Source organism: Eleutherodactylus coqui, chromosome 2 (genome assembly GCF_035609145.1).
Source record: "Eleutherodactylus coqui strain aEleCoq1 chromosome 2, aEleCoq1.hap1, whole genome shotgun sequence".
NCBI lineage: Eukaryota > Metazoa > Chordata > Amphibia > Anura > Eleutherodactylidae > Eleutherodactylus > Eleutherodactylus coqui.
In genome coordinates, this window is record NC_089838.1 from 29763723 (window position 1) to 30052080 (window position 288358).

At 43.9% G+C, this 288358-nt stretch overlaps 2 protein-coding genes and 1 long non-coding RNA gene across 4 annotated transcripts; 1 reads left to right on the plus strand and 2 right to left on the minus strand.

The window, feature by feature from the left end:
* Positions 1-31163: 31163 nt before the first annotated feature.
* TIGAR (TP53 induced glycolysis regulatory phosphatase) lies at positions 31164-53583 on the minus strand. Of its 2 annotated transcripts, XM_066590541.1 has the most exons (6): positions 53481-53583; positions 48349-48386; positions 45735-45856; positions 44293-44370; positions 38703-38813; positions 31164-32460 (listed from the first exon to the last, which is right to left on the minus strand). In XM_066590541.1, exons 1-6 carry the CDS (start codon positions 53546-53548, stop codon positions 32011-32013), a joined length of 867 nt encoding a protein of 288 aa, XP_066446638.1. In that variant the 5' UTR covers positions 53549-53583; the 3' UTR covers positions 31164-32010. The 2 variants fall into 2 exon arrangements, with proteins under 2 accessions (XP_066446638.1, XP_066446639.1); XM_066590542.1 differs by lacking the exon at positions 48349-48386 and having other exon boundaries at positions 53481-53578.
* A 22634-nt stretch (positions 53584-76217) lies between these two features.
* Positions 76218-217958, plus strand: LOC136611213 (uncharacterized). Its single transcript, XR_010790235.1, has 4 exons — positions 76218-76332; positions 182525-182625; positions 196001-196112; positions 217255-217958. It is a non-coding gene; the product is annotated as an uncharacterized lncRNA (long non-coding RNA).
* Positions 98478-152693, minus strand: CCND2 (cyclin D2). Its single transcript, XM_066590540.1, has 5 exons — positions 152178-152693; positions 149757-149972; positions 142502-142661; positions 125941-126089; positions 98478-104769 (listed from the first exon to the last, which is right to left on the minus strand). The coding sequence occupies exons 1-5, from the start codon at positions 152370-152372 to the stop codon at positions 104614-104616; spliced, it is 876 nt and encodes a 291-aa protein (XP_066446637.1). The 5' UTR covers positions 152373-152693; the 3' UTR covers positions 98478-104613.
* Positions 217959-288358: the final 70400 nt, after the last annotated feature.

Genomic DNA, 288358 nt, shown 5'->3' on the forward strand with positions numbered 1-288358 from the left:
GCATGAATAAACTGACCATTGGATGTTACCATTCCCCTTGACAAGTGCTGGTTAGAACTGTAAGAACTAACTGCATAAGGTCACTCCCTATTGACAAACTGAATGGTAACACCCAGTCGTCAAATTATTTCGGCATTTTTAGGAGTAAAATAACAGAGGAACATGCAAAAAGAGCTGCTCCATAATTATTACTTCATGAGGAAATAAGTATTTATTAGAGATGAGGGAGTACACTCGCTAAGGCACATTACTCGAGTGAGTAGTGCCTTAGCCGAGTATCTTCCCGCTCGTCTCTAAAGATTTGGGGGCCGGTGACAGGTGAGTTGCGGCGGGAAGAGAGGGAGAGGGAGATCTCCCCTCCGTTTCTCCCCGCTCTCTTCCCCGCCCCCCGCCAGCCCCCGAATCTTTAGAGACGAGCGGGGAGATATTCGGCTAAGGCACTACTCGCTCGAGTAATGTGCCTTAGTGAGTATACTCGCTCATCTCAGTATTTACTAAAATAGGCTTTAAGATTTAATAGAGCGTGCTGACAATCAGATATAGCATAAGGGTCCTTGTAGTCCATCATTCATCGTTAATTTCAGAACATTTCAACTACCCAACACCTATCAATTTATATCAATCAAAATATAACCGCGAACTTTAGTCAATAAATTGGTTGTCCATTATTAGAAAAAACATGGCTGCTGTCTTCCAAAAAGAGTGCCACATCTGACCATGGGCTGTGTCTGGTATTTCAGCTCGTTTTCATTAAAGCCAATTGGGCCGAGCTGCAATCTAACACGCAACCTGTAGACAGGTGTGATACTGTTTTTCTAATATTGGACAACCCCTTTAGTATTGACTCTTTATTGATATTACTTTGCATGATGTTTATATTACGCTTCAATATGATCTTCACCAGATGTAAGAAGTAGACCTACGCACAGTGGAAGTGGCCATTTTTTGGACTATCACCTTGATAGGAACTATGGATATCACTAAGACAATCTCATATTCTGAAGGCTTGATATGTCAAAGTGATAGATGCCCCTGTGAGGCATATTAACTATCCACTGAACTCTATGACCACAAAGTAAGCAGTAAGTTCTTGAGCTCTCCCTTAGTGAAGGTTGTACACAATCTGAAGTTTATATTTCATGTCAAAGTAATGGCTGCCACTAGGAGGCTTAATATCTATCCAATGAACTCTGTGGTCTTGGGGCTGAATGTAGTGGCAAGAACCTTGGTCAAGAGAGTTGCTAATCTGATTTGGGCTATGGGCTCAGTAGAGGCCCTTGGGTCTTGTATACCATCTTCACTGTCATAAATGATACTTTCGAGCCAGAAATGGCAGCTTCCACTGTTAATCTCCATTCTCAGACTTTTTCCTTTGTTCAGTTGTCTATGAGAAATCTATATAAGTTCTGATGGAGTGAATATTTCAGTTTCTTTGTAGGGTTTTTCTGCTATGGGTTACGGTCGCGATATTTATTTATTGGTAGTTTTTGCAAACAGAATCATGTATCCTTGCCAACGGCCACATTTACCTATATTCTAATACAGAGATAGACAACGGCAGGTTTACACTACTTCTCAGCAACATGCAGACTGGCAGACATATGGAGGAGCATTGCACAAGTGCAATATATTGATGAGAACCCCCCACATACCTACCACGGGAGTGGTTGCTTAATATTATACTTGCACGTACCGTTTCCCTGAAAATAAGACATACCCTGAAAATAAGACATAGCATGATTTTCCAGAATTTTTGAGGATGCAACATGATTTTTCTGGCTTTTTGAGGATGCTTGAAATATACGCCCTACTCCAAAATTAAGCCCTGCTAACAGTTAATTTAAAAAGAAAATTTAAATAGTGTCCAGGCAGCTATACATGTAAAAAAGTTAAACCTTTTTGAACAAAAATTAATATAAGACACTGTCTTATTTTCAGGGAAACACGGTAGATCAAACATACAAAGGGTGCCGTTCCCACTGATACATGTAGTGCCCCATGCTGGCTTACATACCTGCCCTTGTAGATCTTTGTATTCGTATGTAGGTAAATATGGCCGCCGGCAGTGATGTTTGCTTTGACTTTTCCCTTTGCAATGATATGCATGGAAACAGAATCATGGCTTTATTTATAGATATTTATGATGCATTCCACTAAGACGATGCTTCTTCTACGCAAATAAAACTCTTCATCACAAAAATGATAACTTGTACTTTTTATTATTTCTTCTTTCTTTACATTCTTGTCCCATCTCTCCAAAGTCAGTAAATTAACCCCTTCCAATCCACTGTCTGACGTCTGAAGACATTCTGATTGAAAGCTGTACAGCTCCGATGTTGGAAGATGTCCGGCAGGGTATTCTTACTGTATATTAATGGCTGCTCTGTTGTCAGGGGGCCTTTCCATCATGTCCCATACCGCAGCACTGGCTCTAGCCAGCAGACGGCGCCATTGTATAATGGCAGAAAGAGAGAGCCCCCTAGGAAACCCTGAATTAAAAATTGGATTGCAAAGGGTTAAATGAACTATTGTTGCACTTCACCAGGATCCAAATACCTTTTTTTCTGTCTTTTAGTTCTATTGGGGCTAAAAAAAATGGATTTTTTTTAAAATTTCCAGTTGTTTATTTTTTAAATCAGTAGATTTACACTAAAACAAACTATATGAATGGGTTCCGCATTCTGTTTCTGACTTTTTGATATAATTTGTATAGTCACAGATGACAGGGTGCATGTGGCGACGGTTTTAGTTTTTCAATGCAGCTACCATAACAGCATAGTCAGCCATAGCAAAAACGGATGCGGTTTTTGTGCGGCTGTTATACCCCAACTCAAATGCGCTCTGTAAATTCAGCCTCAGGGTTCCCTCACACAAGCGTATGCGCAAATGTGCATGCCTCACCGCAATGTAATCATGCTATTAATGAGGTAGATTTGCATGCATGTCTGTGCATTGTACTGTCCTTTTTTGTGCATCAGAGCCTGTTCATATGCACATGCACCCCCACCCCCCCCATTTAAATGGATATTGCGTATTGCGCATTTTCTCCCTGTATCTCCGGGAGTATTTTTGACATAACTTATGGAACAGATTGTCCCTGTTTTGTTTTTTTTTAATAAATCCTATAGCCTTTTTTTCTGATTTCAAGAAAGGTTTGTTTGTTAACAGTAATGGTGTTTTATAGGGCTTTCTTTTTACTACTAGGCATATTCTTTGTTTTTGTTGCTAAGGCCACTCTCACGCAGCCCACTTTTTACCATGAATAGCGCAGCGTTCCAAATGCCGCGCTAATTGCGGTACAACGCTTCCATTGATTTCAATGGGGCCTCGCAGACTGTATTTTTGGGCGTTTTAGCACTGGTTGATGCACCTCATCACCTATCACAATCACACGCTGTCAACTGCTGTAGCATGCATTTGGCGGCGCCTTCATCGGACCTTTATCAAAGAGCATAGCACAAAGTACATTTAAAAAGCCTATGAGCCAGAACCGACTGTTTAATAAAAAGGCAACCAGGTAAGGAGAGGTCATAGGGGCCAGACTGAAGGGAATTAATAATTTAATTTATTATCATATACTCACTCTAGATTTATTTAACCTGTATTATGCTAGAATGAATTGTAACTGCTGCGGATCTGTATTGTGGTCAGGGAAGCCAGAGGTCGTTACACAGGAAGGTATTAGTTCGCTGTAGAGAAGCAGGCAGGTAGGGTAGTAAGGGAAGTCAGAGGTCATACACAGGTAAGTATATCAGGTAGCAGAATGGAAGAGCAGCAGGTGGGGAGAGCTTGACTGGGAGCCAGGGGTGTAACTATAGAGGATGCAGGGGATGCGGTTGCACCCGGGCCCAGGAGCCTTAGGGGGCCCATAAGGCCTCTCTTCTCCATATAGGGAACTCGGAACTATGAGTAAAGCATTATAGTTGGGGGCCCTGTTACAAGTTTTGCATCGGGGCCCGGAAGCTTCAAGTTACGCCTCTGCTGGGAGCACAATAATCTCGCAAGGATGGGAGGTGCTAGGTCAGATTTAGATGATGTAGCTAATCAAGGGACAGGGTGGGGTCAATAAGGAAAGCAGGAGCAGGGAACCAGGACCAGATCATGCAGGGGAGTTATCCAAAGAGCTGGATAGTTCAGCCGGTAGAGTCGTTCCTGGGTTCAATTCCGACAATGAAATAGGTCCTTCTAGCAGGTGTGGGACACATAGCCATGTTCAGTATTACTTACCTGTGAAACCCAAGGCCCATTCCAGCCTTTGGAAAACAACTTGATTTTTGGTCTGATCTCAAATTCTTCAGTTTTTTTTTTTTAGATTTCCTTGAGAAAGGGGTTCTTCTGTGTGCACAAAATATAGTTCTATGCGCTATAATACGTCACTCTGAGGTGAGCATATTTGCGCATACAGTCATCTGAAGAAGCCCTTACCTGTGTAAAATACATGCTTAAGCAATGCACATCTGAATGCAGCAATGCAAGTCAATGCATTGGAAAATGAAGTACTTCATTCTTACCTATACCTTTGAGCTTGTACTGGTGAACTTATGGGAATACAATGTCTGGTGGCTAGGGAGTTGGAGGTTTTCCTCTGATATTATATATCAGCCTCAGTGGTAACTGAGCATCTATTCTCCCCTTCTCCTTTTTTGCTATTTGGATTTCTTGCCTATCATGGTACTGGTTGCATATGGCCTCATGGCAGTGAGATTCCTGACTCTACTGTCATTAGGTGAGTTCACTACTCAAATAATCAATTGCAGTGCCTGGCAGCCTATGTATCCTAAATCATCCCCCAGTGCCTCAAGCACATGGGGAAAGAGTAACTAGAGAGGAGGACACAGTTGAGTATAACTGAAGATACATAGGTTGCCGTGTGCTGCGCTAGATTATGTGAGGAGCGAACTCAGCTAATGACAGTACATTCCCATTGAAGATCTGTGGGTTGACCTGAAGAGGGCGCTACACACAAGATGCCCCTGCAATCTGACAAAGTTAGAGCCCAGGGTTCAGATTCTGAGTGGAGTTCGGAGGTGCAGAGAGTTAGAGCGCCTGTCCACGGGCGAATTTTCACTGCGTTACCCGAGGTAATAATCTGGCCGCGGGGAACGCAGTGAACGCTTTCCATAGTGTTACTATAGATAGCACAGCCCCCCTGTCCACAAGCGGAGAATCATAGTGATTCTCCACTCGCAGCATGCTCCGAATTACCGCAATTTTCCGCGGTGAGCCTATCTGTCAGATAGGCTTACTGCGGAGATCCGTTAGCTGGCTCTTGCTCCACGGTGGCGGCTCCCATGGTGGATCTCCGCAGATATCGCAACACCCGTGGACAGGCAGCCTTAGTGAGAGTAGTGAAACATGGAGGAGGCTGAAAGGTGGTCCGCTGTCCCTGCATGGGCCAAGCCATTCCAGAGGTACTTACCATAGGCACTACGTGCAAGGAGTGTATGAGCCTGGACAAGAAAAAAGCCGCGCAAGAACTGCATACGTCTGGAGAGAAAGAAACCGCCAGAGAGCGAGAAAAGCGTGAGTGACAGAGATCTGACAGATAACTTGGACTGTGGATGTGCAATGCCCCGAGAATCCTCATTGTTACAGCACTATTCTAATTGTGTTTTGCACCAAAGACTGCTGTACTGTCATTGCCTAACAAGAGTTCAGTAAACGGACAAGCCTGAACATTCCCGGTTCTCGTCCAGAAAAGAAACTCTGTGTGTGGACTACTTTATTCGACGGGATTACATCGGAGAGATTCACTGCAGAGGATAGAACGTTGGCATCACGAGTGACAAACAGGATTTCAGGTAACCATGGTTACTATTTGTGATCTCCCCTGTCAGTAACGAGGTTGGGTGCCGAGCTACCCTTAGGGAGGAGATAGTAGAGCCCCATGACAAGGTTTTCCCTTTACCCCGCTGTCTCCTCGGCTGAGGTCCTGCTCCTTGGACGCTGCAATACCCCCATACCTACACCACAAATTTGGGAGACACATTGTCATTTGTAAGATCACATGAGTCTTCTACACAGGGAAGTGCAGTTTATGGAAAACTTATGCCATTGTTTATTACAGTCACTCCAAGTCATAAGTAGTAAAAGAACCTGTGAGATGTCTGGAGGGAGAAAACCTATTACAGAGGGCTGTACGACAGTGCTGGGAGATGCTGATCATATCACTAGCCCCTATGCCCTAGCATACTGCACCTTGTAGTACTATTATTTTGCATTGCTCTGCTCTGCTCTCCATCCATATTACAATTGGGCCATTCTCACACATGGCCCCGGCAAAGCACCGCGATTTTACCCTCGCTTTTGGAGGCAGCGTTCCTGCCTCTGACAGCACACCCAATCGTTGATGGGGTGCACTAAACACAAAAAATAGAACAGACAGTGCTCAAAATTTGCAGCCCTGGAAAGCACCTCGTTCGAGCACATGTTGGCAGGCTCCATTGAAATCAATGGGAGTGTTGTACTGTGTTTAAAATGCCGTGGTAATCGCGGAAGAAAACGTTGTGAAAGTGGCTTTAGGCTGCATTTTTAGGCCCCCTGTCTACGGAAGTAATTTCGCTGGTGGTAAATCGCCGGCGAATCATGCCGTCTGAAGCCTTCCATAGCGTTGCTACGGAATGCGTCAGCCTCATGTCCACAAGCAGAGAATAATTGTGATTCTCCACTTGCGGACGGCAATTTGCAGCATGCTGCGAATTGCCGCGATTCTCCGCGGTCAGCCTATCTGTCAGATAGGCTGACTGGCGGAGATTCATCTGCCGGCTCCTGCTCCTGGGAGGCTGCTCCCGCGGCAGAGATTCGCTGCGCAACGCCCGTGGACAGGGGGCCTCATCTCCTACCATCTTGTCAAATGATCTAGAGATAGCATTGCATTGTAATTAACTACAGCATGCTTATCTGTTCCAACACTGCCAATCTGTACCCAGCTAGTAAATGAAGAGATAATATTATATAGTATTGAATCAATGTGCCAGATCAGTACTGGGAATGCCTCCCAGATAGAAAATGGAATGTAGCAGAGGCTGAAAAGTAAGTATGAGCCTTTCTAAGTGCAGGAGAAGGAAAGCTCAATACAAAAATAGATAAGTGATTTGTTTTTTTTCTGTAGAAACTTAGTAAGATATGTTTGTATTGATTTTTCATGCACAAAAGGTTTCTATTGTCTTTAATTGAGTATTAGGAGTGGTGTATAAAAGCCACAACAGTTTTTGCATACAATTTTTAAATATTTTAGTGCTGTGTCAGGATAGGATTACAAGACAATCATGAGTAGAATGTCTAAGAGCCCATTCACATGCTGTATATCCCACCCTCAGATTCTTCAAGATCCACGTGTTTCACCTGTTAAAACAAACATTATTTAAGCTAAGTGACGCATTGCAAAAATGTGGCAATTCGCGATAGGTGAGTATATTTCTGTCCATACAGAAAACTACTTTTGCAACGTGCGACAAACGGGAAGAGGCCTGCACTCTCTGAGCGGATTCAAAATTAATTACCAAAAATCGTCAGCATTTAATATCTCTCTTCCCCAATCACTAGTGTGAGAGATCAAAGACTCCTTTTCCTTTCGCTGGGCTACTACTCATATAAAATATTTAGGCATTCACTTGATCGCAGACGTAAAGGATTTATAAACGGCTAATTTCCAAAACCTCTTAAACAAAATTAGACTGGACTTGAACAATTGGGCAAAAGGCCTATTTTCGTGCCTGGCAGATGTTACATTTTCAAAATGAACGTCCTTCCACATATCCTCTATGTCTTTCAGGCACTACCCATCTCTATTCCCAGGCTCCTCTTCAAACACCTAAGCTCTTTAGTGAACAAAGTCAACTGGGCAGATAAATCTCCACGTATTGCCAGGTCTACTCTTTACAGACCTAAACTGGAGGGAGGTCTGGGACTGCCAAACCTGGCGGCGTACCATCAAGCATCACATCTAGCATGAGTCATAGATTGGCATAGGCATAATGATCTAAAACATTGGATATCTCTAGAAGAAAGTGTTACACCTGTACCTTTGACCGCTTTACCATGGCTTCTAGATAAAATTCCCAAGTAATTCCTAAGTATTAAAAATCGCATCACAGTAGAACCCACATTGAAAGTGATATTGAAGACCTTTCCAAGATTGGAGGTATCTCTGGCACCCTCCCCCCTCTTCCCTGTCCTGGGTAATCTGGGCTTTCCCCCGGGTATGGAGAAAGTGATATTTCAACATCGGCGAGATAACCACAAAGACAAAGCACACCCTTTCCTCCGAAATGGATCATGGTTGTCCATGGAAACGTTATGACATATCTCTGACCCAGTACCACTGTCTCTATGGCAGATCATTCAACTCCATCACTATCTCATTTTACTACCCTCCCTATGACTGATCTCTTGTATTAAAATGCCCTTTGAACAACTGTGCAACGCACAGGGCCCAGTTGGAAAACACCCTCTCACGTACTTACTTTTTACTTAATTCATAGCCTGAATCACTAGATCCCATCTACATAAAAAAAATGGGAGAGAGATCTCTCAATGTCGTTTATGGAGGAAATAAAACTAAAAATTTACACCTTCATGCATAAATCCTTAATAGAGATGAGCGAACGTACTCGGTAAGGGCGATTTCGCAATCGAGCACCGCGATTTTCGAGTACTTCACTACTCGGGTGAAAAGTACTCGGGGGCGCTGTGGGTGAGCGGGGGGTTGCAGCGGGGAGTGGGGGGGAGAGGGAGAGAGGGCTCCCCCCTGTTCCCTGCTGCTACCGCCCACTCCCCTCTGCAACCCCCCGCCCCACAGCGCATCCGAGTACTTTTCACCCGAGTAGTGAAATACTCGAAAATCGCGGTGCTCGATTGCGAAATCGCCCTTACCGAGTACGTTCACTCATCTCTAATCCTTAATATCCAGTAGATTTTAAGAGTTAGGGTTCAAGATTCTCTCTCGTTGGTACAGGGTGCCCTCCCGCCTCCACACCATGATGCCTTCCGTATCTCCACTTTGCTGGAGATGCGGGCGAGAATGAGGTACTCTGATGCATATCCTTTGGGAGTGTCCTGTATTGATCGGCTTATGGTCGGAGGTCTGGCGCATTACATCCAACTTTACAAATTTACCATTGCCTAAATCTTCATTGCTGTTTTTGATGCACTTAAGTGACATTCCAATATCTACCTATAACTGCTCTGTGGTATGTCATCTGGTGAATGCAGCTTGGGCATGTATCCCAAAGCTTTTACATGAGTCAGGGCCACCTCACCTGTCTTTATGGTTTAATATGATTCAGGAAATCAAAGAGATGGCAGAGCTTATGGCAACTCTTAAAGGAACACAAGCCAAATTTCTGAAAACATGGTTTTATTGGAAAGAATTCCCAAACTCCCCCGAATATAGATCTTTACATTGTGCCTGATACCCATATATAACTGCTGGTCCTCTTGGCTACCTTCTTTATTTCTCTGTCTCTGTACATCCCTAACCTTTCCTTACCCACTTAACCTTAATTCTTCTTTTCTCCTCCCCTATTTCCCCCTTTCCCCATGGTTCCTGATTAAGATTACTGTTAAAATAATATCTAAAGAAGAAAACATTGGCCTGGCTGCAAATAGTATTTTCATGTTGATTCTTGGATATACCGCATATTTTACTCGAATGTTGTGACATGATTAGTTTGAATTTCATAGTGCTGATTATCTAGACATGCATGCCACTCCACTGATATCCAATTGTAAATGTTTCTCTGAAATGAAAATGACAAATAAAGAATTTATTTTAAAAAAACACACATATTTGAGTAAACTATAGGCACACCATTTACTGTTGAACGTGGCAGTCTCCAAGAATATTTAACATTAGAACTTGCATATACACAGTTTAAACCTTGATACACAGATGAACAATCTCTGAGGAGACAGCACCTGAGATACAAGGAAGGTATAGAGAGACTAACTAAGACTGAAAACAAAACCCCTATCAACCCAACTTACAGTTTTTGCCAGCCTGATACATGCGCTAAAATACTCTGTGTGACCGTCTTGAGGATCTCTGATCTCTGCAGCTTTCGATGCTGCATCTGCACTGGCTGTTCAGTGGAAGCATGGATGGAAGGATTTCAGGCCTTGAAGGCACACACAGGTTTCTCTCAGCATAGTGGGTGATTGTTTAGCTGCACACAGAATTTCTTGAAGTTGAAAGCAAAGTTTCTCTACAGGACAAGTGGGAGGCCAGTAACATGGCTTCACCTGGCGGCAAACATCCTCCCTTCTGCTTCTGCCTTTCTGCCTTGCTCTCTTTCCACATTCTGCTTTGTTCCACACCTCTTAACACTTTTATAATTATCTAGTATACCACAGATCAGAAGAACAGGAAATTTCCCCTCTTAGTCCACTCAGGTAACTTGTTTCAGCTCGGCTGCAGTTAGCTCTGCCCCTCGACCAATCAGGGAGATTCTTCCTTCTGCTGGGTTACGTGATCTATGACAGTGGAAGGTCTTCACAGGTCCTTCAGCACTAGTAAAAATGACTAAGCTAAATTAACTATTTAGTTCTCTATCCTGACTCCATCTTCTTATTTAATGCTACGGTACTTGTGGGGTGCACAGGTACGCACGGCGTGGGACTGGTGCACAGGTACGCACGGCGCGGGACTGGTGCACGGGTACGCACAGCGCGGGACTGGTGCACAGGTACGCACGGTGCGGGACTGGTGCACAGGTACGCATGGCGCGGGACTCCCTGACCTTCACTCACACCAATGACCCTTCCTGGAGGTAGCCCCAAAGGTGGACAGGTCCAGGCCGCCAACACTGACCCTACACTGCCTAGTGGCAGGACAGGAAGGAACCGCCGAACCTAAGCCGGGACCACTTACTAGTACTGACAGGCTAGGCAGATGGAATAAGCCAACACGACAGGAAAACCCCAAAACACAGGCAGAGCTGGATAGAGACCAGATAACTTGACTGGAGCAGGACCAAAGTCAGACACACAGGGAACAGATCAAAGTACCAGAGCCAGACACACAGCAGGTCAGAGCAGCAGGACTGCTCAGGGATCACTGGAGAATAATCGGCAACTCCCAGGCAGCAAGAGCTGCATCTTATAGGGAGGCAGGAGAGGCTGATTGGCAGACAGACATGTCAATCACCAGCACACCTCTCAGACACTAGCATGGTAATCAACCTAGACAAGGGAGCACAGGAGCTGTTAACACCTACGGAAACAAGGTGTGCTGGCAAATAATTAACTATGTGCTGAATGAGACGTGACATTTAATGAAATCCAGCATAACTACCCTTTGCTAAATGAGCTGTAGTTAGGACAGTTGCTCTTGACTTGCAGTTAAGTACTTTTATACTGTAATGCCACACTACAGGTCACTATACTATGAAAAAGATCTTCAAAAGTGATCTGAAAACCAACTCGAATTTGCAAAACACAATTAATGACAGTACACAGAAGATGGTGCTGTAAATAAGCCGTCTATAAGGATTAAAAACAGGGAAGAGGGGAAATAGTTCTGTTTCTGGCACCTATCATCCTTGTGACAGCAAGAAGACCAAGAAACACAGGGTCTCAAACAAAGACCCCAAATCCAGTGACAGCTCCAATACCCACATAGAAGCCACAACATATGTGGCATCAAGTGTTTCGTTTTTCCTTTTGGTACTATAAAGTACCATAAACTATATATGTAATATTCAAATCAAGTCCTTTAGTCCGGCTTCTTGGGGTATAACCTCTGACACCTCTACAGGAGCCATTCTATAAAGCTGAGTAGATCGCTAATTAGATAATACATCTACATCATATAGTGAAAAAAGCATAAAAAAGCCCTATAAGGACAACATAAAATACACACAAATGATTAATAAATAGTAAAAGAAGAAACAAATACATATTGAATTACAAATAGATGTGTGTGCATCATAAGGAGACTTGGAGATCTCAACAGCTCATATAATAGGACATATTCTTAAGGCATGTTCACACTGTGGAATTTTGCTGCGGATTCGACGTCCACATGAAATCCACAGCAAATCCTAATAGTAGAAGCATGATAGTACATAACCACGTGCATACCATCAGACACAAACTAAAACCAGTTTATATGGACGGCTTTTCCAAAGGTTGATGCAACTTAGGAGGTATAGCCCTTCCTACAGTAGTCATTTAGTTCACACTGTCTCTATAGAGAATTTAGGGTGACCGGAGACATTATCTATCAGACAACATCTGGTCAGTATTTTTCATCAGGAGTCAAAACTAGGGATGGAACCTACATAGGAAAAGTATCATTTACATCACGTCTGTAGATAGGACCCACTCCTGGCAGATGGGCTCATGTGTTTTGATCAAAATGTGCACTAAAAAAAGCAAATTTGTATGTGGTTAGTAGATATAATATAGATATAATTAAATGCCATAAAATAACAAAAGAAGCAATACTTATCTTTCCTCTTTCCCTGAGAAATAGCACATTGGCTCATGCAGCCCTCCCGGTCTATATAGGCAGCAGAAGTCAGGTGACCACCGCAGCCAATCAGAGGCCGCAGCATTACTATTCTGAACTCCTGGCATCGGCGGTGGTGGAGTGGTCACTTGACTTCCACTGTCAGTAAAGACCAAGAGGAACGTGAGAGCAGCGGCGCAGTTTCCCGAGGAGAGACAAGTATTGCTATTTTGGTTATATTATAGCACATTATAAAAATTTGAACAACCCTTTTGCTTGTTTCTTCTCAACAGAGAAAGGTGGTGGCCTAATTCTTTTTGTAGAAGTGTGATGCTTAAGATCGCGTTCATTCACACCTGACATTTGGGCGCAGTTTTCAACTACAGTTAACCCTTTGCACTCAAATTTTGGATTCAGGGTTTCCTATGGGGCTTTCTCTTTTTGCCATTATACAATGGCACCATCTGCTGGCTAGAGCCAGTACTGCGGTATAGGACATGCTGAAGAGGCCCTCGACAACAGAGCGGCCAGTAATATACAGTAAGAATATCCAGCTGGACATCTTCCGACATCAGAGCTGTACAGTGTTCAATCTGAATGTCTGAAGACATCACAGTGGATTGGAGAGGGTTAAAAACTGGAGGGGGGGGGAATTGCATGTGGTTTTCATAAATGTGGTTTCTAAAATACGCATGCTAATTTTAATAATGTGTTATTATTAAAAAAAACATGTGGTTTTTGAAAATGCGGAAAAAAAAAGAATGCAACAAGGCTAGAGATGAGCGAACGTACTCGTTTCGAGTAATTACTCGATCAAGCACCGCGATTTTCGAGTACTTCCGTACTCGGGTGAAAAGATTCGGGGGGTGCCGGGCTGCGGGGGGAGGCGTGGCGGAGCGGGGGGTAGCAGCGGGGAACAGGGGGGAGCCCTCTCTCTCTCCCTCTCCCCCCCACTCCCCGCTGCAACCCCCCACTCACCCACGGCGCCCCCCGAATCTTTTCGCCCGAGTACGGAAGTACTTGAAAATCGCGGTACTCGGGTGAAAAAGGGGCGTGGCCAAGTAGGTTCGCTCATCTCTAAACAAGACCTATTTGGTATCATCGTTTTTTCACAGTGCCCCCTGGCAACATGCTTAAAAGCCGCAGTGAATATGCGTGCAACATCCGTATTCACTGCAGCTTCTTTTACGTTCCCACAGTGAATACAGACCAGAATAGGACATGCTGCTATTTTTTGTTCGCACATATAAAAAAAATACATGTCTGAATACACTAATGCAATGCAATGGTGTTACGTGCTGTCTGTATCACATCCATAAATAAAGACAGAAAATACACTCGTGGCAATCACTTATGGTTGATATATTCTGTATCTATCTGATTTCCTGTGACATAATCAGTACATTATATATCTAATTAAAGAACCATAATTCCACAAGTTTTACCACTTTATATACTGCCCTCCTGTGGACTATGATAGATTTACACCAACATATACAACATATTGTGGAAAGTACAATAATTAGAGATGAGCGAGCACGCTCGTCTAAGGCTGATGCTCAAGCGAGCAACGGTCTTCTCGAGTAACTGATTACTCGTCCGAGCAAATGCAGGGGGAGGGGGGCGCCCCCCTGCATTTGCTCGGACGAGTATAATTCTTTGTAGGGGTCTCTTTATGTTTATAGTATAGATGACATACAGCTGCATACATAGAGATGATTGTATGTGGCTCAGCCTTGTAGGATATCCAGATATTCATGCATCAAGAGGTCTTGAGCCAAAAAAAAAAAAAAAAAAAAAAAAAAAAAAAATATATATATATATATATCTGTTGAAGCAATTGTTCTGATAATCAGTGGGGGCTCCAGAAGTTTAACCTGCACTGATGACCTATTATAATCTTTGTAAGTGTAAGGAGCTACCCTAAAGGGTTAAAATGTTGTCATGGAGATGGACTGTGACTTGCACCAAAATCACAATGTGTGCAAAAATGTATGCCAAATTTTGTCTCATTGGATCTGAGCATGCTCAGTAGGAACTTTCTAGAGACTGGAGCCTTGGTTATAAAGAGGGCCTTTTAGGATTGAGTCACAGTAGAGAGACAGTGCTTAGCAGAGTGAGCTGGAGGTGCTACTGAAGCTGGAAATGAGAGGGGAAGATGCTAAGAAAAGACTTGACTGGAGACTGCCTGGTGTCGGTAAGCAAAGGAGAGAGAAAGAGACAGAGACGGTGTTGTGTCTCCACAGCGGGACATGTGGACAGGGAAAAGGGTCTTAGGAAATCGTTGTGGAGGAGCACTCTGAACTAGCTTGGGTCAGTTGAAGTGGGTGCTCTGATGTGACATATTGTAAGTGAGGCTAGCCTCATTCTGACAATAGGTGTGCACACCAAGGAATGGGTTAAAAACAGCGTGTTAGCAGGCCTACTAAAGGAAATAGGGTTCATATAGCAGACACTAATATCGTAAAAGAGCCTGATGCTCTGACCCGGGTTAGGGACTGTGTTATTGAAATGGACATTGTATATGAATACGAGAACAAACTTTCTTAAGAGACTGTACTGGAGTGTTAACCCCTAAAGGGAAGCTGTGCTGCTGTGCGATATATTTTTATAACCTGGACATTGTGTGAATCAGTGCTGATAATAGTTGAGGATTATTGCTATCATTCCTCCGAAATTGTTTGCTATTATGCACAAATCATTACCCTTAGGATCTAGTTAGCGACTGGTGATTCCAAATAAAGAGATTTAATTGCGTGACCGTTATTGTACTGTTCATCACATTTCTGTGCTTATCAATAAATATTGTAAACTTTGGTTACTCCATCTGCTGCATCGTATTCCGAATCTTGTGTTGCGTAAATACCCATGACTTAAGCACTGAACCGCTTTAATGTATAAGATTAGGGAAGAGTTACAGGTGCACTGTAACAAACACCCAGCAGTACAAACAACGTCAGATTATCAACTTCGGAAAAATGAACAATATATTTCAATAGCTTTGCTTGCTGTCAGTAAATGGAAAGTAACAATCAAGAAGCATCACATGAAGTACCATAACTCTACATTACCCAATCTACATAAGACTGGAGAACCCCTTTAAATTTTGCAAACTCGTCCCTGGTTACCAGTAGCTGCTGCCTATAAAGTAAGATAACATTTTATATTAAGCTTTCTTAGAAGTCAGTAATGTCACGTATTCCGAGCTTCTTATTTTAATTTTAATTTTCTTCCCACCCATGTCGTCCCCGTTCATGTTTCCTGCTGTTTGCCATGTATACCGCACGGCCTTAGAAGAGGAACCCGTCACATAATCCAGTTATGCCAAATATACTTCCTGTGAATACGTGCCAGGGACACGGACTTATTAATACCACTCATGTAATTATACAGGCTGCGGCTTTAAAAGGCAGTTAACCTATGTACAATCTGTGCAATCTAGAGAATTTCAGTGCATTGTACAGACATGGCCGCAGCGAGCTTCAGTGCAGAAGTCCTCTACCTCTTCTATACATTCTATGTAGGGATGTCACTTTAAGAAGTGCCGAGGCTGTAGTGCCAGAACAGGTACAAAGTAGAGGAACTGTACATTTTGCACAATGTTTGCACATTGCCTCCAAAAAATAGTGCAGATGTGTGAAAATAACCAATACAGCAATACCTGCCTGTCCTCAGCCCCGACGACCCAGCATTGCAGCCCCATGTTTCTCCCTATTGATAGCAGAAATCAGGTGACTGCTGCTGCCAATTAGAGGGCAGCAGCATCAGCGCCCACATCCTGGGTGCCATGAATCCAGGAGTTCGGAACAGTGACATTTAGGCCACATGCAAAAACGCAGGTCCGAATACCCGAATCTACTCTTCTCTAGTCAGAACTCATCTGGAATACTGTGTCCACTTCTGGGCACCCCACTTTAAAAAAGACATAGACAAACTGGAGCAAGTTCAGAGAAGAGCTACCAGGATGGTGAGCGGTCTGCAAATCATGTCCTATGAGGAACGGTTAAAGGATCTAGGAATGTTTAGCTGGCAAAAAAGAAGGCTGAGAGGAGACTTAAAGGGGTTGTCCCGCGCCGAAACATTTTGGTTTTTTTTGCATAGGCCCCCCGTTCAGCGCAGGACAAACCCAAAGGATGTGTTTAAATTTTAAAAAAAAAATTTTACTTACCCGAATCCCCTGTCTGCAACTTCTCCCTTCTTTTCCTCCAAGATGGCCGCTGGGATCTTCACCCACGATGCACCGCGGGTCTTCTCCCATGGTTCACTGTGGGCTCTGTGCGGTCCATTGCCGATTCCAGCCTCCTGATTGGCTGGAATCGGCACACGTGATGGGGCGGAGCTACGCGATGACACGTAGAAGGGGGCGGAGCCAGAACGCTGCTCGTGCCCGGACCGACCAGAAGGGAGAAGACCCTTCTGCGCAAGTGCGTCTAATCGGGCGATTAGACGCTGAAATTAGACGGAGCCATGGAGACGGGGACGCCAGCAACGGAGTGGGTAAGTGAATAACCTCTGTATGGCTCATATTTAATGCACGATGTATATTACAAAGTGCATTAATATGGCCATACAGAAGTGTATACCCCCACTTGCTGCCGTGAGACAACCCCTTTAATAGCTGTCTACAAATATCTGAAGGGCTGTCACAGTGCAGAGGGATCAGCCCTATTCTCATCTGCACAAGGAAAGACTAGAAACAATGGGGTGAAACTGAAAGGGAGGAGACACAGATTAGATATTAGAAAAAACTTTCTGTCAGTGGGGGTGATCAATGATTGGAACAGGTTACCACGGGAGGAAGATTACCAATGGAAGTCTTCAAACAAAGGCTGGACAATATCTGTCTGGGATGATTTAGTGATCCTGCACTGAGCAGGGTGGGGTGGACCCGATGACCCTGGAGGTCCCTTCCAAATCTACCAGTTTATGATTCTTCCTCCCTTCTGTAGTACTTCCTTTTGTTTGTCCCACCCTTGTTTATATAATAAAGTCACCAAATATCTTATATAATAACCAAGAATATAATCATCCCCAACTCAGTTGTGTCCCAAAGTGATATTTTACATCTGTCCACTACCATCATTAGTGTTGTATTAGCTTCTGTAACAAGATTATCTATGTACCCCGTTCTCAGTGTCCACTCCTAATTGCGTTTTCTCTTATGTCCGCTTGTCTATATTGCTTCCATCACTGATATCCAATCAGTTCAGAGCTGTCGGTTCAAATGTTAACATCCACTTCATCCAGATCTTGTTGTATTGGTGCTCCGTGTTACGGTTAATGTATACCCCCTATCCCCGGGCAGTAACCGCTTGATCTGCTACTGTGGGGGCTGCTTCATCCAGCCAATGTTGGGCTATCAGTTTCCTTGCAACATAAAGTAATCTTGCCATTGCTATATTCTCATATCTAGTTGTTGGTAAATCGTCTGCATACCCAAGTACACAGACCAAGGGGGTATGATCTAGATCAGTGGTGGCGAACCAAAGGCATGTGTGCCAGAGGCAGCACGCAGAGCCCTCCCCGCTGGCATGTGCCGCCTGTCGGCCGCTCACCACGTTGGTGAATTCCGGCAGGGGTGGCTCCCCCTCCCCTGATGACTCCTCCTGAGGAGGTGTCCGGCAGAACACTGACGTCACAGTGTGCACCTGGGATCAGCACCAGCAGCGCAGAGCAGAGGAGCAGTGGCATTTCCACCAGGAGGAGGGTGTAAGTATATGGGTCTCAGGGGGGCACTATTACTACTGGGGCCGCTGTGGGATGTCACTATTACTAATGGGGCCGCTGTGGGATGTCACTATTACTACTGGGGGCTGCTGTGGGGGGGTCACTATTACTACTGGGGTCACTGTGGGGGGTCACTATTACTACTGGGGGGCACTGTGGAATGTCACTATTACTACTGGGGCCACTGTAGGGAGTCCCATTAATACTAGGGTCACTGTGGGGGGTCACTATTACTATTGGGGGCCGCTGTGGGATGTCACCATTACTACTTGGGGCCGATGTGGGATGTCACTATTACTACTGAGGCCGCTGTGGGGTGTCACTATTACTGCTGGGGCCGCTGTGGGATGTCACTATTACCGCTGGGGCCACTCTGGGGTGTCACTGTTACCGCTGGGGCCGCTCTGAGGGGGGGGTCACTATTACCGCTGGGGCTTCTAGAAGGTCACTATTAATGCTGGAGAATGCTGCAGAATGTCCTCCGAGGAAATTTCCATGGCAAATTCCACAGCATTTTCACATCTAAAAGCAGTCAAAATCTGCACCAGGTCTATTTTAAAACAGCCCTGTCCTTTAAAGAACGCCGGAGGTAAAAATCATACGTCGTGATAAGCCCTGCCCCCTGATGTTTTGGCACTTAAGTAAGTGGGTTTTGGGTTGCAGTTTGGGCACTCGCTCTCTAAAAGACTTGCCATCACTGATCTAGAGTAACCTTATACACATCTTCCATTATAGAACGTACTTCTACCCAGTATCTCTTCAGCTTTGGGCATCTCCATAACACCTGTATTAGCCCTGCTGATTGAGTCTAACATGAAGACAAAGGGGATTGTCTCACTCCGATATTATAAAGGAAAGCCGGCGTGCGTATATAAAGCCGTATACTCTATGCAACATGTATAGCTGCGCCAATCTACGGGCCTCACTTCGTGACATTTGGGTGTCATTTTTAGGATCTCTTGCCATTGCGAGTCTTCCATAGATGTCTCCTCATTTGTTTATTGGAACTGGATGTTGAGCGTTGAGATGACGCTGCAGGTGATTGTGTATCAATGGTATTTCCCCTGCAGATATGGAAGATGTGCCGACAACATCAGCCAGTGTGATAGGCATGTCTTACCTGTAAAGCTGCATGGGTGGTAGGTTGGGTGAAGGTTCCCAGCTCTGCACCCAGGGTTATCTGTCATAGTCATAGCTTTCTTCCAGGAGTCCTCCAGCTTGTCTGGCTCCATCAGTCTCCTATTATTCCATATAGGCGTATACTGCGTATTGTCTTTTATCCCCACTATATCCCTACTTCCTTCATTTTCTGCAAATCCTTTCACGTAAACTGTGAGTAACAAAGATAAAAAGGAGGGTGGAGCAAGACCCAATGATAACGCTCCACCAAGGTGGGCGTGAGTATAGCAAAAGAGAACGTGGTGAAGGCGCAACACTCTAAGCTAGTTGAAAGCTAAAGGTCCAAGATGCGATAGTGAAAGCACTTCTTTTTTATTTAACAACAGAGAACCAGCAAGTGAATACACATTTCGGGGTTGAGCCCCTTCATCAGTTCAGCTGGATTAAAGTTCCCACTGTAGTAAATAGGAGCTTTGCCTTAATACCAAGCCTGGCCACTGTGGTCTGCTCACTGGAGAAATCAGCTGAGTGTCCAAGCACATAGGCCTGCTGATCAACAGGAGACAAAGGCGAATGAACCTCACCAATCTACTGTTGATGGCCTATCCTAAGAGTAGGCTATCAATATTTTTACACCGGACAACCCCTTTAATGCTTTTCATTACCACATTGACCTCTTGCACACAACTGTTTGTAAGGCAGCAAGTGAAGATGATGAATGGGCTTGTGGTGGTGGAACACTTGGTGACATTTAGCACTGGGCTTATCTGAAGTGTTACTTTAGATACCACACAAGATTTGCACTGACAGAAAATGTTCTTGCTCGTTTTATTTAATTAAGTCTTCCATTTTCATATGTTCTATTCCTCGGCGCAAAAGTACAGGAAAATGGAACGTCCTTCGTATTCTTTTTGTGCGATTAAATTGCGCACACAAATTACGCTCTTGTGAACGAACCCATTGAAATCAATGGGTTCTCTTCACTAGGTATTGCCCGTGCTCAAATACGGTCGTGTGAATCTGACCTTAATCAGACGGCAGCGCAGTCCACAAAAGACCTGAACGAACATTAATGTGAAGTTCAAATATTCAATTGTTCTGAAAGACAAAGGAAACCGAACAGGACAAAACATGGACATGTTAGTTTATGTAACGGCTTATGGCAACACACATCTAACAGAAAACAAATCCCTTCGCCTTTATAAGCACAAACAAATGGTTTGGCTTACTTACTGCCTACAAGGATCATCAAAGGACACGTAAAGTAAAAAGTAAAACAAAATGAGATATTTACGTCATGTATATTTTATTGCTTTATAGAACCTTTCCACATATAACATGATTACTATTACATCATTGCACCATATCAAAGCAGTTGGCAAGTGACATCAGTCACCAAGGAGAACCACGTAAGTCTTCCTGCAATCACAATTCTTCATTTCTGAAGTTACTTTCACTAGCTGTCGAACAGCTATTTCTCCCTGTTCCTCTTGTCATAAGCATATGTGTATATATATATATATATATATATATATATATATATATATATATATATATGCATGCCTCTTCAGATCCACTTCATTATGCCTCGATGAAGGACCCTATGAGGTCCAAAAGCTTGCATTAATATCATGTATTTTTGTTAGACATTAACCCCCTTAATGACGCGGCCATTTTTCTTTTTCCATTTTCGTTTTTTCCTCCCCACTTTAAAAAAAATCGTAACTCCTTTATTTATTCATCGACGTCGCTGTATGAGGGCTTGTTTTTTGCAGGACGAGTTGTATTTTTCAATTGTGCTATTTAAAGTACCATATAATGTACTGAAAAACTTTTAAAAAATTCTAAGTGGAGTAAAATGAAAAAAAAAACGACATTTCGCCGTCTTTTAGTGCGTCTTGCGTCTACGGCGCACAAACGGCAACAAAAACGACATGATAACTTTATTCTATGGGTCGGTACGATTACTACGATACCAAACTTGTATAGTTTTTTTTTTACTATACTCCTCTTTTTTTTTTCAAAGACATTTAATTTTTTTCAATTATTTTCTGCCGTCATTTTGTGCGCGCGATAACTTTTTTATTTTTCCGTCGACGTAGTTGAGCAAGGTCTCATTTTTTGCGTCATGTCCTGTAGTTTCTGATAGTATCAATTTGGAATACATGCGACTTTTTGATCGCTTTTTATTGCGTTTCTTCCTGGAGACAGGGTGACTGAAAAAGTGCATTTCTGGCGCTCTTCATTTTTTTTTCGGATGACGTTCACTGTGCGGGAAAAATAATGCGCTACTTTGATAGTTTGGACTTTTACGGACGCGGCGATACCAAATACATATTTTGAATTTATTATTTAGTTTTTTTAATAATAGATTTGGCAAAAGGGGGGTGATGTAAACTTTTACAACTTTTTTTTTTTTCCAATTCAAAAAACTTTATTGATTTTTTTTTACATTACTTTGAAGTCCCCCTGGGGGACTTTAAGATGCAATGCTTTGATCGCTTCTGCAGTATGACGTAATGCTATAGCATTACGTCATACTGCTTTTTGACAGGCAGTCTATCAAGTCACCCCACGGGGATGGCTTTATAGGCAGTCTGTTAAGGCAGCCCTGGGGCCTTTCTTTAGGCCCCCGGCTGCCATGACACCTGCATGGCTCCCCCGATCTCACCGCGGGGGGGCCGTGCGGGACCCCCGGATTTAAATGCCGCTGTCAGAACTGACAGCGGCATTTAAATGATTAATAGCCGCGATCGGCCGCGCGGCCGCGATCGGCTATTGCCCGCGGGTGTCAGCTGTTATAAACAGCTGACGCCCGCACTGTATGAAGAGAGGTTGCATCGCAACCTTTTTTCATACATACCCTGCGGCCACAGGACGTACCGGTACGTCCTTGGTCGTGAAGGGGTTAAAAGGTATCATATCTACAAGATTACTTGGTTTCTCTTGCTGGGAACAATCACACTTCCCTGTTACCCCATACACATGAATGATCGCTTTGGCTGAGCATACATGTACACTATACTTACAAAGGTATTGGGACCCCCACCATTTTGTCAGGCAAAGGGGATATGCTAATCGGATGTGTGAACATTAGGTATAAAGGAGAGATATATCCCAGTACAAAAACCATCAGAATGCCACCAGGTGTAGAGTTGATAGACAGGGTATGGTGGTGGGATGTCACCCAGGCAACCAATCCGTATGGGACATCACGGCACTTTTGGACCTTCTAAAATCCACTATTGGCAATGTTATTTGAAAGATGGAAACCAGCTGTTGTGTGCAGCCATGTTCAGAGAGACTTTAGTAAACTGATAGAACGTGGACGAAGCATTGTACGAGCTCTGAAGACATCATCCACATCATCTGCCCAGAAATCTTGCAGGCCATTGGAACATCCATTAGCACCAGAACCATCCCTAGGAAACTGCATGTGAAGGGTTACCATGGACGAGTGTCTATACACAAGCCTAATATCACAGCAATGAATGCACAGAGGCTTCACCCAACAGTGCTTGGAGTGTCGTTCTTGGGACTGTAAATGAGTGGAAGCAAGTGTGGTGGACATCTGAATCAGAAAACACAATCTTCTGATCAGATGGCCGCACTTGAGTGAGGTGGTTGTCTGGAGAGCAGTTTCTACATAGTGCATCATCCCAGCAGTGAAGTTTGGAGGACGTTCTGTTGTGGCGTGGGTGGGTTTCTGCTGGGAAGAACTAGGGCCATGGGTTATAGTGAAGTCCATACTCTGCGTCATTGGGTACAGAAACATTCTTGACAAGGTGGCATTATCTACCCTATGAAAATTCTATGGAACAGCTTGGTGTCTTCACCAACATGACTGAGCAACATGTCATACAGCACGCAGTGTTAAGGCTTGATATGAGGAGCAGAATGTCTGCAAACTTTATTGGCCAGCTCAAAATCCAGATCTCAACCCCATCAAGCCTCTTTGGGACGAACTAGAATGTTGTATCCATGCACGCCCAACGTGCCAATCATCCCCCGCATCACTATCTGAAGATCTCCTTGAGGAATGGAGGCAAATCTCTCCTACACATGTAAATTGGAATTTGGTCGAAAGCATGTCTAAGGGGATTCCTGCAGTCATTGAGGCCAAAGTCAGCCCAACACTATCGAAAAATGTGAAAAAAATTGAACTTCATCACCTTCTATGTGTGGTCTAAATAGTTTTGTCAGCATGGTTTATTTTCAATAGGGAGAGAGGAGAAAGAAACTGCTAGACAGTTTTGGTGACAACATATATCATGGGGCACAAAAGAATATGGCGCTGAAATTAAAAGTGTCCAATCCTTTTTCCTCCGACTTCATCTTTTAGAGAAAGTTGGGAAGCCCCCACACACATGCAAGAGTTGTTTAGTCTCACCAAAATCGTCAGATTTCAGATGACTTTTGATCAATGTGCATGAGGACCTTAAGCATGGAACTCAATGGAATGATAAATGAAGTCAGAATGGGTAATTTCAGCAATGTTGCCTAATATGTCATCTTCTGACATGTCAGAATGGGTGGTGACACCACAGGTAAGAGCACACAGAAGGTGTGGACGTCTTAGTTGCCAGTGACATGGGATTTTGGTGTTGGCATTAGAATAGCAAAGTCAGGGACGTTACCAAACATGTAAGGTGAAGTCTCAGTTGGGGTATCACAAGGGGTGTTGGTCCTATAAACTGAGGGCCAGGATGCCCAGCTGTCAGACAGAAGTTGGAGCAGGGTTCATCTATATCAAAGGCTTTCTGTCTCGCAACTCATCTGGAAGAGACGTATAGCACATGTACAGGTGGGTCACGGAAAAGTAGCACCACAATCCCATGAAAGCTGTCTAAAAGAAAATGTCTTTGTTGCCCATAACAACCAATCAGAGCACAGCTTTCAATTTCTTATACTGCTGAGGTAAAATGAAAGCTGCGTTGTGATTGGCTGCTATGGGAAACAGACAGCTTTCCTTTAAGCAGCTCCCATAACAGTGTGGCTAATTTGGCTATGTTCTCCGGCAGTTTTAGGCCGTCTGCACATGAGCGGAAATTCCGCGGCGGGATTTCCCCTCGGGATTTCCGCCGCTGGAAGCCTGCATAGGATTGCGTTAGCAAACGCGATCCTACGCAGACGGCCGCGGAATCTCGCGCGGCAAACAAACCGCGGCATGTTCTATTGCTGTGAGGGACTCACAGAGCCCCGCACAGAAACGTCACTCACCCGCCGCCGGCTCCAGTCTGCTCATGCGCCGGCTGCCCGGCAAATCAAACAGCCGGAGCCGCTGGTCCCTGCAAGCGCTCGGGTTGGGTCCCGCGGCGAGGATCCGACCCGCCAGTCTGCAGGCGGCCTTAATCAGCAATTTCTCATCTCATTCATGTTCAGGCCACTGCATAAAAGGGGTTGCACGAAGATTACAAGTTATCCTTTATCCACAGGATAGGGGATAACTTGTTGATTGGTGGGTATCTCACCGCTGAGACCCCCCGCTGATCTCAAGAGCAGACGTCCCGTGCCACCCTCTGCCTGTCACTGTGGGGGTTGCTTTTCCACTTGCAGTGACATAATTAGGAATGGAGCACAGGTAAGCTTGTGTGGTCGGCGCTTCATTCATTCCGATTTCCTCTCCTCGTTCATCCCACTGTGTATCTCATCTAGGTTTCAAGGAGATTTGTTTAATAAATTGCGCCCTCTCATTGCAAATTGGATGGCGCCCTAGGCATGTGCCTACATTCACCTACCAATCACCCCGACCCTGCCAGCACATTCTCTGCAGAGGAGATCTGTTATTTGGGGTTACACAATGTCACTTATGGCTCCCACATCCCTCCTGTAAGGCCGCCTGCAGATGGCCGGGACAGATCCCGCTGCGAGAATTCTCGCAGCGGGACCCGACCCGAGCCCCTGCAGGGACCAGTACGGCGCTCACCTCTACCGCATCTCCGTCTCTTTGATGTGCCGGCCAGCCAGCGCATGCGAAGAGCGGAGACTCGCACAGAAATAGAACATGCCGCGACAAATCGTGGCCGTCTACCTTGCAATGCAATCCTATGCAGGCGTCCGGGGGTGGAAATTCTGTGGGAAATCCCGCTGCAGAATTTCCGCCCGTGTGCAGGGGGCCTTAGAAGAACTCTTCAACTTTTTAATGCATCTATCTTCCCATGTCATTCTGGCTTTTGTATGTCAATTCATATATGAAGAAATGAGCTTTACTTTTGTACCATCCCTTTTGACTCGCCCGTTAGAATATACTTTCAGCTATGTGTTGCCATGCCAGCTTGTATGTACATGTATGTTAAAAGGCACACCACCATCAATTTTACCTTAATGCTCATTGAAAACAAATGTATTTAGAATTTTTTAATTTTTATTTCAGCATTACTATGCAAATGAAAAATAAATAAATACAAAATATTGCGTTTTTGTAGCACAAATGGTTAGAATGGGGTTGTACCAGAATAACAAGTTATCTCTTATCCACAGCATAGGGGAGAACTTGCTGATTGTGGGGGTCTGACCAGTGAGACCCCCCACTGCTCCTGAGAACACGGGTCTCGTTTCCCCAAGCAGTGAGTCCCCACCAATCAGCAAGTTATCCCCTAAACTGTAGATAGGGAATCACTTGTGATTCTGGTACAGCCCCTAACAATCATGAATGGAGAGGAAACAGTTTGTTATACATATATATATATGCCCAGTAGAACATAAAACCAACAAAATCAAATATGGAGACAATTACGGATAAAATATGGATGTAGTTTCATCTGTAAAACGTCCGTATTACAGATGTCAACACATATGCTTGTGTGAAACCAGCCCCATTCAGACGGCAGTATCCGATCAGTATTTTGCCAAAACCATGAGTGGATCCAAAATATGGAAGAGGTGTAAGTCTTTTGCATTTTCCTTCTTCTCTGTAGGTTCCCTTCCTGGTTTCTGCTTCTAAATACTCATGCAAATTACTGACCAAGTACTGAGCGCTAACTCAGGGTAATAATTAGTACTGCTACAATTCCCTCTAGTGGTGAAACACATATCTACAGGTACAGTATAATATATAGATACAGCATAAAAAGTCAATTGAAATGTAAAACGCTGACACACGGGATTTATACAGAACAGAACCTGATCATTTAAAATGTTACCTCTTTTGCTCTCCCCTGCCATACACCGCAGTACAGAGCGTTGCATCGAACTGTCTACCATACATACTGTACAGTAGACAGATAACAAGGAAAGTCAAGGGGAGTACCCAAGAGCTGCAGTTGCCAAAGGCGGACACAGATTGAAGAGGGCGCTTGTGTATAACCAAGAGGTGGGCCTATACCCTCTAAGTGCTCAATGAACATCATAGAGTGATGCCTCTCTAATGTGCTATTCTCTCAGCTATGCTGCAATCTACTAATATCTTTATTGCAATCTACCGGCAGAGGACTTGCATGGAGCAGGGAGAGGTAAGAATGAGCTGCTTTATTATTTTTGGGCATGGAGAAACTCATTTTAATGCAAAAATGAACTCTGACAACTCTTTTTGTAGTTCAGATCGTTACAGACATGGCAATACCATTAACAATAAATGATCACTAGATTAGGAACAGTTGGCATATAACATCTTGTGATCAATAATAAGGTAGCATGTGATGGCCTCATCATAATCTGCTCTTACGTGCTGACCTCTCCTCTGCGTAGCAAAGGCCAACATTTGGCAGTCATGGCTAAATGTGGTGACTTGAGTTACTTTGACTGCGGGCAGAGTGTTGGTTGGCCGAAAGTATAGTGCCAGTATTTCTGAAACATTTGCCTTTGTTGGCTGTTCCCAAACCGCAGTATCAAGAGTGTACGAAGACAGGTTGCGCTATGGACAGACATTCAACAGAAGATCACACAAGCAGTAGGCCACATGTGGTTGATCTTAGAGGTGAGTGTCTGGTGGCACATTTGGTATTTGGACCAAGTGACCCAGCAGTACAACAGCAAGGAGGTTAGACACAATGACCATGCAGAGTACCTTGCATGAAATGACATTCAGTACCCAAAGACCAACATCTTTGCCAACAACACCTCTCATGGGTCCAGGAAAGTCATAAATGGACCATGGACACATGGCAGAAAGTCGTCTGGACTGACAAGTCCCGTTGCTTTCTAAATATGGATGAAGTCATATTCCATGTGTGTACCCTGGAAGTTCAACAAGCTGATGGTGGTGATGTCATGGTCTTGGGAGCATTTTCCTGGCATGGCCTAGAATGGTTGGTCACCATACCACAGTCCTTGAATGGTGAATTCTACAGGGACCTGATAGCTGACCATTTGCAGCCATATTTTCAATAAGTTCTCTGAGCACAGTGCCATCTTTCAAAAAGAGAATACTTTGTGTCATTGAGCGTGGCTCACCAGAGAGTGATTGGAGGAACACAATAATTAATTCTCCACACTGCCTGGGTCCCCAGACTCACCGGACTGTAACCTGTTTGGGATATGCTGGAAAGGGCTGCGAGACTCATTCCCAGTTATTTGAAAAACATGCACCGACTAGCGGAGCTGCTGCAGCAGGCATGGGTTAAGTTGACTATGGAAGATGTTCGCCACCTTGTGAAATCTGTTCCCTGATGTCTCAAAGCCGTGATCGCTCAAAAAGGTGCACCAACCCGTTATTGAGTAGGTGCTCGTCATGCAATGATCGTTCAGTTTAGGGTTTTCTTTTTCATTCCTTATACTTCTCTACCGATTTTGTTTTGAGTGTTTTTTTTTTTTAGATTTTTTAACACTGTATTAAACTTTTTTTTTTTAAGTCCAACTAGGATACTTTACCATGCGATCACTTGTATAATACTGCAATACTTCTCTATTGGGTGTGACAGAGAGCCCCCCCCCCCCCCCCCCCCTTCTTTCTAGCTGCTTAGATGCTGTTGTCACCATTGACCATGGCATCTAAGAGGGATTAAACATCCAAGAATGGAGTTATCTTTTATCTCAGTCATTGCAGTAGCGTGTCAAGTGTAATATACGGCTGACACCTGCTATGTATTGATAGGGCTTGACTTCTGAACCAGCTCCATACAGATGGCATTAAGGAGTTAAAAAAAAAATTACAATTGTAGGGGACCCCACCAGAATTTTTGCCCAAGGACTGTGTAGAGCAGGCCCTCTGGTCAGCTATATCAGCCAGACAAGAGGGACAATAACACCAGTGATTAGGCTACCGCTGCTTTTTCCTTCTCTTGGCCTCTTCACACAGGAAAAGCAGCTGTGCAGTATTTGGAAAACTGTGTAGCAGGGCGAGCTTGTTCCAATGGTTGGCCCTTTTATATGCTCCTTATACCAGGCATTTTGGTTAACCTTTATCTTTTAATCTGGTCTTGATGATAGAACTCGGATTGCAGCAATCTTCATCTTTGGTGCACCCCTTGGTGCACATTTTTAGATGGCTCTAGGTGTTCCAACAGGCTCTGGAAAGCGAGGCGGTAAAGGTATTGCTCCAAGACAAGAGTGATTCCAAACACAAGAGAAACACAGTAGAGATGCAGCTTCAAGAGCTACAATTGAAAATCACATAAAATGACATATTACAGGCAGGGCTGTCTGAGAAGGCAAACAGACTGCAGCCAGATTCAAGATTCTCAGAAACTTATGAGGGAAGAAACTCATCAGCTTGGCCTTAGTACAAAATTGAAACAAAATTGAAGCTGAGAGAAATGCGTTCTTTGGTTTCTTTTTCACGAGCCTCTAGTTGCCCAAAGTGGTCCTTGACACGAACCCTGGAAGAGGCCCGTAAAAAGAAGCCGGAATTAGAAAAGATCAACAAGCAATTACACACGAAAATACAAGAAGAATGCTGGAAAGAGTTCTGGAACTGGAAAAGTCCAAGTAGTAGTTCCGAACAGCCAGTAGGAGAAATGAAGATCCCGTTGGAGAACCTTAAAGATGAGTTACAAGCAACAAAGTATGCCAAGTTGTACTTAGAAGGTAGCCTGGGGGCTATATGTGAATAGTTTAAGGAAAATGAAAAAAAGTCTTGGACTCTACGAACCATGATAGAGATGGAGCTATCCAGAAACTGTATGAGGTGCAGGAGCAGCTGAAGAATTGCCAAAGAGTTGGAAGACACTAAGGTGTCGACAGGTGACATGAGGAGTGAGTTTAAAGAAGGTGAGAAGAAACTGGCTGCTGCTCTGATGCAGACGAGTGATGCCATTTTTGAGGCTGAAAACTACAAATGGCTTGTGGACCAAGCTGAGGAGTGTCTGAAGAAGAAAGAGCTGAAAGAAATGGGTCAAAGAGACAAGTTCAGCAAAAAGAAAAAGTATATTGAGCTACTGCAAAAAAGGAGAATCTCTTAATTGAGAGCCACACAAGAGAGAAGAGTTTATCGGCAGAAAATGAGAGAAGGAGGTGGACAGCATCAGATTTTACAAAAGCGAGAGGAAGAGCTGAAAACTCCGCTGGAGAAGGAAATGGAGTCTTGCCATGCTCTTAATCTAGAATTACAGAAAAAGATTGTAGAGAAAGTAATGGAAGCTCTCTGACTTGGCAGCGGAGAAGGTTGCCGTTTCAGTTAAGATGCAGGAAGATGGAAAAGCCAGTGATGCTGGAAGTGAGGAACATATAGAAGAAGTTCCTACCGTGTGTGATGTACACACTGAAGACAATGTTCTGAAGGCAGTTGAGAATGGGCAGGAAAGCTGCAGTAATAACCAAACGCTGACACATGATGATGGCGTTTTGACCCCGGAGGCGTAGGTTCTGTGAAAAGACCTAGAGTATGGGGGAATATGTGGCAGTGGAGTAGCACAGATGGCCTACAGAAGGTGGTAGAGCAGTTATTCTGCTAGTAAATCAGAGAAAACACTTGTGTGAGTGTGGCAGGGAGGAAATAAAACTCCAGCCCTGCTACACCCAAGAGTCCCTGAGAGAGGGCCTTGTGAGGTCCACGAGAGGCTGTAGCTCGGAGGAGCGTGGGGCTAAATGGGGACTGACATCCAGGATCCTGACAGGGGAAGCACACCCGGCTGGGTAAAAACAAGTGATGGACTGTGTTATATAGTTTAGGTACTAGACCTCTGTTAGAGAGATAACGTGTTACTTAGCGGCCGGACAATATGCTTATGTGTATGTATGTACGAAGAGTCTGTTATTATACTGTTTGTTCAAGTACCCCAAATAAAATGGATTTGTAAATTCTGGCCTGAACCGTAGGTTTCTGAGGTGCGACTACTAATCTAGGGTGGAGAAAAGATGGCGATCCTGTAAGCTTTATACACCCAGGTTGTCAAAGTGTATACAGGTATTTAGTAGGTATGTAGATGTTGTGTGCAATGTGATGAGTGCATGCTAAGCCCTTTTTTTCTGCAACATCCAACTTACATAGTACTATTCTATGTTGTGAGCAAAGATGCCACATATGAACATGGACTTAAGAAATTGCTGTTTTTGCATCTCTGCAATAGCATTAAACAACAGTATATTATATATGAACATATACATAAAACTGCAAGCTGGACTTTTTTTTTTTTTTAAGCAAGGAAGAAAAGCAGAGTTTTTCATCCCCCATGCTTTCTAAGGTTTATCCGACCCCATTTATTTAAATCTGGTGAAAAAACATGAAAGAAGTCATACTTGCCTCACTCGATCTGCCACTGCTGCTGTTTCGAGGGTGTTCTGACAATGGGACATGCCGAAGTGAATCAGAGATGGGCTGCAGTGGCCTCTGGTATTTGATATTATCGCTACACCAAGAAGTGAAGAGCAGTGGGGGACCAGGTATCATAGGTAAGGGAGTGGCAAGAGATCCGGTGAAGTGACCATGGCTTCTTTTATGTTCTTCTACTACCCAGGGCAGATTTAAAAAATAAATAACCAACTTTAGGGGTCTTGACAACGCCTTTTAATAATTCCGTATTTGTCCGAATTTGTTTTTGGAGTATCTCCTGGCTTTGGTGAATCTCTAACTCTGACCAGGAGGGATATCACTACACTCAATGAGGGGGGAAGGAGTAATTCTGTTGGCATGATTAGACAGTTGTCACTTTTTAGGCAACCCTCTTCATCCCACCAATGACCTTTTTACATGGTTGGGGTGAGGAAGACCTTCTGAGTGGGCCCTGAGTGGTGTTCTGCATCACCCTACTTGCCCCCAGTCATAAAAAGTCTACAGCGCATTATATATTTTTTAATTGGGGTTGTCCATTTTTGTTAGAAGGTTCCCCAATGATAAGCACATCACAGGGTGTCTCGCTCCCTAAATTAATTGTCAACTGTGGAGGGATCCTGCTGCACCACCACAGGAGGAATGAAGCATTACACAGTGTCCGTTAAAATCAGTGGGATGTCCATATAATGTATGAATGTACTGGGTGCTCCAAGAGAGACAGTCTTTACAGACTCAACTTTGGCTAGTACTCAGGGGTCTTGAGTAGGGCACCACCTCGTAATTCTTGAGTAGAATAATTAAAAATGGGTTTTTTAAACTAGACAACCTCTCTAAGGAAGATTCTAAATATCCAGCTTCTCTACAGCCAGGCGTGAAGAATACTGCCATGGTAACTTGTAAGATCTGAAGAAGTTACTTATGTTCAGAATGGAATATCTCAGTGCCCTTTTAAGATAAATAACATGCTACAGTAAGGAAAAACATACTGAGGATATCCATCTGTTGGAGGACTACAACTCCCAGCATGATCTTACCAGCCAGGCACGCTGAGCAGAGTCTGCAAGTGTCATACAACATAATGGCTAGTATCCGCATTGAGGTCTGCTAAGTGATCGTGGCGATTGATGCAAACGCAACGAATGGAGGGTTTACTTATTTCCCCAGGTTTAAGACTGATGATAAAATGGCTGATGCCCGTGTTTGGGCTCACGGACAGTTCTCGGGACTTCTTCAGGTCAGGTGGAAACGTAAAGTGAAGATCTTCTACAAAGTACTTGATCCAGTTCCTCATGTAGGCTCCGTGGCTAACCAGCAGAATATTGGCATCTAAGGAGAGGTCATTGTTGTCTTGGCATTCAGCTTGGTTTTCGTTGCTGTGATTTATAAATGGGGAGAAGTCGACAGCGGTCACACGCTCACGTCCTGCTGCGCCAAGAGCCGCTTGGTCTATGGCACTTGTCTCATCCACTACCATCTGGCAGAGGAACTCAAAGAAGTCCTTGGCTCGAGCTCGAACCTAAGTAAAAAATGAAAAGCTATATATGAGACATCAAATTTAAAGTGAACCCGTTATTTGGTCCTGGATATGAAGGTGGAGCAGGGTGAGCAGTAAATCTCCTATGCTATGACCAAAGCCTTTGTAGGTCTTCACTGCTTTCGGTATTTTCTTGCATACAAGACCCAATGCTAGGCACTGGTGACCCTACCAACCATGTGCATTTATAATGCTGTTCTCTTATGTGACAGATGATACCTTTGAGCCCCCTCAGGCATTCTCGTCTAGGTGGACAGCTACCGCTATTCCTTTTTTTTTAGTTGTAGCACTGGATTAACTTTTTCACCTATATATACACACCTGATATAAAACGTCTACACACCCCTAAAAAAAAAAAGCCATGTTTTTGTTAACCTTTTCCAATCCAATGTCAGGCATGCCCCGACACCATCATTTTCCTCCACAGCTCCGATGTCGGGACAGGCCCGACACTGCAGCACAGGAGTGCATCTGCACCCGATCGTCAGACACATCGGGTGTAGATGCACTCCTGCACTGGTCCTCATCGAGGACCCCCGAGGAGAAGGCAGAAAGGGTTAGAAACCCTTCCTGCCTTCTCCTTTACATATTACATAGCGCTTAATTAGCGCTATGTAATGCACGGAGATTCCGACCGTCGATCATGTGACCGCCGGTGTCAACTCACCCCCAGCGGTCACATGAACGCCGAGCCGGGAGCCTGAAGGGAGAATGCAGAAGTATTACTTTCGCATTCCGCCCTGCGATCATGGGACAGCCATTGTCACCTGACCCCCAGCTGTCACGTGATCGCCGAGTCGGGAGGCTGAAGGGAGAATGCGGAAGTATTACTTCCACATCCCCCCCCCCACGGTGTAGTAACCACCTGCACCGTCCTGAATTGTCAGATCAGGAGGGTGAAGGGAAAACTTATTTTTTTCTCATCCATTCTCCTCAGCTCCAATTTATTTGGAGCTGGGGAGAATGGATGAAAAAAAAATAAATGGATTGGAAAGGGTTAAACAATCCGACAAAGATGAATTCTTCTAGATTTATTTCCACTTTCAATGTTACCCATTATTTGTACTATTTCATTGAAAAACAATCAATTCTTTTGTGGTGGAAAAATTCATGCACACCCTAAAACTAAGACTTTGTTGATGTACCCTTTGACTTTATGACCGCATTCAGTCTTCTTGGGTAGGTGTCTATCCGCATGGCAAATCTTGACTTGCAATCTTTTTTCACTCTTCCTTTCAAAAGCGCTGAAAATCTGTCAGATTGTGAGGGCATTTCATGTGTAGCGCCCTCTTCAGGTCAACCTGCAGATTTTCAATGGGATTCAGGTCTGGACTCTGGCTGGACCATTCCATAACGTTAACCCTCTCCAATCCACTGTCTGACGTCTAAAGACATTATGATTTAAGCTCCGATGTTGGAAGACGTCCGTCGGGGTTCTCTTACTGTATATTGCCAGCCTCTCAGCTGTCGGATCCTATCCAACATGTCCCCTCATACAGTACTGGCTTTAGCCAGCAGATAGTGCCATTGTATAATGGTAAAAAAAGAGTAAGCCCCTTAGGAAAACCAGCATACAAATTGGATTAGAAAGGGTTAATCTTCTTCTAGTGAAGCCATTCTTTTATTGATTTGGTGGTATGCTTTGGGTTGTTGTTTGCTAAAAGGTGAAATTCCTCTTCATTCTTCAGCTTTTTAGCAGACCTGAAGGTTTTGTGCCAAAATGAACTGATATTTGGAACGGTTTATACTTCCCTCCACCTTTGCTAAAGCCCCAGTACTAGCAGCAGATGAACAGACCAAAAGGCTAATGCTGCCTCCATATCTTCATCGCTTTGCACTAAACATACCTTTTGGAATTTATGGCCAAAAAGTCCAACCTTGGTCTCATCAGACCATAGCACGTTCCCCTACATACTTTTGGCAGACTTGATGTACATTTTGGTAAAACATAGCAGAACTTAAATGTTATACTTTGCTAGAAAAGGCTTCTGTCTTGCCACCCTAGCCCACAGCCCAGACATATGAAGAATACAGAAGATGGTTCTTACATGCACTACACAACCAGGACTTGTCAGAAACTACTTCTTTAATGTTGCTGTAGGCCTCTTGGAAGCTTCCGGGAGCAATTTTTTTCAGATCTTTTCGTCTTTTCAAGACCCCCAGTTCTTGGTAAAGTTACAGTTGTGCTAAATTTCATGCACTTCTTGATGACCATCTTCACTGTAGCGCCTTGGAAATTTTTGTTCTGCTTCTTCTGACTGATACCTTCCCGGATTCCTCTGAGGTGCTGTAAGCTCTTTACGGACAAGAAAGAAAATCCTCCAAGAAGAGCTGAACTTTATAAGGGCTAAATCAGAACCCCTTAAATAATGGCAGCGGAGTACGGACTACTATTTTCATGAGTTTAAGGCCTCATGTCCACGGGGAAAATCGGGCCCGCTACGGATTCTACATGTAGAATCTGCAGCGGGTCCCTCCTGCCCCGCGGACATGAGGGCTGAAAATAAGAATAAATAAGAATTTACCTATCCGTAGCGGGCGGCGAAGCTCTGCTCTTCCTCACGGCCAGATCTTCTTTTTCGGCCGGCGGATGAATTCCTCACGCCGGCGGCACGTCGCCGGCACGTCGTTGACGTGCCGCGCGCATGCGCCGGGCACATCCGCCGAGCCGAAGCAAGGGAGATGCGGCCGTGAGGAAGAGAAGAGCTTCCCGGCCCGCTGCGGGTGAGTAAATTCTTTAAATTCCTATTTTAGGTCTCCCGCGGATCCGGACGGCTTCCATAGGCTTCAATAGAAGCCCGCGGGAGCCGTCCCCGCGGGAGACCCGCACGAAAATGGAGCATGGTCCAGATTATTTCATGCTCCATTTTTTTTAAAATCCCTTTTATTGACGATCCGCAGGTATTTATCTACCCGCGGGTGGTCAATGCATCCCTATGGGGTGCGGATCCGCGTGCAGGTAATCCGCTGCGGATCCTAAATCATATTTTTCCCGTGGACATGAGGCCTAAATGTGATTGGCTGATTCTGAACACAACCACACCCACACATATAAGAGGGTGTGTACACTTATGCAACACAATTATTTTAGTGTTATTTCTATTTTCCACCCTAAAAGATTTCAGTTTGTTTTTCAATGGAATGGTGTAGATAACGGGTCACATTAAATAAAAGTGAAATGATTCATCTTTGTTGGATATTTAAACATTGAATGGGCGGATTACAATACCCAGAGAGGTTATCAAAATTGGGGTTACTTATTTTTAAAGTAAGGATGGCTGAGGGTCGACTACTAACTATGTATAAATATGTCAGGGGACAATACAGGGATCTCTCCCATCATCAAAATACTAACGAAGACCTGTATTTCCGTGTGTGAGTGAGTGGGTTTGTGAGTGAATTACATGCTCCGCCCCTGACCACATGACAGTGACATCATCAAAAGTCCTTCATCCCCAGTGAGGGAGTTACATGGGCCCCTCCTGATCACATTACAATGACATATCACAGTTCCTGTATGCACACGGCTGCTGTCTGCCTAGGTCTTCATTAGTAACCCATAGCAACCGAGGCCGCAGGGGGGGTTTGTTAGCCGTCCGTAATCTGCACAAGGATGCAGGACCTGGGATGACGTCACCATCATGTGAAAAGGGGTGGAGCATGCAACTCCCTCACTGGCAATGAAGGACCTTTGATGACGTCACTGTCATGTAATCAGGGGCGGAGCATGATGGTGATGTCATCACAGGTCCATCTCCAGTGGCATGCTGCTTCTGATCCTTGTAGTATGGGATAAACAAAGTATGTAGCAGAGCTGTGTGTGTGACGTGCATGTAGCATAGCTGTGTGCACATTGCACCACCAGAAACATTGGTGCTAGAATTTCCTAATTATTAGTCTATTTATACCCAGGACTGTAACAAGGGGGCGCACTCTACGCCAAGAGGAAAAAAAGGTTTCTACACCAACATAGAAGGGGGTTCTTTACTGTAAGAGCAGTGAGACTATGGAACTCTCTGTCTGAGGAGGTGGTGATGGTAAACTTACTATAAGAGTATAAAAAAGCCTAAACACCTTTCTTGAGTGTAATACTATTACATATTATAGTCACTGATTACTTCAGAAGGGCTGCTTATCCAAGGATTATTCTGATTGCCAGATTTGGAGTGGGGGAAGGATTTTTTTCCCCTCTAAATGAGAAAAATTGGCTTCTACCTCATTGGGGTTTTTTTTTTTGCCTTCCAACATTGGGAGGTAATAGGCTGAATTGGATGGACATGGGTCTTTTCCCAGCCTAACATACTAGGTTACTATGCATTTATATAAGGCTAGAGCTCCAACGGCTGCTTGACTGTCACAATGTGATCTGACTTCTTGCTGCAGTTTGCCTGTCCCTTTCTTCCTGTGAGGTTGCACAACGGTTGGCGTAAGCTACGGTTTATACTATTACATAGAGATGAATGGCACAATGTAGGCACTGCTTATCCGGTCTGTTACAGGTTGCTTTAGCATGAAGTTCCTTCCCCTGCAGCAACGTGTAGCTTTCACGAACATGTTCTCTAGCAGCTGCACAGCATATTACACAGTTCTGTTGCCCAGCTGCTGCAGAACATCACAAGACATAGCCGCTGCACAATTTTTCTAGCTGCTGCACACTTTTTTTTTTTAAACTATGAGAACGTTACATATCCACCATCAGTGCACAGGTATCTCCAGTTACTCATCATAAAGAGGTTCTGTAGCAGCAGAGGTGTGTTATGAAGAATAATGTACATCCCTCTACTATAACTAAGGATATTAGGAGTCATCTTCGGGTATATACGTATACATTTACTCTCATTTTATATGGTCAGTGGCTTCTATTCTTATAACTTGCGGTGCGGGTATTATCTTATCCAAGTAATACATAATCAAGGTGTATTGGTGACAAATTGCTATTTAAAGGGCATTAGTTATCATCTTTGAGACCTATAAACTACGTTAAGGGGCTTAAAGATGAGGGGATGGGGAGTCCGGGGAGATGCTTTTTATACTTACCAGGTCCCCCCGTTCCCGCGCTGCGCACCCTAGAGATCAGTGCTCGCACACAGTAACTTTTTCACAAAGCTGTGTGCGCATGCTCTCTCATAGAGATGAATGGAAGAGTGTGCGCACAGCCTTATGAGAAGAGTCCAGCTATGCGCATGCGCTGATTTCTTGGAGGCACAGTGCTGGAACTGGAGCAGAAAAAACAGCTCCCTGGACCCCCATCCTCTTACCCTTTGAGCCTCATAGTGTAGTTTATGGGCTTCAAAGGTGATGATAGATGTCCTTTAACCCTTTCCAATCCACTGTCTGACGTCTAAAGACATTATGATTTAAGGCTGTACAGCTCCGCTGTTGGTAGATGTCCGTCGGGGTTCTCTTACTGTATATTGCCAGCCTCTCTGCTGTCGGAGCCTATCCAACGTGTCACCTCATGCAGTACTGACTTTAGCCAGCAGATAGCGCTGTTGTATAACAGCAGAAAAAGCGTAAGCCGCCTAGGAAAACCAGAAAACAAATTGGATTGGAAAGGGTTAAATCAGGTGATGTGTGCAGCTCTCCCCCCCCAAGTCCTGTTCAATTCCCTGCCCTCTAACCTATGGATTCTGATGCCAATCTGCAACAAAAACTGAAGCGGAGAGCAAGGAATCGAGCCAAGACCCAGGGAAGTACTGCCCCGAAAAAGTATCCAACCAATATATAAAGGCAGGGCATATTGGTGGCGACTCACCACTTGTAGACTTTCAAAAGCGGATTCTCCGCTGCTTTTTTTTGCATGGATTTGTATCCAAAATCTGCATAAAAGACAAGCCGTATTTGCAGCAACTCCCTTACGCTCTCCCTGCGCCATTTGCTCTGGATTTGCAGCAGACTTTGCACCAATTCTGCATAAAACCTGCGGCGCATCCAAGAAATAAACTACTGACTTGAATTGCAATCCGCGCCGTAGTATATACGCTGCAGATTGTTTCCACGAGGGGATTTGAAAGACATGTGGAGAAGAAAAGGGACGTTGAGAAGGCCTAAATCCACGTGTGGATCCACGGCAAACTCAATCTGCAGCCCGGCCATGCATATCTGTCACTGATTTTGAGACGTGGAACGCATCATTTCTAGAGCCCGCTGCATTGTTCCGTATCGCTAGTATGTAATATACTATTATATAAGCCGCAAGGGATTTTCACCCATGGACGACTTACCTGATCCAGGGTTTCTCCTCCAGGAGGGGTGTATGAAGGACACTGCTCTCCCGATTTCTTCGCCATGATCTTCAGCTCACTGAGAGGTTGCCCCTCCGCAACGCCGTATTTCTACAACACAACATTGTATTATAATTGTGTCCTCATTACAAGGCAATGACTTTCATCTGACATCCATGTTATCAAATATTCTGGATTATTGGAGGACTATAGAAAAACGTACAAGACCTGCTGCTATAACCTTGACCTCCCTAACCGCTTCTTCCCGCTCGGTCTATTATTTCTGGTGAATAAAAGAAATGAAAAAGGAGGGTGGAGCAAGACCCAGTGAGGGGGGTGGAATATTTATGGAGTACAAAGTGTTTCCAATGATGGAGTATTTCGAATGGTGGAGGTGCTGCCAACCAGATGACGCTTCACCAGTGTGGGCGTGAGTGTAGCGAAAAGGAGGTGACAAAAACTGGTATGGAGGCGCAACCCTCTAAGTTACTAGAAGATGAAGATAAAGGTCCAATATGTGATGGTGAAAGCACTTCTTCTTTATTATTTCACAAATTAAAAACCAGCAATAGAATACGCGTTTCGGGGAAGAACCCCTTGTCAGTTCGGCTGGATAGGACTGAATTCCAAAGGTGTTTTGGATGTGTCGGAGGTCCTGTGCAAGCACTTCTGTCTCCCCTGTTCTCCTGCACACACAGGACCTCCGACACATCCAAAACACCTTTGGAATTGTGTCACCATTTCTGGTGACATTGCACATTATAGCACAGTTGTAACCTGAGAGCAAGTGCTGGCTTATCAGATTGGTTTATAACTATAGGATACCTTTTATAGCATCTTTCTTTTTATATAGGATTTTGGTAATGGCCTAGTTAGATATTATTGTGGAGGGACTATTTTGTATATATTTTGGATAATCACCTTATGATAGGTGTTTTTTTTTATATACTTCTCCTGTTTTGGGAGTATAACGCTTCTGGGATATTCTTGTGTGTACGAATGGGTTAGTCTGTAGCTCATCTCTTAATATGACGTGATATCACAGTGGTTTACTTACAATCTAAATCACTTTACAATGGGTTTTGTTGTGTTAAAGGGGTTTTCCCAGTTGTAGCTTTCCTGTAAAACCAGTTCCCATCCACTAACATAATATAAATACTCCCAATACTCACCTCTCCCAGTTGTGTCCTGCACCGCTGCTTCGGGACTCCCCTCTGATGTCACATTTGCAGGCTGTCCCCTCCCGTTTACGGGACGTTGCAATCAAAGACAGAGCAGAGTGCTCAATTGCTGAGCTCTGCCATTGGCTAAAGCAAACACTGTGGGATACAGCGTGGAGAAGTGAAAATATGACTATTTATTAGTTAGTTTATGGGGAACTGGTTTTACGGAAAAGCCACAACTCGGACAACCCCTTTCAGATGAGACAATAACTTCCTAATGGGGTAAGATGACTTTCTGCGCCGTAAATTTATTTATTTTTTACACAAACCAGGGATGATTTTCAGGGAAGGGCTTATATTTCAAGCCCTTCCCTGAAAATCACTGCAGGGGTTGCCGACATCCTATTGCTTTCAATGGCGCCGCTGGCAGCAGCCGCTGCCCCGTTGAAGGCAATGCTGCACGGACCTGCATTCACGCATGTTTGTGCACGTATGTGGGTGCGCGGTTTTGTGCACACCTATGTAGTCACACACTCGTGTAAAAGCACCCTTAGTTTAACCTATGTAGGTTTTTAAGTGATTTTATTGCAGTTTTCCTGTATCTTGGATATACTCTAATAAACTCATTTATCTTCATGCTAATTAGGTCTGTGCCATACATTTGTGTGTGGGTCTGCTTTCATATAGGTTTAGAATCTATGGGTGAAATTTACTAAGAGTGACCTTTCAGTGCCGGTCTTAGTATAACTTCCATCAGCACATGATGCACCTGAGGCTCAAACATCTTCATGTATTAGGCACATCTTGGCACCTCTGTGCGCCTACATGGAAAGTACTCTAGGTCTAGGACATTATATTGCAGTTTTAAACTTCGTGCCTGTGCTGCGTTATCAGATTCTCCATATTATCAATTTCTACATTAAAAGGAATTCCATTGAATAGAATTATAAAATATTTGCCCCCCCCCCCCCCCCCCCCCGAAACTTTATATTTTTTGTGGGAGGATTCAGAGAATTTGCAGGGCTGCTGATCACTTAACGTACCCGCAATTGTCCTGTAAACCACTCAAATTCCTATATAAAATAGAGCAGTAACTAGCACTCCCTCTAGTGACCAAACTAAGATACTGCGGTTCCATCTGTCATGATTTATTACAGCATTATTTATAATAACTAGAGATGAGCGAGCATACTCGTCCGAGCTTGATGCTCGTTCCGAGTATTAGGGTGCTCGATTAAACGAGCACTGACCATTGAATTCAATGGAGCCGGCAATACAGCTGGCTCCATTGAAAGCAATGGGCTGCCGGCGAGCGCGGGATGAATTTTCAGGAAGGGCTTAAAAATATAAGCCCTTACCTGAAAATCATCCTAAAATGTGTAAAAAAAAAAAAAAAAAAAAAAAAAAAAAAGTATACTCACCTTTCCGCTGCAGCCGGAGTTCAGCCGCGTCTGGCCGGCAGTTATCCTGAACTGCACTGAGTAGTATTCAGCAGCAGCACTCACTCACCCATTCATGAATTCATGAATGGGTGTGAGTGAGATCTGCCTCTGATTGGTGAGGCTGTGACCAATCAGAGGCAGCTCATTCAGCAGGTGAGGATTTTAAATCCCCGTCTGCTGAATACTACACAGAGCAGTTCAGGAGAACTGCCGGCCAGACGCGGCTGAACTCCGGCTGCAGCGGAAAGGTGAGTATACATTTTTTTTTTTTTTTACACATTTTAGGATGATTTTCAGGTAAGGGCTTATATTTTTAAGCCCTTCCCGAAAATTCATCCCGCGCTCGCCGGCAGCCCATTGCTTTCAATGGAGCCGGCTGTATTGCTGGCTCCATTGAATTCAATGGGCTAACATCGTTCATCGAGGAGAAGGATCTTTATGCTGACAGTGCGGGGGGGGGGGTCTCACTCCTGCCACTATTGTGGCTTAATAGTGAGACCTCGGAGCCCGAAATGCAGCCTTGCATGTTGCTCCTCGCCTGCCCTATCTATTTCTGTGTTTTTTACATGACTTTGGTGATTTGCTAAGATTTTCACAAATGAAAACCTTAGCGGAGCACCAGTCATATACAAAAATGCTCGAGTCGCCCATTGACTTCAATGGGGTTCGTTACTCGAAACGAACTCTCGAGCATCACTGAAAGTTCGACTCGAGTAACGAGCACCCGAGCATTTTGGTGCTCGCTCATCTCTAATAATAACCTTTATATAGCACCAACATTCTGTAGCACTTTACAAATTAGAGCTTACAAGAACACACAAAGTCAGACCTTACATCCAGTCTTAAACTGATAGACAATACGAATAATAGGAGTGATGGCCCTGCACACAAGAGCTTACAATCTATGAGGAAATAGAGGAGACACAAGAGGCAATAGTGCCATCATTTATATAACTAGGGTACTATACATAAATCTGTATGATCCGCTCATTAGCCAGTATCTGTACACGTACAGATATGAATTGTATTAGGGTGTATGTGGGGTGGGGGATATATTGAGATCAAAGGGGTTGGTTTTTGAGGGAGAAGGAGAAGAGGGGTAAATAGAGAAAAGTTAGATTAGGGAGTATAACAAATCTCCTTAAAGAGAAATGTTTTCAGGACACAATTAAGGCTGTGGGCATTGAGAATCAACCTGGTTGTCTGGTGTAGCGCATTCTAGAGAACTGATGCAGCTCATGAAAAGCCTTGGAGATGGGAGTTGAAGGGTTAGCCTATGGTCAATAGCAAGGCACGGTAGGGTAGTGGACAGAGATGAGGGAGGAGATATAGGGCAGCGCATCACGGTGGAGAGCCTTATGGATGAGAGTGATAGAGTTTAAATTGACTTTAATATTGGATACGTATCTAGTGTAGTGACCGGCACAGGGTGGAGGCATTGGTGTAGCGGTTAGACAAAAAGAGGAGCCCGGCTGCTGCGTTCAGGATGGATTGGATGAAGGGGAGAGTTTAGAGAGTGGAAGACCGGTTAGTAGTGCATTACAGTAGTCAAGAGTAGAATGGATCAGGGCAACAATAGTGTTTTTTTTCTCCTGTTTCCACAGTAAGAAAAGGACGGATTTGGGAGATGCTTTGAAGCGCGAGTGACATGAGCATGCAAGTGAGTGAATATACTGAGTGACCCCAGGTCAGAAATATGACCCCAGGACAATGGGCGTACTGACTTGCAGTTATGTTAGCATCGCACACTGAGATAGAGAGAAGGCAAGAAGTCAAGTTTCTCAAAGATTTTAGATGGGGTTGGGGTCATGTGTCCATGCTGCTGCTCCATTCATATCAGCCAGTGTGTTGGAAATGGAGTACGAGCGCTCAGCAATCTCCAGTGCCATTAAAATGACTGGAGCGCATGTGCGGCCCCCACTTCATTCATGCAGAGATCATCCGAGATCGGTTCTTGGCATCAGCGGGGTTCGATCAGCTAGTTATCCCCCATCGTGTGTGAAGGTGATAACTTGAGGTCTTGGTACAACCCCTGTAGAGTGGAGCACACCGAGGAGTTGATCTACACTGCCAAGTGCTGCAGGGAGATCCCGGAGGATCAGCAGAGACCGCCGGACACTTTTAGAACGGTGGCTTTAGTAGAGTCCAAAAAAAAGAGATTGTAAGGAGTCAAGAAGAGAAGATGCAGAGAAATAGTATATAGGATATAGGAATGTGTTGTTAGGAATATTTGGAGGGAGACACATAAGGCTGTATTCACACGGGCGAGTGCAATTTTGGTCAGTTAGAAACTTACTGTTTTCCGTGTGATTTTCATGCGTTTTTGCAATTTTCCCATGCGATTTGCATGTGTTTTACATCTGTTTTTCATTTTTCACTATTCTATACTTCCTGGCTCTTTTTTTCATGGGGTCCTCATAGCAACATGCATTAAAAATAGATTGCAGTCGCATGCAGTCACAAAATATGTGACGGCAATGCATTTGCTTTATGCCACATAGAAAATAAAGGACAATTCTTAACCCCTTCCAATCCACTGTCTGACGTCATAAGAGATTCTGATTGAAGGCTGTACAGCTCTAATGTCGGAAGATGTCCGGCAGGGTACTCTTACTGTATATTACTGGGCGTTCTGTTGTAAGGGGCCTCCCTAGCATGTCCCATACCGCAGTACTGGCTCTAGCCAGCAGATGGTGCCATTGCATAATGCCAGAAAGAGAAAACCCCCTAGGAAACCCTTAATCCAAAATTGGATTGCAAAGGGTTAAACAAGAATCACAAAAAGAATGCAAGACACGCAGCGATTTTTCGAATTTGAACCACTGGTAAAGAAATAAATAAATAAATAAAAATCACATGTGTTAATCTATTCAAATGAATGTTTTTTTTTTTTCTGCGCAATTTCTGCCCATGTCAGACTCACATGTGAAAATAGAGGTTACACTTGCTAGTTTCAAACCCAGCACCCCAGTGCCAACCACTTACCCTCTCCCGCAGCCTGGCATCATAGTTTATCTTAATCTCCTCACTCGGCTTGTTGCTCTTCATTATGGTACACGCCGTCTGCGGGGGACGATAAGCATTATTACTCAAGAGTTATTATATAACATTTCTATAGAGGCTGCATTGAGACGGCTGTATTCTAGCTCCATATTTAATGCGTGATTTGTGGACCTTAAGGCCTCCTTCCCACGAGCGTGACGGGCTCCGCCGCGTAATATTCCGCTGCGAAGCCCGTCACGGCGCCCCCCAGAGACCCTATACTTACCTGCGGGAGATAGCGTGAAATCGCTTCCCCGCCCACCGCCGCCGCGTCACCGCGCGTCACCGCCCACCGCCGCCACGTCACCAGCCGTGTCACGTGCCGCGGCCGGCCGTGTCACGTGACGCGGCCGGGCGCGTCATATGACGTCATATGACGCGCGGCGGTGGGCGGGAAAGCGTTTTTTCACGCTATCTCCCGCTGGTTACAGCGGGAGATAGCGTGAATGGACGGCTTCCATTGACTTCAATGGAAGCCGTCAGTGCGTACAGCCCGTCCTCACCCGCAGAAAATAGAGCATGCTGCGGGTGAGGACGGGAGAAATCGCGATGCGTAATTCCGCGGTGGAATTACGCATCGTGAGCATGGAGCTATTAGGTTCAATAGAACCTAATAGCTGCGGGCAACGCAGCGGATTTTCGCCGCGAATTACGCGGCGGAAATCCGTTCGTGGGAAGGAGGCCTAAGGCCGCCTGCAGACGGGCGGGTCGGATCTGGCGGCGAGAATTCTCGCCGCGGGACCCGACCCGAGCGCCTGCAGGGAGGAGCGCGTACTCACCCGCGCCCGGCAGCCCCGGCTCTTTCATGTGCCGGCTGCCGGGCAGCCGGCGCATGCGCAGACCGGAGCCGGTGGCCGGGTGAGTGACGTTTCTGTGCGAGGCTCTGCGAGACCCGCACATAAATAGGACATGCTGCGGGTTGTTTGCGCGGCCAAACCGCGACCGTCTGCATAGGAGTGCGCATTGTAATGCACTCCTATGCAGGCTTTCAGTGGCAGAAATCTCGCCGCGGGATTTCCGCCCGTGTGCAGGCGGCCTAACACAAACCTAATAGAATTGTATGTATCTTTTCACATGGCAGTAGTTTGCACTACCTTTTTTTTTTGTTTTTGTTTTTTAAACGCAGCATGTCCTATTTTTTCTGTTTTTGCCCCCGTACTGCTATTATTTTATATTGGCCAGTAGAAAATAAAACAAACGGAGGCAAAAACAGATCAAATACTGATGAAATCTGGCTGTAATGTAATCTGTAATGCACAGACACCATCAGCACACCAACACTAGCTACTACAATACTGCCCCCTATGGACAGGAATAGGGCACTGAACAATTTTCGTATCAGAGCTGCATGGACCGTAGACATCACGGTATAGAAGGGCACTTACCTGTTTTGCGCGGATAAGGTCACTGGAGAACACATGGGTAAATCTGACATCACTCAGGAACCTGCCGGCAGCTTCCGCCTGCATGAACCCTATTTCAGAAAGGGGTTCATCTACGCCCTGACCTGTGAAAAGATGATGCAATGGAGGTAGAGATATCCTAATAGTCATTGGAGCGCCCACAGTGCACTGGTCTACGGTAACAGGAAACCAACAGAATTGGGTTGTCTGACTAAAGACTAAAACGCTGTGATTTAGTCTGAAATGGAGTTGTTTGAGAGCAGCCTAAGAAGGCCGCTCTTCATAGATTGTGGTTGCTTTGTACCAATTTCCTCTAGGCCTGGATAGACTGTGCCATTAGAGGCATCCATGTATATAAATTCATTTGCCAGAAGAGGCGATTGGTTTCTTAACCCCTTAAAGGATAAATTATCAATAGTTGATCGTATGTCTGCACCAAAACACACATGGGTATGGAGTGGAAGCAGTTAGCTCCACCCCATGTTTAGTGGCCGATGCTTGTAATTACAGCTGCAGCTTTCACCTATTTTAATGAGCACTGGGCCTGCAATTACCAGCGCTGGCCACTACATAGAGGTCAGAGTCGTCTGCTTTCGCCCTTACCCCTGTGTGTTGTGGCCACCTGATTGACTGTCTTTTGCTCATTGAGATCTGATGTGTGATATAAAAGAGTTGCCGTAATTTTTATTTACCAGTGTACATTAGTGGTATCCCTAGGCTATGCCACCAATGTCTGATCTGATCGCCGTGGCTCCTGCTGATCGTTAGGATGGAGTGGCACCGGCACGAGGAAGGCATTGTACCAGTAAGCCTCCATCTGATTTTATCAGGCTGTATGGTTGGCTATTAAATCAAATATGACAACAATGTGCTCTTCCACAGAACTTGGACCTGTGGGTTTCCAGAAGCACACTGCTGCAGGTGTGGTTAATTTGGCTGGCTGATGGTGTGGGGTTCATCAGCCAGACAGTCACCTCCGGTCTGCTGCATATAAATACCAGCCCCTCTCACTAGCGTGTGCTAGTCATTTATCTCATTCCCTCTTAGAATGCTGGTGCTTGGAGTCATGCAAAGTCTGCTTTGGATTGGCTTGCTTGCGGTTCTGGTTGGGATTTCCTAATCTGTTGGTGTGAACAGCAATGCCTTCAGTGTCTGCTGTAGGTGTCCGGACAGGAGGTGTGAACTGCCCTGATCAGTGTGTATGTTGTTTTTTCCCTTGTCTTGCGTTTCTGCCATTTACCATCTATGGTGAACCAGGCTCCTAGGTTCCAGCGTGGAGCCGTCCCTATTGGGGCGATTGCCCCGCTTGCAGGTAGGCAAGGTGGGTTTTAGTTGTTGCAAGACAACAAGGACCCTTGATGCAGGCTTGTGAGCTTCTGTACTTTGGCCAAAGCACTAACTAATACCTCATATTTATGAGTTATTCCATCTGCTGTTGTGTGTTGGTGTTCTTGGTAAATGTTTTGGCATTTGTTAGTCGTTGTTGGATGTCGTAGCATTACAGTTCTGTTGTTGGTTGTTAGCAGGTGAGCGTTTTAGGGCCATAGAATGTACTCCGCATTGTCAGTCTTGGAAGGAGAGGCGCATCATTTTCTTGCCACATTCATAGACGCATTCGTGATATTCCTGAAGACTTTTTTTTTTCCAATTCACTATAAAAATCCTTCCTAGATGTCATAACTGCTTCTATAATCTGCATCTTCATGCAATTCATGAGCAAGGGCTTGTGTAGAACCTGTCGGTGAAGATGTGATAGCCTCTACCACTTGTTTGGCCTTGCACCAAGTTAACCACAATCAGAGATGTAACTGGGAAATCAGGCCGAATACATCTTTCTGTGGTGGCCTTGCCATAATCGAGACTGTGTGAAAATATATAGCCACTTTGGGAGTCGTAAAGGCAAAATATTTGTAGGTCCCACTTTGTAGACTTCTTTGGATTGTAGCATTTGAATTCCAACCTTCCTTGGAAGCCCACTGGGCTCTTCTCTACAGCCATGTTTCTTCCAGGAGCATGCAGTCCTTTGGCGCTCTTGTTGATGTAACCACTGACCTTCTTCCCCTTACCCCTTCAGGTACGTGCACGTCCTTGCGGAGTGTCAGGAGGAACTAAATGCAACATCCCAAAAATTTGTAGAAAAAAGAGGCGGGAGAAAGCATCCCTGAAGAATGGGGGTCCGTTAGGCCATTCGTCTGTAAATTAGTCAGCTAATTGCAGCTTCAAATTCAGATCCACATTCATTAGGACTCCAAAGAACGCCTCCATTTCTTCAGGCGAAAAATCCTCTTCTAGCGCAGGGACTCCTAACTGTACATACATGTGCCGGAGAGCCTCCGACAGTGAATCGCACCTTAGCACGCTCATATACATGTGACGGACCTTGTGAGACAGCAGAGCTACGCAGGAAAATCTGCATATCAGACGAGGTCCAACACAGGATTGGAAAGGGTTAACCAGATCCCTATTGGCTGCACAGGAAGCAATTGCGGTAATAGGTTTATATGAGGGAAATGCTGAGAATGCTATTCCACAATGTACAAGTAAAGTCATTATGGGGTCACTGTCCCTTTAAATCACAGTATATATTATTTCTTACCTTGAAGTAGTTTTTCTTTGTTGTATCGCGTCTCGCCACTGAGGAGGAAAACAAAAAGAGAAAATGTATTCTTAGTAAGACTATCAGGATCAGAAGCCATGTGAGAAAAACACCACAGAGGTCTCTGTCTCAGGCCTCATTCACACGAGCGTGAAAGTCACGCCAACGTTACCCGCGCAAAAAAATTGTGGCTAACTGCGCAAAAAAATAGTGTAGATGGGTGATTTTCCGCTATCAAGTCCTGAGTTTAATTAGCAGCGAAATTGCCCATTCACACGATTGGGAGATGCGTGTCACTGGAAACGAGGGCTGCTGCTCCGAGAGGGGAGGATGGTGAAGGAAAGCCCCACGGGCTTCATCGCCAGGAACTCCCTTCATCTCCTGCAGGGAAGAATAAGGGATTACACAGCAGCGGGGAGAGAAGGAATTCCCCTGCAGGGGAGAACGAGGGAATCCCCGTTGCAGGTAGTCAGCGAGGGTGGGCTTACAGGGCTTACCCGAGAGTGGGGGGCTATGGGTGAACCCCTCTAACACTGCCCTCTCTCTCCCCCCGCCATGGGAAATCCTCTCTCCCGATCTCCGAGGAGCTGCTTTGTGCAAAGTTTAGTGTAAGCGTTTGCTAGAGGAATATCCCTGCTGCAGGGAGGGAAGGAGGGAATCCTTCATAGCAGAGAGAGAGAGTGCTGTTCTAGAGAGGGCGGGGTACAGGTTTGTTCCAAATGCCCCCCCCCCCCCCCCTCAGGGAATCCGTGTAGCCACATCCCTTGCTCTACCCGCTACGATGATTCCCTCAATCTTTCATGCAGGGGAATTCCTTATTTTCCCCTGGAGGGGAATGCCGTTTTTTTATGCTGACATGAAGGGAGTCCCTAGCGATGAAGGGGGTTCCCCAGGGACACCCTTTATCTCCCTGCTGTGGGGAAATTCTTCCAGCCCCATGGAGATGAAGGGGACCCCGGGGAGTCCCTCTCATCCCCGCAGGGCTACCCTGAGAGCGGGGGGACCGCTGGGCTAGATGGAACCACCTTTTCCCCGCCCATCTAGCCCTGCCCCGCTCCCTCTGCTATTGAAGATTCCCTCCTTCTCTCCCCGCAGCAGGGATACCCCTATAGTAAGCGCTCACACTAAACTCTGCACAAAGCAGCTCCGCCTTAGTAGAAAACGCTGGGTTTACAAATGCAGCGTTTTTACTAACTCCTCTATGAGAGTGACCTTAGGAGGACACCGTAGTCTTTTTTGAAAAATAAGATTTTTTTTTTGGTTTGTTTCCTTTAAACACCATATTTTTGATGTACGATGCTGATGTTTTATGCTGCAGTGTCCAGATGTTTTTTTGCTGTAGGTCTATTGGAAAATATGAAAAGCCGCTTTTTGTTTTCCCCACCGCTTTTGCAAAGTTGGGGTTTTTTTTGTAGTCCATTGCATGATTTCAAAATTGCAGCATGTCCTGGGTGCCCCAATTTTTTGGCATTCTCCTGTAAGCTCTACAGGAAAAAGAACACATTTGACTAAACACTGTCTGAAGAAAGCCTGTTACCGGAGACGGGTAAAAAGCATGGCTGGAGGGCTGCCAATACAGCTTAGAGCTAAATCACGGCTGACATTCTGGTTGCTAAGGATCCAGTGCCTAAGGCCGTGTTTACATGGGGCCAACCTGCTGCAGATTTATTTTGGGGGTTTTCAGCACGGAAAATCCGCAGCAATGTGGATAATATTCGCAAAATCTCATCCACATACTGCAGAAAGACTCTGCACTAAATTGGCGCAGAAATTGAGTTGCGGTACGAAATTTAAGTCTGCAGCCTGTCAATTTTAGCAGCGAATTGGGGAGGAAAACGTGGGGATAGACTTCAATGGGAGAAACTGAAAATTGCACTAAAATCAGTAAATCTGTAGCTGCAGGTTTTCTGTGTGGGAAATATGGCGATAATCTGCAGCAAAATAAGCAACAAATCCACAACAGCAGCCGCGGACTTCATAGAGCAGGGTCTCCCGCTCAGGACCCCCTTTCAGCAAGATCAGCTCCCGTTCTGATGGACCATGTGCCATCCTCGCATGCAGGATGACCATTCATGTGAATCACCACCCTGTAATACTATATTTCCAGAGTAAAGGCCCATTTACACGTAACGATTATCACTCAAATTAGTTCAAATGACCGAAAATTAGTGATAATCGTTACACGTAAACGCGGGCAAGGTAGACTTAAAATCTATCGTTCAGCTAATGAGAGATAAAGTATCTCTCAATAGACCGCACGGTGTTATTTCCACGGGCGCTGGCAGATAACATTGTAGTCTACTGGCAGCCGTGAAGAGAACAATGCAGCTGTGTGATTAATGGCCATTAACACTTTATGCAAAGAGATCATAAAGTATTTCAGTCTTTTGAAAAATTATCTTTTTGTGTAAATGGGCCTTAACTGTCAAAATCTTCTTAGAAGCCAGACCAACTCAAGCGTATGGTTGACTATGGCTTCCTCCGGCAGAATCAGCTATTTGCCAGAGGGTGACGAGAAAAAGGGCTGGTGAATTCCGCTTTTTGCCCTCATATTCTGAGAAGGGTTGTGGGTGTTGGCACAACCCCTTTAACTCTATGAGGGGGAAAGTATGGCATTTATTGCTCTGACGCCTACAAGCATAGAACTTAGATCGACTTAGAAGACCACCCAACATATATCACTGACATCCAAAGAGCGCATCTGGCAAGGCCGCCTGCAGACGGGCGGGTTGGATCCGGCGGCGAGAATTCTCGCCGCGGGACCCGACCCGAGCACCTGCAGAGACGAGCGCGTACTCACGCGCGCCCGGCGGCCCCGGCTCTTTCATGTGCTGGCGCATGCGCAGACCGGAGCCGGCGGCCAGGTGAGTGACGTTCCTGTGCGAGGCTCTGCGAGCCCCGCACAAAAATAGGACATGCCGCGGGTTGTTTGCCGCGCGAGATTTTGCGCGGCCAAACCGCGGCCGTCTGCATAGGAGTGCGTATTGTAATGCGCTCCTATGCAGGCTTTCAGTGGCGGAAATCCCGCGGGAAATCCCGCCGCGGGATTTCCGCCCGTGTGCAGGCGGCCTTAGAAGACCACCCAACATTTATCACTGACATCCAAGGAGCGCATCTGGCACGGACAACCTGGTTCACACACACCGCAGCTCCATTATCATCATCCCTGGGGTCTCAGAAATTGGTTCCCCAGTGTTTTTTTTCCTCTTTCTTTTTTAATTTGACGGAAAGTCTGAGTAAGGCGGATTTGCCGCGGATTGCCGTTGCATATCCGCACTGCAGCAAAACCGCTGCGTTTGCAGTGCAATGCAGCACAAATGAGATTTGCCAAAAAGCTGTTCTCACAGGACGGATTTTTTCCGCACAGCCGCAGTGCGGAAATGCAACTGCGTCGCGGTTTTAAAAGATGCAGCATGTTCATTCTTTGGTCTTTTCCGCAGCGCTTTTTTGTCCATAGACCTCTATGGACGCAGCCAAAACCGCACAAAATACGCGAAAAAAGTAAAAAAGCGCTGCGGAAAAAAAACGCACGAAAATCCGCAGCAAAATCAGCAAGCCCAAATTAACTTTTGAAGCGGTTTTGCCGCAGAAGCAGTTCTTCTGCGGCAAAACCGCGACAAATCTGCCCTGTGTGAACCCAGCCTATACAGGTGATCGCAATATCACTGTGAGAAAATCGCGGCGATATCTCATTTTTGCTCATGAGATGTCTGAGCGTCAGCGCTGCTTTCTCTTGCAAAAACATCACTGCCGCTCGCGATTTTCTCACGATAGACAATAGGAATTCCTAATGTTAAAAACACATCACATCTGCCAAAAATCACAAGTTTGTGCGTTGCAATGCGATAAAACGAAGATTGCATGGCGAAACATGGGCGATTAAGAAAAAAGCAAAACACGGAAAGATAGAACTTGCCGCTATTTTTTTTTCACACAAGCATCGCAAGCGTGAAGGAAACCATTGAAGAGGCTGGGTTTCATAATTCTACATTTTCGCGCCATTTTATCGCCTGTATGAAATCTGGCCTGAGGCCACTTTCAAGGGGCTGTGAAAGTTGCGCAAGATTTGTGCGATGCCAGATGGACAAATCTTGCACGGCATGTCCTAACTTTCGGTGTTCCCTCAGAGCGCTTCGCCTATTGTTTTCAATAGCGCCGGAAAATACAAAGGGCCACCCGAGTCCAATTAGGAGGATTCCCAATGAATACAATGGGAAACCCTTGCCGATCCTCTGGCGTGGGGAAATCACACGTTCCCATGGCCCGATATCGCCGTGTTAGACTAGCCTAAGGCTACTTCCACACAAGTGATTTAAAAATTGCGCACAAGATTTTATGATTGTTTTGTATTAACACGGAACAATAATTGGGCAGTTTTGATCGTTCCCTGGATCATCACCATGCCTGTAGTCAACCATTCTGCCGCTGCCTTCCATTCAGCAGATCGCTGGGACTCCTGTTTACACAAAAGGTTTTACGGCAGACGAACAATGATTTTTTAAGTTCCGCATGAAACATCCAATCAGTGACGGAAAAGCGATTTAGCGCAGATTGTCTGATCGCTGTTAACACCTATCACACAGATCACTCGATCTAATATCATTTGCACAATACACTGCCCTGTCTACCATGCTTTACACTGCAGCTTCTGTGTATCAGCAAAAGCCCAATATCCACCTTGCTGTACATCAGTTCACCAACTGATTTCAAGTGAGGGCAGGGCAAATATAATCCAACAGCGGCCATAAATATACCAAGGCACATGAGCCCAGAAAGCGGGCATCCCAGACTTAAAAAGGGCATCAGGGATTAGGTGTGTTATGATGCCATGGATCACTTGACATGTCACCCATGATCATAGCCATGTGATCACATAACCCTATGTGGGCATTGTGTGACTGTCGTGTGATGCCCCCTTAATGTCACTGCAAATGCCATGTAGTGCCAGTCATTATATTCCTGTATAGCATATATTCCATTATTATAGCACCATGCCTATGTCCCCCATACTGGGCTCCCATCCTACCCGCACGCCAATAATAGCCATGCCCCGGCTGCTAGGCTATGACCTTTCCCAATGCGGCTCCCAGCAATCCTCCGAGCACGGAAAGAGTGAAATAAGGGCCACTTACTGCCTCACGATGGTCAATGCGAAGCTGGCCATGTCTGGAGGTCGCTGCAGCCGCACACAGCTCCGCATTGCAGGGCGACTCCAGCGCTGATACAATGTATCACTGGTTTCCAGAGAGCAGCCAATCACCGCGCCGCTCACAAGACGCTGCCTGAGGCAGAGACAGGACGAGGCTCCTGATTGGCTGGCGCGCGCAACGTGGACAGTGATTGGCGTGAGCGCCTCCTTCTGTGGGGAAGGAAGATTGTAAGTTGTGCGGCGGAGACGAGAGTCTTGTGAGGTAAGAAGGAGCGTCTGAGGAGAGGACGGCGGGGTGTGAGGGAGGAGGGCTGCTCGGTCCTTGCAATGGACGCTACTTGTTATCTCACGTGGAAATACGAAATACTTTTCTGTGACCGTCTGATAATCCGGAGGTAGCTGTGTGATATACGGTATATCCCTCAGGGTGCGTTCACACGGTGCGGATTTGGTGCGATTTCATCCTTCAGTTTGAATTCAACACTTGCAGATCCGCACCAAAATCTGCGCCAGAATGCACGACAAATCTGTGACCTGCGGACGCTTCACGCATCGGAAATGCTGCGCAATTTCTGTCAGGGCGGATTTTGACGCGGAATCATCTGATTTTGGCCGCCTGCACACGACCGGGTCGGATCCGACCCTGCGCCCGGCTGGTGACCCCGCGCCCAGCTGGTGACCCCGCGTACCTTCCTATTCCGACCTTTCTGCAATAATGTTTACGGAGGGGCTGACCGCACGGAATCCGCCTACAAATGGGGCACGCTGTGAATAATTTTTATTATCTCCACCCCTCCCCCCCGTGAGTGGAAAAACGCAATTGATTTCCGCTCGTGGGCAGGAAAAGCCGCTTTTCCGTAGCGTGCTACGGCAGGTTCTTGCTGCGGGATCTGGAGGCGGCCGCCGGCTCAGGACTCGGCAATGCTAGTGCAGCCGGCCTTCAGATACCGCGCTCACCCTCCTCTCGCAGTACGCCGCGCCCCGGCAGCCACTAGTGAGCGCCGAGCCGCTGGTCAGGTGACTTGGAAGCGGTACTCTGCGCTCACTAGAAGGCGACGGGGCGTGACGTATTGCGAAGTGCGGGGAGTGGCGCAGCTGGTGACTGGGCAGAATTTTGCCGCCTTTTTTTTTTTTTTTTTAACGCGGAAATGCCGCAGAATTTCTGTTCCGTGTGAACATCCCTTTTTACGGACTGAATGTGGATCCGTTGACCCAAGATGTGCGCTCCGCCCGTACGGACGCTACGCAGACTAACGCTGCCGTTTTATTTTTCCCACGCATCATTTCCTATTCTGGTCTGTATTCATGGACCAGTAGGGCCGCAAAACGCTGCGGCGCGGTCACACAGGTGCATTTCCTGTCCGCAGTCAGCCCATATTTTTTGCGGACAGAATAGGGAAATGGCGCTTTTTGTGTGTTGGCTGATGTTGCTGTGATTTTTTTTATTTTATTTTTTTTATTTATTTTTTTAATATATAGGGGGGGGGGGCATGAAATGCTCAATTTTTATTTTTATTTTTTTTGTGCATGACAAATACACATACGTGTGCATTATTTTTATGTATTTGTGTGTCTGTATGTATGATATATGTGTGTGTGTGTATATATGTATATATATATATATATATATATATATATATATATATATATATATTCCATTGTAATACAAGCTAAATCAATTAGAGGGGAGTGACAAAATAATTAAAGCGGAAGCGCAAAAATATATAGAAGCAGTGTGTAAATGGCAGGATTAAAGGGACCTGGAGAAACAAAGATGGGTGAAGCACTTCTCTGACTACCTGATTGGCCGTGTAAGACATGATGCTCTGATTGGCTGGCCCTGGTCATGTGGGCAGCACTTGTTAATGAATGCAGGTGTGGTCTTGGACTAATGATGCAGACTAGTGCACAAAGTACACCAGGTAGTCGGAGAACTGCTGGGGCCATCTCTGGTTCTCCAGGCTCAGAGGGCAGCTCATTGGAAACAAAGGGGAATCGGGACAGTCTGACCCCTACCTTGATGATCTGTATTCACTTCTACACCAGGAGTTGCTGACTGTAGTAGTACTCCATCGTTCAGCAGGGACCACTAAGGGGCTCTCAATCAGGTTTCGTTGTCCACAGAGAAATGCCCAGTAGAGCACCGTAGGGAAGTATAAGTGAATAACTCGTTCTATATAGCCCTACTGGCTAGTTATCCTTGGGATGAGTCACAGAGCTACCACCCTGAGTAGAGCGACCCCCGACTAGGACTATCCTTGATGCGGAGACCCTAATGTTGCCCTAAATGAAAAATAATTGTCCCTTTACCTACATGGAGCTCATGTCTCCTTCCAGATGATTCGGCGTGGTATGCTACACGATAACTCCGTACACAGTGTTGCTGCTGCTACATGGGGGAAAGTCTAAGGCAAGGTCCACCTGAGAGCACATCTGACATGGGGCACTATCACACGGCCAAGAAAATCGGGCGAGAATTGTTAGTTGTGAGACGCACGTGGACACCCTAAAAATGCTCACTGTTGCCCTCATCCTCCCGGCTCGATTATTGCAACTCGTTGCTGATCGGCCTCCCCTGCACCAGACTCTACCCTCTCCAATCCATCCTGAATGCGGCAGCCAGGCTCATCTTCCTGTCCAGCCGCCACTCGGACGCCTCTGCCCTGTGCCAGTCACTGCACTGGCTGCCCGTTAAATGCAGAATTCTATTAAAACTTGCTACCTTCTTCCACAAAGCCCTCCACAGTACAGCGCCACCCTATATCGCCTCTTCAGGGAGGCATACCATACCCCCTAACCCAAACCCCTCAGTACTCCACCTGATAACATGCTCCCTGTCCCACAGACTGCAATCCCTGCTAGCTGTAATCACCCGGCACCTGCAGTCATCCTGATTTCGCCACTATATGGTCTGACCATTGTCTATGTGTATAACATCCCTCATTCTCCACCTCGCCATACCGCGCACATCCCCAGCCCCTTTACCTTCTGTATCCCCCCACTACTTGTAGTATGTAAGCTCGTTGGAGCAGGACCCTCACCCCTACTGTTTCCATCAATTGATTACTTCATGTACCATTGTCTTGTTATTTCCCCTGTATTGTAAGCGCTGCGGAATATGTTGGCGCTATATAAATAAATATTATATGAACCCCATTATTTTAAATGGAGTAATATACATGAGCTTTTTTCCCCCGCTGCATCGCAGTGCGGGATAACATCGCGGCATATCCTGTTTGCGTTTGGGGCACACGAGTGTGATGCAAGGTTTCCCATTGCAAACAACGGGCAATGACTGCTAATTAGAGATGAGCGAACGTACTCGTTTCGAGTAATTACTCGATCGAGTACCGCTATTTTCGAGTACTTCAGTACTCGGGTGAAAAGATTCGGGGGGCGCCGGGGGAGGCGTGGCGGCGCGGGGGGTAGCAGCGGGGAACAGGGGGGAGCCCTCTCCCTCCCCCCCACTCCCCGCTGCAACCCCCCACGGCGCCCCCCGAATCTTTTCGCCCGAGTACGGAAGTACTCGAAAATCGCGGTACTCGGGCGGAAAAGGGGCGTGGCCGAGTAGGTTCGCTCATCTCTACTGCTAATCCTCCAGCGCGGCTGATCGTTACTTCTCCAAAGTGATGGGAGGTGTTTATGACACCAAAGCGCCTCGCATCCGTAGGGACATCGTACGTTCCCAGTGCGATATCGGGCCCAATATCACATTGTCCTTGTGACATTAGCCATACACAGACTCTGCGTATTGGCATATGCTATATTTTGCGTCTGAAATGGATAGGAATAGAACATGCTATGATTTATGTCACATAAGACAGTTAGTCCCTGTAAAAAACAAAAAAAAACACCCATTTGCATCGCTTCATAGACTGGATTGACACAGACAGCACAAGCCTCCAAATATGAGTATGGGCAAGGGTTCCCCTAGCATATCTGCAACATGAGGTGAATGGAAAATGGTGCCCTTCCCCCGAAAAACAAGTATTACTCGCGGCATGTGACATCTTTCGGTGTGCCCTCGCATCGCAGCGCCTATTGTTTTCAGCGGGGCCACATGCTTGGGGCATGCGATGGGGTGCAAGGTCTCCCCACTGAAAGCAAAGAGAGACCCTGCACGATACTCCGCCACATTCACAGGGAAAAGGCATGTTGGCGAGCGCGAATCGGTTCGTGAATCACTCGCCGCATAAAGCCAATCTTAAGAAAAAAATGCAATGATTTGGAAATCTCATATAACCATTTTTTATCATAGTAGAACACATCAGAAGGTTGACCTTTTTCCATTTCATCTTAAAAAAAAAAAACCTCGTTTAGGGCTCCTACCCACTAGCGATATGAAAGTGAGTGAAAACGCGTGATTATGAAACCAATCATTTTTAATGGTTTTTTTTACTCACTTGTGGTGTTTTCACTGAAGTGCAGATTTTTCTGTAAGGCTATCGCCCATTGTTTTCAGCGGGGTCGGTGGCAGCAGCTGGCTCCCCTGACACAGCTATGGCAGGGGATTCCTCCATCCCCGCGGGGACTATGGGGATGAAGGAATCCTCTACCACAGCTGTGGCAGAGGTCTGCGATGCTATCCCATTGCTTTCAATCGGCTCAGCGCTGCTGCTGTTCTATTGAAAGCAATGGGTTGCAGGTGACCCCCCCTCCCCCGCAGCGATGATTTTCAGGGAAGGGCTTGAAATATAAGTCTAAGTATAAATATACAAACATAGTAAAAACGCGCATGGTTTCACCAATGAGGACTTCTAAAACCTTCTTCTACTTTGAGCTCACCAGCCTGCACAGAATGTCTGATGGTGACCAGTGTCAGGATCCTCAGGAAGGGGGCAAATGTTTAGCACGTTCCCTACCTGGGGGATTTTATTATACATGTGAGATGCCTGCGATGTGGCACTCCGCAGACCTAATAATAATCCAATAAAACAATTACAATAAGCCACATCTATTATTGTCATCAGTACTCCTACTAGAACCGTTCATAATATAATTACAGCGCCAGAACCAAGATCAACAAGGGGGTGAACTGTGAAGTCAAGCCGGCCCCTGCTAGTTAATGTGGTGCTTCCTATTACAACCTGAACAATGGTAAAGTATGATGGGAGTTGTCAATTCACAAACAAGAATGCTGCTACCTATGTTCACTCTACAGAACTGATGAGAGACAGCAAGTGGCGGAATAAACAATGACATTGTGACTAATAAGCATTGTTGTTTTCTTCTCCATTTAGTCCAGACTGACACGTCAACTTCTCCTGGACACAACTTGTCTCTTCAGAGATTGCCACGCAGATGTCTTTGCCACTTTGCTTTTTCATATCCGTAATCCCTATATTAAGATAAACTTTTAATAGTGCCACACGTGGTTTCCCCTAAATACTGTATAACAGTACAATTCGCAGCACTCCCTGAGTAATAAATAAATAGCCGTACTGTCCCCCCTGTAGTAATAAATAGCCGCACTGTCCCCCTGTAGTAATAAATAGCCGCACTGTCCCCCTGTAGTAATAAATAGCCGTGCTGTCCCCCAGTAGTAATAAATAGCCACGCTGTCCCCCAGTAGTAATAAATAGCCGCGCTGTCCCCCTGTAGTAATAAATAGCCGCACTGTCCCCCTGTAGTAATAAATAGCCGCACTGTCCCCTAGTAGTAATAAATAGCCGCACTCTCCCCCTGTAGTAATAAATAGCCGTGCTGTCCCCCAGTAGTAATAAATAGCCGTGCTGTCCCCCAGTAGTAATAAATAGCCACGCTGTCCCCCAGTAGTAATAAATAGCCGCACTGTCCCCCTGTAGTAATAAATAGCCGCACTGTCCCCCTGTAGTAATAAATAGCCGCACTGTCCCCCTGTAGTAATAAATAGCCGCGCTGTCCCCCTGTAGTAATAAATAGCCGCGCTGTCCCCCAGTAGTAATAAATAGCCGCGCTGTCCCCCAGTAGTAATAAATAGCCGCGCTGTCCCCCAGTAGTAATAAATAGCCGCGCTGTCCCCCAGTAGTAATAAATAGCCGCGCTGTCCCCCAGTAGTAATAAATAGCCGCGCTGTCCCCCAGTAGTAATAAATAGCCGCGCTGTCCCCCAGTAGTAATAAATAGCCGCGCTGTCCCCCAGTAGTAATAAATAGCCGCGCTGTCCCCCAGTAGTAATAAATAGCTGCGCTGTCCCCCAGTAGTAATAAATAGCTGCGCTGTCCCCCAGTAGTAATAAATAGCCGCGCTGTCCCCTAGTAGTAATCAATAGCCGCGCCGTCCCCCTGTTGTGATAAATAGCCGCGCCGTCCCCCGGTGGTGATAAATAGCCGCGCCGTCCCCCGGTGGTGATAAATAGCCGCGCCGTCCCCCGGTGGTGATAAATAGCCGCGCCGTCCCCCGGTGGTGATAAATAGCCGCGCCGTCCCCCGGTGGTGATAAATAGCCGCGCCGTCCCCCGGTGGTGATAAATAGCCGCGCCGTCCCCCGGTGGTGATAAATAGCCGCGCCGTCCCCCGGTGGTGATAAATAGCCGCGCCGTCCCCCGGTGGTGATAAATAGCCGCGCCGTCCCCCGGTGGTGATAAATAGCCGCGCCGTCCCCCGGTGGTGATAAATAGCCGCGCCGTCCCCCGGTGGTGATAAATAGCCGCGCCGTCCCCCGGTGGTGATAAATAGCCGCGCCGTCCCCCGGTGGTGATAAATAGCCGCGCCGTCCCCCGGTGGTGATAAATAGCCGCGCCGTCCCCCGGTGGTGATAAAAAGCCGCGCCGTCCCCCGGTGGTGATAAACAGCCGCGCCGTCCCCCGGTGGTGATAAACAGCCGCGCCGTCCCCCGGTGGTGATAAACAGCCGCGCCGTCCCCCGGTGGTGATAAACAGCCGCGCCGTCCCCCGGTGGTGATAAACAGCCGCGCCGTCCCCCGGTGGTGATAAACAGCCGCGCCGTCCCCCGGTGGTGATAAACAGCCGCGCCGTCCCCCGGTGGTGATAAACAGCCGCGCCGTCCCCCGGTGGTGATAAACAGCCGCGCCGTCCCCCGGTGGTGATAAACAGCCGCGCCGTCCCCCGGTGGTGATAAACAGCCGCGCCGTCCCCCGGTGGTGATAAACAGCCATTATGTTCCCTGTAATAGCAGCAATACTGTTCCCCTGTAGTAATAAAAAGTGGAACTCTCCCACCATAGTAGAAGCCATAGCATCCCCCATAGTAAAATAAAATTGTCACTTACCTCCCCCACGGTGCCTTCTGTTCACCGCCAGGCCTCTTTCAGTTCACATCGTGCGGAACAACACAAGTGACGCAATGACCTCATTGCGCCGCCTGCATCACATAGCAGATGCCGGGTGACAGCGCAGGGACCCCAGAATGGCTTCCAGCACTGGCGATGAATCTGCTAATTGTATCCGTGTCTTAAGGACATTACGGAGGTTGAAATCCGCTGCCAAAGTCCCCAGCATAAACTACCATGCGGCGGATCTAGATTCCACAGCGCATTTCAGATACGCTGCGATGAGCAGCACGTGACTGTCAAACCGCCTTAACTTATGCTGCTTTGGAGACCTGACAGGTACCCTTTAACCCTTTCCAATCCACTGTCTGACATCTTCCTACATTCTGATTAAAGCTTGTACAGCTCTAGAGTAAGAAGACGTCCGATAGGGTATTCTTACCGTCTATTGCCAGCCACTCCACAGTCGGAGCCTCTCTGACGAAAACACACTGGCTTTAGCCAGCAGATGGCACCGTTGTATAACAGCAAAAAGAGAAAGCCTTTTAGGAAACCCTGAATCCAAATTGGATTGGAAAGGGTTAAAGGAACACCCATCGGATTGTTCTTGTCTAACTTGCATACAGTCTGAGCTTCTGCTCCAGTATGAGCGGCATGGTAGGCATGTTTTAGAATTTCTTCCATCTCTGCTTTTTTTTTTACCTTGCTACTGGTTTAGTTGCCTAATTGCGCCGACAGATCTCCATTAACCAGAGAGGACGCCCCTCCACCTCCGCCACGGTCACACGTTGAGGATTCTGTCCAGTTCTAAGGTTCCGGACCCAAATCCTGACAGAATTCCCCAATGTCCTGCTCCTAATGTCAATGACTGGGGTAGCAGAAAGAAATCAACATACTATAATGAACATATGGTGGATACCATATCCTCATTATTACCGTGGATCCCATGTGGAAAAGCTAATGGGGCGTATCCAAATGTAGGTCCGCTGGCACCGCTAAGTTCCCGCCTCAGATTTCTACTTTGAATTCTTTGATAAATCCCCCTCAGATTTGTCCGTGACCAGTGTTACAATCCCGGAATGCCAGATAACTTGTAGCAGTGAGGTTTAACCCCTCCTGTGCTGTATGGTATTGAATCCCAAGCTGTACGGTAGGGCGGCCCGGTCAGTCTCTGCTGCCGCAGTGCCTGCAAGTTACTGGATATTATATTAGTGATTGACGGGAATGATGTGGATGACGTCTTGGGCCGTATAGGATTTATTACCTGCGTGGAAAGGATTATTCTACAAGGTATCCGGGCTTTAAATAATGCCGGCCTGCGCAACTTTGCAGTATGTAGGGGCCAATCTGCAAACCTCTTGGGGCCACAGATAGGTTTTTAGCAGCCCACTTTGTAATTCTACTATAGTTTTAATGACTAAACTATTTTAACAACCGCTTTGCTAAGCGGTACAAGTTTTTAAACAGATTTTGCCCAATGATAAAAGTTGTTCTGGAGGCCTAAACTTACTTATACTAACTTATGTAATAACATTATTACTTACTGCAGCAGTAACAACTTTAATCATTGGGCAGCATGCAATACAGAGAAGGCCCCGAATCTGTCATATAATAAGTATAAATATTCTACGGGCCTTCTCTGAATGCTGTAGTATAGTAAGCTACTTATACTTCCTGTAAAGGTACTATATACTTTATAGTATCTATATACTAAGTGTAAGTAGCTTTATAGTATAGTTAAAGATTACTATAAGATTCTGCGCAGCGGCGCTCCTGGGGCCATTTCTGAACATAATAATAGTCACATGACCAGCCGCGACTGTCATTCACTGAAGTTTCTATAGGCCTCCTGCCCTCGGCCGGATCGGATTCCGACTGCGAAATCTCCCAGCAGAATCAGACCTGGTAAACCCCAGAGACCCATACTCGCCTGTCCGGATCCGCCGCGAGTGTCTCAGCCGGCGCACAGGCGCAGTGCAGGGCATAACCCGCCGGCACAGGGCTATGATGCAGATTACCGCGATACTTCCGCAGTACTCACTACGGAAGTGCAGCGGGGTGGACTGCTTCCATTGACTGCAATGGAAGCCGTCCGTGCGTTCCTTTTCCCCCCGCGCCAAATAGAACATGCTGCGATTCTCCCTGGCGAGCAGGAAATCGCAGTTGATTTCCGCTCGTGGGTAGGGAAGAATCTTTTAACATAGCATGTCTATGGAATGACATTGCTGCAGAATTCACGGCGGGCGTCTGGCCGCAAATTCCGCAGTGAGAATCCATCCGTGGGCATTGGGCCTTAGGAAAGGCCATAGGAAATCCCTGCCGGGCCTTTTTTATAGGCCTGCTTTAATGCACTGATCCCTACATGCCATTGGTGTCTCCAGCCCCCTGTACTGAATGCAGCGTTCCTCCATATGGGTGGGAAGTGGTACTGTTTCTCCTTGTGTAGAGTGCCAAGTAGGTTCGAGAATACTTATGGGCCATGCCATGGGAAATTTAGAATGCAAATGGGAGATGGTAGAATGCCTCTGCAGTGCCACTTTTTGGTAGGCAGGTTCCCTGTAAGGCCTGTTAGAAGGTGGGAGATTGACTTGTAGGGCGGCTGTCTTCCAATAGGTGATGCTGCAGAGGCATCCTACCATCTCCCATTTGCATTCCATATGGGTGCCCTCAGTCTTCCCAGGTTATGGTATTAATCAGATTCTTCTAAAAATAAACAACTTCTTAAAGATGTAATTTTCTAGTAAGTTTCCCTATAACTGCTTTCTGGAAAGCTAGATTATACCACATGAGGATATCGCAACTTCTATGGAGCACGTTCCTTCTGCATATGTAAATACGGGGCATAAAAGCCACAGGCCGGACGTGCTGCGCGCTTCACTTATATTTAATATGTAGGTGCTGCAAAAAAACCTCATAGAAATGCAGAGTGTGAAGGAGACCATTTATGACCATTAATGAGCGTCAGCTCTTTATCCCAACAGTGTCTGCTCATTCAGCAATTGTGTAATGTTTGACTGCCCTCTTGTGGTTGCTTGTAAGAAATGCAATGATGGTCTAAAAGTGAGGATATTGAATTCGAACTAGCATTGATGTGTGCAGCAAAGTGAAAGCTGTGAAATTGGGTACAAAGGAATAAATCTGCAAACTAATTAGCCACTTCCATGTGAAATCTGTTATTAAACAGACCCCTTAAACGGAAACTGTAATCAGGTTTATGCTGCCCTCAGGCCAGGGACTGGAATTGTCCCTTGAGGTACAGCCTAGAACTTACTTCATTGTAGAAGCTGATCAAATTGGTCTGACATGATCGACCACTGATGAACCCATGCTGGTGAGGAGTTATACCGTTGTTCTCCTTGAGGTATTCCAGGATGGCATCTCACAGAAACCTCTTGAATATTTTTCCAATTATTGAAGTGAGACTTACCGGCCTGTAGTTACCAGGCTCTCTTCTTGACTTATTTACTTTTTTCCTTTCTTTTTCTTGCAGTAGTTTTTCTTTTGCAGCATGGGCCAAGAACTGATCGCTTGTATTCATAGGAGTCAGGCTGATTGACAGCCTTCTCCCTATGCTGTGCAATCTGTGGCAGTCAGGTGGGGGAGTGAGCAGCTTATAAATATTGAGAACTACAGAGTGCACACACATCATTGAGACGACTAAGCTATTGGCTCGCGGTGCGCCTAAGCAGCTGTAATTTTATGAAAACTACTGCAAGAAAAAGTAAGAGAACTCATTTTTGGAATTGGGGTTTTTGTCACTAGATTAGGCCTTCAGATAGGCCAACATAAAACTGTGATAAGTTACCTTTAGGCCTCTCTCACACAGATGGTTTTTTACTGCACAAAGCCTCCATTATTTCAATGGGGCTTCTTGGAAAAGCGTTTTAGTGCAGCGTTTATAATACGCGCTAAAATGAACGTTCTATGTTCTATTTTCGGGCGTTCAGCGCATTTTTGATGCCCGGCATCACTCATTGAAAAGAATTGGATGCGTTAAAAACACAGTTAGTCCCTGTGTACGGTGTTTTACAGTGTTTCAACGCATTCAGAAAGTCTTCAGAACCTTTCACTTTTTTAAATATTTTGTTATGTTATGCGCCTTTCTTTGTTCACAGAGACTAGGCTTGCTCACACCTCAGATGCCTGGATTTGGGGGGGGGGGGGGCATCTCTTCCGGCTATGCCATAGAATTTCAGCCCATCCGCCAGATTGATTCTTCAGCTCCAGAATCCCAGCGTTTCCTTCACAGGCCACCACTTTAGCTTAGGCAATACAGGCTCTATCCTCTCAGGGGGAATGAGTCCCTGTTCCTTAGAACTCCTCAAGGGGTTCTATTCCAACCTTTTCGTAGTACCAAAAAAGGATAACACTGTTGAACCTGTCCTGGACCTGAAGAGGTGGAATAACTTCATTAAGATCTGACATTTCCGCATGGAGTCGTTAAGGTTAGTCATTGGGAACTGGGGGAGTTTCCGTCATCCGTAGACATCATGGATGCTTATCTTCATGTCGCCATGTCGCCATATGTTGAGCACACCGGCAAATCCTCTGCTTTACCATCTGCTTGGATCATTACCAATGCACAGCCTGTCATTCAGGCTGGCCACAGCTCCACAAGTCTTCATGGCTTCATGGTTCTGGCCTGATGGCTCTCCTCCACTCTGAGCGGATAGACATTTTGGTGAAGGTTCCGGCTCAGTTCAACAATCTGCCTAGTCTTCACATCACTCTGGACACTGTGTCCCGGTTTGGGTGGATTATCTACCACCGCAAGTCCTACCTTTCAACATCTCAACGTCTGGTCTTCCTGGATCTCTCATTTGACAAGACGTGCTTGGGTTTGGCTCCGGCTGCCGAAAGTGCATCTCCTTCAGTCAAATGTTTGTTCCCTCTAAACTCAATCTCTGGTGACCATTCATCGCTGCATGAGAGTTCTGGAACTGATGGTCTCATCTTTTGAGGCTGTCTCAATCAGGCAGTTTCATGCACAGCCTTTCCAGTGGCCCATTGCCATTCTTTCTCCGTGGGACAAATCCATGAACTCCCTCAATCATAAGATCCTACTACCACAACAACTTCAACATCGATCTGATGCCAATCTGCATATCCTACAACAAACTGCCAATCTACATATCCAGATCTTAGTACTCTTAGGCTCAAGCAGTAGATGCCCTAGTAATTCCATGGAGCACATTTCAGTTCCCATATACAGCCCCCTCACCACCACCACCACCTTCCTACTTATGCCTCGACTTCTCAAGAATGTCAAGATGTAGGGCCTTCCAATGCTCTTCCTTACGCCAGACTGGCCTCATCGTGTGGTACGTGGACCTCGTCGACCTACTCATTGATCTTCTCCTACAGGGACCCCTCTTTCACATGGGTTTGTCCACACTTTGTTTAATGGTCTGGCGGCTAAAGCTGCGGTCCTGAGAGCGTGGGGCTTTGTAAAAACCCGTCATTCAAAGTATGATGAAAGCTACAAAGTCCTCTTTTTTCTGAGCTTATCATTGTGTCTGAAAGATGTTCTTTCTCTGGTGCGAACAATGCGATTTCCATCCTACACATTTTTTTGTTATCTCTACATCTGTCTTTCCCCCAGAAAGGGCTAGACATGGGATTAACACTTAGTTCCCGAAAGGGTCAGGTATCGATGTTGTCCATTCTTTTCAACACACCCCCTGGCCTCAATTGTAGCCGTCCATACCTTTTCTCAGGGAGTTGCTCACGCCCCTCCTCCATACCGCTCTCCTGTCCCTCCTTGGGACCCTAATCAGGAAGTGGACCTGGTACAGACTCACACCTTCGAGCTGTTGCACAGCGTTACAGCTCATGTGTTATCTTACAAAGTGGCCTTCTTGGTAATGATCACTTCCATATACAAGGTCTTTAAGTTCGCAGCCTTGTCAGCCAAACCTCTGTTGACTGCCTTCCATCAAGACAAGGTGGTCCTACATCCTGTGCCCTCCTTCTTACCTAAGGTGGTCAGCTGTTCATATCAATGAGGACCTATTCCTGCCTTCCTTCTGCAAAACACCCGAGGGAATCCGCTCTCCATAAATTAGATTTCGTTTGACCTTTGAGGATATACTTCTTTCAAATATCTTCCTTTAGATGGATCAGGTCAGCAGTGCTGGAGTCCTCTTGTGCCAACGGCTGGGAGTCTCAATTCCGAGTTACTAGACACTACTCGGGCAGTGGGTCCCTCCTTGTCGGTACACAATGGTGCCTCCGCTCTGCAAATGTGAAAAGCTGCTTGTCTACACACTTTCTTAAAATGTTACTAGGTTTATACTTTGCATCGGCTCAGTCAAAGAGTTTTGCAGACGGCCATGAACTGACTGCATGTATCTGGATCTACTCTTCCCCACCCCTGAGGGACTATTGTGGAACATAACATGGTCCTGAGCTGGGTCCCGCAGTGTAACGGACGAGAAAATTAGATTTTTGTATTTACTGCAAATTGGGGGACAGCACTCGCCCAAAAGTGTTTTTAAACTTTTTCCCATGTTCACATCCTGGTTGCCATGTGAACATACGCAAAGTGTAACATAGGGTGCCGCTTCTCCTTTAGTACTGGTGCTGTCAAATTCATGTAGCCTTGGAGCATTCAAGTTGTGAGTGATGCATATTTTGAGCCTTTGTCCCAGCATACCTCGCTTGTTCAGTGTCTGCAAACAGCTTTTACTGCTAATATGCATTTTCAAAAAAGTGTCATCTTTATTCTAGACTCCATACACTAACTGCCCCCCAGCATTATAGCAGCTGAGCTAAGTTATGTATCCAATGACAAGTTCCTGATCAGACATTATACAAAATAAGTTAAATTACTAAACTTTTTTTATTTTTTTCGGTGTTATTCTCGTAATGTAGCACGGATTTCATATTCTACTAAGGAGGTTGTATAATAGTAAACCATGGCAATTTTCTGTAAACGCTGCCCCTCTTGTCTGTGTCTGGTATTGCAATTCACTTGAATGGGGCTAACTTGCAATCCCAGACAGCCCATGGACAAGGGGGTAGCTATTTCACGAAGAAATTGGCTGTTTTTCTAACCTCTGAGTTCTTTTAAAGCAGTTGCGCCAAGATGCACAAGCCCTTGCAGATTGCGTGGTCCGGTGAAACGGCTGACCTGCTCTCCACAATATTGTCAACTGGCTGATTTTGCAGGGGGAAGCCATGGCCAGTTACACATTACCCCTGCAGAGGGTGCTGACCTTGAACCTGGAACCCCCCACTACACGGCCGCTGTTACCACCACAACCTCCACTGCAGTTTAAGGAGGCTAAATTAGAGAACCCAAATTGATTTGATTTTAACCCTTACCAATCCACTGCCTGATGTCTAAAGACTAGAGATGAGCGAACGTACTCGGATAGGCACTACTCGTCCGAGTTATGTGCTTTATCCGAGTACCGCTGCACTCGTGCAGAAAGATTCGGGACGCGCTGCGGAGCGGGGAGCTGCAGGGGAGAGCGGGGAGGAACGGAGGGGAGATCTTTCTCTCCTTCTCTCCCGCCCGCTCTGCCCCGCTCCCCGCTGCGACTCACCTGTCAGCAGCGGAGCGTCCCAAATCTTTCTGCACGAGTACAGCGGTACTCGGATAAGGCACATTACTCGGACGAGTAGTGCCTATCCGAGTACGTTCGCTCATCTCTACTAAAGACATTTTGATTGAAGTCTATACAGCTCCGATGTCGGAAGACGTCCGGCGGGGTATTCTTCCTGTAGATTACTGGCCACTCTGTTGTCGGGGGGGGGGGGGCCTTTCCAGGATGTTACATACCGCAGTACTGGCTCTAGCCAGCAGATGGCGCTATTGTATAATGGCAGAAAGAGAAAGCCCCCTAGGAAACCTTAAATCCAAAATTGGATTGCAAAGGATTAAAGAAAGTTAGAATCCGGAGTCCTGGTTCACAATTATTTTTTTAAATCGCATGGGTCACTCCAGACCCGACTATTTCAATAATCGCTCAACACTACATATAACCAAAGATTGTGCTCTTAGCACAACTTCTCTAGCTATGAGAGGAGCTTTCCTGTACTCGGTGCAGACCCCACTGAGTAAAGTACATTGAATGAGTTCTCAAAAGGATTGTGGCTTGCAAAGTGACAACTCTATAAATCACATTTCAGGCCTGAAGAGAAGTGCTTAAAGGGGTTGTCTCGCGCCGAAACGGGTTTTTTTTTTTTTACATAGGCCCCCCGTTCGGCGCAGGACAACCACAAGGGATGTGTTAAAAAAAAAACAAAAAACATATTACTTACCCGAATCCCCGCTCTGCGACATCTTCCTTCTTCTTCCTTCACCAAGATGGCCGCCGGGATCTTCACCCACGATGCACCGCGGGTCCTTTCCCATGGTGCACCGTGGGCTCTGTGCGGTCCATTGCCGATTCCAGCCTCCTGATTGGCTGGAATCGGCACACGTGATGGGGCGGAGCTACGCGATGATGCGTAGAAGGGGCGGAGCCAGAACGCCGCTCGTGCCTGGACCTAGGAGAAGGGGAGAAGACCGCACAGCGCAAGCGCGTCTAAAAAAGCAAGAAGACATCAGAATTAGACGGATCCATGGAGACGGGGGCGCCAGCAACGGAGCAGGTAAGTGAATAACTTCTGTATGGCTCATAATTAATGCACAATGTACATTACAAAGTGCATTAATATGGCCATACAGAAGTGTATAGACCCACTTGCTGCCGCGAGACAACCCCTTTAAAGTCCATTAAAGCGACCCTCTGGTTTCAGGACCCAGAACCGGAGTGGAGGGAGATATATTACTTACATTTGTTCTCCAATCTGCCAGTTCCGGGAACTCTTTTCGGTCATCCAAGATGTTTGATGCAATGTTCAGACTACCTAATCTCCACAGTGCATTATTGGACTACGCACTATGCCTGCTCTCTGATTGGCCAGAGCCGCTTGTTGTTGCAGATGTCTCGGAGGGGTGCAAATAGGTCGCGAACTAGCGGAACAGAGGGGTTGCAGAGAAGAACGATTGCAAGTAATATACCCCTATGCCCCCGGATAAAACCAGGGGGTCGCTTTAAGCACTCTTGCTGACCAACACCAATGTAATACCCTAGGGAAGGGGAAGGAAGATCTTAACCAGTTGGAGAATCTTCAGATGGATGAACAGAATTGCCATCTAAAGCTCTATTTAAATGGGCGGAATTGGCTCAGCAGTATCCTCAGCAGACCTCCCAGTATTGGAAGAGGTGGAATTCGCAATGAAAACCTGCTACTAAGATCGGCATGCTGTGGATCCAAAGTCCACCCCCCAGGTCGCCTTCTGCAGCGAGTGGACAAGATTTTGATCATCTCATCTACTTTGCTGCTACTGTTAATGCCGCAGATCTTCAATGCAGAGAGCCTGGGAGGAAAAATCTGCAGCAAATCCCCCCCGTGTGAACATGGCCTCAGACTCGCAGTGATATTCCGGGGGCTTGTCTCGGGGAGGGGTCATGTTTTGTGTTTCGCTTTTTGCTTTTCTGCAGCCAAGGACTATGACTTGACTTAAACAAGATCAAAAACTAGCCTTTAAACCCTTGTATATAACTTCAAGGAAGCTGCCAGGACTTAAAAAGCGTTATCATAGCACACCCGCTTTACAATGGCCTGGCACGGGATGAAGGGAGAAACACCTTTATTGACGGCACTATCTCAGCGGCGATAATGCCGCACCGCATAAAAGAAGGGAAATACTCGGGGTAATGCTTTCAAGATTGCAGCCATGCGCTACATATGTCTCAGGGATGTTGCAGAGGAGAGGCATTGGGGCGGGTCAGAGAATGACTTAAAAAGGGGCTATACATAGGAATATAAAACAGCGAGCGTTCAGAGAGATTGCAGAAATAAGGATCTGGAACATGAGGCTCTGCTCTTGGAAATGCAACCTAATGGACGGGATTTATCATTAAAAGGGTATTCCCATCTGAGACTTTTATGGTATATCCACTGGATATGACAACAAGAAAAGGACCCAGCGTCCATAAAATCACAGCTTCATTGCAACATATTGAACGACTGTGTCCAACAGGAAGGACATACAATGGCGCAATTTACTGGCGCGGTTTAAGCTGTCACAGCAGCTCTTAGTTATGGGATAAGAGTATACAACCAGTAAGCACAAAAGTAATCCTGTGACGATGTAGAGAAAAGGGGAATAGAACACTTAGTAATTAACCCTTAGTAGTGCAAAGTCAGGTCGGATCTCTTGTTTAAACTAAAGGGGGCGCTGGTTTTCAACTGGAAAATGCAATATGTTTCTCTATTAAGTAACTTTTGATGTTGGTCCCTAATGGGACCACTGACCCGTTCAATGTCTGCAGCGCACAGAGAGGAAAAATTGCTGCAGGTATGTTGAAAAAGTGTGCAGAACCTGCAGAAGCATTCTGGATGCCATATTGGATACATGGGAGATATGACGTCTGATACGTGTTGTTAAACTGCGAGTCGTGCAGCCGACATACTGAAGCTGACATAAGACACAAGTGATCAAATACACTTCATAAGGAGTGTAACAATTTATATATTGTTTAATATCAAATGAATTACCAGTAAAATACATATTTATGAGATCTGCAGAACTGAATATCCACATATAAATGCCCCAGGATGGGTGAGCCGGGTGGCAGATGGACCAATATGGTCAGAACAAACAGACCGGGCAATAATAGTTGACCCAAAGTTGGGGCTTTCTTAGCTACATTCCCATGAGCCAGAGGTGTAACTAAAGGCTCAGGGCACCCCTCGAAAACCTTTTACGTGAACATTTGTTTGTAGCCCCTTAGGATGGGCTCACACGAGTGTATGATTATGCTGTATTACGCATGCACTATACGCACGTGTGGTATGCGGTAATTCACAGGCAATCAAATGCATTGCCATACACAGCTCCACGCACGTTCGCAAGTAAGAATTATGTAATACGCGATCGCAAAAAATAATGCAGGATGTTCTATTTTGCTGCATATTACATGTAAGAGAGCCGTTATTGTCAATGGGCGCGTAATCAATGCTGCCCATGCCCAATTACATTGCAAATGGGCGGCATATACATGCGCCATTGGGAAGTGACGGCACGGGGAATATAAACAACAAAAACAGGTGGACTGCGCATACGCGGTTGTGGGCAGTATAATTTTGCTGCCATACGCAGGTTTTTACGCTCACGGCCGTGTGAGCCCGGCATCGGGCTGTGTTCATGTTTTTTTTTGCCTTCTTGAACCACAATTTTAAAAAATGCTGCAAAAAAAACATATGTTTTTAAGAAACCGCGTGCAAGTTTTTGATGGATTTTTAATTTTGTGGAAAGTGTGCAATTACATACAGGTGATACCCGGGTTACACCACCATGATCCATATCCGTATATACATGAGCATGTTGGTGGAAGGCCAGAGGGTCCGTCATAGATGCGGCTCAAAATACTGGAAAAAAAGCACTGTATGCAGCACTTTTTCTTCCATCCAAAAGCCGTGCAACTGGGCAGAAAGTGGATGGACCCCAGTCAATGGGGGCTATCCAGCACTGTTCAGTTCCGTCCGGAGGCAGAGCCGTTTGGTCGCAGGGATTAGATAGGGTGGGAATCTGGCCCTGGCAGCAGCGGCGTCCGCGTGTACCTGCTTCTTGAATCTTATATCTGTACTGCGGATGGTCCGCATGGCTCACCGTCGGACACGTGCAGTACAGATTTTTTTTTTTAAACGCCTGCTTATTCTACGTCATCGCTAATTGATGACGCGGAATCCGCTACCTGTCTGCAGTGTCTGGGAAGGACCACAAATCAGACGGCTTCTGTTGACTTCAATGGAAGCCGGTGCAGGAAATCTGCGCAAAAATAGAGCATGCTGCGGTTTTTAGTTCACAAGCAAAAAAACGCAATTGGTTTCCGCTCGTGTGCAGGAAGAATCACTTTTGCATAGCGTGCTATGGGTGATATTTGCTACGGAATCCAGAAGCAGAAGCCTGCTTCCGATTCCGCAATGCTAATCCACCCGTATGCATTAAGCCTAAGGCCGCCTGCAGACGAGCAGGTCGGATCCGGCGGCGAGAATTCTCACCGCGGGACCCGACCCGAGCGCCTGCAGGGATGAGCGCGTACTCACCTGTGTCCGACGGCCCTGGCTCTTTCATGTGCTGGCTGCCGGGCAGCCGGCGCATGTGCAGACCGGAGCCGCCGGCTGCGTGAGTGACGTTTCTGTGCGAGGCTCTGCGAGCCCCGCACAAAAATAGGACATGCCGCGGTTTGTTTGCCGCGTGAGATTTCGCACGGCCAAACCGCGGCCGACTGCATAGGATTGCGTTTGTTAACGCAATCCTATGCAGGCTTTGAGCGGCCGGCCTTAGACTGGGTTCACACAGGGCGGATTTGCCGCAGAATTTCCCTGCGGCAAATCTGCCTGCGGGCGCTAATCCTGGGATTAGCCAGCCATGTGGACGAGATTTGTCAAAAATCTCATCCACATGTGGCGGACAATCCATTGCGGCATGAACCAAAAATGGCAACAGCACGCAAAATAAATTTACTATCAGAGGTATACATGCCTATAATCAATACTCTAACCACATTAAATAATGCAAGGTTCTTGGTATATAATTTGATCAAATTACATTGGCCCATCTACCAACGTCCAGGTGACCAAGCTCTCACCTCTGTCCCTCCTATTGGAACATCTATATGGTATCCTACCTTCCCTGGTTTTATTTGTAGGTATAGTCCCAAGAAAGGAGCATTCTGAGAGGTAGGAACTCAGCTTTCCCAGGTTAAGATATACCACCTGGTATTAATGTTAGGACCCATCTGAAAGCTTGGTCACCTGGACGTTGGTAGATGGACCAATGTAATTTGATCAAATTATATACCAAGAACCTTGCATTATTTCATGTGGTTAGAGTATTGATTATAGGTATGTAAATTTATTTTGCGTGCTGTTGCCATTTTTGGTTTCTGCTTCTACTGTATGTTGCAGCCATGGTTTAACGTGCTCCTATTCATTTCTATTGGGATATATTTCCAATGGTTAGTGCTGACCCCTTTTTCCAAAGTCATTGAGGCATGGTCGGTGCTGCGGCGCGGATTCCCGGGACGCAGCATGTCAATTCTTCTTTTTTTTTTTTTTTTGCGCTGCGGCCTCATTTCTCTCTATGGGCTAAGTGCCGCGGGTTTTGAAGCTGTGCTTATCCGGCGGAAATCTCACTGTGGCAAAACCGCAAGATTTCCACGGTGAAACAGTCCCGTGGGAACCCAGCATTAAGCTGGATTCACACGAGCGTATATCGGCTCGTTTTTCACGCCGAGCCGATATACGTCGTCCTCATCTGCAGGGGGGGCAGGATGGAAGAACCAGGAGCAGGAACTGAGCTCCCGCCCCCTCTCATGTACATCGTTCATATGGTACGGGTAACTGGGCTGCCAGGAAGAACACTAATTGTCTCCGACCATCTGTAGAATCTAGAATGTTGGGGACTAGAGGTTGGAAGAGACCGGCCGCCCCACAGACAGGTTCTCATTAAGGCCGGCCGCCCCACAGACAGGTTCTCATTAAGGCCGGCCGCCCCACAGACAGGTTCTCATTAAGGCCGGCCGCCCCACAGACAGGTTCTCATTAAGGATGCCTGCAACATTTTGGTCGAAAGGGAGGAGGGAAAACAGTTTTTTTGGAATTTAGGTAGTGGATGGAAAATTGACATAATAGGATGTTGTATTTTAATACCATCTATCTGTTTGGGATTGAGAACTCCTAGATTAAAAAAACCCTCATCCGCCAAAGAAGAATTTTTTTTAAATCAAAAATTCGCACATGATGGGATTTGTCCGCTTTGCTCAACTAGATTACCAAAAATATATCCCCACGGATTTGCAAATTGCCCACAGTTGTATATTGTGATGAGTTTGTTGGACAGTGGAGGCATGGAAACAATGTAGCTTGGCTGTTTGTAAGCCTGGCCATCTCATCAATGCTGCTCTCCTCTTGGTTATGTTTGGTTGAGATGCAAACACTCTTAAATCTTTTTAACCCCTTAGTGACAGCCCCATTGCCTTTTTACGCCCTGCCTAAGTGGGCTTTAATCCTGCAGGGACGTAAAAACATGCATCCCCTGAGGATTAAAGTCTTATTCACACGGGCTACAAAATTGCACGACTTTGTAGTGCTACAAAAGTATGTATTTGAAGCTCATGGTTAATGGGTTCTTTTAGGCTACAAAACCTCTCTCATTTGAAAAAACCCATTGAAAACTATGGGCTCCACATACATGTGTTTTTGTAAAGTCGCGGAATTTTGTATCCCGTGTGAATAAGGCCTAAAGCCACGTGGGCTATGGACGTGACAGCTCCATGCTCTCAGTTCTCGGAGGTAGCCGACAACATGGAGCTATCATGGGGGGCATGAAGGTAGCCGAGAGGCAGGAGATATCACCGGGGACCGCGGTGACCGATCTCTTGGCCCGTGATCGCCGTAACCAATGGATATCGGCAATCACATAAAAGTTAAAAAAAAGTTAAAGTTTCAGCTGCCCGCATAGATTGGATCCATGAGGGCAGCTGAAAATACCCCCCCCCCCCCCCCCCGTGCTCTGTGATGTCCCACGGCGGTCTGTACCTGCCGCGGGCTTCTGCGATTTTTCTTTAAATTATATTAACGCCTGAAAAAAAAATGTGGGGTCAAAATACTCCTGACACCCCGCAGTGAATACACTAAGGAGTATAGTTTTTATAATGGGGTCATTTGTGGGGGTATCTATCATTCTGACACCTATGAGCCTATGTAATCTTGGCTTGGTGTAGGAAAACAAAGTGTTCCTCAAAATGTGGATAATCAATGTTAAATTTGTACGTCTCCTAAATGGTTGAAAAAAAACCCAAGCTTTTCAAATGTGCGTCCAGAATAAAGATAAGAGATGGAAATGTATATCTTATCAAAAATTTCTACAGTATGTTTGCACATATTTGAGATTTTGCAATTGAAAATGTGAAAAAATTTTCCACATTTTGGCACTTTTAATAAATATAAGCAAATTCTATCGGTCTATTTTTTACCACCTAAATGAAGTACAATATGTGGCGATAAAACAATGTCAGAATCACTTGGATATGCAAAGCCTTTACGGAGTTACTCTATGTTAAAGTGACACATGTCAGATTTCCAAAACTTAGCTCCGTCACTAAGGCGCAAATAGGCTCCCCTCCCCTCCCCTCCCCTCCTCTCCCCTCCTCTCCCCTCCTCTCCCCTCCTCTCCCCTCCCCTCCCCTCCCCTCCCCTCCTCTCCCCTCCTCTCCCCTCCCCTCCCATCTCCTCCCCTCCCCTCCTCTCCCCTCCTCTCTCTCTCTCCCGAGCCTGCTCGGATCACTAAGCAGTTACTCGAGAAGGGCGATGCTCGCTCGAGTAACTGCCCTACCGAGTAGGCTCACTCATTTCTAGTTAGAAAATGTAACTTTTTAATTGAGGAACTAAATGGCAACAAAATAAGCGATACTTACCTGTCCTCAGCTCTAGCGATCCAATCCTGGATGTGAGCACTGATGTCAGGAGAGCAGCTGCTGACGTTGTGGCCTTTGACTGGCAGGTGGCGGTAAGCTGACTTCCGCTGTCAACAGAGACTGGGAGAATCCGGGGCTGAGGACAGGTAAGTACCATTTTATTTAGTTGTTTTAATCCATTTGAAGTTAGTTTTAACAGGGCAAGCCCTTCAACCTGAATGGGAACTCCAGTGAAAATCCTAGCTTCATCATGATATCTGATGCCACTACCATCTGAAGTAGGGTTTCATATAATAAAAGTAATTAAGGTAGAAGTAATGTAAGGCTGGTGCCAGTCATCTCTGCTTCTACAGACAGCTGACGTATGAGACAAACCGTGTGCTGCACATGGCGCAGCCTTTCCTGTACTTTTTCCTGCTCACGATTTAGAAAGATTTACACTGATTGGTCACTTTATTACAGACCCTGTCCGTTTCACAAGTGGAGCTTTGCTATATGGAAACGGGACCCGTAACCCTGGAGTACAGCATAAAATCATGTGACGTTTTCTGTGAATTAGTTTGTATGACTTCACATTAGAATGGGAAAATCAAGCAATCTAAGCGACTTCCAGTCAGGCAAAGTCACTTGGGTCAACCTCTGTGAAGTCAGCACCCCATCTTTCAAAAAAGTTAATTTTTTCATAAGTTCTGGATGCACCCCAAAGAGTTCTAGAGTTCCCAATTAATTTTTAAAATAGTTCTAGCGAAATAAGCAAAAAAATCAACAAATGTATCTCTGGGGTGCTAACTTCCAAAAATGATATTACTAAATCAGTGAGAACTCTGTAAATATGGGTTCAAGAGCTTCGAGCATTAAGAGTTTTCTTCAGAACTCTTGAGGTGCTACCCAGAACTCTTATAAAATCGTGGGATTTCCCCTCAAATTTATTCATACATAACTGAAATTTTTCGATCCGGCATCTGAAAATCAGCGAGAACATTGTAAATATGGGTTCTACAACTTCGAGCATTAAAGGGGTTGTCTCGCGGCAGCAAGTGGGGGTATACACTTCTGTATGGCCGTATTAATGCACTTTGTAATGTACATCGTGCATTAAATATGAGCCATACAGAAGTTATTCACTTACCTGCTCCATTGCTGGCGTCCCCGTCGCCATGGTGCTGTCTAATTTTAGCGTCTAATCGCCCGATCAGGAGGCTGGAATCGGCACACGTGACGGGGCGGAGCTACGCGATGACGCTTAGAAGGGGGCGGAGCCAGAACGCCGCTGCTGCTGAGCCGAGCCGAAGGGAAAAGACCCATCTGCGCAAGCGCGTCTAATCAGGCGATTAGACGCTGAAATTAGACGGCACCATGGAGACGAGGACGCTAGCAACGGAGCAGGTAAGTGAATAACTTCTGTATGGCTCATATTTAATGCACGATGTATATTACAAAGTGCATTAATATGGCCATACAGAAGTGCATAACCCCACTTGCTATCGCGGGACAACCCCTTTAAGAGTTTTCTTTCCCCCAAAATTTTTTACACATAATAACTAGAATTTTTTGATCCGGCATCCAAAAATAAGTGAGAACATTGTAAATATGGGTTCTAGAGCTTCGAGCATTAAGAGTTTTCTTCAGAACTCTTGAGGTGCTACCCAGATATCTTATAAAATCGCGGGTTTTCCACAAAAAATCTACACATAATTGAAATTTTTTGATCCGGCATCTAGAAATCAGCAAGAACGGTGTAAATATGGGTTCTAGAGCTTCGAGCATTCAGAGTTTTCTTCAGAACTCTTAAGATGCTACCCAGAACTGTTAGAAAATCACGGGATTTCCCAAAAATTTATTTACACATAATAACTGAAATTTTTCGATCCTGCATCAGAAAATCAGCGAGAACATTGTAAATATGGGTTCTAGAGCTTCAAGCATTAAGAGTTTTCTTCAGAACTCTTATAAAATCGCGGGATTTCCCCCCCAAATTTTTACACATAATAACTGAAATTTTTAAATCATGTGTAAAAAAATTTTGGGGAAATCCCACGATTTTATAAGAGTTCTTGGTAGCACCTCAAGAGTTCTGAAGAAAACTGTTAATGCTCGAAGCTCTAGAACCCATATCTACAACGTTCTTGCTGATTTTTAGATGCCGAATCAAAAAATTTCACTTATGTGTAAAAAATTTTTGAGGAAATCCTGCGATTTTATAAGAGTTCTGGGTAGCACGTCAAGAGTTCTGAAGAAAACTCTTAATGCTCGAAGCTCTAGAATCAATATTTACAAAGTTCTCGCTGATTTTTAGATGCTGGATCAAATAATGTCAGTTATTATGTGTAAATTTTGGGGGAAATCCCGCGATTTTCTAAGAGTTCTGGGTAGCACCTCATGAGTTCTGAAGAAAACTCCTAATGCTCGAAGCTCTAGAACCCATATTTAGAATGTTCTCACTGATTTTCAGATGCTAGATCGAAAAATTTCAGTTATTATGTGTAAATACATTTTTGGAAAATCCCGCGATTTTATAACAGTTCTGGGTAGCACCTCAAGAGTTCTGAAGAAAACTCTTAATGCTCGAAGCTCTAGAACCCATATTTACAACGTTCTTGCTGATTTTTCGATGCCAGATCAAAAAATTTCACTTATGTGTAAAAAATTTTTGAGGAAATCCTGCGATTTTATAAGAGTTCTGGGTAGCACCTCATGAGTTCTGAAGAAAACTCCTAATGCTCGAAGCTCTAGAACCCATATTTACAATGTTCTCACTGATTTTCAGATGCTAGATCGAAAAATTTCAGTTATTATGTGTAAATACATTTTTGGAAAATCCCGCGATTTTATAACAGTTCTGGGTAGCACCTCAAGAGTTCTGAAGAAAACTCTTAATGCTCGAAGCTCTAGAACCCATATTTACAACGTTCTTGCTGATTTTTAGATGCCGGATCAAAAAAGTTCAGTTAATATGTGTAAATAAATTTTTTGGAAATCCCGCGATTTTATAACAGTTCTGGGTAGCACCTCAAGAGTTCTGAAGAAAACTCTTAATGCTTGAAGCTCTAGAACCCATATTTACAAAGTTCTCACTGATTTAGTAATATCATTTTTGGAAGTTAGCACCCCAGAGATACATTTGTTGATTTTTTTGCTTAATTCGCTAGAACTATTTTTAAAATTAATTGGCAACTCTAGAACTCTTTGGGGTGCATCCAGAACTTATGAAAAAATTAACTTTTTTTGAAAGATGGGGTGCTGACTTCACAGAGGTCTTGGGTCAGTATTTAACTGTCAATCCTTTAGGCAGGGTTCACATGGGGCAGAATGTCCGCAGCAGGACTGCACGGAAATTCCCAGAGATTTCCTCAGCTGAAGTCCCGTTGTTACCATGCGGCGGTTGCTGGTCCTCCCAGGGCGGCGGTGTGCGGAGTCCCGCGGTCGGGGCACATCCCCCGGCTTGTTGTCCGGCTGCCGGGGGCGCGGGTGCCTGGCCGGCGTGGACGGCGTGGTGCTGGTGGCACACAGCGCCGTGCGCGCGCGCACCTGTGAGTGCAGCTGCCGTGCACGAGCTCCCTTTTGTTGGCTGTCTCCCTCTCTCCGTCCCGGGGCAGAGGCTTTTGTTTTTAGGTCGGGCAGAGACTTGCAATCACGGCCAGTTATTGGTTTCCCTCAGTCTGCTAGCTAGTCTGCCTTGGTTGGTCTCCTGCTTCTGTCATCTTGTCTGCTATACTTTGCTATCGTCCGCCAGGTTTTTCCATCTGCCTCAGTTCTTCTTATTGTTCGTGTTGGTTATTTTCATCTGCCTATTCTGTCGGTATTCTACCCTTTCCATCCAGGTACGCCAGCGTCCCTTTTTCGGTCCCTAGTGAGAGTAGGGACTGTCGCCCAGTTGGCCGCCCTGGGTTAGTCAGGAGTGGAGGCAAGCAGGCAGGGACAGGGGTTGTGGGTGAGATCTAGGGCACCCAGGCTGGCGTATCAAGGGTAGTATACCGTAACGCCCAAGACATTTAGCGCGGGTTCTGAAACCGGCTTATTCCACTGCGGCCATCTCTCTCCATAGACAGGAGAGCGCCTGTAGTGGAAACGGTGATACAGTTGACAGTTTGAATTCCATGCGGCTTGACCGCAGCGTGTGGATGAGATTTTTGCAAATCCCGTCTTCTTTGCTGCTTAAAAATTGCAGGTGGAATTTCCGTGTGGAAAATCCGCCCTGAAATTCCACGGCAATTCCGCCCCATGTGAACCCAGCCTTAGGGTTTCCTTGTGGAAGAGTATACCGAGAATGGTGTGATCGAGAAAAAACCTCCAGCAAAAAGGGGATCCTGTGGGCGTAGACAACTAATCCATTTTTAAATGTAAGGTGGGAAAGGAGTAAATTAGGAATTGAAAGGTTTTGCTCAAGTCTGTGAAGCCCCCTAAACCACGGATCCCAGCTGCCCTGATGATTAACTTATTGACTTGGGTCAAGCTACTGGAACCCCAAATGATCTCCTGTTATTACTGGGAGAAGCTGTGATTGACCACCCATCCCATCGCATAAAAAAAATGTGTTACACAGAGCTGAAATCTGCATAATATGATGAATATCTTTGAAAATACTTTATTTAATCCATACTTTTATTGAGTTCCATTGCTGGTTTCGTATGACCAGAGAGCAGCAGCGCATTGCGTGATGTTACATGGGACGACTATTGGCGCATAATCAGGAAAATATATAACCCAAACTAGACTATATTTACTCTACATAAGATGGTAAAAAATTTTACAAAATGTATTTAAAATAGATTATTTACTTTTTTCTAAAATATTACACAACTTTAGTTTAACTAAAATAGTCGATGCCCAGAGTTCGGTAATCTTACCATCTGACGCCCATTGTCGAATTACATAACACATTATTGGGCTGTTTCCGCGGTCATTGTGATTGTAACACCCTCTGGCGATGTATCTAACATTTTCTTTGGACTGAAAAGTTTATTTTATGGTCTCGTCTAGTGGAGGAGAATGTGGGACTTGCCCATCAGAGGTGTCCTGCCAGTAGCCGATTACTGTCATGGAAGCCGTAAATCTCTGTTGAATATGGCCTACGTTTCACAAGATGAGTAGCTGTTTAGATCCAAGCAACCGTTCTGAAGACCACCAACGTATATATATCGCACAAGGCGTCATTCACAGGTCTCAGTGCGGGGCGAAGGGTTAACGCCGATTAAAGTCTTGTCCTTAAAGGACCCCGTTTTATGTGGATCTAATGCAGAATTTGACAAAGCGGCAAATTAAGCGTCTTAACGATTGTGTCACATAGTTGGCAATACGCTGGATAGGCACTAAGCAACTGGGAATGTTGTTATTAAAAGTTTGCTCCTTGCGCACGGGGGAAAACAACAAAAAACATTTTATACATGCTGCCGAGAAACAGACCTTTATGTTGGTAGAAAAAGACTAGAGTAAGTGGGCAACAAAAAGGAGCTCAAAAACAACAATAAAGATTGGTTTCAAGTAACAGATTCACAACCCGGGACTTCCCGCATGAAGACGGCGTGGAATGGCTTTGATACCCAATCATGGTCCATTATTGACTGATGGAATGAGGTTCCATTGCTAAGATATGATCACAGCATCTCCATAGATGAGGTCTGGAGTACGTAGGCCGTAGCAGCAAATTCCTAATTAATTGTGTTGTCCTCTATTGATGTACCATATATGAACGATCAGCTACGGTGCCCTACCTTCATCATGGTTCAGTCGGCTGAATTCCTACATTTTAGAAAAAATAAAGTTGACCTTTTTGCAAGACTTACAATTTAGGATTGCACTGTGATGTATTACTTCCACCCCTTGCACCACTGTCCCCTGCATCATGCCAATATCTCCGATGCCCAGGTGCCCTGAGTTCTATAAAGGACCCTTTCCCATCATGCTGGGCCTGAGCAATAAAGCCCATTCGGTAGTGATCATCCTTTTTAATGACCCAGATTGTATTATTGACCACATCTATCAGTACATTGCCCACTCTGCCAAGTTACCAATTTATGACTGTACCCCACTTGTCTCGACCTGGGCACTCTGACTGATTTCCTGCCTGTCACCTTGGTACCACATCATTTTGTCCACTCTGCATATAATTGCTATTGGTTGGTAACTGAGTATACTGCAGGGTTGGCGACCTGGTAATTTTCAATGGGAAAGTGCATACCTCCTTGCAGGGGTTAAGAAAGGACTTTTATACTCTGTCTGATTTGTCCTTATGCCAAATTTATTAGTGACCCAGTGAGTCCACATCCTTCAGCCTTGTTACTTGGAGTCAGGGAGCCCTGGCTGTACCAGACCTTCCTTAAGGGCTCTCTGACCCGAGCGTATGCTACCATGGATTACATGCGCAGGTTCTGTGGGTTTATTATGCTCTCAATTGTGCCTCTCCCACACAGCGTGCGACATACGTGTGCAAAAAAAGATTGTGGCATGTACTATCTTGGCGCTATTACACATACATACACAGCAAGATAGTGTATGGCGATTGTCGGCATACGCATATCATTGCGTATGTGCTATGCACATGAAATACAAACCTGTGAGAGAGCCCTTTAAGGGAACTCCTATAGCACAAAACTTAATGGGGTTATGCCAAAATCTAATTCTATTCCCTGTCCACAGGACAGGTGATAGGTTTATGATTGATAAGGGTCATGAATGGAGCGGCACTACGCATGCATCACCGTTGTGCCGTTCAATTTGCCTACAATGCAGAGGAAGGGGACACAGGGCATCCATTCTATGGAACAGTGGGGGTCTTGGCATTGAGGTGATCATAAAGTTATCCCTTGTACTGTGAATAGAGGATAAGTTTAAATTTTGAGATAACCCTTTTTAATGATCAAGCAGAGCAGTCATAAGGCGCTCTGACCTGTCATAGAGGGTCTCCTCTGTTCTTGCCCAAGATCATGGCAGGACAGGAGTTTGATGTAAACATCGTGTTGAGATCCCTGATAAAGATGGAATGTAGGACTGATCACTAGAGCCTAGAGGAGTAAATATACCACTGGAGCACCGGATATCAACCCCCTCTTCAGAAATGTAACTAGGAGCCCTAGGGCCCAGATGCCAAATCTGCAACGGGGCCCCCAATCAACCATGTGCCATTTATAATACTAGTGTCTTGGTACGTAACAGGGGGGCCTTTGGGCCCCCTAAGGCTGCTGGGCCCGATAGTGACTGCTACCTCTGCACCCCCTATAGTTACACTCCTGCCCCTCTTCTACCCTAGGCCACAAAGGGAGGGGCATTTATTTAGGGAATTAGATAGAAATCTTTCCACTACCAGGAAAGTCTTTTCATTATTCTGAATGGTTTTTTTCCCCCTTCTTTTCTATACTTGGGTGCACCTCAAAAAATGACATGATCCGTGGCAAGAGACGTTTCTCTTCTGCACTGTTGCTAGTAATTATGGACATCTCCCTCAGTATTCTATTTTTTCCGGTCGTTTCCTATTCCATTAATAATAATTCCAGATATAATGTGTTTTTCAGACTGAAGGGGTCATCGTTCTTTAAAGAATGATCTTTGCTCAATTCCAGTATATTCGGCTGCTTGCTGCCAGCTGAAACAATACCAACTGCTTGATTTTCCTCGACAGTTTGGAACGTTTTCCTGTTTTGCTGGGAGAATTGGCAATGTCCCTTAATTCGCAAACCATATTTTGCCTGGAGACCCAGCAAAACGATTAGAACAAAGCAGCGGCTATCTCCCATATAATAAAGTTGATAGAGAATCTCTGGAAAAATGCAAGTATGACGCTGAGCGGTACATTCGGAGCCAGGAACAGCCCCGTTCTGTTTTTTTTGTTTTTTTTTGTACTCGTCTGATGACATAAGCGGCAGAAGCAAAAATACTTTGTAAAGAATGTGGAATAGCTCCGTCGTAAAGCATGTTAATAAAGTGTAGCTTGGATACTGCAAGGTTTGGTTCCCCACACAATATGCTATCTGATTGGAGGCGCTATTTATAATTTTTTCGAAATGAATGAATCCATAATGACATCATAGCCAGCTATGGGAAATGCCAGAATGCGGATGAGCACCAGAACTGCAAGGAGCACATCGGCTGTGGATGACTTGCGGTGGTCTAAGGTAGTGAGAGACACCTAATTTAAATTTGCTGTCCTATCCTTAGGGTAGGCCATCTATCTGATCAATGGGAGTCCACCGCTCTGTATTCCCACCAGTCAGCTGATGTTTACACCTGAGCACGAACGTGTGTTTTATGCTAATCCCTGGCGTGTTGGTGTGAGCTGCGTTCAGTCCTGCTGTGTTTCGTTTGTCATTTAGGTCTAGGTAGATCCCTTGGTTCCAGCGCCGCCCGTCCCTGTCGGGACGATCGCCCGGCATGCAGGCAGATTTCATGTAGAAGTTGTTTTGTTAGAGTAGGAACCCACGAAATAATGAGGACCCTTGAAGTGGGCTTCCAGGCTTAAGTATCTTGGCCAAAATACGAATAAATACCTCGTACATTCTATAATTATTGCATCTGTTTATGCATGCGGGTATGTTTGGTCATGTTTTGAGCCTTCGTCAATCAGTGAGTTATGTCTGTCCATGAGTTATGCCCGCTGTTTCCAATCAGAGTTTCGCCTGTTCGTGAATGACATAACAGAACGTACACGTACTCTGGTAGGAGTGACTAGACGTAGCAGAATGTACACGTTTCAGGTGGGAGGTATGTGTGTCATTTGGACCCTAACTCTGTGTGTGTATTATGTCTGTCCATGAGTCCAGTTTGCAGTTTTTCGTGTACCGTCTGAGTTCTTGTGTGAACTAGACTTAACACAGGAACTCACTCTCACTCCAAAGTTAACGCCAGTGGACCAGAGCTTGGTCTGTAATGGACCCAATGGACATAAAGTATTGAGTTTTGCTGTCTTGCAGAAACGCCCACATAAGTGTCTGCTGATTAAGGGCAGACTCACACGGACGTGTTTGCGCAAGACGCAGAGAGTAGAACCCATTGATTTCAATGGGTTCACTCTCATTTCTTGTTTTTGTGTGCACATACAAACGCAGCATACTCTATTTTAGTGCACATTTGTGTACCAAAGGCCCCGTAGAAGTCTATGGAAGTGTTCAAATGTGCACCGATACTCGCGTAATTGAGCAATATGCTGCGCAATTTAACGAGAAAAAGAACTCCTCTGGGACTAATTAGGCTACAAAGCCTTTTAAATCGCGGAAACGGTATGTCCTCGGCCAATAGGAAAGGTCCCTGACAGCAAAAAAGTTCAGTAAAATGCACAAAAACGCATGCAAAAGCGCAACATTCATGACGCTAATGCGTTGCGCTAACCCATGGGTTTTTGCACATATGGATGTGTGATTCTGCCCTATTTGGGAGAATAAACCCTTTCCCTGCCAGAAGTCTCTCCCTGCAACCCGCCCATAAGCCCCCTAATGGCCAACACAGGTACTGTATTCCTACATACCCCATAAATAACACAAAGTAGCGGTGAGGGCCAACACTGTATTGTAGAATATGATGGCGCCCTATGAGCAAGAGGAAGGAAGTAAAGTTATATCATTAGCCAGAGATGGTAGGAATCTAGGAGGGCCTCCTGGTATTGATATGTAGATAAAAACAGCAGTATAACAAGCAGGGGCGTAACTATAGAGGGTGCAGGGGATGCGGTTGCACCCGGGCCCAGGAGCCTTAGGGGGCCCATAAGGCCTCTCTTCTCCATATAGGAAGCCCAGTACTATGAATGAAGCATTATAGTTGGGGGCCTTGTTACAGGTTTTGCATTGGGGCCCAGGAGCTTCAAGTTATGTCTCTGTGCAGCATGGTTTAGGTATGGGTACGGGTACAGATACAGATAGAGGGGGGGCCCAGCTCACGTTTTGCATCAGGGCCCCTGAGCCTTTAGTTACGCCCCTGATAACAAGGTTAATAAAATACTGTTGAATTTGGGAGCCTATTTGAGAATTTCATTTTTTCAGTGGTCAATGAGTAAAACCTCCATAGACGTCTATATGAAATAACCCCCCAAAAAGGTGCCAACAGCGAGGACAAGGCTGCATACAACCTGCACTATGACCCCCTGGCTTGCTAGACAGAAACCTAGCTGATTGCCGGCGTGTGTGATCGGGTGTGACTCTGTCTGAAGATTGCTGGCGCCGGATGCAGCAGGGCTGCCTTGTCTGTGAAGGAAAGTGCTTATCGACTAATATAGGCTCTTGCCATACTTGCCGACTACTTCTGTCAAACTATTGCCTGTATTAACCAATCAGCATTTTCCTTCACAGACGAGGGCTGCGCTCATGACTTGCTGAGTGGTGCTTATCAGGGCAGGAGAAGGGACTCTAGGGGAAAAAGTAGCTGGGTGTGATATTGCTGCACGGGGGGATAACTGGGTGGGATATTGCTGCACGGGGGGATAACTGGGTGTGATATTGCTGCACGGGGCGATAGCGGGGTGTTATATTGCTGCACGGGGGGACAACTGGGTGTGATATTGCTGTACGGGGCGATAGTGAGATGTGGTATTGCTGCATGGGGCGTTGCGGGATGTGATATTGTTGCACGGGGCAATAGAGAGATGTGATATTGTTGCACGGGGCAATAGAGGGATGTGATATTGCTGCACAGGGTGATAGCAGCGTGTTATATTGCTGCACGGGGGATAATTGGGTGTGATATTGCTGCACAGGGCGATAGCGGGGTGTTATATTGCTGCACAGGGTCGATAGCGGGGTGTTATATTGCTGCACAGGGTCGATAGCGGGGTGTTATATTGCTGCACAGGGTCGATAGCGGGGTGTTATATTGCTGCACAGGGTCGATAGCGGGGTGTTATATTGCTGCACAGGGTCGATAGCGGGGTGTTATATTGCTGCACAGGGTCGATAGCGGAGTGTTATATTGCTGCACAGGGTCGATAGCGGGGTGTTATATTGCTGCACAGGGTCGATAGCGGGGTGTTATTTTGCTGCACGGGGGGACAACTGGGTGTGATATTGCTGTACAGGGCGATGGCAAGATGTGGTATTGCTTCACGGGGCGATAGCGGGATGTGATATTGGTGCATGGGGGGATAGCGAGGTGTGGTATTGCTGCATGACGGGCATATTCACACAGTCCTTGTCGTGTTTGGTCCAAATATGGGACATCATATTGACATTTTTCTTAGGGGAGGGTGAAGGGGGGGAAATGCACTGTGTGCCGTACATTTGTCTGAGAAAATTAGAAGAATAGAACATGTAGATTTTCTTTTTTCCTGCAGCGATGGGCCGTGTGGTGAAAAATAAAATGGCAACATGAATAGATTCATAGGCTATTGTGGGTCAGTGTATTGTCCATGGTATACATGGATAGCGCATGGCCCCAAAATATGAATAAGACCATGTACTGAAAGTGGGGATGATTATTCTGCGTGGGGAGACATAGACATGTAATGATGGAAGGAGAATTTCTCTGTGAGGGAAGGCATAGTTCTGGGGTGGTGGTGGTGGGGGTTGTGGAATGTGTGAGCTACTTAAATTTTATTGTGGCCCCCTAAAGTAAAACAATATGACAATGTGGCCCTCACACCAAAAAGGTTGTGCCTGATCTAGGACCCTTGGCTCCATGGATTTGTCATGTCTTAGCCTACATCAATGTAATAATTTGGAAGAGCTATAGTATAAATAGGTGAATGACACAATATAAGTCCACATCATCTTTGAAATTGGCTCAAATGCCTCGTTGAAAGGCTAATTCAATTTACCAGAAATTGTACTGAGCTAAATTGTCTATTTCAAATGTCAGTGGAGGCCAGGAATCTCCATTCTATTACCCAGTGAAATAAAACACAAGTCGGATTGTATTATATACCTTGTATTTTGGGCAGTACATTTTGATCTGCCATTTATTTCCATAGATGTTGGGCAGGAAATATTAAGCCTGGTCTTGTGATGAATAACAGTCCTGCCCTGTCTGAACTCGAATGGTGCCAATTTGGAGCCACAAAGGTGTCTAAATTAGTGGAGGAGCTGAAACATCGACACAGGAAAAGGCAACCAGCCTATTAAACAATATATCCTGTTTTTCATGCCAGGAAATTATGAAAACCCTATCGCTCTACTTCTAGATGATAAAGTGAAAGTCTGTATTACGCTCGCAAAATTTCCAGTAGAAGTTTCCAAAATTTGACTAATCGGGCATTATCTAAGCTATTGATGCAAAACTCAACAGCCGTAAGCGAAACGGAGTGGACAAAATGATGTAGTGTTAAGACGGCAATCATTCGAATTGAGGAGCAGCCAGTATTACCTAAGGTGCCACAAAAGATGGTGACCTATAGAAGTCTTCAACTCCTAAAGGTCCATGGAAGTGACTTCTGGAGGCTGAACCACAGTAGTAGTTATTTTAGGGTCTACTTATCCCTTGGACAGTATTTAGACCCACGGTTTATGGGAACACTTTCGAGTTGAGTAAGATGGAATAGCTTATAAAGACCTAGTTTACTAGTCAACTGAGATGAACCTTTTGAGATGTGGTTGTAAAATGATGATGTGGACAGGCACTTGGGATAACCAAGAGAGGGAAGTTCTTGGGAGATTCTACATGTTAAAGGGGTTCACTAGCTTAGAAAAAACATTTGCAAATACCTAATAGGGGTAACTGCATTTTTAAAAAAAACTTTTGACTGTCTTCTCTGCCTGTCGGCTTCGCTCGGCAGCTGAAGACTGATGCATAGACTTCTGTAAACATCTATACCTCAATCTTTAGCTGCCGAGGGGAGCTGACAGGCAGCAAAGACAGCCAAGAGGGTACAGCTATCAGGTGAGCACTGCAGCCCCTTCTTTTCAGCAATTAGCAGGGGTCTCAGCATCTGGGCCTCCAGTGAGTGAAACTTTTTTTGATGAGCCTGAGATATTAATGTTTTAGCCTATTAGGCCCCATGCCCACGGCCGTGGCGCACTCCGCTAGCGGAATATCGCAGCGGAGTCCGCCAAGGCACCCCCGAAAACCCTCATACTCACCTCCCCGGATCCGCCACGCTATTCCCATCCCTCATGCCGGCGCGCATGCGCAGTACAGCGCGTGACACGTCGGCAGTGCCGGAGACAGCGGAGATAGGTTTCCATGTGATACTTCTACTGTGCTACAGTGGACGTATAGCATGACAGCCGGCTTCCATACAATGGAAGCCGGCCGCGCGTATTCCTGCAGCAATTAGGACATGCCTACGGTTTGTTTCATGCTGCGGAATTCCGCTGTGGAATTTCGCAGCGTGGTAATTGAGCTGTTAGGTTTAGTAGAACATGGCAGAAATCCGTCCGTGGGCGTTAGCCCTTGAATAGCCTCAAATGGGTGCTTCATATTTCTAGACATCAGCAAAAAAAAATTTCCAATTAATATGTGAATTTTCCAATGTACTCAGACCCTAAACTATTAGGCTAAAATGTCCTCTTTACTGCCATCAAACTCTCACAAGTCCCAGAACCTAGATTTTGCACCTAAACAAAAGTGCCATTTTTGTTCATCGCTTCTGGTAGAATGAGTTTTTTTTGTGCCCTGGTTATTGGTCAAATCTTTGTTCTAATTGCTTGAAGCTGAAACAATTCGGGTAATTCTCTGCTGTGACTTTGTAGTCATAGATACGTGATAAGAAATGTACTTTAAAATGGCGTTTGGCCACCGACGCTCTTTATAAATGCCAAAGATACAAAAGGAGCGATTTGAACTATTGGCAGCCGTGTATCACTGTGTGTCGTCCGTGTCGAGAAACCGTGGTTAGCGCCCAGTTTTTGCAGGTGAAAGCATTCCAGTTGGCATTGCCATGTGAACGCTAATGGAACTGTTTATGAAGACTAGTTAAAAAAAAAAAAAAAAATAGTCAGCTGTAGTAACCAATCAGATTGTAGGTTTCATTTTCCAAGTCCAGGTTATAGTATGAAAGCAGAAACAAGAGATTAAAAATACTTGCTGCATAAAAAGCACAAATTTTCCCCAAACTGCAAGCTCAAAAATTGTAATGTGTAAACGGAAGTATTTGATGGATTTAAAGGGGACCATGTATTATTTAAGATCCCATCGGAGGCGTAACTTGAAGCTCCTAGGCATCAATGCAAATTCTGTTACAGGATTTCGGCTATTTAACATACTAGTGTCTTCTTCACTTATTAGAGTTAATGGGCAAGATTGGGTTGTTTAGGGGCATAGTTATAGCAAGGGGCACCTAGAATCTGTAGACTCACTGAGCCCAAAGGCACCACTTCCCTTGACTACAATATCAGCGAGATATTGCCGGGGCTTGCCGATTGACTCTGAGGGGGTGGTCACACACTGCTGATTTGCTGCAGATTTTGGTGCAGTTCTGTAACAGATTTCACCTCTGCAGGAAATCGGCGACATGTGAAGCACCCTAAGGCCCCCTGTCCACGGCAGTGGGGGAGGAGGGGGGAGCACCGACAGGTCTCCGAGCTGAGCCTATCTGATAGATAGGCTCACTGCTGAGAATCGAAGCATGCCGCGATTTAAATCCTGCAAGCGGAGAATCGCTATTATTCTCTGCTTGTGGACGCCGGCGCTGTGCTTTCCATAGTAACCCTATGGAAAGCTTCATAGAGTGTGATCCGCGGGCGATAAACCATCGTCCATGGACAGGCACCCTAAGGGTACATGCACACGTGACAAGAATAGGGCATACTGCAATTTTCTTTTTGTCCGAGTGGAAAAAAGATCCATGTGCATACACACATTCCAGTGAATCTGGAGGAAAAAAAGCTTGTGAGAAAAAAAAAAACACAAGTATTTTTAGTGTTTTTTCTTTTTTATATCGGTAGAAAATCTGGGAACACTTTAAAAAAAAAAAAAAAAACAATATTGGGGAAAAAAAGTATATAATGGGCCAGATTTACTATTCCGGTTGTGCCAGAATACCAGTGTTGCTTATGCCACAATGTTAGTGTAAAGAATTGTAGACAAATTCTTAATAATAATCTTTTTTATATAGCGCCAACATATTTCGCAGCGCTTACAAGACGGGGGGAATACAGAAAGACAAAAGTAGAAAAAATACAGAACCACGGTTACATGTAGTAATCAATTTAAGGAAACAGTAGGGGTGATGGTCCTGCTCCAAAGAGCTTACCTACTACGAGTAATGGGATGATACAGAAGGTAAAGGGACTGGGGATGTGCACGGTATGGTGAGGTGGAGAGTGAGGGGTGATATACACATAGACAATGGTCAGACAATAAGCCGTGTGACAGCAGAAACGGTGTGACTGTGGGAGGGGGGGGGGTGGCTATTGATGGTGGCTAGCAGGGATTGCAGTCAGTAGGTCAGGGAGCAATTTTATCATGCGGCATCCAGAGGGGTTTGGTTTAGGGGATGCGGTATGCCTCCCTGAAGAGGTACGTTTTTAGAGCCTGTCTGAAGTTTTGTGAGTCTTGGATTGCTCGGGTAGCCTTTGGTAGGGCGTTCCAGAGGACCGGTGCTGCTCTGGAGAAGTCTTGGAGTCGGGAATTAGAGGTTCGAATTAAAGAAGCGCTCAGTCTGATTTTATTAACAGAGTGGAGGACACGGGCTGGGTGATGGATTGAGATGAGGGAGGCAATGTAGGGCGGGGCGGTGCTGTGGAGGGCTTTATGGATGAAGGTAGTGAGTTTAAATTGAATTCTGTATTTAACGGGCAGCCAGTGCAGTGACCGGCACAGGGCAGATGCGTATGAGTGGCAGCTGGACAGGAAGATGAGCCTGGCTGCCGCATTCAGGATGGATTGGAGAGGGTAGAGTCTGGTGCAGGGGAGGCCGATCAGCAACGAGTTGCAATAATCGAGGCAAAAGTGGAAGAGGGCAACAGTGAGTGTTTTTAGTGTGTTCATGGTGAGAAAAGAGAGGATTCTTGCGATGTTCTTGAGGTGCAGCTGACCTGTTTGGGCCACAGATTGGATGTAGGGGGTAAAGGAGAGATCGGAGTCAAATATGACCCCAAGGCAGCGGGCATGCTATCTGGGAATAATGGTGGCGCCACACACTGAGATGGAGATGTCAGGATGAGGTCAGTTAGTGGAGGGCGGAAATACCAGCAGGTCAGTCTTAGAGAGGTTTAGTTTTAGGTAGAGAGAGGACATAGTGTTAGAGACAGCAGAAAGACACTCAGTAATGCTTTGGAAAAAAGGTGCAGAGATGTCACAGGAAGAAGTATATAGCTGGGTGACGTTAGCATACAGGTGGTATTGGATGCCAAACCTCCTGATGGTTTGTCCAATAGGGGCTGTGTAGATAGAGAAAAGGAGAGGGCTGAGGACCAAGCCCTGGGGGACCCCAACAGCAAGGGGAAGAGGAGGGCAGGTAGAGCCAGCAAAGGAGACGCTGAAGGAGCGGTCAGATAGGTTTGACAGATAGTGATATGTGCCAAAAAAGAGATGTTTGCGCCTTGCTAGACACTGCGAAAAGGACGTGAATTTGTTGTTGTTTAATGTGCCAAATTTAGTACTTTTGTGCACCAATTTTCAGACACAAAAAACTAAAAGGATACTATGAAAGAAGTGGTGCTAAAGAGCACACCGATTCTAACATGCAGAAGTAATGCAGCGCCCCTTCTGGCCCTGGACTAACCAGAAGTATGCGTTTTTACTGCAGTGTTCCCGCTAATTAAAAAATAAGAAAAACACTTTATTTGAAGAGAAAAGATAACTTGCGCTAAAACATGTAGTTTAAGTGCAATTGGTGCATTTCTTAATCACACAGTCCCTGTGTAAATTCTGCATTTGCATTGTTACCATATTAGGAGATTGTGTAACTGAAACTAATCTTTTGTAAAACGTGCATGAGCTCATAATGAACAATCCGGTATTCACTGTCTGTTTCCCAGGTCTGGTGCACATAGATGTATTATGGTTCCATACAAACTCTCAGTTGTATTGGATTGTAATGCGGTATAGAACTCCAGATAGAGACAATGCAACTAAAAATTTAGAAATGGCAACAAGATTTTTCAAACTTGCCATTATTTGCAACTACAGGATTTCTCCATGCTACAAGATCCGCCCCCTAATGCACATGGGCTATGGAAGAGCAGCAGAAGACATTAAGTGGGGCAAGCATCAGTACACATTGCTTAAGGTCCCTTTGTGGAAGCCCATGTGGGTGACGCAGAACTTGGTGGTGGCACAGCATTGAAGGTGTATGCATAGAAGCTGAGGACCAACAGGAAGCTTGCTTGGCTGAGTAAGCAGGTGTCATCGAACACTGGGTGAAGAATGCTATTGGGGTTTGACTGGCGATGATAACAGCATATACTTTTTGCCTTTTCCCTCTCCTAGAAGCTGTATTGATCCAATCACAGTCCACATCACTTGTCCTGTCTTCTGTGGGGATAGGGATATGCTTTAGTATCTAGCATGATGATTGCACCTTCAAGGATCACAAGAATGATGCACTCCGAGTTGGTGCACCTGTCTGACCAATGGTCAATGCGCTCCGCTATCTCCCTCTGTCCCATAGCAGTAAATGGAGCAGTGCTCACACATGCACTACAGCTCCATTCATTCGATGTTTTTGGGAGTGTGCTGTTTCTGTAATCCTTGGGTTTATGCCCATAAAATATGCTAGAGGGTGATATGTGTGAGCGCAGCTCTGCAGCCACAATCGTCTCCTGTGGTTTATGTGACATATATTGGCAACAAATACAGTTACAGAAGCATGTGCCTAAGCATTCATACACATTTAATATCTTAATAAAATTGAACAACTGTTTATATGAACTGCATAAAAAATGCAAAATTCTTAGTGCACATTTTGATCACAACATGCGGGCCCATCTGCCACGTCCAGGCAAACCTTATTAGATGGTTTCCTAACTCTATATACACTATATGGACAAAAGTATTTGGACACTGCAGAAAATCAGCAAATCTTCAAATACTGAGTTTGCCGAAGGGTATGCTGGGAAGGGCATAGGTAAAATAAAAAGCTGCTCATTTTGTAATAACTATTCATTCATCCGATCGAGACCTTGTGGGACGAACTGGAGCAACGGGCACGACACCGCCACCAACGCTCATCCTCACAACAATCTCTTCTCACAGCCTTGTGCGAGGAATGGCGAGCTATTCCTGCCCAGACTTACAGAGAACTTGTGGAAAGTACGCTGACGTGTTGCTGCTGTAATACAAGAAGGAGGGCCGACACGTTACTAAATAGGGTAATAAAGCACTTTTTCTGAAAAACATGCAGTGTCCAAATCTTTTTGTCTATATAGTGTATACCTTACTTTGGGCAAAAAGGCTCCAAATGAAAGGGAAAGCCGAATACCTGGTTATAGTCTCTCATTGAAGAACCTGGGTGAATGGAGTGCACAAGAAAAGTTTAAGCAGCAACTCCCACACCAATGTACATGCAACAAAAAAACTAAGTCGGCACTTCCAATAAATGAATGTGTATGTAAGCTATGGCTGTAATAATTCCAGTAACAGTATTCAATAAGGTTCGCCTGGATGTTGCAGATGGGCCTGCATGTTTAGATGAAAAACCTAAAGAACCTTTAACTTTATCTGTAGTTAGTATAAACAATAGTTGTGCCGTTTTATTCAGATATTAAATGTGTATGAGTGCTGAAACCTGTATCAGATCATTTTCATTAGTTTCCTCTTAGCGTAATAGTAATTTTACATGGGCTGATTGGGCCCCGGAACACTTGTTCACTCGACAATTAGGGACAAATGCTCATTGCTTGGCAGTACAGCTGCCCATGTGAACAGCTGGCGTATGAGGGCGAACCCCAAAAGCAGATTCTCAGCCAGTGTAAAAAAGGAAAAAAAAAAAACAAAGCGCTAATTGCGTGTCGTTAGGCACTCATTATCTTTCCAAAAGCTTTCCTGTGTAAAATAACACCACAAAGCAGCATGGTTTTCAATCTTCACTAACGGCTGCATCATTTTTGCAGGTAAGCCAGTTTTGCTCCTATAATCACTTGGCCATACCAGTCAATCTGAAAACCGCACCAATCTGCCACATGTTGGCTCCCCAGTGTTCATATTCCTAGGTATTTTTTTTTAGGCTGGACCCCTAAAGTACCCATTTAAATCGCTGTTGTGTGAATTCATATATACTACATGTACAAAAATACAGGCTGTGTACGCACTGGTCATGCATGTGCGAAGAGGTCTTGTTCCATTAACGGTGCACTGTTAATTTAAAGGGGTTTTCCCATTGCTTAAAATTGCTCTACAGACCCGCTTTACTTCCTGTTTGCTGCTGACCAGGACACGTGACTGCCGCAGCCAATCACTGGCTATAGAAGGTCACTGTTGTGGCCAGTGATTGGCTGCGGCAGTCACATGTGCTGGTCAGCAGCAAACAGGAAGTACAGAGGGGCTGTGGAGCTATTTTAGTTAATAGGAGAAATCCCTTTAAACTTTTATGATCATATTTTGGTACCACATTGATCTCTCCATATACCGTGTTTCCCAAAAATAAGACAGTGTCTTATATTAATTTTTGTTCAAAAAGGTTTAACTTTTTTTTACATGTATAGCTGCCTGGACACTATTTTTTAATTGACTTTTTTAGTTAACTGTTAGAGGGCTTAATTTTGGAGTAGGCCTTATATTTCAAGCGTGCTCAAAAAGCCTGAAAAATCATTTTGCATCCTCAAAAATTCTGGAAAATCATGCTATGTCTTATTTTCAGGGAAACAGGGTATAGCTGCTCGTCCTTGTATGATAGTAAATACCAACAAGACGAGAACTTAATCCTAGATGCATTACTGCAGGAACAGGCCAGAAGTTGTGTGTGAAGAACTCTGACAAGACACTAGACATCAAAGATTTGTATTGGCTATTCAGCTGTCAATCATTCCTTCACTTCTGGGGAAAGCCACGTAATGTGGGAATTCAAAGGGGATTTCTTTCCATTGCTGATGAATTTCATCGTTGGGGATGAGCTTGGTGTGGAGTGAAAAATAGTTCCCTTGTACAAAAGCGTGCTTGGAATGCCTTTTCTAGGCCTTTGTAACAAGGTATGTTCCTTTTCGAAGGAAACTTTTGTCACTTTTTAAATGCCCCATGTGTGGACTGTTCTATTCATGCCTCTTGTCAAAAGAGGTGACTTTAAAGGCTATTTGCAGCAATTTTTTCTAAATCTAGAATAATGATTAAAGCAACTTTGCAAATAGTCGTGATTACAATATAAGTGTTTGCTTTGTATAGTTCCAATGCAAGTCAATATATACCAGGTTGATGCTGATTCTGCTCTCTGCTTACCAGCCACATGTAGTTCTATGCATTGTTTATAGGGGTAAGTTCACTTTAAGCCTGGTGTAGACACAACGATTATCGCTCTAAAGATGTCTTTTGAGCGATAATTGTTGACTGCATTTACAGGGCAAGGTGATCGACCAAACGTTGAGCGATCACTTTGCGCTCCGAGCAGGGGATGCAGAAGACAAGAGGGGCCGCTTGTCTTCTGCATCCAGCTGTTCTCTGCTCGGAGTGCCCGGCTGTTATACAGCTGTGTGCTCCGTGCGGGGTATGCAGAACACAGCTGGAGCTCTGTGTTCTTCATACTCCGGCTGTGTTCATGGAGCGGGCTACAGCTGAAACAATAGTATCAGCTGTGAACTCCTGATAAGGCTGATCGTTGTCTTTCAGCACGCTGAAAGAGAACGATCAGCAACTCGTTAACGAAAACTGCACGATGTCAGTGCAGTTAGACACAACGATTATCGCTCAAAAGATGGCTTTGAGCGATTTTTGAGCAAAAATCATCGTGTCCTTCCCACGAACGGATTTCCGCCGCGTAATTCGCGGCGAAAATCCGCTGCGTTGCCCGTTGCTATTAGGTTCTATTAAACCTAATGGCACAATGCTCACGGTGCAGAATTCCACCGCGGAATTCCGCACCGTGAAATCTCCCGTCCTCACCCGCGGTATGCTCTATTTGCCGCAGGTTTACGCGCGGCCGGCTCCCATTGCAGTCAATGGAAGTCGTCCATTCACACTATCTCCCGATGTAGCACAGCGGAAGATAGCGTAAAAACGCTTCCCCGCCTACCGCCGCCGCGTCATATGACGCGGCAGGCACGTCACATGACACGGCCGTCCGCGTCATGTGACGCGGTGGGCGTGTCGCATAGCGCGGTGGGCGGGGAAGCGTCATGCGGGAGCGAGAACGCCGGATCCGCTGGTAAGTATGGGGTCTCTGGGGGGCGCCGTGACGGACTTCGCCGTGGAAAATTCCGCGGCGGAGCCCATCACGGCCGTGTGCAGCCGGCCTAAATCAGCCTTTAGACATTCTTTTGTTAGAAGGGTCCCAGGATAAGGTGATCACAGGATTTCCTGCTGCTGAAACATCATCCATATAGGGGGCAGGCAGCAAGTACTGGATTTCTCCGCAGTGCCACCACAGGGGACATGAAGCATTACAATGGTCCATGCGCTACGGCATAAGTTGACGCTATACAAATAACAAGTCCCTTACACCCCCCCTTGCAATGAAAGGATTGGATTGGTCTTCCAGAACTCTTCGTTCTATTGGATGAACCTCCCTCCCCCTTATTTATTAACACAAAATTACTGAACACAGTTTTCTAAACCAATCGAACTCTGGGGAATTTGAAAATCTAGCAAAATGGGCAGCAGAGCGGCTCAGTGGTTAACAGCTTTACCCTAGGTTCGAATCCCACTGATGGCAACGTCTCCAATTAGTTTGCCCATTACTCTCATGTTTTTGTGGGTTTTCTCCACAATTCAAAAACACACTACTGGGTAACTGGCTTCCTACGGCCCCAACCCTAGTGCACGTACTGTATTGTAAATGGGGACATTGGGCGCAGATGTGACTGGGGACCGATTATATACGGCACTGAAGAATATTAGCTCTTTAACACAACTTTAGATCAGGTCTTTATTTTAATTCATATCAAATAAAATTTATGTTTTAGCTTTCCTACAGCGATTTAACGATTACAAGTGAGTGAGCATAGAACGGGTCTTTCCATAGTACGAGAAAAAAACTGCATAGGAGTCTATTCTCCTTCACCCAAAAAATGTATAAATATGGGAGGGAATTGCCGGCGGTGTCAGTGTGCCCTGAGAGAGTTTTTATCTGTGACGGACCTTGAAATATGTTGACTATCCTGAGATCATCGAACGAGTTCCTCAGCAGTTAAGTGATGTAATGCACAAGTATTTATCTATCTTCCCCTCCGGGATATCCATCAGAACATCGCTCACAGGCTGCCAAATCCCTCTTGTTGAGATAATTTCTTTTATTTGCTTAAGTCGAGGGCCTTTTATAGAAACGGCATGAATAAAAGCAAAAGGAGTCAGCTTAGGTCAAGGTGAATTTATTGCCCAAACAGCATTCTTATTCCCCTCAAAAACACATTTCATGTATCCATCTTGAAACTAAGTCAATTAACATGTTAATAATAAAAAAGCAACAACTTTTAACACTGAACAGACAAGAACTTTCTCATATGTAATCGACAAAAACTACATAGTGAACAGTCTTTCTTCTCCACCGTAGGAAATCTCACATAACGTTCTAAAAGTTCATTTATTTAATTTAATTCTACACTTTCTATCGTTCCCTGACCATGTAATTGTCACAATTTTTTTGTTGTTTTTGTTTTGTTTTTTTTGATTTCTTAAGTTTTTATAAAGTACATTGTGAGAGAACATTGACTTGATATGGCATCACACTCGATTAAAGCAACAAGGAAATGAGACAGTTGTGCAGAGTGATTGAGGTACTTGGTGAAAATAAATTAAACAAAAACATCCACTTGCCAATGGGAGTGGGAGTGTTTCGGACATTGAGGACATGTATCAAAATGAAGGGGTTTCAAAAAAAAAAAAGAACTTAAGAGCCAGCAGCATCACCTTCATCCTAACATTTGGTAATATTCGATATGACCGCTCATAGAATACTGGATACTATGGAACTGGCCACAGGGTCAACAAAAACACCGACGCTTTTTTTACAGAGGGGTTGTGTTGAACACACAATGACTCCTGTCTTAAAGAAACAGTTTAGGCAAGGCTGATACTATATTAGGGTGCTTTTACATGGAACGATTATCATTCAAGATCCCACCAGAATCTGAAGTATTACGGTTCAGCGTAAATGCCTGCAGCGACTAATCGAGAACTCGTTCGCCGTTCAGTTTCTGCTTGCAGGAAAATGAACGTCATATTGTTTCATATGAACAGGCAGTCGGTCACTTAGGAACGACTGCCTGCTTACTGTGAATGGAGGTGGGCGGGCAGCAACGATCCCTGACCCGCTCTTCTTCCATTTAATCAGCGATGCCCGTTCCTATGTAAAGACACAAGAACAATTATCGCTGGGACGACTTGTTGGGCATCTGTGCCCAACAGATCATTCTATGTAAAAGCACCTTCAGGTCTAGAGGAGATCCTGGGGGGGGGGGGGGAAGGATCCATCTCCCACCGGCCCGGCACTAAACATAGCACTATATATGTTTTGCTCCGAGTTTACCTTTAGCAGCACTAACTAAATTTAGATCCCCAAGTTGCTATCAAAGATTGTATCTGATACCATCATCTTTTATGATATAGTTTTCAAAAAGTCCTCGCAAAAGCCCAAAAAAGGGCATTTACTAGAAAAAGAAATGCTGTAACCAATGAAAAATGAGAAATACCAAGCTTGTTACTCCCACCCCCATGACCTGAACTTATTGATCAACATATACCCTCCCCTCAAAAAAAAAACTCCACAAACCGGAATCACATAGCTACTGGTAAATGACACGTGTCTTTCATGTGCTTTGGACAGCAGGTGCCATTACATCGTACAATGTAAAAATTAACAAAAACATCAACTTTGGAAACAGGAGGGAAATTGTGCACTAAAATTCCCCCATTCCTGTCCCGTGAATAGACCTATAATGGGCACTGGCAGCTTTTTTTTTTTTTTTTTTCCCACCCAAAAGTGTCTGGAATTTGGCATGTTGCTGCCATTCAGTTACCAATATATAGCGTGATGTCATATGAAGATATTTTTCCCTCCGACTGCTGTTCATGTATCACTTTCGTAGAGTAAGCTTTGGAATTTCTATAGATTAGATGACTCCAGTTACAAATCAAAGTTGCCATGAAGAAAAAAAAAAAAACTTGTAACAATAAAAAAAATAATAAAAACACCGGCTATATTAGTTTTGTCTTTTTTTTTTCTTTGTCCATTTACACCATATGGTTTACATGACGCCTGCTGGAATTGTATTTTATTCTTTTCGTTCCATTTCAAGCAGCAATACATGTTAGCAGTCTTCTATCTGCCCTTGAACAGCACACGCATTTCAGGAAGTCAGGCTTTGGCAAACTTTTTAAAGTGTACCTATTAGATACCCACAGTGGAGGCCACTACTTTGTGGTAAGGGCTAGAAGCGATACTTAATTCATAGCGATTCCTTCATAATCGCGGCACTTGGCTCCCTCTTCGCCACCACTGTGTGTATACAACAGATAACATTTTCATGAAATATTAAAAAAAAAAAAGAAAAAACACACAAATTCAAATATTTTTTTTTTGTAAATTTTAAATTAAACATGTTTCAGCATTTACACAATTACCACAAAAGTCTAGTATGTTTTTATAATGTTCTAAATTAGACTTTGGCCACCTGAAGCCCGCCCAGCTAAAGTCGCCGATTTCTCCCCCCCCCCCAAATTTCTGAAAGCTCGTCGACCGCTGATTCGGTACAGGTTCCCTACTTGTGTCCTAAGTACAGTTTTTTTTGTTTTTTTTTCTGCTACCTAAAAATTAATAGGTCACAGGCATAAAAGCAAAATGTGATAGAAACCCCTTATTTGTATTGGCTTAGAGCCAATACACAAGGATATTGTGCTGGTGAAATAAAAAAAAAAACAAATTAAAATACCTTTTCTATAAAGCCTCTTTCATGCTAATTAGCATAAATCCAGAGAGGAAACACATTTTGTATCACTTTAGAGAAACACTCTTAAAATCCCAGATCATGCTGTATGCCCTATATCGCATTGACATAGCTGTGATCCATTTGGGGTTACAATAACCCAAGTGGGAAAGGTGACGTACAGAAGTTTGTTTTTTTTTGCCCCTTACCCTAGAGGCCAAGGCAATATTGATGCCTGCAACTTCCGTATTAACCTCCCTAGAGTTCACACAGCAAGATTGGATCTGGGTTTGTCTAGCAGCTGTTTGATAGCTACATACTCGAGTACATAACTAAACTTCTTCCAATACAGAAATGCACAAGATGCAAAATGTAACTGTCCATTTTTACTAAAAAAAATGTTTTTTTTTAAATCAATCACTACTGAAAAAAAAAATGTTCTAATCGATGCTATTCTCACCAAAGCGGTTTGTGAAATGCCATACATATCCATAAGAGCGTGAGATTTGAGTATCTTCATGCCTTTATATACATGGTATGCCTTTCCCTTAACTCCTAAAACTAGTATATAAAAAAAAAGGTCATTTTTTTTTTTCTTCATAAATCCGATAATGACAATTTTAACTGATTTGTTGCACCTGAAAAAAAAAATGGTAGAAAATGAAGAAAATTGAAAATGGTAGTTCTGGAAAGCATATGTTGCTTCTCAATCCATATCGTTTTGCTCCCCCTATGATCAAAAACACAGACTTCGGCTGCATTAGTATTAAAAAGCAGCATTGACATAGGACCAAAAGGAAAGCACCCCACATATCTAGTACCTTTAACTTACAAGCTGTGGGATGTCACATCAAAATAGAGACACCCCCTCGATATACCGTCTACCTAGAGGGATTCGGAACATGCTGCAATGAACTGGTTGACCCCCATTTCACCGGCAGCCATGTTGGGAATGGAGTCAGTATTGGGGCCTGATTACTATTAGTCCTTTTCCTCAAACGTTATTGGCCCAGCCCCAACAATGGCCCCCATAAGTGCGACAGCAGCTTTATATGGCTAATTCCAATTAGCCTAGACCTAGACAGCACCTTCTGCCCCATGGTGGAGCATCAAGAGCCAAGAACGCAACTTATGTATAAACCAGATATAGGATCCCCCATTGTGATCATTGCAGCATATTCATCCATTCTGACTCGTCACCAAGGCCATATATTCTCTAGAATTCAGGATTGGGAATTTTTGTACCATTCCACTAATCTGACACCTGAAAAGGGAATGAGTAGCAAGATGTCAAGTGCAAACACAGATCCCTGCGGAATTTGCACCATTGCACTAAGCTCCCAGAGGAAAAACTGTAAAGTGTGAGGTATTGTAAGAGCAGGAACCATTGTGTATCCAGTAAACCTGAGGTAAGTCTACCATTTTTAAGAGGGTGTGATCAGGAAAAAAAAAAAAAGTCATTGACGTGGTATTCGAAGAAAAAAAAAAAAAAAACCCCAAAAACCTGTACAAGGGCATTTCCAGTAATCAAAAATCCTCATATGTCCACTTAACCATCTACTTGCTTCAGGATTGGAAATTTTTAAGCAGTAAAATAATATATTATAAAAATGTTTATAAAATAGCAGCACACTCAGTGAAACAATACAGCTAAGTACTGTTAATGTGAATAAGAATGAAACAAATCATAGCTCCTTAGCAGCGCAAAAAAAAAAAATCATAAAAAAAATATATATTTATTCACTTAGTCCTCATATCGCCAACACATCGGAGAAAACCCATTTAATTGTCTTTCAAGAAAAAAAAAAAATTCGCTAACATTTTTTAAGCAACTGCTCAACAAATGTGACAACTGTGTCATACAATTGTGCAAAGAAAAAAAAAAAAAAGTTGCACCGGCATTTTAATTGCCGAATTGCCGGAACAACTTCATGTAAGGAGGAAAAAAAAAAATTCAAGTACAATGGTATGTATTTAGCATGCAACAAAATCTCTAGATGTCTACCGTTTGTCACAAAAAATTGGGTTCGAAAGATAAGTCCACGATGGCGGATTGAACCCCGTAGGGCCTATAGATAGGGGAGTATCAACAAAGACAACCGAAGGGGCAAATTTCCCTTCGGGTCATCATACAACAAAAAATGGTTCTGTATGTGTTCGGAATGTCGTTCAAGGAATGTCATCCAAGGCAGGTGTCGGAAAACCCAGCAAACACTGTAACATGTATTTGGCAGTGTGGTGTGCGGAGGCTGAAAAGACGCCATGCGGCCGGTTCATAAACCATCCCATTTATCCCTTAGGAACAATTTTCAAAGTGCTTTTACGAATGAAATGGTTTACAATAATGCTAATGGCAGACCAACTATCATAACCAACAGTCCACTCCAAAAAGTGTCAGTTGGTATTTAAAATTTTTTTTTTCTCCCCCCCATTGATTTAACTAATTTTATTTAATTTTAGGCTTTAGCTACAGATAACCCGTAACTAATTGTCTGTCCATTAGCAAGCAGCCAAAAAAAAAAAAAAAGAGAAATGGTCGGACTGGCCATGTAATGTCACATGCATTTTTGGGATAAATTTTATAATTCTATTTATTTTTTATAGCTAAGACTTTTTATATAACTTTTTTTTTTCTTTACCAAAAACTTTGTTGTTTTTTTTTTAGTAAGAAGGTATGAAGGAGTATATTACAGTTAACTACTTTTTTTTTAGCTGACTGGGAATATTGTTTTCAAAAACCAAATTCTAAAAAATACATTCTTTTAGTTTTTCTATGTCCACAGCTGGCTAAGAGAGCCTCCTTCTAATCCCATGCATGCTTGTAATGAACACTTCTTTTGAGAAAAAAATTAATAAAAATTAAAAAAAAAAAAAAAAAAAGGCAAATCAAAAACACTTTAGGAAACAAAATATAAAACACCTGCCTCAGGCTTGCAAAAATAAAGCATCTTTTTTTTTTCTTTTCGGTAGCAGCTACCATAGACAGCAAAAGTAAACAGAACTAAATAGAAGATTCAGAAAGCACCTCTCTTTAGATTTAAAAAAAAAAAAAAAATCAAAAATTTTCATCTGATCCCAAATCATCATCCAAAAATAATGTTTCAGTCTCTTTAGGATCGCACCTTCCGTTGCCCCCTAGAATCCATTAGTCTTTTGCTTTGCAATCTACATATGAAAACCACATAGATGGCGCCCACATCCTCTCTGACATCTATCGAGAGGTGTAAGCGACTACAAATATAAAAAAAAGTTTACCTACGTTTCATCCCACGGATGCAGGCTTACACATTTCTCTAGCTACGGTTTATGCTTATGTAAGCACTTCAATTTAAACAATATATAATAAGAACCAGCAATTATCAAATATATCGTTGGATTCCCTTCTAAAAGGACGTCACAGGCACCAAAAACAAATTTTTTTTGTTTCTTTTTGTATTTAAAATAGTTTTTAAATATTTTTTTTTTATCTAAGTGGGAGAGCAGATATAAACAGGTTTGTTCTAGAAAATACAGAACAAGGAAAAGACACTTTTTTTTTTTTGTATTTTTCTTTCGCTGCAGAACTCCTCACAGGTTGATGTCCCGCACGTCTGTAGGGGTGCTGGCTTGGTCCAGTTCGTCCACAGACTTAACAGCGTTCCTTTGTTGGGTCGGCGGTCTGTTTTGTCTAAGGCTGCTGACTAGCACGGACTCGATCTGTTCTTGACAAGCTTTAAGGCAATCCTGAAAAAAAAAAACATGATTTTTAAAAAAAATACTATTCATAAATCAGGTAATTAAGATATCGCAGTATAATGAACAATGGGCTATAAAAAAAAAATTTGCACCCCACTCTTTAGGGAGTGCTCACTACTTTCATTTATAAACCAAGGTCCGTTGGAGATATCTGGAACATGGCTGTGTTCTGAATGTATTTCAAATCAAGACCCACCATGGGTCTACTCTACAAAACATAGAGCCCTTTAGTGATTGAAGCCCAATTTCGTAGAATCGCAAAGGTCTAGGGTGTTGTGTTGATAATACGAGCACTAAAATGCAGAGTTATTACTATTTTCTGGCACCAACCGTGCAGTGGTGCAGTGTGAAGGTATTATTACCTAACTGATTTTGTCTAGTCAGCAATGCCAATAGGGTTCATCGCCACAGTGCCTGGCTAAGGACATTCTTATAGTAGTAGCACAGTCTGTAGTCCTTGCAGAAAAAAAAATGATACACTTAGGCTAAATTCAGACTAGTGTTTTTTTGTGTTCACCTCGCTGTTCCGTTGTGGGAGCAGCTAAACGGAAAGAAAATGCTTCCCTTTTTGTGCCATAGACATGCACTGAAACTAAAGACCTCCAGTTTCAATCCTTCGTCAATTTTCTGTAGCCATTCTATCTTAAAAACTTAAGCAAAAGCGCACTGTTGCACTTTTGTTTCCAGTTCAAAAAATGGAATCAAAGCAGATAGTTAGACGCAAACAAAAAACGCTAGTGTCAATTGGCCCTTTATCAGTTTATTGCATTGAGTTTTCGTTCTCATGCATTTAGAAAGAATCATACTTGGTTTGCAGGCTCTCCTACATTCACCTTTCAGACTCAGGAGTGTTCCCAGCACTGATCAGCTGGTCTCTCTCATGAATACATACGAGCATAGCTTTTCTTCTCCTTTTTAGGGCTCTTATCCACTGGCGATATGACTTCCCTGCGATACGAGAGAGAGTGAAAACGCATGATAATGAAACCAATGATTTTCAATGGTTTCATTCTCATTAGCGATATTTTCACTCTAGCCTTGCATTGCAAAGAAGAATGTGTGATATCGCCCATTGTTTTCAATAGGGCCAGCAGCAGCAGCGCTGTCCCCATTGAAATCAATGGAAGATTGTGAAGCAGGCTAGGAATCCCCACCCCCACCCCCACCCCACCAAGAGAGAGGAGGGGGGGGGGTACGGAGCTACAGGGGATCTGTGACATATCTTTGCATATTTGGAGAGATAGGGGGCACGGCTAGTGGGTTTCCCCAAGAGAGGGGGTGGGGCTAGAGGGGTTATTATTGTAATCTCTTTAGCCAATTAAGGGGGCGGGGCTAGCCTGCTTTAGGATCTTCTCCTATTGATTCCAATGGGGCCAGCGCTGCTGCTGCCGGCCCCATTGAAAACAATGGGCGATATTGCACATTCTTCTTTTCGATGCAAAGTTAGAGTGAAAATATCGCTAATGAGAAGGAAACCATTGAAAATCATTGGTTTCATTATCATGCGTTTTAACTCACTCTTGCATCGCAGGGACGTCGTATCGCCAGTGGGTAAGAGCCTTTAATGAGGCCAAGTAGCATAACCAACTCACTGAATAGTACACAGCTATGTCTCATCCTCTCTCTGAGTAGCTGCTGGTCATTCCCCCTCACTGTTGATAAGAGCGAAAATTCACCAGCAGTTAATTAGAGCCCTCTGTAATAGTAGCTTTCTCTGCTCTTTGTTCTCAGGCTCTCCTCCCACCATTCCCCAACAGTCACACAGCTCTTTGTATTAGCTCAGTGGAATGGCAGGAGAATGCAGGTTCACAACAGAAAAGCAGGCTAGGGGAGGAGTCAGTAGGGGTGGGGGCGTGTTAATCTTTCAATTGCAGGGTTTGCTGAGGGTTGTAGTACATACTAGTTCGGTGGCTCTTGTGCTGCAGAGTAGAGCCACGCTCGTATACTTTTAGTTTGGGATACCAATATCACACTAACCATACCTATGAATACATTACAGAATCTAAGCATCCTATATAGAGCTCGTTGGACATTTGGACTTCCGACGTCCCTGAGCATTTAAGCCACATGAATGCCTTATTAGTCCAGTTATGTTTTATGCTACAGTAGGCATAACTTTGGGCATTTGTTGCTTTGCAAGCAAGTTTGGTAAAATCAGTTTAATCAGACTGACAGAATTTGCTGTACTCCTCCAGTTGGCAGTGCCTTGGAAAAACAATACAAGCATAGATATCAAACAATCAGAAATTGTTAATAATAACCAATTACAAAAGTCTTCATTTCCAATTTCATTTCCAGTCTTCATTCAGCCTTACGAACTATGTTACTATGTAATAACACCCCATGGCTTATTTATGGATACGATCTAAAAGTTAGACAGTGCAAACTTAGAATAGACACTGAATGATACATTTGTTGCATTTTAAGACCGTTTAGTCCAAGTTTAGACCACCTATTAGTTAACTTAGTTTATGTCAAATATTACATCAAAATTTAGGTGCAACTTAGGCCACTCCCCTTTTCTGACAAGTTGGAAAAAGTGTCCAAAAGTATGTAAAAACACAAGATAAATGCAGATCAATCATGTAATTTGTACCTGAAAACTGTTGTACTTCAAATAGTAAATAAGCCCTACTGATTTTATTTTAAAAAAAACAAAAACATAACGTTTAGACCACTTCCACACGGGCGATTTTTCTTGTACTGTGAGAGTACTAATTGCATGTATGTGACGCCCATACTTTTCTATGGGTTCTTCCACACAAGCGATGTTTTGTAGCGAGTGACATAGCGAGACTATAAAGTCGTGGCATGTCCAGTCGCAATTTGCAATCTTTTGTAGCCCATGTTTTCCTATGGAGCCTCCTTTCTGTTGCAAAGGCCCCAAACTAAGCCCTAGCTACAGGGGGGAAAAAACAATCACTTTAGAAGCGCAATCCCGCTCCACTGCATATTCTTCCCGATCCCCATCACTGTTCTTCAGCATCTCTACTGGCCGGGAGTTGAAAAATCCCTGCCTATTGGAGGCGCTGGTTCTGATTGGCTGTGACGCTTAGCCAATTAGAGCCAGTGTTTGATGAACCAATCACAGCCATTCATCGAGCACTGGATCTGATTGGCTAAGTGTCACAGCCAACAGAGGCAGCGCTTCAAGGAGGCAGTGATTTTTTTCATCCCTGGCCAGAAGAGATGCTGAAGAACAGTGCCGGGAACCAGGGAAAAGACGCGCCAGAGATGACAGCGCTTCTTTTATTTATTCTTTTCTGTAACTAGGGCTTATTTTTGGGGTATGGCTTATATTTCAAGCCCCCCCCAAAAAAATCCTGGCAAAAGAGCGCTACAAAATCGTGAAATCTCTGCAAGAAAACACAGTGATGTTGCACAGAACACCAATGCAATAGCGTGGCGATACCGCTGTTGCCCGTGTGAAAGAGGCCTTATAGTCCGACATATATAATTCTGCCTGCGATGCTAATAAGATGACAGCTGACACGTTCTGTATACAGAACAGGAACATTTCAAGCCCACCCACTCCTCACGAAAATCCTCGCGACTTTCTGGCACAACTTTGTAGCGCCACAAAAAACCGCAGCGATATCGCGCGGACCACCGATGCCATATTGCTGCGATTTTCTCGCGTTGCTATCGTGTCGCCCATGTGGAAGCGGCCCAAAGCATTGTTCCTATGTGAGGTTTCTGTGCGGGAGGGAGTTCAGCTGTTTTCTGACCTTGTGACACGTGGTATTTCAGTTTAGCGCCAATCAACTAAATGAGGAGGAACGGCAATATTAGATACCTCCTATGAAGAAGAGCGGTGATTTTTTTTTTTTTTTTAATATGGACCTTTTTCCCCCCTAATTCTACACTATTAGTAACTGTGTCAAACTCAAAGGGGTCCATCCAAGCGGTGCAGGGGTCTGTCCGTTTCCAATGCAGTTATGCTATGTCCCCACCGCAGCACAATGCCATACTGTAATGTAACACTCGGTGCATTTCATACTTTATAGAATATTTCTCCGTCCGGATACAATATATCTGCAGCCCTAGACTATATAGCGTAGCCTAGCGCCCTTATATAACCAACCACTCGGATACATGCCGACCTCTGGTGACATTTATTGCAGCTGTTCACTGTTCGCACATTGCTTGCTACAAACTGAATGAGGCGTTTAAATCCATCTACACTCCAACATCTAAAGCAAATAATCAGTTCATTTAAGATACATTTAGGACGTTTAGGAAGGGAAGTAGAACAATGGCGCATAATCCTTCCAGCATCCAGTTATCGTAGATCCATAGAATAAGGGATTAGGTATTGTGCGCCTGACAAAATACTTGATATTCTATTGAGACTTTGTATAATCAGTCTCTTCCTGCAGAATCCTCTCATCTTTCCTAAGGAGAAGTCGGCAAACACATCATACCTCACGTCCACTAGATTCAGTCTGTGCTCGAATTATATTCTAGCTTGTACCCTGTGAGCCTAATTACATGGAAAGAAAAACTATTTGTTGGGGGGGTGGGGATGGGTTGCAATGAGAGTCTTAACAATAAGAAGCAATTGTTTTAAAATTTCCACTTCTAGGCTGTCAGAAAATCTTCCCCCACCCTTGGGGTTGAGAGACGGGGAGGAGGCAGTTCGGGATTTACCTGCTTTTTGTAACCCATTGGGTTCCAACGGTGCCCTGAAGGCATTGCACCGCTATCTATGCCTTAAGGTTATGCAGGATGCTGAAAGAGTTAAGCATCTGACATGTTTTGCATCAACTTTCATGGTACAAGATAAATGAGATTCCAGAGATTCTTCAGCATTATTTGCAACTAGAATGGATCTTGTGAACTAGCGTGGGAACGGTGCTGTGTGCACAGCTCCCCAGACTGCTAGTTTAACAAAGATTAGGGCATGGAAAACTCTAAAAACCTGCTCGCTTCTCCCGTGTCTCCTGAATGGAGGAGAAATAATTTCCTAATGTCAACATTTAAAAAAAAAAAAAATTATATTGCAAGAGTATCTCAATGGCCGTAATACGTGGTTCAATACAACACAGACTGTAGCAAAGTTTTAGGTAATTCCTCAAGTATAAATGGCACATTTTACCTGCAGATTGTTGGAACCAGGGCCAGCTATAAAATAACGTAGATCATGTGATTTTATACATTTTAATGGTTTAGCCCATACAAAAAAAAAGCTTTACTGATGAAGTGGTTTTTTTGACTAGACTGGGCCATACAGCGCTGGTCAGTGAGGCTGGAGGTATAAAGAAGTGGACCTTACTCTACAAAATCCATACACCTTGTTAGGGGTTCTCGTATTGAAAATGGCATTAAAGGGGTCAAATCACCAATACAACACCTTCCTTCTAAGGGTATGTGGACATCTGAGAGGCTTTGACCACACTAGGCCATCCTTCCGAATGGCTACCATGTGGTACTACATGTACCCAGTAGCTGGCCACTTCTACTCGGAAGCAAGACCGGAGGCAATCGGCTTGACAGCTCTCATATGAAAGTTGTTGAAGGCATCACTTTTAATGAAGTTGCTCTAGGAGATTAAAGTGTCCTATAGAAAACTCATTGTAGTACCAAAAAACGGGGAGTCTTTTTCCCCGACCAAGGCCTCCAGCACTGCAGTGTATTTGGGGCCCTGTGCTGTCCGTGTTACTTCACAGGCAGCACACAAGCTCATTGTAGCCTATGGAGCTATGCAGATGGATGCTTTTATTTGCCTAAACCCAATGAATGTCTACTAGGAAAGTTGGGCGACCGTTAAGAGATGAGCGAGCGTAATCACTAAGGCAAATTACTCGAGCGAGTAGTGCCTTATGCGAGTACCTGCCCGCTCGTCTCTAAAGATTCGGGTGCCGGTGGGGATGAGCGGTGAGTTGCGGGAGTGAGCAGGAGGAGAGAGAGAGATTCCCCGCCGGCATCTCTAGTGACCGTTGAACGGTGAGAAGTTGGTCCTGATGGTTGTCAACTAGCTTTTGCGAAATATGGACTTAAAAAATAATTACAGTAAACTCAAATGCACTTCTTTTTCTCTTCTTCGTCTTTGGCATTGCTCTTTAAAAAATGTCACCTGATCCATCTGTAAATCTTATCCCAAATTTAGTTTCTGTAGAACAGGAACCAGTTAACAAGAATTCGACAAAGTAGGAAAAGTTTTTGAAATGTGTCACCATTTTTGTCAACTTCTACAGTACTGTACCGGATGTACAGGCTGTAAACTCATTCTGATAAAATGTAAAAAAAAATAAAATTTAAAAAAAAAAAAAATCACACCGGGCATGACAAATGCTTTCTGCGGTGAACAAAAAAACTCACTTTCCATAAGGAATTTTTCCTTTTGAGAAGACAGGAAACGGTCACCATGAGCTGTATTGGAATTTCTAATTGCCAATGTACACAGTTATTATCGCCGCCGCTGCAGAGCTCCCAGTTAACCAGTTTAGAGCCGGGTATGGACTGTACATAATTGGATACCAGAGCTTGGGTCCTACCACACACGTTAATCACACAGCTTAGCCTTGCCCACCAGCTGACTCGCTGCACATACAGCACTGGTTGCTCATACCGTAAATGCCATTCTTCATTGACTTATTTCCTTGTGAAATGCCAGTGGTTTTTCTGACGCGTTTTATGTGGTTGTGGTATGAACATCATTTTTAAGCCAAAAACATATGATTGTAGAACATTCACACGCTCTGAATGCTGTAAGCAGGCCTCAAAAATGTCCTTTACTACTTACAGCCATTTTCAAGGGCTGGGTGAGGGATTGCTTAAAAAGGGGTTGTCACATTTGGAGAACCCATTTTCAAACAGCTCTCCCAGAGAGTATCTACAAACTCGGTCTCTAACTCTTTGGAGGACCCAGCCCGCTCGTGAATGATACTGTCAGTCCATTGGTTTTAATGGGCACTGAGTAAATGCTCCATTTTCCCTGCTGCCAGGTTCCTCTACAGATTACCGCTGGGGTTTCCACTTTATTCAACAGGGTTTGTCAACTTAAGACAACTCGTTGATTTTTTTAAGAAATTTAAAAGAAAAATCTTTGCAAAGGACAGACCTGTAAGTCTTTGCAGTACAATGAGGCAGTCTTCTATAGCAGATAGAACATACTGTGATTGGTGCAGTATAATAATATTCTTTATATAGCGCCAAACATATTCCGCAGCGCTTACAAAAACTGGGGGGATACAGAAAGACAATAGTACAAAAATACAAAAACCACGGTTACATAATAATCAGTTGATGGAAACAATAGGGGTGAGGGTCCTGCTGTAACGAGCTTATATACTACAGATAGTGGGGTGATACAGAAGGTAAAGGGGCTGGTGGTGTGCGCGGTATGGGGAGGTGGAGAGTGAGGGATGATATACTCATAGACCATGGTCATATTAAGCCATGTGATGGCTGGATCGGTATAACTGCAGGGGGCAGTTGGTTAAGGTTAGCAAGGATTGCAGTCAGTAGGACAGTGGGCATGTTATCAGGCAGGGTACAGAGGGGTTTGGTTTAGGGGGATATGGTATGCCTCCCTGAAGAGGTGCATTTTTAGAGCACGCCTGAAGTTTTGTGAATCAGGGATTGCGCAGATAGTTTTGGGTAGCGCGTTCCAGACGACAGGTGCTGCTCTGGAGAAGTCTTGGAGGCCGGAATGAGAGTATAGGCAAGTACATGAATGGAAAAAATGTCACCCACACAAACTCAAAAGGGAATTACATTCTACAGATTATAGCTACAGCAGACCCCTGAGAATCAGGAAAAAGTGGAGGATTAACCAATCGCAACCATTCAGGTTTGTACTTCTTTCTCCAAATACCATTTAGATGAATGAGAGCTGAAATCTCATTGGTTCCGATGGGTATTTGTTCCTCAACCAGTACTCTGCTCTTTCACCAAAATTTGCATAATCCCAGAGGACTCCCTCCATGTCCTAATCTCAATTATGTCATTTTTTTAGGTGTGTGGTCATTTATTTTAAGCGACTTATCTCGGCTGGAATAGTCCAGATTGTGGCGTTCTGTATTCCCCTGTGGCAGGCAAAGAGGGTTAGACAAAGTGCATGGGAAATGCTACGAGGCTTCAATATCCTGTTCTAAGATCACAAGGAAACCATGCGGCAGGGCTGTGAAGCGGGGAATGTGATTTGCTTTCTCCTGACATTCTCAAATTACTGCTAAGTGCTCTATTATTTCCCTATATCACAGAAGCTCTGAAGTGCCGGGCCGACATTGTTCACATCAGTTTATTACCTTCGGCAGTGGAGAATGAAAAAAAAAAGAAAAATACTAATTTGTTCCAATTATTACAAACTCTTGGAAGTAATTTCCATTGAAAACCAAGTTACCGAAAACCGTTCTTATCATGCTTCTGCTATAGAAAATGTCCATTCTTGCAATCTTGTATTCTTTTACCTAAATCTGTCCAAAATTCTCTGAATTAATTTCTCACTATATCTTTATAGAAGTCCCGATCTCTTCAGTTTCCTGAGCTGAGCTCCAAATTCCCGGTATAGACATGGCAGTATAACATTCTGGCTACCTGCAGTCACCATTAGGGGGAGCTAACTGTATGCTGTTTATGCATGGAGCTCAATAATAAAACAGTAAGCTGCTAAACTCCCTCTAGTGGTATCAGTAGGAAGCCCTTTTACACAAGCTGACAGTCGGGTATGAATGTTCATTTGCCTGACCATGGGCCCACATGACTATGGCCTGATGAGCCAAAAACATACAAATGCTCGGCTGATCGGATCTTCTATGCAGGGATAAAAGTACGCGCTCGTCTGGAGCCATCTTTCTGTGTAAACAGAGAGATGTGCAGGAGATAAATGCAAATTCGTCCCCATACTAACAATCCCGTGTCGTATGGAAACAGCAGTAATGAGCGGCGATCAACATGCTTTGTTGGCCATCGGTGATCACTCACGGGAGTATATCTGCACATGTAAAAGGCCCTTAACTAAATCTTATTCAGTCCTAGAGACACTTATGTGATATCCATCTACTATGCACCCAGCATATCAAATCTAACTACCAAATATCTTATCTCATAATACCCATTACATCTAAAATATAATATCTATCATATCCCCAGCTATCAAATATTGCATCTATATTACCTATCCAATATCGGACGATCAAATCTGTGATCTCTATCAAATACCTACTATTATGTGATCCAATATCTATCAAATATCCAATTTTCTAATATTTATTCAATAATAATTGATCATAGCTATGATCTTATCAATTATGTCTAATATCCACCAGACCTATCTAATACAGTTTATGGATCATGTCTATCAAATATCTATTCTGCTATTCAACTAAGCCATTAGATCTCTCTATGGTATCTAATCTATTTCTATCTATCCAATATCTATAATTTCTATCAAATATCTACTCTATTATCTGATATCCATCATATAATCTAATATCTGTCAAATATCTATCCAATCTATTTAATGTAATATCTATCCAATGACTATTGATCAAATCTATGATCACTATCAGTTAGCTGTCAAATATCCTCTCTAATATCTAATTGTCTAATATCCATCATACCTATCTAATATACGGTATATGGATCATATTTATCAAATCTCTACGCTATTATATAATATCCATCAAATATGTATCCAATGTCTTCTATTTATTCTTTTATCCAATAACTATCAATCATTAAGATTTCTCAGATAAATGTCAAATAATTCTATAATATCTAACTGCGTAATATCTTACACTCATTGTCAAAAAAATAACAGTTTTTTGCTAACCGTTTTTTTGCTAGGAAAAAATAAAAAAAACAAAACAAAAAAAAACCAAGCACCTAGAAGGAGTTGTCGAAATCGAATGAAACTTCATATTTCATATCTTGGATGCAAGATGTGACACAGGTAGTCATGGAGGCTCTAGTAGCCTGTTGTACCACCTCTAGCTTTGATACAAGATGCAATACGTGCGGGCATGGAGGCATACAGGTTCCATATGGTATTCTGTGGAATATTGGTCCACATTTGCAAACTCGTAGGCTTTCGAAGTTGGCGTCTCAGATGGTCCCATCCATGTTCTATTTGTGCTAAATCTGGTGACCGGGCAGCCATAGAAGTGTGACAATGTTGTGGGGGCTCCTGTGACCCCCTTGTGTGTGCGGCCGAGCATTATCCTGCTGCCTCTTGGAAGCCGCCATGAGAGGAACACATGTGGTTGCAGGATGTCCTGAACATATTGCTGAGTGTCATTGTCCCTTGTACCACTACTAGGGGGGACCACAAGACCATCACACCAGCAGGGGGCAATATGTCGCTCCACAGCAAAGGCAGGATTGAGGCGCTCACCCCTAAATCACCAGACACGAACCTGGCCATTGTCACTGCCTAATCAATATCTGGATTTGCCGCTAAAAACAAAATGGCTTTGCCAGGCACATGGGTATAATGCTGGTGCCATCTGTTTCTGAATGGCAAACAACTAAACAGTTGGAGCTGCTCCTGCATCTTGGGTGGTCAGATGGTGCAGGTCGCGGGCAATCCATACAACGTCCAGCTCCTTGTATTCAAACCCTGGTAATGGGGTGAAATCTCTTCTCTGCGTCGTAGAGGCGTCTAGTGGCCAACAAGCTCTACTCAAGTGGAAGAAGAGGTCACTACACACAAGGAGCCTCCGAGAGCCTTTTATAGGCCAAGGGGGGAACCACTTTGGCCCAGAGAAGACGCTGGCATTTCTGGATTGTGTTTTTCTATGGCTTCTATTTTGCATGATACAGCTTAAACTTGTATGTGTGGGTTGGACGGCGGCCTGTGTTCACAGACAATGATTTTTGGAGGCATTCCTGACCCCATGCCGTGATTTGAATTACAGAGGCATGCCCGTTTTTATAATGCAGTGCCACCCATAAGGCCTCATGTCCACTAGAAAAATACAATCCGCCGCGGATTCCGATTGGATTTGCTTTAAATGGTATTTTTTTTGCATGCAGATTTTGCATGTGATAGCAATGTTGCCGATCCGCACGGAATCCGCGGCAGAATGCAGCATGCTGCGCTCATGTGAGTGAGCCCTAAAATCTAATCTAATATCTAGCAATCAAGTATCAAGGGGCTCACATGGGCGTATGTGGGCTGCGTAATACGCAGTACAGAGCAAATCTACCATGCCTATTTGCTGCTGGGTTCACGCGGGTCGGAAATCTCACGGAATGTCTGCAGCGGGACCGTACGGAAATTCTGCGAGATTTCTGCCGCCTGTATTCCGCTGTGGGAATCTCTCCCCGAAGAGAGTCTGCAGCGGAAACGGCGTTACAATTGACATTCCGCGGATTCGAATTCCACGCCGCATGTCAATTTCCGCAATATGCAGCCTAAATTTTTGCAAATCTCATCCACTTTGCCGCTTCGGCTCGGGCTTTAGAATGCATGGAAATTCCACGGCAATTCCGCCCCGCGTGAACCCGGCCTTAAACCTACGGCGCCAACATAGGCCCATCTGAGTGAGCCCTAATAACCATATAGATTATATAGGACCTCTGTGTATATTTATAGAGCCCACATGACCATGACTAGTAGCAGGCAGCGAGTCGGTCCACAAAGCCCCGTTTATATGCGTAGGTCCTGCAGATATTTGTATTGAAGGACAGAGCGAGATGTTCAGGCCCAGGAACCTGAATGCATCTTTAAGATGATTAATTAAACACTCCGGTTTCTTGAACCGAGCCATCTGGGGTCCTGTATTTAGCCTCTGCCAAAAAGCTAATTATGCTAAAAATAAAACTAAGTTTATCTGGATACAAATCTCTGCTGCTTGTAATAAATGCTCTTTGTCAGTGCAGAGAGAAGGCATCTGCTGTGCTTGTCATAGGGACAAGCATCAAACCCGATGATTGTAGCGCGCTAGTAGATCATAGGGCGGAAACAAAAGTATGTGTACTGCCGCTCATTAGTTGGGGCCCTTACTTCCTCTGCTCGTTGGCTCCGTCACAAGCCATGCACCCTTCTCTGGACTTATGAATGGGGACGACGGAACTCCAGCATCAGACTGCAGCGTATCTGCATCACCCCATTGTAACCACACACGCAAAACACTCACTGGGGAACAAAAAGCTGAATGAACTTGGAGCAGCTGCCAAATCAGGCAAAAAACAACTTAGGAAACTATCTCATTATCCCTTTCTCTCCGGGCTATTCTGACTGATGTTTCCTTGCATACAAAATACAACCCGACACCAGAGGCAGTATACGGGCTTTTAAAGATGGCAGCTTGCTCATGCCACCCACTGATCAGTACAGAGGACTTCGTTTTTAAAAGGGTTTTCCATCCTTACCGATGGATTTTTTTTAAAAATCATTTTTCTATAGCTGTCTGATAATCCAGATTATGTGATCATCTGACAGGGATGCTGGATTAAAGGATTTTTGCTGTATGCAATTCAATGTCTTTAATCCAAATGGGAACGGACGGGTTATTGGGGATTCTGGATGGCCAGACGGCTACAGTGGAATTTTCTCGAGCCGGCTGATCACCCAGATTATCTCCCAATCCACCGAGGATGCCAGATTAAAAGAATTTTACTGTATGCTATTGAATTCCTTTAACCGATCATCAATGGGAACAGATTCAATACTCTGGATTATCATACAGATAGGCCGCCTGCACACGAGCGGGTCGGATCCGGCAGCGAGAATTCTCGCCGCGGGACCCGACCAGAGAGCCTGCAGGGAAGAGCGCGTACTCACCCGCACCTGGCGGCCCCGGCTCTTTCATGTGCCTGCTGCCGCGCAGCCGGCGCATGCGCAGACCGGAGCCGGCGGCCGGGTGAGTGCGTGCCCCGCACAAAAATAGGACATGCCGCGGTTTGTTTGCCGCGCGAGATTTCGCGCAGCCAAACCGCGGCCGTCTGCATAGGAGTGCGTATTGTAATGCACTCCTATGCAAACTTTCAGTGGCGGAAATCCTGCGGGAAATCCCACGGCGGGATTTCCGCCCGTGTGCAGGCGGCCATAGAGAAGAGTTTTATGGAATTTTCCATAGCGGTTCAATAATCCCAGACTAGATCTGACAATTCACCAGTAATTCCATATATTTTTTTTTAACTATATACAATTGATCCAGTAATCCAGCACAAATTGGAACAGACCGGTGGCAGATTAGTAAAAATTCTGGATTAGCAGACAGTTAAAAAGAAAAATTTTATGGCATTTTCTATAATGGTTGCATAATCCAGATTATTCGGTAATCCACCAATGAGTCTGGATACTTCTTTTATTTACTGCATACAATTACATTCCCTTGATCCAGACCAGTGGCGGACTATTAAATATACTGGATTATCAGACAGATGTCTGATAATACAGAGTATATGCTAATCTATTAATGATGCTGCAATTAAATTCCTTCAATCCAGCATTATTGGGAACAGACAGGATTACATTAGACAGTCTGGATTATCGGACAACTATAGAAATGTATAGCTGTCCCGGAAAACATTTTTCTTTCATTCCATTTAGTAAATTCCTGTAATCCAGGATAGATGGGAATAGTTAGGTAACAGATTATTAGATATTCTGGATTATCAGATTGCTACAGAAGAAATGTATGGGATTTTCTACAGCTGTAATCCAGGATATTTAATAATCCCACGGTCGGGCCTCTCGCATTGATGCTGCATTCAAGGAATTTTAATGTACACAATCTGCTATAAATGCCGGATTATCAGATAATCTGAAAGCTGTAGAAAATGATATGCACCCCAAAATAAAATACAGGCAAATAAAAGGAGGAAGTCCATAACCTGTTCTTTGGTTATCCAATACTCATATCTAAATGTTGCAGTTCTGTGCTGGATTATCAGAATTTCAGATTACTGGACACGATTTTATTGTTCTATTTTCCTATTGGCTGATAACTGGCGGTGCATTAACCCTTTCCAATCCACTGTCTGATGTCTGAAGACATTCTGATTGAAGGCTATACAGCTCCAATGGCGGAAGATGTCCGGCAGGGTATTCTTACTGTATATTACTGGCCGCTCTGTTGTCGGGGGGGGGGGGGGGGGGCCTCTCCAGCATGTCCCATACCGCAGTACTGGCTCTAGCCAGCAGATTGCGCCATTGTAAAATAGCAGAAAGAGAAAGCCCCCCTAGGAAACCCTGAATCCAAAATTGGATTGCAAAGAGTTAATATTAACCCCTGCCTGCCATGGCCTGACCTACCTTCCAATATTACTGCTGCTACCCACGCATGTTTAGTGGCGCTCCACATTGAGGAGCCTACGTGACTGTATGGAAGTAGCGGTATGTCATGTATAGCTGACAACCTGAGGAAACTGTGGCTGATGTTGCCTCGTGTGCTGCAGAGTGCTAAACTCTCGCTCACGACCTGAAGGTTGCAGGTTCAATCCCCGCATGGTTCAGGTAGCCGGCTCAAGGTTGACTCAACCTTCCATCTTTCTGAGATCGGTAAAATGAGTATCCAGATTGGTGGGGGGGGGTAATAAATACATTACCTGAGAGCGCTGCGGAATAAGTAGGTGCTATTTAAATAACCAGATTGATTTTTATTTGTTTTTTAATGCTATATGTAACACCAGGGTTAGGAATAAACCCACGGAAAGGCAAGCTCCGGCTCGATATATGACCCCTATGAGATATGTAGCTCTAGTGACTCTTCACTAGAGCAGAGTTCAGGCTGGCCGGGAGGCTGCGACACAGTTAATGTGTTCCTTCCTTCTTTTTTTTTTTCCTCTCTCTCTCTTGCGGAAAGGAGTCTCTTGAAAGATCAACAGCTGACTTTATTTAAAACCCCCTATGAGTCAGTAATACAGTATGCCGTTCTGTTCCAATAAAACTCAGCCACTGCACAAATACATCTCCGCACAGAAATCTCCCCCAAGACACTGCATACATTCAGCCTAGGTAAGAAGGTGTCGCGGGGCCCGGGGTATTGTCTCACAGCTAATTCCTAGATCTCTTTATGAAGCCAGCGGGGAGGGGGTGGTAACCGCCGAAGCCGCTGCTGACGGTAACATTAGGTTGTCCATTTTCAATGAGTCATTGACAGGAAGCGGCCCACACAGTGATCACTCTCTGCAGATCCACTTTGTGCAGCAGTAGGGCGAAAGAGGCCAGGAGTTTGGGGACCTCCCCTTCATGTGGTGAAACTTTTTTTCGTTTCACAAGTTACTATGAACAGATGGTTACCGAGAATCGAAAATGGAATGCATAAAAATAAGTCGGTGTCAAATTTTTAAACCAGAACACAAAAAAAAAAATGTAAAAAAAAAAATATATATATATATACAATTATAATCACAATGATTAAATGTGGTATAGCTAGCTCAAAACCAAAAGAATGTATCTGACCATAGAGTCTGTTGATTTGGTCTCCAGGTATACGTTTTTGAAAAATTTCGAAAATATGTAAAAAAAAAAATAAAAAATTGTTGACTTAAAGGGGTTGTTCAGCTTTAAAACTATTGATGGTTTTTTATGCTTGGAATAGGCCATCAATTGTTGATGTTGTGAGGGTCCTCTGCAGAAAACCCACATTGATCAGCTGTTTTCTGGGCCGTTGAGCTCGTGAACTGAGCTTATGTGCGCAGGAAGCAGACAGCTCCATTCTCACTGCAGTGGCCCGAATTGGTACTACAGACAAAGTTTTCATTGAAGTGAAGGGGAAGTTTTGTGTTTAATGCCAACAACTGCAGTGTGAACGGAGCCGTTTGCTTCTCGCAGAAATCTGAGGGGAGGCCATCAACAGTTAAAAGCTGGACAAGCCCTTTAAAAAGCTTGTCTTTTAAAAGAGCTGGGGGGCAGCCATGTATTTTTTTCCTCCAGTGGCCAGTCATTCAGATGAAAAGTCTGTCAAGAGGAGATGTAGCCCTTTGTTTTGATTCATAGAGAAGGGTCTCATCCACATGCCCCAATTGTCCTCACAAAACAACCCCTTTAATATCGATGACCAACCTAAAAGAAAAACCAGGAGAGACCCTTCATCCACTCTGCAAATGTCATAATGCCAGGTTCATAGAGTGCAGCAAGTTATCAAAAACTGTTTAAAAGCTAAAGTAGAAGACTAGTAACTAGAGATGAGCGAGCATTGTCCTTAGCGAGTACCTGCCGGCTCGGAAGAAAAGATTCGGGTGTCGGCAGGGGGCGGGGAGTGGTGGGGGAGAGCAGGGGGTAACGGAGGGGAGAGCTCACTCCCGCAACTCACCCGTCACCCACGCCGGCACCCGAATCTTTTTTTCCGAGCGGGCAGGTACTCGCTAAGGACAATGCTCGCTCATCTCTACTAGTAACCAATCAGGTTTGAACATGTGGACAGTGACTGCCACAATCGGATAGGACTGATTTTTTCAGCGATGACTCCTTAGAGGAATCTTTTTGTTTTTAAAGTCAAAATTACCTTCTACAATGGTTATGGTATTTTAACCCCATGGGACAATGCAAAATCTCAGTATATGAAAATAGTCAAGTCATGCGCTACAGCAGTTATACCGGCCCGAGCCAGAATGGATGGATTTGCCCTTTTAACAAGGATACATCTTTGTATATAACCCAACGCTAATATACTGTTCTGGCCCTTTAATAAAGTAGGATAATTCTCCTAAAAGCGGCATCACCGCAGCTGTCACCCGGCTCTGGAGAAAACTTTGAAGGACTTTTTCAAAGTCAGTAGAACCTTGATAATGAAAGCCAGGCGAGGGACATTTTTTTCCCCTCCTGCCAGACGCACTATACCAATATAGACATTTACCTCACATGAACCGCGCGCTCTTCACAGGCCTGTGACAGATACAGTATTCAAAAAAGGAATACAAACATTTTGCCAATTAGAGAGGCGGCCCGTTCCAAGAATGATTAGAATTTAGCATCGGCGGCGGAGGTAACTTGAATGCGCTTTTATTTCTTGGATTTCTCCTGTGGATCTCTTCATATGTGCCTCTGCCACACTGTACAGATAATCCACTTACCGCTAATGTCTCCAGGAAATGACTCTGCTACATAAATCGGAGAGTTTTATTTTATGCATTCCTCTCTGTTTATTTTGGACTTAAAGGGAAAGTTAACTATTTTCTTTTTTTTTTTTTTTTTTTACTAGATTGTGGAACATACTCAGTATTCCAATCTATATTTTTTTTCTGACACTAGAATATTTTTTAAAGGGGGTTTCCAGCGAGAATACTTCTGATTACCTATCCTTAGGGTAGGTCATCAAAAGTTGATCGGCTGGGGTCCGATCAGCTCGGGACCCTGAGTGATCAGCTGAGCGGCCGCATGCTGTCAGCACTGCAAATACAGGTCAGAGCGGGAGTCTCCACGCCGATCTCAGTGTAGTGGCCGACAGTTGTAACTGCAGGCACAGCTCATGTTGATTTTAATAAGAGCCATGCCTGCAGTTACAAGTGCCGGCCACTATACAGAGGTCGGAGCAGAGACTTCCATTGCTTCAGCTCTGACTTCTTTTTTTTCTTTTTCCGGCACTGACAGCATGCACCCACTGAGCTGATCGGTTGGGGTTCCGAGCGATGGACCTTGGCAGATCAACTATTGATGACCTATCCTGATGATAGGTCATCAGTAGTATTCTTTGTGGAAAATTTCTTTTTATCTATTGTTTGTATATAGCTATGGGGACGGTCATCTTACTTGAACTGCAGTTAACAGCACTGTAGAGATATGCTGCCTCATGGGCCATAGACATAATAGACAGGAGATGATTCACTGACCGCCGCTCCCCCGAGCCTGCTCGGACCAGTAAGCAGTTACTCGAGAAGAGTGATGCTCGCTCGAGTAACTGCTTTATCCGAGCGTGGTCGCTCATCTCTAGTAAAAACGTAGTTTCTCAATAGGTCATCTTCTAATGACACATTCAATTTAAAGGAATTGTCCAATAAGGTCAAAGGTTAAGGAAGGACCCTCTGTTGGCCACAGCAGAGAGCAGCCTCAAACAAAGGTTACCACTTTAGAGGAAACCATGAACTACAATGGCCATTGCCGTATCAGCTGTGTGCAAGAAATTTTAGCAGCCAGACCTGTTGTCATCAGCTGGTTGGATGAGACAACCATATAATACAATGTAACTTCTCTGCGATATCGCAGACGATACAGTAAGCAGGCTGTCTGCCACCGGGGCAAGAATATCCACATGTGGTTCAGACTCCAGCCACTAAGTATGTAGAAGTCTAGACTTATTCTAAATTTCCTTTGTAATCCATATATAAGTAACATAGTATATTAGGCTGAAAAAAGACATCCATCCCTCTTGTTCATACTATTATCCACCCCTTTCCCCTCCCCTGTGTTGATCCAGAGAAAGGCAAAACAAAAAACAATGAAGTAAAAGCCAATTTTCCTCATTTAAGTGAAAAACAATCCTTCCCGACTCCAATCTAGCAATCGGAACAATCCCCGAGTCACCGGCCCTTCAGAGTACTTGTTGACAACCAATATGGCTGCCATTCCAACCACCAGAGTTGTCACCACTGTTCCTAGACCAGTCAAGCGCAATCATCCATCACCTGCATTACTAGGAAGATATGCTTCAACGGTTGAAGAAAATTTCCAATCCCCCCCCCCTTGTGGGAGTTGTAACGGCTGCCATTTTGGCTGTCCCTTAATTTACCAAGTACCAGCTCACCCACGACGGTAGCCAAATCTTTTTTTCCGAGCGGGCAGGTACTCGCTAAGGACAATACTCGATCGAGTAATTGCCCTTAGTGAGTATACTCGCTCATCTCTATAAGAGACCCATTGAAGAAATATTCCATTTGCATCTGATCTCACTTTATGGCCCAGATGACAGGATATAGACTAATTTGCAGGGAATGTCCTGAGTGAATCATTCAGTCTTGATGGTCGCTAGGCTTTTTTTTTTCTTTTCTTCTTTCTCTACAAAGTTTTACAGATACAAAACAAAAAAACTTTCCAGAAGTGAGCTGATTCATAAAAACCCTACAGAAGTAGCAGAATGAATAGCGGGTAAAGTTCAAGACACGAAACCTGAAAGCGTGTGGGAGGAGGACACCACCTGGGGCGTACGCTCTCACCCCGTGCCATATACAGTATAGGGAGACCGGAAACACTTGTCCTACAAGTTAATGACCCAATTCCATTTATTTGAACTTCTTCTAAAAAAGACTGTTTGCCCATTCCAAGGGGGAAGAGGTCATCTAAAATTAGGAACGACTGTAAACAAACTGCATTGTGGGAAGCGGGAGGTTACTGTTCAAAGGTCGGATCTGGCGGCCGGGGAGAGAGGGGACGCTGGGCTCGTAATATAGGACTCCAGAATTCAGTGCCGCTTTTCTAGAACATTCTCCTGCATGGAAGCAGACCCCCCCCACCCCACTAAAAAAATACGACTTTGCCTCTTTAAAAACCTAAATTAACCTGCAATCTTATCCTGTAATCCCCAGGAAAGTTTACTTCAGCCCTTACGGAAGGGGGTACAATTGTGCCACCCAATAGATGCCACTTCCATAGTAAATACACCCTGGCGTTGATGACATCAGCTTTCATTTAGGGTGCCTTCAAACTTTTTTGAGCGATGCGAGAGTGAGTAAAAAACGCAGAATTACGAAACAGATGATTTTCAATGGTTTCCTTCACATTTGCGATGTTTTCACTCGTGATGTTGCGAGAAAAAGAAATCGCGCCATGTCATATCTTACTGCATTTTCCTTTTTTTTTTCTCATCTCCCATGTTTCCCCATGGACCCTCCTTTTTATAACATCGCAAAGACTTGCGATTTTCATGCGATGTGTTTTTAAAATCGTGTGGAAAAAATTGCGCGAGAAAAACGCAAGTGGCAGTGATGTTTTTGCGGGAAAAAAAAGTCACGATTCTGCAGTGATTTTCTCACGGCGATCTAGCGATCACCAGCGTGAAGGGCTCCTGCTTTCTGGTTCAGTTTCGCATTATTTTCAAGATCTCTGCTTGCTTTAGTGAATGGGAACATACACATTCACAGTTTCCAATCTCATAACAAGCCATAAACAAGTCAGATGGGCTCCGTCAGGGCGGGTTTTTCTCAGCTTCAGGCCGCCTGCACACGGGCGGAAATCCCGCGGCGGGATTTCCCGCGGGATTTCCGCCACTGAAAGTTTGCATAGGAGTGCATTACAATACGCACTCCTATGCAGACGGCCGCGGTTTGGCCGCGCAAAATCTCACGCGGCAAACAAACCGCGGCATGTCCTATTTTTGTGCGGGGCACGCACTCACCCGGCCGCCGGCTCCGGTCTGCGCATGCGCCGGCTGCGCGGCAGCCGGCACATGAAAGAGCCGAGGCTGCCGGGCGCGGGTGAGTACGCGCTCGTCCCTGCAGGCGCTCGGGTCGGGTCCCGCAGCGAGCATTCTCGCTGCCGGATCCGACCCGCTCGTCTGCAGGCGGCCTAAGGGGGTGAACAAGAATGTTACCATTCAAAGACAGCAAGCAGACATCTTGAAAATTAAGGGAAAATGAGCAACAATGACTATATATATTATATTATATATATTATAATATATAGCCGGCTGCACACGGGCGGATTTGCATTGCGGAATCTGGAGTGGGCATCCATTGCATGCTATGGAAAAACGCAATTTCCTCCACACGAGCGGAAATCAATTACGATTTTCCGCTCACAGAAAAGAAATCACCACTTGCCGCGATTCCACGCAGCTTCCGTGCTGACGGCTTCCGTTGAAGTCAATGGAAGCCGTCCGCCCCGCGACCCTTCCGCAATCTTCAAGGCGTGGGTTGCGCTGTGTACGGCGATACCCCCGTCAGTTGCGTCTTGGAACCACGTGTGATACTCCAAGTATCTACGTCCGGGGACGTGACGTGCGCCGTTTCCGGCACGCAGCTTCTCACTTGGCCCCTTTAAGCGTTGACTCGCACAGCAGACAGTCTGCACTAGGCTGGGTTAGGAGCCGCTCGCTCCGTGCCAAATGACAAATGCTCTTTTAAGGGCATTGATTCAGCAGTAAGAAATACCGCACCTAAACAAAACTCTTAAGACTCATCAAAAACTTAAAGTGGCAAAAACAATCCCTCAAAGCAGCTGCGGAGAGAAGAAGATGGAAGCCGAGAACTTCAGGGGAATTCCAGAACATTCTTCCAAGGATACTGTTAACACTCACAATTATCACGGGGGGATACAAAGAGGATACTCACCACATCTGTGTTGGTGATCTTAGCCAAGTGCTCCGTCAGACTATCGCCAGAGAGGTCGCTTTCTGCGTCGTCCAACTGCAGCCCACAGATTGCGGCTCCCACGCTTCCAGTCGCGATCATAGATGGTGGGTACAGGGCAAAGTTAAAATCTGCGAAGAGCAGGACAAACAGTCAGCGAAAGGCAGAAAATAGTTGCGTTGTGCCAAGATGAGGATTAACCATAGTGGAGCTAACCTTTACTTGTAAGTGCGACAGAGCCGGGGAGGCTCGGGGTCTTACAGGAATACAAGCATGACCGCGGGGGTCTCTGCTGTCCCACCCCCTCCGGCACTGCACAAGGCCATACCTGACAACTTTTGAGAAGGAACATAGTTTTTTTTTCTTTTATGGGGTTCTCTGTACGGTATACATGAAACGTTACCTTTTCTTCCGAGCGGGCAGGTACTCGCTAAGGACAATGCTCGATCGAGTAATTGTCCTTAGCGAGTATGCTCGCTCATCTCTGGTAAATACCTCTCTTATAAAAAAATTTAAAAAAAAAAATTGTATTTGCATCTGCTTTCTATGACCCATTAGTTGTTTTTTTTCTTTCACCAAATGTGCCGCGGGAGGATTTGTTTATTGCGAGACAAGCAGTACCGTTTTGCGGGAACTGCAACTTTTTGATTGCTTCTTATTCCATTTTTTCAGGAGGCGGATGAATGAAAAATGGCAATTCTGGCTCTTTTTTTTTTTTTCCATTTATTGACTTTTTTTTACTTATGCTGTTCATCATGTGAGAGAAGAGACAATATTGGGGGGCATTTTAAAAAAAAAGATTTTTCACCAGAATTCTAGTGTAAAAAGTCATAACGCTTTGTGCAAGTCCCACTTGCGCAAAAATTTGCAATGTTTCTGCCTTTTGCACCAGCCCCGACACTTTTAAAAAACGTAGACAGGGCTTTGAGGAGGGGGGGTGGTCACCACAAACTGACAGGTTTATGTATAATTCATGCCAGAGACTGGTATAAAGTATTGGTTTGGACGCACAGGGGTGCTGAGACGTACATAATACATGAAGAGGCGTGGGCATCGGGGGAGATTATACTAAGACCGACGTTGGTAATGCCAGGCTAAGTAAATATCCCCCAATATTCTTCTAGTTACGAAGGTGGCGATGTGTCATTGTAATTTTTTTCCCTTTTAGAACTGGGTTTGTAGAGGGGGAAAAAAAACATCAACTTTTTTTTTTTACAAACTTTAACTTTTTGTTTTACACATTTTTTCCCCTTCAACGGGTCGTGAAGTTGCAATCGTTGAATCGCTGGTATACTACACTGCACTACTTTATAGAGGTACAGTACTTTACTATAGACAGGTCAACAATCAGACCCTGCCAAAAACCGGGTATAGATGAATAGACAGGCATGGCTGGCAGATCTAGAATTATTTACTAGCCCCCTCCTCCTGTCACCTGTTAACATGCTGCGATTGCTATTGATTGCGACAAGTAAAGGGGTTAAACAGTCGGAAACAGTCTCTCTACTCCTGGCTGTTGGATCTTGCCTACACAGGACTCCCATGCTGGCCTTAGACTAGCCTGCTGTGGTTTGTTTTTTTTACAGCGGCCTGGCCTAAGGCCCCTTAATAACTACAGTAATAACTTGTATGCCTAGTCACTAAAGGGTTAAGAATTGCAAATTGTGGCAGTCTCACTCCAGTAGCTGGGTGACATAAGTCGTCACTCCCCATCTCTAGACCTACTGAAAGTTGCAACTAATTTATCAAAGGTAATACTTGATAAATTTCTTCCATAGACCCTCTTTTGCACAGACCTCTGGACCAAACATCTCCTTTCTGCAGATCCCATACCAGACCTTCCATGCATACAGATCTCAGACCAGACCCCCACCACCATCTATACAGACCCCAAGACCAGACGCACAGATGCTCGCCCTATTCCTGGATTCTTTCTGAATGGCGCCACCACAGACAATATCCTTATCCGGCAGTGAAGAAGACTGCAAAAACGGGAAGCGGTGAATATATTTTAAAGAGAGAGACTCTGCCACCCTCTTTACGCACCTTTCTCTGACAGCATAAGATAAAGACAGTCACACTGATTACAAGGATGTGTCCGCTGAGTGGATCTGTGCAGTAGTTTTGGAGAAATTACATTTTATCAGTAGTAGCACATGCATAGAGGACTACTTAAGGTAGTCCTGGATATTCATAGGCTGCCTGCCTAGTAGCCAATCATTGGCTGGAGGGCGGGGTGGGTGTGGCTAGGCTGCAGCTCATAAATAAGCAGGACTAGTTCTGTTTCTGCCTGCTGCTAATAAAATGCAAGTTTCTCCCAAACTACTGCACAGATACATACAGCAGACATATCCCTGTAATCAGTGTGACTGTCACTACCTTGTGGTGCCCTCAGTGAGGGCTGCAAAAACATGGCGACAGATTCCTTTTAAAAACTCGCCACCCGGTAGATTTGTCTTCTCTTCCCAGATATCTCCCCTTTTTCCAGAAAGTTGGCAAGTAAAAATCTGTTATTGGGAATTCCTTCTAAAATATAAGGAAGGTACGGCATTTTCCAGCACATGCAAATAAAAAATAAGTAAAATAAGTATATTGTTGGTCATCCCCGCTGACTGGGGAGGACCAAGGGGATCACGGAGGTGTTAACGACCTGACATAACAGGCTTAGCTCTGCTACATCTGTACATTTTATAAGCAAAAAAAAAAAAGGCCAAAAATACTTAAAAGCTTTTCTTGCTCATAGGAATATTCATGTTACATGAGAACGTGCGCTCTCCGCGTCGGGAACTGCCAAATGTGATGCATTATAGGATATGTAACTCGTACACTGTAATTCTCATCTGGCATACGGAATCCCAGTGCCTATGCCAGCCAGCACCGCTGTAGGTCCCCACTCCACGTGTGGTCACAAGAGACCCCGGCCAGATCCAATCACCTAGCTATGCCTCCTTTTTAATGTCATTCAGAATGCAAATGAGACAGCAAGCGAATGGCGAGAGGCCCAGAGTGACTGGGGATCAGCATTCACAAAGTCCCTGCTCTCCTCGCACTAACCTCTCCGGCAAGCGCCATAAACTTGGCCATCAAAAGCTCACACATGCCTCGGCTTTGTTAGGCAACGGGCTGCAATTTGTATCAGCGGCTCCAATTTTTTTTTTTTTGCATATTAATTAACTGCTGCAAATGGGACGGCAAGTGTCCGAGTGCGGCCCCTTTGTGAAGAGACCCCCTCCTCCCCTCCAGTCATGTCAGCCCTCCATACGACTGATGGACCCACAATATTTCCTCCACTTACCCTCTGGGGTGTAGTAGAAATCTGAAGTGGGACATATTTGTCCAACTAAGCCTATTAATATGGACGTTGCCCATAGCAACCAGACTGTATATATACATTTTTGCTTGGTTTATATGGGCCATAGGGACATTTTTATTTTTTTTTATAGGCCTGTTCTGTGTAGTTTATATCCTACATATTCATTGGGTCTAATAGCAAATATTCTGGGTTACTGGATAGCCATATAAAAGTATATATAAATACCATATTATATTGCAGGTCTATCCAGTGTCGGATTATCAGACTTGCTGGATTAAAAGGCAGTACGCGATATTAAAAAAAAAAGCACCGGTTTTACTTTACATGTACTTTTCGATATGCCCACGTTAAATACGAATATTTTCAAGTTACCCAGATCCCAAAAACTGGCAGTCGATGGGTATTTATTTGTGGTTTGCAATGCAAAGTTCGGATTTCTACTAAGTAGACGCATCAAATTAAAACTTCAAGTCTTGTATATTTCAAGCAGACATCTAAGGAAACTGTGAAGTGCTGGGCATAGCGTGCGGCGCTACAATCCGTACCGCACATAGGGTATTTCCCAGGAAACTCCCCCCAAAAAATTAGGCATAATGTAATATAAAGAAAAGCTGGGTGGCAGAAAAAAGAATGGACTTTAAAGGTTCCCAAAGGGTGGTCACCTAACTTTCCCAGACCCCTAAACGGAAATCTGGTCTTGCTATACCTTTATATAACTCTTGTTTCCACCACGCAGATTATTGAAGCAAGTCTGCTGTTTAGGGGTCTAGGAAAGCTGAGTGGGGGGAGTTTGGCTAATGTAAATGTGATGACTGTGCACAAAGCTGAAGTGAATGCACATTTTGGTTAACAACTTGTATGTGTCATATTTCACAGTATTCCAGGAAAAGACCTGACTAATGTAAATCTTTGCTTTATAGCTCAGCAGGCCGAGTGTTAAAGCTGAAGGTGCAGGTTTGGTTAACACTGAGCCCCACCTTTCCTTTTTGAGAAGAGAAAAAAAAAAAAATGAAGGGACATTGTAAGAAAATGTGACAAGAGCGACAAGATACGTATAGTTATATATTACCGCAGCTAGGGCCACTGGACCCATTTCAGATGCCCATGATTTGGGCATTTTGAGGTCCAATCAACAGCCATGCAGCAGTTCTACCAATCCCTACTTAAACCATCATTAGTAACTCGAGTACGGTAGACCGCAGCAGCATGGTGGCCCTATTATGAGCCCTACACTGAACGGTAATCCTTCAGATTCTCACTGGGTGGTGGAAATCTGAACGATAATTCATTCTTTGTTCAGTTTCTGCAAACCTAAAAATCATTCACTGAGCGATCTTCATGGCATCACTACTCTGGTATATCACAGTGAAATGGAGTGACATCACTGCTCTCCTGACATCACAGTGTAATGGAGTGACATCACTGCTCTCCTGACATATCACAGTGTAATGGAGTGACATCACTACTCTGGTATATCACAGTGAAATGGAGTGACATCACTGCTCTCCTGACATATCACAGTGTAATGAAGTGACATCACCACTTTCCTGACATATCACAGTGTAATGAAGTGACATCACCACTTTCCTGACATATCACAGTGTAATGAAGTGACATCACCACTTTCCTGACATATCACAGTGTAATGGAGTGACATCACCGCTTTCCTGACATGTCAGTGTAATGGAGTGACATCACCGCTTTCCTGACATATCACAGTGTAATGGAGTGGCATCACCGCTTTCCTGACATATCACAGTGTAATGGAGTGGCATCACCGCTCTCCTGACATATCACAGTGTAATGGAGTGACATCATTGCTCTCCTGACATATCACAGTGTAATGTAGTGACATCACTGCTTTCCTGACATATCACAGTGTAATGAGTGACATCACCGCTTTCCTGACATATCAAAGTGTAATGGAGTGACATCATCGCTTTCCGGACATATCACAGTGTAATGGAGTGACATCATTACTCTTCAGATGTATCACAGTGTACTGGACTGATATCACTGGTCTCCTGACATATCACAGTGTATTAAAGTGACATCACCGCTCTCCTGACATATCGCAGTGTAATGGAGTGACATCACCACTTTCCTGACATATCACAGTGTAATGGAGTGACATCATTACTCTTCAGATGTATCACAGTGTACTGGACTGATATCACTGGTCTCCTGACATATCACAGTGTATTAAAGTGACATCACCGCTCTCCTGACATATCGCAGTGTAATGGAGTGACATCACCGCTCTCCTGACATATCGCAGTGTAATGGAGTGACATCACCACTTTCCTGACATATCACAGTGTAATGGAGTGACATCATTACTCTTCAGATGTATCACAGTGTACTGGACTGATATCACCGGTCTCCTGACATATCACAGTGTATTAAAGTGACATCACCGCTCTCCTGACATATCGCAGTGTAATGGAGTGACATCACCTCTCTCCTGACATATCGCAGTGTAATGGCATGACATCACCGCTTTCCAGACATATCGCAGTGTAATGGAGTGACATCACCGCTTTCCAGACATATCACAGTGTATTGGAGTGACATCATTACTCTTCAGACGTATCACAGTGTATTGGAGTGACATCATTACTCTTCAGACATATCACAGTGTATTGGAGTGACATCATTACTCTTCAGACGTATCACAGTGTATTGGAGTGATATCACTGGTCTCCTGATATATCACAGTGTATTAAAGTGACACCACTACGCTCTTGACTTATCACAATGTATTGGAGTAACATCACCGCTCTCCAGACATATCACAGTGTATTTGAATGACATCACCGCTCTCAGACCTCTCAGTGTATTGGAATGACATCACTGCTCTTCTGACAAATCAGAGTGTTAAGGAGTTACATCACTGCTGACACATCACAATCAATGGAGTGACATCACCATTCTCCACACGTACCATGTAATGTATCGAAGCGACATGGCCACTTTAACAATAAACCGCATACAGTATTGGATTGACATCCGCACTCTATATTATGACATCGTAAACACAGTCTATATGTTAGAACGCAGTATATATGTTATAACCAATAGATAGATGTGGGATATTTTGTTCAGTTATAGCAAAAGTAACCCAGTGGTTAAACAAATTAAGTGGTGACTCATCATACCCAGATTAAAACATCTCCGTTTCTTGGCCAAGAATACATAGAAAAATCTTGTTTAGTTAGCGCAGAGAGGCGAGAGGCCTGTGACATTTTATAGATCCCTCAGTGCTTCGAGTTACTTCACACAAAAACATGTCCAGTCGACTCCACTGACCTCATCTACAATTAAAACCACCCAATTAGTGCCAAATGTCATCCCTATGTAATTGTCACATACACAAAAATAGAAAGAAAGGGGTTATTTTTAGCTTTCTATGGCGTCGGGCCGCAAAAATAGATGACACGGAGGTTACTTTAAAGGGAAGCTGGGAAGCGCTTGTTTTGAGCCACTTTCAAGGCTTTGTCCACGATTTACATAAATCTTGTAATATCACTAAGCCATAAGAAACGGACAAAGAAAAAGATTTCTAATATACGGAAGGTAAAAATTCTGTGCTAGTTGTCCGTAAGGGCCAGATCAGGCCCTGTTGAGGCCTATGGACAGCGTCCATATAATAGCACCATACACTACACAAATAATGCCACCGTAAGTGCTAAATAGTCCCTAAATAAAATGCCAAACTGTGCCCTAACAATACACCGTACAACGCCCACATAAATAGTGCTTATATCCAAGCCCAATCGGACAAATATCCCTGACATGGGACAAAGACGAGAAGAGAGTCCACATAATACCGCTCAGGTCCCGGGTTTCCAAGCGCCAGACTTTTAGGAAAATTTAAAGGGGTTGTCCCGCGAAACAAAGTGGGGTTATACACTTCTGTATGGCCATATGAATGCACTTTGTAATGTACATTGTGCATTAATTATGAGCCATACAGAAGTTATTCACTTACCTGCTCCGTTGCTAGCGTCCCCGTCTCCATGGTGCCGTCTAATTTTCAGCGTCTAATTGCCCGATTAGACGCGCTTGCGCAGTCCGGTCTTCTCCCTTCTGAATGGGGCCACTCGTGCCAGAGAGCTGCTCCTCGTAGCTCCGCCCCGTCACGTGTGCCGATTCCAGCCAATCAGGAGGCTGGAATCGGCAATGGACCGCACAGAAGACCTGCGGTCCACCGAGGGTGAAGATCCCGGCGGCCATCTTCGCAAGGTAAGTAAGAAGTCACCGGAGCGCGGGGATTCGGGTAAGTACTATCCGTTGTTTTGGGTTTTTTTTAAACCCCTGCATCGGGTTTGTCTCGCGCCGAATGGGGGGGCTATTGAAAAAAAAAAAATCCGTTTCGGCGCGGGACAACCCCTTTAAGAAAAGTTGCCCCACGAAATAAGTTATCCTCTACCCATTCTGTGGGTGTAACAACTGGGACCCTCACTGATAAGAGTTATTGAATGGGACAGTGGTTCCTCTAGTACACTACCGCTCTACTCATTTCAATGGGACTGCCAGAGATAGTCGAAGAAATGTGCGACCATTCATTCAGAGGCCCCATTCTTGTGGGGTAGAGCTCAGATCCTGGGAATAGGGGGATAACATCTTTTAGGGGGAAATACTGTCTTTTGGTGGGATCAAGTCTATATCAGAACTCACAATTCCGCTCGTTACCCTTGGTCACGTGCCCCGACAGCTCAGCGCTCTGTAACTGTCATTTGAGTTCCCTCCATGCAATTCTTCCTGATAGCAGAAAAGCAACAAAAATCTAGATATCGGTTTATATAGGACTGAAGTATATAGCGTGATTCAAGCGAAGCACATGCTATCAATAATTCTGATTTGTACCGCAGCATGGTTCTAGTGATGAGCGGGGGTCTCGCAACGGGACCCCACTGGTCAAAACTTTTCACATGTCTATATGAAATGTCAAAAGTTAGTAAAAAAGTGCAGGACTATTGTCCAAGGGAAAACAACAGGATACATTTGTAGTTCTTGTTTTTCGGAGCCCCGCTTACGATCGGACTGCAGCAGCGTACGACATTCCTGACATACTGTTTAGGAAACAGGTAATACACTGATCACATTCAGGGCGGAAAACGAGGGTCACCAGACCACCGGCCTGAGTAACGTGACCGGACGTCACGCAGGTACTCAACCGGTTAATATCCCGCCGGCCCATAATATTACCCTTAATAGAGGCCTTGTCAGTAGATATTCTCCTGGAAGGCAGTTCTTCTTTCCAGTGGGCACATTTCCCAGTAGAAGACAAATCTCCCAGTCCATATTTGTTTTATGAAACCACGAAAACCATAAGTGGAAAAAACATAACTTGTTGACAGTAAATCAGCCGATTTAAAATGGCAGCTTGTTCTTTACCTGAGATATCCAATCAATCAGACGCATTCATACGGTTTCAATAACTACTGACAGGACCGAGAAACAGATCCTTCACCCACTGGGAGAGGGTACGGAAAACTGGCGCACTGGTACTGGGACTAAAACATCTTGTAGACCATGGCAACCTAACCTATTTTCACTTTGGCGTCACTTAAAGGTGACCTACTAGAAGAGAAAAAAGGCCCTAAAAAAAAGATCAGAAAGGGACATATCGTCAGAATCGCTCAGGAGTGCGCCTCGTTTGATAGAAACTGGTAGTGCATTATTAAAACGGTTTTGGGCCTAAATGGTCTGCTTGGACCACGTTTGATTTAGAAAACCCATTTTCAAGTACCCTATTACATACGTGTTAACAGTCCCTATTTTGGTGGGACAATCCTATAACTGTACCACAAAATAAATCAATCTTGTTATTTGTATAGCGCCAACTTATTCCACAGCGCTTTTTATTTATTATCCCCCACCAAGCTGGGTACTCATATAACCGACCTCAAAAGGATGGAAGGTCGAGTCAACCTTGAGCTGGCTACCTGAACCACGCGGGGATTGAACTCGCAACCTTTAAGTCGTGAACGAGAGCTTAGGAGTACATTTCTGCTGCCTTAACACTCTGCGCGGATGGGATTTATGCAAATCCCACCCAAAATGGGGGTTTTGAGCCATGTGTGGTGTTCCCAAAGACGAGGCTTAAAGGGGTATCCCAGAATTTAAAGTTCTACCCTATCCACAAATCATAACTATTCTTGCTCGGTGTCCAAATTCATTTGGTAGGATAGTGTACATCTGTGTCCATAAGTAGAAGCATGCCTACACATGGGCATTTAAAGGGCATTAAAAAGCTTCTCCATTTAGGATAATCCCTACTTGTTTGTGATCTACTTCTTGTCAAGGGATCTTCTAAGTGTCTTCTCACTAGGACCCTCCGCTATAAATTGTGGGGAAACCTGGCAGTAAAGTGTTCAATTTCCTTGCAGCGCCACCAGAGGGGAAATTAGGCATTACACAGTGTCCATTCGAGTCAATGGGTTGTCTATGTGTAATATGAGGCAGGAGAAGTCCTCCACAGCGAGGGACACTCTTGGTAGCTGTTTTGAACTGTGACCCCTAAGAGATAAGGATCCTAAACAGAGGACCCCCTCTATCAACTCAGAGTTCCCTATTTAGAAATAAGCTTTCTAAACTGTACAACCACTGTAAATAGGTCGTCGGTGAAAATGACCACCATCGGTGAAATCAATGGGAGTGCTGCGCTGCTACGTCACTTCCTGTTCCTCTCCTGGCAGTTCTGGATGTGAGGTTCTGGCCAGCAGAGAGGCAGGAAGTGGAGTAGCAGCGCAGCGCTCCCAATGATTTCAATGGGAGTAAAGCCACCACATTGGGCAGATAATGCTTGGCAAATCCCTTCATCAGGCGTTACAATTTAATGATCCAATATTGGCATTGGTGATAAAGAACAGATTCGGCCATGGCGGAGGTTCGTGGAGTTTCTCCCATTGTTTTAATGGGGCATCTTGCATTGCATGCACTTTGCGGATGGTGTGATGATGCTACCAGCCCCATTGAAAACAATGGACTCTGCGACGCGAGGGCGCGCACAAGATGGAACATGCAGCGTTTTATTTCCCGCATCGTATCGCCATGCAGGGAAACATCGCTCATGTGTATGACCCCATGCAAAAGAATGGGGTTCATATTTGTGCGTCTCGCAACGGACGAATTTTACACGATTTTTACACGATTTTGGCGCCCGTCTTAAGAGAAACAGAAAGGCGATACTCCATTGGTCAAAGCAGCAAAAAAATTGGATCAATGAGCAGTGGAAAAATATCTGCTAGTCAGATGAATCCAGATTTCCGCTTCGCTGTGCTGCAACCCTTCCTGTCAGTTGTCACCAGTTCAGGCTGGCAGAGTAATGGTAAGGTCTTCTTGGCACATGCTGGGCCCGCTTATATCTGTGGATGGACGGAATGACCAATTATTGCGGTTCTGAAGGCCAAAAGAGGTCTGATGTGCTACTAGATGGGCGTTTCTAATAAACTAGCCATTAAGTGTACTGCAGAGCTGCATTCGCAATTCTGCTAATTGTTACAGAAAACAGTTGATAAGCTTGACAGCCGGCCATGTGCTGTGAGCAGTAAAAGCTGCAGGACTACAATGGTCGGATATCTCTTCATAAAACAATATCTTTGGCTAAAACTAGATGCATTTTAGTTTAAAAGAATGGCTTCCATTCCACCTCCGACACAGATGGCAACCCAGCTTTCCCAGACACCTGAATGGCAGATTTTACCTAGTAATGGAAAGGTATGGGGTGGGCAATTTTTTTTTGGCTGTATCAACAAAACCAAGCGTTTAGAAAAGTTGGATGACAACTGATAGAAGCCATATTGCTTGTCAATAGGATTTCCCGGGCACGAATAGAAGTGGAAGTTTTAAAAAAAATGTACCAAATACTTTTTATTTTTCAGGAAATTCAATATAGCTCATAAAATTATGAAATGCAGGGTAAAAATAACCCACTCTCCCACCTATCTGTTAGTGACATTTTAAAAGGCCAGTGCGGTACGATATCCCCGCCACTACTTACAGACATGAAATGTGGTCTGCGTTTCTGTGAATCTGGACTGTCGAGCTTCATATCTAGACTCTGCCTGTAACCAACGTTTAACAAACACCTTCTATTTAATTACACACGAAATGCGTCTTTACAGCCTCACTTCATGTATCGACGGGACTCGCAAGCAGATTAACATAAAAAGACAAATGCATGACCGTTGCCTAACTACGGTACTAGTACAGAATCCATACACGTTTGTGTTTACATATAGATTTAATCTAGAAGAGTGGCTTTTTACATATATTAAATAACTTATTTGCTGCTGATCCTGAGTTATATCCTGTATTATACTCCAGAGCTGTACTCACTATTCTGCTGCTGGAGTCAGTGTACATATATTACTTATCCTGTACTGATCCTGAGTTACATCCTGTATTATACTCCAGAGCTGCACTCACTATTCTGTTGGTGGAGTCACTGTGTACATACATTACTTATCCTGTACTGCTCCTGTATTATACTCCAGAGCTGCACTCACTATTCTGCTGGTGGAGTCACTGTGTACATACATTACGTATCCTGTACTTATCCTGAGTTACATCCTATATTATAGTCCAGAGCTGCACTTACTATTCTGCTTCTGGAATCACAGTGCACATATATTACTTATCCTGTACTGATCCTGAGTTACAGCCTGTAATATACCACAGAGCTGCACTCACCATTCTGTTGGTGGAGTCACTGTGCACATATATTACTTATCCTGTACTAATCCAGAGTTACAGCCTGTATTATACTCCAGAGCTGCACTCACTATTCTGCTAGTGGAGTCACTAGGTACATACATTAGTTATCCTGTACTACTCCTGGGTTACATCCTGTATTATACTCCAGAGCTGCACTCACTATTCTGCTGGTGGGGTCACTGTGTACATACATTACTTATCCTGTACTGATCCTGAGTTACATCCTGTATTATACTCCAGAGCTGCACTCACTATTCTGCTGGTGGAGTCACTGTGTACACGCATTACTTATCCTGTACTGCTACTGTATTATACTCCAGAGCTGCACTCACTATTCTGCTGGTGGAGTCACTGTGTACATACATTACGTATCCTGTACTTATCCTGAGTTACATCCTATATTATAGTCCAGAGCTGCACTCACTATTCTGCTGGTGGAGTCACTGTGTACATACATTACTTATCCTGTACTGCTTTTGAGTTATATCCTGTATTATACTCCAGAGCTGCACTCACTATTCTGCTGGTGGAGTCACTGTGTACATACATTACATTACTTATCCTGTACTGATCCTGAGTTACATCCTGTATTATACTGCAGAGCTGCACTCACTATTCTGCTGGGGGAGTCACTGTGTACATACATTACTTATCCTGTAGTGATCTTGAGTTACATCCTGTAACATTCACTATGCTGCTAATGGAGTCGCTGTGCACATAACTAATCCTGCACTGTTCCTGAACTAAAGGCTGTATTATACTCCAGAGCTGCACTCACTATGCTGCTTTTGGAGTTACAGTGTACCTTACATCCCTTTACTTACCTTGTACTGATTCTAGACCCATATTCACTATGCAGCTGGAGGAGTTACTGTGCACCTAACTAATCCTGTACTGTTCCTGAGTTAGAGGCTGTATTATACTCCAGAGCTGCACTCACTATGCTGCTTTTGGAGTTACTGTGTAACATACACCCCTTTACTTATCTTGTACTGATTCTTGAACTGTATTCACTATGCTGCTGGTGCAGTTACTTTGTTCATAACTAATCCTGTTCTGTTCCTAAGTCAGAGCCTGTAAAATACTCCCAGAGCTACATTAGCAGTTTTGAAAACTTCAGAGCTGGAGTCTCCCAAAATTCCTTGTTGACTCGGATTCTGATGTAGGGAAAACTAACCGTCCCCTCTGCATTATAGGACTCCGTTAAGCTGTTAGAAGTGGCATCAACAATCTTATTGACAGCTTCCAACGATAAACAGCAGAATTGTGAGCGCCGCTTTGGAGTATGATACTGTATATGCTCTAACACAGGGTCCGCAATGGAATGGATTTTACAAAGGCTGACTGTTTTATTAGATGATACCTCTATATACAACTAAACAGTTGCTCAAATGTGGACCTATAGGGCATGAACTAGCTGATAGACAATCTCACTGAGGCTAGAATAGACAAGCTTCACATTAATAGCTATCACTAGGCCAAGTCTATATTAAAGGGGGTTTCCAAGGAGCCTAAATACTTACACAGAACCTCAGTATTAGAACCTGCACTTCTGGCCTGGTTCTGACACTGGGTCACATGGCATGACCTGTTCCTATTGTGCCAGTCATGTCATTGAAGGGGTTATCTCACTTTTTGCAATTGGTGACCTATCCTCCGATCAACAGATGATCATGGGTGTCTGCCGAATAGCTAATTTCTGGTGCCACTGTGGCCCAGGTTGGTATTGCAGGTGCAGCTCCCACTGAATTCTATACCTGCAATACCAACCAGGGCCACTGAACTGTGGTCAGCACTTTGATTCCTGCACTATCCATAGTGACAGTGGTGTCAAGAATCAGCTGATTGGTCGGGATCCAGAGTGTCGGACCCCCGCCAATCATCTTTTGATGACGGGTTCTGAAGATAGGTCATATTAGTAGAAAAAAAAGTGAGAAAACTCCTTTAAAAGGTGTTGTAAACTATTGATGGTCTATCCTCGGGATAAGTCATCAATAGTAGATTGGTGGGGGTCCGTTGCCTGGGACCTCCTGCTGATCAGCTGTTTGCCAGGCTGATTTCTACAGGAAGTGAAAAGCTCTGTTCTTACTGTAGTGGCCAGGTTTGGAACTGCAGGCGAAGTTCCCATTAATTTCAAGGCAATACCAAGCCTCACCACTACAGTAAGAATGGAGCTGTCTGCTTCCTGCAGAACTCAGTTCGGTACACATGTGCACTAGCCCAGCGAACAGCTAACCGGCAGGGGACCACACCAATCTACTATTGATGACTTACCCTGAGGATAGGCCATCATTAGTTTACAATCGGACAACCCTTAAAGAACTGTTGACAGATGTTAATAACAAAGCCAACCCCCTTATCTGTGATGGCATGCAGAGACCTAGCTAAAATGATTGTATATGGGTTCCACCCCCATCACTGCGAGTTTTACCAATACGATAGCTGGAAACCCTCATTACTGCCCCTTATCAATCCCAATTCTTCCCCTGATATATCAGGACACACCAAGTGTAAGCAAGGACTTGTATACGATTAGTGAAATATCTTCCTTCCTGAAACAGCGCCACCCCTGTCCATGGACGATATATGGTATTACAGCATTCAAATAAAAAGGGGCTAATTTACAACACCAACCACAATACTTCAACAATGGTCTACAAGGCTTAGCATTAGGATGGGAACTACAGAATGGTTCAATTGAACAATCAGAATAGTAGTCAGGCTAATATTTGCATATTAGTCATTAAATTTACCAGAACTGCATTATTCCCAACCACGAGAGATCTGAGCTCATGAAAGCTGCATCCACCATACTGGCACAATTGTTCTCTCCAGCACTAGAAGGGTTAAATATGAGGAATTGCAAACCTCGGTTTCATCTGTGGATAAGAACTCTAGGTGTGGTACAGAAATATGCGCTCCCTGCCACACCTAGCCATTCTCATAAAGTTTCTGTAAGCTAATTTATTTGTTGCAGTCAGATGCCTTTAATCACTTTCTCTTGGCTGTAGAGGCGTTCTTCTTGTGGACCAGAACTCCGAGTAAAAAGGACTGCGGCGGGTCCAGATCCTGACACCGCCAGCAAGTCGCGTACAGCGGCCACTGCAGGGGAAATGGAGTATTGCACCAGAACTCTTCAGATGAGTCTATCAGAGCGAGAGCCACTGCTCTTTAGATAACCGTTGACCATGTGCACTATTTCGGCACATGGATGCCAAGACAGCCCCCTCATGAGGTGGATAGAAATTCGCCATCATATACACTTATGGTACTTTCACCTCTCCGGGACTTTAATCATCGATGACCTATTTGCAGGATAGGTGATGAATAAGTGATCTGTGGGGGATCACTGCTGGCGATCAGCTGATCAAGCAGAAAATACTGCAGCACCCCGAGCTGGTATTGTAGGCATAGCTCCAATTTCATTCAACTGGAGCAGCGCCTGTAGTACCAACCAGAATGGTAGCATTTTGACAGGCTATCAGCTGATCAATACAAAAAAAAAATCTTGTTATTTGTATAGCGCCAACTTATTCCGCAGCACTTTCAGGTATTTTATTTATTACCCCCCAGCAAGCTGGGTACTCATTATACCGACCTCGGAAGGATGGAAGGCTGAGTCAACCTTGAGCCGACTACCTGAATCACGCGGGATTGAATTTACAGCCTTCAGCAGGAAGCCTGAGTGGCGGGCCAAAAAAATACTGATGATCAATCCTGAGGATAGGTCATCGATAATAAAAGTCTGGGACAACCTCAATAATCTCAGTCTGGAATATGGCGGCGACCTCAGCTACTGGGATTGGGGGACTTCAGTTCTGTCAATAGGTGGGGGGTCCCAGAGCATATTCCATGGCTCACAATGGTGGAGTGTAGAGCGCTCACATGGTTCTCACTAGTTTGGCTGGGATAGTACATCCAATTTTTGATGGGTTTTTTCCCAAACCAAACCTTCAGAAATGGATCCAGCATGAAGGCAAATTAATAATGACGCGGGTTGGCAAATGTCCTGGATCCCAATGCAAACTGAACCTCATTCCGTTTTTTTTTACGCAACACATCACAAATCTACGTCGGGTTCCCACTGCAATGAATGGGAAGGTGTGGAATATCCTCCTGGTCATCAAGGCCTAACAACTTCCCTTATACATATCCAATACCTGCATATCCACTCTTGGCTGCATCAAGAATTGCACCAGAATCTGCATGCTTGATTCCAGCCTTGTGCCATATAAGATCTCTGCTTGCAGTCATACAATACAAACCTATTCTGCTGATAGGATGGTAGACAATCACATGAGCAGGACAGATTATTATCCACCGTAAGTAGACGACGAAGGTTTCTAGTGAAGGACAGCAAGCAGAGATCTTAAGAATGGTGAAGAACAGATACAGAAAGTCTATTAGAAAATTGTGTATTTTTTCATTCTACACTAAATAACATTTGGCGGAAACGAGGATAAAAACATATAGAAAAAAACCTGCACCCCCATTCCTTGAGCTTACCTGTGGCACAGAGTGCAATGAATGTCTGTGCATGCTTCCGGACCATGAGCAGTTTATCTTTAGGTAATGGCAGCTTTCTTAATATGTGTTCGATAAAGTCATGTGGTGTGACAGCAGCCAGGTTCCACTTCAATTTTCCTAACACCACCAGCTCCCACTCCTGCAAATCAAGAGAAATCATCATTTACTTCCGATCCGATTTGCAATGTATTTTGTGAGATCGGAAAGACATTACTGAGGCAAAATAATAAAAAAAAAGAAATTAAAAAAAAAATATATATATATACTTTAAAAAAAAAAAAGGGAGAGCATGAGGTTACGACCCTAGGCCGGGTTCCGTTACACGTGACACCTTTTATAGCCCGCTCACACGGATGTTTAGAGATACATGTACACTCATGTGCGCAAATTGCTGTGGACAGCAGATTTCTTAGGTTCATCGGCTTACTGTTTAAAAAAATAGGGGCCGAGGCGTGGGGCCGGTCTACGCAAGTAGCCCATTAAGATGTCCTGTGGACCAGAGCAAGATCACAATCTGTCTACGGCTTTTCAATGTGCTCTATGTAATAAGATGTATAATGCATGTGATGTGGGACCACCGGCCATTGCATATTACCCACCATCGGGCGTTTGGCTCTATTAGACCCACAGCATACAATGCGGACCAAGCCTTGTAGGACAAGGCCAGTGATCAAATCGGTTGAGTCTAGAAATAGTGAGGTGTAAAGACCCTTCCTAAATATACAGTATATCAACATCAACCATAATATGTCTCTTATTTCGTTCTGGTTCGGAAGGTGGATCGTATGTGCAGTTTAGATTTCATGCGAAAGTCATCCACGGGTGTACAGAAAATACGTGGCCTAACAGGGTAACAAGAAACTACATCTGCTGTAGGAAAAGCATGAGAGGAAAAAAAAAACCTAGGCAATGGAAATATTTTGTTATCGCGCGGGGTGAATGCCGTAAAAATAATGACAAAAAATAATGCTAGAATTGATATTTTTCATTTGGACTCAATACATAACAGGAAGTAATCCAAAAGTCCCATGTACCTCCAAGAGGTACCAATAAAAACTGCAACTCCTCCCACAAAAAAACAAGCCCTCACACAGCTCAGCGGAAAAATGAAAATGTTCTAAGGCCTCATGTCCACGGGGAAAATCAGGCCCGCTACGGATTCTCCATGGAGAATCTGTAGCAGGTCCCTCCTGCCCCGCGGACATGGCGCTTAAAATAAGAATAAACTTACCTCCCGCTCCGGATCTTCTCTTCGCCGCGGCGTCATCTTCTCTGCGTCGCGGCCGGATCTCCTTTCTTCGGCCCGGCGGATGTGCAGGGCACGTCGGGTGCGTGCCGCGCGCATGCGCCGGCCCGAAGAAAAAAGATATGGCCGCGACGGAGAGAAGATGGCGCCGCGGCGAAGGGAAGAACCGGAGCAGGTGAGTAAATTCCGATTTATGTCTCCCACGGATCCGGACGGCTTCCATAGAAGCCCGCGGGAGCCGTCCCCGCATGAAAATGGAGCATGGTCCATTTTTTTCATGCTCCATTTAAAAAAATTAAAAAAAAATCACTTTTATTGACCATCCGCGGGTATTTATCTACCCGCGGGTGGTCAATGCATCCCTATGGGATGCGGATCCGCGGGCAGGAGAAGAGTTAAAATCGGCTGCGGATTTTAATTCTTCTTTTGCCCGTGGACATGAGGCCTAAATCTCAGAAAGCAGAGATCAATTGTTCTAATTTTTAAAAAGGTTTTATTTTATTATGCAAAAGTAGTTAATAAAAACCTTTTCTATGAACGTATCACAGTAATCGTGACGATTCAGAAGTTATAGTGAACGCCGTAAAAAGCAAAACCCAAAAACAATTCTGGAATTTCTGAGGGGGATGGGGGGGTCAAACTCTACCCCATAATTTTTTCGATAAAAGTTTATAGACCGTATAGGTGTTAAAATCCGAAATCCGTATCAGCCACGAGTTGGTTAGATTTCAGCTATCATTTATGCTAATTTCTGATGTAAATTCTAGCAAATCTGGTGGACCCGCCCCTTCTATTAAGCCTCGCCCACTTTAATGAGAGGGAAAAAGAAGTGGGCATAGTGGCGGAGAATCCAAAGAGTTACATATTTTTGCAAAACTTTTCTCATTTTATGCCAAGAAGCGAGCACATTTCACATGATAAATCACCACCACTGCGCTGAACGAGAAATGTCCACCGGGCTGCTCCCCCCTTAGCTCGGCCTAATTTACAGGTTTCTTCCTATTCTCAGAGCTCCTTCAATAAAGCAAAGCCGACCGGGAAAAAGTTAAGACAGTAGTCGCCCAATCCATTGTCATTGCCCACAGCAACCAATCGCGGCACAGCTTTTATTTCCTATACTGCTGTGATTGGTTGCTATGGGCAACAAAGAGAGATCTTCTTTTAGACAGCGCACCCACTTTCCAATAGCATGTTTGCCTGAGCCGCTGGCTTCCAGAAAGTCCACCTGCCTTTGGTGTAAATATCTACTAAATGGGTGATGCCATGTTTCCTTTTTACTAGAGAAGTCAGGAAGCAGCTGCTACAATATGGAACGTCAAGCCGGCAGTGTGCGTGTGCGCCTCTCCACTAGGTGGCTCTCCACCTTACAGTCTATGGGAGTTCTAGAAAGTTCCGAACTAGAGATGAGTGAGTATACTCGTAATTACTCGATCGAGCACCGCGATTTTCGAGTACTTCAGTACTCGGGTGAAAAGATTCGGGGGGGGGGGGGGGGGGGAGGCGTGGTGGCGCGGGGGGTAGCAGCGGGGAACAGGGGGGAGCCCTCTCTCTCTCTCTCCCCCTCACTCCCCAGTGCAACCCCCCACTCACCCACGGCGCCCCCGAATCTTTTCGCTCGAGTACGGAAGTACTCGAAAATCGCGGTGCTCGGGCGAAAAAGGGGTGCGGTCGAGCACGCTCGCTCATCTCTATTCCGAACACATTGCCTGAGAGTTCTGTCACTTCCTCTGCTCAGTTACGTATTAACATGATAAAAGCTCTTGGACAATTCACGCAAAGCGCAGTTTAAACAGCTAAACATGAGATGGCTGTTTATATCTGTGTGGGCCACCTACAAACGGGCGAGATTCGTACGCTGCAAAATGCACAAATCTGGCTCGAATAGGAACCCCATTTTTTTGAATGGGGTTATGTACACGGGCGGAACAAATCGTGGCATGGCCTATCTTTGGGCGTGCCCACGCATCACCCATTGTCTTCAATGGGGCAGATGGCAGTATCGCACCACATGCTAGGTGCACACGAGTGCAGTCGGAAACAATGGGCGACACTCCGTGATCCGCCGCAGATCACTGCTTCTCCGTAGTGATGTGAGGCGGTTTTGATATAAAAACGCATGTTGGCGAGCGCGATATCGGGCCATGATTGATTGGCCTAATATGGCACTCGCCCGTGTGAAGTTACCTTCACTCCTAGCTGCAGGATGGGCTTACAAGGAGCAGCTGTTGTCCAAATATCGCTAAATCAAGCGAATGTACACGACAGTTGTTCCATGTAGACACGGCCATGAACAGGGTGAAGAGCGAGAATTCGTTCACTAGTTGTTTTGTTTCAGCTCACCTAGTAGTGGCGGTTTACTACTTATTACCTGCGGAAAGGCTATATTTATATGGGCGATGTGAGTGGCACCCGACTTTCTCAATCGCAACTGGCATCACATAGCAGGTGGACACTCCATGCTGTGCGAGACGCCACACATTACAGGGCCCGTTCTCGTGCGAGACTCGCGCCAATGGGACTCGCAGCAATTTTTCAAGGGTTCGAGTGACAATCGCTCATGTGAATAAACAATGGATGGGTTCATTTTCCGTGCGAGTTCCGTCCATATCGGACAGGACAGAACTCACGCAATTTACGAGCCGCATGAAAGTGGCCGAACCAGACAATCGTTTGGCTAGTCATTGAAAACCAATGAAGTTTGCAGGGACGCGTACACTTCAGCGACCGCGAACGTGACCAATCATTCTGGATAAAAGCACATGAATCGTCGTCGTTCATAGACTAACAACTTGCAGTAGCGACTGTTCGAACGATAGGGCGCCAGTGTAAACCCGCCCTAAACTGGGTAGTCTGATCTCACAGAACGATCCCAGCCAATTGGCCTCCATATCCAGGCTGACAGAGGTGGCGGGGGTTTACGGAAACAGGCAAGCACCCTGTGCTCTTCGTTTCTGTAACTCCCATAGAAACTAATGGGAGCTACTTAGTTTCTGTACCAAATGAGATATGGAAATGGCGTAGCTTGCCACGCTAACGCTACTTTCCGAAGTTCTATCCACTTCTATGGGAGCTAAGGGAACAGTATAGCGCAGGGCACTCGGCTGTTTCCATACATCTGGCCGCCTCTAGCAGGCAGCAGTACGTGGTGAGACCCAATATGGGCATTCTCAAGACTGTACCTTTCAAGGGCTCTTAGGCTGGGTTCACGTGGGGCGTAATTGCCGTGCATGAAAATTCCGCCTGCGCCTTTTTATCTTGGGATTAGCCAGCAAAGTGGACGAGATTTGCAAAAATCTCGTCCACACGCTGCGGCCAATCCGTTACAGCCAAGCCACGCTAAAATTGACATGCCACGTAGAATTCAAAGACGTGGCATGTCAATTATTACCCCCTTTCCGCGGCAGCCTCTCCTCTCTATGGGCAGAGATGGCCTCAGTGGAATGCAGTCAGCGAAGCTGCATTTCTCCCATGGAAATCTCGCGGTATTTCCGTGCGGTCATTCCGCGACATTTCAGTCCCATGTGAACCCAGCCTTAAAAGCACCCTATCAGAGCTCAATGCACAAGCTGAAGATCTATAGCCATGAATGCATAATTGCTAGAAGTCCAAATTTTGGCAGGACAATTCTATAAACCAGACCTCTAAAGGGGCAGGAGTTAGGCAAAAGCAGCTATATTGGGGGGGACATTTCCAGGGCCAAAGCTCACATGTCCCCAAATATGGTTGGTAGGTATGAGAATGAGATCCGATTCCATTCGGCATTTCCCAAATCAAGATCCCTGATGTTCCAGGGAAGAATCCCATCCTTGATACAAGTCATGCAGCCTTGTATTCGGAACACTCCATTTTCATCCACTTTGAACCTTTATCTGCCATCATTTCGGCATTTGCGCTGGCCATAATTGTTGCATATGAACGGGCCTTGTCATAGACCTTACATACTTAATATCATCTCCATGTGGCACATTAACATGCGTGTCTAGTTCAGGTTACCGAATGCTGTATGGGAGATAAGTGTTTCAAGACTCTAAGGGCCCTTTACCATCTGCATTCGGGATTCCATGTTCCTACTACTTTGAGAGCAGGAAACCAGATTTCCGCAGCCGATTGGTTTGGTTTTATGGCAAAACCCAATGGCGCCAAACATTGACTATATTGGGGTCCATTCTGTTCCTCTTATCTTGTCTGGCATTTTACCAGACAGCATAGTCCTGCAATTAAGGACTTTTTCACCTGGCATTTCCAACCAGAGCCTCTGGTGCAGATGTGAAGGAGCCCTTATGCTACCATTTGTCTCTTGCAAAAACCAGGTCAAAATCCAACGTGGGCAATCTATTTCTCCAACGTGTAGATAGGAGAGGACTAGTAGGTGCTGTAGACATTAAACACACTTGCCAACATTTAGAACACTGAATTCACAAGATTTAAGCCCTGTCCTCTGGAACGTCCCCAAAATTGATACTTTTGGGCAATTGGCCCACCAGGTCCTGGCAAGTTTGAATGCCTATACCAACTTTGAGATGCCCAATGGCATTGAATAATGCCTATGGCGGCTGCTAGTCCGTCGCTTAATAACTCCTGTGAGGAAAAAGTTGACTAGTTAGGCTTTTTCCTATCCAAATTAATCTCAAGCGGCGTTGGAAATAGCTGACATCCGTTAATCTACTCGCCATTGGAAACTTCAGCTTTACAAAGTATTACTATACATTGGCAAACCATAGAAAATATCACTTTAGGGAAAGTATCAATGCTCATAGCAACCAATCACTTCCAAAAAACGCTAGGAAATGATTGGTTACCATGGCCAACAATGGCACAATGAGCCACCAGTGCTAAACAATTCCAACTTTACAGGATTGAACAAGAAGCTATTCGGTAGTCACTATTCTTTCCACTTTCAGTAAGCTGAAATGACTACTTAGCAACTTTTCACGTAGTGTAAACAGGAGTCTGTCAATCCCTGCAGTGCATAGAGGCAAGTGGTTGGAAGATATCTCTGGCCCGCTCACTGAACGACCATCGCAGGAGCAACAGTCGCTGGAACGACTGTTGGGAACCAAAGTTGTATCATGTGGAGTTGCCTTTACTGGGAATACCCCTTTAATTTCCCACACACCCCCGTATGTGTATAGGTTCTCACCATCCATTAAAATAAAGGAACCAATCAGGTTGGGTCCTCCATTTTCAAGGACCCCATAGCAACTGCACTGGGCTGCTGTATGCCCCTATTCATAATTATATAGCCTATATTAAAACCAATACACACATTATGGATGTTTTTTTTAAAGCTTTGCAGAAGAGTGTTTTTGGAAAAATATTATAAAAAAAAAAGAAAACTTGAAAAATATCCAATGTGCAATACTATACTGTGTCTGAGGATCATATATCACACCGAGCCTTCTGAATTAAAATTCCCAAAAAATAATCTTAAAATGAAACAAAACTGCTAATAGTTGTATAAAACTTCAGAAAATCAATAAATAATACATTTAGTTTTAAAACTGTTTGACAACTATTTAAACTAGCATCAAGTTTATCTACAGCTAAAATATGTCATAATCAACCTTGTCATGGAAAAAAAAAATCTGAATAATTCTTCATACCACTAGGTGGCAGTAGATACCAGAAAAGCAAATAAAAGCCAGTCACCAGATCAAAAGGTATGACTTTCACATAAATTCTATACTTTAGAAGAAAAAAAAAAAAAAGAAAAAAAAATCCAAAGATTGATGAAACAATTACTTAGTGGTATGCATTATATTTAATATCTGGATAGTTCTATATACGGTATATTTTAGAGAACAATAGATTTAATAAATATCAATATTTAGTTATCAATAGAAATGTCCATAAGGGTTTTACTCTAAAAACTTGTAAAAAAAATAAAATAAAATACAAATAAACAGCAGAGTTAAAATACAGATACCTTTCCCATGGAAGAACACAAAAGGCTGTAAATATTTAGTTAAGGAAACAGGGGCTGCTTACCAGCAGCTCTTGGGGTTTGATTGAATTGTCAGTGTATATGCAAAGTTTCTCTGCAGTTAATGGAATAGTCTCTTTGAGTTTGGATGCTAAGAACATGCAAACAGCCCCCAGGAGTTGCAGATGGCATTTTCTGGTGGGAATAACAGCTAAAAACCTGTCCAGATAGTTCATTGCCAATGGGAATACTTCCTCCTCACACTTCTGTTCTTCACAGACCTGGAGGGAAAAAAAGGGGTGAGGGGGGGAAATGAAAGAAGAGAAAGGCAAGATTGAGGGGAGACATAGAAAGAAGTGGGGAAGGAGGAATAGGGTAAAAGGGGGAATAGGGTAAAAGGGTTAGTTTATTTATAAAAATAGGAAAGGGTACAAACATGGGGGAACAAAATAAAATGAAAACAAGAAGTGAGGAAAGCAAAATGAAAAAGAATAAAAAATAAAATTAATATTAATATTAAAAGAATTAAAAAAAGGAAAAAATTGCAAACAAAATTGGAATTAGAAAAAGTTAAATAAAAACATTAAAGTAGAATAAAAAGAAAGTAAAAACATTAGAGGAAATGGAGAAGAAGCATAGAAATTATGGCATGAAATGGCAGAAAAATTAAAGGCAGCAATGGGGGAAGAGATAATTTTAGCAAATAATAGAAATTGGGGTGTTTTAGTAAATTACAGAGTAATTTTGGTTATGGGTTTTAAAGGGAAAAGTCCAGAAAAATGGAGGAAATATGGAAGGTAGAAGAAAGAGAGAGAAGGAGAGGGAGGGACAGGGTTAAATAATGCACATTAAAATAGCATTTAATTGTCGCATTTTTTATTAAATTTACTGAACTTAAGGGGTCAATCCTGATAATGGGGTGTCAGGGCTGCAGCTCCACGTACCCCTGCTCTCATGTCCATGAGGCAGAGAGAGGAGCCATAGATTCAGGTCACACTCCACCCCAGACATTGGGACAATTTCTGATTTCGTCATTTTTTCAAAAAATATTTAAAAATACTTAAAAAATCCCCAGGCGCCCGCTTTTTGCGGGGATACCAAGATCAGACTCCCCTACATCTTTCCCGACAATTCTGGGGAGCCTGGCACGATGTTTTGGGGTTCAAAACCATCGATGAAAGGGGTGCAGGAGGTCCCAGGACTGAGGAGAGAGCATGGCTGCTGGAGGAGAAAGGAGGGGGGTTGGGATCGTTCTGAGGCTGGAGGAGCAGGGAATGAATATGAGGCGTCGGACTTTTGTGGGGGACACAGGGGAATGTTAGGGGGTCACCCCGAAATGACAGCCATATTTATAAACGGTGATCTAGATTAGAAACGGAACTTTTTTTTAACTCTCACCTCCTCCCTGTATAGGACACATCACCTCCATTACATTACATAAACTAATGCACCCCAATATAATCAGAACAGCCCCCCACCAAGTTGTTCAGACGCCCCACATTGTTCAGCCATTAACCCTTCAAGTACCAGAACGCCACCTTCATGCATTTCACAGAGGGGAGATATTAACCCTTCTTCATACATTGCAGCTGAGATCCATGTAAATATGCATACAGTAAGTGCACCCCAGTATTCACATAACACCCCCACAATGCTAAACAAGACCCCACACATTCATAAGCCACAAACCCTTCAAGTTCCAAAGTGCCACATTCATGTAGCCGCCCGCATTTCCTTGCCAAGCGGAAAAGGGGGTGAATTAACGCATGTTTAATAAAATCGGGGTACAAGGGATCATGGAACACTTATGCAACCACAACTGCACCCCAGCGTACCCCCATACTTCCAGGGAGACACAGAGTTAATATGACATTGCAGGATGAAAGCACATTCCCTGCCTTTGCTTAGAGAGACCCCCCAGGCAAACAGGGGGTGACCACCAAGGAGCAGAGGAAGAAATCTCCCACTTTATCACCATCTAAGATCCAGGGACTTGGGGGACCCCGTGTAGGAGAGGCTGCAAGGTTTAGTACAGCAAACATGGCGCAAAGTGTCCATGGAGCCTGTGTGCATACGTGGGCACCAGCAGACTCCCCAACCAGCTGCTCACTGCACCCCAAACCACCCAGGGGGGACTGTCTGCAAAAGTTTAGCTCTGCAGCAACACGTGTCAATGCCTATATATTCTATAGAGAGAGAGACATATGCACAATGCAATGCATGGTAGTAAGCTCACAGTATATTCCTATATATAGCACAGTGCAATAATAATATACTGTATATACAATATCACACACCCCAGCTGTGACTCATTATATACATTCTCCATAGCAGGGTGCAATCATTTACAGTACATGAGTGCAGAGCATGGTAAGATCTCCAGTCTATAGAAGACTGTCATGTCAGCCTAGAAGATCTGCACCCCTCATCAAAGCAGGAAGGGGGGGATATAGAATTCCAAAAGTTTGCTTTGTGACTCCACCAACCTCCAGCATCCAGGTGGCCACCATCTTCCTCATGAAGGGCTGGATGTCCTTCTGGACACACTTGAAGTAGGAGCATTGGGGCAGATACCTCTCCTCCACTGTAAGAAGGTTTTGCAGGACTCGATCATCAAAGAGCAACGTGGGGTCAGTCTGAGCCCTGCGGACAGTATCCAGCTCTGAGCACAGCAGCTCCATGTGTTACAATGTAGCAATGTTGTATATCCAGTGGGGTCCTGATGGCTGCAGTGCACAGGGGTCTGTCTGTGTTCCCAGGCTCCCAGCTTGCTGCACAGTGACGCAGCTTGCACTAGGGCTGGCCCAGGCACTTGGTGTTATTATGTAGAACAGCAGCTGGCCAGACTTTTTAAGTTAGATTTTTTTTTTCCTCCTCTCCCCACTCCTAGCTAGCAAGAAAGCAGGAGGCCCTAGTTCAGGGCACACATGACAGCTCTCCTCTTAGGCCCTCCCCCTGCTGGTTTAGGGAAAATCTAGGTAATTAAGTCACTGGAGGTGTTATCAAGTGAATGCAACAAAAAGAAAACTTCTTGTGAGAGGTGCAAGCTTATAAAGCTTCTGCAAGGAAGGGGGTGTTGCTGGAGGAGGAGGTGAAAGCAGCTGCTCACTGTACTTGCAGCAGTCTAGCAGCAGACTGGGGAGTCTCCAGAGTGTCATATGCAATATCTACTCATAGCTATCAATATATATTAGTATATATATATATATATAAGCAGATATTTGGGACCCCAGTTGCAGGTAGGGGGCAGTGTTTATATAGATGGCAGTATTTAGGTCCGTAGCCCATGTGCATATAGGGATTGGTGCAAATAAAGAATCCCTACTACATCTACCACCCTAGAGCTTTCCATAGACCTATGGACTAAAATGGGCAATTTCTACAGTCTCCACCAATTGTCGGCCATTAATTAGCCAAACAACTATCCAATTTTGATTGGTCGGCAACATTTATTTACTGCGATTTTATTATATGTTGTGTATTCTATAGTCCTAGATGTCCATAAGGCTGAAGTCACACTTCACATGGAAACAGGAAATGGAATGCCAGATATGCCCAACAGATCCAACTAAATATATTGGGGTTTAGTCATGAAAATATTGCGTGACTGATCTGTGATGGGGGGTCCAAATGGAACAGCAATGCAGATGTGAACAGAACCTGAAAGGGGCTGAGATGAAACGAAGCAGATCCTTTTTTTAAATTTTTTTTAAAATTTTTCAAAAATATCGCCCCTCTTGTTCATGGGGTGTGTATGGTACTACAGTAGTCGCTGGAATGGGGCATCGCTGCAATACCAGACTGAACCCATGCATTAGAATGCTGCTGTTACTGAAAAGAAGCAAGCCCTTTTTTTCTAATCTGTTACAATCTCTTTAAGGGTGCTTTCACACGGGGCAGAATTATTCTGCATTTCGCAGCAAAATCCACAGCTTCCGCGCCACTTTTTATGCAGTATTGAAAATGGCTTAATTCTGCCGTCAATTCCACTACAAAACCACAAAGTAGACCTACGGGTTTTATAGCAGAACTCCGCAATGGTGGAAAAAGCAGAATAATTCCACCCAACTGGTTGTGTTCTCAGTTACTTTTGAACCCCTTTAAGTCCCTTTGGAAATGTCATTAAGCGAATGGCAAAAGCCAAATGATGGAACATTAATAAACGAATGGAGCGGCAAACCCAAAAGCAGTAGTTCCCAACCAGCTGTTGTGAAACTACAACTCCCAGCATGGGATTATCCCATGACCAGTACAGTAACAGCAGCTACTGTACACAACACGCTTGAGAGATGCCCTTTACGAATGCAATGGGACATTGGTGGCAACACGTGTGCTGCTGTGCCCTGTATGTGTCCTGCACTGCAGTATAGGCAAGAGATATAGAATGTATGAAATTCACAACAGTCAGGATAAACAGTCATTTCAACTACTCCATCTTGTATGTCATTATTATACGTTGTCTATCAGCCATGACCATGATGTAGAAGAGGTGGCTTGATGACCAGGACTAGCTAAAGCTGTTGTGTAAAATTCAGGGGAAAAAGGGTCTATTTTTCTTTGTTTGTCAGAAACAGCGCCACTCTTGTCCACTGGCTGTGTCTGGTATTGCATCTCATTCCTAGTCAAGTCTTCGGAGCTGAGCTGCAATGGCATATAGACAAGAGTGGCGCTGTTTCTGGCAAAAAAAGGACATCCTTTTTTTAATGCTGGATAAGAGTGTTGTACACCCTATATGCCAGTTAAAATGTGTTCCTAGTTCTGTGGCCACCATTTTCATATAAAACATCACTGATATACGTGCATTTGAGTTTTTCATTTGTTTTTGTTTAGAAAATCTATTCCATTTTTACTTGATTTTATCCATTTCTGGGGAAACTGGACAACCTCTAAGTCCTGCAACCGATTACCAAGCAGAGAACTTGGGATACATGGCTACTGCCATTAAGGAGTCTGGAGCAAGTTGGTTGGAACAGTGGCCTTATTGGTTAGAACCCAGTGTTATGAGGAACGAGGACAAACAAAAAATGGAGCTAGAAATGTTTTTAAAAAAAAGCTTGACAGAAGAGAAAATACTGAGAAACATGACCAAAAATTCTAGCTCACAGGATCCTAACGAGCAATTTTGGCTACTAAGGGCACAAGAAGGTAGATAACTCATTGACCCCTCTGGTATATCAAGTGCAGGCACATTTTAGACCTTCTTTCGCAACTGGGGCTACTGGTAGCAAATAGTCTGGATGGAGCCCCCGTCTGGGTCTGGTTGCTGCTGGTGACAAGTCCTAGAATGTGTGGCGGTGACAGCAGTCGCTATCTTCTCCCGCAGCAAATGGTCAGACTGATAGAGAGTTAGAGGAAACTTTTGGTCATTTGTACCTCCATATGTCTTTAGTCCTCGTATCAGTATAAAAGTACCCCCGGGGTAATCATAAGAGCATTTTCCTCCTAAAATTGATAATTACAGGGTCCTTGTGTCCTATGCAAAGTTAAGGTTAAAAAAAAAAAAAAAATCAACATTTTTTTTTTGTGTTTTGTTTTACTATTGAGGTTTTGGTCAATAAAGGGCCATACGTAAGGTATTTCCAGAGAACACGATGATTGCCTGATTTTTGTTTATGGTCATTACCGCACATGTGATGTTGAATCATTGGCCAATTTGTGTTTCAGTAACATACACTCAATACTCATAATTTACAATCCATTCATATCCTTAACACAGGGGATTATGGTACTTGCATGTGCAACTTTAAATATATCTGTTCCTAGGAAAGCTGGGTGACAGGCAATATGGCCGACAATTCAGCTCCTTTATCAGTTGAGTTTCCTTGTTTTAAGAGTTTAAATACGGCGATACAGGAGCAAGACACGTATCACGGCTCTGAAATGCCATTCAGGGGCCCGGGAAAGCTGGGTACCGAGTTGCTTTAATTGATGCCACCCAGCTTTCCTAGGAACAGATATAACTGAATATATTATAACAAAAATACTCCACTTTTTTGTTAGACTCTTTAAGTTTGGAATTCTTAAAAAAAAAAAAACCTGCTGATAGCATTATGAGAGTACAGTCCAACAGCGACACCCTGAATGATCAGTGCATATTTGTACAGCGGGTGTGGAGATTCGGTTAGGTCTAAACATGTTCCTGTTAAGCTGAACCTACATACTTTGGCATATCGAAACATTTCCCAAGAGCTAACCCTCAGTCCTTAAAAAAGAAAAGCAAAAAAAAAAAAATGCAGCCCCTACTGCGGTACTCTGCTGCCTGCACTGTGACGAGCAGCGTAATGTAAAAATATCACTTTAAGTGTGAGAAAGAGTTTAGCTTGCAGTTTACTCCACTCCCCCTGCTGTATTTGCATAGCCAATAGTTGTAGTGTGCTTGCTACTGCGCGATGATTGTTACTGGGCAGATTTTTTTTTTCTTTTTTTTTTTTTTTTTGGGAGAAAGCTTTCTCTCTATATCAGTAACTAAGAAGGCGGAAAAAAAAAAAAAAACTTGCTGAGTATCAGTTGGGCAATGCATTAGTTAATCTCTTCACAGGTTAGGGGAAATAAAGCCAAAAAAATTCACGGATCGTGGCAGAGAAACCAATTCTAGTGCAGTGACAAATCCAAAGTCGCGTGGGAATTTTCGGCAAAATATTCAGAAATATTTGTAATCTATAAGATCTCATCGGCTTTAAAGACTAGATGTATATCTATATATTTTTTATTTATTTTAAATACATACAACTTCTCATTTTTTAATATATATCTTCGTAGGTAGGTGGTCACCCGTATTGCATTTCACATAAAAAAAAAAAAAAAGTAAAAATAAACTTTGAAAGTTGGATAAAAACTTTATAAATATGTCTTAAAAGAGCAACAACCCATACCTGCACCATTAGATATGTTCACCCTTTCATAGCTGGCCAGTGAAACATGTTTCTCATCATTAAGAAGACAGAACCTACCTATACACCCCCCCCCCCTATTTATGAAATGCAGTGGACTTACTTATAGACCCACTGAAGCAGCATGCTGCTTTTACTAAAATGCTCTCAAGTTCCCAATTCATTTCCTTGTTCCTATTGCCTCACTGATCCTATATACAAGGAGTTGGTTGTTTAACACTTCAGTGCAGAAACACTATTGTACTGGATGACATCTTAAGTGTAGAGTATATTTATCATGTATATTGATTTTTATTTTATTTTTTTGTTATATACAGATACTGCAAATTTTTCAGCAGTTATACCATTATATAAAATAACGCAGTTATTAAAAATTGTAAGAAAATCAAAAAGTTATGCCACATTCTTGTTTTTGCGTCGGGGGCTTGTTATCCTACAGTCAATAACTTGATATTGCTGCCTTTTGGCTGATATGTACGAGGCGCTAAACTGTCATGGACAGAGCAACCAATGTGTTAGAAGTGACCTATAAGCCCCCCAATGGGCTAGGTCTGTCGATTTAATAGGAATGGAAGCAGCAGATGTGTTATCAGTTTGGTCCAACGCTTCATCCCCCAGATGTTTAATCAAAGAGCAGAAATCCTATAGGATTAATTAATTCAGTCTCCAGGCCAATACATTCTGTGACCAATTTACCAACAAAGCCAATTATCTGCCTGGATTATGTTTCGACTCAACAAACTTTTTGGTTTTGGATAATATTCAACTTTTACTTAAAAAAACAAAACAACAAAAACAAAAAAAAAAGCAACCAAAAAGCAAGAGCACATTAACAAGCTTCCCCTTTCCAGGGTGTGATTAGATGACTGCTTTCTGGGTGGTAAAAGGTCTGATCTCTTCACGGATATCCAGAACCCAACTCTTTGCCAAATTAACAAGAAGATGTTTAGTGACCCTGAATAACAGGCGGATCCCATATTATCTAAACGCATGAGTTGAATAAACACACCTACCTTCCTTCTTCTCAACCTCCTGAAGGCCTTAATTATAATTTAAATCTTCTGCAACTCAATAGGTCTTTAAGATTCGCTTTTTTTTTTTGAAGTCTGAGATTGCTAACTACTAAATTCCACTATAGAATAGTCAGATCTTCAGTTAAAAAAAAACTGCCTCTAAAACACCCAATCTGGCCCTTTAAGAATAAAAGTAAAACATATATATATATAATAAAGTATATATATATACCTTAAGACATTGCTGGAATGTATATCTAGACCTACTTCTAAGCACTTTTGCATTCCTTTTGTTGCTTTAAATCCAACATTTTTTCTTTATTTTTTTATTTTTATTTTTTTTTAATTAAAAAGTGGGAAACTTGGTGGTCTGATGTAAGGGGACTTTAATTTTTTATAGCTTGTTCACCCATGGGAAGGGGAAAAAAAAATAAAAAACAAGCCTAAAAAGAGACTGGCACTTTAATGAGGTCTGTTTGAAGGAGATTCAGTCCTGTTAAAGCAGACTGCTGTAAGTTTATTTCCTTCCTTTAATCGCAAACTTTCACTTTGTGCAACTTCCCCCCACAACATTTAACTCCTGGCATGCCACGGCACTATCATCTGGGTCTCTCTCTCCCCTTGCAACAATGCTGCTTTTAAACATTTTTTAGATTCCTCCTGAATTGACATGAAAACCAGGTTCTGCCTACCACTTCCTGCCCTGTGGTTAAAGTTTTTGGGGTTTTTTTGTTTTATGGTTTTTTTCCCCTTTTTTTGCTTTTTACATAGGTGTACTTTAAACAAAGATGAAATAAGTAACATTTACTGAGAAGGCATATGATATGGAAAAACCCCATTTTTATCATTTTTAAATCTTTAGAAACTTTTTTATAATGTTTTTTTTTTCAAGAGAAGTGTAAAAAAAAAAAAAAAAAGGATCTTTATCGAGAACGGGATTCTAAAGGGTTGATGTTTTTGATAAGTTTGGTGAACTCTAAATGCTTGTTTGTAAACATTTAGATTCGTGTTGGCAACTAATAGTTCATCCGCATAAAATGTGGAAATGAGAAGGTTTAAACCAGGATCACTAAAATGTCTGTAGTCCTCTTGTTACATGACATTACCGAATACCGAAAAAAATCAAAAAAACAAAAATAAAAGTAAGAAAGATGATTATTATAATGTGGGTTTAGCATTAATATCATTTTGATATGTGGAAATCCATTGTAAAGTATACAATTACCGCTATCCTCACCTGGCTGCATACATGAATATAGGGAAGTGTATTCTGGATTCCCTTTTTTTTTTTTTTAAATTGAAATCAATTATATCAAAAAACTTTATATATACACGCAAAAGATAATCACTTCCAGCTACAAACGCTCCGAATTTCATAGTTTATATACGCTTTTTTATTGTGAATTCTCCCCCTTCTTGTGTAACATTTGGGTCACTGAGGAAATTCGAGCATATAATCGCCTGATTTTTTTAATAATCCAAAAACTACTTAAATCATCTGAAAATTTGTTTAAAAAAATGTTTAACACATGGCAGAGATTACTAGCGATTCCCTCAGATACATTTCTAAGGTATTCTTGGAAGCCTTTTTCAGGGGTTTATATCATTCCGAAAAAAAATGTACAAAATACAATAAAATTATCACCTACAAAATTAAAAAAGAGGAAACCCTTTCCTCCGAGGGGTGTAGATGTCTTGTTTAAAAACCCGAGCTGGAATCATGTTTTTTATTAAGATCTTGAAACATTTCATCGGCCATTCCATAAGGCCCCAACGTGAGCAGAGGTCACAAGTACTGCTCTCTAAACTTCCTGGGAAGGAACTTGAAAACTGAACTTTTAACCTTACAACGCGTTTTTTTCCTCCTGTTTTACCTGTAATTCAAACGTTTGCCTGTCTATAACATTTGGCTAATAGTTAGGAACTAGAAAACATATTTTTGGTCTATAAAAGCTAAACCCTAAGCCTATATCATGTCAAAAACATTTTTTTTTAAAGAGAAAATACGAAATCTACAAAAAAAAAGTGTAAATATTTGCAGTAATATTTACCATTTAGGGGTTAAATAAAAAAAAAAAAAAATGAAAACTTTAAAAAGTTTACAAAAATGCTTAAAAATGCTATCTTGATTCATTTTGTCTGTCTAGAGCCTAATTTCTCATTTGATCATCCATGAAGTAACTACACTCTGCTTAATACCCACATCACTGCCATGCTTGCTTTACCGCCTTTGTTAGTTCTTATACACATAATAAACCAACCTGTGTAAACTGATGTGAGTAGTAATAAATTAACCACATCTCCCTGGCATAGAACTATTATAATATTGCAACTTTTTATAGTTTTTATAGTACTTTATACTGTTTTATATGATGTCTTTCTGATTTTATGCGAAAAAGCAATATTAGGTGGATTTAAGTTCCCAGAATCAACAGCGGTTGTCATTTCCTCTTTTTACTGTTTGATGTCATTGCAGATGATGTTGGGGAAGAAATCTATAATTTTAGGAAAGGCTCAATTGATATCATTTGTCAGAAACATTATGATTAAAATCAGAAAAGCAGCTGCCCTGAAATGCAATCTGGTGTTTTTTTTCTTTTTATACTTTGACTTTTTTCTACTTATTTCACTATGAAAAATCACCTAAAAATTAGTCACACGCACTCATCTATTACCCTTCTACGTAAATGACAGGAATACGCATAGAACAACTTGTTTACACATCCCTACAATAGCCATTATCATCAGTATTACCCCATTATCAAACCCGTATAAATAAAAGAGAGAACAACATAATTATTTTACGGCCAATCAAACAGAAAAACGTCTATTAGTTCACAATTTATACTCTGATTCTCTGTAGTTATTTACAATGTACAGTAACTTACTGGATTGGTGTTAATTTCATTATGATACTAGTAACTGTATTCATATCAAGAAATGCTTGAAACCAATATAAATAGGAACAGAAGCAAAAAAACTAACCAAAAAAACTAAAATCTTACTACTAGGTAAATAATATGTGTAGATGAATAGGGGTAACAGAAATGATCCTCTTAAGCAATGTTGCTTCCAGTGTGAAAATTGGGAACTTTTTGGTCAGTTATGACCCTATAAACGATTTTATTGATATCGGATGATGGAGATAATGTTCAAGTGATCAATATCAAGAATGTATATAGTAAAAGCCAAAGAAGTAGACTACAAATATATACCCACTGTATATGGGAAACCAATTTATGGTTACATGCTCCTTCTGCTTTGCGTTCTATACATAAATGTGCAAATTGGTTGTTCTGAATTGTACTTTTTGATATCTTACAACTCATAGGTAATAAGCAAGACACCTACATGAATAAAATATACAATACCATAAAGAAACCAGTAGCAAAAGTTTGTAAATCTATGTTTATCCACTATGAAATCTGAGAAATGTCTAATTCTATGACCCATAAGGTACATTTCAACAGAACATGGACATAATATAGCCAGTAATACTTCTGTAAACGACCTTATTAATACTAACAGAGGTCAACAATAGATCAAGGGAAATGCAGAAACAAGGTTTCAATATCAAACGGTCAAAGAAATGCAAATATCTACCCCGAAAAAGAGTAGGAAATGAGAGGAGACTGAAATGTCCACATCTATTGCTTCTACGTTTCATCAATCGTAAGAGATCCCCCATTTAAAAAGTCTAATTAATGTACAAGTTGTATACAAAAATGTCAAAGTCCAGTATAGATTTGTGGCTTCTGAGTGATAGAGCCACATGATTATCATGAAATACACCTTAATTACTTCTAAGACAAAAGAACAGTATCATTTGGTCAGTCCTCATCGGTGGATCTAATGACGCCAACAACAAAGATGAGAACTTGGTAACAGGTCCACCCCGCCTCTAACGGATAATTAGATCAAAAAGATGGATTGGATCAAAGAAGATGATTGGATCAAAGATGAGTACTTGGATGGTAAACATATAAGCAAAAATACAATAACCAGGAACCAAAATCAAAACCATGAAAGCAGGGAAAGTATTTCCCAAAAAGTGTAGGAGAGTACATGGGTGATAGGAATAGCGGAGGGTTTTCTTTCTAAGCCACCAGTCCTTTCAGAAAACTAAATTGTGAATATATTGGGTACAAAATTGTCAAAACTAATTGTATTTATATCCAATAAGTAATAGAAATGCCAGATTCATTAAATTTACCTCAAATTTACTTCTAACGCAAAGAGACCAAACAATTTAATCAGATATTGATTGGTAGAAAAACAACATAGAGGTGATAAGCAAGCTATCTAGGTCAACAACACACAAGCTGAAACATTGGACCATATCAAACGTGTAAGAGAATATCAGTAAGTGAAGTGTCCATCTGTCTTCACATATACAGGTTCCCATTCAGTAACAGAAACTTCACCTTTAACTATGCTTCTAATACAAAAATACCGAACGAGTTGGTCACATGCTGTTCATTAGACTGTTTTAATGATGCCCAACCGCAATGTAAGCAAGTTATCTTGGTCAACTATGTATGAACTGAAAGACAGAAGCAGAGAGTGTAGAGTAGAGGTACTAGATATATCGGATTAGAGCTCTCCTTTGCTTCATTCTCAATACATCCCCAATGAAGCCGGTTACAAAAAATGTCAAAACTTGTCTCCAGTGTAGTAGGCACTCCTGATTCTTATGAAATTCACCTAAAACTTTGCTTTTACAACAAAAAAAGACCAAGCAAATCGGACAGATACTGTTGGTTCAACTATCAGGTCAGCAACATAACAACTGACTAACAGAGCCAATAAATAAACATCACAATCATTAAAGCCGATTTACATATCTTCGTTTGCAAGAAAACACCGTGAGCATAAAAACGCCCAAACTAACTATATTTGCACCAAAAAAGTTATAGAGACTTTACATGATTATAAAAGTCAGTTCAGAGCAACCCAGTCAGCCTAATATGCTTCCATATTACAGCTACAAGCCTGAACTACTAGTAGCCAAAACAACACAAAAATATTGATGTTTAGCTACTAGGAGCGCTAAAAGAATACACCAGACATATGGTTTGAGTCTATGGAGAGCGCTCCCACTCCGTGAGCTCTTTACGAGATGCGGTGCATACACAGCATGCACTAGGTGTCCGGTGTATGCTTTCAGCGCACATAGTAGCCAAATGTCACAACATTTTTTTTATGCTGTTTTGGCTACTTGTAATACTGACCTATAGCTGTAATATACTGTCCTCTGTATCAGTACTGCTTTAAGTATGACTTGCAATACAAAAAGACTGAACCAGTTGGTCACATATTGTCCGGGAGACCGTTTTAAATGGATTTCCGAGCGTTTAAGAAATTAATCTGACAGCAGGTCTTCGTTTACTCTTTTGGAGTGATGTGACCTACCATAGATTTACATGAGTACTGCACCCAATGATTGGGCAAGTACCCTACATGATACTATTACTATTGTGGTCAGTGATTGGCTGCAAGAGTCACATGTTTGAGCAACATGTCATCACTCCAGAAAAATGAACAAAAGACCAGTGGGTACCATCAGCAGGGGATTTACCAGATTAGTAACCTTTTCTCTTTTTAGTTAATTACATTTCCTACAGTTAGATAAAGTTTTTAAAAAGTCAGACAAGATCTTAAATGGTGCCCAACAAAGGTAATAATACATCCTTCATCAAAGTATCTTAACTGAAATTCGGAAATAAAAAGCAATATAAACCCCATCAAAGCCAAGTAAATACCTGTACAAAAATAGTGCTGGAGAATTTGATGAAAATGGAAATAGTCATCCTAAGCTTCATTTCCAATACCTTCCCAAACCTAAAAGTGTGAACAGGCTGAATACAAACATCTCAAAGCCAAGCAGAAACCTACCCAAGAAGTAAGAATTCCTAATTTATGAAAAAAAAAGTTCACCTTAAACTTTGTTTGTAATCCAAAAAGATCAAACCGTTGAGTCAGATTGGTAGACCGGTAATGATGTCGGACAACACGGAGGTAAGTAAGCAAATTACCTAGAGGTCAACACCGTATGAACTACAATGCAGAAACAAGGAACCAACATACAAGCTACATAAATACCTAACCTAAAACAGTGTTCATTCTCAATACATGTCCAATGAAAAAAAGTTGTGACCAGGTTGGGTACGAAGAACTCAAAACTAAGTATATTTGTACTCAAGTTACAGAGACAATTATTTGTCATAGAATCCACCCTACATTTTGCTGTTAATGCGAAATTACTCAAAATTTTTATCACTTAGTGCCCAGTGGTCTGTTTTGATAGAGGTAATAAGCAAGTTACAGCGGTCGACCGTGTATCCAATAATATGGAAAAGAGAAATTGTTTTTCATGATTGTTTTTACACTTCTATAACAAAAAGATGTCATTTGGAGGTTTCATCCAGACTTCTTTTATTAAATCAAGATTTCACGAGGCAACATTGCGAATCAGGCGACTGTTCCACATGTTGAACAAATTGGGCAAAAACTTCAATAGGTATAGAACATTAACACAACTTCCAGCTTCCAACTAGCATTAAATTCCAAAAACATCTGAAATCTCACCAAAAAAAGTCAAGAAAAACTTAAAATAAGCTGGGAAAGTTGACATAGTAACACTACTGCACCTTGTTTTTCACTCAGGCACCGAGAGACGCCTCCTACAAACGGTTCCTTTGATTTTCTTATTTCCTAAAAACATCCCATGCATTCCGAAGAGAAGGAGATACCTCCGTACTCCTACTATTGGATGAGTATTCCTTTACTAAAGAAATAAGAGCGGGGATGTGTAAAATAATCCACAACTACTCAACCACAAAACTACAAGTGGACCGCAGTACAGGGCAATCTTATTTATACACTCAGATGTTAACACTTCATTTACACCTTGAGAACATGGAGAAAACTTCTTGACGTCAAGACTTGTATTAAGAATGTATTGTATTAAGAAGAGGAACGTGTGATCCATCATTTTTAATAGTTCTTTTATTCATTGTATTAGTTAGCATAGAAAACTAAATATCATCGTTACCTAATTGTGTCCAGGAGGACCAAAAAAGGAACCTTGCAATGCAGAGTTCTAAGAAGATGTGGGCTAATAAATTACATACAATTACATTATATTACAAACAACATATCGAAACATATCACATTTACAATTCTCATTTGCCGTTTATTGGTTTTCTCATTTACGTTATTTTTTCACCCAGACCTAATATTGAAAAAAATAAAAAATGTTTGTACATTTGCTAGAACTTGATTCAACTTTGTATTATACATGATCACTACAATATAAGGAGAGTCTGGTTCATAAAGCATTAACAAGTTTATTGGGATGTTTTTAGTTAATAGAGGGGTATTTTCTAGAGATGAGCGAGCACCCAAATGCTCGGGTCCGCGTTACTCGAGTCGAGCTTTTCATAAAATTCGGGAGTTCTTCTTGAGTAACGAACCCCATTGGGACGCCGGGCGCCGAGCTTTTTTTTTTTCCTGGTTCGTGTTCTCTCTCTCTCTTTCCCTCCCTCCCCTGCCTGCCAGACAAACATTTTGCCAATGACGCGCGCTGCGTCACGGCAGGGAGAGGCCAAAACAGGCACGTCACAGCGGGGAGGAGCCAAAAACTGGGGCAGGGTCAAACACGATTTGATGCTCATTCGAGTAGCGAGCACCATCGATTACACTAATACTCAAACGAGCATCAAGCTCGACAGAGTGTGTTTACTCAACTCTAGTATTTTCCTGTAAGGACTCTCATCTATTTGCAAAAGTTGAGAGCGGCTATGAAGAGCATCTTTTGCTCATCATAGCCATGGATTACGCAGATGACACTTTGCTTCCAATGGTAATTCTGTAATTCTTTATTTTCCCTGTGGAGGCACTGCTGAGGGACTGAACACTTTCTGTTAGGTTCCTCCACATATTATAGATGATTATTGAGGGTCCCAGCAGTGGGGGCACCCTGTGGTTAGCTTTTCAGGTAATTCTTCTAACTCCAAAAAATTGCCATTCATCTCAATAAGGTCCATTCCATGTCACTCTCCTGGGTGTACCAGCTGAGATAGAAGATGTTTGATGGGGTCTCCTTATTGTAGCACTACTTTGGTTGTCCCGGTTTCTGTCCATGATATGTAGGGAACTAGATGGTCACTAGAGATGTTATTCCATGAGTGTCTGTGTAAGAAGTTAAAGTCTCAAAAATATTTTTTGACTAGTTTTGTGACCATCTTGTTCCTTCCTTGTCACAAGAAGACATATGGAGCAGATAAAACAGATATTCAAAGTAAACGTCTCAGAGAGGACCACTCCACATTTAAGCTTCATTGACCCTCATGAGTATGACTTGGAGGGAGGGGTGAAGGAATATGAGTGGTGGTTCCAGAGATCACACCCTGATTCACAATACATTGATGGCATATCTTTGAACATGCCATCGCTTTATCAGATGGGAATAACCATTTAGGAGAGCCTATCTCAAGACAAATCTCTTAATTCTAGATGATCATTTCCACCAAAAATCAGCACACCTAGTGCCTACAATTACCAAGCTATTTGCTCCAAAAATAAGGAAAGTGTTTCCACACAAACAACTACACCTCAGCAGTGATAGTGCCTTTCAAGATGTGTGAGCTGCTCATGCCATAGGCACTAATGCAACCCCATACCATCAGAGATGCAGACTTTTGAACTGTGCGCTGATAACAAGCTGGATGGTCCCTCCCCTATTGAGTCTGCAGGACACCGCGTCTGTGGCTTCCCAAAAAGAATTTCAAATTTTGATTCATCTGACCACATTAGACGTGTTTCTGAACTGTGTTAATATACGGCTTCTTCTTTGCATGATACAGCTTTAACTTGTATGTGTGGATTGCACGGCGGTCTGGTGTTCACAGACAATGATTTCTGGAAGTATTCCTGACCCCATGCAGTGATCTGCATTACAGAATAATGCCTGTTTTTAATGCAGTGCCATCTGAGGGCCTTTAGACCTCAGGCATCCAATATCAGCCTTGTCCCTTGTGCACATAAATGTTTTCATATTCTCTGAATCTTTTGATATTATGTACTGTAGATGGTGGGATATTCAAACTCTTCACAATTTTATATTGAGGAACATTTTTCTGAAATTGTTCTACAATTTTTAGATGCAGTTGTTTATAGATTGAACCTCTGACCATCTTTGTTTGTGAGAGACTCTGCCTCTCTAACATGCTCTTTTTATATACAGTCATGTGAATTAGTAGAAACTTACTCCAGCTGTTTTTCATTAGCACCACTTACTTTTCCAGCCTTTTGTTAACCCTGTTCCAACTTTTATGAGATGTGTTGTTGCCATCAATTTCTAAATGTTTTTATTTTATTTTTTTAAATGAAAGCAGTAAAATGTCTCCCTTCCCCCCTCTGATGTGTTCTATGTTCTATTGTGAATAAAATATGGTTATGGGATTTCCAAATCATTGCATTCTTTTTTTTTTCTTTACGTGTATTTACATTTTACACGTTATCCCAGCTTTTTTTTTTTGAATTGGGGTTCTAATATTGTGCAGAGAATAGGCAAATGAATGGTGTATTATACTTTTTAGAGCAGCAGTTTGAGCTCCAGAGCTGCTCTTCTTTTTCCCTTACATTTTGCAGTAAAATAACATATTGTAAGACTGAAGAGAAGCGATTAACAAAGACATATTGTTCTTAATTGCAGCAGATATATGGCGTATCCAGAGTGTACATATAATGGTTAGATACAGGGGGCTACAGGAATTGTTTTTGTAATTAGTTGCTTACAATTCCATATAGGCATATACAGTCTCTTCTCTCTTTCCCTTCTGTATGTCTGTTATCCCTGTATACGGCATGTTTACTTCTACAGTGATGATCTTGTGTTTGGTTGCATTAGTACACAAATGGAAGGCACATGGAAAACCTACACTGAATGACCACTTTATTAGAAACTCCTACCCTTTCACGATTGACCCAAGAGTGCTGCAAAAAGTCAGGTGACAATGGATCGATTTGAGTGTGAATCTACATTAGAATGGGAAATCTGAGCGATTCGAGTGTCTTCCAGCAAGGCTTGGTCATTGGGCCAGGTTTCATACACTGCCATCCTTCTAGGGTTTTCTCATGCAACAATGTGGAGAGTATACTTAGAATGGTGTGATCGAGGAAAGACATCCAGAGAAAGAAGATCCCGTGGGTGTAAACACAGGATTGTCAACGAAAGGGGTCAGATGAGAATGTCAAGAATTGTTCTGTGTACAATCACGCAAATTCTAGCCAAATGCAATGCCGATGTTCCAACTAATGTGGCCGAATGCGCAAATTGTTGTTCCTCAGCATGGATGGGCTATAACATCAGATGACCGGCTCTAGTGCCATTGTTGTATGGGAAAAACTGAAAGACAAGACTCCGGTGGGCAAAAGAGTGCAATAATTGTAACACTGAGCAGTGGTAAAACATCACATGGTCAGAGGAGTCCACATTTCTGTTGCACCATGCTGTTGGGTAGTGGTGGTGGTGGTGGTGCGGGGGCGGAATTTGGCACAATCAGCATGAGTCAGTGACTAATTTATATAGTGCTAACACATTCTGCAGCACTATATCTATCAGGAGATTCCAACATTACATACAGTATTAGACTAGGAAACAATTTGAAGAATAGCCGTGAGCCTGATCCCGAGCTTAAAATCTATGAAAATAAGAAGTAGGAGAGACAAAGGAAGTAAAAGTACTCGTTCTGTACAATCGTCCAGCCATCTTTTAAATGGAGTAGTATAGAATGGACCCTTCCTGTTAAAAGTGCTGATATTTTCTGAACAGCCATCAAATTTGCGGCAACTACAAGAAGCCCTCCTGTCCACATGGGGCAGTATTCCCACAATAAATTGCTGCGCTTCAAAAGGCAAAGAAGGTTCAACATTCTTCTAGATAGGGCGTCTCTCATAAAGTGCCTATTCCCACACACACAGCTCCACTATTATGTCCCATTGATGTATTTACTCTATTCACCTTATGGAAATCTTTCCAGTTCGTAAATCATCTTCTGATACTTTAGGAAATCAGAACAACTAAGTCATTTCCACATTAAAGTTTGCATTCCCTGGAAGAAGGAAAAAACACTGTAAAGTTCTGTAGTCCATGCCGAAGTCTTGAAGTCATCAGTGAAGCTTAATCCCATCTAGCAGATCAGAGCTGTTAGCCGACAAACATCTCTTCCTACACAATTACAGCAAGTCAGCTCTTGACAGCCACATTTTTGAGAAAATACTAATAGCAATTTTTCTCCTCAACATGCAAATAAAGGATCGTGAGTCATATGATTAGTCATCGGAGCCTCCACCTGTTTCATATGTGCGCACACCACACACTTGTTTTGCCTAATGCACCGAGGACTATGGAAAGTAGGCATATTTGTGAACGGATTTTTTTTTCTTCCCCTCTATGGTCGATCTGTAACTTTTTGCATTTTGTTTCGAGAAAGCAGCACATTCTTGTCAAGCATCTGTCTGAACGTCTTCAGCCTCTCTCATGTTCCTACTGATAGCACTTGAGTTTTTGTGTCAGAGACCAGCTGCTAGCTGATACCATGCTTGAATTTTTCTATCCTCACCCACCACAAAGTTTGTGAACGGAGGCTTTTCTTTAAAGAGAGACTGATAAATGAGCAAGGCTTTGTAAAAATAAATGCAGCCAGGAAGCCTATGGGAAAAGAAGGTTGATATGGCAGTAGGCTTCCTTCTGCTTAGATATTGTTCATAAGAGTGTTGTCTCATCCAAGAAATTGGTGGTGTATCACTAGGAGTTGCCACCAATGTCCAATCGATGGGGGCTCTACTGCTGTTACCCCCATTAATTTCTAGAAGGAAGCCACATTGACAGCAGCTGTTGTAGCCCTACTGACACTTCATTCTAACAATCAGCGGATGTGAGCCATGGTGGCATACCTTTGCAATAAGCCATCAATGTCTTTTAGACAGTCCCCTTCCAACCTTTCCTCCGCACAATTGGTGAGCGTGCTTGCCACCCACAAGCCTGAGCAATGTTGTCGAGGCTAGCTGGTGTACAGATCACTATCATGACATTCTGAAATAGTGGAAATGCATGCTCTCGAATGATGACCTCATGTCCTGCCGCAATGTGTAGCGCCAACTGTCAATTTTGGTCGTGGAGTAATACTGGTTTAAAACAGTTTTCCTGGTTTGTTGATGTGCCTTTTGTTCTGGCAAATAAATGTCCTTATGCAGATCTAGACAATTAGATACTTTTAAATTTGTGGCAGCAGTTGGTGTTGCGGGCGATGCTGCGCGACGCAGGTTACAGAATACGAAGCAGTAGATAGTTACAAAAAAATAATAACACGCTGATAAGAAAGCAAATCAACTTTTACGCTGGGTTCACACGAGGCGGAATTTCCGTGCAGACTTTCCGTGCAGTCCCGCTGCAGACATTCCGCGAGATTTCCGTCCTGTGGGAACGCGGCCTTATAGTACCATTCCTCAACTCTAACTATGGCTACTTGAAGCTCAGAACTACCCCGTTTCCCTGAAAATAAGGCATACCCTGAAAATAAGACACGGCATGATTTTCCAGAATTTTTGAGGATGCAAAATGATTTTTCAGGCTTTTTGAGGATGCTTGAAATATAAGCCCTACTCCAAAATTAGGCCCTGCTTACAGTTAATTAAAAAAGTCAATTTAAATAGTGTCCAGGCAGCTATACATGTAAAAAAAGTTAAACCTTTTTGAACCAAAATTAATATAAGACCCTGTCTTATTTTCGGGGAAAGACGGTATTGCTTTTTGCCCAACTAAAATGATTAAAAAGGTGTCGTAGCCTCTCAATAAAATATTTAGCAAAGAATCTAGGGCAACAAATCGTCATATACTTATCTCTCACAGTTGTGTCCCACACCGCTGTTCTGGGTCTCCCCCGTCATGTCATGTTTATAGGCAGCCCCAGTTTGTTTACAGGATGTTACAGGTGCTGCAGCCAATGACAGAGCTCAACGCTTGATCACGAAGCTCTGTCATTGGCTGCAGCACCTGTGACATCCCGTAAACCATCCGGGACTGCAGCGGAAGACCGAGCAGCGCTGTGGGACATGGCAGGAGCAGGGAGAGGTAAGTGTGTGATGATTTATCTTAGTGCATGGGGAACTGCTTTTACTGAAAAGCTACAACTCTAAAAACCTCTTTAATGCTTCACGCTTGGTGTGGGAATAATCTCGATATCGGCAAGATACAGTGGTAATAATGCAATTAGAACACTAAGGCTGGCCTCACACGGCCGTATGGGGAATCTGCTTGCAGAGGCCCGCAGTAGATTCTAGCTGTGAGCCCAACCGTGACCTTGCATATGGCCGAGTAATGTACTGAGTATGACCCTGTACTCGCGCAGGCGGTCATGCGCAGTACACTTTTTTTATATATATTTCTCGCACCGTCATTTAGCGATGATGTGGATACCCGCAGCCCATATGCAATATTGCGTATGGGCTGTGGGTTTATCGGTGACCATAGAGAACAATGAGCTCTATGTCACGGATTCCGTGGTAAAATAGAGCATGTTGAGTTTTATTTTCCACAAGAAGATTACCGATTACTACCCGCTAATGTGAGTGGAATTGTGTAATCCAATGCAGTTGCCCGCCTGGGATTAGCTAGGAGTGGAGGCAAGTAGGCAGGGACAGGGGTTGCGGGTACGTTCTAGGGCAACCCAGGCTGGTATATCATCAGGTAGGATACCGTAACAATGTCCCAATAATAGTCCACTTCAAGCCCCAATGAGATCACTCTTATGCCAAATGAAAAGTGTCTGAATCCTTGCTAATCTAACAGCAGTCCTCAATGGTATGCACACAAATTAGCTATTACTGAGGCGGGCCTCACTTACGACCCAATGCTGAATAATTCTAAGACATCCTTGCCTAGTCCTGGTCCGAATGTTTTGCAGCACAGTTCCACACACTCTCATTCCTCCCAGAAGTTCCCTACTTGGGATCCTATGTCCTTACTCAATAAAGCAAGCAGTAACACAGTCTCCACAATCCTCTGTCTCTCTGTAAATCTCTGCTCTCCATCAGCAGCTTCTCTGGGTAGTCTCTGTACTCCCTACAGATTGTTGCACCCATAGTCTCAGCAACACCTTTGCCTTATCTATAGTCCCTACTCTTGTTGCTCTGCCCCAGTGGTGCAGTAGTAAATTATTTTTTATATCACGCTATGGCTCGTGTTGGGAATACTCAGGTTCCTCAGTGGGCGGGGCTTCACCAGCTCTTACTAGTGCTACTACTTCTGGCGCTTTCTGTGCCAAACTTCACTGCCATGTGGCCCTCACCTTACTCCTCCGCTTCCCCATGCTGTAATTGACAAGGGGTGTAATTCAGCTTGGCACTCGGGGCGGCTTATGCAAGTGGCTCAGAGCCGCTGCAAACTATAAGAGGAGCATCACTTCCCCCCTATCATGGCATAAGGCCCTTTCCTGTTTGTGTAGAACAACAGACCATGCAAAGAGTTTGATGTCGAAGAACTTGACCAGCATCAAGTCCTGACATCAACTATGTGCCAACAACAGTAGAGTGAAAGCTATCAATGCAGCATAGGAGCATGGCCGAGTTCATGATGGGTAGGCCTTTGGGACAACAAAATAATAGTGGGCAACCTGTCTACTCCACCCTTGGTTTGATGAGCATAAAGCACATTTATCTAGATTTTCATGTCAACTGGAATTGGCTCCGATTTAGCTGTGTGCCAACACCAGGACCAACACCATATGTAAGTGCATGGTTTTAGAATAGGATGTTCAACAAGCCTATATGTATGGTATCCTATGAAATGTTGGCAAGAAGCTGGCAGCTTATGTATTTACAGCAGCCTATATTCTGTTGACTGTTGTAAAATAGCCTATAGCTTGCTACCAGGCATCACCACTGCTTGTAAATTGAACAGTTCCAGTAATAAGTACCCTACTAGGGAATTGTTATTTATGCAGTAAAGTGCGGGTATACTAAAGGCAAAAGGGCCATTTACATTGGAGTCAACAATATTATCTTCTCGCCCCACTTTTTAAAAAATTCTTCATGTTTCCAATGAAAACAAGCTTCCAAGGTCACAATCAACCATAATCTACCAATGAACTGAGAAGAATCTATGGCATGGCTCAGGTAGCCGGCTCAAGGTTGACTCAGCCATCCATCCTTCCGAGGTTGGTAAAATGAGTACCCAAGCTGGGGTGGGGGGGGGGGGGGGGGGGTAAAGATGACTGGGGAAGGCATTGGCAAACCACCCTGTAAAAACGGTCTATCAAGACAACGTGGTCACCCTAGGAGTCGTGCTTGCACCAGGGGACTTTACCTTACGTATTGCATCTATACCTAAACAGCATGAAGTTAGGACACCCTATAGAAAGTCAGAAGCAAGAAATTCTGTAAGCAAAAGGAAAAAAAAAATCTTCCAGCAGGCAGCGGCGACACGTGGTACTGGGGAGGTGTTTGCATTGCGATGAAACAAGCCTATTTTCATTACGAAGGCAAACTTACAACTACAGACAATAAAATCTGCACATATATTCGGTCTGACGGGTTCATATGATTTATGCTGCCGGCACATATGTACCTAATCACTCGAGATTCGCAGACATTCTCGTATTGGGGTCGGAAGGGGGGGAATATTTTCTTTTCACACAAAGAAGCCATTATTAACAAAATTCATCAAACTTTTTGTTTAAAATCAGCTGCAGACGTCTCATAACCTGCTTATATTTACTGTGCCAAGTGTAGGGCAATGTGCGCAGCCGCCTTCCAATTACAGTTCATTTCACCTTAAATTCTAATCAATCATAGTTCTATCTGTTTTTGGAAAAGTTGGGTGACAACCAATATGGCCACCATGAAAACTCACACAGAGAGGGTCTTAGATTCCGGAATGTTTAATCTGCCTAGTTGTACTGTGGCACTAGCCAGTTTTACCATTCAGGGCTCTGAGTGACAGTAATGGCAGCCACATAAGATGCTGGGCTAGCTTTGTCAAAAAGGAAATATAACTAAAAAAAAAACTGAGTTGCATAGATTTTTTTTTTTTTTTTAGCAAATTGATACGAGGGGCCACTAAGGAATATTACACATTAATTTTTGGAAGAAAGATCTCCTTTTATATAGTAGTTTTTTTAGTTTTGCTTTTACATTATTAGGCAGCCGACATCCGAAATAGTACAACAGTTAATCACTACAACCAATCAAATCACTGCTAATTCATCCCTGGGCTTCCTGGTGCATGAATAGAATGACAACTGCAGTGTAGACTGACAGAGACAAAGAATTAAAAGAAAAGCAGTTAGGAGGTGGAATAATCTGAAGTGACAAAATCATATAGTAGATAAAATTTACAGGATTGTATCATCTGTCTCATTTATAGGGCTCTATGGGCAGCAGACCAGGTATAGCAATCCTAGCATTTCTAGAACTAGCTCCTTTGTAGCCCTCGGCTCATATCTATCTATCTACTTCATATCTATATTTCTCATATCTCTATCTATCTATATTTTTCATATCTATCTATTTCATATCTATTTATTGCATATCTATCTACTTCATATCTCTCTCTCATATCTATCTACCTCATATCTACCTACTTCATATCTATCTATCTGTATCTACCTCATATCTATCTTGCTCATATCTATCTTTCTCATCTATCTATATTTTTTATATCTATCTCATATCTATTTATCGCACATCTATCTACTTAATATCTATATATCTATCTACTCCATATCTATATCTATCCAGCTCTTTCATATCTATCTATCTATCTATCTATATATATATATCTAATATCTATCTATATATCTCTCTCTCTCTCTCATATCTATCTAATTTCTATCTCATCTATCTATCCATCTAATATCTATGCATTTCATATCTACGGTATCTCCTATGTAGATCCAAATATCACCTCTGTCATATCAATCTCATATCTATCTATCTATTCCTCTCTCTCATATCTATATATCTATCTCATATCTATCTCTCATCTATCTATTCATCTAATATCTACGTATTTCATATCTACGGTATCTCCTATGTAGATCCAAATATCACCTCTGTCATATCAATCTCATATCTATCTATCTATCCCTCTCTCTCATATCTATCTATACATCTATCTCATATTTATCTCTCATCTATCTATTCATCTAATAGCTATGTATTTCATATCTACGGTATCTCCTATGTAGATCCAAATATCACCTCTCTGTCATATCAATCTCATATCTATCTATCTATCTATCTCATATCTATATTTATCTATCTATCTATCCCTCTCTCTCATATCTATCTATATATCTATCTCATATCTATCTCTCATCTATCTATTCATCTAATATCTATGTATTTCATATCTACGGTATCTCCTATGTAGATCCAAATATCACCTCTCTGTCATATCAATCTCATCTCTTTCATATTTAATATTAATCTCACCTTTCTTATATCTGTATGTCCATTCATCCCATATCAATCACTGAAATTTCCCTCTCTTCTATCTCTTTATTTATCTATCTCGTATCTCTCTCATATCTATCTGTCTAGTCATATTACCCTTTTGGACAACTTTTTGATATGTTGTAAAATGAGCTCCAGTGTAAAGGTCTGAACAGGGTAAAATAAACAGATAAAAGGGCCGTGTCGGTGAGAGTGTCCCTTTAATCACCAAGCCAGGAATTTACTGCACATAAGAGAACTTTGCTTTTTACAAGGATGTGATCAGAGCGCACATTTTGGACCAGAAGGTATCTAGATTAGGTGGCGCCTGCAAGCTGACATTGACTGCGTGGGCGGTGGAGAGTTCACATTGCAAAAGAAAGGTAAGCAAAAAAGGTGATATTATTGTTCTTTCTCCTCTCTGATCTCCTATAATCCAAATCTGGGGGCACAGAATCCCCCCCCCCCCCTCTGCTCCCATCTTTACAAAGAGAAAATGCAAATACAAGTCTAAATGCTAGTAGGATACGTATTAAGCTATATAGTCATAATATGTCTTATTAGGGTGTATGGATGTTATAGGAGGACGCTCTTCTCTGGAGGACTTCGGACATTCTCACACAAGTGGTTTTTGCGCGGAATACGCAGCACTAAAACGCTGCGTAAAAAAACTCAGTTCTGTCCATAATAGGACTTGGTCACCCATTCATTTAAATTGTGTCATGTAATATTATATTTACCCTCTAGTGGCCACTGTAGGGAAAATGAGCAGCCAACTAGAACGTCCCATGACAAAGTCAGCGGTCTGGACCTCATATTAAAGAGGTGGTCTGTGATGAGACAACCCCAAATGTGGGAATGAAAAAAGTAGATTTTAGAATTGTTTGTTTTTTCTCCCTGGCCCCGGACATCCTGTACAAATCTGTCCACACCTGCAATTTTTGTACCAATCTATTTAATTGGTGCATTCTGTCACTAATTTAAATGGGCTTTCCACCATTCACTAAGATCTTAAAAACCCCACAGCCAACTTCCCCTTTCAAATCTTGTGACATTCATGTGAAATTCATCTTCATTACTGCTCACCAGTCCATTCTGTTGTAGTAGGAGTACTGCTGCAGGCGCCCGCCGTAGCCAGAAATAGGGGTGATTGAGTTGGTGGTCGTTTCATGGAAACGACGAAGTGAGTGGTAGCCTCGGGGCCAGACACCTGTTTGCGGTGGCTACATGTCCTCACTGACAGAATCGGCGTGAACTTAAAACCGCTACTCGTAGTCGAGCAGGGATGATGTTAATTGTTGTCGTGATGCCAGTCCATAGCCGGGCCTGAGCCCACTGCGAACAAAGTTCTTGTGAGGGAATGGGGATGTTGGCAGTTGTGGCCCCTTCCCGTGGAGGGCGGTGTAGGGCCTCCTCTTACCGTCACCCCACTGTCTGCCAGCCATTCCCATACCATACGGTAGAATGGCCAATGGGAACAGGACAGCTGACAGCCAATGGGGGAACAGGGCAGTTGTCAGGCAGATCTACGTTAAACTTTTACATCTCCAATCACCCAAAATCCTTATCATTTCATAAACTTTTAAAGAGCCATACACACATAAAAACTTTACCAGTGCCACTGCGGGCCACTACACTAGTCTGTTGGCAAGCTTTCAGCCTGCACCTAGGTCCTACTGCATGGCATAGCTATAGGTGGAGTAAAGGTGAGTCCTGAGTCCTGGAAAGGCCCCTCTGCCATACGAGAAGACGCCAGACCCTTCAAGTCTACACATTTTAGCGGTATGATAATGAGGGTCTTCAGCCTGTACTACCATAATTGACCAATCATCAAGGCGGTTGGGGTCTAGGACATGTACCTCTGTGCCTTTACTATAGTACACCTCTAAGTAAGCAGAGGCTGGGTTTTTAGTGGACAACAGAAGCAAATTCATGGAGGTGCACACCTATGGGGGCATCTGAAGCAGCCATTTATCAAGGAATCAGGAACTAGACGCCCCTGTTTTTGAAATTCATAGAAACTCCACCCGAATATTAAAGAGGTATTTCAAAGATTGGGCTTTTTTCCTAAGTTTTCACCCAGCCACAGGGTTGAAAACTGATGGATCAGTGGGGGTCCAACTGCCGAGACCCCCACCGATCCTGAGAACGGTTGTCCCGTTTCCCCATTCCTCCTTACTTCTGGGTGGCTGCCCCCCACCTCAGATCGAGTGGAGTGCTTGTGCGCAGGCTCAACGCCCACTTCATTGGGGCTGACGGAAATAGCGGAGCGCTTTGTACTCGGCTATCTCCAGCAATCCCATTGAAAATGAATGAAGCGACAATGTATCACTGCTCCATTCAATCTCTTCCTTAGGCGCAATGCACACAGGCATATTTGCATTGCGGAATCCGGAGCGGAATCATGCAGTACTCCCTGTGGTCGTAGTTCGTATATTATCCTGTCTGTATATAGGAGTCAGTATGGGGGAGCCACACAGGAACCAAACCTGCACCCCCCGCTGCATAGAAGATGTTTGTGCATTGTGCTGTTTAACCCAGTTTATGAAATCCTAAAAAGAACCCCTTTAAGGCTGAGGGCCCCCTGGAACATGTCTGTTATCCTCTCGCCCCCGTGGCAGAAGTACAAGCTGTAATATTAGTGAGGCCAATGGAAGTGTCCAAGTCCAATTTTATCTCCTTCCTAGAAGATAACCGCTCCATTGCTCAAACCTTATACGTATTTGGAATCTCCTGCGCAGTTGCTCCGAGTCCCCTTAGCAGGGTTAATAAACCCAATTATTTCAGCCTTTCTTAATAGGTCATATGCTCCAGACTTCTAATCATTTCTCTGTCTGTCCTTTGGACACGCTCCAGTTTATCCACGTGCTTCTGGAGCTGCGATGCCCAGAACAAGGCAAACGTTCCAAGCGAGGCCTCACCAATGCTGAGCATAGTGGAAATGTTACTTCCCCGTGTTCCCTGAACAATGCTGGTATTAAATACATCCCTTGGAGGTCTTTAGACAACAGATGGGGGGGGCGTACAGATGTAGCAGAACTGAGTTTGTCATGTGAATGTTTTGGGGGCTGCAATGTGAAGATACAACCGGCTCGGCTCTGCTACATCCACATATACCACCTTGTGCGTGCAATCTGGCGTTTTATATGCCAGTCTTAGTAAAGAGCGCGCCAGTGTGCCGCTGCAAGCCTCTTAACCCCTTCACTCTGTAGCCCTTTTTCATTTTCTTTTTTTCCCCCTCCCCACTTTCAAAAAATCTAAAAATGTTGTGGTTACATGGCTACATGAGTACCATATAACAGGCCATACACTGTACTAGAAAAAGTTAACTTGGGAGAATATTTTTTTTTAATGCCACTGTGCAATTTTTGTATTTTTTTTTTGGGGGGGGGGGGGGTCTGAGTTTTTATTAATACGATATCGGGGTACATACTATGACTCTTGGATTGTATTTTATGCAGTTTTTCTGCTGTTGCGTATATATTCTTCTGGTGGCATTCACTGTGTAGGATTAATAATATATTTTAATAATTTGGACTTTCGCAGATGCAATGATACCGCCGTTTTAAAAAAAAATATTGTACTTTTTGCTGGGACGACTGGGAAAAGTTTTTTTTACTACCTTTTGTTTTTTTTAATAATTAATAAAACATTTTTTTAGCCCCCCCCCCCCCCATAGTGGACTTTAATTTGCGGTTCTCTGTCACACAGTATAATGCAATACCATAGTATTGCGTTATACTGCATTTTGACAGGCAGTCTATCAAGACGTGCCACAAAGATACCTTGATAGGCAATCATTCATTGCTGCTCTAGGGGCCTTAACTGATATCCAAATTGGACCCCCGCGCCTTATTTTCAGAATTACAGTGATACGTAAAGGATTAACTGCCGCAATAACTGCCTATCCATGCTCCAGATGGGGAGCTACTCCACCTGCGAGATGGAATAGGTTTCTGCTATAATGTACATCAACTTTTGGTGTAAATTATAGTAGATGTGATGGATCATGCCCCCAATCGTCCGATGCAAAATACTGACAAACGAAGACTCCCGCACCTACCACTCAGCGGAGGGGGGCAGCTGCTTAACCCTTTCCAATCCAATTTGTATCCTGGTTTTCCTAGGGGGCTATATGCTAGCTAAAGCCAGTACTGCATGAGGTGACACGTTGGATAGGCTCCGACAGCAGAGAGGCTGGCAATATACAGTAAGAGAACCCCGATGGACGTCTTCCAACATCAGAGCTGTACAGCCTTAAATCATAATGTCTTTAGACTTCAGACAGTGGATTGGAAAGGGTTAAACTTGTTTAGGGTGTCAGTCACACATATACATGTAGTGCATCGCGCGGGCTTACAGCCTATTAATGACATCCACACTATGAGATCCGCTGGGCTTTTTTTTTTTTTTACTTCCGTATCTCATCTGTTTTCCATATCTGTAAAAAAAAACCCCAAACAGACCCCATTCTTCTTCTAGGGTGTGTTCACATGTTGCTGATTTGCTGCTGTCCTGCAGCAGATTTTACCCCTTCAATTTGAAGTCAACCGCAAGGGTGAAACCTGCTGTAGATGTGTACAAGCGGATTCACCCTGATGCCGAAGAATTGGACAATGACCGCATTCCTGTGGTGAAGCGCCCTGCAGCGCGTGGGGTGAGGCGGAGTCTCCCTACCCGCAGTACCTGATATTGCGGTAGCGATGCTGAAGAAGGGCCATGCATGCTGATGCTGCTGACAAAAAGTAAAGCAAGCAACCAGCAACAGAAGCTTTGAGCGGAAGACAATCCTTGGTATTGCATGAGGTAGAATCCATGGCCAGGGTCAGGGTATATGGACTCACGAGACTGTAATAATGGTGCCATAGTTTATTGAATCAATACAAGGTTTTGCAAGAGTTAATGAGTAGATGGCTGTGATATAACATTTTGTAAAGGGCAGCAGGAATGGGAAACTAAGCTGCTAATAATAATACCAGTTTTCCCCAAAATAAGACCTACCCCTAAAATAAGCCCTATTCTGATTTTCGGGGTGGAGTTCAGGGTGTGTTGAAACATAAGCCTTACCTAGCAGGCGCCGGCCCTCCCGCTGTATCCGAAGCTCTGGCGCTCTTGTTTCAGTCCTCAGCTGCCGACAGAAGATCGCTTACTGGTAACAGGGTTCATAAACCCCTCCTCCTGTAAGCAATGATTCTGATTGGTTCTCAAGCGCCACGGCTGAGTCAATAAAAGCAGCGCTTGATGAACCAATGCGATGGCTGTGATTGGTTTTTCGAACCCCATTACCAGGAGCGATCTTCTGTTGGCGGCTGAGGCAAGCAAACACGTCGGAGCTCCAGGGACCAGCGGGAGGGACCGCATCGGCACCTGCTAGGTAAGTATGATAAGACATTCCCAGAAAATAAGACACTGTGCCTCTTTTGGGGCAAAAATTAATATAAGACAGGGTCTTATTTTGAGGAAACACGGTAGTATGTGATGACGCGCACGACATATGTACGCGTTCTGTGAGTAAGGACGCTGTTCCTACAGGGTATCTGAGGTCGGGGCATATCGCCATCATGATGATGTATGGTGAGAGGAGGAACTGAAGGAGTAACAGAGGTGTAAATGTCAGTGAGAGACACTGTGATGAAAGTACAATTTGTGCCGCAGATGATATTTTGATGACTATCACTTTAAGAGTTTTTGACGACTGTTATCTTCCAATGTTAAAGTACCCAAACCCTCCTATGGAGCGTAATCATATTTACTTGCGCTGATTCATTTCTTAACATCTTTTAGCAGTTATAGCACCATTTTTTTTATACAGAGCTCCAAATCTACTACATATGCTAGCTATAGAGTTAGATGATAATATTCTGGCTATCTGCAGCCACCACTAGAGGGAGTACAAGAGCTTTATACAGTATTATTGAGTTTATTGTAAAGGTTCCCCCTAGTGGTGGCTGCAGGCAGTCAGAATTTTATTATTTCACTTTAAAACTATTCAGCAGATTTGGAGCTCTGTCATAAAAAAAAGTTCCAACCGCTATAAAAAGGACACACAATACTTTTTAAAGTCAATTTCTAACCATTTTAAGCAATGAATAGTTATAAAACTAACTCATGTATGCTGTACAAGATCTTCCGTCAGTGAATAGAAAAGTATTTGTGTTTACATCAGAAGGCTGAAAACCTATTCTGACCACCTCCAACTGACACATGTAGTGACTTTTAAGGTAGAGAGAGCTGATAGAGTGCAAGTTTGCTGCTTCTAGATCAGTGGTCTCCAATATGTGACTCGCAAGCTGTTGTAAAACTGCATTCCCTGAACACTGAAGGCTGTGTAGACAGAGTGGGAATTCTATCTTCACAACAGTTGGAAACCACTGCTTTGGATGTGTTTCCGTTCACAGACAGCAAACAGAGATCTTAAAAATGGTGAGCAACTGGATGGATAGTAAATTGGAAAGCTGCCTAGCATTTTGCTATATCACTGGACCACCATTGTCACATGTAGAGAGTTGGTAAAGCAAGCAAGGTAGGAAGATAGTAAAGGGGAAGTCTACCTAAATTCCATATGGTGAGATGCTAAAGTGGCACACCAGATCCGCTGTGATCTGTGAGGCACTCTAGCATTGGAGGTGCAATTGCCCTGCAGCAACACCACAGGGGGAATAAAGTATTACACAATGCTAATTGGAATCAATGGGCTATCCATGTGATATACAGATCTGTTGGATCTTCCAGAGCGAAAGATACTCTTTGTAATTGCTGTTTTCTGGCTAAAAGATAAGGGTCCTTAGCCCTTCGCGCCCCATGACACACATATATGTCATGGGGAGGAGGGGGTTGAGGTGCAGTGGTGTATATTTACATTATATGGATGGTGTGGGCTCAGAAGCTAATCCCACATCATCCACAATGGGAGCTGACTGTGACCAGGGGCGGACTGCCCATACAACCCACCGGAAAATTTTCCAGTGGGCCGGTTGGGTCCTGGGGCTGGTGGAGGGAAGTAATTTTTAAAAAAAATTTTATTGTGAAAGATTAAAAAGAAAAGGTAATACTCACTCGTGCTGCTCCTCCCGCCTTTGCAATCAGTACCTATACAGCTCACTCACTGACTTCCAAGATGATCATGTGACATATGGGGGCCCTATATGGGGCATTATTACTGAATGGGGGGTCTATATGTAGTATAACTGAGTGGGGGCATAAGGGAAGCAGTATTATTGCGTGTGGGCACTTTTGTTGTACGTGGGACATGGAAAGTGGCACTTACTATGTGGGGCCTACAGGTAGCACAAAAAGGCAGATACTATTATTGTGTAGGTTATCTCACTTGGCATTACTACTATCTGGGGCACTATGGATGAGGAGTTTGGAAAAGGGAGCCAGGTTCCTGGAAAATTGAGGTATCAAAGATGTTTATGTCTAATTCTACAGAAACAAGTTGTGACCAGAAGAAGTCGTCATGATGGTCTGGGCCAGATGAAGAAAAAGGGAAAGTGAATAGCTCCAGTCATCTGAGATCACTTGATATAACGGTACTGTAATCACTTATATGGTCTTCAAAGTCACTGTGTAGATCTAGTTTATACTGCTATATGGTCACTGTACGGGGTGTAATATTGGTATTTATATAGTGTTTTTTTTTAACAACACTGTGGTGGTATTATGTTGTCATGGTCTGGGGGTATTGTTTGTTGGTACTCCTCTTTGCAGTGATCCTTATTCAGTGAGAGTATGTTGGTATTAATCACTATATGGTGGTAATATGTGATCATGGTGTGGCGGGATTATTTGCCCCTTATACAGTGTTATTATTGGTAATGTTGGCCTTGGTGTAATTACATAATTATAGGGGAAGTTGTCATACAGAAGAGAAAAAAAGAAACGGGAGTCTATGTACTGGTCCCCCATAGATTTCTAAAACGGGGCACAACCCATTATAATATGGTTTAGTGTCGATTTCCGTAATTCAGAACTTGTACCTGCCCAAGTCGTTGGTTCTACTAAAGTCATGTGGCTGTTACCTTAGACAGTCTCTTCACTCTGGGAGTTGGGGGTGGACTGCCCAGCTTTTAGACATACCCAAATGTTATCTTCTGATATGCTCTATGACAGGTCAGGTGATGGATAAAGCTGTAATTCCACCTGTGATGGTGGATGTCCACACTGCCAAGTATTTCTGTATAGAACAACTACAACAGCGCTGTCTACAGGTTAAAACAGGTATTACACAGCATTAACTGTTTAGTTAAAATAGACTCAAAATTAAGCTTTTATCTAGTAGGGAAATATTTTTGGGGCAACTTACTAGCATTGTTGAGTAGGGTATATAGTAAACTGTGCAACCTGTACTGTACCCCTGTGTTTATAAGCTGTATGACCCAGGATATACTGACAGCACCTTCTGGGTCTTGTCCTTACACAACAGCAGATAGTACAAAGTAGTTGTAAAATAACTTTTAAAGGGACTGTATCACTAGAATTATTATTTTTATTAATTAAAACCAGATAAAGTTACGGTATATATACTTCATTTTTTATGTGCTGTCTATAGAGGACTATGGGGGCAGCCATATTGCCTGAGCTACATGTAACAGCCTTTAGAGATATGCCTTACAGCAGCTTCATGGGCCATTCACACAATGGACAGGAGGGGACCTATTGACTTGCATGGGAGACTGTTCTAGGCATCTGTGCAGAGGTCATTGTGAAGGGGGTTGTAGATACTCACAGCTATCTGCATATAGGTGTCACCTCTCAGTGTAATCTACATGTCTACATGTTAGAGAGATGATAGCTGCACAGCTTTCCATACAGATCAGAAAGTATCAGCCTATGGCCGCCTGCAGAGGATCGGGTCGGATCCCCCTGCGAGAGTTCTCGCAGCGAGATGTGGACCTGCGGCTCACCCACTCCCGTCATCTCCTCTTCTCTGTGATGTGCCGGCTACCGCCCAGCCAGTGGGTCTCTACTGACATTTCTGTGCGGGCCGCTGCGAGACCCGCACAGAAATAGAACATGCCGCGATTTGTTTTCTGCGTGTGTTTTCGCGCGGACAAATTGCGGCTGTTTGCATAGGATTGTGTGCATACACGCAATATTATGGCAGCAGGCGCGGGCGGAAATTCTGCAGGAAATCCTGCCGCGGAATTTCCGCCCGTGTGTAGGAGGCCTCTTATTAGGCTTTGTGGTCAGTGTGAAAAATGCAGGATTTTGTTTTTAAATATAGATTGTGACCGAATTTTTTTTTTTTTAAAGTCAGCAAAAATCCTTAAAAAATATGTGATTGCCAAAGATTAGGAAAAAAAGATATATTCCCCTCTCCCAAAACAGTGCCACTGTTATCCACAGGTTGTCTCTGGTATTGAAGCTTAGGTAGAAACATAAGCCATGGCTGCAACAAATACAGTAACAGAAACATGTGCTTCACACATCTCTCTGGGCAAAAAGCTTATGTGCACCTTCACATCTAGTTTATGAAGAACCCGTTCTATAAGGTTTGCCTGAATGTGGCGGATGGGCCCACATATTTTGATCAAAACGTCTACTCAGAACTTTGTATTTTTATTAGGTCGTTAGTATAAATGACAGCTGTACAATTTGATTCAGATGTTAATTGTGTGTGAGCCCTGCAGCATGTGCTTCTATTACTATCTTTGTCGCAGCCTTGCCTTACATGCACCTTCACAATTAATTTGTCAGAAGTGCTTTAAAAAGCATTTGCCCTTTAAGGAAACCAGTAAAGTTGTTTCTCATGTTCACCATCCACAAAATAAAGGGCCAGCACACCCATGCACTACGGATACAGATTTGGTAGCTGATCTCAATGACTGGAGTCAGATCTGGCATTTGTCGGATGAGATAACATCAGGGGTGATAGAGCCAGAGGAAGACACCAATTATAATAGGTATTAATGTTGGAGAATGCAATGAAGGGAAGAGGTCGGTGTTATCTACCTGCAGATAGTCACAGGGAACATACTTGGAATTCCTTAGGGTAGAGGATCAGAAAAGAGCTGGAACCCATTGTCCATCTACCTCTGATCTGAGCTTTAATGGCTTAGTGAAGGAAGTATTTAGGAGTTCTGGAAATATCTGTGTCAGGTTATATCCTTTTGTCTGTGTTAAATCATTGCCTGGGAGGCAGGGCTCTGCGGGAACCCAACTCACTGTAAGGGTCAATAGATGGGATGAAGACCTCTGTGTGATCTTTCCAGAAGCTCAGAAGGAGAATTTGGTTGCGCTGTCATTTTAAGATGTAAACCTTTCTATAGACCGTTGGGGGGTCTAGTTGTTGTAGGGTTGTTTCTTTGGTAATTGAGCTCCATTGAAATCGATGAAACGTTATAGTGTCATGTGACTGGCTATGCGCTATTTGAATAATATGGTACAAGTGAAATAAGTCATGTGACTCTTGTAACAAATGGAAGAGGTGCCTCAGCAGCGCCACCTATTGGAATATAGCTTTACTAAAAGTTAACGTTGGACCTTTTAACAGGACTTATAGCATGACTGGAAATATAAGCCAACACCATCTATGCACAGGATATTTTAGGGTTTTTGCCCCTCATCAGTGTGCAGGAGGTTTCTTTTTTTGGGGGGGTGAGAGGCCTATTGTATGCAGTCTCTTCTTGTAGAAAGCACCTAGAAGATGTGAGGAGACTTAAAAGGCATGCATGCTTCTCTGAGAAGTTTGAAATGCAAATGGTAGCATGGAAAGTAATGAAATCTAAACTTAGAAGTATATATATATATATATATATATATGTAATTCTTGTCCCTTCTTCTACCAAACATCAGACCATACTCATCTATTGCTGTAAGGCAAACTGACTGTAGCAGTAGCCCTCCTCAAAATATAGAAATTCCATGTAGAGGCTTTCCTTAGTTGTATTTGAACCTAGAACCCCCAACGCTGCAAGGCAACAGTGCTAACCACTGAGCCACCGTACTGCTCAATGGAAGGGCTTAGGAGAAACTTGAAGGGATTGTATCACTGTAAAAGAACATTCTAACAGCTGGGCTTAATATAAAATAGACTATACTGCCCTCCCTTCAGCCCGTTGGGACACAGCTGAGCAGCTTTCGCGGCCCCAGCACCGGCTCCTGGAATGTAGGTCAGGGGCTGCTATGACCTGTGATTGGCCAGTCAAACATGATGGGAGCCGGTGCTGGGGTCAAGAGGGCTGCTCAGTTGTATCCTTGGGGAAGGGGGTGGGGGGTTGGAAAGGGGGGTAAAGAGAGAGGTGTATACTCTTTTTTTATTTTATCCCAGGCCCAGTTGTTATAAATTTATTTTATAGTGACGCAACCCCTAACTCCACAGGGCGTAACTGTACATCCTGGCAGAGGGGTACTTAACGCAACAGGACATACAGTTACGCCCTGGGGATAGTGTGAGATCAGAAGAGACCCCGCGCTATCCGACAGTGGGAGCCGGCTGCAAAAGCGGGGGTGCATCGGGACAGCGACCCCCGCTGTTATCCCCTTATATGCCGCAATCTATGGAGATCGCGGCATGGAAAGAGTTCACAGGGGGAGCGCGCTCACTCTGTGACATCATCGGACTCTTGCAATGTAATTGTGGAGAGTCCGTCAGGGTACCATGGCAACAACACGCCAGATACAGGTGTCCTGCATTGCCGGTGCCTATGATCACTATAACAAGCAACAAAGACAGAAGTCCTGCAATGCTTTATAATAGCGATCATAGGTGCTATGGATCAGGTGCCACACAGGGACACAAATAGTGTAAAAAAAAAAACAAAAAAAAAACCGTGTCAAAATAAAAAAAATTTGCAAAAAAAGTGAAAAAAACCCTTTTTTGTGCTTTTCCCCGTTAGTATAATTTAAAAAAAAAATTTAAATCCCACATATCCGTAATGGCTCACACAACAAATTGTACACAATTTGTAACCTGCACGGAAAAAAACGTAAGTTTTTTCTTTTTTAAGAAATAGACATTTTGCCTCAGTTTTTTTTTTTGCCTCCTAAAAAAAGCAATGAAAGTGATCAAAAAAGCCATATGTACCCCAAAATGGTACTCAGAAAAACTACAGCTCGTTACACAAAAAACAAGCCCTCACAGAGCTCCGCCCACGGAAAAATAAAAAAAAGTTATAAAAGGTATAAAAAAAACAGGGCTTTTATTGCAGAAAAGTGGAAAAACCTAAAAAAGAAAAAACAAGAATTTTGGTATTGTTCTAATCGTACCGGCCTGCAGAAAAATGTTTTCTCTCATTTATGCTGCATGATTAACGCTGTACAAAAAAAAAATAACACAAAAATCTATGGCACAATTGATGCGTTTTCGCTCCCCGCTATCATAAAAAATAAATAAAAGTTTTACAATATAGTCTATGTACCCAAAAATGGTACCAATAAAAACTACAGTTCGGCACGCAAAAAACAAGCCCACATACGGCCGCGTTGACGGTAAAATAAAGAAGTTATGGTCTTTGAAAAGTGGAGATGAAAATCCCCCCAAAATCGTTGCGTCCTCAACGCCAAAATAGGCCATGTCCTTAAGGGGTTAACGCCTGTGTTCTCTACGGGCTTACAAACACTCCTGGCAGCTCCAGTCAACCTGTGAGAACATAAAGTAAAACACCAGAGCCAATACTTCATGGCGCACTGATGAGCATCAGCCAATAAGAGCAGCAGCGGAGAATCACACAGTCCTACCCGCAGTGAGATGCACAGCAGTGTAAACAATGGGGGCAACACCACAGAGTACACACAGCATGTCCTCTTATGGCCCGTAAACAAAAACCAGCACTTCCAACACATAAGCCATGTTAGCAGTAACACAAGCACATGCCCCAGCACTCCTGCGCAGTTAGGCCCCAGCACTCCTGCGCAGTTAGGCCCCAGCACTCCTGCGCAGTTAGGCCCCAGCACTCCTGCGCAGTTAGGCCCCAGCACTCCTGCGCAGTTAGGCCCCAGCACTCCTGCGCAGTTAGGCCCCAGCACTCCTGCGCAGTTAGGCCCCAGCACTCCTGCGCAGTTAGGCCCCAGCACTCCTGCGCAGATAGGCCCCAGCACTCCTGCGCAGATAGGCCCCAGCACTCCTGCGCAGATAGGCCCCAGCACTCCTGCGCAGATAGGCCCCAGCACTCCTGCGCAGATAGGCCCCAGCACTCCTGCGCAGATAGGCCCCAGCACTCCTGCGCAGATAGGCCCCAGCACTCCTGCGCAGATAGGCCCCAGCACTCCTGCGCAGATAGGCCCCAGCACTCCTGCGCAGATAGGCCCCAGCACTCCTGCGCAGATAGGCCCCAGCACTCCTGCGCAGATAGGCCCCAGCACTCCTGCGCAGATAGGCCCCAGCACTCCTGCGCAGATAGGCCCCAGCACTCCTGCGCAGATAGGCCCCAGCACTCCTGCGCAGATAGGCCCCAGCACTCCTGCGCAGATAGGCCCCAGCACTCCTGCGCAGATAGGCCCCAGCACTCCTGCGCAGATAGGCCCCAGCACTCCTGCGCAGATAGGCCCCAGCACTCCTGCGCAGATAGGCCCCAGCACTCCTGCGCAGATAGGCCCCAGCACTCCTGCGCAGATAGGCCCCAGCACTCCTGCGCAGATAGGCCCCAGCACTCCTGCGCAGATAGGCCCCAGCACTCCTGCGCAGATAGGCCCCAGCACTCCTGCGCAGATAGGCCCCAGCACTCCTGCGCAGATAGGCCCCAGCACTCCTGCGCAGTTAGGCCCCAGCACTCCTGCGCAGTTAGGCCCCAGCACTCCTGCGCAGTTAGGCCCCAGCACTCCTGCGCAGTTAGGCCCCAGCACTCCTGCGCAGTTAGGCCCCAGCACTCCTGCGCAGTTAGGCCCCAGCACTCCTGCGCAGTTAGGCCCCAGCACTCCTGCGCAGTTAGGCCCCAGCACTCCTGCACAGTTAGGCCCCAGCACTCCTGCACAGTTAGGCCCCAGCACTCCTGCACAGATAGGCCCCAGCACTCCTGCACAGATAGGCCCCAGCACTCCTGCACAGTTAGGCCCCAGCATGTTGTATGTTGTATCGTATACACGCCGTAATGTATGTTGTATCGTATACACGCCGTAATGTATGTTATATCGTATACACGCCGCAATGTATGTTATATCGTATACATGCTGTAATGTATGTTGTATCGTATACATGCCGTAATGTATGTTATATGGTATACATGCCGTAATGTATGTTATATCGTATACATGCCGTAATGTATGTTGTATCGTATACACGCCGTAATGTATGTTGTATCGTATACACGCCGTAATGTCTGTTGTATCGTATACACGCCGTAATGTCTGTTGTATCGTATACACGCCGTAATGTCTGTTGTATCGTATACACGCCGTAATGTCTGTTGTATCGTATACACGCCGTAATGTATGTTATATCGTATACACGCCGTAATGTATGTTATATCGTATACACGCCGTAATGTATGTTGTATCGTATACACGCCGTAATGTATGTTGTATCGTATACACGCCGTAATGTATGTTATATCGTATACACGCCATAATGTATGTTACATTGTATACACGCCGTAATGTATGTTATATTGTATACACGCCGTAATGTATGTTACATTGTATACACGCCGTAATGTATGTTATATTGTATACACGCCGTAATGTATGTTATATTGTATACATGCCGTAATGTATGTTACATTGTATACATGCCGTAATGTATGTTGTATCGTATACACGCCGTAATGTATGTTATATTGTATACACGCCATAATGTATGTTACATTGTATACACGCCGTAATGTATGTTATATTGTATACACGCCATAATGTATGTTATATTGTATACACGCCATAATGTATGTTATATTGTATACACGCCATAATGTATGTTATATTGTATACACGCCATAATGTATGTTACATTGTATACATGCCGTAATGTATGTTGTATTGCTTCGTGATTTTGCTAATAAAACAAAGTTAAAAAGAAATGCTAATTTCTCAGCACATATTTAGCCAAAGCCTCCGTGAGCCTTACTGGATGGCTACCTAGCTCTAGAAGAGGGGTGTCTCCAAGAACTAGGTACCATCTAATAAGGTTCAGCAGGACGTGGCGGATGGGCAAATATGTGCTGCTTTTGTATTGTTATGCGGTTAGTATAACTAACTGTTGTGAAATTTTATTCCGATATTAAAGGCTAATTCTCACAGACGGATTTCTGCCGCGTTTCACACGGCGGAAATCCGCGGCTATTAGGTTCTATTGAGCTTTCTGCCTTTCAATATTCACGCTGTGGAAATCCCATGGCGTGAAAGAAATCGCGGGATGTTTTAATAGCTGCAGAAAAGTGCGCGGCTGCCTTCTATTGTAGTCACGCAGAAGTATTGCGTGACTACACGGCATCGTCCACTGCCGGCGCATCATGTGCTGCACTGCGCACACGGCTCTCCGGACGGGATTCGTGCGACGGATCCAGAGAGGTGAGAATGGGGTCTTTGTCAGGCGCCGTGTCTGATTCTGCTGCGATATTCCGCTGGCGGAGTCTGACACGGCCGTGAGCATGAGGCCTAAGGCCTCATGTCCACGGGGAAAATCAGGCCTGCCGCGGATTCCTCATGCAGAATCTCGCAGCGGGTCCCTCCTTTCCCGCGGACATGAGGCCTAAAAAGAAGAATTACTTACTTGTCCGGACGCTGCAGATCTTCCCTCCGTCGTGGCCGGATCTTCTTTCTTCGGCCCGGCGGAAGTGCTCGGCACGCCGGCAGCGCGCATGTGCCGTGCGCACTACTTTTTTTTTTGAACTCCTGCTCTCCTGCGCTCCCGCACCGGAGAGCAGAAATGCAGCTGCAATTATGCCGCGGATCCGGACGGCTTCCATAGGCTTCAATAGAAGCCTGCGGGAGACCCGCACTAAAATGGAGCAGGTCGCGGGTGTTTTCTCAGGGGAAAATGACATCCGCAGGGGGTGTCCAATGCATCCCTATGGGGCGCGGATCACGCCGCGGATTTTAAATGGACATGAGGCCTGACTGTACATGAGTGCTTTGGTGAATATGCTTTTAATACAGCGGTAAAGAATAGACCTCATACAGACTAATTCCCCAAATCGCATCAAGTGACCTTGAAATCTTCGGAAGAACATCTGTCCTGCTTCCTCTATAACAGCAGATAATCTACAATCATTTCATTCTGGCGCTGTCATATTCTTGGACCCATCAGACGGTTCTTACACTTCAGGCCAGTCTTCCCCACCCATTTCTTGCCCTTTCGGTTTCCTGGCCTGATTGCATGCTGACCGGTTTCTAACAATTGATGGACTGTGTTGAAATAGCCTCCTTTGGAGAAGAGGTTACAATCGTGTAATGCAACAGACCTCTTCTGCATTTGTGCACTAGCTATCATTTAACTCTGTCTGATTTCTGTCTATCGCTTCCATGGGTTTTGCAGCTTAGAGGAAAGAAATAACAGCATTTTCCAGGTCCGTCTCTAGAACACCTAGAAACAAACGAAAACTCTGTATAATAGGGCAGATTTGATGTAGTAATCTATGCCCACATAGTATTGTAATTACATAACGTATCCTGTACTGATCCTGAATTATACTCCAGAGCTGCATTCACAATTGTCCATGCCTCAGAGCTGAAATCTCCTAGCATTTAATGTCAGCATGAGCCACCTTTTTAGAAAGTGTAGTCTTCACACCAGGTGCTGTACACATGTCTACCAACTGTTTCAGATTCGGTGGGACAGTCCTGGATTTTTGGGGTGTCCCATGACCCCAAAAAGCAGGAGATATGTCCTACAGGGGTTCCCAGATATGGAATAAAATAAAAGACAGCCTATACTCGCCTCTCCCCCCCCCCTCCATTGCTCTAGTCCATGCTGCTCCCCTTGCTTACTTCTAGGAAGTGCAATCATGTGCCATCTAGCATATGATCACTGCAGACAATCACTGGTCTCAAAAATACTGACGCCATAGCCGGGTATCGGTCACAGCGATCATGTGATCATGCTACCCAGAAGTAAGCAGGGGGCTGGACTGGCGCAGACCATACTGCTGTGTGTGTATTTGGGTGGGGCAGCAAAAGTATAGGCTGACTTTTAATTGTTAGTTTTCTAAAACGTGGCATTAGTGAGTAAAGGCATTATTACTGTGAGAGACACAGAGGGTGGGGCTTAGAGTAACAGGGGTATGGCCCAATCTTAAAAAAAATTGTTGCAGCGCATAACAGTTGTCCCACTTCTCATTATTTAAACGGTGGGAGGCATGCTGTACAGTAATTATATGTAGTAAAGACCAACTGTCAATCAACCGAATTATAGATGCACACTAAGCTGTTAGGGGATTGTCTGACAACAAGCTTGTGGTCAATTTCCAATGACAATCAGCAGAATTATGAATGCAGCTCTGGTCTATAATACAGGCTCAATACTCAATACATGAGTGTTTTGGTGTTAAAATGAGGATATTACTTTTTTAAATAGCAAAAGGGTAACACTTTGGTCATCAATTACCGTGTTTCCCTGAAAAAAAGTCACTGTCTTTGTATTAATTTTCCCCCCAAATGAGGCACAGTGTCTTATTACTCACCTAGCAGCTGGCGTTTGGGTCCCTCGCGCTGGTCTTCGTTGCTGCTGCAGCCTTCCGTGTAGTCCTGAACGCCAACAGAGCATTTCTTTTTGGTAGTGGGGCTTGAATACCCTGCCTCCAGCAAGCGATTGCACCGATTGGTTTATCGAGCACCGCGTCAGCCAATCAGAGGCGGCGCTTGATTAACCAATCGCAGCCATTTATTGAATAGCTGTGATTTGTTAAAAGATAGTCTAGTTGACTACATAAGTTACAAATGTGCTGGGACGTGGGAATCCCTGCCCCTTTCACTAAGCCCTACGCACTTTTAAAAAAGGTGGTAGGAGTGCTGTGCAAATGAAAAATGGTACAAACTTGTGCGAAAATTAAAAACTCTTTTTATGCTAGAATATTGGCGCAAGTGTCTTGATAAATTCCTCTGTCTATCTATCTCATATCTATCTATCCATCTATTTCATAGCTATCCATCTCATAGCTATCCATCTCATATCTATCCATCTCATATCTATCCATCTCATATCTATCCATCTCATATCTATCCATCTCATATCCATCTCTCTCATATCCATCCATCTATCTCATATCTATCCATCTATCGCATATCGATCTATCGCATATCGATCTATCGCATATCGATCTATCGCATATCGATCTATCTCATATCGATCTATCTCATATCCATCCATCTCTCTCATATCCATCCATCTATCTCTCTCATATCCATCTATCTCTCTCTCTCATATCCATCTATCTATCTCTCTCATATCCATCTATCTATCTCTCTCATATCCATCTATCTATCTCTCTCATATCCATCTATCTCTCTCATATCCATCTCTCTCATATCCATCCATCTCTCTCCTATCGATCTATCTATCTCCTATCTATCTATCGCCTATCTATCTATCTCCTATCTATCTATCTCATATCTATCTATCTATCTAATATCTATCTATCTATCTATCTAATATCTATCTATCTATCTATCTAATATCTATCTATCTATCTATCTCATATCTATCTATCTATCTTATATCTATCTCATATCTATCTATCTATCTCATATCTATCTATCTATCTCATATCTATCTATCTCATATCTATCTATCTATCTCTCTCATATCCATCTATCTCTCTCATATCCATCCATCTCTCTCATATCCATCCATCTCTCTCATATCCATCCATCTCTCTCATATCCATCCATCTCTCTCATATCCATCCATCTCTCTCCTATCCATCCATCTCTCTCCTATCTATCTAATATCTATCTATCTATCTCATATCTATCTATCTATCTCATATCTATCTATCTCATATCTATCTATCTATCTCATATCTATCTATCTATCTAATATCTATCTATCTCATATCTATCTATCTCATATCTATCTATCTATCTCATATCTATCTATCTATCTCATATCTATCTATCTATCTAATATCTATCTATCTAATAATCTATCTATCTCATATCTATCTCATATCTATCTCATATCTATCTATCTATCTATCTCATATCTATCTATCTATCTCATATCTATCTATCTATCTCATATCTATCTATCTATCTCATATCTATCTATCTATCTCATATCTATCTATCTATCTCATATCTATCTATCTATCTATCTCATATCTATCTATCTATCTCATATCTATCTATCTATCTATCTCATATCTATCTATCTATCTCATATCTATCTATCTATCTCATATCTATCTATCTATCTCATATCTATCTATCTATCTCATATCTATCTATCTCATATCTATCTATCTATCTCATATCTATCTCATATCTATCTATCTATCTCATATCTATCTATCTATCTCATATCTATCTATCTCATATCTATCTATCTCATATCTATCTATCTCATATCTATCTATCTCATATCTATCTATCTCATATCTATCTATCTCATATCTATCTATCTATCTCATATTTTTTTCATCCATGTTTTTATCAAAGGGATATGTTAGACACTTACTTTTCCGGAAAGACTCAGTATTATAAACTTTATTCTACATCTGTAAATGAGTGCCAGATGGAAGCTCTTGGAGAACAACCTTGAACTCCCGTCACTCTTTGTAACTTTAGGTTTAGCCAAGATTACTATACCTTGTATCAAACCCAAAAATGTAGCTGTGATATTACTTAGGAATCCTCTTGTTTAGTATTAGAGGTGGAAACATCTGTTTGAAGCGGCATGGGGGACTTGCCTTTTGGGAAAGCACATCCAGTACTGCCGGAGGAAAAAAAAAAAAAGAACACGTAATTCTAAGATTCCTAGTAGTTCTGAATATTTACTATAAGTTGCAATTGCCTATTAAAAATTAATCAGAATAGTTTTCTTTCAAGTTCTGGTTAGTTTTATAATACCCTGGTTAAGTCAACATGGCCAATAGATGCAGATTTCACTTATCATTTCTAGTGGTGACAACTACAGTACCCTCCTTTTCCAAAAATAAAAACAAGAGGTTGTCACAGCCCCAACCTTAAATGTAAAGATAGGCCATACATGGGAGGGGTTTAATGCCTTCACATTCAGTCTTGTTGTACTTGCAGCAATTACGTTTTTTAATAGGGAAGGGATGTGGATAAGCCTGTGCAAGTATGAACTTTCTAACACAGGATGTAAACCTAGAAGACTATTTTGTGATGATGGACACAAGTCTGGAAGCCGAAAAAGTGCAAAGACCATTGCTTCAATTATCCTCTCCCTTGCATATCTACAGAACTTTTCTTGAGCTGCCCCTGACCTCTGGAACAGTCTTCCTCTACCCTAATAGGCTCATATACTTATTTTAGCAATCCATCAAAACCCATCTCTTCCACGCCCGTGATGCATTTTCATCTTTATCTGTGGAACATAACAAGTAATCATAGAACCCCAAAAAATAACTAGAATGGGCCCCCACTGAGTTACGTTCTTTTGTTAGCTGCTAGTGTTTTAACATTTGTCTTGTGGAATCATCCACCATTCCTCTGTTCCTATAGGGTACCTTCACACGTAGTGGAAATGTTGCAGATTTTCAGCAATAGAATTGGCTGCACAAAATCCGCAGCATTTTAGAATACCAACAGTGTGGATATGATTTCAAGAAATCTCATCTACATGCTGCCGAAAGCGCAGAATCCACCTCCTCCAAGGAAAGGGTGAAGTACAGGTGAAAATTGGCGCCAAACTTCACATTAAAATCTACGTGTTACATATGGATTTTGGTGCAGATTTTGATATAGATCCATGCCTAAATCTGCAGTTGATTTACCGCTGCGGAATGTTTACTATGTGTGGATGCAGCCATAGTGTCCGATTTCTCAAACGTTTCCATTTTCTCTTTTCTCCAGGTGTCTGCCATCTTACTCCAATTACTTCCTGCACTTAACCGCTGAAGCTCCCATAAGAGTGGGAGAGGGCTCTCTCAGCTTATGGACCCCAGCTGCTAAGATGGCTATCCAGGTAGTTACGACCCAATTGTTCCTTCATTACAACACTCAGAACTTGTTTCTCCCATTCCTTTCATGTAGAATGTAAGCTTAAAGATTTGGAAAGGGGCTGTCTGGTTTAGAAAAACTATTTTTGATTCCCCAATTAGGAAATTTAGAAAGATAACATAGGGGAGGCTCTTGTTCAGGACCCTCATCTATTAGAATAGAAAGTGACTACAGTGAGGTTCTCTTCTTGCCCTGGAGGACCTGCTACATTCGTGTATTACACCACCGCACATCAATTCTACTCTGCACAATGCAATGCTGCTTTTCTCCTGGGGTGGTGCTGTAGGGAAATTGAATACTTGCTTCTAGGTTCTGCTATAGATCACTGGAGATCTCAACAATTAAATCTCTTGTAATCAATTTTAAATCACAGAATCCTTCTAATAAAAACTGATTTTCAAAGTGGCGTATCCAGTGACTGTGGTCTTAGCTTCCATTATTTCCAGGTGTCGCAGTCTCCATTCTGCCCACAGATAGCAGTCAAGTTTTTGTCAGTCCAAACCATTGCTTGACTTATCGGACTGATAAAATATAAAAGTTTACATGTAACTACAGTTTACATCTCATGGCATATATACCAGGGCAGTAAACTTCTCAACTAACTATAACACACACAAGGCAAACATTGTCTAGACATCATCCAAATTACATTTCACAGAAGTCTAGTCATCTAAAAATTAAGCATATACAAGAGAATTTCCACATCTTGCCTCTAGGGGTAAAAGTACATACCAAGAATGGAAGAGAACATCAAAAATGGGCCTTCCTAATTTGGTAAGGGGCCCAATAAGTCACACCCAACCAGCCCATCACTATTGCTACAACCCCTCCCATCCTCGGTGGAAGGATGTCAATCGAAAACCCCTTTATACGGCAACCACTGGGGCAATCTTTCCATGATTTCGGGAGAGACACCCAACATTGAACTGCACCTCCTAATAAAAGTGTATTCCACAATTTTCCCTTCAAAATTGCCTATAGGTGATGGCTGCTTTATTGGCAAATCTGCTTAAGGTTCCGTTTGTAGGCCTTCTTATGAAAAAAGTTCTAGTAGGACCAATTTGGCTGTACATCGGATAGCAGATTTTTATCAACAGTCCTTAGGATTTTCTTCATAAATAACTTGACATTTCCCAACAGCTCTTCATTGGATGACAGTCTATAGGGAACATACTTTGCTGCTTTACATTACAGGAGATGTTATCAATATTGTATTGCTGACTGATTCCAAAAATTGAAACCTGCTCTGGATGTGATCAGAGTAAACTACACAATAGAACATGATCATTACTAGATGTGTGAAGCAGAGAAGCTGTAAATTACTTAATATTACATGTAGATCTGAGCTGTAAACTTATGCTCAGTCCTGGAAATACCCATACATAAGTCCTTGGATTCTTCCAGAGAAGTATTTGCTGACGTAGGGGATAACTTGCTGAGATCCACCAATGTATCTGACGTGAAACATTCCAGATGAAAGTTCAAATTATCTTTATTTCCTTCATATTTCATGAGTTATGGGAACAATGAAACGGTGAATGTGTTTGAAGTGAAGGTGCAGAGAATTGCCCTGGAATTTATGAGTAATTATGTTATCCCAGTCCATAGCTATAACATTCGGAGCTTCTTATCACAGCCAGGAACCAGCCTTATACATCTACCACAGAATTCTTCTCCCCTAAACCAGGGGTAGACAATCTATCCAAGTACTTGCTTCAACAGTGGGTTGCAGGTAAAATGGAAGTGCACTTTTTGAGGGGTGTGATGTATGCTAAAGGGCATAGCTTAATATATCCAGACGGCCTATATTGAAGGGGTTTTCCAGGCAAATACTATTGATGGTCTGTTCTCAGGTTAGGTCAATAGTTGACCCCCGGCAATCAGCTGAGTGCCTGGCTTACTGTCAGTGTAGAAGGGCTGGACATGATCATTGGGGTCAAGCAGAAAGGCCAATAGGTGGCTTTGCTATGGGAGCAAAGCTGCCTTATTAGACTTCTTGCCCCGACCTTGCACTAACAGGGGGCAAGGCGATCAACTGATTGCCAGGCATCCTGTGCAGTAGATCCCCAGTGATCAACTATTGCTGACATATCCTAAAAATAGCTAATAAATAGTTTTTGCCCAGAAAACCCCAAAATATTCAGACTCCATATATTAATATCAGATCCCTAAGTTAATATTAGACTCCATATCAGACTACATACATACTGTATACACCCTCTATATTAAAATCAGACCTCGGAATTAAGATCTCTGAATAGACCCCCTAAATATATTAATTCCCCCCTATATTATAAAACACCGGACCCCTATATTAATAGCATATCCTAGACCAGATTCCCTAAATATATTTAGATCCCTCCTATATTAACCCTTTCCAAACCAATTTGTATCCTGGTTTTCCTAGGGGGCTTACTCTTTGTCTGCCATTATACAATGGCGCTATATGCTGGCTAAAGCCAGTACTGCATGAGGTGACACGTTGGATAGGCTCCAACAGCAGAGAGGCTGGCAATATACAGTAAGAGAACCCCGACGGATGTCTTTCAACATCGCAGCTGTACAGCCTTAAATCGTAATGTCTTCAGAGGTCAGACAGTGGATTGGAAAGGGTTAATATCAGCCCCCTAAATATATTCAAACCCTATATTATTAGACCCAAAAACCCTAATTTAATTTCAGATCCCAGACCAGACTCTCTAAATGTAGGCAAACCCTCAATATTAATATATATGACCCAGGCAAGACCCCTTAAAGAGGTTGCCATGGAATGGAACAACATGACTGCTTTCTTCAAAACACAGCTCCATTCGTGTCTGTGGGTTGTGTGTTGTACTACAGCTCAGCTTCATTGAAATGAATGGCGTCTGAGTTGCAATATCAGAAACAACCCATGGACAAGGGTGGCGCTGTGTTAGGAAGAAAGTAGCCATGTTTCTCTAACCCTGGACAATTTAATATAATTTCAAATCCCAGATCAGAGCCCTAAATATATTTAGCCCCTGTATATTAATCAGACCCCAAACTAGACCCTTGCATTAATTTCTGACCCTAGACCAGACACCCATATTCAGACTCACTATATCAATCAGGCCCCAGACCAGACCTTTATATTAAAGGGGTTGTCCCGCGAAACAAAGTTGGGGTATACACTTCTGTATGGCCATATTAATGCACTTTGTAATGTACATTGTGCATTAATTATGAGCCATACAGAAGTTATTCACTTACCTGTTCCGTTGCTGGCGTCCCCGTCTCCATGGTGCCGTCTAATTTTCAGCGTCTAATCGCCCGATTAGACGCGCTTGCGCAGTCCGGTCTTCTCCGTGTTGAATGGGGCTGCTCGTGCTGGAGAGCTGCTCCTCGTAGCTCCGCCCCGTCACGTGTGCCGATTCCAGCCAATCAGGAGGCTGGAATCGGCAATGGACCGCACAGAAGACCTGCGGTCCACCGAGGGTGAAGATCCCGGCGGCCATCTTCGCAAGGTAAGTAAGAAGTCACCGGAGCGCGGGGATTCGGGTAAGTACTATCCTTTTTTTTTTTTCAACACCTGCATCGGGTTTGTCTCGCGCCGAACGGGGGGGCTATTGAAAAAAAAAAAAAAACCTGTTTCGGCGCGGGACAACCCCTTTAATGTCAAATAACAGATCGCATCCCCTAAATATATTTAGATTACCTATATTATCATACCTCAGACCCTTGATCAGGGCCCTTAAATATATTCAATGGTCCTATGCTAATCTCAGACTCTAGTCCAGACCCATAAATTAATGTCAGAGTACCTATATTAATATCAGATCCCCAAAATATATTCAGACTTCCTATATTAATATCAGATACCTAAATACAAGCAACCCTCCAGTTTTGGCACAAAATTCTGTCTTGGGACTGGAGGGGGTAGAGGCGTATCCTACCTGTACTTTATCTTCTCTTCCTGGCCTCTCTGTTCCACCAGTTAGGTGCTTTATTTTCAGACTGCCATGATGGCATTTTTAGCGATCCAATAGAGGCTGTGAAATTCTCTGTGATTGGCCAGTGCTGTTCATGTGAACAGCGCTGACCAATCAGAGTAGCTACATTCCATTGGTAGTCCTAACAATACCAATTCGCTATAGATATTCTGGTAGCCTAAATATGGAGGCAGCCAACTTGGCTGCCTGAAAAACAGAATCAGAACCGGCAAAATGCAGGGGCAGGAAGAGAAGGTAAAGTATAGGCTAAATATCTCTCCGCCCTCCGACCCTGGGAGAGAATTTTGTCCTGAAACCAAAGGCTCACTTTAATCCAGATTCCGGATTGGACCCCCAAATATAGTCAGACATCCTATATTATCAGACCCCATAACAGACCTCTCATTTAGACCCCACATCAGGCAAAAAAAAAATTCAGACCAAACTATATACTTTACCTCCTCACTCGCGACTCCCGCTCAGCTCTGGGTGCCGCTGACTGACGCCATCCAGCCTCAGGACATTGTGTTCGGCAAGCAGACCTGAACCAGAGCAGGAAGCGAGGAGGGTAAGTATATATGCCACTATCTATTAGATTATTCCAATAAATAATGGTCAATTTTGGTCATTTGACCCTTCCCCAGGCATAACGGGTAAAAACTATATGTCACCTGGAGGAAAAAAAGGCTGAAAATTGGGTAACTCCCATTAAAACCGGATAATTGACATATCTGGAGTATTGTATTGCATCTAGAAATACAGAAATGAAAAACCTTACGCACTTTAAACACCAAGCGCCTTCTTTTCAGGGGTGCTATTCTCCACTTATTAAACATTTTAACACTTTCACTGCCTGCAAGGAAGAATGCAGCATGCAGCTGGAGCACCGGGGCGGGATGGGTTAATCATTGGCCCATTGAACAGCTCAGCCGCAGTCTCTTTGAAGTGGAATTTAGTAGTGTAAAGTTCAGGGCTACTGCAGAGATTAAAGATACCAGTGGCAGACATATCTTTGAATTGCAATGCACAAAAGGTGCATAAAATCCAGGAGTCCTGGGAATTGGTCAAAACTGTGAAATTACCTTGATCCAAGGATTCTTACAATATTACAAGCGCTGGAAATCTATCTGGGCCGTGATAAGCTGCTCACAGCTGAAGATTCAGGCTGGAAAGCAAAGTAGCCATTTATTTTTACAAGCATGGCTGAAGTTTTTTTCCTTTTTTGCAATTTTTTTTGTTTTTGACAGAAGTTCTTGTTTTAAAAAGTTTTACAATAATTCTCGTCCGTATCCTTTTCAGCACAGCATGATGATTATGTACTCAGGGGTGGGCAGATAGATACATAGATCTCTATCTAAGGAATGCTGAAGACATTTCTGAGTGGGGTTAGAGTGTCATCTACTAGTCGAGGGAGAATGCTGTCATTACCGTGACTCGGACCGGTATGGGATTGTTTTCCTAGGGGAAAAACTTCAAGACCATGTCAAATTTTTTGGGCAACTTTTTTTTTCCCATACAAGAGAGTCATGATGTTTCTGTAATGCCGCAATTTTGCCATGACCGTTAGGCAATCCTGGTGTATAGCCCTTATAGCGCTTGGCTAAGGAAGAAGCATTGTAATCTAGTATGAGTCGGCTGTCATAGAACTACAATATACGTAAGACTGACATTGGTTGAGACCTAAAACACAATCATTTTCCCAAGAAATAGCTCCACTTTCCTACATGGTCATGTCTAGTATTGCAACTTAGATAATTCAAGAGGGGGGGGGGGGGGGGTAGAGCCAATGGACATAAATGGCACCATTTTCTGGGGGAAAAAAAATCCACTGTCTGACCTCTGAAGACATTATGATTTAAGGCTGTACAGCTCCGATGTTGGAAGACGTCCGTCGGGGTTCTCTTACTGTATATTGCCAGTCTCTCTGCTGTCGGAGCCTATCCAACGTGTCACCTCATGCAGTACTGGCTTTAGCCAGCATATAGCGCCGTTGTATAACGGCAGAAAAAGAGTAAGCCCCCTAGGAAAACCAGGATACAAATTGGATTGGAAAGGGTTAAAAACAACTTAATTAAAGGGACAAGTTCTATGATTTCCTATCAAATTGGAAATAGCTGGTGACACGATATCGACAAAACTAGCAGTGCGCCACAAGAATTGAGCCTGAACCATGTCCTTCCAGTTCCTTAGCAGCATTTCAGCCCTTATTAATTTGAAATATGTCTCATGACTTCTCTTGGCTCTACCAAGCAAAGTGAACACTTCCTGTCCTTAAAGGGGTTGTCGGTTTACAAATTGATGTATTAAAATGAGTTCCAAATGAGTTAAAACAAACAGTACTTACCTGCGCTCAACCCTGGTGATCCAGCGCTGCAGCCCCACCGATTCTCCTGCTCACTGAGGAGGAGTCTCAATGGATCTCTGGTCATGCAAGCATGTAATTGGCACTCCATTCCAAGGTTCATCCCACAAAATGCCCACCTATGAGGTTCTCAAGAAATGCATTGTACAAACGTATTTAATTTAAAAAAAAACTACAATTTTTTCAACTATTTATTCCGTTCATTTAGAAACTCAATTCCTAAATTTAAAGTAAAAGGTTAAAGGGGTTGTCCCGCGCCGAAACGGGTTTTTTTTTTTTAAACCCCCCCCCCGTTCGGCGCGAGACAACCCCGATGCAGGGGTTAAAAAAACAACCCGCACAGCGCTTACCTGAATCCCGGCGGTCCGGCGTCTTCATACTTACCTGCTGAAGATGGCCGCCGGGATCCTCTGTCTCCGTGGACCGCAGGGCTTCTGTGCGGTCCATTGCCAATTCCAGCCTCCTGATTGGCTGGAATCGGCACGTGACGGGGCGGAGCTACACGGAGCCGGCATTCTACACGAGCGGCCCCATAGAAGACTGCAGAAGACCCGGACTGCGCAAGCGCGGCTAATTTGGCCATCGGAGGGCGAAAATTAGTCGGCTCCATGGGAACGAGGACGCCAGCAACGGAGCAGGTAAGTATAAAACTTTTTATAACTTCTGTATGGCTCATAATTAATGCACAATGTACATTACAAAGTGCATTAATATGGCCATACAGAAGTGTATAACCCCACTTGCTGCCGCGGGACAACCCCTTTAAAGATTGAACAGTTACTGTATAATGGAATCCAGAAGCATTATCCATATTCCTGTGAAAGTTTCAAATTGAAAGTCATTAAATATTTGATGACCTTTGACTTCAAGCACTTTTAACCGCTTTATTGATGCCATAAATCACTTTATATGTTTCTTTTTATGTTATTAGTTGCTATATATTCACATATCTACAAGGAAATGATTAAATTACAATATTGTGCTTCTGAAATCCCATTTTTTTTTTGTGATATGCCGTTTTATGAGGTCCATATAAATAACCATAATTGTGATACCATGATACGACAAGAAAAGATGACCGGTGGTAATAGGTGTAAAGCGACTGATTCTGACTAGAGATGAGCGAGCCTACTCGGCCACGCCCCTTTTTCGCCCAAGCACCGCGATTTTCGAGTACTTCCGTACTCGGGCGAAAAGATTCGGGGGGCGCCGTGGGTGAGTGGGGGGCTGCAGCGGGGAGTGGGGGGGAGAGGGAGAGAGAGAGGGCTCCCCCCTGTTCCCCGCTGCTAGCCCCCGCGCCGCCACGCCGCCCCCCGGCGCCCCCCGAATCTTCTCACTCGAGTACTGAAGTACTCGAAAATCGCCGTGCTCGATCGAGTAATTACTCGAAACGAGTAGGTTCGCTCATCTATAATTCTGACCAATGTAAATTGTTGTTATTGCCTCTTTAATACGCAATTGATAGAGAAAATCTAATCCTAATCAGATCACAAGGAAAGTCAAATAAATATGGCCATATATACTCTCTGCTTAAAAAAAAAATCCAGCACCTAGAAGGAGTTTGCTGCAAAACCCGGCATGCAGTTCCATCTCGGGCAGATATGTAAATGATCAGAGTTGTGATGTGATTAGATGAACAGTCTTGCCGTCTGAGGCCCTAGAAGTGGTTACACCCCTATAATAGGCTCTCGGAGGCTCCTTGTGTGTAGTGGCCTCTTTTTCGGCTTTTGTAGAGCTGGTTGACCACTAGACAATTCTACAATGCAATCAAAGTGATTTCACATTATTGGAAGGTGAGAAGCTGGATGATCGTATCAATGAATTCCCCACCAACTGGGCCATTCTGACCAGACTGTTAAGAGGTGTTGGCACCAGTGGATGCGTGAGAGCACACACACAAGGCGATTGGGCTCAGGACATCCTCAACAGACAACCAGTAGAGAGGATTGTCTAACCGTCTGACAAGCACAAGCAGCTCCAACTGTTTAGGTATCCACCAGCCAGGGAAAGGTGACACTATCGTTACAGGCCCCTATGTCTGTCGGAACCATTTTCAGGCTCTTGGCTGAAGGACATTTAGTCTCATGGCACCCATTAAGTATACTGCCTTTGACACCCATCCACTGTCGTGTCTGTTTGCAGTGGTGTCGTGAATGACGAAACCAGACTTCTATGGAGAAGACTCAGGTTGTCTTCAGTGATGAATCCAGCATTAGTTTGGACATGGAGGATGGCCGTGTTTGTGTATAGAGACCTAGGAGTGAGCGCCTCAATCCTGCCTTGGCTGTGGAGCGGCACACTGCCCCCACTTTTGGTGTTATTGTCTGGGGGCATCGCAGACGACAGTCGTTCACCCCTAGTAGTGGTATGAGGGACAATGACTGGTCAGCGATATGTTCAGGACATCCTGCAGCCACATGTGTTGCCTTTCATGGCGGCTTCCAAGAGGCATTTTCCAACAGGGTAATACTTGGTTGCACATAGCAAGGATATCACAGCAATGTTTTCACAACATACGTCAGTGGCCTCCTGGTCGCCAGCTTTATCGCCATTAGAACATGTATGGGATCATCTGGGACCAACGTCGACAGCCAGCGAGTTTGCATGTTCTAGTGGCTCAGTTACAGCAAATTTGGACCAATATACCACAGGATACCATATGGAACCTGTATGCTTTCATGCTCGCCCATATAGCATCTTGTATCCAAGCTAGAGGCGACCCAACAGGGTACTAGAGCATTGATGCCCACCTGTATCATATCTTGTATCCAAGCTAGAGGTGGTACAACAGGGTACTAGAGCATCCATGCCTGCCCGTATCACATTTTGTATCCAAGCTAGAGGCAGTACAACCGATTACTAGAATTTCTATGCCCACCTGTATCACATCTTGTATCCAAGCTAGAGGCGGTACAACAGGGTACTAGAGCCTCCATGCCCCCGTATCACATCTTAGATCCAAGCTAGAGGCGGTACAACAGGGTACTAGAGCCTCCATGCCCCCGTATCACATCTTAGATCCAAGCTAGAGGCGGTACAACGGGGTACTAGAGCCTCCATGCCTACCCGTATCACATCTTGTATCCAAGCTGGAGGTAGTACAACAGGGTACTAGAGTCTCTATGCCCACCCGTATCACATCTTATATTCAAGCTAGAGACGGTACAGCAGGGTACTAAAGCTTCCATGCCCATCCGTGTCACATTTTGTATACAAGCTAGAGGCTGTACAACAGGTTACTAGAGCCTCCATGCCCACCTGTATCACATCTTGCATCCCAGCTAGAGGTGGTACAACAAGGTACTGGAGCCTCCATGCCTACCTGTATCACATCTTGTATCCAAGCTAGAGGCGGTACAACAAGGTACTGGAGCCTCCATACCCATCTGTATCACATCTTGTATCCAAGCTAGAGGCGGTACAACAGGGTACTAGAGCCTCCCTACAAGGGATCAGTTCTCCACCATAAATTCTCCTTCTGCTCTGATACTGTAATCCCTTACTTATATCAATGTTACAATCACACTGACAAAGTTACATTCAATTCAGACAACTTCTTCTAGGTGCTTGATATTATTTGACAATGAGTGTACTAGTAGTAGTTGTAGTGGGGTCTGACACCATTACGCCTTCTTCCAGAAACAAGAATCAGCATTTAGGAGGAAGACTGTTTTGTACAGTCTCCACCTTATTTATGACCCCCTTTTGCATAATAGAATGGACTACTGTAGGGCTGCCTGCACAGAACCGGGTTTGAATTGCGAAATCCACGATAGTCTCCCATGCAGACAATCTACCCTAACTGCTGGTTAGTATATGAGTCTTTAGTGGGAAACCCCTTCTTTTAAAGGGGTTGTCCCAATTCTAGCTATTGAAGACCTATTCTCAGGATAGGTCATCAATAATAAATTGACAGGGGTCTGCTGCCTGGTACCCCTGGCAATCACCTATTCCCCCAGGCCGGTGTCTTTGCGTACAGAGCTGTATTGCTGTCAGTGGGCCTGGGTAGTATTGCAGGGAGAATCATATTCACTTCAGTAGAAGTAAGGACGAAGTGTTTACGGTAAGCAAGAATTCCCTAATTATACTTTGAAAAATAGGTTTTATAAACCAGCCACCAGCTTACAATTAATGAATAATAAAAAGTTATATAATAATATTCTTCGTTTTAGTTCAGTTTTCAAGATCTCTTTTTGCTGTCAGTGAGTGGAAACATTCTTGTTCGAATTCAAGCACTGGAAACCTGGAGAGACCTTTGTCTTGCTTACACAGCCGCTGATGCAATGAATCCATGGCCATCCCCTGGTGGCGAAGCACAGTGTCAGCACAAATCTCTCCAGGCTGACATTATTCGCCTGCACTGATACATTGCAACCAATTGCTGATTTGTGAGTCGTTTCAGCTTTTCTGCTTCCGTATGCAGGCAGCAAATGTTGCCATTCACTGACAGCAACTAGTCACATTGGAGCCGTGCAGAATGGAACACTGAAAGCCCTTTCACATTAGACGATGCCCGCTCTAGCGATTAGCACTCCTACACTTTCACACAAGAGCGATGATTGCTCAGCAAATGGAGGTAGAGCAGGCCAGAGATCTCTTCCATCCTGCTTCCATTCACGGTGAACAGGCAGTCATTAATTTATAGGAACATCTGCCTGTTTGCAAAGACCAATGGTCGTTTCATTCTTATGCCGAATGAATTATTGATCCTCGTTCAGTCGCTGGCAGCGTTCACGCTGAACGATTATCATTCAGATTTGGACGATCCAGCGATACTCTCAACAATAATTGTTGAGGGCGCTGGGGGAAGTTTATTCGAGATTTTACAGTTGTAATTTTTTGTCATAATTGTTAACCCTTTCCAATCCAATTTGTATCCTGGTTTTCCTAGGGGGCTTACTCTTTTTCTACCATTATACAACGGCGCTATATGCTGGCTAAAGCCAGTACTGCATGTGGTGACACGTTGGATAGGCTCCGACAACAGAGAGGCTGGCAATATACAGTAAGAGAACCCCGACGGACATCTTCCAGCATCGTAGCTGTACAGCCTTAAATCATAATGTCTTTAGATGTCAGACAGTGGATTGGAGAGGGTTAAAAATGTGTGACTTTTTGGCCTTCTTGCCCCCTGCATACCACTTTTGGGGAAAAAAGGCAGAAGGCCTCCCACAGGCTGTCAGATTTACTATAATTTAGACCAGAAATTGGTGTAAATTATATTGGAACTCATACACCTCTTAATACGTTTCTTGAATATCACTTCAGGGGGCTCCGTACTTAGACCGATATCTAAAACGCAGATTTAAGTAAATTTTGCTCAAAGACTATTAGAAAGTTGAAGACCTTTTCTATGTGCATTGATTACGCTTTTAGACTTACAGTAGATGCATCCCGTAAAGTATCTGTAACCAACTTTTGGAGTTTGATTTTTATAGGTTGCTTTTGCAAGCATGGCCAGCTCTTTGAAGAATGTGCTTCCTCAATAAAACATTTGATGAAGCCGAATAACAAGGGGCAGAAGTGAAAGCTGTTAAGGTTTACACAGGGTAGGCGTAGTCCTTATGTAACTTATGTGAATGGGAGTAGAATCGCCTCATGACCAAGATGTTATAAACTGGAGTCTGGTTACGATACAATCTGTACATTTATGGGCCTTTTATTGTATTTTTTTATACTATGGTGGAATTAAAGTGGGATTCTCATCACAACTAGTATTCATGGTAGCTCCAATAGGGAGTTGGAGCATGGACTGACTATCCCTTTCCTGACATCTGGAATTGGGCAAAACTCTAAATTCATGTTTCTCACCTCTGCTGCACCACAATTATTACCGAATATAGTGAAGATAAGGGAAGAAGGCCCATAGGGCTGTTTAGTGATAACCTCATTTAGGGCACACCTCAGAAATCCCCTAAGAGATGCCTGTACATTTTAGAAAGATATATGACAGTTAGAGATGAGCGAGCACACTCGGATAAGGCAGTTACTCGAGTAAGCATCGCTCTTCTCGAGTAACTGCATTCTCGCCCGAGCAGGCTCGGGGGGGGGGGGGGATGGGGTGGGGGCGGCGGGGGGTTTGAGTGAGAGAGATTTCTCTCTCCCCCCCCCCCCCGCTACCACCCACTGCCCCCCCGAGCCTGCTCGGACGAGAATGCAGTTACTCGAGAACAGCGATGCTGGCTCGAGTGACTGCCTTATCCGTGCGTGCTCGCTCATCTCTAATGACAGTACATTTAAATGATTATATATTTGCAAAATAATTTTCTTTTTTTCTTTAAAGAACTCACACCGCAATGTAAGAAAACATAAATGCAAATTTTTAAAAAATCATAAAACAATTGCTTAATATATACTCACACTTGTACTTTACAGCACAATAAAGTAGTGCTAAAATTAACAGTTAACAAATAAGTAACCCCCTCGCCCCCCCGGCTCATTATGCGTTCCAACGCTGGCTCTTCCCCCTACCATTACGTCACATGCTGTCATAGCAGATCCCGCCCACAACATGGCGCTACCCACGGATGTACTGAGTTTTTCATTTTCAGTTTCATTATAAATGTGAGTATGTTGTGTATATGTTTTATATGTCTTTTATGCATTATTTGGCTTGAGAAAGGTGTTACTGAGACACCGGAACGCGTTGCCTGTTACGTTTTCCACAATCGGTGGATTATGAAATAAACCTTGGACTTTACCCAGTACACCGGTGTGTACCTTCGTCAGTGATTGGAGTCAACACTTCAAGGAGGGGGCTTCTGTATTATACACACCCCCCTCCTTCCCAGTAAGTGTCTTTCTTATACTACCACTCGCCTTTATGCTTATCGCTAAGTATAAAGTGTATCCATACATATAATACAAGTACCACGTAGCGCGGAGACAATTTTTTCTAACATAATTGTGTTATATATAACATTAACAGTGAATTTGTAAAAAAAAGAAGTGAAAACACATTCCTGCAATGTAAAAAAATTGGAGAGTATCCTGAGAATGCTGGAAAGTGGATCCTGGGCTAAAGTGGTAATCTCGAAAGGGGTCAGAGGAGAAGGTCAAGAATCATTCTGACAAGCAAGTGCTGCACAGTCAGTAATAGAGATGAGCGACCACCAAAATGCTCGGGTGCTCGTTACTCGAGACGAAATTTTTGCGATGCTCGAGGGTTCGTTTTGAGTAACGAACCCCATTGAAGTCAATGGGCGACTCGAGCATTTTTGTATATCGCCAATGCTCGCTAAGGTTTTCATTTGTGAAAATCGGGGCAATTCAAGAAAGTGATGGGAACAACACAGCAACGGATAGGGCAGGTGAGGGGCTACATGTTGGGCTGCATCTCAAGTTCCCAGGTCCCACTATTAAGCCACAATAGCGGCAAGAGTGGGCCCCCCCCTTCCCAACAATTTTTACTTCTGAAAAACCCTCATTAGCAATGCATACCTTAGCTAAGCACCACACTACCTCCAACAAAGCACAATCACTGCCTGCATGACACTCCGCTGCCACTTCTCCTGGCTTACATGCTGCCCAACCCCCCCCCCCCCCCCCGCACGACACAGTGTCCACAGCGCACACCAAAGTGTCCCTGCGCAGCCTTCAGCTGCCCTCATGCAACACCACCCTCATGTCTATTTATAAGCGCGTCTGCCATGAGGAGGAACCGCAGGCACACACTGCAGAGGGTTGGCACGGCCAGGCAGCGACCCTCTTTAAAAGGGGTGGGGCGATACCCATAATGCTGTACAGAAGCAATGAGAAATCCAATCCTGTGCCACCTCAATCAGGAGCTGCACACGTGGGCATAGCAATGGGGAACCCATGTGCCAAACACTATTCATTCTGTCAAGGTGTCTGCATGCCCCAGTCAGACCGGGGTTTTTTATAAATAGTCACAGGCAGGTACAACTCCGCAATGGGAATTCCGTGTGCACCCACAGCATGGGTGGCTCCCTGGAACCCACCGGCTGTACATAAATAAATCCCATTGCATTGCCCATCACAGCTGAGGTAACGTCAGGTTTAATGCAGGTGGGCTTCGGCCCACACTGCATGCCCCAGTCAGACTGGGGTTCTTTAGAAGTGGACACATGCATTTACAACTCCGTGTGGACCGACAGCATGGGTGGGTCCCAGGAAGCCACCGGCGGTACATAAATATATCCCATTGCAGTGCCCAGCACAGCTGAGGTAACGTCAGGTTTAATGCAGGTGGTCTTCGGCCCACAGTGCATGCCCCAGTCTGACCGGGGTTTTTAATACATAGACACTGGCAGGTACAAATCCCTAATGTGAAGTCCCTGTGGACCCACAGCATGAGTGGCTCCCTGGAACCCACCGGCGGTACATAAATAAATCCCATTGCAGTGCCCATCACAGCTGAGGTAACGTCAGCTTTAATGCAGGTGGTCTTCCGCCCACACTGCATGCCTCAGTCAGACTGGGGTTCTTTAGAAGTGGACACATGCAGTTACAACTCCGTGTGGACCGACAGCATGGGTGGCTCCCTGGAACCCACCGGCAGTACATAAATAAATCCCATTGCAGTGCCCATCACAGCTGAGGTAACGTCAGGTTTAATGCAGGTGGTCTTCGGCCCACACTGCATGCCCCAGTCAGACTGGGGTTCTTTAGAAGTGGACACATGCAGTTACAACTCCGTGTGGACCGACAGCATGGGTGGGTCCCAGGAAGCCACCGGCGGTACATAAATATATCCCATTGCATTGCCCATCACAGCTGAGGTAACGTCAGGTTTAATGCAGGTGGTCTTCGGCCCACACTGCATGCCCCAGTCAGACTGGGGTTCTTTATAAGTGGACACATGCAGTTACAACTCTGTATGGACCGACAGCATGGGTGGCTCCCTGGAACCCACCGGCGGTACATAAATATATCCCATTGCAGTGCCCAGCACAGCTGAGGTAACGTCAGCTTTAATGCAGGTGGGCTAAAAATTACTAGGATTACAATGTAGGCGAGGGCCCAAAAAAATTGGTGTACCAACAGTACAAATGTACTTCAGAAAAATTGCCCATGCCCAACCAAGAGGGCAGGTGAAACCCATTAATCGCTTTGGTTAATGTGGCTTAATTTGTAACTAGGTCTGTAGGCGGCCCAGATAAAATAAAAATTGGTTCAGGTGCAAGTTTCAATGCTTTATTGAATTGAGAATTGAAACGTATAAACATTGTTTACAAAAGTTATATGACTGAGCCTTGTGGGCCTCAGAAAAATTGCCCGTTCGACGTGATTACGTGAGGTTTCAGGAGGAGGAGCAGGAGGAGGAGGAGGAATATTATACACAGATTGATGAAGCTAAAAGGTCCCCGTTTTTGATGGTGATAGAGAACGATGCTTCCATCCGCGGGTGCAGCCTACGTATTGTTTAGGTACCGCTGCTGTCCGCTGGTGGAGAAGAGAAGTCTGGGGAAATCCAGGCTTTGTTCATCTTGATGAGTGTAAGCCTGTCGGCACTGTCGGTTGACAGGCGGGTACGCTTATCCGTGATGATTCCCCCAGCCGCACTAAACACCCTCTCTGACAAGACGCTAGCCGCAGGACAAGCAAGCACCTCCAGGGCATACAGCGCAAGTTCAGGCCACGTGTCCAGCTTCGACACCCAGTAGTTGTAGGGGGCAGAGGCGTCACGGAGGACGGTCGTGCGATCGGCTACGTACTCCCTCACCATCCTTTTACAGTGCTCCCGCCGACTCAGCCTTGACTGGGGAGCGATGACACAGTCTTGCTGGGGAGCCATAAAGCTGTCAAAGGCCTTGGACAGTGTTCCCCTGCCTGTGCTGTACATGCTGCCTGATCTCCGCGCCTCCCCTGCTACCTGGCCCTCGGAACTGCGTCTTCTGCCACTAGCGCTGTCGGATGGGAATTTTACCATCAGTTTGTCCGCCAGGGTCCTGAGGTATAGCATCACTCTCGAACCCCTTTCCTCTTTGGGTATGAGAGTGGAAAGGTTCTCCTTATACCGTGGGTCGAGCAGTGTGTACACCCAGTAATCCGTAGTGGCCAGAATGCGTGTAACGCGAGGGTCACGAGAAAGGCATCCTAACATGAAGTCAGCTATGTGTGCCAGGGTACCTGTACGCAACACATGGCTGTCCTCACTAGGAAGATCACTTTCAGGATCCTCCTCCTCCTCCTCAGGCCATACACGCTGAAAGGATGACAGGCAAGCAGCATGGGTACCCTCAGCAGTGGGCCAAGCTGTCTCTTCCCCCTCCTCCTCATGCTCCTCCACCTCCTCCTCCTCAGCGCACTGAGATATAGACAGGAGGGTGCTCTGACTATCCAGCGACATACTGTCTTCCCCTGCCTCCATTTCCGAGCGCAAAGTGTCTGCCTTTATGCTTTGCAGGGAACTTCTCAAGAGGCATAGCAGAGGAATGGTGACGCTAATGATTGCAGCATCGCTGCTCACCATCTGGGTAGACTCCTCAAAGTTTCCAAGGACCTGGCAGATGTCTGCCAACCAGGCCCACTCTTCTGTAAAGAATTGAGGAGGCTGACTCCCACTGCGCCGGCCATGTTGGAGTTGGTATTCCACTATAGCTCTACGCTGCTCATAGAGCCTGGCCAACATGTGGAGCGTAGAGTTCCACCATGTGGGCACGTTGCACAGCAGTCAGTGCACTGGTAGATTAAACCGATGTTGCAGGGTGCGCAGGGTGGCAGCGTCCGTGTTAGACTTGCGGAAACGTGCGCTGAGCCGGCGCACCTTTCCGAGCAGGTCTGACAAGTGTGGGTAGCTTTTCAGAAAGCGCTGAACCACCAAATTAAAGACATGGGCCAGGCATGGCACGTGCGTGAGGCTGCCGAGCTGCAGATTCGCCACCAGGTTACGGCCGTTGTCACACACGACCATGCCCGGTTGGAGGCTCAGCGGCGAAAGCCAGCGGTCGGTCTGCTCTGTCAGACCCTGCAGCAGTTCGTGGGCCGTGTGCCTCTTCTCTCCTAAGCTGAGTAGTTTCAGCACGGCCTGCTGACGCTTGGCCACCGCTGTGCTGTCCCGCCACGCGACACCGACTGCTGGCGACGTGCTGCTGCTGACACATCTTGATTGCGAGACAGAGGTTGCGTAGGAGGAGGAGGAGGGTGGTTTAGTGGAGGAAGCATACACCGCTGCAGATACCAGCACCGAGCTGGGGCACGCAATTCTGGGGGTGGGTAGGACGTGAGCGGTCCCAGGCTCTGACTCGGTCCCAGCCTCCACTAAATTCACCAAATGTGCCGTCAGGGAGATATAGTGGCCCTGCCCGCCTGTGCTTGTCCACGTGTCCGTTGTTAAGTGGACCTTGCCAGTAACCGCGTTGGTGAGGGCACGTACAATGTTGCGGGAGACGTGGTCGTGCAGGGCTGGGACGGCACATCGGGAAAAGTAGTGTCGACTGGGAACCGAATAGCGCGGGGCCGCCGCCGCCATCATGTTTTTGAAAGCCTCCGTTTCCACAAGCCTATTCGGCAGCATCTCCAGGCTGATCAATTTGGCTATGTGCACGTTTAACGCTTGAGCGTGCGGGTGCGTGGCAGCGTACTTGCGCTTGCGCTCAAACACTTGCGCTAGCGATGGCTGGACGGTGCGCTGAGAGACATTGGTGGATGTGGCCGAGGACAGCGGAGGTGAGGGTGTGGGTGCAGGCCGGGAGACGGTCGTGTCTGTGTCCTGAGAGGGGGATTGGATCTCAGTAGCAGGTTGGGGCACAGGGGGAGAGGCAGTGGTGCAAACCGGAGGCGGTGAACGGCCTTCGTCCCACCTTGTGGGGTGCTTGGCCATCATATGTCTGCGCATGCTGGTGGTGCTGAGGCTGGTGGTGGTGGCTCCCCGGCTGATCTTGGCGCGACAAAGGTTGCACACCACTGTTTGTTGGTCGTCTGCACTCTCAGTGAAAAACTGCCAGACCTTTGAGCACCTCGGCCTCTGCAGGGTGGCATGGCGCGAGGGGGCGCTTTGGGAAACAGTTGGTGGATTATTCGGTCTGCCCCTGTCTCTACCGCTGGCCACTGCACTGCCTCTTCCAACCTGCCCTGCTGCTGCACTTGCCTCCCCCTCTGAAGACCTATCCTCAGTAGGCTTAGCAAACCAGGTGGGGTCAGTCACTTCATCGTCCTGCTGCTCTTCCTCCGAATCCTCTGTGCGCTCCTCCCTCGGACTTACTGCAATTACTACTACCTGAGTGATAGACAACTGTGTCTCATCGTCGTCGTCGTCCTCACCCACTGAAAGCTCTTGAGACAGTTGGCGGAAGTCCCCAGCCTCATCCCCCGGACCCTGGGAACTTTCCAAAGGTTGGGCATCGGTCACGACAAACTCCTCCGGTGGGATAGGAACCATTGCTGCCCATTCTGGGCAGGGGCCCGAGAACAGTTCCTGGGAGTCTGCCTGCTCCTCAGAATGTGTCATTGTAATGGAGTGAGGAGGCTGGGAGGAAGGAGGAGCAGCAGCCAGAGGATTCAGAGTTGCAGCAGTGGACGGCGCAGAACTCTGGGTGGTCGATAGATTGCTGGATGCACTTTCTGCCATCCACGACAGGACCTGCTCACACTGCTCATTTTCTAATAAGGTCTACCGCGTGGACACATTAATTGTGAGATTAATCTTGGGACGCCAGAAACGTGCCTCTCTTCTAATCCCGCAGCAGCATTTCTGTTGCATGGGCCGATATTACTGCAGAATGATCTTGTGAAATCTATGTCACCACAAATTGCTGTGGTTCTGAAGGCCAAAGCAGGTCCAATGGGCTACTGAATGGGTATGTCTAATAGAGTGGTCATTCAGTGTATATTTAAGGTATGGATGCAAATAAGAGAGATGGAATAATAAGACTTTTTATACAAGCCTTGTAACAATGACTGGAAATTAAAAGCAAAGCCAGGCTCCATGTACAGACAGCTGTTTCAGGGTATTTGCCCTTCATCCGTGTACAGTAGGAGTCTAGCTTTGCTAGTGAGAGGCCTGGGACGGGGGTCAGAAACACTATCTTTTTTCCTTAGGGAGAGCACCTAGACAGTGAGTGAGGAGACTTATAAGGCCATTCATGCTCCTCTGGGTAATATGCAAATAAGGGAGATGGAATATTATCTCCCTAGTGCCACCTATTGGAAGGCAGCAGTCCTTCAAGCCAAAGTGAGTCTGGCTTTGCTTTTTAATTCCCAGTCATTATTACAAGGCTTGTATAAAGAGTCTAACTTTGGCTTGAAGGAATGCTGCCTTCCAGTAGATGGCACTGTGGAGGTATTATTCCATCTCCCTTATTTGCATATTAACCAGAGGAACGTGCATGGCCATTTGAGTCTCCTCATTCACCATCTAAGTGCTCTCCCTAAGGAGAAAAGATAGCGTTTCTGACCCCCATTAAGGTATAGATATATATTAGTGGATTTTGATTGGATTGACCACGTATCTAATGAGTATGAGGGTGTCCTGATTCTTTGCAGACAACAGGAAAGTAGGATCGGCTCATTCCTCTCTCTCCATTGAAAAGACACACACCCTAGAGAGAGCCAAGCAGTGCAAAGGGATAGACTATTTCCACACATGAATGCTGCAGTCTCTTCCTCACTTGAAAAGACTACAAAGGAACTGCACAGCACATGTGGATAAGATAAGATTAGATAAGTTTACTATCTCTATAGACAGACAGTGAGATTGATCAAAATTGACAATCAATTTGATTATTGTGTAACAATTAAAATAGTTAATAAAAATAGGTCAGCAGGACTCATCTCTTCTGCTGGTGTCTTCAATGGTGGGACATCAAGAATATCAGATGCTACATTTGGTTTATTTAAATGCCCCGGAGAACACAGCTGAATAGGGCAAAGTCTTGGATTCCAGAGATAGCTCTTCAGTAATTTCATTAGATTCCCTTTGATCCTTCCTTGTAAAGTTCTGGTAAATACCAGGATATTGATAAACGTTTAGTCAAAAAGCAGTGGGGTCACATCCACTGTCCTCTCTACAATCAATGACAGATATAGGAGGAATTTCTCTAGTGTGACCAATCAATAGCTAGACATCCATTTAAACTACTTTTTTTTTAATTCTGTCGATTAACAGAAACAGAAGAAAATCTAAAAACAGAAGTAATTTATTTTTGCACATTTTTCCTCTTTGCCAGAGATTAATATAAGATTTGTACTAAATATACTAATTATTATCCTGGGATAATTGCAATACCTATAAACAATACACATTAAAAAGCAATATTAACATTTTGGAAATTTTATGAAATAAAGATTATGAATAATATTTAGATGAACATAAACTCACTGCATACAGTAATTATTGCTGTTATTGTTTAAAATAATTTTTTATACAAAAAAATTACATTTTTTTGCTTTTACAACTAGAAGAGTTTTTAATCAAGAAAAATACAGACCTAAGGCTGTGTTCACATCTCAACAGAGCCTCCATCACAGACTTGTGCATCTTAGATGAAAACCATAGTGTTATATGGAGGATTGTTTTTCACAGACATCTTGGCAGAACCCAATTAACTCTTTTATAAGACAATGGGGTCCGTTAGGTGCGAATTGTATCAATGCTAAGAAGGATCTATCACAGCATTGTGGCTTTAATTATTAATGGAGCCTAACAGTGTATGGCCATGTGAATAAGCCCAACAGCCCTATAGTTTACAGGAGCAATAGTAATTTCTAGAAAGGGTACTGGCAAGCCAATGAAGGAAGCACCCATTTATATTTTTTGCTTCACTCTGCCCCCTTCAAAGAGGACCTGTTATGGGATATAATCTATCTCTGTTTTTCTTTTTCCTTTCTCATAGTCACCTTCCTTCACCTGGATGGGCTCTTCTTAGGTCCGGCTCCTGGCCCTTTCAAAATATCAAGGCGGAAGTTCCCACCACTCACTATTAATGGCTGACAGTGGACTATCAATACCATGACAAAGCTATGTAAATGGCGGAAAGTGATGTGTATAATAAAATCTTTTTACAGACGCTTGTACTTGGGTATCGATGTAGAAGTAAAGATGTCCATAAAACTAAAAGAAGCTATAGACAATAGTGGGTGTTATATGTAACTCCATAATTTGTTTTCAAAACTAATTAGAAAGATCTCTCAACAACCAACTACAATTGGTGGGTGAAGCTCAATAACCAACTGGGAACCTCAACAACCAACTACAATTGGTGGGTGAACCTCAATAACCAACTGGGAACCTCAACAACCAACTACAATTGGTGGATGAACTTCACAGCAAATGTTTATCATCGTTGTAGTGCTATCAGAGGGGAACCAAAGCATTACACTATGACCACTGTCAAATCTGTTCTCCGTTGGTGCTACAAAATACCAATGGGCCATCTGTGTAATGCAGAGATCTGCCAAGTCCTCCTTACGATTTAAAGCCACTCTTGCTAATAAAACAGGATCCTAAATATGGGACCCCTTTTCTGTTAACTCAAAGTGTCTTGAATGGGCATTTGAACACTGGTAATCCACACCATATAATCCCTTTAAGACTACTTTACCACAACCTCAATGCTTCCCATTTGTTAACAAGTCGGACCCTCTGCAGTGGCTGTAAGGTCGTCTATAACCTTGTTTCCAATAGGAAGACATTGGGTCTCATTCATGTGTCTTTGTTGCCCATAGCAACCAATCACAGCACAGCTTTCTTTTATACCAGAATAGTTTCAGAATGGGCAACAAAGGCAGTTTTTTAAGATAGTTTTGCTAAATAAGACCCAATTCTGTGTTAAGGTAGGGTGGCCATACACAATAGAAGAATGTTAGGTGACCCCAGCAATTTTGTCTGAACGTCTATTGCGTATGGTGATGTGGCGACTCGCCACTGATGACAGATGTGGGGGAAGAGAAGACATGTTTGATTTCAAAAGACCTGAGATTTTTTGTTCTTAAAGGGGTTTTGCCATTTTTTTTACTATTGATGACCTATCCTTAGGATAATACATCAATAGCAGTTTAGTGGGGATTCCACTACTCGGGATCACCGCCAATCAGGTGATCTTCCAGCCAACTGTCAGTGTAGCGGGGCCCGATGTCTGCACCAGTGGTCAGGACAGGAAATGTAATAGGCAGTTTTACTCCCATTGAAATACCGAGTGGCGAATCCCTGCTGATCTGCTATTGGAGGTACTATTGATAGGTCATCAATAGTAATAAAGTGACAAAACCCCTTTAAGTCTTAGAGGAAAATCCTTTTCTTTACTTTTTTTTTTGTTTTTACTGTATGACATAATAAAAATAAATTGTTACAACAGATTCATGGAATTCTGGGCCGCTGTTCAAGCTGAAAAAGAAAACTGACTAAATGATGCTTTGTGAGAACACAATTGTAGGATATTACATAAGGAGAAAACAAAAAAGTCTACGGAAACGACAATACCTACAAGTATATTTTTATATATCTGACACAAGATAAGATATTAAAGGGCTTGTATGCGATTAGGAAAAAAACACCTGATATTTTCCCCAGAAACAGCGCCCCCCCTTTGTGCATGGACTGTACATGGTATTGCTGCTCAGCTCATTTCAAGTGAATAAAGATGAGGTGCAAACCATTCATCGCTCATGGACAAGGGTGGGCTGTTTCTGGAAAAAAGATGATCTAAGGCCCCCTGTCCACGGGCGTGATTCCGCCGGCGGTAAATCACTGGCGAATCACGCTGGCTAAAGCTTTCCATAGCGTTGCTATGGAAAGCGCCGGCCCCCTGTCCACAAGCGGAGGATCATAGTGATTCTCCGCTCGCGGCCAGCAATTTGCAGCATGCTGCGAATTGCCGTGATTCTCCGCGGTCAGCCTATCTACCAGATAGGCTGACAGCGGAGATCCATCTGCCGGCTCCTGCTCATGGGTGGCGGCGATCTGCCGCGGGATACCGCAACGCCCCTCAACACGGGGGGGCTTATACATGTCTCATCACATGCACCTTTAACCCCTTCATGACATGGCCTATTTTGGGCTTAAGGACGCAACAATTTTGGGTGGATTTTCTTATCCGAATATCAAAAGCCATAACTTTTTTATTTTTCCGTCGATGCGGCCGTATGAGGGCTTGTTTTTTGCGTGGCGAACTGTAGTTTTTATAGGTGCCACTTTTGGGTACATAGACTATATTGTAAAACTTTTTTTTTTTTTTATGATAGCAGGGAGAGAAAACGCATCAATTCTGCCATAGATTTTTTAATTTTTTTTTACAGCGTTAATCATGCAGCATAAATGACACAATCCATTTTTTTTCTGTGGACCGGTACAATTACAACGATACCAAAATTCTTACATTTTTTTTAGGTTTTCCCACTTTTCTGCAATAAAAACCCTTTTTTTTGGAAATCTTTTTTCTTTTCTAAATCGCTGCATTCAAAGTCCTGTAACTTTTTTATTTTTTGATGTACAAAGCTCTGTGAGGGCTTATTTTTTGCGAGACGAGCTGTAGTTTTTACCATTTTGGGGTACATATGGCTTTTTTGATCACTTTTATTGCGTTTTTAGTGAGGCAAAAAATTTGCATTTTGCCTCAGTTTTTTAGCGTTTTTTTTTTGCGTTTTTTCCATGCACAGTCAAAAGCATGTGCAACTTATTGTACACGTCGTTACGGACGCGACAATACCAAATATGAGGGGTTTTATTTTTTTTTACCTTTTTTTGTGCTAATCTGAGAAAAAGCATAAAAAAATTGGTTTTTTTACTCTTTTTTAAAAAAAATTTTAATTCATTTTTTTAATCTTTGTTTTTTTTTACAACATTTGTGTCCCCCTGGGGGGCTTTAACCACTGCCCTGATGATCGCTGTCATAAGGCATGGCAGAGCTGCTGCTCTGCCATGCCTTATCGCTTATACAGCGATCTCAGGCACTGGTAACGCAGTTATCGCGAGAGCCGGCCGGAGACACAGAGGGAGTCCGCTCCTTCTGTGAACTTTTTCCCTGCTGTGATCTACTTAGATCGCGGCAGGGAAGGGGTTAACAGCAGGGGGGGGGGCATCTCCGATGCCCCCCCCGCTGTTGCAGCGGGAATGGGTTAAAGGGGTTTTTTACCATAACTTAAAGCAACCCTCCAGGCCTGGAAAACAAAGATGGCTACATCAGCTTCCCTGACTACCTAATGTACACTGTGTATTAGTATGCATCACTAGGGTGAATGTACGCGGGTGCATTTGAATTGCGGAATCCGGAGTGGGCGACCGCCTCTGGATTCCGCAGCAAATACCGCTCATAGTATGCAATGCAGAAATGATTCTTCGTTCACACAAGCGGAAACCAATTGCGGTTTCTGCTCGAGGATGAAAAATCGCAGCATGCTCCGTTTCCCTGCGGATTCCGCACGGACGGCTTCCATCTGTACTCCGCATTTCCGACGGCGAGCTGTGCAGACCATCCACAGTATAGTAAAGAAGAAGAAAATAAAGGAATGCGCGGATGGCAGCTGGGCACAGGGGCGGATTCCGCTGTGGGCTTATGCATGCGGAATCCAACCCGCCAGTGTGCATGCGGCCTTATTATTAGACACTACACCTGCTTTAATTGACCCACATGAGTAGTGCTGGTCAGTCAGATCAGCGGGTAGTGTCTTAGATTGCTGATGCATGCCAATACACAATGTGCATCAAGTAGTCAGAGAAGCAGCCTGGCCATCCTCATTTCTCAAGGCCTGGAAGGCCGCTTTAAAATTTCTTCATAACTGCTCTGCCCTTCCTGGTTTCTGTTAACCAGGGCATGTGACTACTGCAGCCAATCATTTGCCACAGTAGTGACCTTTAGCTAGTGATTGGCTGCAGCGGTCACATGTCCTAATCAGCAGCAACCAGGAAGGATAGAGTCGTTGTGAAGCAATTTTCATTCGTGGGAGAACTCCTTTAATATGACTGTAGGTCTGGTTCACCCGACCCTTAGAAAACAGCTTTTCTATGAGGCCCATATATCCAAATAGGGGATATCGATAATCGCTGTCCTCGCAGGACAACACCTTTAATGCCTGTACTTACTGCCACTATTTGCCTTGATTGATTTCATTGGTTAATTATATTTTTGGACTCTTTTTTTTTTTTTTTTTTTATTCCAGGCAACAGGCTGGCTTCAAGTGTGTGGTAGAATGTGCAAGGTGGAAGACACTTACAAGGGCCTTTAACCCCTTCCCGCTCCAGGACGTAAATGTACGTGGGACAACCTCTCTTCATACAGCGCGGGCATCAGCTGTTTATTATAGCTGACACCCTTGGGCAATATCCGCGATCGGCCGTTCATGGCTATTAACCCTTTAAATGCCGCTGTCAGTTCTGACAGCGGCATTTAAATCGCCCGAACAGTCCCGCACAGACCCCTCACGGTGAGATCGGGGGAGCCAATCAGGTGTCATGGCAGCCAGGGGCCTTCTGAAAGGCCCCAGGGCTGCCTTGAGAGACTGCCTATAAAGCCATCCCCTTGGGGTGGCTTGATAGGCTGCCTGTGAAATTGCAGTATGACGTAATGCTACAGCATTACGTCATACTGCAGGAGTGATCAAATTATCGCATATTGTTTTCCCCCAGGGGGACTTGAATGTAAAGTTAAAAAAAAAGATCAATAAAGTTTTTTTAGTTCTAAAAAAAAAAAAAGTTATAAAAGTTTAAATCACCCCCCTTTTGCCATATCTATAATTAAAAAATCTAAATAATAAAATAAAAATACATATTTGGTATTGCCGCGTCCGTAAAAGTCCGATCTATCAAAGTAGCACATTATTTTCCCGCATGGTGAACGTCGTCCGAAAAAAAAATAAAGATCGCCAGAAATGCACTTTTTCAGTCTCCCAGAAAAATCGCAATAAAAAGCAATCAAAAAGTCCAAATTAGTACTAACGGAAACTTCAGGACATCCCGCAAAAAACGAGCCCCTGTTGAACTACGTCAACGGAAAAATAAAAAGTTATTGCGCGCACAAAATGACCGCAGAAAATAATTGAAAAAAATTAAATTTCTTTGAAAAAAAAAAGAGTAGTACAGTAAAAAAAAAACTATACAAGTTTGGTATCGTAGTAATCGCACGGACCCATAGAATAAATTTATCAGGCCGTTTTTGTTGCAGTTTGTGCGTCGTGAAACAATACGCACTGAAAGATGGCGGAATGTCGTTTTTTTTTTTCATTTTACTCCACTTAGAATTTTTTAAAAGTTTTTCAGTACATTATATGGTACATTAAATAGCACCATTGAAAACTACAACTCGTCCCGCAAAAAACAAGCCCTCATACAGCGACGTTGATGGATAAATAAAGGAGTTACGATTTTTTTTAAAGGGGGGGGGGGGGGGAAATGAAAATGGGGGAAAAAAAGGGTCCGCATCATGAAGGGGTTAAAGGTGGAGGAGATGATGGTTTTGTAATTGGTTGATATGGCCAACAAACACTTTGGTAAAAAAAAACCTCGGTAAATAGTCTGACAGAAAAAAATCGAATCAATCTAGTTTCTGAAAATATGTTAAGTTCATAACAAGCTTGGTTAGATCTTCATTACCGGACCAATACCGCTCTGCATACTTTCACAGTGTCAGTAGCACCACGTCTGGTAGATCTACCACCACGTTAGACACGTGTGGAACATGGTTTCATTTGCATCTGCATCCATGTGGAACCCCTGTCAGTCCGTGTTACATCAACATAGGCACTCTATGGGCCTATGAGAGGAGTCTCTCTGAGGCACTAGATTCCACCTATAGGCAATGCTTTTGGGTGAGAATACCTCTGTAATATGATGGCATGCAACGGTTCACGCCACAATTTTGTTTTTCCAGATTCATATATTGTACAATATGGATCCGTTGAAATCTATAAGCACCATAGCATGGATTCTTATTAGTGATGAGTGAGCATACTCGCTAAGGGTAATTGCTCGAGCGAGCATTGCCCTTAGCGAGTACCTGCCCGCTCGAGAGAAAAGGTTCGGCTGCCGCCGGCGGGGTAGAGCGGGGAGGAACGGAGGGGAGGTGCCTCTCCCCCCCCCCCCCCCCCGCTCCCGCTGCTCACTGCCGCAACTCACCTGTCACCCACGCCGGCAGCCGAACCTTTTCTCTCGAGCGGGCAAGAACTCGCTAAGGGCAATGCTCGCTCGAGCAATTACCCTTAGTGAGTATGCTCGCTCATCTCTAATTCTTATCACAGAGATCCATTATCCAGCTTTCTGGCCCAAGTAATATAAAGCCAAGTATTCCTGACTTGCTTATCTCCCATACATCATAGGCTATTTTCTAATGTGTCTCCTTCCAGACACCCTTGGACACAGGGAGGAAAGAAATTGGCCATAACGGCTTCTTGTATCAACTCACCCCTCTACCCTTACAGAAATGGCCCATCAAAGTGGATCATATCTAAAGGGTATGGCTAGTTCATATACACATACAGCCAAGTTTGATAGACACCCTATAAAGCCACCGTATAGTAAATGAGAAGTTCGCCATATGTTCTGTAAAGGTCAGCTCTCCTCCTACAGACTTTCCGTTATCATATATGGCAACACCAGGGAAAAGGCCTCTTGGTCCCGCAGACAAAATGTTGTTTGTTCTTGGAATAGGTCTTATGTTATTCTGTGAACCATCATCCTTGTGCCTGTCTCGAGCTGATTGTTTGGCTGTCTTGCCCTGATAGTGCACTATGTGGTGTCTCATGATAACTTTTGAGGTGCTATTCTTAACAAGGGAGTTTCCTAACATATAGCTTAGAGGGAGGAGGACTTCAAACGCTCCATGGCTCCGAGCCAAGGAAGAAAAACACATTCTTTAAAGAAGAAGGTTACCCTCGAAAATTAGTTTGACTTATTTCCCTTGTAAACTCAAAGTTTTTTTTTCTCTCCTCAAATTGTGTAGTGCTAAAAAATTTCTTATCACTTGGCAGAAACCTCTGATAGGGAGACAATACCACTTCTTCTGCCCCTCCCCACCCTATTCTATAATTATATTATTAATTAATTACTATAGGTGGCTTTACACAGGACTGATATACGCTGAATAATCACTCCATAGAGCGAATGTGACAGTTGTTTCATGTAAACATGGCCGCCAACTGGTCGACCAGCGAGAATTCATTCATAAATTGCTAGCTGCTTCATTTCAGCTCGATTGATTATTGTCTGGTGCAGGGGCGTACTTCCCACCCGTACCCATACCTAAATCATGCTGCATATAGCTGCAAAGTGAATTTCCATACATGATCTAGCCCCTTGGCGTAATCTTTCCAAACATGACTCATTTCCAGTACTACATGAAAATTTGTTTGCAGCCCCTTAGGCCACAGACACACACACCGCTTTTTACCGCTATTAGTGCGGCGGCCCTAACATCGTGCTAACCACGGCACAACGCTCCCATTAATTTTATTGGGTTTTAATCAGACCTGAGCTCGAACGTGGTGCTTCTAATGCCACGATTTTCGAGAACTGTTCGTTCTATTTTTGCTTTTTTTTTAATGCACCTCCTCACCCATCACAGTGATGGGGTGCATTAAAAAGCGCTGTACCATCCGTTCGAAACCACCACTTAAAATTGCGATAAAAATGCACGATTCCGAGCTGCATTTTCTCAACGCAGGTGTAAGAGTCGCCTTAGGGCTAATGCCCGTGGCGGGATTTCTGCCGCGTTTTACGCGGCGTTGCCCCGCAGCTATTAGGTTCTATTGAACCTAATAGCTCAATGTTCACGCTGCGGAATTCCGCAGCGTGAAAGAAAACGTGGTATGTCCTATTTGCTGTAGGAATACGCGCGGCTGCTTTCATTATAGTCAATGCAAGCCGGCCATCACGCTATACTTCTGCTGTAGCACAGTGGAAGTATTGCGTGAATACGCTTCCCCTCCCATCGCCAACCATGTCATGTGACACTGCCGGCGCATCATGCGCTGTACTGCGCATGTGCGCCGGCCCTCCAGGCAGGATGCTACGGCAGATCAAGAGTGGTAAGTATGGGGTTTTGGGGGGAGGGCACCGTGGCGGACTCCGCTGCGATATTCCGCTGGCAGAGTCCATCACGGCCGTGGGCATGAGGCCTTAGGGTGTGTTCATGTTTTTTGCTGTACTTTTGAACTACAATAAATAAAAATACATTTAAAAAACTGCATTCGGTATTCAAAGACCACATACGTTTTTAAGAAACTGCATACACTACTAAAAACCGCACGTGTTCTTGATGCGTTTTTTAATTGTGTTTAAAGTGTGCAATTATATACAGTATTCAGAGGGAGATGTATAACTTATACCAGCTGTAGATAAATATGAGAGAAAGAGAGAGATATGAGAGATAGATAAATAGATAATGAGAGAGAGATATGAGACAGAGGTAGATAGAGCAATAGATAATGAGAGAGAGAGAGATAGATAATGAGAGAAACAGATATAAGGGACATAGATTAGATAGAAATGAGAGAGAGAGAGAAAGATATGAAATAGAGATATGAAAGAGAGAGAGGCCGCCTGCACACGCCGGGTCGGATCCTGCAACCCTGCACTGCCCTGCGGCTCACCGGCTCCTGGAATCTCCTCTCTGCGCTGTGTGCCGGCTGTCGCCCAGTCGGCGCATGCACAGAGGGGAACCGGCCCGTCACCACCGACATTCCTGTGCGGGTCTCGCAGAGACCCGCACAGAAATAGAACATGCCGCGATTTGTTTTATACATGTGTTTTTTTACGCGGACAAATCGCTGCTGTCTGCCTAGGATTGCGTTATCTAATGCAATCCTATGGCAGCGGCCACGGGTGAAACTTCTGCAGGAAATTCAGCCGCGGAATTTCTGCCTGTGTGCAGGGGGCCAGAGAGAGATAGAAGACAGATAGATAGATAGACAAGAGAGATATATGAGATAGAGAGATATATATGAGAGAATGAAAGAGAGATCAGAGATAGATAGATAGAGAGATAGATAGATATGAGAGAGAGAGAGATAGATAGATAGATATGAGAGAGATCGATACACACACACACACACACACACACACACACACACACACACACATATATATATATATATATATATATATATACACACACATACATACACACATACATACCCCGGGGCCCGGACTACTCCGTGTGATAGCAGCAGGACAGGCAGACACCGTATAGTAGGAGGAAGGGGCAGCACTATGATGACATACCTGCTGTGCTCCACTCCCTGCCTCCCTCCTCTTTTTCCTCTCAGGCTGGTCGCACTGCCAGCCAAGTGATCAGTGCGCTGTGCATATATATATGGCGGAGGGCGGCCTCTGGGCCAACTCAGTGCAGCGGCCCGGAAGCCACTGCAACCCCTCACATCACGTTCTCTGGTCTGGTGTAAAAAGTAAATGTTGTTTTTCAACGACTAGCCAACAACTTTACAGGGAGGTATGTGCTTGCTTGGTTTGCGCCTCCCGCTGAAAGCGGATTGGCTCTCATTTTTTTAAAAAGAGTTTTCCAGTGAAATACTATTGATGAGCTATCATCAGAATAGGTCATCAATAGTTGATCGCCTGAGGTCCGCCGCTTGGGACCCTGATAAATCAGCTGAGCGGGCCCATGTTGTCAAGCAACGGCCACTATATGGAGGTCGGGGCGCGGAGGCTTCTGCTCCAACCTCTGTGTATTTGGAGTGGACGTCTCCGTGGCGACCTCCCATGCAGTGGCCGGTGGTTGTTACTGTATGCACGGCTCTCATTAAAAATCAATGAGAATAGTGCCTGCAGTTACAAGTGCCGGCCACTACGCAGATGTCGGCACGAAGGCTTCCATTCTGACCTCTGTGTTATTGCATCGCTGACAACATGCACCTGCTTAGCTGATTGGCTGGGGTACCGAGTGGCGGACCTGATCAACTATTGATGACCTATTCTGATGACAGGTCATCAATAGTATTTAACTGGAAAACCCCTTTAACATTTTGCCCCCCCACTCACTGGTTTCCAAAAACACATTACAATGTGCAAGTGATCTGAACCTCCACTGAACAGTTCCTGCAGGTCTTCAAAAGAACACTTGTGATTGTGAAATTGAACGAGTGAACAAAAATCACTGTGTTAAAGCACACAAACAAGCCATTTGTATGCTTTTGTGACTATTTTGAGTGACTATTCAGATGATAGTTAAATTTTTGTCACTCTAAGGCTGGTTTTACACGGCCGAGAATCTTGGGCGAGTTTGGAGCGCGTTGAGACTCAACAAACTCGTGCGAATATGAACCCCAATCTTTTGATTGGAGTCATATAGATGAGCAAAGTAAGAATTTCTCGTTTGAACAAACGATGTATCTGCCAGACCCTAAACAGGCTGACGGACCCTAATGGTTCTGTAAACTCTGTTCACATCAAATAAATTAGTTATTTTCCTTCCTGTTAATTGTGTGCACCATTTTGGTGCAAATGTTAAAAGGGGTCAGGCCTTGCGATGGATGGTGCCTCAAGCGGTATCTGTTATGTGTGCTGCTGAGACATGTTGTACTACTATGCTTCCAGCAGCACAGCCCTCACAGGGTTAATTGATTGAGCTGGCTGGGTGTGGTACTTCCTGCTAGCCAATCTCTTGGCTCTGGGCTCACATATAAACCCAGCTCCTGGTCAGTCTGAAGCTGGTCTTGTACTGTTTGGATGTCTCTGTGTTTAGTGTTCAGGGTAAGCAGTCATGAATCCTTGTCTGTTTCAAGCTTGCTGTGTTATCTGTGTCTTGCTTGTTCATGTCCGTTTGTACATTTATATTCTGTCAGTTTTGTGTTAGCTTGTGGTGTGACTTGCTATCTGTGTCCTGTCCTGTTGCAGTGTGCTGTGTGAACTGTGTCCGGTTCTGCTGGACTCCAGGTTAGTGTAGGGACTAGCAGTATAACCAGGAGCCGTGATGTGGCCCGCTAGCTTCCATGTCTTGTACAAAACGTCAACTAATACCTGGTATTTATATTCAGCTTCCTATCTGTTACTAGTGGTTGCATTGTGGCTGCTGTATGCTGTGTATTCTGGCTCTGTGTGTCCTGTTGTTCAGTCCCTGTCATGTGGCATGTGAATGCGTCCTGTTCTGGTGTGTGGCTCCTAGGATCAGCTAGGGCCCAGATCTGAAGACTGCTGGGCTGCCCTTATTGGGGCAATGTCCCCGCTTAGGTAGGGCCTTGCCATCCTCCCGTGTAGCAGAGGGTCAGTTTGCATGAAACCCGTGTGCGTACCCAGTCCTCCCTTTGGTCACGATCATAACATAATGCATCCCCTACTGCTCACCCTAAGGGCCATACAAAGACTGACCAGGAGCTAGGTTTATATGTGAGCCCAGACCCAGGAGATTGGCTAGCAGGAAGTACCACACCCAGCCACCTCAATCAATTAACCCTGTGAGGGCTGTGCTGCTGGAAGCACAGTAGTACAACATGTCTCAGCAGCACACGTAACAGTACCTTTTTTTGGAGCTCCCCTCTTATCATGTACATGGATATCATGTCCCGTTTCATCAGTTAATGGCTTGATAAAGACCTTAATCATGTCGAAACGTCGCCTTGTTTTAACTATGAAACAATAAAGATGTTCCTTTAATTAAGGATTTTTCTTGCATCTATCTATGCTGCCACTTCTCTGCTGCTACTTATGGTATCATGAAGGATATACATTGTACAAATAATCATAGCATACAGTGCCTAACTATACTTAGGTGAGGGTTTGCTGTCCAGGACAACTGCTGATCAGGTGGTTGCTGGGCCTATGCTCTCATGCACAGCTCCATTCCCACTACAGTGGCCCAGCTTTGTATTACAGGCAAAGGTCCCATTGAAGTGAATGGGAACTTTGTGTGTAATACCAAGCCATGCTTTTGGTGCAGACTATCTGTGGCACACCTTTCAGGAGGTGTAGCCAATGTGTCCTCTATAGGTCGCACATTCTTGAGGCTGACCATTATCATAACCCTTTAACGACCAAGTACAGTAAGTTTACGTCGCTTGGTCCTTGGCTTTAATCCCGGACAATAGTAAAACTACACCGTGGGATTAAAACTTCTGCAATCTAGCAAGAGCAGGTCAGGTCCTCGGCTGTTAGTTAAAGCTGAGGACCCAGAAGAGAAGGCAGAAGCAATTTTTAACCGCTTCTGCCTTCTCCTTTACAGGCTAGATAGCGCTCATTGACTGTAGTGCAGAGACAAAGCAGAAGTGTTACTTCTACTATTCAACCTGACGATCACGTGACCGTTGGGAGCCCCATGTCAGAGCAGAGCTGCAGGGCCTTAGCAGATCCTAATCAGCTCTGTTAGTGTCTACTGTCACTACAGGGGGAAGTTCTCTCTTGAAACTGGTGTAAAATTAAAATGAAAAAAAAGGACAATGCGATTGTAAATGTCTTCCAGAGGTCTAATATTTAAAAAAAAAGTTTAAAAACTAACATAATAAAATAAAAAAATATACATAAAAAAGAAAATGACCTGCCGTCGACCAAAACCATCGCCTTATGCACCCGCCTTTTAATCTAAAATTATACAAATTATGTATCAAAACATTCAAAACAAAATGAGGAACCCATTCCTGTACTTTATTTTAGCATATATATACAAATTTCCAAAAATATATACAAATATTTATATAAAATTAGTTTATTTAGATTTTAACCCCCAATAAAACGTAAAAATTGTTGAAATAGATGTAAAAAAAAAAAATTTTTTAAATCGCCCTATAGGTCACAGAAAAATGCAGCAAAAATAATTTTGGTAGCTGAAGAAAACAGAGGGCCATAAAACCACCACATGGGTAAAATCCCTAAAAAGTGTCTGGTCCTTAAGGGGTTAAAGAGCGAATCTAGAGAACGTCATTATTTCACTGCATTCCTTCTCTGTAGAATGTAGCTTGAAATTCTAAAGAGAGAGTAAAAATTGTAGAACAGGTACCTGCAAAATGCGTCTCAACTGATAGATCACCCTTGGAGCAAAGAACAGCAGTTCCCAATATAGCAGCTGTCTCAGCAGATGTGTGTCATCACTATTATCTCAAAGGAAAAGCACAAGCGCCGTTAAAAACCCCAATTGACTCAACAGTTGCTGAGCGCTGCACATTGTGCCTCTGTCCCCAAAAAAAGACCAACTAGAATAGCTCCGACTGACACATGATCAAAGCGCTCGCCTAATGCCTGAGGGTTCAAGGAAACTGTAGTCACAAACCTCAAGATGAAATAACCAAAACTGGAAACCACGTGCAGGTGGGTGCTGAAAAATAATACTGGTTATTCATTCCTTCCTACCTTTAATGGTTGCCTACAAGGCCAATACAAAAGGCCATGTAAAAAAAAAATATATATATATATATTTTTTTTTTGCACGATTCAACCATTAATTGAAGGATAATCGTTCTGTGTAAAAGGACCCTAAGATAGATGGAAAGATAATACATGTATAGATGGATACAGTAGGTATTGGATAGATATTCATATTAGTAAATAGAGGATAGATATTCAAAAGATATTGGACAGACACTGGAGATATTAGATGGATGGATAGATAGATACTGGATCAATAGATAGATCTTGGATAGATAAGAGGGATACATATTAAGATAGATATTCAATAGCTGATAGTTATTAAGGAGATGGACATAGGATAGATACATAGATGATATATATTAGACAGAAGGTAGATGGATATTAGAGAAATAGATGATAGATAAGATATATTGGGTAAATAATCAATGAATGGATGCAGTAAATAGATATTAGATAGATAGTAACCTATTAGATTATTATATTACCATATTAGATAGATAATAGATATTAGTTAGATGATACATACTTGACAGATCTTTGATACATATATATTAGTTATATGATAGATATTAGATAACCTAGTTACGACTCATGTCCATGGGCGATTTCTTACCGTGTATTACATGTGCCTTGCACGGTCGCGTGATACGCGGTGAATGGAGTCAATGAAAGTCAATGGATTTTCTATCTCATATCTATCTATCTCTCTCTCTCATATCTATCTATCTCTCTCTCTCTCATATCTATCTATCTATCTCTCTCTCTCATATCTATCTATCTATCTCTCTCTCTCATATCTATCTATCTATCTATCTCTCTCATATCTATCTATCTATCTCTCTCATATCTATCTATCTATCTCTCTCATATCTATCTATCTATCTATCTCTCTCATATCTATCTATCTATCTCTCTCTCTCATATCTATCTATCTATCTCTCTCTCTCATATCTATCTATCTATCTCTCTCATATCTATCTATCTATCTCTCTCATATCTATCTATCTATCTCTCTCATATCTATCTATCTCTCTCATATCTATCTATCTCTCTCTCTCATATCTATCTATCTATCTCTCTCATATCTATCTATCTATCTCTCTCTCTCATATCTATCTATCTCTCTCTCTCTCTCATATCTATCTATCTATCTATCTCTCTCATATCTATCTATCTATCTCTCTCATATCTATCTATCTATCTCTCTCATATCTATCTATCTATCTCTCTCATATCTATCTATCTCTCTCTCTCATATCTATCTATCTATCTCTCTCTCTCATATCTATCTATCTATCTCTCTCTCATATCTATCTCTCTCTCTCTCTCATATCTATCTATCTATCTCTCTCATATCTATCTATCTATCTATCTATCTCTCTCATATCTATCTATCTCTCTCTCTCATATCTATCTATCTATCTCTCTCTCTCATATCTATCTATCTATCTATCTCTCTCATATCTATCTATCTATCTATCTCTCTCATATCTATCTATCTATCTCTCTCATATCTATCTATCTATCTCTCTCATATCTATCTATCTATCTCTCTCATATCTATCTATCTATCTATCTCTCTCATATCTATCTATCTATCTCTCTCATATCTATCTATCTCTCTCTCTCATATCTATCTATCTCTCTCATATCTATCTATCTATCTCTCTCTCTCATATCTATCTATCTATCTATCTATCTATCTCTCTCATATCTATCTATCTCTCTCATATCTATCTATCTATCTCTCTCATATCTATCTATCTATCTCTCTCTCTCATATCTATCTCTCTCTCTCTCTCATATCTATCTATCTATCTCTCTCTCTCATATCTATCTATCTCTCTCTCATATCTATCTATCTATCTCTCTCATATCTATCTCTCTCATATCTATCTATCTATCTCTCTCATATCTATCTATCTATCTCTCTCATATCTATCTATCTATCTCTCTCATATCTATCTATCTATCTATCTCTCTCATATCTATCTATCTATCTCTCTCATATCTATCTATCTATCTCTCTCATATCTATCTATCTATCTCTCTCATATCTATCTATCTATCTCTCTCTCTCATATCTATCTCTCTCTCTCTCTCATATCTATCTATCTATCTCTCTCTCTCATATCTATCTATCTCTCTCTCATATCTATCTATCTATCTCTCTCATATCTATCTCTCTCATATCTATCTATCTATCTCTCTCATATCTATCTATCTATCTCTCTCATATCTATCTATCTATCTATCTCTCTCATATCTATCTATCTATCTATCTCTCTCATATCTATCTATCTATCTCTCTCATATCTATCTATCTATCTCTCTCATATCTATCTATCTATCTCTCTCTCTCATATCTATCTATCTATCTCTCTCATATCTATCTATCTATCTATCTATCTCTCTCATATCTATCTATCTATCTATCTCTCTCATATCTATCTATCTATCTATCTCTCTCATATCTATCTATCTATCTATCTCTCTCATATCTATCTATCTATCTATCTATCTCTCTCATATCTATCTATCTATCTATCTCTCTCATATCTATCTATCCATCTATCTATCTCATATCTATCTATCCATCCATCTATCTCATATCTATCTATCCATCTATCTCATATCTATCTATCTCATATCTCATATCTATCTATCTCATATCTCATATCTATCTATCTATCTCACACCTATCTATGAGAGAGATGGATAGATAGATAGATAATGCATGACTATATATAAAGTAGTGCTAAACATTTCGTAGAACTGATCATTCAACACTTTATATGGAAACAATCCATTATGGCCGTAAAGATCACCATTTTTTTAATTATTGTTCTTTTTCAAGCACTTTCTGTTAGGCTGTTTGTTATGCCCCTTGTGCTGCGGTCCCTGAACTAGTTTTCTTGTGGCCTATTCTGAGCCGTTTATTAAGGAGGCCACAATTCACACACGCTGTCTATGCTGCCATGTTTCATGCAAAAAGTTAGGAGTTGTAGTAAGACGCTGTGAACGGCTGGAGTACTTCTGCTGTGTCAGAATTAGAGGAGGAAGGAAGATGAGGAAATTAGCTTGGTCAATAGAGCCCATAGTGTTAAAACAGAAGACAATAGTGAATTGGTTCAACAGCTGCAAACGTTATAAGAGACATTATAAGGTTGTGATTTTTCATGCACTATTCACAAAGATCAGGGAGCCATCAGCTCTACCTTATAGGACAACAAGGCTCTGAGGGAGAGGGGGGGGGGGCACCATTTTTTAAGAATCCAACAATGCATTCCATTTGTACCTAATGAGGTGTCACTGATGTAGTCTTCTAAGCATTCTTCAAATAACCCCCTAAATCATCAAAGTGTGTCATTCTCCTGAGAACTAAATGCTACATTAACAACTCAACTTCAGCCTCACTGCAACGGCACCTTCTGACACCGTCATACGCTGCTCAAATCTCCGGACACATAAAGATGTCAGAACAACCGGGTGGTCTAGTAAGACTCTCGCATGTAGGATCCGCTGCGGCTGAAAATGTACCAATAAATAACTGCTATGAAGCCTCATGTTTTATTGTTATATGCAGTTACATCCAAATGATGAGAGTTGTGGTGATTAGATGATCGCTCTTGTCACCTGAGGCCCTAAGAGTGGTCCCCCCCCACCCCCTTGGCCTATAAAAGGCTCTCAGAGTCTCCTCGCGTGTAGTGACTTCTTCTGCTTGTGTAGAGCTTGTTGACTAGTAGACATTCCTCTACAAGGCAGAGAAGAAATTAGAGTTAACAGAGTTTGAGAGCAGTACCCTATGGGAATGTCAAAAGCTGGGTGGTCGAATTGACAAACTGTTCACTGCCTGGGCCATTCTGACTAGTCTATTAGGAGGTGTTGGCACCGGTGGATGAGTAAGGGCACACATACAAGGTAACCAGGCTCAGGACGCCCTCCACAAACCACCAGTAGAAAGGATCATCTGATTCTCCAACTGTTTTGTTGTCCACCATCCAGAGACAGGTGGCATCATCATTACTGGCCTCTGTGTCTGTCGGAACCATTTCCAGGCTGTTGGCTGAAGGACATTTGGGTTCATGGTGCTCATTATGTATTCTGCCTTTGCCACCCACCCACCATCTCCTCCGTCTGCAGTGCTGTTGTGGACAACGAAACTGGATACTACGGAGTGGAACCGGGTTGCCTTCAGTGATGAATCCAGATTTATTTTGGGCACTAATATCGGCTGTGTTTGTGTCTTGAGAAGGGGAAGCGTTTCAATCCTACCTTTGCTGTTGAGCGGCACACTGCCCCCTGCTGGTGTGGTGGTCTAGGGGCCATCACATACGACAGTCGGTCACCCCCAGTAGTGGTACGAGGGACAATTGATAGCTCAGCAATATGTTCAGGACATCCTGCAGCCACATGTGTTCCTCTCATGGCGGCTTCCAAGAGGCATTTTCCAGCAGAATAATACTCAGCTGCACACAAGAGGGTCATATCAATGTCCCCACAACCTTGCCAAACATGTTTAGGACCATCTGGGACACCAACTTTGACAGTCTAGAAGGTCAGTTACAACAAATTTGGACCATGCCGCAGGCTAACATATAGAACCTATATGCCTCCATACCCACCTGTATCACATCTAGCATCCAAGAAAGAAGTGGTCCAACAGGGTCCAACAGTCTCCATGCCTGCCTGTATCATATCTTACATCCAAGCTAGAGGAAGCCCAACAGAATACTAGAGCCTCCATGCCCGCCTGTATCACATCTTGTATCCAAGCTAGAGGAGGTACAACAGAGTACTAGAGCCTCCATGCCCATCAGTATCACATCTTGTAGCCAAGCTAGAGGCGGTACAACAGGGTACTCAAGCCTCCATGCCCACCAGTACCACATCTTGTATCCAAGCTAGAGGCGGTACAACAGGGTACTCAAGCCTCCATGCCTACCAGTACCACATCTTGTTTCCAAGCTAGAGGTGGTACAACAGGGTACTAGAGCCTCCATGCCCACCTGTATCACATCTTGTATCCAAGCTAAGGGCAGTACAACAGGGTGCTAGAGCCTCCATGCCCACCTGTATCACATCTTATATCCAAGCTAGAGGCGATACAACAGGGTGCTAGAGCCTCCATGCCCGCCTGTATCACATTTCGTATCCAAGCTAGAGGTGGTACAACAGAATACTAGAGCCTCCATGCCCACCTGTATCACATCTTGTATCCGAGCTAGAGGCAGCACCGCAGGATACTGGAGCCTCCATGCCCGCCTGTATCATATCTTGTATCCAAGCTAGAGGAGGTACAACACGGTACTAGAGCCTCCACGCCTGCCCGTATCACATCTTGTATCCAAGCTAGAGGCGGTACAACAGGGTATGAGAGCCTCCATACCCGCCTGTATCACATCTTGTATCCAAGCTAGAGGCAGTACAACAGGGTACTCAAGCCTCCATGCCCACCCGTATCACATCTAGTATCCAAGCTAGAGGCGGTACAACAGGGTACTAGAGTCTCCCTTCAAGTGGTCAGCTTTCCACAATAAGTTATCCTTTTCCTCTGATATTGCTTGACTATGCCCCGCCTGTTCATCAGATTGATTCTTGACATCCTTCTCTGTCCTTTTTTATCGATGAGTTGCTTACACCCACAGGCCTCACTGATTGTTTTTCTTCGGCCACACCATTCCAAGTATATTCTCCACACTGCTGTACAAAAAACCTCCACAAGGGTGTCAGTATATGAGATCCTGGACTCGGCTCATCTAGCACTGATGACCAGGCCTCGTTGGAAGTCGCTCCGATCGCTCTATCTTCCACTCTAAGTGCTCCTTCACACTGGCAATTGCGATATCACCACGAGAAAATCGCAGCTGCCGCTTGTGATTTTCTCGCACGTTTTTCTCGCGATAGACAGTAGGAGATTCTAATGTTAAAAAAGGCATTGCATCGCACGAAAATCGCAAGTTTGTGTATTGTGGTTACATAAAATTAAGTCTCTATAGGAAAACATGGGCGATAAAAAAAAAAGCAAAACGCAGAATCATAGAGCATGAAAGAGTGAAAACATCGCTGATGGGAATGAAACCATTGAAAAGCATGGGTTTCGTAATTCTGCGTTCTCACGCTCACTCTCGCTGGCGCCGACTTCCACGGATCACCATGGAAAGGTAGGAGAGTTATAATGAAGACTGCTTGCAAAGTGCCTTCATTGTTATTTACGGCTATTCCAGATGTATTGGAGATATATATACATGCTTACAAAAGTATACATACCCTTTAAATACATCTGAAAACCCTGATAGTGTAGATATCAGCAGGGTGTTATCTACCAGGCTGATGGTATGTTTGATGTGGTCGCATCACATGAGTTATAGTAAATAGGATAATACCGGAAGGAAGGAGAACTAGTGTAAAATATATATGAAGACAGGCAGAACTTTCTCTTTTAGGCCCCTCTTCCCGTATAATGTCGGGGCTGATCTGCTGTTTTCACACCTGTTAGATGCACTTGACTTGTCAACCAAAAATGCTAGAATGTACTGAAGAGTCTGTAGTAAATGAGGCTCATTCATTCCGGCAGTGCCTGGTGTCTTTAGTCTCTGAGCTTTTTTGTTTATTTCTATTTAGTTTTTTTCTACCCCCCCCCCCCCCCCCACACTTTTTAAAAAAATCGTAACTCCTTTATTTATCCATCGACGTCGCTGTATGAGGGCTTGTTGTTTTTTTGCGGGACGAGTTGCATTTTTCAATAGTCCCATTTAATGTACCATATAATGTACTGAAAAACTTTAAAGAAAATTCTACGTCAAGAAAAATGAAAGGAAAATGCACTTCCGCCATCTTTCGTTGCGTCTTGTTTCTAAGGCGCACAAACTGCAACAAAAATGCAGAAAAAACCCTGCATTTCTGATGTTCCTTATTTTTTTTCCGGACGACGTTCATTGTGCGGGGGAAATACTGCACTACTTTGGTAGATCGGACTTTTACGGACGCAGTGATACCAAATATGTATTTTTGTTTTATTATTTAGATTCTATTATAAATATGTTTTTTTTTTGTTTTAACTTTTATCACTTTCTTTTAACAAATAGTAAGACTTTATTGTTCTCATTGTTCCTTTTTTTTTTAGTCCGCAAGGGCACAACAATTTGTGATGCTTTGATCGCTCCTGCAGTATGATATAATGGCGTAGTATTACATCATCCTGCAATCAGCATTCTGCCAAGACAGACCTGAGGCCTGCACGGCTCCCTGCGATCTCATCGCAGGGGGCCATACGAGACCCCCGAACTTTGTTCGGGGCATTTAAAGGGTTAACAACCCCGATGAGCAGCTGTTGCCGCTGGCTGTAGGCTGTAAGAAACAGCCAGCACCTGGGAAGTGTGGAGGGAGGTCACCCCACGATCTCCCTTCATACAGATCCTGCAAGCGGCAGGACATGAAAACACTAGATGGCCGTCACTAAGGGGTTAAGCCAAAATGTATCAAAGATGATTTTCTGTTACTAGATGGGATCTAATGTAAAATTACATATCTAATATTCCCCAGATGGATCATTGGCAGCTGCTAGTCATGCCCATGCGGTTTTGAATTGCGGAATCCGGAGCGGACGACCGTCTCCGGATTCCGCAGTAATAACCCTCCATAGCAAGCAAAGCAAAAGTGATTCTTCATGCACACAAGCAGAAACCAATTGCAGTTTCTGCCTACGGATGAAAAATCGCAGCATGCTCCATTTTTCTGCGGTTCCCACACAGACGGCTTCCATTGAAGTCAATGGAAGCCGTCCAACCTGCAGCCCATCCTTAATTGACTGACGGGCCGCGGATTCCGCAGGAAAAGCAGGAGTTAAAAAAAAAATTCTGTACGGTGCATGTCCGACGGCGAGCCATACGACACATCGGCCGTACAGAAAGAAGAAAAAGAAAGCATGTGCGAACGCCGCTACTGCCATGGCCTGATTCCACCACCCGTGTGTATGCGGTCTAAAGCTTATATTCAACCCTGAAAATAATTTTTGCTGATCCTGTATTACACTCCAGAGCTGCATTCACAGTTTTGCAGGCTTTAGAGCTGAAATCTCCCGATATTTCGGGTTTCCGGTGCCAGGGAGAGCAGGTACTTAGCTGTTGCATAAAATCCTGAACCTGCTCATGCAGTGGGGACCATGGTCAGTGCAACCGCAGCATGTTAAACACTGACAGAGGGAGGGGGATGCCTCTCTAACCCATCGGGCCCCCATGATGTGATCATGGGGTCATGATGGGTTGCTATGGCACTCAGAGGCTTGAGTATGGCCTCTGGGCTTACCAGTTATGGTACCATTAAAGAGTACAACTCATCCTGAAGAAAAAAAAAATTACACAGCACGGTTGACAAAAAATTGTTTGGGGCCTTTCAATTTTTTAAAAAGTGTGAACCCCTCCCCCCTTCATCAATTTGGTTATGAAGTAATCGCACTGGCCTGCAAAATTAATTTAACATATTATTTATACTGCATCGTGAATGCCTTTAAAAATAAAAAAAATATGCCAGAATTACCGATTTTGTTAATCTAGCCTCTAGAAAAAAAATGGAATAAAAGGCAATGAAAACGTTACCTGCTCATAAAAACTAGATAAATGAAGACCGCAAAAAACAGCCCTCATAGAGCTCCAGCAATGGAAAAATAAAACTGCTACATCTCTTGGAACGCAGTGACCCAAAAGCAAATCTTTAAAAAAAAAAGTGTTGTTTTTTTTTTGTGTAGAAGACTAGCAAACATAAAAAACGGCATAAACTTGGTGTGGCCGGAATCGTGCCGCCCCGGAGAACAATGTTATCACGTTATATGTACCCAAAAATGATGCCATTAAAAAATACAACTGGGGCCTCCTGCAGACGGCCGGGTCGGATCCTGCTGCGAGAATTCCCGCAGCGGGATGCTAGCTGTGCCCCTGCAGTGACTACTGCAGCTCACCTGCTCCCGGCGTCTCCCCGCTCTGTGCCGGCTGCTGCCCTGCCGACACATCCACAGAGTAGAGCCGGCGCGTCACTACTGACGTTTCCTTGCAGGCCTCTGCAAAACCCGCACAGAAATAGGGCATGCCGCGATTTGTTTGCCGCGCGTGTTTTCACACAGTCACATCGCGGCCGTCTGCATAGGATTGCCCCTTGGGCATTTTGTCTCTTCGCATTACTTATTCTGCCCGGTTCCCCGGGGTCTTTTTGCTTATTCCATTCAAAGGTTCGGCATGAATCTGGAACTTTCTAGAGGAGCTCCTAAGGCCAGCTGGATTCTGGACGCGGGATCTGGAATCTGACCCTGTGCCCGGCCGGTCACCCCACGTACCTATCAGTCGTCTTACCATTTGAGTTGCCCAGTACAGATTTTCCCGCGCCATCGCTAGGCGATGACGCAGAATCCGCGACCGTCCACAATGTTAATTGCGGACGGGCCGCAGGTCAGATGGCTTCCATTGACTTGCGAACTAAAATAGAGCATGGTCCGATTTTTCCTCTACGAGCGGAAAATCGCAGTTGGTTTCTGCTCGTGTGCAGGAAAAAGCCCTTTTCCATAGCATGCTATAGATGGTATGTGCTGCGGAATCTGGGGGCGGACGCCTGCTTCGGATTCCGCAATGCAAATATGCCCATGTGCAGTGTATATTGGTGGGTGACACCCATCATGGGTCAGGGTCAAGATAACTCAGGAATGGCTCCTTCACAGGAACGGCTCTTATTTAAAGGGGAAATGTCCCAGTTTGCAGGACGCGCTCCTCTGCTTCCACTTCACTCGGAGGCACCAGGGCTCTGATATTAGTACTGTTCTATACGGATGGCTACGTCTACACTACAGGATTTCCTCATCAGCTGCCTGCCGAAATACTTATGTGCAAATTTATGTTCATGACATATGCAAAACTCATAGATTTTTGCTAATGAGGAAGAACAAATGTATTTTATTTTGCACCCTGGGGTCCTGCGGGCCACATATGTTACATTCTGCCAGAACATTCTACTCTATAGGGGTCATATAGAGCGAGCCTTACGTGCCTGACACACTTTTAACAGAAGTCCCATTCATTCCCCTACTGATATAGAATTAAAGGGCCACAAAGGGTTTGTTCACCAGCGCGGTTTTATTCTCAGGAAATAATATATTTCGAGCACATGATGTGATATCCTCCATACTATAAGTACCATTTACAGAGAATGGACTTATGGGAAATAAAGATTTGCTTTAAGGTGGGATTGTAATTCAGCTGAACTTGTAAAGCCCAACGACAACTAGATTGTCCCATATGGATTCGTACATACTAGAGATGAGCGAGTATACTCGCTAAGGCACATTACTCGAGCGAGTAGTGCCTTAGCCGAGTATCTGCCCGCTCATGTCTAAAGATTCGGGTGCCGGCGAGGGTGACAGGTGAGTTGCGGCGGTGAGCGGGGAAGGCCACGGATTCTGCGTCATCGCCAAGCAGGAGTTTAAAAAAAATCTGTACTGCACATGTCCAACAGCGAGCCATGCGGACCATGCGCTGTACAGATCCGACCTGCCCGTGTGCAGGCAGCCATAGAGAGGCAGTTTCTTGGCCCTTTGTAATGAGTGCTGATCGGCGCTCGTTCACTGCCGTTGGTTTGGAGGTTCTTCAGGACTTTTACTACTGATGAGCTTTCCTGAGGATAGGTCATCAATAGTTGATCATTGTGGATCTGCTGCACGGGATCCTTGCAAATTAGCTGATTCCCAGCACTGCTGAAAGTATGGACTGTACTGGAAGCAGACAGCGCTGTCCATGTTGCAGCGGCCCAGTTTGGTACTGCAGGCACAGCTCCCAATGAATGCTTCAAGCGCTGTCGACGCTAACAGTAGGTCTGGGAATCAGCGGGTCGGTGGGGATCTCAAGTGACAGACACTTATGACATACTCTGACATGCATCTGACCTGTTGAGCTCTCCAGCACCTGTATTCTGTTTTAAGACATTCATAAAAACCGGCATTAAAAAGCTGCAGATTTTGCCCAAGTGGAGATTTGAGCAAAACCTTTCTGCGTTTTGCGCCACCCGCTCTTTTTTTTGGAAAAGCGGGTGGGGATTGTCGGGAAGATGTGCGGCTGACCCGGACTGACACTTATAATTTATACCAGAAACATTACGCCTGAAGCATACACTAGGCCGGACCTGGCATACATTTCAGTGTAGGCGCACAGAGGAGGCAAGATGGACCGTATATATGAAGAGCTGTGCACCTCTTTATATATTAGCTGCATTATGCATGGGGGGAAATAATATTAGGACAGCGCTTCAAATGCCTTTCTTAATAAATTTCCCTCTAAATATGTTGTAAGTTTGGGATTTATGATTGGGATTTTTCAGCTGTCCCAGTGAATGCGGCTACATTACACAGAGCGGCGAATATTTACTAAAAAAAAATAAAAAATCTGGTTATCTGTATAGCAACAACTTATTCTGCAGCACTTTTAGATAATTTATCTATTACCCCCCCCCACCAAGCTGGGTACTCATTTTACCGTCCTCAGAAGCATGAAAGGCTGAATCAACCTTGAGCCGGCTACCTGAACAATGCGGGGATTGAACCCGCAACCTTCAGGTCGTGAGCGAGAGCTTAGGACTGCATTTCTGCTCCCTTAGCACTCTGTGCCACACTGGGCTCATTTGTAGCTGTATCTCAGTCACCTCCTTTTCTGTGTGCCAACCGGCGGAGATCCTGGCGAGTTCAGTGATCTCAACAGTGCCCTCTAGTGTATTTTTATTGACAATGGCGCACGTAGAAGAGTGAGGGCCTCAAAGCAAAGATGAAAATAGGCCCTCCCATTATAGTGCAGAGTTTTGCCCTAGAACAGAGGCATTTGATGTTTATTTGCCCCTCCACACTCCTTTTTACGTGGCCTTTGGGGTAGTATTACACGTCCTGTTGGTAGTTTCTCTGGAGAGTGGAGTCCTGCACAGGTTCTTATCACTGAAAATAAAAGGGGATGCGACAAGCCGGGGCTACATGGTGTGTCTGCCCTTGGCTCTTAGGGCATGTAATAAATGACATATTCTCTATACCACGATGATAAGGGAGCTGTGAAATAACCGTTGAAAATTTGTTCAGATGATGAAACCAAATGCAGATTAAAAAGGGGAAAGGTGCAGTAAACACTAGAATCTTCAGGCTTTCTAGTCGCCTACATTGTAGTTCTCATCTGTTTGAAGTTGCAGTCAGAAAAACAGATATTAAAAATTTCCCTGGGAAAACCCAGAGTGAATGTGGATATCGATCACATTTTCCTACGTCTATCGTGTGTGAATGAAATAATAAGAAAATAACAGGAAGGAGGAAACCATGATATACAAAAACAGGGCATCTTGAGGGCAGAGGCGTAACTTGAAGCACCCGGGCCCCAATGCAAAACCTGTAACAGGGCCCCCAACTATAATGCTTTATTCATAGTACTGGGCTCCCTATATGGAGAAGAGAGGCCTTATGGGCCCCCCAAGGCTCCTGGGCCTGGGTGCAACCGCATCCTCTGCACCCTCTACAGTTACGCCCCTGCTTGAGGGCCTTCAGGACCCGATACAATGTAGCTGCTTTTCATATTGGTTAGTATGAGATAGCGCTAACCTTTTTATGTCTTAGGCTATCACTGCCATTTGTGACTTTTGTTGTGTTTTTTTTGGTGACCCATATGGGTTTGTTTCTATATTTGTCATATCTGTACACAAAATGTTCACTTTTTTTTTTAGAATTTGTAGGATTATATTTTGAAAAAACATGCATTTTTAAAAAAAAACAAATCAACGGTTACTCGCCTCTCTCCGCTCCTTCACGGTTGCCGCCTCTCTGCTGTCTTTGTGGCATCCCGAAAACCTGCTGTAGCAGCCAATGACAGTGCTCGGCCTTCATCGCTGAGCGCTGTCATTGGCTGCTGCAGCTTATTTGTAGATGGACTCCGCCTGCAAAGTGATGTCACAGGGAGAGCAGAACGGAGGACAAGCGGGGGAGAGGTGGTAACTGTTGATTTGTTTTTTTAGTGGCATGCGGACTTGATGACAGGGGGTTTCCTTAACTTGGACCACCCCTTCAACATATCAACCAGATATTTTATAAATATACCATTGGTCGAATCTTAAATCGGACCCTGTAGCTCTCAATGGAGACCCCTGAATCCAGTATGTACAGGAGAAAATAAATGTGATAATAAGAAGTAGTTTAGGTTAAGTGCAGGGGCGTAACAATAGGGGATGCAGGGGGTGCGGTTGCACCCGGGCCCAGGAGCCTTAGGGGGCCCATAAGGCCTCTCTTCTCCATATAGGGAGCCCAGTACTATGAATAAAGCATTATAGTTGGGGGCCCTGTTACAGGTTTTGCATCGGGGCCCGGGAGCTTCAAGTTACGCCTCTGGTTATGTGTTATAATATATGAGAGGAAGGAATGGGGAGATATTGTACAGCCCGTGGAGCTCAAGTTTAATTTTCTATCTGTAGTTTCTGCAGTTCTTAATACATAAAACCTTAAAATGAGCTTGTCATATCGATGCTGCCTACAAACGTGTGATCTTATAGCTATAACCATACTAAGATGGAGAAAGATGTAGATTCATTAAAATTACATTTACTGTGATTCTCCATACAGGAGAGATGAACTATTCTTCATTCTGAGCCAAAAATTCTATTTTCACTGAAAACATACTTTTTTGAATAGGAAAAGTAGTTTAAAGCTACATATATTATATAAATATTGATTATAAGATTTTCAATTTTAGGATATGGCTGCCTTCCTGCATGTCCTCGACATATTTATAGACAGGAACTCCCGTCTGCGTAGAAAAAGGCCCCCATCCCCAAAGAAAATAACAATGTCAGGCTCGAAGTAGTGTGAACACGAGGGGCAGGCATAGCTATTCCACATTGTGGAACAGTTATATCTGTACCTATACATGCAAAATATCCCAAGATGGTAGTTTTTACTACTTTCCAGGGACAATGTATAAGGACACACACCAAAGTGTAGCAATGCCATAGTGATGTAATGGGACAGATGCACCAAAGTTGTAGTGTGCGCCAAAGTTTGCTGCAATCTAATTGAGCATGCTCACCAGAGAGATTGGTTGGTGCTGTGATAAAAAAACTGGAGAATTTTTGCTGCATAACAGCCATGTTGACGCCACAGGAAAAACTTGCAGAAGAGCTGACTGCGCTACCTGGAGGCAGGAGAGAGAGTAGAATTGCAATGGCCCTGAGCTGGGCCTATCAGCAATGGCAAGGAGTCTAAGAGAAGAGCGGAAAGTAGCGCTCTTGATCCTGGATAACACTGTGGAAGAGCTTGTGTCGATGAAAGCTGCAGCTACTGTGCATCAAACTGTAAGTGAGGTTGACCTCAGCAAAGATTCTAGGTGTGCACATCAATAGGGATAGGAATAGTTAACCAGCAGGCCTGTTATACTAAGTACTATTTTAGACTGAACTGTGAGAGACAAATACACCAAACATAAAGGAGGTTAGCAGATTCCATTTTTTTTAATGGCTTTCTATGGAGGATGGAAGACATAAATAAGGCAGAAAGTACATACATTATGCCTGGAAGACATTTTTTCCTATGCTCATTGTCGCCTCCCTCCTTCCCCTTCCCCCACTGGGTAATGCATTTCTTTCACACTTCCATCATAGGAAATAACAGGCTATTCTTAAACTAGAATTGTCCAATTAAATAGTATATGTTATTTTTCGCTCATGTGTATAAACACATCAATGGGTTCTTTTCCTGTGCAAATTCCGTCCATATTGGACAGAACTCGCAAGGGAATATTGTTGATATCCTCATCAATTATCACATCAGTTGGGGTCCGCCACTTGGGAACACCACTGTCACTTCAGTCCTTAACAGGCACAGCGCCGTTCATGGTAGAACAGCTGTGCCTGTACTGCAGCTCAATCCCATTCACTTGAATGGGACTGAGCTTCTCCTAAGCCATGTGGCTAATAAACCTGATGTCACAGGCCTAAAGTCAGGTCACCAATTTCAGAGTGCTGGAAAACCCTTTTAAAGAGAATATGTAGTCATGAGTCCGATGCATGGACCAAGAGTCAACTTTCAGGGTTGACTCTTGAGGAAACAGGGAGGCAGGTAAATATAAATAAAGCCCCATCTCACTCAACCTCAGTGGCTGATAGGTTCCCTTAAAAGTGTAATTAAACTTTTAAAAAACTTTTGACATGTCATAGTGATAGCTTAGAAGTTGTGATGCGTGGGGAACCAGGTGCTGAGACCCTCACTGATCGCTAGAATGAAGAGGTCAGAAATGCTCATCGGAGTGCTGCGCCTTTTGGCTCTCCTCGGAGCAATAAACGAAGTCTATCAGACTGTAAACCATTTCGGATTAGCGATCGGCGGGGATCTCAGCACCCAGTTGCACATTGATCAAGACTTCTGACATGTCAGTATGACATACAAGAAAGGAGATCAGCAGCACTCACCACCACCTATGCAAGGGGAGGGGGGGGGGGGGATTAATTTCAGATGATGTATCCTGTATTGGATCCACGTCCCACAGATACGTAAATTCTTATAATGATTCATTCTAAGAATTTACGTGTCACTATGACATGTCAGAAGATTTTTTTTTAAGTTAGTTACACTTTAGAAAAAATTAAGAAATGTGAAAAGACAACTGCCCGGGCCCAGAAGAAAGGTTATTTGAGTCACCAGCATCAAAACTGTAGATTAAGGCATCATCTGACCAATGGGGGCACATAGAGAGTGCATATAGTTGCAGTGTTCGTCTATATGTAACTGCTACAAGGGGGAGCTCACTATATACAGGTTTTACAGCTCCCTTTAACTTCAAGTATTAGCTGTATAAATCCATATGTAGTAAACGCCCTCTAGTGGAGGCTGCAGGCAACCCGAATTTCATGATTTAACTATATGTGACAGGAAGTAGATGATTTGGAGCTCCATCTGTTAAAACAAAGCTGCGAACAATAAGAATATACCTTATGAAATTCTAATAGACGTTAGCTTTAACCTCTTCCTGAGTACCAGAGTGTTACATTATATTTAGAGATGAGCGAACGGGCTCGTTTAGAGCAAATACTCGATCGAGCATCGCTTTTTTCGAGAAACTGCTTAATCGGGCGAAAAGATTCGGGGGGCGCCGGGAGTGAGCAGGGGGGGTTGCAGGGGGGAGGGGGGGGGGAGAGAGAGAGAGGGCTCTCTCCTGTTCCCCCCTGCTCCCCTCTGCTCACCCCCGCCGCCCCCCGAATCTTTTCGCCTGAGTAGGCAGTTACTCAAAAAAAGCGATGCTCAATCGAGTAATTGTCCGAAATGAGCACGTTCGCTCATCTCTAAATATAATGTAACACTCTGGTACTACATAATACTGCATGGGTGATCAAACCATCGCAGGTTCAAGTCCCTTATGGGTACTAAAAAAAAAAGTAAAAATAAGTAAAAGTTTTATTAATTTTTGGGGAAAAAAGTAAAAGTTTAAAGAACCGCCATATTAATAATAAAAAAGTAAAAATAAAAGCATATTTGGTATCGCTGAGTCCATAAGCATCATATCTATCAAATGAACACTTTATTTATCCCACACGGAAAACGTCGCCAGAAAAAAAAATACACAACACCAGAATTGCTCTTTCTTGTTCACTTCCGTCTGCAGGGAAAAAAAGTGATTAAAAAGTGATTGAAAAATCGCTTGAAATCCAAAATGGTACAACTAAAAACTACAAGAGGTCCGCAAGAAATGAGTCGTACAACTATGTCGACGTAAAAATAAAAAAGTTATGTCTGTCAGAAGATGACGGCGGTAAATATCTTATTTTTTAGCAAAAAAATTAAATAGATTTGGTATCGACCCACCGAATAAAGATCGTGTACAGCGTGTACACCATGAAAACAAGACCCCTCCCCCCCGAGGATAGCGGAAATGCTTTTCCTTTTTCAGTTTCACTCCGCTCAGACATCTCTAAAGATTTTGCAGTACTTTATATGGTACTTGAAATAGAACCATTGAGAAATACACCTCGTCTCACAAAAAACAACCCTCAGGGCTTAGTCACACGGGCGCCGATCCGCCCGTGTTTCAGGACGGGAAGACGGCCGCACCGCGTGTCGGACGAATCTCCGCATGAACGGCTCCATTGCCAGCCATATGTTCTTTTTCTGGCAGGCGTGGAGATTCGTCCGCACTGCCGTCCCTCCGTCCTGAAACACGGGCGGATCGGTGCCCGTGTGACTAAGCCCTCAGATAGCTATATCAATAGACAAAGATTTTTGGAAAGTGAGCTGAAAAATCGGAAATGATAAAAAAAAGGGCTGTGTCCTTAAAGGAGATGTCCCGCGCCGAAACGGGTTTTTTTTTTTTTTAAACCCCCCCCCCGTTCGGTGCGAGACAACCCCGATGCAGGGGTTAAAAAAACCACCCGCACAGCGCTTACCTGAATCCCGGCGGTCCGGCGTCTTCATACTCACCTGCTGAAGATGGCCGCCGGGATCCTCTGTCTTCATGGACCGCAGGGCTTCTGTGCGGTCCATTGCCGATTCCAGCCTCCTGATTGGCTGGAATCGGCACGTGACGGGGCGGAGCTACACGGAGCCCCATAGAGAAGAGGAGAAGACCCGGACTGCGCAAGCGCGGCTAATTTGGCCATCGGAGGGCGAAAATTAGTCGGCACCATGGAGACGAGGACGCCAGCAACGGAGCAGGTAAGTATAAAACTTTTTATAACTTCTGTATGGCTCATAATTAATGCACAATGTACATTACAAAGTGCATTATTATGGCCATGCAGAAGTGTATAGACCCACTTGCTGCCTCGGGACAACCCCTTTAAGGGTTAAGACTAATAGGACTATAAAAATACAGTATAATGCAATATTTTGATAGTGATTAGATTATTGCAAGTTTAAGTTCGCAATTAGAGATGAGCGAGTAGTGCCTTATTCGAGTACCTGCCCGCTCGTCTCTAAAGACTCGGCTGCAAGTGCGGGTGAGAGGTGAGTTGCGGCGGTGAGCAGGGAGGAGCGGGGGCGGAGAGAGGGAGAGAGAGATCTCCCCTCCGTTCCTCCCCGCTCTCCCCTGCCGCTCCCCGCCCCCTGTCGTCAACCAAATCTTTAGAGACGAGCGGGCAGGTACTCGAATAAGGCACTACTCGCTCAAGTAGTTTGCCTTATCGAGTATGCTCGCTCATCTCTAATCGCAATGGAGAATTACATAAAAGGTAAAAATAAGTAAAATAAAGATTTTTAATTAGAGAGAATAAAAAATGTTCAAAGTTTAATAAAAGAAAAAAACTTTTTCCAGAAGCCACATCCAAAAATTAAAAAAATGGTTTTGCTGCCTTTGTAAAAGTGCAATTTATTGAAAATATCAATCCTGCACAGTGAACACCGTCAGAAAAAAATGTAATGCCAGAATTGTGCTTTTCTGGTCACTCTGTCTAACTTAATAAATTAAATTACAAGCGATAAAGGTCATACGTACCCTAAAAAACTACAAGGTCACCTCGCAAACATAATCGACGGGAAAATAAAAACATGATGGGATCAAAAGATGACGACAGAGAGCAAATTTAAAAAAAAAAAAAGGATTTCTTAGTACAACATAAAAAAAAACATCAATTTCTTAATGCCGTAAATCGCACTGGCCCAAAGAATAAGATGACATGTTATTTTTACTGTACCATGAACGCCATAAGATCACCTCCCGCCCTAAAAATGGCACAATTGTGTGTTTTTTTTTTTTTTACTATGGCACCCCATTTCGAAATTTGTAAAACTTTTCTGATACATCATATGGTACGTTAATTGGAACCACTGATAAATACAACTGCTCAGAAAACAAACACCCATGTAGCCTAGTCACTAGAGATGAGCGAGCATACTCGATAAGGCAAACTATTTGAGCGAGTAGTGCCTTAGCCGAGTATCTGCCCGCTCGTCTCTAAAGATTCGGCTGCCGGCGCGGGTGACAGGTGAGTTGCGATGGTGAGCAGGGAGGAGCGAGGGGGGAGAGAGAGATCTCCCCTCCGTTCCTCCCCGCTCTCCACCGCCGCTCCCCGCCCCCCTGCCGGCACCTGAATCTTTAGAGACGAGCGGGCAGGTACTCGAATAAGGCGCTACTCGCTCGAGTAGTTTGCCTTATTGAGTATGCTCACTCATCTCTAATAGTCACTAGAAAAATAAAAAAGTTATACTTTTATGAAAATGGGTAGGAAAAAAGGAAATACAAAAAAATCAAAAAGGGCTGTAGTAGAAAGGGGTTCATTAAAAAAAAAGCATATTTGTTGGTAGTGTGGCTCAGTCTGAGTTTTGCTATGAGTTCTATGTACTCCGCTGTTTCTGATAAGGAGCAAGAATTTCATTGACAATGCATATTTTAACCCTTTCCAATCCACTGTCTGACGTCTTCCTACATTCTGATTGAAGCTTGTACAGCTCCAATGTCAGAACATGTCCGGCAGGGTATTCTTACCGTCTATTGCCAGCCACTCCGCTGTTGGAGCCTCTCTGGCGCACACACACTGGCTTTAGCCAGCAGATGGCACCGTTATATAACAGCAAAAAGAGAAAGCCTTTTAGGAAACCCAAAAACTGGATTGGAAAGGTTTAAATGGTTTAATATTCCATCATGCAGTGTAATAATACAGTAACTATGACTCTGCAAAAGATGGAATCATTTAAGGGAGTTCCATACAGAAATGGTTCAAGAAGAGTATTGGTTCTCCTTAGGGAGAGTACCTAAAGCCATCCATGCTGCTCTTCGAAATATGCAAATGGTAGATGGAACAATGCCTCTACAGCGCCACCTATTAGAAGGCAGCATTCCTGCAAGTTAATGTCAGACCTTTTAACAAGCCTTGTAACAATGACTGGGAATATATGGCAAAGGCAGTCTTCTCCAGAAGGAGAGGATAACCATGTACAAACAGACTGTGTCAGGGTGATTGCCCCTCATCAGTGTTCAGTAGGTTTCTGGATTGGCTAAAGGTGGGGGCAATCACCCTAAAACAGCTGTCTTACGTGGTAATCTTTTACTTCTGGATAAGACTCTGGCTTTGTCTCATAATTCCCAGTCATTATTACAAGGCCTGTTAAAAGGCCTGACATTGACTTGTAGGAATGCTACCTTCCAATAGGTGGCGCTATAGAGGCATTGTGCCATCTCCCCATTTGCAGACAGAAATGGCTAACTAAAATACACAAGCCATGAGTTTCCATTGACAGGAATCTATATTTACAGACCCGGTCGGCCATTTTTCATTGTTATGTAATATAGGTCATCTGACAGCTGAGTTCCTGCTCTACATGCCCGGATAAAGTTGCTGGGCAATAGAAAGGCACATGAGCAGATTTGGAGCCTGTAAAAAGACATATGGGTGGTCACTAAAAAGTTAAGAGTTATCCAGGCTTTAGAAATATCTGATCGGTGGGGGTCCTTCGCACAGGGCCTCCGCCAATCAGCTGATTGAAGCTGTAATTTTGCTCATGAGGCACTGCAGCTAGAGATGAGCGAACACGTTCGGCCCCGCCCCTTTTTCGCCCGAACACCGAACTTTGCGAACACTTCAGTGTTCGGGCGATAAAGTTCGGGGGCCGCCGTGGCAGCGCGGGGGGGTGCGGCGGGGAGTGGGGGGGAGAGGGAGAGAGAGAGGGCTCCCCCCTGTTCCCCGCTACTGCCGCCCGCGCCGCCGCGCATCTCCCCGCCCCCCGGCGGCACCCGGACCTTTACGCGCGAACACTGCAGTGTTCGGCAAAGCCGGTGTCCGGGTGCGGATGTGTCCGTAACGGACACGTTCGCTCATCACTAACTGCAGCCTCTTCAAAGCTTACATCTGTATAAGATCCTATGGGACAAGCCTGTACTACTCACTTAAAAAATATGGCATTCTGACTATTCATAGGATTGTAATCATCGCAAGAATCTGCTCTTTTCTCACTGTGGACACATTAAAACTGCTCACTGTTGCCCTCACCCACTCTCGGCTCGATTATTGCAACTCGTTGCTGATCGCTCTCCCCTGCACAAGACTCTACCCTCTCCAATCCATCCTGAATGCGGCAGCCAGGCTCATCTTCCTGTCCAGCCGCTACTCGGATGCCTCTGCCCTGTGCCGCTCACTGCACTGGCTGCCCGTTAAATACAGAATTCAATTTAAACTCGCTACCTTCATCCACAAAGCCCTCCACAGTGCATCACCCCCCTATATCGCCTCCCTCATCTCAATCCATCACCCAGCCCGGGCTCTCCGCTCTGCTAACGAAACCAGACTGAGCGCCCCTTTAATTCGAACTTCTCGTTCCCGCCTCCAAGACTTCTCCAGAGCAGCACCGGTCCTCTGGAATGCACTACCAAAGGCTACCCGGGCAATCCAGGACTCGCAGAACTTCAGGCGTGCTTTAAAAACGCACCTCTTCAGGGAGGCATACCGCATTCCCTAAACAAACCCCTCTGTACTCCGCCTGATAACATGCTCCCTGACCTACTGACTGCAGTCCCTGCTAGCCATCATAAACTGCTCCTGCAGTCATACCGATTCTGCCGTCACACGGCTAAATGTTGGACCATTGTCTATGTGTATAGAATCCCTCACTGTTCACCTCGCCATAGCGCGTACATCTCCAGCCCCTTTACCTTCTGTATCACCCCATTATCTGTAGTATATAAGCTCGTTGGAGCAGGACCCTCACCCCTATTGTTTCTATCAACTGATTACTATGTAACCCTGGTTCTGTAATGTTTGTATTGTCTTTCTGTATCCCCTGTCTATGTAAGCGCTGCAGAATATGTTGGCGCTATACAAATAAAGTTTATTATTATTATGTTGACATTGAAAAGGCTGCAGCACTTGCTTGAATGCTGGGGCCCTACAAGCAGCTGATCGGCAGGGGTCCCAGTTGGCAGACCTCCACCGATCATACATTGATGGCCTATCCCAAGGTTTAGGTAGTAGGAGGGGGTAAACCTATGTGGCGTGCACAGCTCGCTGACGCAAATTTTCTCTAAAGCACAGAACATGTTATGACTGTTGATATACATTAGGTACCACCTAGTTTTTACCTGTTAAACCACCATATTGTTACTAAATAAAGACCTGAACAAAGATCAGTATTACCAATAACACCAACATATAAGGGCCAAACAATAACATAAACCATCTGATTACAGCCTTCATTATTTTAAAGTATAGGACAGTGGTGGCGAACCTATGGCACACGTGCCAGAGGCGGCACGCAGAGCCCTCCCTACTGGCACGCACCCCATTGGCCGTTCACCACTTGTGAATACCAGCAGGGGCCACGGCTCCCCTGCCAGCATTCACAAAGGGTACTGCTAGCCGTGCTGATCCAGGCACACACTGACTTCAGTGTGCAGCTGGAATTCCCCTCCCCCCTGCCCCGACGTCTCCTACTACTTGGTTCCGCCGGGAGGGGGGAGGCGTCCGGCAGCACACTGAAGTCAGAGTGTGTGCTGGGAGCATATTAACTCTTTCTTCCCCACTTCTGCCGCAATCAGCAATTCCCAGCAACCTGATTGGTTGTTTGGGTTGGCTGATTCACCAAACAACCAATCAGGTTGCTGGGAATTACCTATTGAGGCAAAAGTGGGTAAGAAAAAGTTAATATGCATACCGGGACCATTGCTGACCAGAAGAGGAGCTGAGCTTAAAGGAGGAGGAGGAGGAGGTGGTAAGTATGTGGGTCTCGGGAGGGGCACTGTGGGGTGTCACTACTGCACTGGGGGGCAACTGTGGGGTGTCACTACTGCACTGGGGGCCGCTGGGGGGGGTCACTATTACCGCTGGGGCAGCTGTGGGGTGCGGGTCACTATTACCGCTGGGGGGTGTCCCTAATGCACTGGGGGCCACTGTGGGGTGGTGGGGGGGGTCACTATCTCTGGGGACGCTGTGGGGGGTCACTATTACCTCTGGGGCCGCTGTGGGGTGGGGGTCACTATCACCACTAAGGCCGCTGTGGGGTGGGGGTCACTATTACCACTGGGGCCGCTGTGGGGGCTGTCACTTACCGCTGGGGCCGCTGTGGGGTGGGGGTCACTATCACCGCTGGGGCCGCTGTGGGGTGGGGGTCACTATCACCGCTGGGGCCACTGTGGGGGCTGTCACTTACCGCTGGGGCCACTGTGGGGTGGGGGGTCACTATCACCGCTGGGGCCGCTGTGGGGGTCACTATTACCGCTGGGGCCGCTGTGATGTGGGGGTCACTATTATTGCTGGGGGATGGGGGTCACTATTACTGCTGGGTGGGGGTCACTTATCGCTGGGGCTGCTGGGGGGGGGGGTGTCACTATTACCGCTGAGGGGTGGGGGTCACTATTACTGCTGGGGCTGCTGTGTGTGGGGGGGGGGGTCACTATTATCGCTGTGGGGGGTCACTATTACCGCTTGGGCCGCTGTGGGGTGGGGGTCACTATTACCACTGGGGCTGCTGGGGGGGGTGTCACTATTACTGCTGGGGTATGTTTACAGGTGGCGGAAATGGGCAGCATGGTTTCAAAATAGACAGGGTGCAGATTCTGACTACTTTTTGGATGCGGAAATGCTGCAGAATTTTCCACAGAAATTTCCGCTGAGGACATTCTGCAGTATTTCCGCATCCACAAAGCAGTCAAAATGTGCTCCCTGTCTATTTTGAAGCGGCCCTATCCTTTTTAGGACGACGAGGGTAAAATCATACGTTGTGATAAGTCCCGCCCCCTGACACATAGGCACTTTGCGATAAATAAGTGGGTTTTAGGTTGCAGTTTGGGCACTCGGGCTCTAAAAGGCTCGCTATCACTGGTATAGGATATAAAATTTAAAACATAATCTCATTGGATGCCATTTTTAAATTAACCACTTTTTGTCTTCACTAGTTTTTATCTATAGCGGGGAACTTTTAACAGCCCCTACACACAATTTTCTGGTGTGAAAACTGAAATTTTTGGACTTTCAAAAATATTCACAACTTTGGGGCCTTTATTTTCACCATGCTCACCACTTTTCTTAAAGTGAGTGGAGCTTGGCAAAGAGGACGTCACCGCTCTGGCTCATCCGATTTACTACATGCTTTGATGAGGGACCTACAGTTTCGAAACGTGTAGCATTTTTCTGTTTGTGATATGCCTCGTGTTTTTTTCTTCTAATTGCTTGAATAAAGTTGGAGATTTTTAACCGGATCTGGTGGTGCTAGAACTTGTTGTTCTACACTGTTTCGAATTTAGACACTCTGAATCCTTCCTGGCATGCCATGTGACCCAAGGCTATGAATTGGATAAGGGTGAGCTGATCTTCAGTGTGTGAGTGATTGGATTTACTATACTTTTATGCCGGAAACTGGTATAAATTACATTGTATGTCTACTTCAACTCATAGCTCATGTAGATTTCAGTCTGGCGCCCAAAGTTTCTAGACGTTGATCAAGAAGCTTGGGCTTCTTTATAAGTTGGGTGTACTTTACTCCAGAGTAGTCTTTACGTGGGCTGGTACAACGCTGGTCTGAGTAAATTTCCCCCAATGTATTTCATACAATGCCCAGAAGGTGGTCTCGCATTTATATAACGCAACACCATCATATATGTATAATCAATCATCCGAAACTGGAGTAGACCCTTAGGCATTTGCCCCTATTGCCCACTAATAAACTAGCCCCCATGATATTGCTGGGACTTATTAGATTAAGAGATTGTATTCTCCAGCAAAATGGCAACAACCTTTATGGAAAGACTTCATTCAGATTCACGTGATTTTCAGAAGCTTTGTTTTATTTTCCATTAGTGATTATTCCAATTGGATTGTAATAGCGATAATATTTGCATAATTCTGCAAATACTGTATTAAAGGGGTTGTCCCGCGCCAAAACGGGTTTTGTTTTTTTTTCAATAGCCCCCCCCCCCGTTCGGTGCGAGACAAACCCGATGCAGGGGTTTAAAAAAAAAAAACCACATAGTACTTACCCAAATCCCCGCGCTCCGGTGACTTCTTACTCACCTTGCGAAGATGGCCGCCGGGATCTTCACCCACAGTGGACCGCAGGTCTTCTCCCATGGTGCACCGTGGGCTCTGTGCGTTCCATTGCCGATTCCAGCCTCCTGATTGGCTGGAATCGGCACACGTGACGGGGCGGAGCTACGAGGAGCAGCTCTCCGGCACGAGCGGCCCCATTCAGAAGGGAGAAGACCGGACTGCGCAAGCGCGTATAATCGGGAGATTAGACGTTGAAATTAGACGGCACCATGGAGACGGGGACGCTAGCAACGGAGCAGGTAAGTGAATAACTTCTGTATGGCTCATATTTAATACACGATGTATATTACAAAGTGCATTAATATGGCCATACAGAAGTGTATAACCCCACTTGATTTCGTGGGACAACCCCTTTAAGACAAGACTGTAAAGGTAGGATTCTGTGCATGCTTGCTCCAATGACAAGATGAGTCTTGCATGTTGGGGTGGTTACTGAGACTTTCTAGGGAACATCCAAGGCCCTCAGGAGAGGTTCAAACATTAGGGTATTATCCCTCCATAAACTGCTGTAGAAGAGACGGTCACATGGTTGATGAGACATTGTATTAGACAGTCAATAACGACTCACAACAGTTTAGTACCAGTGTTACCAGTAGAGCAAAACATAATTGTTCTCAGAAAATACACAATGTTATCATGTATTTTTGTTACCCATTAAAAAGGTATCATTTCTACAAGTTCTTTCTCCTCCATAGACTCCCAAACCCTAACTGCGTCACAACCCCTACACACTCCCACTTCCAGGTCGCGTTAGGTCACATGACCTCCTATAGAGTATCAGCAGCCTGTAACAGCATCCATCCCTATACTACGGCATGTCCCATTCTAGCCATTGGACCCAGTTAACCCTCACACCATCAGATGTCTCAGTGTATTAACAGTTCACCTCGGCTACATTTTCTCCTTCCTGTAAATAATAAAGCGAAACAAACTGAATTACTAAAAACATAAAAAAAATAGTTTTATGCATACCATGGCAGCAAACCACAGTGCAATCCCAAGCATTAAAACAATACAACCTCACATCTACTACATGCAGGGCCAGATTATAAGGGAAGGCAAATAGGGCATATGCCTGGGTCCTCCAGCACCCATCGTCCCTGTCTATGCTGCCTCTTCAAATCTAGCAGTTATAATTCCAACCAGATCAGGAGATTGGTGCTCCAATGTATGCAAGAGAGCCTAAGGCTCCATACCTTGCTATTCACCTTGCATCCTCTTTTTATGCAGGCTAGTGCAGTGTAATCATGTCATTGTACCCAATGCCCACCTGCGTGGAGCTTCTGGCAAGCCAGGACACAAGCCAGAATAGGTCTGTAGGCTGCACTTCTGGCTGCAGATTGGAGAACAGGGACAGGTAAATAAAGTGATGGATAATTTGGGGGTCCTAGAGACTTCAGAGGTAATTACCTTGTGGATGTATAACTGCGATATGGCATCAGGTCGGTGCAGAACCCTAGAGATGAACTGGGGTCTTCCAGGAACATTAATCTTCCGCTGACTACATATCACAATATAACACCCAATGAATCCTAATCCTTAGGGGATGGTCTACCACATATAGTCCATTGAGTCAAAATGGTCTCCATCATTTAGCTGATATTCTGAAAGTGACAGTTTTATTCTGTAACCATTATGTCACTATTTAGCTTCTATAAGGGGTAATCTGCATTACAAGGCTGGACTCAGAGGACTCTTGTGCAAAAACAGCACATGGAAACTTTGCCCTCCGGCATGTTATCAAAGTAGTTACCTTTGAGAACCATCTTCATCATGGAGAACAAGGTCTGTTTATTAATGAATGTAAATCTAATACCATATTTTACTAAAGTCTCTCATGGGAGATCAAGCTGGGAGATGGTCAAATGAAGCACTGCTTGATGGAAGCAGCAGACATGACCTGCACATCCTGGAACAAGCAGATGCTGTGACATAAGAGGCTAAAGCAACATGAGTGATAAGCCCATGGCCAGCCGGCACTAGTTACGTGTCACTCGTGCGGTCACATTGAGGAATGGCCCCGAGCTTGTAGAAGGGGCACCAGGGGGATTTAGGCTTGGGGCAATTGCCACCTTTGGTCCACCTCGCCAGATGACCACCTTCCTCCATGCAGCAGCATTTTGTTGAAGTACATGGCTCATCCTTCTTCTTGCTCTTCCCCTCTGATGATCCAAGATACCGCTGTCAGCCCATTGGCATCCTCACAACACAATCACTTAGTTCCACTATCATATTTATATTATAAGCTTGGTTCTGGTGCTGTATTTATTTTATGAGCTTGGTTCTTGGGCTGTATTTGTTATGACTCTGGTTCTGCTACTGTATTTATGTAATGAGCTTGATTCTGGTGCGGTACTTATGTTACAAGCTTTGTTCTGGCGAAGTATTGATATTATGAACTTTGTTCTGGTACATTATTAATTCACTGAGCTGTTCTGGTGTGGGTGTGCTGCTATATTGCCTATCAGTGCAATATATAGTTTTTTCTTACAGTGAGGGGAAGAGGGCGCCAAAAAACTTTTTTTGCACAGGGTGCCATCTAGCCAAGGGCTGGCACCGTACAAAAAAAGCAGGGGGGAAGCTGGTTTGGGTTAAAGTAAAGTATACACAATGCTTACGACAAAAGGGGATAAAACCATAACTTGTATACGAGGGGCAGTGTTGCATCATAGACATGACACGCAGAATTCTATGGCTCACTACTACCATGGTCCAAACTGACATAACTTACAAGAGGAGGTCAAGTAGGTCTAATGTCAATGTTAAGAGACCTGACTAGGACTGATTGCTGTGACTCTGAGAGACCGAGTCCTCTAGAAGACTTGATATTTTAAATAGTGTATGATGACACAATTTCTTAAGAAACTTAATTCTTTCAAAGTGTGTAAAAAGCCAGAAAGATGACAATTTACCTTTTAATATCAGGAAATTTCTCATTTGTTTTGAAATAAGGAGGTTAAGATTGAGAAAACTCATAAAAGACACAATCTACTGTAGATTTCTTATCATTTTCTCAGTAATGCTTTACATATGGGAAACATACAGAAGTTCTTAATGATGAAATAACTTCTTTTCAAAAAAGTAAAAAAAAAAATTTACATCATTTCTGTCTTTCACAATACGTAGATCGATATATATGGTACGTATTTTCCCACTTTTAACCAAAACTATTTTTCAGCTACATTGTACAGTATGTAGATACTACAAATGTTCATCTTCCTATTTATAAAATGCAGAGGAAGGATATCTATTTTCAGCATATTTTATCATAATGGTACATTTGGAACTCCAAAACAGTCATCATTTCCTCTGAAATGTTCACCAATGCACAAAATGGCTCTAAAAATCATTTCCTCGGCCATCAAAAGCCCATGACAATAGGATAAGTACTGAAAATATAAATATCAGGAGCCGGGTAGTTAAGGAGCAATACCGGGCAAAAGCATGTAATTAAATAGATATTTACTGGATTACAGGTTATTTGATTTGTGCTCCAGATTTCTCCAACCTCATTTTCTGAGACAGGGGGTAATTAAAGAACCCCATACACATAGGAGAAAAGTTACGCCCAAGCTGGACACAAAGCACCTTTTCCAGATCGGTCATAATTTGTTGTTTAAAAAGTACAGATATACACACAATATATTAACACTGAGAATAGCAATAATAATAAGAGGACCACAAAGTGGGGAAACCTAACCCTAACCTACTAATAGGATGAGACTATACCTAAAAGTGGAACACTCGCACTGATGAGGGTGAACCCCATGTCAGGAAGCTGGTGTGACCCTGACTCTTCCTAGTTGGAAATAGGTATAATGTTTGCTGTAATAAATAACAATATATACGATACAGATGTTAAATAAGCACGCAATGAACCACATGAAATATACAAATGTAGAATTACCAAGGAGTCAGGAGATAGACATTACAACACCGTAAATACCCTTAACACCAACAGACTTATCTGACAAAGGAACAGGATAGGAGCTGCTGACTTTATCAGAAACACCTTTAGACTAGAAGTATAACTTGTGTCCCTCAATGAGGAGGAGCTGGAATAAATGTGCACAGGCAAGCGCTGATTGGCTGGCTGGGACACAAGCGTCCAAGCTGCCCAATCCATGCACACACCACTAGAATAGTGCTCATGTTGGCATACTACGCCAGAATAACAGTGTGGCGTTCAGGTACTAGATTGGAGCCATAGGTGTGGTAGCCACAGGTCTGGAGAATGATTAAGGAAAACCAGGAGTATGCAACTGTAGATCTCGTGTCATGGTACAAATGGGGAAGGCGCGTAGCGTTGTCAGGTAGGAAGCCAGAGGTCTGTATCAGAGGAGGTCTTTTGTCACGGTGCAAATGGAGGAGGCAGGTAGCGTTGTCAGGAAGAAAGCCAGATGTCGGCATAAGGAGGGCTCTTTTCACAGTACAAATGAAGCAGGCATGTAGCATTGTCAGGAAGGAAGCCAGAGGTCAGTATCAGGAGGTCTTTAGTTGAAATAGCTGAGGAGTAGGAAAGAGCGAAGCTTGATCAAGGCTGTGGAGCACAATAATCATGCGTTGGTGCAGTGACAGGGTCAGGTTTTTATAATGAGTCTGATTAGAAGTAAAGCGGAGCTAGGACAGGGAGGCAGGAACTAGTTTAACAGGAGCATAGAAAAAGGCTAAGTTCAGCAGGGAAGTTTGTCCAGTAGCTGGATAACTCACTGGGGAGAGACACCATCCGGAGCACAGTAGGTCCTAGGTTCGATTCCTGACTGACAGTAAGCATGCACTTGCATGTGAATCATGTGGGTAGTGACGTCGCCCAGGTCCTGATTCAAAATGTCCAGACAGCTGTAACATTGACCTAACCCACTGATTTCAGCAGGAAAGGCCAACTATTTTATGTCTATGGGGGCCTCCCAACTATCCACTGATAGATGATGTCAAGAGGAAGAAGGATGGGGCAATGGGAATTTCAATATATGATCATTTTGTTCTAAGCAGAGATATGCCTGTGCCATAGGGCCATTAGGCTAGCTGTATCACTTGATACCTGCAAATACATGTATATACGCCTCGATCAAGTGTGCATGTGCTCTGCTCTGAATGTAAAGAAGAAAATAAGATGCTCCCAGAGATCTCTGCAAGCCGCTTATCTCCCCCAAGAATAAAAGGATCGGGTGGTTGAAATCCAACAATCTGATCCCTATTTCCTTGAATGTCTGCTATTGGAGGAATGTTGCAAGGCCAACAAACAAAATAGATGATCGGCCACAGCTGCCAAAATCGACAGGTTTGGCTGATTAGAATCTAATGTGTATGGTCATTATTATACTACCCAAAAGAAAGTTCATCCATAGCAGATTGAATAATCATAGCATATGGATCAGCTGTTCACATTGTGTACTGGAAAGCTACTGCACCAGTGAACAGCTGATCTGCGGGAGTATCAGGTGTGTGACCCTCATTGATTTGCTATTGATGACCTTTCCTGATGATACACTATCAAAAGTAATCTGACACTTGAGCAAGAATTAAAAGTAGTATTTATTTCCATATATTAATACTTAGTGGGTCCTTCTTTGCCCCAATGGCATTGAATACTCTCCATGGTATACTCTCTACTAACGTCCGATACACTGCTGGTATTTCCATTCATCCTGCAAACATCTGGCGAGTTCTCTCAAAGAAGAATCATCATCCCATCTACAGTGGTGCAAGGTGCATCATCATTGGGTAGTTGGGCAATTGCTCAACTGTAACAAATCACGCTACTCTTCAAATCAGATGAATGTACCCGGATGGAAACGTGTGAACCGGCCTGGAACGTCGGTCAGGAAATATAAACATTGTCCAAATTTTTTGAGAGAACTCACCAGACGTTTGCAGGATGAATGGAGGGAAATACCAGCTGAAGTGTATCAGATGTTAGTAGAAAGTATACCACAGAGAGTACCAGATGTCATTAGGGCCCAAGGACACCACACTAAATAATAAATATGGAAATTAATACGACTTTTGATTCCTGCTCAGGTGTCCTACTCTTGGTAGGATAGTATAGTTTATCAATAGTTTAGTACAGGAAATCCCCTTTAAAAAGTTAGCATTGTCAGCTATATTAGTGGCCATGGGGGTGCTTTTCTGTCCTCTAATCAGTCAAGAAATACCTTTTTTGAAGTTCTCCCTGGTAGTCAACTACAGTGAGATAACCCCTCCCACCCATTGCTGATGTGCGTATATGGCTGTAGACATGACTGGGTATAGCTTTAAAGGGGTTGTCCCGCGCCGAAACGTTTTTTTTTTTTTTCAATCGCCCCCCCGTTCGGCGCGAGACAAACCCGATGCAGGGGTTTAAAAAAAAAAACAACGGATAGTACTTACCCGAATCCCCGCGCTCCGGTGACTTCTTACTTACCTTGCGAAGATGGCCGCTGGGATCTTCACCCACGGTGGACCGCAGGTCTTCTCCCATGGTGCACCGTGGGCTCTGTGCGTTCCATTGCCGATTCCAGCCTCCTGATTGGCTGGAATCGGCACACGTGACGGGGCGGAGCTACGAGGAGCAGCTCTCCAGCACGAGCGGCCCCATTCAGAAGGGAGAAGACCGGACTGCGCAAGCGCGTCTAATCGGGCGATTAGACGCTGAAAATTAGTCGGCACCATGGAGACGAGGACGCTAGCAACGGAGCAGGTAAGTGAATAACTTCTGTATGGCTCATAATTAATGCACGATGTATATTACAAAGTGCATTAATATGGCCATACAGAAGTGTATACCCCCACTTGCTTTCGCGGGACAACCCCTTTAAAGTCAATGAACTTCTATATAATAAAATTCTATTTTTCTTTGTCATGCTGTTATTCCCAGAAATCCTAAACCATTTGGATAAAAAAATCTGTCTGTATTCTGTTATATGGAATACTAACTTCCCTTTCACTCAATATAGTCTATTATAGGTTGGGAGACAGTGTCTTATTTTCATTGCAAATAATACATGAGTCAAAAGTATGAAGCACACATTATTAACTTACTGGACATTGGGGAGCATGACTTACCTTATACGAAGTCTCTGATATAGACTGTTGTCTTTGTGGGTTGGGATATACTGAATTCTTTTTATTTGAGGAGGTAAAAACAACCATTTCAACAATATATTCAATGGCAGAAATTGAAGCTCATGGGCAACAAAGCAAGATCTGTTAAAATAATGTAGTAATAGTCTAATTTATAGTATGTGTCTTCACATAAGGGTCTTTTGGGTCACCTTAGACTCTTCACTCCCTATGGCCGTAACTTCTTCACTCCCTATAACCATAACCTCTTCACTCCCTATAGCTATAGAAATGGGGAGCTCCTAGAAAAGATCAAAGATATTAGTGTAGTATGTCTCCACCAGAAGTGTGGGTTGGCCGGGCTCACCTACAGGTAATGCCCAGGTCATGCCCCAAGCTTGCAAAAGCTCCCGATTGGCGGAGACGTACTACACTGTTACTGCTCAGCACTAGTAGGCGGCTCCCAGCTCCGGCATGACTACAGCTAGGAAGCTCCCTCCGGACACTCCTCCTGACTAGTTCTGGACCAGAGGAGGGCTGACACTCAAGCACCGGTCGGGATGCGGAGGAGGGCTGACACTCAGGCACCGGTCGGGATGCGGAGGAGGGCTGACACTCAGGCACCGGTCGGGATGCGGAGGAGGGCTGACACTCAGGCACCGGTCGGGATGCGGAGGAGGGCTGACACTCAGGCACCGGTCGGGATGCGGAGGAGGGCTGACACTCAGGCACCGGTCGGGATGCGGAGGAGGGCTGACACTCAGGCACCGGTCGGGATGCGGAGGAGGGCTGACACTCAGGCACCGGTCGGGATGCGGAGGAGGGCTGACACTCAGGCACCGGTCGGGATGCGGAGGAGGGCTGACACTCAGGCACCGGTCGGGATGCGGAGGAGGGCTGACACTCAGGCACCGGTCGGGATGCGGAGGAGGGCTGACACTCAGGCACCGGTCGGGATGCGGAGGAGGGCTGACACTCAAGCACCGGTCGGGATGCGGAGAAGGGCTGACACTCAGGCACCGGTCGGGATGCGGAGGAGGGCTGACACTCAGGCACCGGTCGGGATGCGGAGGAGGGCTGACACTCAGGCACCGGTCGGGATGCGGAGGAGGGCTGACACTCAGGCACCGGTCGGGATGCGGAGGAGGGCTGACACTCAGGCACCGGTCGGGATGCGGAGGAGGGCTGACACTCAGGCACCGGTCGGGATGCGGAGGAGGGCTGACACTCAGGCACCGGTCGGGATGCGGAGGAGGGCTGACACTCAGGCACCGGTCGGGATGCGGAGGAGGGCTGACACTCCGGCAACTGGTCGGGATAAGAAGAAGGAGGAGGTCTGCGAACTGCCTACAAGTACCGAGCGGTACTAGTGTAGTATGTCTCCGGCAATCGAGAGCTTATGCCAGCTTTGGGCGTTACCTGGGCATTACCTGTAGGTGGGCCCAGCCAACCCATACTTCCGGTAGAGAAATACCATACTAATACTAAGATCAAAAAGTTGCTATCTAGGACAGAAGGTCCTGGTATTTCCCTAATTACCCCCTTACGGTGACTCTTATGGTACTCACCTATCCTTTTTTTGCTGACAATGCTGGTCCTCTTGAGATTTCAGTCCTCTGCAGTTCCGTTGGTCCTTATCAGTCAATAACCAGGCCTGGGCCGTCTCCCTCCAAGTGCCCCATAGTAGATGCTTGTGTCTGTCGTATGTACTGTACGTTCTTGGTTACTCTTTGAACTGCAGGATAAGTATTGAATAGTGGCCACCATATTGGTTTTCAGAAGTAATTGTTTTCCTTCTTTTATAGGGGCATGAACATTACGAATGTCATACTACTGTTAATATACTTATGTCCAATGACCATTTCATAATGAATACAGCATTTCAGCGGCAGTCTGTCCTTGCAAAAAAATAAATAAAAAAAGTTGAGTATCGCCAAAAATGAGAGGGTTTGTCTTTACACTTGGGAAAGGTAAGTTCTGGTCTATGGAGCATTCAATGTTCAGTCCATCTCAGACTACGCCCTTGCACACAGACTATTATACAAACTGCTTACTAATAGTCGTCGCTGTCTAAGCATATTTTTGGCATTTCCAGTAAGGAAAAAATGATGGTTGCCAGTAGAATGAATCAGTTGACTCACTTTGAATTCCAGTTCACGCGGCCTTATGATAGTTGTGATGATGATCTAATAATAACACTAGTTTTATTATATGTGCAATGGATGAAAGAACTAGGTTAAACCACAACAGTACAGAGAATGCCCTCAAGTCTATAAGTGAATGTAGAACGTTCGACATACATTGCTAAGAATTAGGTTTTATCTTTTTTTTTTCTTTACAAATTATTTTAAATTATTTTTATGTATTTTTTCTAGATTTATGGTTGCCAAGTACAACATTTTTGTTAATTCAGGCAGTGCTGGATCCATTGCGACCAATACCAGCTCGATGGATCCCTTGACTTACAACGGGGTTCATTGGGTTCCGTTGTGGTGTCCGTCATTTTGAATAGTAAGAATAGTGCTACAGGCATTGCTATTCTTCCCATCAAATCTGATGGGGCAGAGTCTCTGAATGGCAGTGTGAACGGAGCATAAATATATAGGGAAGCCGCAGGACTAAATAATCAAACACTAGATCGAAAAATCTAGATAGGAAAGAGGGACTCTCCTGGCACTGGGCGGGCGTCCCCGAGAGAAGGGATAGACCCGCTCAGTACCTGTAGTTCTAGTTAACTGAATGAATAACAGAAGTCATTCCTGGTCCACGGTGTCCGTGGGTTCAGGTGGCAGCCTGAGGGGACCCCAATACTAACACGTAGGGGGTAACATCCAAAATAGAAGAAAGTACTGTCCCAGCAGTAAAAAAACTCCACTCTACTTGGGGTGATATATGCACACCCACTGATGATATTAATAATGTACTAATAGACATATGCAATTGTGCATACATCCATGTGAAGCTGTCCGTAAGTATTACAGAGTGGCCATTAAAATGAATTGGCTGCCTGTGTAATGTAGGACAGGATGGGTCCTCCAGAGTGAGAGATGCCCTTTGAAACAGAATATCTGCATTACTAATTCCGAATTCTTTTCTAAAATAGACCAACAGCCCTAAAAATTGCTTGACAAGTCTTACATTGAAGCTTATGGACCCAATATGAAATCTATAACCGAACCCCATGTGATATGTCATTTATAACACTGATGTCCTTTTACGTAGCAGAGGGGCATTTGCTTCCAGGGGTATTAAGCACCAGGCCCCTGACGCAACTGCTACCCCTCAATAGCTATGCCCTTGTCTTCATAAAACAAAATGGCTGCCACCACTGTGTGCAAATATGTCTGGCCCAAAACTATTTGGGATGGCAGCTGTTCCAGAGATAGCAGACTAACCTAGTATGTCACAACAAACGCCGCGGTGATAAATGATGGCCAACCATGGTTTAGTTAATGTTTTATGCCAATAGAATAAATAGGATGCCTTGTCTCCTAAATAAAGAACCTTGAGTTATTTAAGTCGCACTGTTCTCGTTCAAAGGTGAGACTGTTATAAACAACCTGGACGGTCGGATGACACGCTATGATAGATAACTATACATTAGCTTCCCGGAGGAATTTTTCCCACGTAGTTAAGCTTAGAAAGGTATTTGCTGTAAGTGATGTCATTAATGGCTCAGTGGGTGTTAATATATGTAGAACTTTTATATCTTCTGCCAGGAGAACTGGCCAACTACTTATCAATGTCAGAGAAGATCTCCCATGGAGTAATGTAAAGAGACTCTTGTGCGGGGAGATGGGTGATTCTTTCATCTAGGATGGTGGGATTTTTGTATATTAGCATTTCTCCTTTAGTACTAATGATAGGAACGCTCCATGTGGATTTATAGCAGAGATATCAATGTGCTTCTTTAGGTTCTTAAATAGTCTGAAAATAAAGGAAAGGTCAATGGAGGTCATTTAGGGGATATCAGGAATCAGATATGTAGACTGCAGAGGAACGCATTACATGATAGGTTGAAGGTCCAAAAAGGCAATCAAGAAAGGACTAGGCCTTGTGTGGCGCAGAGTGTTAAGGCAGCAGTATGCAGTCCTAAGCTCTCGCTCACGACCTGAAGGTTGACTCAGCCTTCCATCCTTCCGAGGTCGGTAAAATGATTACCCAGTTTGCTGGAGGGTAATAAATAAATTACCTGAAAGCGCTGCAAAGTAAGTTGGCGCTATACAAATAAGTTTCTTTCCCCTTTCCTCTACTGTTGCCCTCATCCACTCCCGGCTCGATTATTGCAACGCGTTGCTGATCGGCCTCCCCTGCACCAGACTCTACCCTCTCCAATCCATCCTGAATGCGTCAGCTAGGCTCATCTTCCTGTCCAGCCGGTACTCGGATGCCTCTGCCCTGTGCCAGTCACTGCACTGGCTGCCCGTTAAATACAGAATTCAATTTAAACTCGCCACCTTCATCCACAAAGCCCTCCACAGCGCAGCGCCCCCCTATATCGCCTCCCTCATCTCAATCCCCATCAACCATCCCGGGCTCTCCGCACTGCTAACGAAACCAGACTGAGCACCCCTTTAATTCGAATTTCTCATTCCCGCCTCCAAGACTTCTCCAGAGCAGCACCGGTCCTCTGGAACGCACTACCAAAGGCTACCCGAGCAATCCAGGACTCGCAGAACTTCAGGCGTGCTCTAAAAACGCACCTCTTCAGGGAGGCATACCGAATTCCCAAACAAACCCCTCTGTACTCCGCCTGATAACATGCTCCCTGACCTACTGACTGCAATCCCTGCTAGCCATCATAAACCACTCCTGCAGGCATACTGTTTCTGCCGTCACACGGCTAAATGTCTGAGCATTGTCTATGTGTATAGCATCCCTCACTCTCCACCTCGCCATACAGTGCACATCTCCTGCCCCTTTACCTTCTGTATCACCCCATTACTTGTATGTAAGCTCGTTGGAGCAGGACCCGCACTCCTATTGTTTCCATCAATTGATTACTATGTAACCGTGGTTCTGTAATGTTTGTACTTTTGTCTTTCTGTATCCCCCGTCTATGTAAGCGCTGCGGAATATGATGGCGCTATACAAATAAAGATTATTATTATTATTACTGTAGCTCTCCCTGGCCCACTCAGCTGAGTTCATGCCAGACACCAGATTGCCTGTGAATTAAGGTTGCCACATACTTGTCACTACTTTGCATTTTGATCCTTACTAGAGATGAGCGAACGTACTCGTTACGAGTACTTACGCACCCGAGCACCGCCATTTTCGAGTACAGCGGTACTCGCGCGTAAAGATTCGGGGGGGCGCCGTGGCGGCACGGGGGGTAGCTGTGGGGAGTGGGGGGGAGAGGGAGAGAGAGAGGGCTCCCCCCTGTTCCCCGCTGCTCCCCCCCCCCGCACCGCCGCGCCTCTCCCCGCCCCCCGGCGCCCCCCGAATCTTTACGCCCGAGTACTGAAGTACTCGAAAATGGCGGTACTCGGGTGCGTAAGTACTCATTACGAGTACGTTCGCTCATCTCTAATCCTTACCCTATCACTGATCTTAGGCTTGTTGAAGGATATATCTTCATCTGGCACCTTCTGATTTGTTGCCATGTACTTGTAAATTCGACCCCCTGGCCGGTCTTCTGCTTACGCCTTCAACTTGTCTCATTTGTCACAACATTGTTTGTACTCCTGGTGTCAACCTCTTGTTTCTTCTACTCCAGACATTTCTGTAGTGCACTTTATGGTTCAAACGCATTTTATTTGGTCATACGATCAAAAGAACAGCTTCTTACACATAGTCACAGCAAAAAAAAAAAAAAAATCTTGTTCATATAACTTTCACTATATGAGTATCGAGTCTTCCATATATAAAACTATATCCAACATCTACAAAATAGTTTGAGGATGTCCTCGAAAAGAGAGCCTCCCTGTGCAGGTATAAAATATCAGGACATAGAGTAGCAAAAACAATCAAGAATTCAAGATAAAGAAAAGTGAAAAAGAAAAAAAAAGAAAAGCTCCTCCGTGTCGGCAGATCGGGCCGCCCCCCACCCTAATTATATCATGTTTTGCTAGTTTCTTACTGATTTAAGGGTAAATTTCCTCTCTAAGGAGCCAGTCTCTAAATCGACTGGAAGAATGTAGCGTTAGCCATATCGCCCATGTCTCATAATACTTTTGAAATCTGTTGTCATCTGTAGCTATGGTTTCTTCTAATTGCCTCAGTGTGTCCATGACTTCCAACCAAAGTACTCTAGATGGGGGTGTTATTGATTTCCATAACCCCGGGATTACCTGTCTTATGGCCAGAATGAAAAATCTTAGTAATCCTTTTTTTGCACCTGAGATGGAACTCGGGAAAAGCGACAGAAGGACCAATTCAGGGGAGAAGGTGATCCCAGCATGCGTCAGCGCATTATAAAGTTTATTTACATCTGTCCATAGACTATGGATCAAAGGGCACGACCACCATATGTGAAGGAAAGTACCCTCCTTTACTAGGCATCTCTAGCATCTGTTTGCTGTGGATTGTCTTGGCTACTTTAGATGAAACTCTGTACCATTGAGAGATCAATTTGTAGTTTTTTCCCGAAGTTTGCTTGAAATAGATAATTTATGTGTTAAAGTTAAAGCCTTCACCGAATCTCCTTCTGATATTGGGTGCCCCAACTCCCTTTCCCAGCGTGATTTAAACCCCACTTTATCGTCCTTTGTCTCCTCTGCTAGCAAGATGCGGTATGAGCTAGAGATTTCAACTTTAGGTGGATCAATTGCCACACACAGCTCCTCAGAGCTAGTCAAGGGCCTACTCAGTTGTTCCATTGTGCCCAGAGAGCAGACATAACTACAGATTTGGAGGTACTGAAACCATGCGTCGACCCCCAGATCCCAAAATGCTTTGTAGTGTTTATGTTCCCATTCTCCAACAAATCTCTCATACGAGGTGTCATAACCTCCAATTTGGCCAGCAGAGAACCATCATCTGTTGGAATTGGTAGTCCGCGATTTCCTGTTAAAGGTGTAAGTTGTCCTGGGCGTGACACTAGGCCCTTCCTTTCTGCCAAACCATCCCATATATCCAGGATTTTTGTCATGAGGGGTGATAGGCTCAATCTCTTCCTATTTTCTCCCCCAGGTATCCAAAACATACCTAGCACCTGCCCTGAGGCAAAATCCTGTTCCATGGCGACCCACACTTGCAAATCGCTGTTTTATAATATAGAACAGAGTTGGGTAAACCCGTTCCTTCTGTGTCTTTTGTTCTGGATAGTGTTTTGAATTTTTATCACGGCCTGGACCCCCCAGACAAATTTTGTTGTTTCTCTTCTAATAGTGAGCATATACTTCCTAGGGAGCTTAATGGGAATGGTCTGAAACAAATAAAGGAATCTAGGAAGAGAATCCATCTTTAAGGCATTGATTCGGCCGAACCATGACATCTTAATGGACGTTGTAAATCCTTCTTTAGTTTAGATAGCGCCGGTATATAATTAACTTCATATAGCTGATCTGGGTTCGAAGATAATAATAATTCTGAAATAGTTAATATTATCACTGCGCCACTTAAAGGGAAAGGATTTACTTAGCTGGGACACTTCCTCTAGTGGGAGCGTGACATTCAGAATTTCGGATTTATGCGCATTGACTTTAAAATTACTTAATCTACCAAATTGTTCAAATTCTTTGAGTATATTAGGGAGGTCAATTCTGAGATTGGTCATATAGATTAAGTGGTCATCTGCAAATAGGGCCACTTTCTGGGAAGAAGTCCCCGTTTTAAATCCTCTAATATAAGGATTATTTCTCAAGGCATTTGCCAATGATTCCATGACCAGAATATAAAGTGTGGGTGAGAGAGGGCATCCCTGTCTGGTCCCGTTTCTTACCTCCAGGGGTTGTGACAGGGATCCATTAACCCTCACTCTAGCTGAGGGGTTCCTATACAGGGCCATAATCCATTCCCTCGCTCGGTCACCCGCACCTATCCTACATAGCGTCACTTCCAAGAAGCCCCAGTGGACCCTGTCGAATGCTTTCTCCGCATCCACTGTTAATAAGCTGAGTGAATCTCCTGAATTCCGTGCCCTCAATATGATGGAGAAAGTTCTGAGAGTATTGTCCCGAGCTTCACGGCCACGTACAAAATCCACCTGATCTCAGTGAATTAGAGATGAAACAAGTGGCTGTAACTGAGTGGCTATAATTTTGGAGAAAATCTTGGTGTCCAAATTTAGGAAGGAAATAGGAGAATAATTACTGCATTCGAGAGGGTCTTTCCCTGGTTTAGGTAACACCGTAATGATGGCCTGGAGTGCCTGCGGGGGAAAAAGACACCCCTCGGATATGGCGTTGAATGACTGTTAGCATAGGGCCCAACAAATCACCACACACCCTATAAAATTGTGGGGTAAAACCGTCTGGTCCCGGCCGTTTACCTATTTTCAGGTCTTTAATTACCGGCGCAACCTCTTGGTCCGTAAAATCTTTTTCCAATGCCTGCTTATCTTCCAGTCGGATACTAGGGGGAGCATTTTCGTTCAGATAAGCTTGCAAAGTTTTGTCTTCGCCATAATGAGTGTCATTTATTTTATTTTTAATGTTATACAGATCCTTATAATACTTTTGGAATTTATCAAGAATTTCCCCCGTTGAGTGTAACAATTTTCCACCAGGGGAATTGATGGCAAATATGTGTGTTTGGGCAGTTTTAGGGTGAATAGCCTTTGCCAGCCAATTGTTACATTTGTCGCCAAATTCGTAATACCCTCTCCTGATTTTATCCCTACGACCGAGGATGCCTGGTCCAAAATAGCTAATATCTCGTTACGCAACTCTGAGATCTCTGCCCGAAATCTATCTGAGGAGGCCTTTTTTTTAATTTCATTCTTTTAATATTACTAGCTCCTCTAGTTTCTTCTCTAAATTCTGCGGGCGCTGTTTTTTGAGTCTTGTACCATGTGAAATGCAAACTCCTCTCACTACACATTTCAAGGCCTCCCACTGTATAGGAGTCGCTGTGTCATCCAATCTATGATCCGCTATAAAATTTTCTATTGTTGAGCGAATATCTCTCAGGCATATTGCGTCTTTAAGATATTGTCATTTAAAGGGGTTGTCCCGCGCCGAAACGTTTTTTTTTTTTTCAATAGCCCCCCCCTGTTCGGCGCGAGACAAACCCGATGCAGGGATAAAAAAAACAAACCGGGTAGTACTTACCCGAATCCCCGCGCTCCGGTGACTTCTTACTTACCTTGTGAAGAAGGCCGCCGGGATCTTCACCCTCGGTGGACCGCAGGTCTTCTGTGCGGTCCATTGCCGATTCCAGCCTCCTGATTGGCTGGAATCGGCACACGTGACGGGGCGGAGCTACGAGGAGCCGCTCTCTGGCACGAGCGGCCCCATTCAGAAGACAGAAGACAGGACTGCGCAAGCGCGTCTAATCGGGCGATTAGACGCTGAAGATTAGACGGCACCATGGAGACGAGGACGCTAGCAACGGAACAGGTAAGTGAATAACTTCTGTATGGCTCATAATTAATGCACAATGTACATTACAAAGTGCATTAATATGGCCATACAGAAGTGTATAACCCCACTTTGTTTCGCGGGACAACCCCTTTAATCTTCAAGTACTCCTCCCTCCACGCTCCCCCGCCAAGACCCGGAGTGACCCGTAGACTGGAGCATGGTCTGACCACACCATGGTGCCCACAGTGCTTGTTGGAGAGAAGTTCAATAGTTCGTGTGAGACCAACAAATAATCCAGCCGCCCGTAGCTATTGTGGGCTGTTGAATAATGACTGAAATCTCTGGATCCTGGATGTAGGATCCTCCATAAATCTACCAGCTTCATAGAAGCTAAACTCCTCTTCAATCTACGCAATGCTGCCAAGGAGACATCAGACTTAACCGTGGACGAGTCCTGTGGTGGGTCCCCAGGCATAAATTGAGATCTCCACCGAGAATTACTCTCGATCCCGCTGTGAATTCAGACAGCCTGTTTAGGGTTTTCAAACCAAATTGGACCTGACCCTGGTTGGGAAAATACATGTTAGCGATTGTTAGGATTTGATGTCCAATTTGTATTTTTATGAACAGGAATCTGCCTTCGGGATCTGAAACTGATCCAAGAGTACGATGGGGGAGCTGCTTGTGAATTGCAATTGAGACCTCTTGAACTTTTTTGTCGACGTGTACACTATGATGCCACGTGGTATAATAGTGTGTCGTGCATCTTGGTAATTAAGGGAGATGTACTGGTTAGCGTAAAATGGGTTTCTTGTAATAGTGCTATCATTATACCTTCCTTATGCAAGTGAGATAGGATTTGTCCCCTCTTTGAGGGTTTATTTAGGCCCCTGGTGTTGAAAGTGCAAAACATGAGATCCATCATGTTATAAGAGTAGCATATTCGGCCCCCTTCCACCGAACACAGAGAGATAGAACAGAGAGAAATAGAAAGAGCAATAACATCCTAACACCCGAGGAAGAGTGTAGGTAAAGAGGTATTCTCTGAAAGCCGTTCCAGAGTACTTTCGGTGGTTACTATTCGACGACTAATACAGGGACGACAAGGTCTGTTGTCCAGCCCTATTGGGGACAAAGAGGTGCACAGCAGGGAAGTGTCCCCGCTCACTCCGACTGATCAAATGGGTCCTTTCAGGACCTTGTTAATAGGTAGGTTAGATAACTATCCCTTTACGCGCTGCTTCGCGCATTGTGGTTTGCACATTGTAACCGCCCTGGACCTCTGAGCAAGCCTTAGAGACACCCTCTGAGAGACAAAGGAAGAAAAGGATGGGAAGAGGAGGGCACAGAACGAAACATAACTTAGTCAAACTTGCATCAACTACTCCCTCCCCCCTCCTGTAAGTAGATTTTGCCTCTCTTCTTCTCGTGGGACTTAATAACGTAGTTTGGGCACTATGCACTGTCCCCTGATGTCAGGTTGGTGCATTTTATTGTCTCTTGAAGCTGGGGATTCTGGTCAAGCGTCCAAGTCGTCGCTGGCTGAAGTCATGAGGCCGTAGAGTGATTTTTGTTTATAGTTTTTTACTGGTTGTGAATGTCTCTTTGGCATCGCAAGTTCTTTTGATGCCTTGGAGGCACTGTTTCCCACTGCTCTCTTGGTACTCTAGTGGGCAAAGATAATGGGGAGGGCCAATCCGACAAAGTATCTACAGTGCACTTTAAAGGAACAAGGTTATGCCTACCCCACCTAAGATTGGGTATTTGGGGTCATCTCTGGGTGTTTTGGAGTAGAGGTTTAAATTGGACTCCACTACTTCAATTAATTTCATTTTTCTAATAGATCTGAGTGTTGTACAAGAAACAATCTTGGTCCCATGATAGGGCATCATTATGAAGAAGCCCACATGTATTGTGCAAAATAAGGCAATTCCAAATATACATCCTAATCTTTTCCTCCTAAAGGAAACATAAAAATTCCCTGTTAACTCAGCATGACAGTTTGTTTTCCTCTTGGATCGGCAAATTTCCTATTTTTAATGTGTAGGCAATTCCATGATGGATTGGCAGATTTGGCAAATTCAAAGAAGTTAATGCCAGAAAACGATGGGAAATGATATGAATCACTCAGAGGTTACTGGCCCCAACATATAGTCTATAAACTAGATGAACATATAATGGCTCAACATATTATTCTCAAACTTTCCTTCATCCTCTTATTATCCAGTGATCTGTATCCATATAATATTTAGGTCCAAGGCTGGACATATGTGCATCCTGTACATCCTGTGCATAAGGCTCTTGGGCAAAGGGGTCATAACCATCTTAACATTGCATATAAAAGGACAATATTAATGATCACCATTGCTCATAATTACACTGACATGTCAAAACTCATGGCATAGCAGTAAGTAAATTGATTATGAAGTGACATTACCTCCCATGATGGCTTGGAAATGCCTACACCTGTATTAGTTATGAGGTGCTATCCTGCAAGTGAGGCTGAACACTAGCCAGCATACTCATGGCAAGGCAGTATGAATTATTGGAGTTCAAATGAGGCGATGATAAGCTGGTACCAGAAGGATGGGATATATCATCTCAAAAGTTGTGCAGGCATGTAACATTTTTCAATCCACAGTGTCACGTCAGTAATGGGAATATGTCATTGAAGGCATTACCAGCCGCAATGGACAGTGCATTAGCCGCCTAGGAGTGTAACCAGTGGCGCCTGGCTAGAATCATCCATATGAACAGACAAGCGACTGAGAAATAACATCCACATTCAATGCAGGATGCCCCACACGCCCTCAGGTCAGTGCAGTGTTCTTTAGCTTCTATGGGATATAGAAGCAGAAGACCCACCAAAGTACCTCTGTTACCACCATGACACTGGAAACAACATCCAACCTAGGCTTGTGAGGTTGCTAAATAGAACCTAGAGGACTGGTAACATGTGGTGTGGTCCGATGAGTCATGGTACCAATTGTTTCTAGCTGATGGTAGGGTTTGTGTGTGGTGCAGACCTCATGAAGCAATGAACCTCAGTGGTCAACAAGGCACTGTAAGGACTGGTGGTAGTTCCATATTGGTGTGGGGTGTGTTCTCAAAGCAGGGGTTGGGTCAACTGATTTACATAAACATTTCATTGACTGGAGTCCAACGTTTCACTTCTTGGTGACCACTTGCAGCCCTTCATGTAACACCACAGTGATGAGATATTTCAGCAGGTTAATGCATTTTGCCATAGGCCCAAATTTTCCAGAATTGGTTTGAGGAGCATTCTGCAGAATTCCTATGAATGGTGTGGCCTACACATTCACCCTATATAAGACCAATCAAGCATTTATGGGATGTAACAGAGAGGTCCATTTGCACCCGAGATTGTATACCTACAGTACAAATACCACGGAGCTGTGGGTGGCTATCCAGATGACATGGCTCAACATTCCTCCGGATGACTTCCGTCCACTTGTGGAATCTATGCCACATCAAGTTTCTGCACTTTACTGGGCTAGAGGGGGTCCTACACGGTATTAGTTCTTGTCCTATGACTTTTGGCATGTCAGTGTACTGGTAGATTACAACCCACCAGAAAAGTTGCTTCACCACTGTAGGATTAACTAGAAAGCAGTTATTTGCTAAGTACCTCAATTTCAACAAACAACAAGTAAATCTTTGAATAAATCAATTCTAATCATCTCCTTGACTTATGGAAAGAATCAAAGCAATGGCAAATGCAATTATTCTTGGAAAATTTAAAGACTGTAAATGGAAATATTCATAGAATTCACAAACATGCCGTGAAGATCCATGTACACTCATAAGACTGGACACTATCGTGAAACACCATACCTTTACAAAGGTTTGATATCCCCATGACCACAGAAAATTGGACAACTACAAAAAGGACATTAGCTCAGCCATGAATACAAGAACTCTCAAGAGAGTGTATTCTCTGAAATTATTCAGGAACCTACCAGTTATGACTATATGCAATGCCACTTGACACTATATGAACTTTGTACAACTGAATTAGTGGCTTTGAAAGGTCTTGACAGCTTCTTAGTAGACTGATTTTGGTGGAAATTCCACAAAGATAGAGCCTTGTGTGGCGAAAAGTGTTAAGGCAGCAGACATATAGTCCTAAGCTCTTGCTCACGACCTGAAGGTCGTGGCTCAGGTAGCCGTCTCAAGGTTGTACACTAGTGGCACCAGTGTATGAATGCAAATGGCACTGTAAGCTTTGGCAATGTACGGTAAGTGAAAACATTCTCCCCATCCAGTATTGGCACCATATGAGGGGTTAAGAGTATGTAGAATGAGCAAGCTTATAGTACACAGAGATGCGTGGAATGTTCATTCAAGGACAAGTCTACCGAAACTCTTCTATCTATGACCATGAAAGTAGCCATAACATCCCGGCCTGGTGTTATTTATTCCTGGATGTACACAAGTCCTTTAATCGAAGAAACAACTGTACATTGTACAGCATGAATATGTTTGATGTCATCATTTGTTATAAAGCTTAAAGCCGTCTGGTTCTCAACGCTGTATCAAACAAACAAAGAAACACGTCTGTGTTATAGCCAAAATACCAGCCCTGCTATATGAAGTCAATGTGCAATGTCACTCGAGGAAGTGACCCATTTATAGCACAAAAGAGAAAGAACAGGCAGTGTGGGATTTCGCAGGACGAAGAACTGATACGAGGATGTTCTTTAGTCTCGTGAAAATTACATTCAGTTTTACTGTAAGGTCATGTAAACATCTAAACTGTAGACGGAATCAAATGCAGAGTCTTACATCCTGTCTCTACTTTAGAAACAGAACTGCAGAATATTGACAGCAGAAGAAGACCCCCTAGTCCATCTGGCCTGCCCTTATATTATTTCTAGAGATGAGCGAGCATACTCGATAGGGCACACTACTCGAGCGAGTAGTGCCTTATGCGAGTACCTGCCCGCTCATCTCAAAAGATTCGGGTGCCGGCGTGGGGCAGGGGAGAGCAGGGCGGAACGGAGGGGGGGGAGGAAGATCTCTCTCTCACTCTCTCCCCCCCGCCCGCTCCCTCCTGCTCACTCCCACAACTCACCGCTCTCCCCCGCCGGCACCCGAATCTTTTGAGACGAGCGGGCAGGTACTCGCATAAGGCACTACTCGCTCGAGTAGTTTGCCTTAGCGAGTACGCTCGCTCATCTCAAATTATTTCCCTTAGATTTATCTCTTAGTATACATATATACTTATCCCAGGCAGCTTGAATGCATTTATTGTTGATTTTCCAACCACGGCTGCTGGACGCTTGTTCCAACCATCTACTACTCTTTCAGTAAAATATTTCCTGACATTGCTTCTGATTCCCCCCCACTTATCTCAGATTGTGCCCCCTTGTCTAGTGTTCAGCTTCCTAATAAGAACACTTCCCTCCTGATCCTTATTTATGCCTTTAACATAGTTAAAAGTTTCAATCATGCGCCCCCTCTCCCTTCTTTCCACCAGGCTATACAAATTAAATTTTTTAAGTCGTTCCCGATACGTTTTTACTTGAGACCTTCCATTATTTGTGTAGCTTGTCTATTTTTGCATTGATCTGTGTATAGGAACCATATGTTTCCGAAAGGGATCTTTTTAGTATTCTTTGTTTCCAGATTATGCCATCTTTGAAAATCAAAATGGACCAAAAACGGCAAAAATATTGTGTTTGGTACAAGAACTTATGGGAATGACATCGGCAATATCTGCAACCCTAATATGATGGTCAATATCTGCAGACATGTTACGTTATTTCTAAAGAATGCGAAATATTCCGAACTGACTAATTCAGGTAGCAGATTGGTCTACAATGTTTACTTTTTATCAGAGTTTTAGTAGGGGTATGCCTGCTTTGAAAAGTCTTGTGGATCAATTACTTCTGGCACTTCAATCTGAAGTCTTATGCAGAGGACACATGAAATTACTATAATTCTGAACTACAAAAACATTAGAACTCCATGAGCCGTCATACGGTGCCTTCATATAACAGAGCTTTTCTCACTAGAAGCAATGCAAAAAAAACCAAAAACCTTTGTATGGCTCCAAATTAATTTTGGAGGTGCATTAGGTATTTTATTATTGGCATATTACGGCCTTCACAACTTGTATGGAGCCATAATTTACCCATGTGCATGAAGCCTTACACTTACTGTGAAAATTAAAGGGGTTGTTCAACTGATGCCTGTGTCTGGGGGCTTCCCGACTCTCTTCTGACAGATAATGTCGGGAAAAAGCAGGATTGGGAATACTGCCGTCACCTTGCGCTCCGAGCGGAGGATGTAGAAGACAAGTGGGATGGCTCCGCTTGTCTTCTGCATCCAGCTGTTCTTGGCTCGGAGTGCCCAGCTGTTATACAGCCGAGCGCTCCGAACGGGGTATGGAGAACACAGCTGGACTGCTGTGTTCTTCATACCCAGCATGTCTTCAGAGAGCGGGATACAGCTGAAACAATAGTATCAGCTGTATCCTGCTGTGAATTCCTGATAACTGATTATCAGGAAAAAGATGGTTTAATGAAAACTTCACAATGTCAGTGCAGTTAGACACAACGATTATCGCTCAAAAGACGGCTTTGAGTGATTTTTGAGCAAAAATCGTTGTGCCTAAATCAGCCTTTAACCACTAATCTCTTTGTCCTACCAGTAATATGACGGGCATTGTTGAACACGTTTATGAGTATGGGGCCACTTTGCAGACAATGGGCTCTTCCTCATTCTACTACTCCAAGTAGTCCTGCAGAAGGTAATACGGATGAGATTTCTACACAGATATGGTAACTGAACTAAAGGCCTCATGTCCACGGCATGCACAGATTTTTCATGCAGATATCGGCAGCGGATTCACTGCGAGTCATCTTTAGGCCTCCTGCAAATGGGCAGATGTGCATTGCGAGATCCGGAGTTGGATTCTGGTTCTGGATTCCGCAGCCAATAGGTAGCGCTGTGGAGGTATTATTCCATTTCCTTTATTTATGATAAAATGGAGCATGCTGTGATGTAGTATCCGCACGTGGAATACGCAAATCATTTAATATTAAATCCGCAGGTGTTAAATGAAGTGCGGATTCCCTATGCTTCCTTATGGGCAGCTTGAACTGCGGATCACCGGCGTGGATTTTGCTAATTCTGGTGCTGTTAGTAGAAGTGCTACACAAACTAATAAAGATTATCTATCTAGACCGGAGTGTAATGGAGTAGTATTAGCATTAACACATAGCCGGTCATGCTAGAGGCATCTGGGCATCACCAAGGACCTTTCTATAGTTACGGTCAGAGGTGTAGAAACCATAAAGGATGAGATGCCTGGAGGAAGCCAGGAAGCTCATCCTCCATAGGCATGTAGTATCCCAAGGTGCTGCAATATTAGTTACAAGGACGTAAAAATTACAGTCGAGTCATGAAAACTGGATGGGGACACTAGTACCTCTTTTCAGAAGTGGTTAGGAGCTTGTTGGCGTCAAGCACCTCCTAAAAGGGTCCTACATTTTCATCTATTTAGCCTATTGTTCATTATATGACTGTTAGCAAATTCCATCTATTCTTATATTTTTTGGCTTTTTATATAAGAACAAGACAATTTTGAGTCACAGAAAGTTCAATTCTGATAATCTCACGAACTGAGAAAGTTGTCTGCCATGTGATACAACAAATTCCATTGACTTGAGCAGAGTCTACTGAATGGATGTGGTTTATGAATCAGTCAGACCATTTCACCATCAATCACATTTCCAGGACAATGAATAAAACTGCAATTAGCTGTTGTCTAAAACAAAAAGTTGTGGTGTCGGAAGATTGGGGTTACTTAGTAGACGTCCGTTATTCTGCACAGGTTCATGTGAGACTTAAATAAGTAATCGTGTTTTCTGCAAGTAAACAGTGTAATCTTTAATTCAGTAATTCTTTCCTTATGTTCCTTTTCTGACCCCATCTTCCTGGTTTTCTCTCCCTTTTCCTGTTTCCTTTCTCTGTAGTTAAACAAAAAAATTATCTGTTGGTGTGGAAATGAATAACTCGTGATCTGAGGAGGAGTCATTTACCAGAAGAGTAGATTTCTACGGGAGGCCTGCAAATCCACGTTGTGTCATTCATCTGTAAACGTTTGTCTATGGATGTTATGTAAGTCTATGTAATCAGCATCTTCTTGTGTCCGTGGACGAAATCACACACATATCCTAACTGCAAGTGAAAAGTATATAATACAGAGAAAAGTGGCAACTAAAATAATCAGCATGGGCAATATCAATAAATCATCTATACAATATCTGTCTGTCTCTTTATCTAGCAAGCAATACCTATCCATTTTATATCTATTTAGTATCTCACATCTATCTATCTATCTACCTCATATCTATCTATCTATCTATCTACCTACCTCATATCTATCTACCTCACATCTATCTATTTATCTACCTCACATCTATCTATCTATCTATCTACCTCACATCTATCTATCTATCTATCTACCTCACATCTAGCTACCTACCTCACATCTATCTACCTACCTCACATCTATCTATCTACCTCACATCTATCTATCTATCTATCTATCTATCTCACATCTATCTATCTACCTCATATCTATCTATCCATCCATCTATCAACCTCATATCTATCCGATATCTATCTATCTCATATCTATCATCTATCTACTTCATATCTATCTATCAATCATATATCTATCTATCTATCTCACCTCTATCTATCTATCAATCATATATCTATCTATATATCTATCTATCTCACCTCTATCTATCTATCTCATGTCTATCTCACATCCATCCACCTCACATCCATCCACCTCACATCCATCCACCTCACATCCACCTACCTACCTCACATCTACCTACCTACCTCACATCTACCTACCTACCTCACATCTATCTACCTACCTCACATCTATCTACCTACCTCACATCTATCTACCTTACATCTATCTATCTATCTACCTTATATCTATCTACTTCATATCTATCTACCTCATATCTATCCGATATCTATCTATCTCATATCTATCATCTATCTACTTCATTTCTATCTATCTCACATCTATCTATCTCTCTCACATCTATCTATCTCTCTCACATCTATCTATCTCTCTCACATCTATCTATCTCTCTCACATCTATCTATCTCTCTCACATCTATCTATCTCTCTCACATCTATCTATCTCTCTCACATCTATCTATCTCTCTCACATCTATCTATCTCTCTCACATCTATCTATCTCTCTCACATCTATCTATCTCTCTCACATCTATCTATCTCTCTCACATCTATCTATCTCATATCTGTCTATCTACCTCACGTCTATCTACCTCACGTCTATCTACCTCACGTCTATCTACCTCACGTCTATCTACCTCACGTCTATCTACCTCACGTCTATCTACCTCACGTCTATCTACCTCATATGTATCTACTTCATATCTATCTACCTCATATCTATTAGATATCTATCTCATATCTATCATCTATCTATTTTATATCTATCAATCATATATCTATCTATCTCATATCTACCTCACATCTATCTACCTCACATCTATCTACCTCACATCTATCTCATATCTATCTATCTCCCTCACATCTATCTATCTATCTATCTATCTATCTATCTATCTCTCTCACATCTATCTATCTCACATCTATCTACTTCATATCTATCTACCTCATATCTATCCGATATCTATCTATCTCATATCTATCATCTATCTACTTCATATCTATCAATCATATGTCAATCTATATATCTATCTCACCTCTATCTATCTATATATCAATCATATATCTATCTATATATCTATCTATCTCACCTCTATCTATCTATCTATCTATCTAGCTCATGTCTATCTCACATCTCACATCCATCCACCTCACATCCATCCACCTCACATCCATCCACCTCACATCTACCTACCTACCTCACATCTATCTACCTATCTATCTATCTACCTCACATCTATCTATCTATCTACCTCACATCTATCTATCTATCTATCTACCTCACATCTATCTATCTCATATCTATCTACTTCATTTCTATCTACCTCATATCTATCCGATATCTATCTATCATCTATCTACTTCATTTCTATCTATCAATCATAGCTATCTATTCACATCTATCTATCTATCTCATATCTATCTATCTCAAATCTATCTATCTATCTCAAATCTATCTATATATCTCAAATCTATCTATATATCTCAAATCTATCTATCTATCTCAAATCTATCTCTCACATCTATCCATCTCATATCTATCTATCTATCCATCTCACATCTATCTATCCATCTCACATCTATCTATCTCATATCTATCTATTTACTTTCTATCTATCTACCTCATATCTATCCGATATCTATCTATCTACTTCATTTCTATCTATCAATCATATCTATCTATCTATGTCAAATCTATCTATGTCAAATCTATCTATGTCAAATCTATCTATGTCAAATCTATCTATGTCAAATCTATCTATCTATCTCACATCTATCTATCTATCTCACATCTATCTATCTCATAATCTATCTATCTCATATCCATCTATCTCATATCCATCTATCTATCTCACATCTATCCATCTCATATCTATCCATCTCACATCTATCTATCTCTCTCACATCTATCCATCTCATATCTATATATCCATCTCACATCTATCTATCTCATATCTATCTATTTACTTCACGTCTATCTACCTCACGTCTATATACCTCACGTCTATCTATCTCATATGTATCTACTTCATATCTATCTACCTCATATCTATCAGATATCTATCTCATATGATTGATAGATATAAAATAGATAGATGATAGATATGAGATAGATATCTGATAGATATGAGATAGATAGATATATGATTGATAGATATAAAATAGATAGATGATAGATATATTTATCTATCTCATATCTACCTCACATCTATCTCATATCTATCTATCTATCTATCTATCTATCTCATATCTATCTATCTCATATCTATCTATCTCATATCTATCTATCTCATGTCTATCTATCTCATGTCTATCCGATATCTATCTATCTATCTATCATATCTATCATCTATCGCACATCTATCTATGTATCTATCTCATATCTATCTATCTATCTACTTCATGTCTATCTTATTTCCTGTTTACTGACTATCAAACACATTATATAATATCCCTCTTTTTGTACAAAACTTCTAGTTATAGGATAAATGCAACATTTGATAGTCTTAATTAAAAATCCATTGAGTCTAGGCAGCTCCTATGTAGAACTATGACACAGAGGTGTGCATAGGAACTGTATATACATCATAGTGAACTATTAATTAAAGGAGTTGTCTGACTTAATTTTTCTATATAGCGTTGGACCGCCTTGCTGTATATTTACCATTGCGCTGTAGTGCCATTTTGACGCTACAGCATGTGAACCATGATGTTACCGGGTCTTCTGGCCCAGTAACATCCTGTAAAATGGTCACGTGCACTTCTAATGTCAAACCTCCGGTCTATTTACAGGACGTCAGTAATGACTACAGCCGAAATAAACAGACCCACCACAGGATGAAGTGGCAGTGGAGAGGTGAGTATTGATGTTATTTTTTTATATGTATAGAATTCATCTCCCCATTGCCATCAATGTAATTCTTAAATCAGGAAACCCCTTTAAGGCAGCTGACAAAAGTTTTTTCTATTACAGGCATTGTGGCAATACAAATGGTCCATTGTTGTGATAACTGAGTAACTCCCTGGTACTATTCCCACATATTTCTATAAAACACTGCTGCATATCATTGATACTCCGAGAAGGATATTTATAATGATTACATTACAAACACTTAAGTCTCCAAAGAGCTGCTAATCACCATTCTGAAGGGTCATAAAACAGGCAAACAGCAGAATAAATATCCTTTAGCGGTAAAATAAAGATAAATATGAAGAATGTAAAAGAGACAAAATAAACCTTGAAATCATTTGCAGTATTTGTTTGCACATAACAAACAATTTTAGAATTCCTTCGGTGTTTAAGATGTCAACAGAGAAAAAAAAATTGGAATTTGTCGGATGTCGGGAAGCAATCACGTCTTAAACCTCGCCTGAAAACAAATATCGTTGTCTCCTGATGCTTGCCAGTTGACCTGCGACCTCTGCTCAATTTTTGTCTTCCCTTGACAGGTTAATGGACTATAATTTAAAAGATGAAATAGTTTGCAGGTTATGGTAATAACACGAACGGGTTTGGTATTTGATCTCTCCTATGCCTGTTCTTGACCAGCTGTCTTTGTTGTCTTTACACATGACTCAAGAAGTATGAATTTGTACAATGCATATTAAAGTGGAACCCCCACTATCCCTTTATGTTACAAGGACTGATCATGCTGATCATAAGTTGTCCTGTTGCTGGCAGAAAAGTGTTCAATTTCTCTACAGCGACACCACAGGGTATATGAAGAATTACATGCTGCCTATTGAAATCAAGTAATGCACTTCAGATGTTTAGTCCTCCATTATGCAGCCAGTCATCACTCTAGCTAATCGATGTAGGTCCAGAATGAGGGACCCCCCCTCTATTAACTTAAGATTCCCTAATATAGTTGTGTGAGGGCTCATTTTTTGCCCATATGACTTTTTGATCTCTTTTTATTACATTTTTTCTTGGAGACGGGGTTAACAAAAAAGTATAGTTCTAACATTGTTTTTTTTTTTTTCTGACGACCGTTACTGTGTGGGGTATAAAATGCATTACTTTGATAGATCAGACTTTTATCGACGCAGCGATACCAAATATGTTTTTTTTTTTTTTTCTATTTAGACTTTTAAAAAACTTTTTATTTTTATATTAAACTTTTATTACCTTTAACTTTTTTTATAATTAATAAAACTTTTTAAAACTGATCATTACATTTTTTTTAGTCCTCATTGGGGACAGGAATTTGCTGTGGTTTTATCGCCCCCTGCAGTATGATGTAATGCCATAGTATTACATCATACCATGATGTGACAGTCTATCAAGCCACGCCACAGGCATGGTCTTCAGAAGGCCCTCGGCTGCATCGTCAACCAAATGGGGTAACAGCCATGGTCAGCGTGGGCACTGATTGCAGCTGTTGCTGGTGAGTGTCAGCTGTAAGAAACAGCTGACAGCCGTATTGTATGGAGTGGGATCGATGATCACAGCTAACAAACTCACATGGTACTTCCCCTTAAAATCAATTTCCATCAGCCCCATTGAAATGAATGGAGTGTACTGCACATACTTAGCTGCTGCTCCATTTGATCTCCATATCACTGCAGTATGGAGAAGGAAGGGCGGGGGCGGGGGGGGGGGGGGGGGATACTCACCACTGAAACCCCTTGCGAATAGATAAAAGTACTATTACAATACTTTGTACATTGTAGTAATGATACCCCATTTCTTCTGCCAGGCCAATGGCTGAATGGATTTGAGGTCTGGCAACCAATATTCTATAACAGAAATATATCCTGACTAGAGATGAGTGAACGTACTCTTTTCGAGTAATTACTCCATCGAGCATCGCTTTTTTCGAGTACCTGGCTACTCGGGTGCAAAGATTCGGGGGGTGACGGGGAGCGGGGGATGGCGTGGTAGAGCGGGGGGTAGCAGTGGGGAACAGGGGGGAGCTCACTCTCTCTCTAACTCCCCCCCCACTCCCCTCTGCATCCCCCCGCTCACCCACGGCACCCCCCGAATCTTTCCACCAGAGTAGAGAAGTACTCGAAAATCGCGGTGCTCGAGTGAAAAAGGGCCGTGGCCGAGTACGTTCGCTCATCTCTAATCCTGACCCATTGTCACTTCCCTTCCCCCACTTCTTTCTGTAACTCACACAACATGCATTATCCCACAGGGCACCAGTGAGCACAGGATACAATTCCTTCGAGAGAAAAAGGTTTAAAATCAAGGGGTTCTGTTTGTCATTTGAACTGAATTAATCCCGAAACTTTAAAAAAAACAAACCAAAAACTTAGAAATCCATTTTTTATACATTATTGTTCTACTTGAGAATGAATGCATGACTTTTTACATCACGTATATTGAGACTAGTCGACAGCACAGTACCAACTATTCATATATCTGTTTCTATGTAGCACCCACTGATTGGGGTTTTCTGAAGGAGTTAGGCAAAATAAAGTCAGTATCTTCTAAGGTGTTTTACATGACTAGGGTATTGCAGATGTACTTCCCAACACTTAAAAGCCCATTAACACTTGCCTTCACCACCCTTTAAGGCCCTGCCCCTGTCTAATAAAGACTCTTGACGCTGAGTGACAAGTTTTATAACCAAACTACAAGCAAGAAGGCTTTCACATTGGAGGAGGTCAAGGATAGCCATCTGTCCTGCAATACCAAGATACAAACCCCCAGTCGCACTTTGCCAAGTTAATTAGCACCTGTTTTCTCTGGGACCACCCAGGTAAGAACCATACCATCTAGGAATCAGATTAATTATTAACGAGCGGTGACCATACCTCTGCTGGTCACCCAGCCACCTTACAGAGTGCCATCTATGAACTCCACCCCAGTGAACACGACACCATGTGCCCACAAATCCAGCCACACCCTAGATGCCTTTTCAACACCTTCTTGTAATCTCAGGCTCGAATTGTCAAGACCCACCTCATGAAGATGCACACCATTGTCACACATTAAGCCCCATTTACATGCAACGATTATCGAACAAAATTCGCTTAAAAGCCATTGTTTGAGCGATAATCGTTGTGTGTAAATGCTCCCATCTTTCACTCTCTGGCTGAACAATGATTTTTAGGTGAACATAAAATCCATCAATCAGCCGGAAAGCTTATAGCAGGGACCACATGCTGTGTTCTCCACAGGGAGCACTGATTACATTGTATTCAGCTTGGAGCCCCACCGCCGAACAGAGGAACTGTATGTAGAGAACAGACCACCTGCTGTTCTCTATGCACCTAACCACTCTCTCAGAGTGACCCCATCTAGTTGCCTCTGGCAAAGCCCCAATGCAAAAGGAATGCAATGCAAAATCCTTGGTGCCAAAGCCCTATATCGACAATGCCTTGCGTAAAACTACAATGAACTTAAAACAAAAAAACAGCTCTCCCATTGTTATGCACCATAAAAAAAACCCCAGCATAAGGGGGGGCCTCACAGACAAATACTCCTGCACCCTCCGGCCTGGATATGCAACTGACCCTGGAATCGGAAAGAACACCACCTTCCTTCCCCTTGATCACACTTGGATAGGGAATGGCACACACCGTATCATCAAACCTCTAACTATCCTGAGACAACCCAGTCTTGCTAGCTAGCTCACTAATGTGGAATGCTCCAAAAAAAGCCAGAACACATGTCACAAGAAATAAAGGACACCGGCCACCTACTATCTCACAAAATATCAGCTTTCTGATACCCTTTCAAAGCATGGCACACTAGAAAATCCTTTGTACCATCCACCATCCCCAAAAACCAAAACAAAAATGATAAACTTGTAACATTTTTAGAAATACCCAATGCCAATAAACCAATGGTAAAAGCGTCCCCTGTAAAATACAATACAACGGCAACAATTCCCCCTGAAACCCAACTTGATCAAACACAACACAAAAAGCTGCCCACTCACACAAAGCTGCATCATAACTTTTCTGGGTCATGTCCACGACTGAGCTCCCCATCATTGGGAAAGCTGTCCAAAGACCATATTCCACAGGTGATTCAGCAGAGGAACCCCATGATGCTCTGCCACCAGATACCACATTTGAAAGTGCTCTCAGTGAAAACGAGCCATGGAGTTCTGGACCCAAGGCACATGCTTGGCACACAACCATGCATTCAAATTTATGGTCAGCTGATCTTCATGGGTCCAGCTCCTGGAAATATATTTCTGTTCTCATTATGGAAGGCAGTGGGATGTCACTCATTTCACTGCAGTGAAAATATAGTATTGCTTGGAGCCCACACAACTGAATAGGTCACCATGATTGTGCCAAATCCACCAGAACAACATTCATTCTTTATAGTGGCTCTCTAGACTGAGTAGTAGTAGATATCCTGAACAAAGGACTTCCCATTTGATGTCCATATGCCAAACTAACTACGAACGTTGAACTAACAAACTAGTGTTGAGTGCTCTGAACCAGTAGAATCGTTTTGGGTC

Excerpts from the sequence above, each read along its gene's own strand:
- TIGAR (XM_066590541.1), bottom strand. The coding sequence starts at position 53,548 with ATGCGGAGCTGTGTGCGGCTGCAGCGACCTCCAGACATGGCCAGCTTC. Across the intron at positions 38,814-44,292 it reads ATGCCAGGCTGCGGGAGAGG|AAATACGGCGTTGCGGAGGG; the intron begins GTAAGTGGTTGG and ends GTTGTGTTGTAG. Across the intron at positions 32,461-38,702 it reads GAGGAGAAACCCTGGATCAG|GTTCGAGCTCGAGCCAAGGA; the intron begins GTAAGTCGTCCA and ends TTTTTTACTTAG.
- CCND2 (XM_066590540.1), bottom strand. The coding sequence starts at position 152,372 with ATGGAGCTGCTGTGCTCAGAGCTGGATACTGTCCGCAGGGCTCAGACT. Across the intron at positions 149,973-152,177 it reads TGGCCACCTGGATGCTGGAG|GTCTGTGAAGAACAGAAGTG; the intron begins GTTGGTGGAGTC and ends TTTTCCCTCCAG. Across the intron at positions 142,662-149,756 it reads TCAAACCCCAAGAGCTGCTG|GAGTGGGAGCTGGTGGTGTT; the intron begins GTAAGCAGCCCC and ends CTTGATTTGCAG.